The 208,540-nt window shown below is 40.8% G+C and overlaps 2 protein-coding genes across 19 annotated transcripts in view; both read right to left on the minus strand.

The window, feature by feature from the left end:
- Positions 1-16,511, minus strand: part of LOC144505118 (eukaryotic translation initiation factor 4E-binding protein 3-like) — a 22,657-nt gene extending 6,146 nt beyond the window's left edge. The window contains exons 1-2 of the mRNA XM_078231004.1: positions 16,116-16,511; positions 10,023-10,199 (exon numbers count right to left, since the gene is read on the minus strand). Coding sequence (XP_078087130.1) covers positions 10,023-10,199; positions 16,116-16,245 — 307 coding nt within the window. The 5' untranslated portion in view covers positions 16,246-16,511. The remainder of the gene's footprint in view (positions 1-10,022; positions 10,200-16,115) is intronic.
- Positions 16,512-22,350: 5,839 nt separating this feature from the next.
- ankhd1 (ankyrin repeat and KH domain containing 1) lies at positions 22,351-202,444 on the minus strand. Of its 18 annotated transcripts, none has more exons than XM_078230986.1 (35): positions 201,928-202,416; positions 158,439-158,592; positions 135,483-135,506; positions 115,406-115,562; positions 112,473-112,620; positions 110,304-110,451; positions 109,978-110,211; positions 108,871-108,965; positions 108,086-108,323; positions 106,912-107,103; positions 105,756-105,865; positions 105,400-105,487; positions 101,014-101,141; positions 100,743-100,886; positions 90,847-90,949; positions 82,854-83,594; positions 74,480-74,628; positions 72,788-72,899; positions 70,385-70,530; positions 67,353-67,495; positions 66,376-66,589; positions 62,451-62,626; positions 62,187-62,349; positions 50,671-50,766; positions 49,809-49,925; positions 49,342-49,507; positions 48,806-49,256; positions 48,548-48,703; positions 44,389-44,538; positions 40,049-41,691; positions 37,981-38,172; positions 35,879-36,133; positions 35,590-35,765; positions 30,827-30,994; positions 22,351-22,876 (listed from the first exon to the last, which is right to left on the minus strand). In XM_078230986.1, exons 1-35 carry the CDS (start codon positions 202,111-202,113, stop codon positions 22,817-22,819), a joined length of 7,623 nt encoding a protein of 2,540 aa, XP_078087112.1. In that variant the 5' UTR covers positions 202,114-202,416; the 3' UTR covers positions 22,351-22,816. The 18 variants fall into 18 exon arrangements, with proteins under 18 accessions (XP_078087112.1, XP_078087111.1, XP_078087109.1 ...); XM_078230985.1 differs by having other exon boundaries at positions 30,827-30,991; positions 44,389-44,553; XM_078230983.1 differs by having other exon boundaries at positions 44,389-44,553.
- Positions 202,445-208,540: the final 6,096 nt, after the last annotated feature.

Here is a 208,540-nt window from a genome sequence, read left to right on the forward strand (position 1 = left end):
ATATAGGTACTGCTGACATCGGTAGGAAGAGGGAAGGGGTCATGAAAAGAGAATATAGGGAGTTGGGTAGACAGCTGAGAAAGAGGAATGCAAAGGTAGTAATCTCGGGATTGCTGCCTGTGCCGCGGGAGAGTGAGAACAGGAATCGGTGGAGAATTAATGCGTGGCTGAGGGACTGGAGCAAGGGACAAGGATTTGGGTACTTGGATCATTGGGACCTCTTTAGGGGCAGGTGTGACCTGTTTAAAAAAGACGGGTGGCACTTGAATCCCAGGGGGACCAATATCCTGGCGGGAAGGTTGGCTAAGGCTACTGGTGAGACTTTAAACTAGAAAGGTTGGGGGGAGGGAATCGAAATGAGGGGACTGAGAGCGAGGAGGTTAGCTCGCAAATAGATAAGGAATGTAGACAGGGTAAGAGGGAGGTTAGACGAGTGAGGGAGAAGGGAAGTGCTCAGGCTGAAGGTCTGAGATGTGTCTATTTTAATGCCAGGAGTGTAGTGAATAAAGTGGATGAGCTTGGAGCGTGGATTGCTGCTTCGAATTGTGATGTGGTGGCCATTACGGAGACTTGGATGTCTCAGGGACAGGACTGGGTGCTTCAGGTGCCGGGTTTTAGATGTTTCAGGAAGGACAGGGAGGGAGGCAAGAGAGGGGGGGGAGTGGCACTGTTGATCAGGGATAGTGTCACGGCTGTAGAGAAGGTGGACGCCGTGGAGGGACTGACTACGGAATCTCTGTGGGTGGAGGTTAGGAACAGGAAGGGGTCGGTAACTTTGCTGGGTGTTTTCTATAGGCCGCCCAATAGTAACAGAGATGTTGAGGAGCAGATGGGGAAACAGATCCTGGAGAGATGTAGGAATAACAGAGTTGTCGTGATGGGAGATTTTAATTTCCCAAACATAGATTGGAATATCCCTAGGGCTAGGGGTTTGGATGGAGAGGAGTTTGTTAGGTGTGTCCAGGAGAGTTTCCTGACACAGTATGTGGATAAGCCTACTAGAGGAGAGGCTGTTCTTGATCTGGTGCTGGCTAATGAACCTGGACAGGTGGAGGATCTCTCGGTGGGTGAGCATCTTGGGGATAGCGATCATAATTCTATCTCCTTCACGATAGCATTGGAAAGAGATAGGGTCAGGCAGGCTAGGAAAGTGTTTCTCTGGAGTAAAGGGAAATACAGTGTCATCAGGGAGGAAATTAGACGGGTAAATTGGAAGGAGGCATTCTTGGGGAAAAGTGCCGAAGGAAAGTGGAGGATTTTCAAGGAATGTTTGTCTGGAGCTCTGCATGACAACGTTCCGATGAGACAGGGGGGTGTTGGTAGGGTACGGGAACCGTGGTGCACGAAGGTTGTGATGAACCTGGTGAATAAGAAAAGAGAGGCGTACAGAAGGTTCAGAGAGCTAGGAGGTGTTAAGGATTTAGAGGAGTATACGCGATGTAGGAAGGAGCTTAAGAAGGAAATTAGGAGAGCGAGAAGAGGTCATGAGAAGACCTTGGCGGGTAAGATTAAGGAGAATCCCAAGGCTTTCTACAAATATGTCAAGAGTAAAAGGATGAGATGTGAAGGCATAGGACCCTTAAAAGGTGAAGGGGGAAAAGTTTGTGCGGAACCGTTAGAAATGGCGGAGCTGCTTAATGAATACTTTACCTCGGTATTCACGGTGGAAAGGGATCTGGGTGGTTGTACTGCTGGATTGCGGAGGACAGAAAGGATCGAGCATGTGGACATAAAGAAAGAGGATGTGTTGGAACTATTGAATGGCATCAAGGTTGGTAAGTCGCCGGGACCGGATGGGATGTACCCCAGGTTACTGTGGGAGGCGAGGGAGGAGATTGCGGAGCCTTTGGCGATGATCTTTGCATCGTCGATGGAGACGGGAGAGGTTCCGGAGGATTGGAGGATTGCGGATGTGGTCCCTATATTCAAGAAAGGGAACAGGGACAGCCCGGGAAATTACCGACCGGTGAGTCTAACCTCAGTGGTTGGTAAGTTGATGGAGAGGATCCTGAGAGACAGGATTTATGATCATCTAGAGAAGTTTAGTATGATCAAAAGTAGTCAGCACGGCTTTGTCAGGGGCAGGTCGTGCCTTACGAGCCTGGTTGAGTTCTTTGAAAATGTGACCAAGCACATTGACGAAGGAAGAGCGGTGGATGTGGTCTATATGGACTTCAGCAAAGCGTTCGATAAGGTCCCCCATGCAAGACTTCTTGAGAAAGTGAGAGGGCATGGGATCCAAGGGGCTGTTGCCTTGTGGATCCAGAACTGGCTTGCCTGCAGAAGGCAGAGAGTGGCTGTGGAGGGGTCTTTCTCTGCATGGAGGTCAGTGACCAGTGGAGTGCCCCAGGGATCTGTTCTGGGACCCTTGCTGTTTGTCATTTTCATAAATGACCTGGATGAGGAAGTGGAGGGATGGGTTGGTAAGTTTGCTGACGACACCAAGGTAGGTGGTGTTGTGGATAGTTTGGAGGGATGTCAGAAGTTGCAGCGAGACATAGATAGAATGCAAGACTGGGCGGAGAAGTGGCAGATGGACTTCAACCCGGATAAGTGTGTAGTGATCCATTTTGGCAGATCCAATGGGATGGAGCAGCAGTATAAAATGAAGGGTACCATTCTTAGCAGTGTAGAGGATCAGAAGGACCTTGGGGTCCGGGTCCATAGGACTCTTAAATCGGCCTCGCAGGTGGAGGATGCGGTCAAGAAGGCGTATGGCGTACTGGCCTTCATTAATCGAGGGATTGAGTTTAGGAGTCGGGAGATAATGCTGCAGCTTTATAGGACCCTGGTTAGACCCCACTTGGAGTACTGCGCGCAGTTCTGGTCACCTCATTACAGGAAAGATGTTGAAGCCATTGAAAGGGTGCAGAGGAGATTTACAAGGATGTTGCCTGGATTGGGGGGCATGCCTTATGAGGATAGGTTGAGGGAGCTTGGTCTCTTCTCCCTGGAGAGACGAAGGATGAGAGGTGACCTGATAGAGGTTTACAAGATGTTGAGGGGTCTGGATAGGGTGGACTCTCAGAGGCTATTTCCAAGGGCTGAAATGGTTGCTACGAGAGGACACAGGTTTAAGGTGCTGGGGGGTAGGTACAGGGGGGATGTCAGGGGTAAGTTTTTCACTCAGAGGGTGGTGGGTGAGTGGAATCGGCTGACGTCGGTGGTGGTGGAGGCAAACTCGTTGGGGTCTTTTAAGAGACTTCTGGATGAGTACATGGGATTTAATGGGATTGAGGGCTATAGATAGGCCTAGAGGTGGGGATGTGATCGGCGCAACTTGTGGGCCGAAGGGCCTGTTTGTGCTGTGGCTTTCTATGTTCTATGTTCTAAAGGACATTAGTGAACTAGATAGGGTTTTCTGACAATCGGCAATGGCTTCATGGTCACCACTAGATTCTTAATTCCAGATATATATTGAATTCAAATTCCACAATCTGCCATGGCGGGATTCGAACCTGGGTCCCCAGAACATTAGCTGAGCTCCTGGATTAATCATCCAGTGATAACACCACTTGGCCATCGCCTCCTCGTGACTAGTAGCAGAGAGAAAAAAGACAATATTTTCAGCATCCGGCTGCTTCTGCCACTCCCTCCCTTCCCCTAGCCACCGGGCCAAACTTCCTCCAAGGGTCCCCTTGTCCTAGCCCTTAACGCTCACTCTTCTCTGGTTTCTTTCCTACGTTTCCACGATGTCCTCACTCGGCTAGCTAGGACTGCTCAAACCTGGCTGCATTCTTATCTATCCAATCGTAGCCAGAGCATCGCGTTTTCATATTTTCACGTTCCCACACCTTTGCCTCAGGTGTCTTCCAAGAATCTATTCCTCCTCCTCCTCCTAATTTTCATCTACATGCTGCCTCTCGATGGCATCATTGAAAAACACAGCATCAGTTAGCACATGTGGACTGCCAACACGCAGCTCTCACTCACCACCACTTCACTCAATTCCTCCACTGTCTCTAGATTGTCAGATTAGGTAACCAATGCATGCATTCATTTGGTTCTTTTTTGCCAGGGTTTTCACATGAATGGTGCAAATCTTTACAATGACAATGTTGTGACATCCTTGCCGACACCCATTACTGAATAAGCAGAAATTTCCTCCAAATATTGAAAAGCTGAAAGAAATTGTCTTCAGTCCTGACAAACTCCGTTCCCTAACCATCCACTATACCCTTTTCCCGGACAACTGTCCCTGACAGGCTGAATCCGATTGTTCATACCTTTGATGTTGTATCCGATTCCGAATTAAGCTTCCGATCACATATCTGCACCATCACTAAGACCGCCTATTTCTACTTCTAACATCACTCAACTCCGCCTGCCTTGGGTCATCTGCTGCTGAATACCTCATTCGTGCCTTGTTAGCTCTAGATTTGACTATTCCAAAACAGTCCTGGCCTGCCTCCCAAATTCTACACTCCACAAACTTGACATAATCTGAAACTGTTTATGTTAATACTCATTCCAAGACCTCTTCACCCATCAGCCCTGTGCTCACCAGCCAACGTCTTAATTTAAAATTCTCATCTTTATTTTCAAATCCCTCCAAGGCCTCACCCCTTCCTCTGCTGTAACCTCCTTCAGTTTCACAACCCCTGACGTATCTGCCCCCCCCCCCCCCACTAATTCTGGCTTCTTGAAGATCCAGTAGCTGGACCAAGAACCTAAACTCTGGAGCTCTCTCCCTAATCCTCTTTGCTTTCTTACTTCCCTTTCTTTCTTTAAGACCTATCGCAATGACCAAGCTTTTGGTCGTTTGCCGCAATATCTCAATGTCGATTACCGCTAAATTTAGTTTTATATTGTTCTTGTGAAGTGTCTTGGGATGTTTTTTGTTAAAGGCGCTATATAAATACAAATTGTTTCATTGTTCAGTGGCTTGAAATCGGTGCGTGACCATAAGCTAAGTTTGTATTTGTGTTCCTCACATCCTTAAGACTGTAGATCAGCATCACAGTGCAGCCAAATTCTCAACATGTGGCAGCTTTGAATCCAACAGTAGTACTTTGTTAGTTCTGACAGGAATCCATCCTCCTATTATTTTTCTCAGTACTCTTTCAGGCTTTAAGAGTGGAGACGGCTGAGTGTTGTCAATGCTGACTGGAGCTATGCTTGGAGCATGGTCTGGTATGGAATGTCTATTTATGAAACATATTTCTCCCACCTGTCTGCCTCCCCAAGGAGCAATCAACTAAGGGACCAGGATCACCAGAGCAATTGGAGAGTCAATGAACACGTCACTTCAAACTTTTTGGAGAGGCATGATAACAATTGCTAAAAATGTGTGTCTTTGTGCCGACAGTTACAACTACATCTGCATATATTTTTGATAAAAGTGGTATCAATAACTTGCATAGCAATTTAAATGTCCAGTTATGCTAATTATTCACTGGATTTGGTTATTTGCACATAAACCCCTCAGGTATTATCTGCAATTTTCAATTGTACCAGTTTGCTTTTTGCACAAGAAAATAGATGGTGAGCAAATTATGAAGAAACCTCATTTAACTGTTGCAATTCATACAAGATCATAAATAAGCATTTTCCTCCCTCTGGAGTAAGCAGAAGATGCAATGCTGAGCATGCTCCAGCCTTTTCTTTCTTTCAATGGTTGAAATGATACAAATTCTAAAACTGCAGTAATAATCTGACCTGCTCTAGCATTTTCACCTTTCATCCCAAAAACATCTCATCGCTATAGGGTGGCACAGTGGTTAGCACTGCTGCCTCACAGCGCCAGGGACCCAGGTTCGATTCCCGGCCTGGATCACTATCTGTGTGGTGTTTGCACATTCTCCCCGTCTGCGTGGGTTTCCTCCGGGTGCTGCGGTGTCCTCCCACAGTCCGAAAGACGTGCTGGTTAGGTGCATTGGCTATGCTAAATCCTCAGTGTACCCAAACAGGCGCCGGAGTGTGGCGACTGAGGAATTTTCACAGTAACTTCATTGCAGTGTTAATGGAAGCCTACTTGTGACACTAATAAATAAACTTTTTAAAAAAACTCTTAAAGACCCATTTCTTCAGGTTGTGACAGGTAAAAGAGACATTAACATAGGATTAAGGACAGGTATTTAGCTTGTCAGCCGTGAGTAAACTGGCATTGTGATCGGCTGCCAATTATAGATATTTCAATAGCTGTGGTAGCCTGGTGAAAATCCACACCTGTATTTCATCATGCTGTTCTTACGTATGTAATTTTACATAATTAAGAACTGGCTTTGGGTACATCTGTAATTTAAGTACCAGAGCAAACTTATAACTGCCAAAACAGGTTAATAATAAAGACTGGCTGTTATTGATTAACGCTTAGTAAATGTACACTATTTAGAAGGTAAAGAAGCAACTTGCATAGAACTGGTGCTAAGTGCTGCTTTGTGCTTGGCACATTCTAATGTATGAAGTTAAATGTATTATTGTATTTTTTTATCCTAATTCATTTCGCAATTGGCTTGTGTTGTAAACACTAGAGTTCCATTACTGTGTACTAGCATTATCACTGAATATACTGTGATTGTATACCATTATTTGAAGGCACTGATTCAATAATGCCCAATGGTTTTACATTTTTTTTCCGGCACACAGCTGTGCTATTTGACCATGATAAAAACTATCAAAGGGTAAGGCAGAAGGCACCTACACATTTCATGGAATTATCTTCCCAAAGGGACAGCCTTCGGGACTAAATATCCATCATTATCTGTTAGATATTGAGATAAGAGTACCGATTATCCAATACTGCATACTGGGGTCCGTTCATACTGGAAATAAAGTTACAAGTTCCTCCCCATAGTTGGGTCCTTCTCACGACAATCCAAAGGCTTCCCTATGCAACTTTATCATGCTCAGAGTGTTTTGGATCATGCTAAAATTAGAACTGATTTCATAGTCATTTAGCTTACAATGTGACCTTTACGGTAGTTCTTACTAATCACTCACTTGGTGCTTAATGCCAGCTATACCTTGAACATAATGCTTGGGAACCTGACACTGATTATATAAACTTCATTCCTTGACCTAACTTTGAAACTAAAATCAAACAATGAAGTATTGTGATCTGCCACGTGGTTCAAAACCCCAAATGTCAAGCTGAAGCTGTGTAATGACCTTGTCAGGCCAAAACGGAGGACAAAGCAGCACTCCGTCCACTATCTTAAACATTCACTCCTTCCACCACGACAGCACAGTGGCAGCAGTGTGTACCATCTATAAGATGCACGGCAGGAACATCAAAGCTCGTTCCACAGTACCTTCCAAGAAGAATGAGGGCAGCAGATACATGAGAATATCACCACCTGGAAGTTCCCGCCAAGCCATGTGCTATTCTGATTTGGAAATACATCATCTTTCCTTTACTGTTAAAATCCTGGATCTCCCTCCCTAACAGCACTGTGGATGTACCTTTACACATGGACCAGAGCTATACAAGGCAACAACTCACCATCACTTTCTCAAGGGCAAGTACGGATGAGCAATAAGTATTGGCCTTGCCAGCAATGTTCACACATGAACAAGCAAAACAAAGTGAGGAGGGTGCTCAGTAGAGTGCATATCTCCACCGTGCTATGTTGACTCAATGCTATTATAATTATGCAGTTCTTCTATGAGGCTTTTCACTGCCTCGATGATGCTCTGTAACTACAAAGTTGAAAAAAAATCCAAGAGCTTCTATCTCACGGAGGCTGCTTGTTTTAATCTTTGGTGAGATGCGCGTGTCCTTGGAAAGGCCAGCACCTATTGCCCATCCCTACTTGTCCTTGAACTGAGTGGCTTGCTAGGCCACTTCAGAGGGTAGTTAAGGGCCAATCACATTGCTATAGGTCTGGAAGCACATGTATGTCATATCAAGTAGGGGATGGCAGATTTCCCTCCCTGAAGGACAGTAGTGAACCAGATGGGTTTTTACAACAATCTATGATAGTTTCATGATCATTATTGGTCAGGTCTACCCACGTCCAACAACTTGCTCTGAAAACTCTGCTCAGTTTGACAGTTGTGACAAATTCTACCACAATAACTGAGACAATCCACAACGTTCTAAAACAATCAACAACATTCTAACTAAAACAACCCACAACATTCTAATAGTCAAGAATAGTCAATTTGCTCCATCTCCCAATGCTACCAGATCCTTTAACAAAAAATGATCAGGGTCTGTATTTTTGCTAAAAACTAATCAGTTCCTCCATTGATCATATCCTACTCTATATGCCAAATTTTGCTGAAATACCTTCATTTGTTTTGGAAATATATTGTTTGCAGAAAAAGAGATGCTAAAATATTATCTCCACCCGTCTTCAGGTAGGTACTAACTAGTGTTTTGATCATCTCAATTCAAAGAGACCCTCCAGACAGTGTAGTGGAATCCAGAGTTTGCAAAGGTTAAGTGGGAGTGCGGCTGGTCCCACTGACAAGCTGCAGGATCACTTCCCAGGCCTGGCAACCGAGGGTGAAGTCTGCCGAGACACCTGAAAACGTAGAGCAGGTGATCAGGAAGGGACTGGCACAGCTCCTGCACTATCATGCACAGTTGTGTTTGGGTAGTGCTCCTGTTTTCCATGATGCTTGACAGCACAAAGGAGTGAGTCCCACTGGAAACTCTAGCCCTCACTCTGACCTGCCTTCAGTGTCCTGCACCGCCCAATGTTTTCATTCGAGGAGGAAGGGGGGAACCAGGGATGGTTAGGCTTCACAGCTGACAAGACATTGGTCCAGCCTTTGTAAAAGCGCATTCACCTTTCCCATGTGATCCCAGCCAGTGCAAACGACAGCTCGTGGGATTGAGACATAGTGGAAAAATGTGGACACAAGCTGGATTTGGGTGGAGGTAAAGGAAAATAAGGTCACTGCCACTGCTTCAGTTATTTTTAAAAGGGTCATACAGTCACAAGGCTGTTACTGAGGGTTCAGATATGGCGACTCTGGTGAATCCACACCATCAGGACTATCATGAACAAAGCTGAGGAGGCTCTGCAGACGTGCGCCATTTTGATAAAGGGTGTGCCCATGGTATTTGGGTTGGTTGAGAGCTGCTGTCGAAGGAGAATTGGTGGCTAAATCTTTGAAGAAAAGAAGTTGGATTCGACTCAAGTCCAGAGCTTCAAATGTCACTGAAATTAGTACCACATATGCAGAGTGGGTTGCCCAGTAAATCTGTATGATCCATCTTTGTTATATTTATTTATAATATAATAATCCATAATATATATCAGCCATCACGGGTCTGTTAACTCATGTCTCGTTCATGTTGATTTTGGTTTAATTGTGAAAGATATAAAAAGTGAAATCTTGTCTCTTGGATATTCGTTAGGGGTCATTCAGTAAATTTAGTTCGTTGGCCTCCTTGGGGATCATAAGAACAGAGAGGAGAGAGAAAGCAGGTTGATCACAGACAACAGGTTTAGAGGAACGTAAGTTCGGGTTCTTCAGCCTCATGAAGAGATGATACCGAGGAAACCAAAAAGATACTCAACAGGATCAGGAAACTCAAAGCAATCCTTTCAAATTTGGTAGGACTGCAAAATAAAAGGGTGTGGGTTCTCGGTTAAAAAAGGACAGATTTAGGACAAATGCCAGGGATCATTTGTTACACATGAATAATAGCTGAAATGGATTGCCAGAAGACTGTCTTGAGACAAGCGCATTGAAGTTATTTAATTCAATGTCATGGGAAGACAATAGGACTGATGTTCTAGAGTAATAAAATCAAATCAACTGAAGGACAATCTTCATCTGAATTTATCTTGTGAACAGAGTCTGAAAAATGCACTTTAATTTGCCTGGATGTATGGATGAGGTTAATTTTTCTCAGGCCTTCAGTTGTTTTGTTCCTTCCAAAATCATGTTTCTCTTTTAATAAAGATCAATAAGATTTTTTAAAATTGCAATTAAAGAACTGATCAGGAGAAATGTTCTCTAAATCAGACTTTTTAAAAAATGGGCTCCGACTTCTTCCCTCTAAAACTCAAAAGTTGAATTATTTGGGTTTTCTTAAACCTTTTTACAATATTCATTCTTACCTGGAGTTTCTTTCTCTGTCTCTGCCTCAAGTTCTTTCAGTTCTTCAACTTTAGCTAGGGTTGAGTGTTGAGGCATTGTTACACCTGGTATCTGAGGAAGATAGGATGGAGGTGTCCTGGCAAGTGGAGAATTTCTGCAATCCAGCAAGAATTTGCGGCCATAGACAATCCGTGTACCTGGGAAACAAATGGTGATATTTAGATTTTTTCTCTTCCAATTTTGATCACTAATTGAGACATTACTGGTGATGCAGACTATATTTTCTTAGTAACACTTGCCTCCACAACCTTCCCTGACCACCTCACCCCATGACCAAAGACTAATTCCTTATCTATAAACCTGGATTATGAGATGAAATTCCTATAGATTATTTCATTCCTGGCTCAAAGACATTGATGCTAATAATAGTCATCTTTGGTTCTTTTGCAAATCACCTGAATTAATCCTTTTTGCCTACTGATCCTTCTACTAATGGAGATGATTTCTCTTCCTACACTGTCCAGACCCATTGCGATTTTGAACACTTGTCAAATCTCCTCTCCTTCCTTTCTTATTGGAACAAAACAACCCCAGCTTAACCAATTTACTCATGCAATTTATTAAAAATTGCTATTAAGCAACCAAAAAGTGTTAAAAAAAAGTTTGTTGTAAACCTAAAGCTCTGTATCCTGTTTGCAAAGTGCATGTAAAGAGATGATGAGAGCAGTGGACTGGAATACTAACGTGGCACTGTAAAATGAGGTAAGTTCAGCCTTCTGGCTCATGTGGGCCAACAACTTCAAGACGTAGCATGGAACATCAAAAAATTAACACTGCACTGACACCTACACAACCCTGTCAGGGATTTTATGCTATACTTTCAGTTGGCACTGTGTATCTGTGAAAAATAATTTAGCAAAGTTTTTATTTAATTTGAGGGGGCAGAAACACTGGAGGAACTGTGCAGAGCTTTTGTCAGCCACGTGACGAAATTTATGCTTTGACACAGGTCTTAACATTGGACCCTATGCTTACCTGAAGTGTACATGAAATTAATGTCTTTTAATTTTCAGAGAAATTTTTTTTTAAAATCTGGCAAGGATCACATTAATGTGTGTTGTAAAATGCAGTTGAGAGCCAACATTTGAATGATTAAACTGCCAATTGGCACGAAAACATCCATTCTTCAGCTATTATTCCTTATCACATGACTTTATTTTTTAAGAAACTCATTTAGGTTGCTAACTATTAAGTGAGTGCACATATATAACCCCTTAACTAAATCCTTTTAAATATCTAATTTGTGATCGATTTAAAATTTAAAACAAATTATATTATGATACAAAAACAGTTTTCACATGCTTAGCTCGTCCATGACCTTACAGAAACCACCTTGTTGTTACTTCAGTCAGCGCAGGTTACACAATCTAATTTCATTACATTCAATAGGAGGGGGAAAAACAAGAACAAAAAGTGCTTGTGTCATCAGTGCAGCTCATGAGATATACCTTATCAGCACGTATCCATGATTTCCAAGCATGAGTTTTGAATAGGGTGTTCCTGCAGCCACATGTTATAATCCAAGTCACATAATTCACATTTAATCCATATCTTGAACAAATGAAGGAACTAAACAAACAGGCGCTTTAGGGTGGGTCTGCATAAACTGAAAAGATGGGAACTTAACATTGCTCAGAACTGTCTAGCACTGCAACTTTAAAAACCTTTAGTCAAGATACGTGGAGTCCCAAAACATTAAATAACTATCTGCACTTCCATATACACTTTTTTTGCAAAGTGCAATTATGTAATGCAACATAAGAAGTCCCACAACACCAGGTTAAAGTCCAACAGGTTTATTTGGTAGCACGAGCTTTGGGAGCGCTGCTCCTTCATCAGGTGAGCGCATGTGCAGAGTCCACTCACCTGAAGGAGGAGCGACACTCCGAAAGCTTGTGCTACCAAAATGTTGGACTTTAATCTGGTGATGTGAGACTTCTTACTGTGCCTATTCCAGCCCAACACTGGCAACGCCACATCATATGTAATGCAAGTGAGATAACAATTTAAAGCAAAAGGTTCTGTTTTCACAGACCCATGACAGTACAGCAACAGGCTCTAACTACCAGCTTATAATTTGTGATAGCTGGTGAACAGTTAATCCTAAAGGTAATAAGTGAATGTTGGGACCACGAAATGCCAAAAGCTCCAGAACAGAATAACTTATCCCGACTTACTGCTATCAGTCACGACTGGACAAGAAAAATAGAAAATCGGTCAATGGTAAATGATGTCACAATTATCCTAAAATTTACACTTGCAACTGTTATTGGTTCAATAATTTTAAATGGGTACACAATTAATCTTTGCAGAAGTGGTTTACTGCAATCTTTGAATTTCCAGTTTTATAGAATTACTGAACATTTTCCTGGAAGCTACATAGTCCAAAAGTAAGTGCATACAAAATAAATCAACCATGATTTCATTACTATAATTTCACTCAGTGATATCAGAATATCTGCATTTTTAAGAGCTTAGAAACTGCAATGGAAAACCAGAAGTGAACATCCTGTAAATTAGTCATCTCCCCACAGTTACACATTTAAGCTAGACATTTTTTAAATGAAATTACAACACAAGAAATATAACATTGAATATAGTCCACTGAACGTTATAACAAAATAGTTCCAGGATCCTATTTGTACAGATATTTCAGAATTAAATAATAAATTTAATGCAGGTCTGTGCTTATGTTAACCCAACTACCGTAATGGTTCCTGTATAGACGAGGTTTCAAAAACAAAAAAAAACAAACCTTTTCTGTTTCAAGTTGGATCAGTGGTTGGAGCAGTGCTCAAGTTGAGGTTTGATCTATATGCATGTCAGAGTAACCACAAGTTGCAATTTTTCTTAGATTAACTTGTGTCAAATTATGTGGCTTCACTTTTTTTGTGCCAGTTTTTTTGTTTTAAATTGAGGAGAGTTAATCTTGCATATCAATTACACTTAATAAAAATTGCCGTAAATTAGTTTCCTCTTGGTTTGTACATCTGAGCCAAATCTACTTGAACCAAATTAACTTATTATTTCTCTACATTACAACAGTGTACATAGTATGCTATTGCCTGCAAACAGCTGTGGGACATCCTGAGGATATGGAAGATGCTTTATAAATTAAAATCTTCCCTTCTCAATTTTTATCCCTCTCCCACATGAAATGACTGAAGAAAAAAAAAAATTGCAAAAGGCCAAAATTATGGTAACATATAGAAACAGTTGGGAGTTATAGAAGAAGAATGTGACCAAACTAGATTTATCCTCCAAGCAAGTATATTGCATTTATCTGCCCTTTCTCCCACTTTGTCTCACCCACATTCCAGTTTAATTTGTAATGCTGGCATCATTGCTGCCTCGACCACTAAACCTAGTTGTGAATTCCACAGCCCAAAACTCCTGAATAAATTAGGTTTTTAAATCTGTTTTCTAAATGTCATGTTTGTGTCTATGCCTCTTCATTCTAGATCCTTGATGACCATAAGACACAGGAGCAGAAGTAGGCCATTAGGCCCATTGAGTCTGCTTCATCATTCAGTGAGATCATAACTGATCTGATTTTATTCCCTTACTGATTAAAAATATATCCACCTCAGCCTGGAACATACATAATGACCCAGCAATGTTCTGTTGAATTGATATAGGGCTCACTATCCTAAGAAATTATTTCTCCTCATCTCGGTCTCGAATGGGCGACCCTTACTCTGAGATTATGCCCTCTGGTCCTAGACTCTGCCACAAGGGAAACAATCTCTCAGCATCTACCCTGTAAAGCCCCCGCGAATCCTATGTGGCTCAATAAGGTTGCCTCTGATTCTTATAACTCTAATGAGTACAGGCCTAATCTGCTCCTTAAAATCCCTCCATAGCCATGATCAACTTAGTAAATCTTCTCTGGACTGCCTCCAATGTCAGTATATCATTCCTTGGATAAGGGGGCCAAAACCGTTAACAGTATTCTAGGTGTGGTCTAACTAGTGCCTTGTATAGTTTTAGCAAGACTTCACTATTTTTATACTCCATAACTTCACTTTTTCCTACATTATATTCCATCTGCCAAGGTTTTGTCCACTCACAAAACCTGTCTATATCCCTCTGTAGACTTTTGTGTCAGCCTCACCATTTGCCTTCCTACCTATTTGTGTCAAACCGCAAACTTCGCAATAATCGATTCACCTCCTTGTCTAAGTCATCGTCCAATGATTAGAAACTCTTATCTGTTCGGTCATAAACATATGTATTACTTTAGTCTATGTCTTGACCTAATGAAAAAGCTCCAATATTTCAAGTCTTTGTACTTTATCACGAATCTGCATTGTACCCTCTTAAAGCCTCTATACCCTTCCATTAGTATGAACTTCAAACTAAATACAGCATATAGTTTGCCCATACTTTCATACATACTGCAACATTAAATTCAATTAATTGGATCACATCAGTACTGTAGTTATTCTCAGTCTCCTGCGGCACCTTTTTTGTACAAGTGGATAATGCACAGATAAATCTTGAAGACCTCATATAATCTAAATCTAATAAAAACCTGAAAGTTTTAAAAAAGTTTATTAGTGCTGCAAGTAGGCTTACATTAACACTGCACTGAAGTTACTGTGAAAATCCCCTAGTCATCACACTCCAGCACCAGTTCGGGTACACTGGTTAGTGTACACTGGTTAGTGAACCTAACCAACATGTCTTTCGGACTGTGGGAGGAAACCAGAGCACCCAGAGGAAATCCACACAGGGAGAACATGCAGATTCCACAGTGACCCAAGCTGGAAATTGAACCCGGGTCCCTGGCTCTGTGAGGCAGCAGTGCTAACCACTGTGCCACCATGCGAAAGGCATGTTTGAAACTGTTCAATAAGGCACATATCTCCGATTAACTACTGCAGTGAAACTCAGCACTGTAATTTACTGTCTTCATGGGGTAAATGGAACGAAGTGTTGCCCCAGGCTGGTTTTGCATGGATCTAACTTGCACCATCAAGCCATCATACCAATGCAAGTCTCAAGCCTCTAACCAGTTGCAAAGTTTGCACAATGCAAATATTATTACAAGGTATTTGAAAATTGCTGAATCCACCCTTGACAATGCAATCGAACTTGGAATAGCATTACAGTGACACCAAAGTACAATACTTCAACTGATTGTACCTATTGTACTGATTATATCCAGCAATTTACCTATTTCAGATTTATCCCACCAGTTGACATGGGTAATAAACTGTGTTTAATTAAAGTGTAGTGTGTTTCTAGCCCATTCAGAATGAAGCCTGTTGATCAAAATTCAATCGATCTACCTAAACTTTAACTGACACTGAACAGAATGATTACTGTTCCATTTACATGTTTATACACTGATGCCTTGGCTTCTCTACCAGTGTAGCTCCAAAACTAGATATCGGAAGCGTTCAAAAAGTGAAACTGACTTTCCTCCTAATGTTGTCAGTCAGTCATTGCTTCCAGGATTTTTCCTACGGTCGAAGAAGAACTTGAGTCCAGCGGGTGGGAGAAGAGGCATTAAATTTTTTTTTAAAAACGGTTGCAAAAGAGACGTTTAACTAAGTTAAAGGTTCTTGGTATGCTTCCATGCGGCGAGGAAGGACGTGCTTCTCTCCAGCTTTACAGCTGCAGCCCTCATCTCCCAAATCAACAAAGTTCGCCTCCTGCTTCAAAATATTTACGTCCGCGGAACTGACTTTGCATTCTGTGATTCAAAGCGACGCGCAGCATTGGGGGCGATGCGAGTTCCAGCCAGAGCAAGCAAACCAGCCCGGGATCAAATCAACAGGACGTTGCTTGAAGTTACACCAATCCTCAACTTACAAACGCTGAATTCTAGCTTCACTGCACAGACTGAGCTGCACCCAAAACAGTGCTGGTGGAGTGTTAGCCCTCACACCCTCCCTGTACAGTGATATATTAAGTAAGGTAGCATTTTTAAAAGAAACTCTTGACGTAAACACGGGTCTCAAAACCCTCCGTGAACATTTACAGAAGTGGCAGCAACATCGAGCGGAACACAAGGGCAGCCCCTGCATGGACATTTGTTACATTACCTCCAGGAGTGGTAGAGAATAAGGTGCCGCCCGGCGTACTGCTGTACAAGTCGGGCAGCTGGGACAGATCCTTCAGCAGAACTTTGGTTGGGATCGGGCAGCTTTTGTTTTGATGGCAGTTTGCAGACATGGCAACCTTTCGGGATATTTTTTTTCGTTCTTTCCCTCTTCCCCCCCCACTCTGGAAAAAAAAATGCAAATTCCACCCCCCCCCCTCTCTGGAAAAAAAATGTAACGAGGGGGAAAAAAAACACACCCAAAAAAAAAGCAACAAAGGAACGACTTTGGCAGAAGTTAGTTTAAGAGGGACAGCTTGCAGAGAGGGTTCCCGCAGTGAAGAGCAGGGCGCAGTGGGGGCTGCCCAGCTCCGGGATCTGAGTTGCTGCCAGCCAGGGACAAACCACGTGCGGCTCGATTTACAGATAAAGAGCGGACATGACGCCGATTGACAGGCAGCAGCTTTGGGATTACAGTGTGTGTGTGTGTAAAAAACAGTTCCGAGAACAGCCTTCAGCTGTTCACGTGGTGTGCACATTCTGTCCCAAATTAAATGCACAAACATTTAGCAAAACACTTCCATGCAAGCTTGCACTTCACCGAAACAGGAACGACGCCTTCTGACCCACCACAGTTACTCAACTCGTCCAATACTTAATATACACACGCACGCATTTGGGGACGAAACCGCAGTCCCTTTTTGCGACCCCCCCCCCCGCACCAGGTGAAGATGATCCTGTGCTCAGGCTTCGGCGCCGCGGCCAACAGCTGAACCACTGCAATAACTAGCGGCCGAGGAATTAGAGCCTGGAAGGAGAACGACTGCTTACTGGAAGAGGATCCTTCAAGATGAGGGCCTAAGTTTTCCTTTAAGCACACAAGGCAGGCAATCTCATGCAATCTTTTCATTATATTACTCATTCCCCGTTGCAATAGGATTTTTTTTACCCCTTTCTTAAAGTTACAAAGCCAATGCTCAGAATGGACCAGACAGACCCAAATCCATTCCTTGCATGCTCCAAAAACCAAATTCAAATTGAATCCAATTCATGGTCCCCACAAGAAAAACAAACAAGATAAAAGTTTATTTATTAGCCACAAGGCTGACATTAACACTGCAATGAAGTTACCGTGAAATTCATTGCCACACTCTGGCACCTGTACAGGTCAATGCACCTAACCAGCACGTCTTTCAAATTTTGGGAGGAAACCAGAGCACCTGGAGGAAACCCACACAGACATGGGGAGAACGTGCAGACTCAGTGACCCAAGCCAGGAATCGAACTGAGAGGCAGCAGTGCTAACCACTGTGCCACCCATAAGATAAGGCACTGCCCACCACCACCACACCCCCACCCCCCTCTTGGACTTGATCTGAGCCAACAGGCCAACAAACAATGCAAGCAACTGAACAGGAAAGCACAAGGCCATGAGATATGGATAAATGGAAAGACCCCACTGCAGGATACACTCACATTTTAGGGCATTTTAACCCAGTCTACAACCTCACAACACAAACCTTTTCTTCAATTTCACTACTAGTCACAATTTATATTCCCAATTGGTTGCCTACACACCAATTGTAGCATTTGTACCAAGCAGTTTCAGCTTACTATCAATGATAAATGTGTCTAATGTAAATCAGATGTCTAGATGTGAGCAAGCTCCAAAACAAAGTGGAGTAAGATTATCTCCCCCAAGGTCAGGCATGGACTCCAGATTCAGGCTACTAACACACTGTAGAGACCAGCAACAAAATAATTCAAATTTCTATTTATTATTTTCAAATGATGTGGATGACACTGGCAAGTCCAGGATTTGTTACCCATCCCTAATTGCCCTTGATAGGCTGGTTGTGTCCACTGTAGTCTATGGTACACCCACAGTGCTGTTAGGAAGAGTGTTGCAGGAGTTTGGCACAACAATGAAGGAATGGGGTATAGTTCCAAGTGGTATGTGCCTCGGAGAGAAACTTGCAAGTGGTAGTGTTCCCTTGCATCTGCTGCCCTTGTTGTCCTCCTAGGTGGTAGAGGTTCCAGGTGCTGTTGAAGGAAGTTTGATGAGGTGCTGCAGTACATCAGGAATATGGTATTGCGGCCACCATGTGTCAAAGGTGGAGGAAGTGATCGTTTAATGGTGGAGGATGAGATGCCAATCAAGCAGGCTGTTTTGTCCTCGATCGTGTCAAGCCTTTTGAGAGTTGTTGAAGCTGTATTCACCCTAGCAACTGGAGAATGTTCCTACACACTCCTGATTTATGCCTGTGTATGTCCTGTAAAGGCTAGTCATATCATGAACTTTCAGTCAACACCTTTTAAAATTGGATACAAACAAGCTAAGATGGTTGCTGCAAATCATGCGACTTCTGGCATTCAAACTACAGAAAGTGTCAAATCTCCAGTAAATATTTAATTAAAAATGGACATGGGTGAGTGTATCTCTTTGCCATTTGTGGAATTTATATCTCATTTTTTAAAGAAAGGTCAACACTTAAAGACTAGGGAGTTGCCAGACTCCAGTCTCTATGTTTAGTACTGGACAGAAGAGAAGATTGAAAGTTCCCAATATATCACAGTGGTTCTTCCATCCAAACTAGACTGGACGGGCTACAAAATGTTAGGTTAGCAGTCTTGTGACCAAAACTGGTTTCAGGGACTGCATCCCCAATTATCCCCAGACCCAGATCATCTGAACATTTGGTCTGAGAACCACACTCTAAAATTACCTGAGTAATCAAGTAGTTGAAGTATTTAACTAAGTATTTAAAAGTGTCTAGTTTCAAAGTTCACCATCTCCTATATATATATTAGACTACAAGAAACCTCACAACCTGCTGTGAATTCTTCACTTCTCAAGACCCTCCCTTCAACTTTGAATCATCAAATCCATTTAGGAAACCACAGGGCTGCCATTTGAGTGACTGGGAATCATAAATCAGAGATCGAAGTAACTGCAACTTGTAGAAGTGCACAATTATCTATATCCAATCTTTCTATGCATGTTTGGATGCGAGTGATGTGTCATTAATTCAGGGCAAGAGAATCTTTAATTTAAACTCATGAAAGCTTGCTGAATTATGTAATTAGAATACACACTCCAAGGGCAATTAAAACAAACGCTTCCCATACAAAACATTGATTATGCCCAGAAAGAGACCATGTTTATTCTGCCCATGACACTAATAGATGGTGGACTGGCATTGTGAAGTTGGGTGGTGAGTTACTCTCTGCAGAATTCTTAGTGTCTGATCTGCTCTTATAGCCACAGTATTTATTTAGTCCAAAACAATTTTTGGTCAAAAGGTACCCCAGGATAAATGAGGGATTCAGTGATAATGTCCATGTTGTGGAGGGAAACTGATTAGAATCTCTCGTTGGACATGGACATTGCCCGACACTTGTGGCATGGATGTTACTTCTGCTCATAAGCCCAAACCTGAATATTATCCAGGTCTTACTGCATATGGACAGCACCTGAGAAGTCAGAAATGGAACTGAACATGGTGCAATCAGTGAACATCCCCACTTGACCTTGTGATTAACTGATGAAGCAGCTAAAGATTGTTGGGCCCCGAGATACTATCTTGAGGAACTCCTGCAGTGATGTTGTGGGATTGAGATGATTGTCCTCCAACAACCATGACCATCTTCATTTGTGCTAGGTATCACTCTTCACATCGCAGTCAAGTCATAACCTCAAGTGACAATAAAAGGCACTTCAGTTTTCGAAACCAATTACCAGCAGTAAGGTCCATTCGATGATTTCTCCACCCAGCTTCACCAGGGCAAATCTTTCAGTCTTTAGATTACCACAGGATGTGCTTCTTCAACCAAAGACCATTCTCCTAGCATTCTGCCTGGTAACTTGCTGAGATTCCTCTGTTCTGACCACCACCACCTTTGTCTCCATGAGTCACCTCTTTCGCTATCCAAATACTTGGGAGACTGAAAGTCTGTCCAGTTAGCGCAGTTGATCTCGCCTTTGTTTCCAGATGTGAATATTTTGCACCTTGCTCCAAGTTAGTCTCAACCAGGACCACCCCGATCCCTTTTCCTATGATAACCAAACCACCCAAGCTTGCAGTCAGGCAGAAATCAAAGCAGAATGAATCCCCTCTTCATTCCTCCATTATTTGAATTAGAGACAGTCCCCAAAACAATCAGATAAAACATTACATTCATTACATTTTCACTATGCTACAGCAGTGGGTCTTATTTCCATGGACAGAGGTTCAAGCCGATTCAGAAACTTCAGCACATCATTTAGTACTTAGGGAGTGCTGCATTGTCAATGGTGTTGTGGGATGATAAACAACTAAACACTTGGGTAGAAGCAAAAGATCCCAAGGCACTATTTGAAGAGCAGAAGGATGCTTTGGTGCCCTGGCCAACAATTATCCTCCAGATGACATCAAAAACAGTTGGTTACTTATTTCATTACTGTTTACCTTTGTGCGCGCAAATTGACTGCCTCATTTCCTATAAGTAACCAAGCTTTAGAAGCATATGTCATTGATTGTAAAGTGGCACATCATGAGGTCCTGAAAAGTGCTCTATAAACGCAAGTTACTCCCTTTTACAGTGTGAATGTACTCAAAAAAGTGTAAACGTGGCCTGATTCTTGAGTCCGAGTTTAACTAATATCAATTAGACCCAATACTCAATTCACACCATACCAATAGTGTTGGTGCAAAGCCCAAACCATTTACACCGATACTAAATTTCTAAAGCTTCATTCTGCAAATTTGAGTTTCAAATGACAAAATAATTTGAACACTTACCTCCCAAAATTGGACCGGAAGGCCTCCTTAGTCTTATGGAATGGACATCGTTCTGCTGCCTCTGCTGCAGAGAATCTGGGAAACTACAGTGAGAAATAAGTCATGCTCTGCTTCAGTTGCTATCAACATCATTTATGTTGATCTCAATGTCTGCCAACTCCGATGTGATTTTCAGCGATTCCGCTTTACCCTCCCATGATGTTCACTCCAGTCATCCGGAATGAGAATATTAGGTGTGTTAAAATTGTAAATATGAATATTTTCCTCACAACACTGTGGTCCAGTGCTTTGAAAATATCCTTAAAAATGGCCCAGTGTAATACTGCTCATTCCCAAAGACTGAAAGAAATAGACCAAAAAAAAATACTCCCTCTTTGTACTTGAATCTAGCCAAAATCTATTCTGGTGTCAAGTTAGATTCTGAACTGATGTCCTTATATATATTTTTTGAGGCAAATGACATATGGTAACAATTCCTCTTGTAAGTTCACAGAAGACTTTATATACCACTCCAGCCTTGCAACGGAGTACAGAATACCTTATGCTTTCTTATAACATTTGATGAAGCTTGAAGGCCATAAATAGTATATATGGCTCTGACCATTTGCTACAGAAAATGAATTTGTAAAGAAGATTCAAAATGTTCAATCAAGATTTTGCACTAAGCCATATATAAACCTAAAAAATGTACTTGCTGAAATATGTGAATAAAATTCAAACTCTGGATGAAAAACTGGCTTGGCAAACAGAATGAGTGATAATTGCCAGAAACTGGCTGCTTATAGATGTGCAAGTAGCTGGAACACTGCAGCATAGTTCCAGAATATAGTTTTATCAAAAATACACAAAAATGGGCAAGTCTTAGATTTCCCAGTGATTATTTTAACTAATTCATGATACTGTATCATGAAGTATAATCCAGCCTGACAATCTTGCTTCCATGAGAAGTTAGCTGATCTGTCTGCTCTAATGGTCAATACTGCTAAAATAAAAACAAAGTACTGCAGATGCTGGAATCTGATCCCAAAAGAGAAAATGCTGGAAAATCTCAGCAGGTCTGGCAGCATCTGTAAGGAGAGAAAAGAGCTGACGTTTCGAGTCCAGATGACCCTTTGTCAGAGCTTTGACAAAGGGTCACCTGGACTCGAAACGTCAGCTCCTTTCTCTCCTTACAGATGCTGCCAGACCTGCTGAGATTTTCCAGCATTCTCTCTTTTGGGATCAATACTATTTCCTTTACCGAAACCAATCGTGGGTGTGATAAGTGTGCTTTAATAAGAGGAGCCTGGGCGCGCACGCACAACTGCACAAAATAATCAACCAGAATATTTCGAACGTCACTGTCTTGTGATTTAAAACAAAATCAAGTTGTATTTATAACTTGCAATCTGAAACACAAGTTATAACTTGATGAACCCAAATAATTAATCACCAGGAATAAAGACGCTAAAGATGAGGTACTGTTCATTTTTATTGAATATTAAGGTAAATATTTCACATTAATACAGGCTACATAAAGTAGAGCCACTATACGACATGAAATTTACTCTTGTTTTAACCCTTTTTAGTATGTAAACAATTATACATGTATTTACCACTCTAAAACATCTGGATTAATTCACATAATTACCTAGTCCTCGGCTGCATACAAGCAGTTTACAGTACTGTTTAGCCAGCAGCACAAGAATAGTTTGTCCCAAGTCTTAAGTCAAAATGGCTAAACTAACCAGAGAACCGAACCTGCTATGCAGGTGATCACTTTGTTCATAGACAGTGGTAAATCAATTAAGTTCATGCGTAACAGCCCACACAGAATTTCAGTTAGGCACATCAGAAAAGTTTTGTCCTGTTAATTTCTTCCCAGATCAATCTAGTTTCAATCTCAGAAAGACATGTCAGGAATTTGTGGGCATGCTTGCGTCCTCTAGTTGACATGGTTCAGATGCACGTTACCAATGTGTGGCGCCCAGGTTCCAGGCCACACCTGCAAAATTTAATTAAAACTGAATGTTTATTTATGACATATGCAATCCTGTTGGAGAAACTTGCAAGTAAACACCATAGAACACTCATACAAAAGCAAATTATTGTAGATGCTGAAAATCTAAAATCAAAGCAGAAAATGCTGGAAATACTCAGCAGGTCTGGCAGCATCTGTAGAGAGAGGAATAGAGTTATGTTTCAGGTTGATGACCTTTCATCAGAACTAGAAAAAGTTAAGAGATATAACAGCTTTAAAGCAGAGACCCGGGGGTTGGGGAGGGGGGAACACAAGAGAAGGTCTGTAATTTGGTGGAAGATTGGAGATTAAGGAATGAGACACAAGGTAAAGAGCGGGTAGGAATGGGACAAGTAAACAAATAAAAGATATGACTAGAGGAGGTGTAAATGAGAAAATGCAGAACCATTACCACCAGTTGTCATCCAAAATTTAAAAAAATCCTAAAATGAAGGCAGAGGGTTTGATCTGAAATGTTGAGTTCAGAAAGCTGTGATGTGTCAAATGGAAAGACGAAGTTTGTTCCTTATGTTTCAGTGGAATAGCGTGAAGGACAGAGGGATCAGAGTGGAAGTGGGCGGAGAATTTAAATGGCAGGCGACTAGAAGCAGAGTCATGATTGCAAACTGAATGGAATTGTTCCAAAAGCAGTAACCCAACCAACATGTAGTCTCTATGATGTAGAGGTCATCTACTTGAAACTTTAACTATTATTTCTCTCTCCACAGATGCTGCCAGATATGCTGAGTATTTCAGGCATTTTCTATTTTTATATCTCAGAATTTTATGGGGCAGGAGGCGACCATTTGACCCATCGTTGTCTGCCCCGGCTCTCCAGACAAACGTGTGACTTAGTGCCATTCCTCTGTCTTCTTCCCATACCCTGACACATTGTTTATATTCAAATACTCATCTAATGCCCTCTTGAATGCCTTGATTGAACCTGCCTCCACCAGTTCCAGGCACTGCATCCCAAATCACTAGTTGTGTGGAAGTTTGTTCCTTGCATCACATTTGCTTCTTTTGCAAATCACTTCACATCTGTGATTTTAAATCTTTAAATGTCATGAAACATTAATTCACCTAAACACAAAAAAAGGTAGGCTGCAGTATACAGCGGGCAGCGTCGGGAGCAGGGAGCAGAGTCTGAGCTATAAGGGCTTTGGCTCACAGGGCTTCGGGAGACAGGGCAAGCAGGGGTGAGTTTTTAATTCTTATTTACTTTTCTCTGTGTACCTTGGTATAAAGGGGCAAATATGAGTGTGAAGCCAGTGTGTTGTTCCCAGTGTAGGATGTGGGAGGTCCTGGAGGCACCTGGCCTCCCGGACATCCACATCTGTGTGGGGTGTGCCGAGCTGCAGTTCCTGAGGGGCCGTGTTGAGGAGCTGGAACTGCAGCTCAAGGATCTTAGGCTGTTAAGGGAGAATAAGGAGGTGATAGGCAAGAGCTATCATCAGGTGGTCACACCAGGGCCACGGGTGGAGGCCAAATGGGTGACGGCCAGGAAGGGTAAAGTTCGGGTGATTGAGAGCACCCCAGTGGATGTGTCCCTACACAACAAGTACTCCTGCCAGAGTACTGCTGGGGGGGGGGGGGGGGGGGGAGACAGCCCGCCTGGGGGAAGCAGCAGTGGCCGTGTCTCCGGAGTGGAGTCCGGCCCTGTAACTCAGAGGGCTAAGGAAAAGAGGAGGAAGGCAGTGTTAAATCGGGGACTTCAACAGTAAGGGGGTTGGACAGGCGTTTTTGCGGAGGCAGGCGGGAGTCTCGGATGGTGGTCTGCCTCCCTGGGGCCGGGATCCAGGATGTCGCTGGTCGACTCCCAGAAATCCTGAGGGGGGAGGGAGAGGAGCCAGAGGTAGCGGTACATATTGGTACCGCTGATGTGGGAAGGAAGGGGTCATGAAAAGAGAGCATAGGGAATTAGGGAGACAGCTGAGAAGGAGGAAAGCAAAGGTAGTAATCTCAGGATTACTGCCTGTGCCACGGGAGGGTGAGGGTAGAAATGGAGTGAGGTGGAGGATGAATGTGTGGCTGAGGGACTGGTGCAGGGGGCAGGGATTCAGGTTCCTGGACCATTGAGACCTCTTTAGGGGCAGGTGTGACCTGTACACAAAAAACGGGTGGCACTTGAATCCCAGGGTGACCAATATCCTGGTGGGAAGGTTGGCTAAGGCTACTGGGGAGAGTTTAAACTAGATAGGTTGGGGGGAGGGGATCGAGACGAGGTGACTGGGAGCAAGGAAGTTAGCTCGCAAACAGAGAAGGGTTATAGACGGTGCAAGAGGGAGGATGGTCGGGGGATAGAGAAGGGGAGGGCTCAGACCAAAGGATTGAGATGTGTTTACTTTAATGCCAGGAGTATAGTGAATAAAGGGGATGAGCTCAGAGCGTGGATCGATGCCTGGAAGTGTGATGTGGTGGCCATTAGAGAGACTTGGATGTCTCAGGGACAGGACTGGATACTACAGGTGCCGGGATTCAGATGTTTCAGGAAGGACAGGGAGGGAGGCAAGAGAGGGGGTGGAGTGGCACTGCTGATCAGGAATAGTATCACAGCTGTAGAGAAAGTGTATGCTGTGGAGGGATTGTCTACAGAGTCTCTGTGGGTGGAAGTTCGGAGTGGGAAGGGGTCGATCACTTTGCTGTGAGTTTTCTATGGGCCGCCCAATAGTAACAGGGAGGTGGAGGAGCAGATAGGGAAACAGATCCTGGAGAGTTGCAATAATAGCAGAGTTGTTGTGATGGGAGACTTTAATTTCCCAAACATAGATTGGAATATCCTGAGGGTAAGGGGATTGGATGGGGAGGAGTTCGTTAGGTGTGTTCAGGAGGGTTTCCTGACACAGCATGTGGACAAGCCTACGAGAGGAGAGGCTGTACTTGATCTGATACTGACCAATGAACCTGGACAGGTGTCAGATCTCTCAGTGGGAGAGCATCTTGGGGATAACGATCATAACTCTATCTCCTTTATGCTTGCATTGGAAAAAGAGGGGATCAGGCAAGCTAGGAAAGCGTTTATATGGAGTAAGGGGAAATATGAAGACATAAGGCAGCAAATTAGAGGAGTAAATTGGAAGGAGGTATTCTCGGGGAAATTCAAGGAATGTCTGTCTAGGGTTCTACAGGACAATGTTCCGAGCAGACAGGGAGGAGTTGGTAGGTTAAAGGAACCGTGGTGCATGAAAGCTGTGCGGGACCTAGTCGAGAAGAAAGGGAAAGCGTACAAAAGGTTCAGAGAGCTTGACGAAGATAGGGATCTAGATGAGTATACAGCTTGTAGGAAGGGACTAAAGAAGGAAATTAGGAGAGCCAGAAGGGGTCACGAGAAGACCTTGGCAAGTAGAATTAAGGAAAACCCTAAGGCGTTCTATAAATATGTGAAGAGTAAAAGGATGAGACATGAAGGAATAGGGCCTATAAGAGGTGAAGGCGGGAAAATCTGTACGGAACCAGTAAAAATGGCAGAGGTGCTTAATGAGTATTTTGCCTCGGTTTTCACAGAGAAGGACATGGGTGGATGTACTGTGGGCTTGCGGTGGACTGAAAAGATCGAATATGTGGACTTTAACAAAGAGGTTGTGCTGGAATCTTTGAATGGCATCAGGATAGATAAGTCGCCGGGTCCGGATGGGATGTACCCCAGGTTACTGTGGGAGGCGAGGGAAGAGATTGCAGAGCCTCTGACGATGATCTTTGCATCGTCGATGGAGACGGGAGAGGTGCCGGAGGATTGTGGATGTGGTTCCTATTTTCAAGAAGGGGAATCGGGATAGTCCTGGAAATTACCGACCGGTGAGTCTAACCTCAGTGGTTGGTAAGCAGATGGAGAAGATCCTGAGGGACAAGATTTATGAGCATTTAGAGAGGTTTAGTATGCTCAAGAATACTCAGCATGGCTTTGTCAAAGGCAGATCGTGCCTGGTGGAGTTCTTCGAAAATGTGACTAAACACATTGACGAAGGGAAAGTGGTAGATATGGTTTATATGGATTTTAGCAAGGCGTTCGATAAGGTCCCCCATGCAAGGCTTCTAGAAAAAGTGAGAGGGCATGGAATCCAAGGGGCTGCTGCCCTGTGGATCCAGAACTGGCTTGCCCAAAGGAGGCAGAGAGTGTGTTTAGATGGGTCTTTTTCTAAATGGAGGTCGGTCACCAGTGGTGTGCCCCAGGGATCTGTTCTGGGACCCTTGCTGTTTGTCATTTTCATAAATGACCTGGATGAGGAAGTGGAGGGGTGGGTTGGTAAGTTTACCGACGACACAAAGGTTGGTGGGGTTGTGGATAGTCTGGAGGGATGTCAGAAGTTACAGAGGGACATAGATAGGATGCAAGACTGGGCGGAGAAGTGGCAGATGGACTTCAACCCAGATAAATGCGTAGTGGTCCATTTTGGCAGGTCAAATGGGATGCAGGAGTACAATATAAAGGGAAAGACTCTTCGTACTGTAGAGGATCAGAAGGGCCTCGGGGTCCGGGTCCATAGGACTCTAAAATCGGCCCCGCAGGTGGAGGAGATGGTTAAGAAGGCGTATGGTGTGCTGGCCTTTATCAATCGAGGAATTGAGTTTAAGAGTCCGGGGATAATGATGTAGCTATACAAGACCCTCGTCAGACCCCACTTGGAGTATTGTGCTCAGTTCTGGTCACCTCATTACAGGAAGGATGTGGAAAAGATTGAAAGGGTGCAGAGGCGATTTACAAGGATGTTGCCTGGATTGAGTGGTATGCCTTATGAGGATAGGCTGAGGGAGCTCGGTCTTTTCTCCTTGGAGAGACGTAGGATGAGAGGAGACCTAATAGAGGTATATAAGATGTTGAGAGGCATAGATCGGGTGGACTCTGAGGCTTTTTCCCAGGGTGGAAATGACTGCTACGAGAGGACACAGGTTGAAGGTGCTGGGGTGTAAGTACAGGGGAAATGTTAGGGGGAAGTTTTTCACACAGAGGGTGGTGGGTGAGTGGAATCGGCTGCCGTCAGTGGTGGTGGAGGCAAACTCAATAGGGACTTTTAAGAGACTCCTGGATGAGTACATGGGACTTAATAGGATGGAGGGTTATAGGTAGGCCTAAAAGGTAGGGATATGTTCGGCACAACTTGTGGGGCCGAAGGGCCTGTTTTGTGCTGTAGTTTTCTATGTTTCTATTTCAACATTAAGATTCAAAGGCTCCCAGAAGAGAAAATTAAGTAATTCCAGCAATAGAAAGGATGGTTACGTGCCTAATTAATGATCTGGAGCTTTTATTGAGTCGGTTAAATTTTGCTGCCTTTCTTGCCACCTAACAGAATGACTTTTGTTTTTCTTTAAACTTTCATTTGCTTTGCTCTTACCTGCACCATCTAAACAACCCAATATTACCATTCAATGAATGTTCACTGTTGCATGTATTATCCAGAGCAACAGCTGCATTATAACTTAAGCAAATGTTGTCCTGATACACTTATTCTAGTCCATGATTATCAACCAATGGTGCATATATTGAGCTATCCAACTGATGATCCCAATGGATTCACCATCACTGCCAGTGATGCAAATAAGATTTTTGACTAAACAATTTCAATCATTTAAATTTTACAAATTACAAGGCAAATTTCAGCTCACCCAAGCAAGTCAACAACTTTTGAATATCGCAAAGTGACATAGAATGGTTGTCATCAGTGTATATGTGGAAGTTGACACTGCTTGCAGAAGTTGAGGAATAGTGGCAGGAAAACAGATGCAAGTTTTCAGTGATCTATATTTGTATTGTTAAAATCATATCTTATTTCTAATATTTAAGTGGGTTTGGTTTAGTGTTGCTGTGTAAGGAAGAGTAAACCTACAGTTAGGTTCAAACTAGACGAGGATGTTTGCATCTGTGGGGGCTTGGTCCACTCACTTTGTGTTTCTATTGTGCATAGAAGGGGTTACAGTGTGAAAACTAAACAAGTTGGGAGAAATACAAAGACTTTGCTTAATAACCTAGGAAGGTTTCTTAAGTGTAGTTTTGGCTAAATTCATAGTGGTTGCTTATAGAAGGATAAAGAGGGAACATCTCTCAGCTCTGTTAGAATAAAAGCCATACCATGGAGTAAAGAATAATGGTAAGAAAACAGTGCAGGGGACTTGAACAGCTAGTTAATGAAACTAATGAAATGAAGAGAAATTTCCACGGAGGAGGAGGCTAAAGGAGGAAACAGGTACTAAAACAGAGAACTGTTCAATAAAGACAGATGGAGCTGACAAGAAGTTGGCTAGTGAGATGCCAGAAAGATAGCAGAAGTGATTTCAAGATTTGAGAGATTTTAATCCAGCCTGTGCGATGCAAGTTGAAACAATTGTGGAAATCAGTGGCTAGTCTCAGGGTTTGTGTAAAAGTACTTAAGACAAAGAAAACCTGAAAGGAGGTGGAAAACCTGGTGCTGGACTCTTGGTTAAAAGCACAGACGCTTTGTTTGTCAGGATAATTGGAAAACCTGGAGTGGATTCTTAATGAAAACAACTGATGGAAAGCATTGTCTGAAAGAAGATTTTAAAGCATCTCTTTTAGATGTTGGAATTTGTAAATACTTGTGACAACCATCTGGGGAAATTTGAGGAGAAATCCACAGATCGCTTCAGTGGCATCAGCCATTTGGTTTCAGAGTGGGGTGTTATCTTCGAAAACTCTACATATTTGTGAAGGTAAGAGGGGAGTAAAGGAGTATAATCCAACTTTTAATGTTTTTTCTTGTTATTAAAACTAACTAGCAGTCCTGTGACTTTGTTCCTCCATGTTTTCTAAGAAAAAGTAAAAGTTCCGATATTTTGATCTAGGATTCCACTCTGGAATCTTCCCATCAAGTAGTAACGCCAACTGGGATCTTAACTAAAGTATGTAATTATATAGGTGAGATTTAAGGATAGAACTCATACACAGAAGTGACTATGTGACACAAGATGAAAAAAACATTTGCGAAATGCGAACTGACTGGAACCACAAAATGAACCTATTGATAAAGGAAATTGAATGGGGCAGCAAACTCCAGATTTCATCATATTGGATCTAGGAGTACAGGTCCACAGATCTTTAAAAGTGGCAGCACAGGTGGAAAAGGTGGTGAAGAAAGCATATGGCATGCTTGCCTTCATCGGACAGGGCATTGAGTATAAAAGTTGGCACATTATGTTGCAGTTGCATAAAACGTTGGTTAGGCCACATTTGGAATAGTGTCCAATTCTGGTCACCACACTACCAGAAAGACGCAGAGGCTTTGGAGAGAGTGCAGAAAAGGTTTACCAGGATGTTGCCTGGTATGGAGGGCATTAGCTATGAGGAGAGATTGAATAAACTGGGATTGTTCTCCCTGGAAAAACGGAGGCTGAGGGGCGACCTAATGGAACTTTGTAAAATTATAGATAGGGTGAACAGTTGGAAGCTTTTTCCCAGGGCAGAAATGACAATTACAAGGAGGCACAAGTTCAAGATAAGTAGGGGGAAGGTTCAGTGAAGACGTGCAGAGTTTTTTTTTTAAAGAGGGTGGTGGGAGCCTGCAATGCACTGCCAAGGGAGGTGGTTGAGGCAGTTATGTTAGCCACATTTAAGACTTATCTTGATAGGCACATGAACAAACAGGGAATAGAGGGATATAAGCGGTTGGTTTAGATTGGTAAACATGATTGACGCAGGCTTGGAGGGCTGAAGGTCCCGTTCTTGTGCTGTACTGTTCTTTGTTCATTCCTAATTGTGTCTTGGGTGCGGTTAATTGATGAAAAGTCAGATTGGAGGATGTGAACTATGGGTGGCAAGTATACAAGCTGTATGGCAGTGACAACTAAAGTACTTTAGAGCAGAAAGCTGATGCACAATGTTGGTTACACACTTTTAAAGCAACTTTACTCGTGTAATCCTGTTATAGACTTTAAAGAGATCTAAACCCCATGTTAAGACAGCTCAAAGTTCATTTTTATTCTCACCTGTTGGGGATCAGCATTCTCAGAGGAGTTTGTGACAACCTTTATCATAGGATTCCAGGCAGGGTCTGTAGCATGAAGTCCATTAAAAAGAGGAGCCCCTGGACCATCGGCCAACTGTGGATGCGGAGGAATCATTGCATTCCCATACATGGAAAGTGGCAAGCCCTGCTAAAAGGGAAATAAAATAATTTGAGGTTTCATGAAACAGCCACAGGTTTCTTGTGATTTTATAACAGATATTAAGATGAATCATTTCAAGGGCAGCATCCAATGATTGTTTTCATATTTAGGTAGAAGTTTACTTATTAGTACATAGAAGTTCAATAACTGGAGGAGATGGAGCCTTTATTTAATTGATGTTCGTGACCAAACCATTGTACAGTTAACCAACTGATACTCAACAATTACCAACAGCCCAAGTTAAATACTGCATTTTTTTCTACACGATGTCAGTATTCAAGAAAATGATCTCTTGTGCTGTATGCTTTGTCAATGAAGTACATGGATTGTAATCAAAGCAAAATACTCAACTGTGGCGCCATATTAAACCATTGGATTAGTAGAGGGAGTTCATGGATTCAAACCACAAAAGAATATGTGAGTTTTCAAATTAAGGGAGAAAAAAATTCTTACTGATTACTTACTAATTTCTAATTCAAAAAACAGGGTTAACAATGCTGCTAAAAGTTGAAGTTTATTGATGCATTAAAAAGCAGACTGCATCAACAGAATTAGAATCAGCCATTCCATCTAATGTGGGAAACAGACATGACCTGCACTCAGTGCATGTTTCGTGCTGCTTCACAATGAAGTGATCAAATAATATATCCAAATATGTAAGAAAAGTAGATTCTGCACTAACAAACAATTACTCTAAATGACTGAAGAATGCCACATTTTTTGGGATGCTTAGATTGGACCACTGTCATTCTTGCAGAGTTACAAGGCAGTAGTCTATTGTTTTAAGCATCAACTTGAATGTTACAGTTCAAATAAGGCTGTCAAGACTGACAATCTTTTTTTCTGGAAAAGAACAAAGACAGACCAAAATTAAAAATATTAAACCGAGGAATGGTCAGTTTCACCAAGCCAAACGCGATTTGGCAAAATTAGATTGTAATAAAGGGAGCCCGAGACTGATGCAAGATAATCTAATCAACTGACTAAGTGGGCAGAAGAATGTAAAATGGAATTTAATCTGGAGAAGTGTGAAGTGCATAAGGAAGGCAAACAAGGTAAAGGAATACAGAATAACTGGTACGATTCTGCGAAGTGTAGGCCTGAAGATGATTTAGACCAGCGTTTCCCATCCAGGGATTTTGTGGTATGTTTGGCTGTTTTAAATTTGAAAAAACTGTCCTTCCAGATTGTCCAGTCAAAGGAATATTTTACAGTGCGTTGGCCACTGATAGGTGCACCAGTCAATTTATCAGCAGCCAATGCACTGAGAAAACAACCCCTGATTGAACGAACTGGAAATAGAGGCAAAATCAGCAAAGTCAGGGCAAGAGCGAAGGCAACTGGACGGCAGAGCAGGCAGTGCAGTTAGGCAGGCTGCAGCCAAGGGGCAGAGGGGAGGGCGAGAGGCTGGGGGCGAGGGCGGAGGGCGACAGGGCGAGGGGCCAGGGAGGGAGAGCACGATGGGGGTGGGATGGTGAGGAGAGCGAGACAGAGCGAGAGGCCGGGGGTGGGGATGGGGGGGCGTGCTGTGTGAGCGAGAAGGAGAGAATGTGACAGAGCAAGAAGCCGGGGGGGGGGGGGGGGGGGGGGGGGGGGCAGGCGAGAGGGAGAGAGCGAGGGAGAGGCGGGTGAGAGGCAGATGAGGATATGAGAGTGGGTGTGGACACGCGAGAGAGGAGGGGGGGGTTGTGCGCTTTCTTTTGGGTGCGTGTGCCTGCGAATCTAACTCTAGCAACATTACTAATATTAACTAAATTTATGAACAAAACAATAGCATGATTCCTCCCATTAAGAATTATTATTTTATCACTAAATATGTTAAGTGAAAAGTTGTAATAAAAAATGCAAATGAGAAATAAAAAACGTCAATATTGTTTTGTATGATTGTACCTATTGTGCAAAAACAATTTTTTGTGGTTCAGCTCTTCAACATAATAAGAATATTCATTAAGGGTTCCATCAGTGCTCGAGGGGTCAAAAGGGTTCCATGGCTGGAAAAGTTTGGGAAACTATGTTAGAGCAAAGGGGCCGTGGACTGCATGCCTACATGTACCCTTGAGAAGGTCAGAAAGGTAGAAAAGGTGATCAAGGCATATGGGATGGCCTTTATTAGCCAAGGCCTAGAATATAAAAGCAGGGAAGTTATGCTGGAATTGTATTAAAAAAAACACTAGTTAGACCGCAGCGAAGAGTATTGCGTACTGTTCTGGTCACCGCATTATAGGAAGGATGTGACTGTACTAAAAGAGGACACAAAAGAAATCTACAAGGATGTTGTAAGGAATGGAGAACTGTAGCTATGAGGATAGCTTAAAGAGGCTGGGTTTGTTTTTATTTGGTACACAGGGGGCTAAGATGACATCTAAGTGAATAGTACAAAATTATGAGGTGTCTACAGAGAGTGAATAGCATGGACCGAATTCCATTAGCTGAGACATTAATAACCAGAGGGCACAGATTTAAATTAATTGGTAGAAGGACAGGAGGCTGAATGGAAGAGTATTTTTAATCTACTTGGGGGTGGTGGGGATCTGGAACTCCCTGCCTGTAAAAGGTGATGGAAGCTGAAATCATCATCACATTTGGCGAAACATATGGATATGCGAGTGAGGTGCCATAATCTAAAGGGTTACGCAGTAAGAGTTGGAAGGTGAAATTAGGGTGCAAAACTCTTCTCCGGCCAGCACTGACATAATAAACCACTGGCCTCTGTGCTGTAAATCTTTCTAATTTTTATTAGAAAACTTAATGTGTTGAACTAGTGAGATTAACTTCAGAAATTTTAAAGGTGTTTTGCAGTTTCTTTCTGTTGAGTTGACATTTAGCCATTAACTTTTTTCTATTTGTGGTAGTTTCCTTTCTTAGTTCAAACAAAAGTTTTAACAAAATTGAAATTCAAATATAGAAGTCTCATGTGGAAAAGATTGGATAACTTGCATCATTTTGAGATGAAGCTGGGAGCCAATGTTGCCAAACTCCTTCCCTCCTACTCATTCCTCCCACCACTGGCCCCTTGGACTCTCTCTGCCAGTAGTTCCAACAGTCAATGCTCTTCTTTGCATCTCCCTCCAGAATGTTAGTTTAGCTGCAAACATGGCCCTTGCTCTACGATATTATTAACGACTGCTTTGATATGATCTTGATGAAAACTTGGCTCATGGATGGTAATACCTTACCATTTACTGAAGTCTCCATGCCTGACTATGTCTTCCACCAATTGTCCCATTCAAACTGCCATGTTGACATTGTGGCCCTTACCACTAAATACCATCTTCAATCGTCGCTCTATTTCTGATAACTTCTGCTTTGAGCAACTTACCTTGTTCCACTCTGCTTTAAAATCGGCTCTCTCTTTTCACCAAGATATTTTCTTGCTTTCCTCATTCACTCTATCAAGAGATTTTTCATACTTGGAGATTTTAAGCGTCATCTAAACTCATCTTGCCCATTCTCAACAGTTCACTGTTCTTCCTTAACTTTACCCTCTATATAAACTTTCCTATACATATTCAGTCACATCCTCCACCTTGTTAGCTCACAAAGCCTATTCATATCACACACTGATCACTTCTTAGTATTCTGCATCACTCCCCAATTGCACTTTGAGTCCCTTTGGGGGGAAATATCCCCAAGTTACTTCCAACAGCATTTTGCAAACTCCTTGAAAGTAGGATCAAAAAATCATAGAAACCCTACAGTGCAGAAAGAGGCCATTGGGCCCATCGAGTCGCCACCAACCACAATCCCACCCAGGCCCTACCCCCACCATCCCCACATATTTACCCGCTAGTCCCTCTAACTTACGCATCTCAGGACACTAAGGGGCAATTTTAGCATGGCCAATCGACCTAACCCCGCACATCTTTGGACTGTGGGAGGAAACCGGAGCACCCGGAGGAAACCCACGCAGACATGAGGAGAATGTGCAAACTCCACACAGACAGTGACCCAAGCTGGGAATCAAACCCAGATCAATTGTTATCTGATTATGCTCCTGTGAAGCACCTTGGGCTATTTCATTCACTTTAATTTTTTTACATTTTAAAAAGATAGTGTCATGTTTTGATGGCCATTGCCATATTTACATATCAAGAGTAAAAAACTGAAGGTAAGCTATTCTATAATGGCTTGCAATTTGCAGCAAGCAACCGGAGTTTAGAATCAAAGCCTACTTATAAACTATTTTGAAACAATGCTCGTATGAATCAGTTATGAATAAGGCAAGCCTCCAACAATAGCATTTGCACAGGTTTTTATCCAAACCGTTGCAAGAGCACGGGCTATGCTGAAGGTGTGAAAAAATAAACACCAACTCGGTGCTAAAAAGCAAAAGTACTCAATAGGCCTGGCAACATCTGTGGAGAGAGAAACAGTCAATGATTCAAGTCGATGAACTTTCAAGTCATCAATCTGAAAAGACTGTCTCTTCACAAAAGCTACCAGATCTTAGTATTTCCAGTATTTCATTTTAGTTTCACTTATTCGGTGAGTTTATTCACTGCACATTTTGATTATGTACAAATTACTGCCGCCTGATGGTCATGCTCTGTTTTTTAAAAAAAAATCAAACAATTTTCACTAACCTTGTTATAATCCATGAAGTTGCTTGGCACTGGCTGATGAAAGGTGTTTGAAGGTGCCACTATTCCAGTATCATCTCTTTCCAATGTCTGATGTTGTGAAAATGAAGCTGGGTCTGATATAGATTGGTGCATTAAGTGACCACCCATCACACCTTGGGACCAGCCAGATATGCCATCTGAAAGAGAAACCCATTCTAAGAAAATGACAAGATTTTGTAGCTTTAAAACTTAGCCCTGCCAGATACACTCCTTACATATCTCTCCAACACCATAATTAATAACTCCTCACCTGAATTATTGCTGACACCAAAAGACCAGATCCCTCCTTGTCCAACAGGAGTTGTCAGGTTACTACCCACCATAGTGGAAAGTGGAGTCATCGACCCAGTCTGCCTAATGCGAGCTGATCTTTCTGTTCCAATAGGTGGTGGTACCTTCCGATCCTGATTTGCGTTATTCGATTTTGGTTGGCCCAAGGAAGGAGGTGCAGAAGCAGCAGATAAGGGTGAAGAAGCTCCAGAAGACACTGATGGAGGGGACTCACCTGCATGAAAATGATGCACAAAAATTATGATCCACAAAGTAGTAAATTACATCCAACAATTGTTAAAACAGCATGGTATATAACAGTACAATTCTTAATTGCAGTGCTCAATAATTAATATTTGTAGCTATAAATTTTGAACCACAGTGAAAAAAATCTGACGTGAAACTTTTGTTGCTTGCTGTTCATCAATTAAGAGTGAAGGACAGCATCATATTTAAACTTCTGTTTTTGATTCCTATTTTTTTTTGAGAAAGCAAAAACTCACAAAGTAACCGGTCTAGAGATGAAGAGACTTCAACAAGACTTCACTTAAATGTTGGTCAGAAATGTTTCTGCACTTCATTTAAATAGCAGTCAAAATGTTGTGAAGAAAGCTTACTTAGACATGCAAACGTCATTGTTAATGAAAGAAATTCCAAAAATGTGTTCATGCAAATCATGTCTAATTCTATTTTCTGAGCGTCAGTGCTGTGTTAATGCTATTTGTATTGGACACTACCTTTAAATATGTAATGTAATTCAACTTCCTCCAACATGTTAGGGGAAATTAAAACTAATTAGCATAAAGTGGACTACAAATCTTTAAAATAAGTTTGTGTGGACAGGAGAAGATATCTTTCATTAATATCTAAGGGAACTAAGAAGCTGAGAAGCAATCACATCAATCACTGCGCAATTGGGGAAATATTTTATGGATTGAGTTCATTTACATTAATGTGCTTTTATACAAGATTTGTTTTAAGGAAGGAACCCAGAAAATGTAAAGGAAATCCCAAAAATCAAAATTTCTGATTTGAGTAAAACTCTGACTTGAGTTTTGCCAAACAAGTCTCTTCATATAAATGCAAGTTTGAGGCATTGAGCAGCCAGTGTCTGACAAGAGAGCTAAACTGATAGTAAAGCTACCCAAGTATAACTTTTCAAGTGTGTTTCAACTCTGTCTTCTTTCAAAAATGGAAAGCCACCCATCAATTTCTCATACCTTTGCTGATGGTGCTCTTGTGAAGCAACTTAGGACATTTTTACTATATTAAAGGAACCATATGCAAATACAAGTTGTTAAGAGGTCAGCACTCTTAATTTTCCTACTGGCTAGACTGAATCTTAAGGGTGCCATGTTATTGGCCAACCCCCCATCCTAACTACTGGTGGAAGTTAAAAATGCATTTTACAGAATGTCATTGCAGGACAATAGTTTCCTCCAAGTTGGGCACAAACAATTGCCCATGTGCACTCCAAATACATATTGCTAAATTGGTATAGAACTCACCAATACAGATAACCCATGGCTTTATACACTTGCATGGAAGTGCAACATAATTTATTCTGCAGGATAAGCATTTGGCACTCAGGAAACGAAGAAAGGTAAGTAATTGGCTGAAGTTTGCAAGAGACTTAGTTTTCACTGTAAATGAACTGGATGCAAATATCATCAATACCACTAAGATTAATTTGCCGACGGGCATTTATTCACACCATACAGGTGGTATCTAGAACATTAAAGATGTATTCATATAACTTTTCAGATGTAATTGGGTAATTAATCAAATTTAACTGGCCTCATGTACAAGAAAAACATTTTTGAAAGCAACATTTCCACAAGGACCACTGACCGTTTCCAAATTCTCAGGGCTAATAATATTTTATGATGCCTCTTTTCCAATATTTGGTTTTGCAAAGTGTGAACCATAATTTTCTTGCTACATTTGGAAGATTGGACCTACTAAAATGTTCTAAAATGGTATTTTAATGCATTTAACAAATAGTGGATCCTAATCTAAGGAGCATAACCTCCCACCCCCAAAAACGCAACTAAAATATAGAAAGGATTGGCTTGTACATACATGTAGCTGGAGCAGTTGTTGAACTCCAAGGGTGTGGGGAAAAATGTTGTCTGCTGAAGCTAGGAGCAGGCATTCCTACAGGGGCTGGTCCTTGTACATACACCTGAGTTCCAGCCATACTTGGAGCAAAACTCGTCAATGGGGTGGAAGAGGAAGAAATGGCATTGCCTGATGGGTCCATAGCAGACATTCCTTCAAAAACATTTTTAAAAAATCACATGTAATGGAATATTTGAGAAATGCACATTATAAAAAGTGACTTATCTATAACTTGTACATTTCTCTCTTTAAAGGGGTAATAATCCAAACTGTAAGTGAGAGTAGCGCTCACCGAAGTCTCATTGCAAAAAAAGGGTAAAGTATTGTTGCAGTGTTTCAAAAAAAAACTAAAATGCAAGCATAGACATGCACGTCATTGTAAACTAAAAGGAACTAATTTAAAAATGTATTTCTAAAATATTTTACCCTAAAACTTGAGCTATTTTTGGCGTGCCACAGACCATGTCAGTAAGCTCCTGTTATTCTAATCTAAGAAAAATGTCCCGTGATCATTACCTAATAAGGACAGAATGGGCTCTTCAGCCCCTCCAGTCTGTTCCAACATTTTACGAGATCATGGCTGATCTGTATCTGAACTCTATTTACCTGCCTTTTCTTCATATTCTTTGACCTTAACAAAAAAAAAAATTCAATTGCCCCAGCATTCACAGTATTGAGGAGGAACAAGTTCCAGATTTCCAATACACCATGTGAAAATGTGCTTCCTGATTGTTCTCCTAACTAATATAGCTTTAGGATTGTGCCCCTTGTTTTCAGATTATCCTAGCAGAAGAAATAGAATCATAGATGGTTCTTTGATATCTAATGTATTTTAAATATATTAGATTATCGATCAACATTCTAAAATCAAGGACCATAATTCAAGGTTCTGCAACAGGTTTTTATAATTTAGTATGGGATCATTTTGAGAAGGCTGCATCCCTTCAAAGGTCGTTTGCATGTCTAAAGTCTAACTTAGAGGTCACAAGCCATTTTTCAAAACTGCATAACTTTAGTTGGGTTATTTTCAGCTTTCCTAATACTGGAAGGATCTGGTCTCCTTTTATTTTTTTACTCCATCCTTAATGTTACAAAGTCAATGCTCAGAATGGACCAGGTTAAACTCAAATCCATTCTTCTTTGCTCCAAAAACTAAATTCAAAATCCAATTGAATCCAATTCATGGTTCCCATAAAAAGGAACAAACAAGATCCAAGCTGACAAGAAGAGGCACTGCACCCAATCTTGGGCGTGGTCTGACTCTTGATCTTAGCCAAAAACCTGAGAATGAGATCATCTACTGACACTTACAGACACACGAGTTGCAATTATGGAGAATGATAAGAGCACCCATTTTCAAAGGGAACTTGTGCTTAATGAGCAGCAAACAATCTGTAGCTAGTTTAAGATCTGGTATGGTGTAAATTGCTGAGGTGATGTTAATGCTCAGTGTTAGCCTGCAGTCCCCCCCCCCCCTCACCATTTCCCCATTGTCTAGTAGAGTGGAGTGAGGGAAGGACATTAAATAGTATTTCTACAATCTTGAAATATTCAATCCAATTTTGATACAGCTCAACAACTGGAGGATTGCAAATAACAGATCCTTTGCCAATCTCTGAGAATTACAAGTCACTAGCATTGTTACTGATTAAAACTTTTCAATTATAGCAATTAATTGGTTCTTCAGGACATTAAGGACAAGGAAACTAGACAGACCATCTCATGAGGAGGTTGATGTTGGGGGAAGAGGCAAGGGTGGAAAAAGAGATGCAGGGAGAAACAAAATTGTTCCTCCAGTCTCAGCCTCAAAACTGTCTTGATGGTTGAATCAGTAAATGTGAGAAGCCCCTGGAAAAGGGGTAGGGTAAGAGAAGGAAAGCGGAAAGGAGAATGCAGATAAAGCAAGCAATTTGGCTAACGTTTGGAATTTTTAGAGTTGCCACACAATGTTGTTCAAATGAATGGTTTAAATCAGAATCTTCAAAACTAATACACAAAATATATTAAAATAATCGACTCTCCATCTCACCTGTGGGGCTCGATGTCACCCTTTGCGAAGGTGGTCTGAAACCTGGAGCCTTGGAGTTATCATGTGGAAGTACTGCATCCAATTGTCCAAGTACAGAACTGCCCATGTAGTTGGAATGTCCACTAAACGTTGGATCTTGTGTTGGCCGTGAAGGCAGTGGACAACTTCCCCATACGTGATTTGCAGACACCTGGGTATTGTCGAAGAAACTGTTGAAAGGGCTGAAGAGGGCTGCTGAGCCAAAATTTGGAGGCAAGGATTTGCTTCCTGGATTTGCGTGGATCTGCGAAACGTTCAGCATACCAAGTGCAGATGAAAGCTGCATCGGAGAAGGAACACCATGCTGCTTCATAGGATCTTGGGTAGAAACCATTGGAACTGGGTTTGGGACAAAAACAGACTGTGGCTCTTGCTGTACTAGGGGATAGAAAGGAGCACCAGGCTGTATTCTGTGAGATACTTGAGGAGAGGCTGCAGCTAACTGAGGTAAAGTGTTGTTGGTCTGAACATTAGGACAAGCCGACATAGTAACAGGGCGAGCAGACGCTAGACTGCTTGGGGCCACTAATCCATGATCTGTATTTGAAATGTAAGGCTTCGGTAATGAAGGTCGAATATCAGAGGAACTACGGCATGGAATTTGCGGCAGAATGCTGGGCAGTGAAGAAGTCGGTTGTATTCCTATAGCCCCAGAATTACTGTTGACTGAAGTGCTGTTGCAGACATTTGAATGCGCACACTGGCTTCCTGCAGGCTGTTCTGCAGTGGTCACTTCTTCCTTCGCAGCGGAGGTGGCGAATGGTTCATTCTTCGTCAGTGACATGGATTGCTGAGATGGCTGTACAAGTGGTGGAGGGGGTGGAGGAGTAGGAGGTTGCCCATTGCTCACTGGTACAGTTGAATTTATGGGCAGTGAGCAGGAATTGCTGGTCACAGCTGAAGTCACTGATATCATGACGTTGGTTTTATTGACCGAGGTGAAGAGCTGCTTTCTAACCGACGATGGAGTTGGGCTGCTCGTCACACACACAGACTGTGTGGTGAAAGTTGGAGAACTCACAGCCACAGAAGGTGAATTGATAGAAGCGGAATTACCAGTGTTGGGATGAATAGTATTACTACCCTGGTTGAGACGAGTTGTATTATGTTTTGGTGAACTGTTGGCGCTTCCAGGACTTACAGGTCTTACTGGGAAAGGACCCCAAGTGTTCGCTGATGGAGAGAAGGTTCCTCCAAAGTGTGCCATGGGTAACCGAGGGTGTCGAATCTGCTGGATCGTTTGAGCAGCTAGCAAAGCATGTGCTAACTGCGGATGTGAATAAGCCAAAGGAAGTGAAACTGAAAATGTGGGACGCATATTGTTTGATACAATGTTTTTACCAGGTTTGTTAATGGATTGTAATGATGTGGATGATGAGGTCGACAGCGAAGCTGTTGCAGAGGAAGACATCATTGAAACGGTTATTCGGTGTCCGGCAGTTGTGGTGCTAGCTGTGGTTGTGGCAGCTGTGGACCCCATTCTTGTGTTGGCTGTGACGCTTTTAATATGATTCCGAGGGATCAAATCCTCCAGTTCCTTTGCAGGATCCTGAATTAGTGCGTTGATGAGCTGCACTGCATGTCTTGTTGATTCTGTGCCTCCTCTGAAATTAGTACAATGTAAAGTTTCACCATGAGATAAATTTTTCTTTGAATTTGTTTATTTATGTCTGCAGTGAAAATCTGCAGATTCAGAATATTTATTCAATCCAAAGTACAACTGACCATTCATCAAACCACAGTAGATATTCCAGATGCTATTCCACAAAAAAAGAGAGCATAATCAGTAACCTATTAAAACTCTCTATTAAGCCTGGACTAACAATACCTCCAGCCAAGATAAAAGCAAAATACTGCAAATGCTGGAATCTGAAAATCAAAATCTGGAAAGTCTCAGCAGTTCTGACAGCATCGGTGGAGAGAATCTCTATGCTATAAACAGCATTACTGAGAAAGGCACAATGCATAGCAAAGTTGCAATATTTTTGTGATCAACAAGTTTTGATTTTACTATCAGTGTCATATTTTAGATCTGGATTGAATAAATATTCAAGTCAGGGATTGAAACTAATTCAAGGAAACCTTAATACAGTAATTCTAAAAATAATTAACCAAAGCTGTGTAAATTTCACTCAGTCAACCATTTTAATTCTTGTAAACTATCACCATACCATATGTCTAGCCTGAAACCAGCAAGCTACAGCCCTTTGAGAAGCAAGAATATGAGTTGTGTTGATTTCAGGACCACTTTCTTTCAGCCCAAATCAAATCTTTCCAAAATGCAAACACTGTTCCCGATATAATCCCACTCCCCCTATCTCTTTTCAGCTAGAATGCTGAAACCAAAATGTTTCCATACAAACTGGATTCCTCTTAGAATTGAGGGACCTTCATAATCATTCAAGAATGCCAAATGTAGCAATTTTAAGATTCTGACCTAAAGGTTAAAAATTTGGCCTTTTGATAAATCCCAAAGAATATTTGTCAGACATACCTTTTAAATTCAGATTAAGCTTTTGTGTGATTAACTGAATAAAGTATCTTACAGCTAGTTCAACTGCATGGAGAACAATTGTTCAACAATATAAAATTAGTAGATTCCAAAAAGCACTTTCTAATGCATATAAGGGAGATATTAAATAATTGTAAAATCTGCATTTAATCAGATCTGAGCATCACTGGCAATACATGTATGCATGAGATTAATTATACCTTTGTGTCAAATATTTGTTTTAATCCTATGAGTATTGGAAAGAACGGTTATGATTGGACACAACTGGTATTCGGACAATTATTTTTCCAGTATGGGAGACCAAGGGAAATCAAATCAGTGCTTGCACATCATCACAATGCACATGATAATGGCAAGTAAATGCTTGGATAAGGTTCGGAATGTTATTCAAGTTCAAGAATGACTAAGTCTGAAAACTTTATTATATAAACAGAATGGAAACAATTGTGATCAGTCCCAACATTTAGACAAATGTATAGTTGGTTAATTGAAGCTACGTATGCAGAAACTTTGTCAGCCATACTTTCTTGATGATGAAATAGTTAGATAAGGTAGGCCACTGTGTTCATATTTGACGCCACACAAGAAAATATTAATTCCCAAACAAAATAGAAAAACCATTGTAAATAATGGCTTAGTAGCAAGAACATAGAAAATACCAATTTGGAGATCAAACTTAAAATAGCAGTGGGCTCAGAAGAAAAAACCTACAACGAATAAAGAATTGACTCTAATGTCTCAGCATGGGCAAGTCTGAACATTATGCTTCTCATTTTTAATGCAAAACAAACAGTGCTCAAAATTCTGAGGGGGAATAAACATTTAATTCAATCTATTGAGGTCAGGTCGAGCAACTTTTATGCGAAGATCTTTCCATTTGCTCTCAGGGTGAGAAAACACTAATAAAGGCTGTATCTATCGCACATCAATAGCTGTCGTGAGATAGTGGCAGTGGGACAGTGATTGATTTTACAACTGGCTTGCTGGGCCACTTCAGAGAGCATTAGGGGCAGCTCGATGGCACAATGGTTAGCACTGCTGCCTCACAGCGCCAGGGACCCAGGTTCAATTCCAGTCTTGTGTCACTCTGTGCAGAGTCTGCACGTTCTGTGGGTTTCCTCCGGGTGCTCCAATTTCCTCCCACAGTCCGAAAGACGTGCTGGTTAGGTGCATTGGCTATGCTAAATTCTCCCTCAGTGTACCCGAAGAGGCGCTAGAGTGTGGCGGCTAGGGGATTTTCATAGTAACTTCATTGCAGTGTTAATGTGACAGTAATAAACTTTAAAGAGTCAACCACGTAGCATGGGATTACAGTCACATGTGGACCAGAGCATTAAGAGACACAAGTTTCATTCCCTGAAAGAAACTATTTAGGTTTTTACAACAATCTCCATCCTTCAGTCATTTTTTCTAGTGCTGGTGCACAAAATAACTAAGTTTATCATATTTAGTTTCACAACCTCCTACGGTAGGGTTTTAACTCACCACATTTGGGTTGCTAATTCACCAGCTAATCAAAAGCATGCTACAGAAGATCTGCTTGTCTTTACTGAAAACGTTAAGGAGTCTTTGTTTACAATCAGCTGGAGTCACTTGAATGAAGAACCAGAACTATAGCTAATCCACGCAAAAGAAATAAAAATGGGTTAAGGATGGATCAGTTGCATCATGTTGGTCTTTTCGATTAGGAAAGCTATTTGACTTTTCTCAATTATACCGTTTAACAGCTGGAACAACCCGAATGATCTTCTCCTTTAAATTTGTCATTTTTATTTAAAGGTTTCTTTACCTTATTGTGATCATTCTTTCTCCATTCTTGTCTTTTTGCTTGTCAACATCAATGTGTGCACCAGTAACATCTTGGATGGCAGTTATATTGCATCCCCCTCTTCCCATTATCCTTGAAACAACCGACGCTGGTACAGACAATTTCTTTGACCTGGTTAAAGCAACTCTATATAAAAATCATAAAATTCTCAATATATATTATTTCAATTTTGCATTTTCCACATACAAATCCCACCCCCTCTTATCTCAAAGACATTAACATTTGCTGGGATATGGTGCGAAAGGCACCTGCAGTGATTTGGTAACATATTCTTCACATGTAAACCTAATCACAAACACCAGCATATTCAAACATAATAATCATAATAAGCTATGCATTACACAATGACCACACAAATATTTTTTTTTTAAAATCAGGCCACTAGATAGCAAACCAGGAATGGAAATCCTGGCCAATTTTAATCCCAAGTCAGGGAGCAGAGGCCAATTTCTGGCACCTTTACTGATGCCACATTCAGCTAACTCAAAGATTAAGGAGTGGAGCTGGACCAAATTGGCATCTCTGGTTCAAGACATGCCAATTGCTTTAGTGAGCCATTTGTAGATAGTGCTAATATGGTGAAACAAACATCCACAGCACAAGTTGGCTTCTAATTATCCAATCTTTCAATTTACCTCAAGACCTCTGATTTTTCAATCCATCTTAATGGAAGTCTATTTGATACATGGTACAGATCTATTATATAGTGGAGAAAGCTATTTATCCAATTCGTGGGCAACCCAATATATACCCAAAGCTTAATTTTTATTTGCATGTTTGTGCAGCATTTTCAAAAGAAATTCCAAGTGGAAACCAAGTCAAATATTGTTAACTCGTAAATTTTAGCTCCATTTGTATGCAAGACTGGCTTAGGAACTACTGACTGTTCAAACTCATTAAGACAAGCTTGTTGCAGTATTGTAAGGTTCAGCCATCTCACATTGGGAGAGGGGATCTCTAAAGATTGCAATGCCACAGCATTTTACCTTGTGTCATGAATATCAGAATTTCAGCAACTTTTTTCTGCAAAAGGCAAGCGAGACCGACGGTCATAAATTTTAGAAATAGTCTCTGCCCCCAGCCACTCTCCAGGGCTTCAGAAAAACTTCCATCCCATGCTGGACCCTGAAAAGTGAACCTCCATTGAAGAATAAAGAGAAAACAAAGACCCCCCAATGTGCTAACTGCACTGTTTAGAGTTCTTTGAGGAAGATGGTGGGAAACAGCAGAGAAGACTAACCTCACACACTCAAGCCAGAAAGCGTGGAAACTCCTACATCATATGGAAACTGAGCCAGAACCATAAAATAGCAGGCTAAAATCAATGACGTCACTTACAGCTCCTAATAAATTCAAAGATACTGGGTAGCAGGAAATATAGTCAGATGATAAAAATAGCCCTGTCTCTTAACACTGATGTGGCGATGCCGGCGTTGGACTGGAGTAAGCACAGTAAGAAGTCTCACAACACCAGGTTGAAGTCCAACACTGCTCCTTCATCAGGTGAGTGAGGACTTTAACCAGGTGTTGTGAGACTTCTTACTGTCTCAACACTGCCCCAGAACAGACAGACATCTCAATCCTTTGCAAACAGGAGGAAGTGAACAGCAGCATGATGGCAACCAAGTCTGGCAAAGCTTCTGAAACCAATGGAATTTACCCAGAATTCCTGAAGATCACCAGCAAAGAAAAGGCAAGCAAAGATATTTATAAACATCCACACTGCAGGCACAATTTCAAACATCTGGCATCAATATAAGATAGCAGCCATGTGCAAGCCAGGAAAAACATTCGAAGACCTACATAATTATTACCCCATCACTCTGCTTCAATAACATAAAAGGTGCAGGAACAACACCCATTAAACAGACCAATTCCCATTGGAAAGCGGCAATGCCCCCCAACAGGCAAGAACACAGAAACAAAGGACTTGGGAGGAATAGGTCATTTAGCCCTTTGTCATTCAGTAAGACCACAGCTGGTTTTGTTGTGGTGTCAGCTTCACATTCTTGTCTGCCCCCCATAACCCTCAGCTCCCTTGTCTACCAAATTAACCTTGAATAAATTCAATGCCCCAGCCTCCACTGTTTCTGTGACAGAGGATCCCACAGACTAACAACCTATTCGAAAGAAATTCTCACAATTGGTCTTAAAAGTGAGACATCTTATTCTTAAATAGGGTTCCCCAATTCTAGTATCTCCACAAATGGAAACATCCTCCTGGTATTCAACTGGTCAATTCCCCTCAGGATCTTGCATGTTTCAATTGAATCACCACTAATTATTCTCGAAACGCCAATTGACATAGACCCAACCTGTTCAAAGTTTTCCTCCCCTCATCCAAGGAATGAGTCACCTGAATCTTCTCTAAATTGCATCTTATTCAATTCTATCCTTTTTAAAATGAGACTAAAACTGTTCATCCTACTCCAGATGTGGAATCACCAAGGCCCAGTACAACTGCAGCAAAACCGCCTCTATTTTTATATTCCATCCCCCTTGCAATAAATGCAACATTTCATTTACCTTTGCAATCACTTGCTGTACTTGCATACTAACCTTGAGAGATTCATACCAGGACACACCTATCCCACTGAGTTCTGCAATCTCTTTCCATTTAAATTGCATACTGCTTTTCTATTCTTCTTGCCAGAGTGGACAAGTTCACACTTTCTGACATTATACTCCATTTATCAAATTTTTGACCACTATCTATATCTCTTTACAGAATCTCTACCTCCTTTGACAACTTACTTTCTATCTATCTTGGTGTCATCGGCACATTTCGCTCCATGCATTCGGTCCCTTTATCCAATGTTTTGATACAGATTGTAAATAGTTGAGACCTCAACACTAATCTCTTAAGCACTCCACCAGTTACAGCTTACCAACCTGAAAAAGACCCATTTAACCCTCCTTCCCGTTCTTTTATCCAAGTTAATATGTTAGCCCTCATGCCATGCACACTTATCTTGACTTGTAGCCTTTGATGTGGCACTTTGTCAAATGCCTTTTGGAAATCCAAGCTACACCACATTTACAGGTTTCCCTTTATCCGCCTTGTCTGTTTCTTCCTCAAAGAACTCTTTAAAAAAATTCCTTTCACAAAATCATATTGATTCTGCCTGATCACATTATGGATTTTCAGTATCCTGCTTTAACCTCCTTAATAATGGATTCTAGCAATTTTTCAATGACAGCTGTTCATCTGACAGGCCTTTAGCTTCCTGCCCGTCTCCTTTCATGAATGGATGTATTATGTTTACGATTTTCCAATTTGCTGGAACCTTTCCAAAATCTGGCACCCATCATTAAGATGGATCTTTGCAGAGCATACTACCAAAGGCTTTACGGACTGAGTTTTGCAAACCTGCATAAAATTTACAGCGCAAAGGAATACAAAAATTCTTACTGTTGACCATTCAGATAGCTTGACAGCATTCTAACAATATTCCCTTTGTAAATGCAAGTACTTTGGCCCACGGCAACACAGCGGTTAGCCCTGCTGCCTTACAGTGCCAGAGACCAGAATTTACTTCTGGAGTTTGCAGAGCTTTCTGGGGTGTGGAGGTTGCCCTTTCTTCCCATGTCTGTGTGGGTTTCCTCTGGGTGCTCTGGTTTCCTCCCACACTCGAGACGTGCAAATTAGGTTGATTGGCCATATTAAATTGCCTCCTAGTGTCAGGAGATTAGCAGGGTTATGGGTATAAGGCTTGGGTAGAATTGTTGTCAGTGCAGACTCAACGGGCCAAATGGCTTCTGCACTGCAGGGATTCTATGATTCGAGGCGATAGTGTATTAAAATAAAATATTTCTGCAGAGTTTAAAATCCTGATAATACTATAGTTTTCCTTTGGAAAATTAGGTCAGAGACCTTGCTCCAAAATATTTGAAGAGCACAGGGATACGTGTTGCATCTTTCAAACAGAGAAAATTTGATATTTCATAGTTGAAAATATCCCTTAAATTTTGTCACCAAAAACTTGCGTTATTAAGTAGATTTTGATTCCTTGGTGTTTTCTTTAAAAAAGGAGTGTGGAGCATGACTTTTTAATCGTTGGCAATGTAATAATACAAGTAACATATATAGAGCAGTAATTCATAAAAATTCTTTAGTTACCTTCGCACAACTTCTTTCCAGCCATCTTCCCTCTTCTGGCCACGCTTAGGACTGGTTAGATTCATCTTTCCATTTGGGGAGGACAAGGGCAGTGAAGTAGACTTGTGAGTTGTAGACAGTGAGCTGGAATTTGTTTCATTCGTGACATCGTGCAATCTATATGATAAGCACATATCATAAAAATAGGAGAAAATGCCAATAGAAACATAACATTAGTACTGAACAACAATCAGTGCCAGCACACACTATTAATCTTACCTTGGGTGATTTTGAGTCTCTGAGATGGAAGTATTAGATTTTTCGTTTCTTGGAGGGTACAATTTCTGGTCACTGAAGTTGTGGAAGTCAGCAATTACATTGAGATCTTGGCTTTTACCACCACTGCTGCACTCACTATTGCAGTCTGTACTGTCAACATTATCAGAATCACTGTTCCCTCCTACACCACCGCCTCTCGGTTCCCCATTTATTTTATTTTTATCTGCCTTCTGTTGCGCTATAGACATATGCTGATCTTCTAGAATTATTTGAACACTCTGAGAAGAATCCTTAGTTTTGTTTTTCTTGTTTTTTCTGTTAGTACTTGGTGTGGTTACAACATTGGCTCTCTTTTTCCCATAAGCATTAGTAAAGGTGGCTGAAGTTGCAGAAATCCCAATGGTGGTAGTTGTAGTTGCACTGGGAGGCTCTATCGGCACAACCTCGTCATCTGTGGAGAACAGAAACTGATAGCTTGATTGCTTGAAAAAGAAAATCCATAAATATGTTTACAGTTGACAATTAAAATTACTTACCTTCAAACCTATCCTTTTCTGGAGTTTGCTGCTTTTCTGAATTTTCCTTAACTCTGGCTTCTTCCTCCTCCTGTTTCCGCTTCTGTTCTTCTTTCTTCTTCTTTCTTTTTTCCTTTCTTTTCTCTCTTTTTGCTGCAAGAGCCAGTTTTCGACTTTCTTCCCTTGACTATAACAAAGGTAGAAACAATTATGTAAAGATCAAAACAGGTAGATTTAACAAAATTAGCAACAAGTGCAACAAAAACAAAGTTCTAATATTTTGGGATATCCATATCAAAACCAAGTGTTCAAGTTTCAATTACAAAACTAATATTCACCCTTTTCTTCATTACATTAAAAAGTAATGATGCAAGCAAATCCATTCTTGTGGAAGATGAGACTATATTGAAAGAACAAAGACCACCCTAAAAGATGGGCTCCAAACATCACATGGTGGTAATTTTTAGATATTCAGAACAAACTCTCACCTTCTCCAAGTCCAGCTCTTTAAGAAGAATGCTTGCATTTTTGTTTGCTTCAGCAGCTTGCTGGTCCTTTGCTTTAACTATTGTTTCCATGCACTGGTGACATTTCTTAAGTAATTCCTAGAACAAATAGTAATCAGCTTTAAAAACATTTTGTGTTAAATATTGGAATGTAGAAAAACAGAGATTGCAAGTGGAGAGTAATTGGAGAAAAAAACTCCATTCACTACTTCACAAGGTATTATATTTACATTAGGAAAAACAACTGTTCTGATGTACAAGTATTATTCTTTATAGAAACAGTACTGGAAACAGTTAATTAAGCTTAGTCAAATCAGAACATCCCAGGTTCAGCCTCCACATGAATGGAGTTCAAATCATATTTACCCACTGAGGATTTCAACAGCAGATGGACTGAGGCAGGAAATAAAGTCAGGCTATGTAATTGAGGGAGAAACAGGCTTTTTGTGTGGAGAAAACATGGATTCAGAATCTCAGTTAGAGGTCAAATATCATGGTGAGGTTGAAAACTGTAGTTCATCCTGGCTGAGAAGAGGGATCCTCTGAATGTTCCTATGAAGCACCTGGAGACTTTTCTTACAGAAATTCAAAATAATCTCAACCACCTTCACAACCCAAAATCCATCTATTCATCCAGCAACTCACTGGTATTGATTAAACCCCTTTGTGCCTTTGAATGGGTTCAGCTCCAGATCACCACAGATTCCATTATTGAAAATTCCAGTTCAAAACAGGTGGGAAGGTAGGAGTAAACCCAAGTGTCTGCACACTGAAAATAAACCTAAGATGAAAAACATTGTAATGGAGAACAAGTGAAACCTACACAACGCAAGAATATACTCACTTTGTCAGTAATGGTTGCTATGTATCTCATACACTCAATATCAGATGGAAATTGGTTCACCTCCTTCACCAAGTACTGCACAACTTTCACATGACCCTGAAAAAAGTACAATTCAACATTATTAGACTTGAAAATGCATACTTAAAATGACAATGATTTTTAAAAATTTACTGTAAGCTAAGCCTTTAGGGCTTTCTAAAGTCATGAACTGGTTCATCGTGCCATTTTTATCTCCCAAGTATCATTGAGATATTTACAAAGTTAAATGACCTTAAATATGGTCAACTTTTTGGACATCATTTAATCTACAGATACATTAAAATTTGGTATGAATATTTCAAGGATACAAGGAGGCTAAGAAATGGAAAAGCAAATCAAAAGAACCACAAAATCTTGTAAACATTATTCTTTAGAGCACTTGCTTCATTTCACCTCAGGACCCAAGTGATTGCCCCACATTCTTAATGCACAAGAGCCATATTACACTGGTGATTTGTTTTTGTGGTGGTCTGCACGGTAAGCTATCACCATATGGCAAAAATATTGCTGAAACAACAGACATGCTGTTGCATGTTGGACGCTCAGGATGGACAAGACTACCAATCTCAAAGGGAACAACAATTTATACTGCAAAAGAGGATGCTGATTAGTTGGCAAGTAGACTTTTATTGATAGATGCATTGCCATGGGGAGAATGCAGTTAAACTGCCAATCTCTTGCTTAATACAAATCAGACAAATCGACTTGGGTCAAGGCATTGCCATGGAGAATGAACCAAGGAATTGCTGTCCCCCAAGTTAAAAAAGGCGCAATGCTTGGATATTTTCTTTTTATTTGCAAAGGACGAGGCCCTTTTTTTGGGAGATATTTAACTTCCAGCACACATATGCAAGCCACACTGCGAGCCCAACTGAATTTTAAATTGGTTGTTCATGCAGTTCAAATTTTGGCCAATCAAGGAATCACATCTGTTGTTGAAACAGTGTTCTCAGTTTTGCAAGCATAGGCTGGTCAGCATTTTGCTTGTTGTGAACAGCCGATAGGATGTACTGTTTTTTTTAAGTTTCCCCAGATGTTGGGACATATGGCCTACACGTGCCTGTAACCTCACTGGCACTGAAATTCATATACCACATTACTCATTTGTGTGGTAGCCAGAAGGTCTTTTTGGCTTGATGGCACCATCTTATTAGTGGGGAATACCACTCATATTGCTACTGCAAAGTAGCAGCATGAAATAGCTAGCTTGTGAACAGCCAAAGGGACATAGAACATAGAACAGTACAGCACAGAACAGGCCCTTCGGCCCACGATGTTGTGCCGAGCTTTATCTGAAACCAAGATCAAGCTATCCCACTCCCTATCATCCTGGTGTGCTCCATGTGCCTATCCAATAACCGCTTAAATGTTTCTAAAGTGTCTGACTCCACTATCACTGCAGGCAGTCCATTCCACACCCCAACCACTCTCTGCGTAAAGAACCTACCTCTGATATCCGTCCTGTATCTCCCACCACGAACCCTATAGTTATGCCCCCTTGTAATAGCTCCATCCACCCGAGGAAATAGTCTTTGAACGTTCACTCTATCTATCCCCTTCATCATTTTATACACCTCTATTAAGTCTCCCCTCAGCCTCCTCCGCTCCAGAGAGAACAGCCCTAGCTCCCTCAACCTTTCCTCATATGACCTACCCTCCAAACCAGGCAGCATCCTGGTAAATCTCCTCTGCACTCCTTCCAGCGCTTCCACATCCTTCTTATAGTGAGGTGACCAGAACTGCACACAATATTCCAAATGTGGTCTCACCAAGGTCCTGTACAGTTGCAGCATAACCCCACGGCTCTTAAACTCCAACCCCCTGTTAATAAAAGCTAACACACTATAGGCCTTCTTCACAGCTCTATCCACTTGACTGGCAACCTTTAGAGATCTGTGGATATGGACCCCAAGATCTCTCTGTTCCTCCACAGTCTTCAGAACCCTACCTTTGACCCTGTAATCCACATTTAAATTTGTCCTACCAAAATGAATCACCTCACATTTATCAGGGTTAAACTCCATTTGCCATTTTTCAGCCCAGCTTTGCATCCTATCTATGTCTCTTTGCAGCCTACAACACCCCTCCACCTCATCCACTACTCCACCAATCTTGGTGTCATCAGCAAATTTACTGATCCACCCTTCAGCCCCCTCCTCTAAGTCATTAATAAAAATCACAAATAGCAGAGGACCAAGCACTGATCCCTGCGGCACACCGCTAGCAACCTGCCTCCAATCCGAAAATTTTCCATCGACCACCACCCTCTGTCTTCGGTCAGACAGCCAGTTACCTATCCAATCGGCCAACTTTCCCTCTATCCCACACCTCCTCACTTTCATCATAAGCCGACCATGGGGGACCTTATCAAACGCCTTACTAAAATCCATGTATATGACATCAACTGCCCTACCTTCATCAACACACTTAGTTACCTCCTCAAAAAATTCTATCAAATTTGTGAGGCACGACTTGCCCTTCACAAATCCGTGCTGACTATCTCGGATTAATCCGCATCTTTCTAAATGGTCGTAAATCCCATCCCTAAGGACCCTTTCCATCAATTTACCAACCACCGAAGTAAGACTAACCGGTCTATAATTACCAGGGTCATTTCTATTCCCTTTCTTAAACAGAGGAACAACATTCGCCATTCTCCAGTCCTCTGGCACCATCCCCGTGGACAGCGAGGACCCAAAGATCAACGCCAAAGGCTCTGCAATCTCATCCCTTGCCTCCCACAGAATCCTAGGATACATTTCATCAGGCCCAGGGGACTTATCGACCTTCAGTTTATTCAAAACTGCCAAGACATCCTCCCTCCGAACATCTATTTCCTCCAGCCTATTAGCCTGTAACACCTTCTCTTCCTCAAAAACATGGCCCCTCTCCTTGGTGAACACTGAAGAAAAGTATTCATTCATCACCTCGCCTATCTCTACTGACTCCATACACAAGTTCCCACTACTGTCCTTGACCGGCCCTAACCTCACCCTGGTCATTCTTTTATTCCTCACATAAGAGTAAAAAGCCTTGGGGTTTTCCTTGATCCGACCCGCCAAGGACTTCTCATGTCCCCTCCTAGCTCTCCTAAGCCCCTTTTTCAGCTCATTCCTTGCTAACTTGTAACCCTCAATCGAGCCATCTGAACCTTGTTTCCTCATCCCTACATAAGCTTCCCTCTTCCTTTTCACAAGACATTCCACCTCTTTTGTGAACCATGGTTCCCTCACTCGGCCATTTCCTCCCTGCCTGACAGGAACATACCTATCAAGGACATCCAGTATTTGTTCCTTGAAAAAGTTCCACTTTTCATTAGTTCCTTTCTCTGACAGTTTCTGTTCCCAACTTATGCCCCCTAATTCTTGCCTAATCGCATCATAATTACCCCTCCCCCAATTGTAAACCTTGCCCTGCCGTACGGCCCTATCCCTCTCCATTGCAATAACAAAAGACACCGAATTGTGGTCACTATCTCCAAATTGCTCTCCCACAACCAAATCTAACACTTGGCCCGGTTCATTTCCCAGTACCAAATCCAATGTGGCCTCACCTCTAGTCGGCCCATCCACATATTGTGTCAGGAAACCCTCCCGCACACACTGCACAAAAACTGCCCCATCCAAACTATTTGACCTACAAAGGTTCCAATCAATATTTGGAAAGTTAAAGTCCCCCATGACAACTACCCTGTGACCCCCACACATATCCATAATCTGCTTAGCAATTTCTTCCTCCACATCTCTATTACTATTTGGGGGCCTATAGTAAACTCCTAGCAACGTGACCGCTCCTTTCCTATTTCTAACTTCAGCCCATATTACCTCAGTGTGCAGATCCCCCACGAAGTGCCTTTCCGCAGCCGTTAAACTATCCTTGATTAACAATGCCACTCCTCCACCTCTTTTACCAGCTTCCCTACACTTAGTGAAACATCTATACCCCGGAACGTCCAACAACCATTCCTGTCCTTGTTCTACCCACGTCTCCGTAATGGCCACAACATCGTAGTCCCAAGTACCAATCCACGCCCCAAGTTCATCTACCTTGTTCCGGATGCTCCTTGCATTGAAGTAGACACACTTCAACCCACCTTCCTGTCTACCAGTACCCACCCTTGACCCTGATACCTTCCCCAATACCTCACCACCCTCACTGACTTCTGGACTACAACTCCCTTTCCCACTCCCCTGACAAATTAGTTTAAACCCCCCTGAAGAGCCGTAACAAATTTCCCTCCGAGGATATTGGTGCCCCTCTGGTTCAGGTGCACCCCGTCCTGTTTGTACAGGTCCCACCTTCCCCAGAACGTGTTCCAATTATCCACGTATCTGAAACCCTCCCTCCTACACCATCCCTGCAACCACATATTTAACTGCACTCTCTCCCTGTTCCTCAACTCGCTATCACGTGGTACCGGCAATGTACCAGAGATGACCACATGTTTCGTCTTGGCTCTCAGCTTCCAGCCCAGCTCCAGAAATTCCTGCTTTAAATCCCCGTCCCTTCTCTTACCTATGTCATTGGTACCAATGTGCACCACGACTTGTGACTGTTTCCCCTCCCCCTTCAGAATCTGGAAAACACGGTCTGAGACATCACGGACCTTGGCATCCGGTAGGCAACATACCATCCGTGAGTCTCTTTTGCTGCCACAGAACCTCCTATCTATCCCTCTAACTAACGAGTCCCCAATAACTATCGCCCTCCCGCTCTCCCCCTTTCCCTCCCGAGCCACAGAGACGGACACAGTGCTGGAGATCCTCTCACTGCGGCTCCCCACTGGTATGTCATCCCCCTCAACCATATCCAAAGCGGAATACTTGTTGCTAAGGGGAACGACCACCGGGGATCCCTGCACGGACTGCTTCCTCCCAGCCCCTCTCACCGTCACCCATCTGTTTTCAATCCTCGGAGTAACTGTATTCCTAAAGCTTGTGTCTATGGCCATCTCTGCGTCCCTGATGATCCTAAGTTCATCCAACTCCAGCTCCAGTTCCCTAAGACGGTTTTGGAGGAGCTGCAGATGGGTGCACTTCCCACAGGTGTAATCAGTAGGGACACTGTCGTCGTCCCTCACCTCAAACATAGTGCAAGAGGAACATTGCACTGCCTGCACACCCATTCCCTCTGATCTCCCAGTCGTTGGGGTGTATGGCCTACATACGTGGCATCAGAGGCACTAAGATTCATATACCACAACACCCATGTGTGGTAGGCAGAACATCTTACTGACAGCCTCCTGTGCAGAATACCACTTGCATTGCGACTCCATAGTAGCAGTGTGAAATGGTTAGCTTCACCTGCTGCTCAAACATTTGAAGCACCTTACCCTCAGAGTAATCTGAGGCAAACTGGATACTGTTAAGGGCTGAAGTGGCGGCCTTAGGCCCATTCATAGATATGGATATTGTACAATTTCTCTCTCATAGAAACTCATGAATGGGCCTAAAGCAATCATTTCTGGTCTGAAAAGTGCCCAGTCTACCTGAGGTTACCTTCAAAGGATAAGGTGGCAACAGATGAAGCTAGACATTTCACACTGCTACAATAGAGTCGCAACATAAGTTGTAGTCTCCACCAAATGAATGCTGCAGTTAAGCCAAAAAGATTTTCTGCCACCCATGCAAGTGAGTATCGTGGTACAGATGTATGAATTTCGGTGCCAATGACGCCAGGAATGAAGGCTGTATGTCCAAGACACTGGGGGATCATATTAAAAAGCATGTCCCTTTGGCTGTTCACAAGCTAGACATTTCACACTGCTACTATGCAGTCGCAATACGAATGGCATACTCCACTATTAGGATGGTGCCGTCAAGCCAAAGTGACCTCCTGCCTACCACAATTAATGTGGTATATGAATGTCAGTGCCGGTGTGATACTAGGTACATTGGCCATAGGTCCTAAAGGCTGGGGGGATTGTGAAAAACAGTTCGTCCCTTCAGCTGTTCACAACAGGCATGGTACTGATCAGTCTTTCCTTGCAAAACTCAGAAGAGTGTCCAAAATTAGATGCAATTCCTTGATTGGACAGCATTTAGTAAACAATCCTGATTGCGCCAAGAATTACACTACCCAATTTAAAATTACCAGTTGGGCTCAGTGTGGCTCATTTACGCACGTTAGAAGCTACAGATATTTACACACAGGAAAAGCCCTGTCCTCAGCAAACAAAGTATTCACAAGGATTGCATCTTGTTTAACTTAACAAAAACTTGGACAATAGTCATTCCCTGGTTCATTCTCCATGGCAATGCCTCGACCAGAGTTGATTTGCCTGGTCTGAATTTAAACAAAAGCTTGGCTGTTGAACTGTTCACTGGTGCATACTCTGTGGCCATGTATCTACTAGAGTCCATTTGTCAATCAACATCCTCTTTTCATTCAGTTTAAATTGTTTTTTCCTTTTGAGATTTGGCATTCGTGTCCCTGATGAGTACAACATGAAAAGCTTAGACTTCTGAACAACCAAACAGCAGCAAAAATACTGTAAAAGTGAACTCATCTAGCATGGTGTTTCTCTTAAAATATAATTTATGGCTTTGCAGAAACGATTAAGCCACCAACCAAATGAGAAAAACCACTGTTTGTATCTCTTCTGAGCAACCATGCAGCCAATGTGCAGCTCCATCCTTCACTAGGCACAAGTACAAGAGTAGTAGCAGCGAATGCACAACAAAGAAGCAGTGCTAAAAGAATGATCCAAGTACAAGACCAAAAAAGCTCTCCGGCACCAGGTCAGAGTCAGTTGTTCATGCAAGTTAAATTATTTATTAAAATATCCAGGCAGATAACCTAAGATTGTCCGTGTGTGAACTATTACACGCCAATAATCTACAAAGGTAATGTAGAAAGTGGTTTACCTTGAACTGTCATTTGTCAATACCGTGTGAAAAATTCCCTCAGGTCCAACAATTTTACAATCAAGATACTGCACCCTTCCTGAAAATCATGTCTTGACTATCTCTAGCATTGCTATATACCTTTCATTATCAGCGAATACTGGAAAACTCTGCCTCGACAATCATGTGTTGATTTGTCTCACTCTAGAGCAACAGAAGCCACTTAAAATTTTACACGCCAATAAGATGGGGCATGGAATAAAGATATAAGTGCACAAACAAAGAGTTCAGGACTAAAGAATGCATTACTACCAATCAATTTCCTGAAACTGATGTGAGATACACAAAAACATGTCACTCATACTTCTGGTGGAATTCCATAACTCAGGTTACATGGTTTTGCCTAATACTGTCAGCTCATATAACTCCATGCACCCTGAGGGGGTCTTGACAGACAAGACTACCAATTTCAAAGGGAACAACAATTTATACTGCAAAAAAAAAGGGGGGAGGGGAAAGAGATAGGTGGAATGCAGATTTGAGGCTACAATCAGATCAGCCATGATCTTATTAAATGACAGAGCAGCCTTGAAGGACTAAATGGCCCTCTCCTGAATCTTGTTTGTGCATAGCAATCATAGACACAGAATAAAAGAACCTTCTTCCATGTACAATTAAACCACATTAGGGTGCTTTTGCCAGGTAGGTTAACTTAAGATCAATTGAGGCTAGTCAGAGGTCCTGTCTTTCACTTTAATTAGATAGGGGCGGCACGGTAGCACAGTGGTTAGCACTGCTGCTTCACAGCTCCAGGGACCTGGGTTCGATTCCCAGCTTGGGTCACTGTCTGTGTGGAGTTTGTACATTCTCCTCGTGTCTGCGTGGGTTTCCTCCGGGATTCCTCCCACAGTCCAAAGATGTGCGGGTTAGGTTGATTGGCCATGCTAAAATTGCCCCCTAGTGTCCTGGGATGCGTAGATTAGAGGGATTAGTGGGTAAATATGTAGGGATATGGGGGGTAGGGCCTGGGTGGGATTGTGGTCAGTGCAGACTCGATGGGCCAAATGGCCTCTTTCTGTGGTGTAGAGTTTCTAAGTTTCTAAGTATAACGGTGGGAATCATGGTGAGAATCCATGATGCCCTTGCAAATAAAATATCTGGAATTAAAAGTCTAACAATGACCATGAAATGATTGTCATAAAAACCCATCTGGTTCACTGATGTCTTTTCGGGAAGGAAACCTGCTGTCCTTACCTAGTCTGGCCTACACATGATTCCAGACCCACAGCAATGTGGTTAACTCTTAAATGCTCTCCAAAATGACCTAGCAAACCACTCAGTTGTATTAAACTGCTACAAAATGGAACAAAAAGGAATGAAACCAGATGGACCACCTGGCATCGACCTAGGCACCAGAAATGACAATGGCAAAATGCAGCCCTGTTGACCCTGCAAAGTCCTTCTTACTAACATTTGGTGGCTTATGCCAAAATTGCGAGAGCTGTCTTTTTGATTTGATTTATTGTTACATGTATTAGTATAGAGTGAAAAGTATCGTGTCTTGCGCGCTATCCAAAGCAGGCTGTACACAGGAGAGGGTTCAGAATGTAGTGTTACAGTCATAGCTAAGGTGTAGAGAAAGATCAATTCAATATGAGACAGGTCCATTCAAGCCTGATGGCAGCAGGGAAGAAGTTGTTCTCAAGTCAGTTGGTATATGACCTCAGACTTTTGTACCTTTTTCCCAATGGAAGGTGATGGAAGAGAGTATGCCCAGGGTGCGTGGGTTCCTTGATTATGCTGGCTGCTTTTCCGAGGTAGTGCAAAAGTGTCGGTGGAGTTAATGGATGGGAAGCTGGTTTGCATGATGACTGAGCTTCATTCACCACCCTTCAGTCTCTCAAATTAACAGGCTGATGTAGTCAAACTCACGGAATCAAATGTTACAGATAATGTCCCAGACAACACCATCACCATTCCTGGGTACATCCTATCCCACCGGCAGGACAGACCAGCTGATAGGGAGTTGCTCTGGAAGTTCTCAAAATCGAACTTGGACCCAAAGAAGTCTCATGGCACCAAGTCAAACAAGGACAAGGAAGCCTCCTAACTGTACTCTGTACTGTCCGCCTTGAGCTGATGAATCAGTACTCCACTTGGAGGAAGCAGAATGTACTCTGGGTGGGGGATTTCAATGTCCATCACCAAGGGTGGTTCGGAGTACCACAACAGACTGATATGGCCAGGTCCTAAAGAACATAGCTGCTAGGCTGGGACTGCAGCAAGTGACAAAGGAACCATCAAAAGGGAAAAACATACTTGACCTCATCCTCACCAACCTGCCTCCAACAGATGCATCAATCAATGATAGTATCATTAGGAATAACCATTGCATAGTCCTTGTGGAGACAAAGTTCAATCTTCACAGTCCTCCAACGTGTTGTGTGGCACTATCACCATGCTAGATGGGATAGACTTTGAACAGATCTAGTACCTCAAAACTGGGCATCCATGAGGCGCAGTGGACATTCAGCAGCAGCAGAATTGCACTCAACCACAACCTGCAACCATATTGCACAGCAATTGCATTGCACATTGCCCTTTCTACCATTACCAACAAGCCAGAGGATCAACCTTGGTTCAATAAAGAGTGCAGAAGGGCATGCCAGGAGCAACACCAAGCATACCTAAAAATGTGATGGCAACCTGGTGAAGCTACAACACAGGACTACTTGGGTGCCAAACAGCATGAGCAGCAAGTAATAGATGGAATTAAGTGATCACACAACCAACGGGTCAGATCTAAGCTCTGCAGGCCTGCTACATCCAGCCATAAATAGTGAATGACAATTCAGCAACTCATCGGAGGAGGAAGCTCCACAAATATCCCCAGCACCACGATAGTTTTCAGCCAATTCAATTTGCCCCAGGTGATATCACAAAAAGGCGGAAGGCACTGGATATTGCAAAGACAGTGGGCCCTGACAATATTCCATCAATAGTACTGAATCCAGAACTTGCCATAGCCCTAGCCAAGCTGTTCCAGTACAGCTACAACACAGGCATCTACCCGGCAATGTGGAAACTTGTCCAGGTGTGCCCTGTACGCCAGAAACAGGTCAAATCCAACCTGGTTAATTACTGCCCCATCAGTCTGCTCTCGATCATCAGTAAAGTGATGGAAGGGGGCATCCAATAGCATTATCAAGCAGCACTTACTCAGCAATAACCTGCTCATGGACGCTCCGTTTGGATTTCGTCAGGGTCAGTCTTAGCTCACCACTGGCATTCCGCTCTTTTGTCCATGTTTGAACCAAGGCTGTAAGCTGAGTGACTGCCCTTGACATCAGGGCAGCATCTAGCAGAGTATGGCATCAAGGAACTCTAGCAAAACTGGAGTCAATGGAAATCAGGAGGAAAACACTCTGCTGCTTGGAGTCATACCTGGCATAAAGGAAGGTGGTTGTGGTGATTGGAGATCAAGCTCCAGGGCATCACTGCAGGAGCGCCTCAGGGTAGTGTCCTGGGCCCAATCATCTTCAACTGTTTCATAAATATACTTCTCTCCATCATAAGTGGAGATGTTTGCTGATGACTGCACAATGATCAGCATCATTCACATTCCTCAGATACTGAAGTACATGTTCAAATGCAGCAAGACTTGGACAATATCCAGGCTTCGGCTGAGAAGTGGCATGTAACATTCATACCAGGCAATGACCATCCCCAACAAGAGAGGATCTAGCCATCACCCCGTGACATTCAATGGCATTACTATCCCTGAATCCCCACGAACAACATCCTGGGGGGTGTTACCATTGACCAGAAACTGAACTGGACTGGTCATACAAATACTGTGGCTACTAGAGCAGGTGAAAGGCTAGGAATCCAGTGGTAATTCTACAAGGTACAAGTCAAGAGTGTATTGGAATATTCGCAACTTGCCTGGATGAGTGCAGCTCCAACAACATGCAAGGAGCTTGACACCATCCAGGACAAAGCAGCCCATATGATTGCTACATCTTCCATAAACATTCAATCCCTCTACCACTGAAGAACATGGGATCCATGTGTACCATCTGCTGCACTGCAGGAACTCACCAACATTCTTTTAGCAGCACCTTCCAAACCCATGACCACTACTATCTAGAAGGACAAGAGTAGCAGATACCTGGGAACACTATCACCTGGAGGCTCTCCGCCAAGTTACTTACCACCCTGACTTGGAAATATTTTGCCATTCCTTCACTGTCGCTGGGTCAAATTCCTGGAAATTCCTCCCTAAAGTCATCGCGGGTGTACCTACACCTCAGGGACTGCAGCGGTTTAAGGAGGGGGCTCACCACCATCCTAAGGGCAACTGGGGATGGGCAATAAATGCTGGGTGGCCAGCAGCGTCCACATTCTCTAAATTAATTTTTAAAAAGACAGCAGTAGCAAGGAGACTCAACATGGAGAAGAAATCTGACCACCCTCACAACTCTCCCTCCCCAAACTGTAGAAATAACTCTAATTAACATATTTTTACAGAGACATCAAGAGAACATTTTGAAGTGCTCATGTTGGTCTTAATGTATGCATTTTTGTGTTACAAAACAGTCAAAACATTGGGGGGGGGGGGCAAGAACTTACCTTGCGGAAAGCTGCCATCAGAGGTGTGATTTTCCTGTTGTCTGCTGCATCCACATCAGCGCCAGCCTGCACCAATAATTGGACCACATCAAAATGCCCACCATTTGCTGCTAGCCATAAAGGTGTGTTACCTTTCTTGTTGCGAACATCGATGTGTGCCCCTCTGCATAATTCAAACAAAAATCAATGATTTTTGACTCTACATTACAGGATTTTAAAATCATTAGGGATTCATTTACGTAAAATATATTCAAAATGAAATACCTGTTTATTAGCAGTTCGCAAAATTTATAGTGACCTTTATCTGCTGCAATGGTTAAAGCTGTATCACGTGATGAAGGCACAGGTGGTGCATTGACATCAGCACCTTTGTCAAGCAGAACCCTCCCCACCTCAGCATATCCTCCAGAGGCAGCTTCCATTAAGGGTGTAAGACCAGTCTAAATAGAAACAGATAAAATTGCTCATTTATCCAAAGATGTGCAGGTTAGGTTGATGGACCATGCTAAATTGACCCTAGTTTCGGAGAGATTAGTAAATATGTTGGGTTACACGGATAGGGCCCGTGAGAGATTGTTATTGGCGCAGGCTCGATGGGCCGAATGACGACCTTCTGCACTGTAGGGATTCTACGACTCTATCCACAGTGTGAAGGATTTTAGAATAACCCCTAAATATTTAACATGTTTCACAAAATAGAATGCATGTGATCCTATCCTAGAAGCCTTAAAAACATCCATTTGTATAGTCATTAAATCTACCACCTTAAATAATTCACACTTGGTGCTTCAAGTTTTGTGACTTGTAGACAAGCACAGCAGACATTCTACAATAGCAACATTCCACAAGCTGTAAGATAAATGATCAATTTACTTATTTACATAGTGTTGAATCAGAAAGGAATTTTGGCCAAGCACCAGAACCCCCGATTATCTTCTGAGTAGTGCCATACGATTGATTGTTAACATCCACCGGAAGTAGCGGACAGGACTCTAGTATTACAGATGAAAAACGGCACTTCAAATGATGCAGCATTTCTTCAGTGTTTCATTGGAGTTTGTTAACCGAAGATATTTATTAATATGCAATGTTCAAGCAGGATACGTACAAATAGGCAAACCTTTTCAGCTTTTCCTTTTATAGATTACTTTGTACACAAGTTTATTGAAAACTGCCGATGTAAACTTGTCACACCCAGTGAAAGTTCTTCAGCACTAAATTCTTACGTCCACATTTCTAATGAAAATATGAAGGGCGGAGTGTATGACTTTGAATTAAAGGTAGAGTTAAATCCGTCCAGATTGGGTCACTTAACCACTACCTACTAACATTCCATGAGAAGTTTAGACAATTTCAGCTTGTGCAGACTTTACAAAATTCAAAACAATCCCACCCAAGTGAAAACTGGACTAAGAAGAACAAAATTTGACAGGGACATTTGGAAAACCGCCCAACAACCCATGGGTACTTTGTCTCGCATCTTCTCCAGCACCCTCCCACTGTTGGTACTACATTTCTATCACCTTCTCTCTCTTCTCGACCTTCTTGGGCACGAGGTCCACACTGATGATTATCTTCTGATCCAGCGTACTCAGGAGTAAAACATTAAACAAAACTAGAGCTGTACTTAAAATATAAAAGCTAGGAGTGGGATTAGCAACAACCTATTGCATCTTTAGCACAATTAAACCTCCGTAGCACTTCACAGGAGCATTATAAAATAAAGTAAGTCACTGAGCCATGAGATTTAGGTTAGATGATCAAAAACTTGGTAAATAGATATATTTTAAGGAGTGTCTTAAAGTGAGATGGAGAGGTGCAGGGAAGGAGTTCCAGAGCTTGGGGCCTTGGCAACTGGAGGCACTGGCAGCAGAGGTACGTGTACATTCACATTACACTAACGGCATCCAGCTTTAATTCGCTCAGCACCTTCATTGTTGCTAAATGATCAGATATCTAGCACTGGATAAGCAGAAATTTCCCCTAACTTGAGCATTGTGAAGACAGAAGCCATTGTTTTCATTCCCCATTCTAAACTCCATTCTCAACAACTGACTCTATCCCTCGCCTTGGCAACATTTTAAGATTATGCAATTCTGTTCACAACCTTATTACTTTTGATCCAGTGATGAGTTTCTGACCACGTATTGACTAAAACCATCTATTCCCACCGATGAACGTCACCTGTCACAGCTCATCAGCTGCTGAAACCTCCTTGCCTGTTTTAACTCTAGGCTCAATTATTCCAACATATTCCTGGCTGGTCTACCTTCTGTAAACTTGGGTTAGCCTAAACCCTGCTGCCCATGTCTCAACTCGAAGCAACTCCCATTCCTCTATCGCCCATGTGCTCATTAACCTACACTGATCCTGGTCAAGCAATACCATGATTTCAAAATTTCAACTTTGTTTTTAAGTCTCTCCATGACTTTGCTCCTCCAATCCCACAACCTCATAATATCTGAGCTCCTTTAATTTTGACCTCTTGTACATTCCCAATCATAATTACTTTACCAAGTTGCCAAGACCCCAAGCTACGGCACTCCCTCCTTACATCTCTCCCTCCCGCTTTCCTCTAAGACATTTCTTAAACCTCTCTTTGACCAGGTTTTTGATCACCTGACCTAATATCGCATGCGACTCAGTGACATACTTGAATTTATAATGCTCCTGTGAAGTGGCGTGGAGGTTTTGTTACATTAAAGGTGCTATATAAATGAAAGTTATTACTATCTCCACTTTTGGCATTTATATTGAAGTACCACTTTATTTTATGTTTCACTCCAAGTTTGTGTTCCTTCTAGTTCTGGTTTCTTCTTTGTCCCACCTCTGTTGAGAGTTTCATTTAGTCCTGTTCCATTTCTGCTTGCTTTCCTTAATTTTCAAATTTCTTCCCTCTAGCACTGTTGAGAAACAAGATTTGTGTTCTCCCTGCTACGCCAGCTAGAGACCCCAGCTTTAAATGAGAAGAGGATTAGGACTAGTGGAGTGTGGGAAAATAAAATTTCACAGAATGCTTAACAAAAACAGGCAGATATGGAATTATAACTTGAGAAGACGGTGATCCACTTCAACCAGAGGTAACTACATATCCTACAACTATGTAATGGTCTAGTAGCACAAGTGAGGAAGCCTAAACTACCAATGCGATAAAATTAATGGGTTATACAAGCAAATTCAAATGCAACATAAACAATGTGACATAATAATTGTAATAAAACAAAGCGTAACACTGGGAGGGAATTGCATACACAAAATTACTGCAGTTACTCCCAAAATAATAAGAAACTACTTTAATCAAATGAGTAAGCAATTAATGGGAGGGCATTGGGGAGAGTTGCAGAACAAAGAGGTCTAGGGGTACAGGTTCATAGCTCCTTGAAAGTGGAGTCACAGGTGGACAGAGTGGTGAAGGCGGCATTCAGCATGCTTGGTTTCATCGAATATTGAAGACAGGAGTTGTACAAGACATTAGTAAGGCCACACTTGGAATACTGTGTGCAGTTCTGGTCATCCTATTATAGAAAGGATATTATTAAACTAGAAAGAGTGCAGAAAAGATTTACTAGGATGCTACCGGGACTTGATAATTTGAGTTATAAGGAGAGGCTGGATAGACTGGAACTTTTTTCTCTGGAGCATAGGAGGCTGAGGGGTGATCTTAGAGAGGTCTATAAAATAATGAGGGGCACAGATCAGATAGATAGTCAATATCTTTTCCCAAAGGTAGGGGAGTCTAAAACTAAAGGACAGAGGTTTAAGGGGAGAGATACAAAAGTGTCCAGAGGGGCAATTTTTTCACACAGAGGGTGGTGAGTGTCTGGAACAAGCTGCCAGAGGTAGGAGTAGAGGCGGGTACAATTTTGTTTTTTAAAAAGCATTTAGATAGTTACATGGGTAAGATGGGTATAGAGGGGTATGGGTCAAATGCGGGCAATTGGGATTAGCTTCGGGATTTTAAAAAAAGAGCGGCATAGACAAGTTGGGCCGAAGGGCCTGTTTCCAAGCTGTAAACCCCTATGACTCTAATATGTTTAACCTGTGCTGCACGTAGTTCAAATAAATGAATGAGGGGAGTACTGAAGTCAAATGTTTTTCTAAAACATTGTTCTTTTAGCACTATCTACATTTAAACCTGAGCGATCTTTTACACAGTTATGTTTTAATAGTTAAAAGAAATTTAACGAACCTTTGCTCTGTGCTCAACATTTGCCTTTCTATCCAACAGCAAACTGACAACTTCTGCTCGGCCTTGGAAACAGGCCAGAGTAAGGGCAGTGTTTCTATTGGTCTCAATCTGGGCATTGATGTCAGAGCCCATATCAAGCAACAGTTTCACTGATGCCACATGACCATTCATAGCAGCTAACATCAGAGGAGAAATTCCCAATTTGCTTCCCGTCCTGCAACAGAATAAACATTTTATGAATTTTACAAAGTTTTTGTTTAAATTACATTGTGATACAGACAATATAGCAAAATTTGCACAAAGGAATGACTGAACGTGGTTTCTAACTAGCGAGAAAGAGAGTCGTTTTATTCCTACTGGCTGTGAATGGTTATTGATTTTAAAAATATGTTTATAAAAAATTTTTTTTTAAAACTACCTCTTTCTCCTGTACACTCAATCCAATATTTCTCTCACCTTTATTTTCTTTTGTATATGATCTGACATTGAATTCATTCACTCTCACTCTAGTTAGCCCTCCTCCAATCTTTACTATTTATTTCTCAATCTTTGAATCTCATCGGTTAAGGAGATACATTTTTGGTCCTGTCGGTCACCAAGGCCCCAGGTGCCCTAGTGTCCTCACTGGGGTAATTTCCAATTTGCACTTCCAGCAACTTAAGATCAAAAATATTTTGCTCTAAGAAATAAGACAACTTGCTAACTAGGCATGCTTTAGTAAATTCAGACCTATTGAATCTAGATACTGCGATGTTCATTTTATTAATTATTGGGGAAAACATTTGCATGGTTAAGAAAGAATAGATGGATTGAGGTCAATGCTGTTGAGATGTAAGCTTGAAATAAGAGATCAACATCAAAATGAGGGCTAATGAACAAGAGCCAGGAATGAATCTAGTTGACAGTCAGAAGACAACATGGATCATTTCTGGGTATTCTCCCTATATCTTCATGAAATCATTTAACATGTGTAATACCTGGAATTAATTTCTGCTCCAGCATTCAAAAGAATCTTTATGATGTTAACATAGCCACCAGAGGCAGCAAGACTGAGAGGTGTATAGTCTGAAACATTGCGATGCTCTTTGTTCGCACCACGAGCCAACAGCAGCTCCACCACCTAAATCAAGAAATATGCAAAATAAGTTTCAGGTATGGATTTGAAGTGAAAATAATGAAAACTTTATCAACCACTGCTTATATGATCATTCTGCAATGATAATTCCATACTTAGTAGGATTTTGCGCAGACAAGGCTCTTATGAAATGCTAAATTTAAATTCTATAGTTTTATTTGCTTTGAAATTTAGTATTGTTCTGTTATTAATGCCCTGACAAAGGTTGACCAATGAGTAGTGCTGCAACAGACCACTAACTATGCTTTGATGAAACTACGTAAAATATACGCAAGGGAATTAACTTACTGAATTTAGGAACAAAGGGACATTTAACTCATCAAGCCTGTTTGCTCATTCAATGAGATCATGGCTGATCTGTGAATTAATTCTATACATCCCTTTATACCTCTGAATAACAAAAATCTATCAATTGCAGTTTAAAATTATCACAAATTATACCTGAACATCAATTGTTATTTGTGAAAGAGTATTTCACACTTGCACCTGTGTGTGTAGAAATGTTTCCTAATTACGACCATTTAGAAAGATGCAGCTTAATCCGGGATAGTCAGCACGGATTTGTGAAGGGCAAGTCTTGCCTCACAAATTTGATAGAATTTTTGTTTGAGGAGGTAACTAAGTGTGTAGATGAAGGTTGTGCAGTTGATGTCATATACATGGATTTTAGCAAGGCATTTGATAAAGTCCCCCACGGTCGGCTTATGAAGAAAGTAAGGATGTGTGGGATAGAGGGAAGTTTGGCCGATTGGATAGGTAACTGGCTATCTAACAGAAGACAGAGGGTGGTGGTGGATGGAAAATTTTCGGACTGGAAACCGGTTACCAGTGGAGTGCCACAGGGATCAGTGCTTGGTCCTCTGCTATTTGTCATTTTTATAAATGACTTGGAGGAGGGGGCTGAAGGGTGGGTCAGTAAATTTGCTGATGACACCAAGGTTGGTGGAGTAGTGGATGAGGTAGAGGGCTGTTGTAGGTTGCAAAGAGATATAGATAGGGTGCAGAGCTGGGCTGAAAAATGGCAAATGGAGTTTAACCCTGACAAATGCGAGGTGATTCATTTTGGTAGGACAAATTTAAATGTAGATTACAGGGTCAAAGGTAGAGTTCTGAAGAATGTGGAGGAACAGAGAGATCTTGGGGTTCATATCCATAGATCTCTGAAGGTTGCCACTCAAGTGGATAGAGCCGTGAAGAAGGCCTATAGTGTGTTGGCATTCATTAACAGGGGGTTTGAGTTTAAGAGCCGTGGGGTTATGCTGCAACTGTACAGGACCTTGGTGAGACCACATTTGGAATATTGTGTGTAGTTCTGGTCACCTCACGACAAGGAGGATGTGGAGACACTGGAAAGAGTGCAAAGGAGATTTACCAGGATGCTGCCTGGTTTGGTCTTATGAGGAAAGGTTGAGGGAACTTGGGCTTTTCTCTTTGGAGCGGAGGAGGTTGAGAGGAGACTTGATAGAGGTTTATAAGATGATGAGGGGGATAGATAGAATGAACGTTCAAAGACTATTTCCTCGGGTGAATGGAGCGGTAACTAGGGGGCATAACTATAGGGTTCATGGTGGGAGATATAGGAAGGATGTCCGAGGTGTTTTTTTTTTACTCAGAGTGGTTGGGGTGTGGAATGGACTGGCTGCAGGGATAGTGGAGTCAGAAACTTCAGTAACATTTAAGAAGCTATTGGATAGGCACATGGAGTACTTTGGGATGATAGGGAGGAAATAGCTTGATCTGGGTTTCAGACAAAGCTCGGCACAACATCGTGGGCCGAAGGGCCTGTTCTGTGCTGTATTGTTCTATGTTCTAATTTCACTACTGAAAGTTCTGGCTCTAATTTTTAAGATCATGGCACCAAGTCCTAAACTCCCAACCAGCAAAAATTTGTTTTCATCTACCCCATTTCCCTTAATCTCATGGAAAATTCAATCAAATGATCCCTTCAATTTCTAATTTCCAAAGACCATCAACCCTAGTGTGCATAATCTTGGAGTTCAAGTACCATTCTCATAAATGTAGGCTCAAATCTTTCAAAGACAAATATAGCCCAGAACTGCTCTAATTACTCCAGGTGTAGTCTAACCAGGGCTTTGTATAACTGAAGCACAACTTCTGCCTCCTTATATTCTCATCCTTTAGAGATCTATGTAATGGCCAGCATTCTATTAGCCTTTTTGGTTTTCTTCTTGGCCTGTTCACAACATTTTAATGATCAACGTAGATGGACATTTCACATTTATCAAGTGCCCTGTTCTTTTCTTTTTACAAGCTTCATATGTGCCTTGAAACCCATGTCAGTTTTGCCCACTTAATCTATCAATATCTCTGTAATGTTAGGCTTCCACCTACACTCCTCATCTTTGTGTCATCAGCAAATTTGGACGTGTAGTTCTCTATGCCATCTTCCAAGTCATTTAAAAATATGGTGAATGGTTGAGCCTCAACAAAGATCCACGCAGCACACTCCTAACATCATCCGGCAAATTACAATACCTGCCCATTATCCTGACTCTCTGCTTCCTGCTGCTCAACCAATTTCCTAACCAGATCAATAATTTGCCATCATTCCATAGGCTTCAAACTTAGTCAAGTCGATCAGGAACACTGTCAAATGTCTTCTCGAAGGCTACGTAACTAATTCTAAATCCACTGCTTTAGTCAGCTTAACAAAAAATCTCAAATGAAATGTCCTACTTCTGACAAATGAATGCTTTTCGAAATTTAATAGCCAATTTAAAATCTTGGTGGTCCCTTCATTAAAAAACTACAGACTATATATTAATAAAATGGATTAAGGAATAGCCACACCACTGCCATGTTATACTTCTATTTAACCACCATTACAGAACAGTTAACAAAAAGGTATTTCACCTCTTGTCTTCCTCCAGAACAAGCCAATGACAATGGCGTATCCTTGGTGCGTTCAGATTGTGCTTCAATATCTGCACCTTTGTCCAATAGAATTTCTACAACCCCAACGTGACCAGCTGTAGCAGCCAAAATAAGTGGAGTAAAACCTAACAAGATAGACAGACAAGCATGTTAACAGATTAAATTTAAATGAATATAATGATCAACATGCGACATTAGAGCAATCAATAAAATCGCATCTATACTCTGAATTCTTGATTTTAGCATCCCCATGGTGGAAAACACCAAGTGAATATAGACAAGAGATCTTTGCTGGGTTGCTGTAGGACCTGTTTTATCATTTTGATCCTCTTTTGACTTTCTCTTGACTAAAAAGAACTTCTGGATGTCATTAGATTATTTCTGAGAGTAAATGTTCCACAAGATTCAACACCCAGGCGCGCAAATAACATAGTCCAATGTCTTGCATTGGTCATCTCAATCTGGGAAGCAGCATTTTGCTGACTTTTGCCTTAATTAAGGGCAGGTTAATGAACAATAATGACTCCTAACAAAAAAATGTTGGAAAACCTCAGCAGGTCTGACAGCATCTGTGCAGAAAGAATAGAGCCAATATTTCAACTCACGAAGACTCTTCGTCAGAGCTGGCCCCTAAATTATGTATGTATTATGTCCAATTTGTTTGAATGAAAATGCTGAAATCTTAGTGATTTCAAATACACATTTGAACTTTGCCTATAATTGTTCATTAATATATAGAATATTCCATAATCCACATCAGCCAATCAGTAATGAAGTTTACACTCATCCACTTGGTTAGTCTCCATACAAAGAGAAGCTTGAATGCAAATTTTATCAACTAGCTAATTAGTTATAAGAAACTCTGGACTTCCCAAAGCACAATGCCAAGATTTGCTTAGCAGTGCAATGATGAAAATGGCGCTCTGTTTCAAAGGTTGGATGAGGTGCAATATAGATAGAATTGATACAGTATTTTAAACTAGAAACATAGGGAACAAACCAATCCCCAAACTATATATAGATGAGTCACCAGTGCTGTTTCCAAAGAAAGTGGTGGTTACTTCCAGAGACAATGGCCTTTAGTAATACATGCAGAATATCTGAAGTCATCATGTTTGCTGACCACTGACTGGCGAATTAAAAAATTCATTCTGTGTAGTCCTGAAAAGCAATTCCATGCTCATAGGGAAGGGAGAAAGGGATAGAATATGATTAAATGGTGAGATTAAGTAAGGTGGAAAGAAAATAAATCTTTTCCTATTTTCAATCCCCCTCAACAGTATAAATCTCATCCTATTTCCAACTGCCTTCAGCTCTGACAAAGAGTAACCCAGATTCAAAATGTTAGCTATGTTCTCTTTCCACAGACCTGCTGAGATTTGCCAGCATTTTCTGTTTTTGTTGGAAAGAAAATAACGTTGAATATAGACACCAGTATGAATCAGTTTATAGCATGGATGCAAACCATTTGACCAAAGATATCCAACTGTGCGCAAATTTGGCCTATATGCATTTCCTGGTATGGAAAGTACGGTGGTCAGATTCATAGCTTCAAAACATGACCATGGATTTCATCCTCCAAATGAACATCCCAATTACACAAAATTAAGTTACACAAGGGGACAGTAGCTTAATAGTAATGTTACTGGACAAGTAATCCAGGCTCCTGGACTACTGCTCTGGACTGTCAGGTACAAATCCCACCATGACAGCTGAGGAATTTAAATTCAATTAATTAATAAATCTGGAATAAAATAGTCTTATTGATAATGATCATGAAATTACTGGGATTCTTGTTAAAAACACACCTGGTTCATTAATGTCAGTGGAGGACATCGGCCATCCTTACCTGGTCTAGTAAACATGCAACCCCACAGTAATATGGTTGATTCCTGAATGCACTCAAATGACATAGCAAGCCATTCAGGTATTAAACTTCTACAGGACAAGAAGAATTGTGGGTGTACCTACACTACATGGACTGCAGTGGTTCAAGATGGTGGTTCACCACCGCCACCTTCTTGATGACAATCGGGTTCATATCCCAAGGAGTAATCATAAAAATAATTAAGAATTTTTCAAGCAGAGGAAAAAACAGAAAGATGGTTAAATCAGAAGGAAAAGAATCTTCCTGATAAATGGAGCTGCATTCAGCTGATATAATGATACCTGTGCAAATCAACCAGGTTTATCCTCGTAAATTGTGCAATAAGCAATCAATACATTATTTCTCAACACTATCCAAGAATAAGATTCCCCATTATGCTGGACTGCATGTATACTTACAAAAGTATACTCACTACTGAACTCGGCAGCTTTAAGATCTTGTCTTAAGTCACTCCATTAAATGAAAGCTGATCTAAGTGGCAAATCAATGCATACCTTTTTTATCCCGATGTTCAATGTTAGCACCACGAGCTATTAAAACTGAAACAAGTTCTTCGTGTCCCCCAGCACAAGCCAATGTTAATGCAGTATCGTGGTTACTCTCAGTCTACGTAGAAAGAAAGGACATTGTTCAATGAAGGTTCAATCAACTATATAATGTAGAAGCAGCCCCACAATCATACACTCAAAAGAAAGCAGTAATATTTATAAGAGTCATTAATATGCATAAAATGCAAGAAATTGGAGTAGTGAGCTATTGGGTCCCACCAAGATTGCTCTGTCATTCAGTATCATAACTGATCTTCTGTCTCAAGTCACATCTTCCAGCACAATCCTCATATCCCTCGATTCCTCAAGTATCTAAGAATCTGATGATCTCTGACTTAAATATATTCTATGACTAAGAATTCACAGATCTCTTATAAAGAATTATAAAAGGTTCACAGCACTCGGTGAAGAAAATTTCTCATCTCAGTCATAAAGGGTTGACTGGTCATTCGAAGTTTGTGACCCCTAGTTCTAGTCACTCCAACAAGGGGAAACATCCTCCCAACATCTATTTTATCATGTCCCTTGAGAATTTTGTGTTTATTTGGATCACCTCTTATCCTCCTACACTCGAGGGAATATAGGCCTAGTCTACTCAATCTTCCTTCCAAGCAGAATCCCCTCATTACAGGGATCAGTCCAGTGAATCTTTGTTGTACTCACTTCAAGGTAAGTATATCTTTCCTTGGATAGGAGACTAAAAGCTGCACAAAAAAAGGTCCAGGTATCTCATCAAGGCCCTATACACAAGTGCAGTAAAGACTTCTTCAGCATTAAAGTTCAATTCTTTCAAGTCTAACATGCCATTTTCTTTCCTAATCACTTGCTGTACACGCACATTAACTTTGTGGTTCATGTACAAGGACATCCAGATCCCTCTGAAAAGTATTTCAATTTTTTTTAAAATTGGTTTTATTATTCCAACCAAATTGGATAATTTTACATTTCTCCACATTGTACTCCATCAACCATATTGTTGCACATTTAATCTCTCTAAATCCTTTAGCAGTCTCTTATTCTCATCACAGCCCATTTTCCCATCAGCAGCAAAATTGGATGCAGTACACTTATGTCACTGATATAAATTGTAAATAGCTGAGGCCCAAGCACTGATTCTTCTTATGCTCTACTAGTTACTTACTGCCTGCCAATCCAAAAATAACCCAAGTACTCCTACTCTACACTCTGTTGGTTAACCATTCCTCAATCTGTGCTAATAAATTACCCCCAAGCCCCAGTTTTGTGTAATAACTCTTGCGTGGCATCTTATTGGAAAGAAAAATCAAATACGCTACATCTATCACTTCCCCCTCACCCACCCTACTAGCTACATCCTCAAAAATAGAAATTTGTCAAACACAATTTCCCTTTCATAACTCGGTGAAGGCTCTGAGCATTCATGTTGAGATTTTCTAAATGCCCCAATATCATGCACCTAATACGATTTGAGCATTTTCCCTATTACTGATATTTGGCCATAATCGTAAGACATGCTCATTTTGTAAAATAGCCATCCAAATCTTAGCATCTCAAGCATCAACAACTGCATTTAAAATACTGTATATATTGTTCATAAAATGCTCAAAACATTTGATTTTACTATTGCCCGGTGTATTAACATGTTTACGGATTGTTTACCTGCGCGTCAATTTCAACTGAAGGATAGAGAGGCAGCATTGATGAAGGAGAAACAACTGGACTGGGAGTTTGAGTACGAGGCTGAGGAGTAGGGGGTGTTGTAGTGTGGGAAGGAGGATTCGGTCCAGAAGGCATTCTACTACTCACTGCTGCAAAACAAAATCAGTTGTCATTTCCTCAAAATGAGAAAGAGCTATAGAGCTTTGCTAGATGCATGCAACCAAAGACCAAGCACATTCTGGAAAGTGAGAACATAATTTGTAGCAGTGCCACTTTCAGCATTTTACAAATATAAACTAGAATTGAATAATTAAGAAATAAGACTCAATGTCATCCTGTTTAAAATGTAATATTGAAAGTGTTCAACAAAAATTGAACATAGGCCAACAGTGCCTCAGAAGGCTATTCCATTATTGTGCCAGTATTTTACAAAACAGTATCGCATAACATGCCTAAATGAAGAGGCAACATATTTAGAAACTGCAGAAAATTGAAGAACCTCCATTCAAGATGTTTAACGATTTCGAACTATGACCCAGGTTCTGTCAGGGATGGCACTTTTTTAACCTTGCTCCTGAAATAACCAGCAAGTTTCTAACATGAAAATCTGGGAACTTTCAAATTATGAAGCAAAAAAGTTGAATGCATGTCAACAGAATTTGCACGATGAAAATAAAGAATATTAATAATCTAATAAAAACTTCCATAAGTTCTACAATAATTGTTCAGTTCTAGGTCTCTTCTTTGGTTAAGTTGAAAAGTCAAACACTATTTTTTTAAAAATCACAATCACAAAGGAAAGTGTCAGTCAAATGGTCTTTACAACTGCTGCAATTGAAACAATTAGAGTATTCACTGCCCTGTAAACAAGTGCTCTAAACTGGAAACAAATTTAGAGGATCTAGGTGGTTTCATGCAAGGAAACCCCAAATTAGTTCATTTTGTGCAACCATCTAATTATCCTGGAGTCCATTCAAATGCCAAAATTCACTTTATAACTTTTGTTGAGAATTGTTAACACAAAAAGCTCCCACTGAAAATTTTTAGTGAACAGGTCCCTTTCCATTTGGAAACAATGTACAAGATGGTGGCCTGACTCCTTCAAGTTGATTTCATCCCTTCTTGACGACTGAGTAAGAACACTTAATGCTGGATTCCCAAGAGTCTGAGTGGTATATATCAATGGGAACTAGGTAAAATCTGCTACAAATTGTCTCTGCTCCACAGGAATATAGGCATGGGGTCGAATTTTTACAGTTGTGACAGATTTCAGGGATGCCAGATCTTTTCCATTGCGCCATCAGGGATGACATGAGTCAGAGTGAGGGGCTCCTCCACTTTGCCCCAACTTCTCACAAACTGTTTTATAACTTAATAAATCTGATCTTAGAAAAAAAATGTTTGACATTAGGATGGGTAGAACGATGGAAAGGTGTGTCATTTTTTTGTTGATTAGGCCTGTTAATCAAATTTTGTTCATAGGCCACAATCTCCAGCTCATTTTTATGACTTAGTTGCCTCGAGATCAAATGTACCCATTTACAATCTTATAAAAGGTGGTACATTAGGGATGGCAAGGTTCAGATGTTGTAGTTTTCTCCAGTTGTTGAATTAATTCATACCATTGAGGAACAAAAATTGCAGTTACTTTTCAGACCACTGGGATGAAAAAATTACAAGAATTTTTTGATGGCAGTTTTACTCAGATGGAAATATTGTTTGGACGGGAAAATTCTCTCTTATTTCCTCCAACTCACCTGAAAATAAAAGTCCAACTAAAGCAGCCTGATTTATACAATTCTTAGGTGCAATATGCAATTGTTGAAATTTCCAGTTGCTGTCCCAATGCCATATATAATTCCTGAAGGTGGTCTGGCGACCCAATCCAAAACTCTGACAACCATCTCTACAACTACACAAAACTTAAGTGCAAAATAAGTGCGACTCAACTTGTAATTTTCCATGTGATAGGAAAGACACAGATCCCTGAAGGCAGCAAGACAGGTTAATAGGGTAGTTAAGGCCGCATACAAGACACTTGCCGTTATCAGTCGTAGCATAAGATTATAAGAGTGGGGAGGTTATGTTTGAGCAGTACAAAACTTTGGTTAGGCCACAGCTGTAGTGCGTGCAGTTCTGGTCACCTCAGTACAGGAAGGATGTGGTAGCACTGGAGAGTGCAGAGGAGATTCACCAGAATGTTGCATAGGATGCAGCTATGAGGAGAAGCTGGATAGGCTCAGGTTGTTTTCTTTAGGGCAGGGAAGACTGGAGGGGCAAGAGGTTTAGAGGTGATTTGAGAAAAAGGTTTTTCATCCGGAGGGTGGTGGGATTCTGGAATGCACTGCCTGGGAGGATAGTAGAGGCAGGAAGCTTCAACCTTTAAAAAGTATGTGGATGAACACTTGAAATGTCATAACATTCAAGGCCACAGGCCATGCGCTGGAAAGTGAGATTAGTGTAAATTTAGTGTAATTTTGTCAGTGACGGCTCAATGGGCCAAAGGGCCTCTTCTGTACTGAATGACTGACAATTCCAATAAATGAATACTTAATAATGCAATTTAAATATTGAAAATATGAGTTCCCAATGACCGTAGGTAGATGTAACATTTACTGAACTAAACAAACCAAAAGGTACAAATTTTCATCTCATTCTTAAAAGTCCAAGCAGATCCCTGCTGGTGACACTACAATTATACCTCAGCATCCATGTGTATATCATAGGTTTGGGCGGGGTGGGGGTAGAGAATACATAATTTATTTAGTTGAGGGGAAAAAAGCAAGTAGTTTACCATTTCTGATCACTATCTGCTGGAAAAGTGCCTGGCATAGACAGTAGGCTTGATTGTGATATTCTTGGTGGTCAAACAATGTGCCAATAATCACCATTTTTGTCAGGCTTGAAGATTCAATTGAAGGTCCAAATCAGGGCAATGACCCAGCAGAAATAACTTATCCCAAAAGCAGCAAGAACTTGCACACTGTGTATGTTGTGTGCGTGTGCGCGCGCACGCGCGTTGGAGGTGCTGCCTTTTAAATGAAATGAAATGCACACTTCTTATGCAGATTAATGTAAACAATATTACTGGCTAATAATGCTGCACTTAATCACCAAAAGCAAGATAATTGGTCATTTATCTCATTAGCTATTTGTGGGGTCTTTATGTCTGAATATTGGCTACTGTATTTGCCTACACTTCAAAAGTAATTCAATTGCTATGAAGCCCTTTTCTCCCAAAATAAAATGCTCCACATGCTGAAGTTCTTTCTTTTATCAGGATGTTAAGTCTCCAGTATGTCATCTAAAATGTTATGCTTCACCAAATATGGACAATGACAAACAGCAGGATACCCGACCATGTGGAGCTTCACCGCTCAGCTCCATCAGAGATTCATTCCACATGTACAGATGAGCACTTCCACAAGGTACTCAAACTTTAGAGTTAGTATCCTGGCTGATGTATATTCTGCCTTATACAGATTATTGCTTCCTTGCTGAAATTAGTGAACTCAGTACAAAACAAGAGCTAAACTTGAGGCCTTCCTTTCTCAACTAATTTTGTTCTGCATCAAACTAAATTTGCCAACTCTGAGGAGGGGAATATAAGAAAAGGCATATGGCAGAGTTCTCTACTTCAAAAGGCCTCCAGTAAAGTACTACATGAAAAACACCTTTGCAAATTAAGCCACTGGATACAAGAAATAATTAGCTAAAGGGAGTCAGATCACAATAGAGTGGGAAAAGTATGGTATGCTAGAGCTGAAAGCAGGATCCCTCCTTTTCCTCATAAACATGCAATCGCAATGTTTGCAGGTGACACCAAGCAACGAGGCAGTTGAGAGGTTACAAAAAATTCAATAAAATTTGGACCCATGATGATCAGTGAAAAATGAAACTCAATAAAGACAAATGCAAAGTAATTCACACCTGAAATGAAGAGACATGGTACTCCCTAGGTTGTATAGAACATACCATTGGGGGAGTAAAAGAATGAGTTGAAAGAGATCGAAAGGGGATTGTTAATTTAACATTCACTATGTCCAAATAATACAAACACCGAAAGCAATGGGATACTGGATCAATTAAATTCAAATTTCCAGAATTCAAGCCAAGTATAAAATTCCTTCATTTACTACACTTGACATTGTCACATAAAAGTGAGTCATCATAACCTGGAGATAGTGTTAAGGCTGATCCCCAATGGTAAAGGGAAAAAAGCTCAAAGGAATGTCTCAATAAACTAGGATTCTTCATCCTCAAAAAATCAATCCTCAGGACAAACTTAATAAATGTGCATAAAATATTTAACTCAATAGTGAAAGTAAAGCAAATGAAAATTTGGATATACCAGTCCAGGAGGACAAAAGGGCATAAAATTTCCTTACACTCAGGGAGATTAACAACTGGTCAATTTGGTGAGAAAAATGGCCAAAAGACAGGGTTTATTTACAAAACACCTAGATAGTGCAAGTGAAAATAATACCATTGCTGTTTGCAAACCCTGAATAAAATATGGTTACAAAGGAGGTTCGAAAAATATATTTCCCATAGTTTTTCCAAATTAAAATGTTTCAATTTTGTGAATGTTTTTCAGTAGAGTCTTCAGTATAAGTAAAAGTGCAGAAAGAAACTGTTTTTTTAAAAACAACTGCTGCTGCTATTAGCACTATTGAGAAATTGCATATCAAACTGGAAAAACTTTTCTTAATCATCCTTTCCAAAAAGGCAAACAAATTTAATTAAAAACCGATAAATTTTTAACTGAATAGTAAAAAAAGATTAACCTCGGGGGATTGAGTTGCAAGATAAACAAGAGCTGCATCGCAATCTTTCTTAGAAAATGGGTGTAAAAGTTGTTAGCTAAATTGATCTAAATATTGAAAATAGTTATTTCTACACTTAGCAGCCAATCCATACAACTTCCCCCACACAATAATAAGACAAATGGCCAGATAATCTGTTTTGGTGTTCAAAATTTTTAATTTTCTAGCCAGGTGATGGGGAGTAGATCATCTTCGACTTGGGATCCACAGGCCTCAAGACTTTCTTGAATTCCAGGATCGGAAATGGATCAATAGATTCTGCCTGCCTGAGCACCGATTTGCTTCTTGCGCAAGAATTAGAAAAACTATTTTACTAGCACACTTTGTCAGTGCATTAAAACTCTTAATTATATTTGGGTAACTGATATTGTCTTTTGCAAATTATGATAGTACTGCCAGGGAATTACCCTCCTGCAGAATTGAAAGTCTGATCAAAAGGAGTCTCTCGCAAATTGCCCAAGTTAAACAACCTTCAGTATCCTTCCCATTCTGGATGTTATCCACTGCTCCAAACCAGGCAAATAGTCCTGAATTTTCAATTAAGTGGCCATTCTTTGTACTGAAGCCTGGACAGAATGTGCAAGTCTTTTTCTGCAAGTGCGTGTGTATGGTGGGAATAATCACAGCTGAACCTTCTGACCTGAAATTATATCAAAGCATGCACTTTCCAGGAAAAAAACAACAATTACGTGCCAGAATACTGGCTAATTTAATTTTGCCCCTTGAATAGTAATGAGGGATAAGAGGGATAATAGTGAATAAAATCTCAGCTTTTGAAATTTAGAAACTGACTTCAAATCCAGCTCCGGACTGATGGGATGAAAAATTTTCCTTTGCAATTAGCAGTAATGATCCGGTGTGAAATTAGTTTAAGCAGCATCTACCCAAATTCAAGTGGACAGGCACCATAGTACAAAATTGTACCCAAGTTTAGCAATCTCACCAAGAAACTTGGATCAGTGGCATAGAAAGTGTCACACTGTTAAAAGCAATGAGTGTTCTTCTGCGGTTAAGGCTGAGAAACAGGACGATAGGAGGCTTACTCTAATCGGATTGTGCTATACCTGATCTGGGAGTGTTTTAATGCAGACTATAGATTTTGAAGAAGGGATTAATTCATTTTGAATTTAATTCAATTTCAAGTCCAGTTAATCAGAACAATTAAAAAGGAACTGCATTCTGTCTTCTCCTTTACCTACCCAAAATATTTAGTGCAACTTGCAGTTACTGATTTCAGCTTTCCTATCAGCAGGTAATGAATGGTACAGGACAATGCAAGGAAGAGAACAAATACTTTAAAGTGATAATCTCACCTCCACATGAGGGCTGCAGGAGTCTCACCCCTCTTGCAGGGGCAAAAAGTAAACTTTTGACGTGTAACTGGTATCCATGCCAAGTTGCTGCAAATAGCATAATTCAGCTATATTTTTATATTAAAAGGATATTGTCTTTTATTTGGCAGAATTAGAATTTAAACTCATTTTCTCAACTTTGGCCCAAATTAACAGATTCACAATACATTTAGCATGCAGAGAGCTACATGAAATTACAAGAGATTAGGCTTAACTCTGCTCAGTGACTGGCTGCGTTTTTATTCTGATGTGAAAGACATTTTGCTTGCAATAAATTTAGAACAAAATCCTCGGGTGTCATCATACCACCACTAGGTGCCACTATTATAATTTACCATTGCAGCAATAGCACAAAAACACACTACAAACATCTACCATCGGCCAACTAAGATCTCACCAAAAATTCAGTAAGATTGAGTCTTGTGCGCTGTTTAGAACTAAAATCCAATTAAGTCTGAGAAGCAAACTGCATTCCTCAAGACTAAACTATTCAGCAGCTTTCCAAAAATATCCATTTATAATATCTAATATTTGGAATTTTGAATCGAAATTTGACACTATCTTTTCAAATACCAAATATAATCAGATATTAGAGAACCACATTTATGAAACTAGAAAAGTATATCACTGTGATAACTTATTTCCATTATTTTCTGCTTGGACACTTCAAATTAGCATGATATTTAGAAGATATGGCCTAAATATTTCAATTAGCATCAAGTTGATTTCAATCTACTTTCTGCAAAATTTCATAAACATTAAATTTTTCATACTTATGCACACCACCACTACTGAAAAAATAGGCTAACTTCTGACATTTTCACCAAGTAATTCAACGTCTTAATACTAAAAGTATTCACCACAGTTGACAAAAAACAACTGTATTGTTATTTCCAAACAAGATCTTCCATCAAATGACAAACTACCTTAAACTCTTAAGGCTAAGATCAGATTGATAAAACACAATGCTTTAAAGTTTTGTCCATTTTATAAAATTACACAGTTGCTTAGTCCTTTATAAAATGGATAACTCAGAAAAGTGAGAGTTAGAATCGATTCATTTAAGATCATATTTTTCAGAGAAAAGCATTTGGATTGGAAGATGGTAATACCTTACAAGAGTTCTTGAAGAATGTCAACTTTATATGAAACAGGAGGCTCAGTTTTGGTTTATAATACATGTATAGTTTTTTATTAACTTTTAATGGAAGTGCTGCATTTATATTGTTTAATGGCAGTACCTGCAATTATAGAGTAAATGAGCTTCACTGTTCACTCTACAAATAAGACAAACAGCCAGTGAATAATACTAAAATATAAAATACTATATTTTTAAGCTAGTGGTTGGCTGGAATAGTTTTTGGCAGCCAGATTTAAGCTGGTGCAAAGCCATAGGTGTGAAATAACCTCCTTGGAGTGGTTTCTTATTCAAAGTTGAATCCCAGACTCATTCCAATTTAACTGCAGCTATATGGCACAGATTACATTACTCGGAGGCACTTGGCTTTGCGGTGACAAAATAAAACTGTCCAAGTTGTAGGATACTCTTAATTTCAACTTCATGAGGATTAAACTATTGTAGGACAATGGTTAATAAAAATTACCACATAAAAGGTCAAAGGGGCAGAAGGGTAGTCAAAATTGAGATCCTGCCCCATGCATTTATACATGAATGACAAAACATGTCAATTTTTAGCAAAAATAAACTGATTGCATTTTCAAGTTAATGTCTGCGATTTCAAGCCCACTTTATTTTTCATCTTACGAGATAAAAATGTCAATGAGAAATTATAAAGAACATGAAATCTGGAAATTTGAAATAAAAAGTGCTGACAATGCACAGCAAGTTAACAAGCATCTGATAGAAAAAAGTTAACAGTTGAGATATAGTTCTCAAAGGGCTCTTTAGTTGTGATGAATAGTTAAAACATTAGTCTTACTTTCTCTTTCAGATAATGATTACCTTCTCTGCACTTCCAGCATATGCATTTTAAAAATCAAGAACTATTTGAAAGGTATGGCATTAGTCAGTTGGCTTAAACAGCCTTGCTATTGCAATAGTTTGATTAAAGCATTAGTGTGCTGTTACATGTATAGTTCAGTGTCTCAATGGATCTAACAAAAAGTCCATTTGTACCTAAAAGCTAGTAGATGTGAGCAAAAGTAAAAGGTAAAGTTGACCAATTCTTAACCCACCTGCCATGATGTCATCAAGAGTGTCAGTTAGCGTCTGTGCTGGAGTTGCAACCATTAATCCATCAGGTGCTTGAGCTAAGAGTCCCTGTCCAAGTCCAGCAAGTTGTGCCTGTCCTAACAAAGGCTGGTTCACAATTACTCGCTGTAGATCAGGTACGTTAGTGATAGGATAAACAGAACTAGTAAAGTTTGGAGACACTTGTGTTGCTAAAGGTTGGATAGGAACAAACCCCATTTGGGTTGCAGGTGGCTGCTGCTGGCCATCTCTGTGCAAGATGGTGTCCACCTGAGGCAACTTTGAAAAGTCTTCCTCTGGCAGACAGTCACCAGTCCCCACCTGGGGGAACAGTCCTCCTTGTGGGCATTGCTGCTGTTGTTGCTGGAGCTGAAGTGTCTGCTGTTGACCCTTGGCTTCCAAGTACTCTTTGGTAAACTGCTGCTGAGTTTTCAGCTGCAATTCCCTTTCAACTTTTTGCAGCTCTTTCAAAATCTTTTTCTTCTTCTGGACTTGCTCTTCTCTGCTCTTTTTTAGTTCTTCTATCTTGTCTTTGGTTAAAGTGTCTCCCTGAATCAACTCTAGTGACTTCAATTGTGCCTTCTCAATTGCGTTAATTCTTTGTCCCAGCTCTGTCAGCTTGCCTTCCGTCTCTTCCACAATGCATTCTAAAGGCTGGTACTCGTGGAAGGGCTGGACATCCTGTTCCGCTACCTGCAGGGGACTGGACTTCTGCTTGGATGTACCTAAGCACACGAAAAATGTTTGAAAAAATGCCATGCAAAAATTACTTACCCATGTGAAACCAGTGTAAACTTTTCACCACTTTGTGGCTTTTATTCAGTCTAGCACTGAACATAAACTATTCTACATTTGCTTTGTTCAATCTAATGAAGTATTTGTATTCCAGATATCACTTTTGTAGGGTTATCTGAAATTATGTCATGTTTATTTTTGTCAGAGAGGAAGAGGGAAAGGAAAAAAATTACATTAAATAGTATCTCCTTCATGGTATTTCTAAAAAATGTTAAGCTTGGATATAGGGCAGAAATACAAAAATAGCAAGATGGCTGACCAACATTAAGACATCTTTAAAAATAAGTATTATAATAATATTCTAACCTAAGCGATTATGCATTCCCATGTTTGAATGCTACATCTATTGAAGTTTATAATATTTGGGAGCAAGAGTTATCGGAATTGAACTTAAAAGTGGCTCACAGGGCAACTGGAAAAAGCTGCCAAATAATGCAACTGTAAAAATTCAAATTTTCTGAATCATATTTAGATCATTTACACTTGGACCATTTCTGTTAAAGATCTAGACTAAATGTTATAGGATGCAATTAAAAATGGCTATCTGAAGGAACTTTGACCAAAATTTTCCAATGGTTATACTTAAAATTCCCCAATCTATTTTTCACTTTGAATTATACTTGGTAAATCACATTAACAATTGGATAATTACAATAATTGATTCAGGTTTATGTAACATTTCAAAAAATTGTTCCATGTTTCTCCAGATTTCTTTTTAAAGAATTGTACAACAGAAATCATGCATGTATTTTGAATACTATAACCTCTCAGTATTCTCCATATGCTGACACCACAAAGAACGAGATGCTAATGAACTTTGAATATGCAAATATTTAAGGATTTCAAATTAATTTTTCACAAAAGGCCATTTCAAGTCAACAGGTAAATTTCCCTCGATGATTCCATAGTTTCATCCAATAAAACTCCAGGTGATACTGAACAAAGAAAGCTTAATTTATAGCCTTTTAGTTGATCTCAGCTGGAACAGCAGGAAGGCTATGATCTCAGGGCCAGGGCAAGGAAATATAGACAGAGTTGCCATTCCTGATCATTATTTCCCAACAAGGGTCACTGGATAACGTTGGAACATTGGGTATGGGCAGGATTAAACTCATCTTTAATAGCTCTCACAAATTAAAAGTGTATTGACATATCTACATCTATCCATATCACATCTCGACATCTATCCCTTTCACCCATCACATGCTCAATGTCCTACATTGCTTCTTGGTCCATCAACACCTCTATTTTAAAATTCTTATATGTTATAGAATGCTTCAATGACCTCACCAGTTCCCATCTCAGCACCACCTTTAACCCTACAATCCTCCAATTCCAATCTATGTTTCTGATCTTTCCACCATTCCTCGAGCTGCAGGCTGAAATTGCTTCCCTAAACTTCTTTGCCTCTCTCCCTTCTCCTTTAACAAGCTCCTTAAAACCTATTGCTTTGAAAAAAAAATCATCTGTCCCTATATATTTCCTTACCTGACTGTCAAATTCTTTTTCACAATGCTCCTGTGAAGCACCTTGGGTGCTTTAGCTAAGCTAAAGGCACAACATAAATGTATGCTGAGAGAGAGCCACTACATGGACAAAACTGCAGATGGAACCTGAACTCATTAAATTATAACCTAGAATGAACGATCCTCTTCAGAAAAGGCATAAAATTGAACATACTAAAAATTATCCCAAGATGAAAGATCTTTAGTCAATAATAAAAATTAAAGATACTTCATAATCCTAATTTCTGAAAAGTACACATGCACAGTGTCAATTTTTTTTTGGTGGGGTAAGGAGGAGGAAGAATGCACCAACAGTGAGCAGGCACATATTGACAGCAGGCTGAAAACAGCCAAAATATATTACAAACGACAAAGCAAAGAAAACAAGGAGGATACTGAAGCCTTCGGTCTTAGTTCTCAAATTCAAAACCCATAGAAATATCGGTCTGTTGGAAATTTAAAACAATCCATTAACTGACTATTCTTGTATGCTCCAGGAGAAAGAAATCCTCAAAAACTTTTAAATCTCATTTTTTTGCTAAGTTTTAATCATTGCTAAAGCAAAAAGCAGGACAGCACACAAGATTCAGCTGCCTGAAAAAAGGGATTTTTAAAAATTTTTAAATAGCTACTTGTAAACAAGGACACTCAATGCCTATTTACACGAGGTTTGTAAGACCTAATACCAGTGTGTATGGCCAGTTAACAACTAGCTAGCCTCAATGACCCAAGGTAAGCAACTTTCTTGTGGGATTTTGCTTCTTTAGAAAATGAAAATGTTCTGGTTTACAAGACACCATCTTCATGCAAAAGCATCTGGCAAAAAGAGCACTACATCATTTGCCACAACAACACATACAAATGTGATGGCTTTTATGCTGTGTTTACACAAATGACAAAAAGGATTGGCGTATCATTTTTCATGAAAACAACACCCCTTAAACTGTGATCCAAAACAAATTTGAATTGCAATTCTCTTCCAGACATCTTTTGATTATATAGCAAAGTGGTCTATCACAGAAAAATTGAATTTTAATTTTGGAGCAATGCTATATTTTGTGATGAAAACTGGATGTTTTAAACAAAAACAAACTTTTTGCAACTAAAAGGTTAGATATTAAATAGTCCAGTAGCTCAGTTATCATTTAATTTTTTCAGTAATATTAATTTTATCAATATATTTTTTCAAAATTAGCTGCATTTGTGTAAAACGAATTCAACAACAGGGCAATAGTAATAATAGTTGACAAGTGTTAGCTATTAATTTGTTCTATTTTTACTCTATCATATAACATTTAATGTCAATCATGTAATAATCCAAAAAAGTGACTGAAATGGACTAATGAAGAGTGGCACAGTAGATGGTGGCCAGTTGGTTCATTGTACATGTACTGATATTAAAGTCATTTTAAAATTGAGCAAGTTGATTTAACAAGTTGATGAAAATACAACAGCTCATTTCCACAATGTCTCAATCTTTTGCAGTAAATATTTTAAAATTGAATACTTCACATTATGCAGTCACCTGCTTATTATGCATCAAAAGCTAGATGCAAGGAAAATTTACACAGCTAAATTAGCAGCATGTTATTCATAATGTTGACCAAAATCAGGATTTTCTAAACATAATTCTGAATTTTTAAATTTATATATTTAGCTAAATTTATTTCAAGCAATTGAGATAAAAGCCGTGACTAACAGGATGCTGGTGATAATACTTTTATTCCATTGTTTAAAAACTGGATGTCCTAAATTAACATTTTCATTGAAAGGGCAATATGTTGATCATTGCTTATGACTTGAACATCTGCTTTCTTGTTGTTGTGTTACTCTGATAGTTTTACCAATTCCAAAGCACAGATCTCATGAAGCAGATGACAATCCTTAACTAAACCTGCTGGGATCAGCAAGACCTGTCCACATGTTTTTTTGAAACTGGGTCCTGATTGGGGTTGCTGCACCTAGGGAAATGGCAACACTAACAATATTAGTACAACAAAATGGAAGTAGCGAAGTGCATTTGCGACCCAAGTCTTAAAATGTAATTTATATAGATGGATATGCTTTAAGCAGAAACCATTAAGAAGTCCTTTATTGAAGTCTGGACCATTAGTGGTCCAGATTAAGCAACTTGTATATCCCCCTGGAAGACGTTAACAAAATATTTCAATTACTTGAGAATTCTTGTAATGTAAAAAGGTTACTTTTTGCGACACAACAGTTAAATGCATTCCTACACTACTAATTAATCTAGTTTAAAATTAGGTACTTCGCAATAAAGGCAGCTGCAGTCAACTTGAAAAAGCCAACTCTTTTGGTTGATTTCAATCCCAGCAACATATCAAAAGGTATTAAAAAAAAGTTAGGCTAGATTGAGTAGTGCATTACAATGGACCCTCAATTATCATTGTTCAAATCATTTGAAAATTTTCATGGCAGCATTGGTTTCTCCTCCCAGAAAAAAATTCTGACTATAGAATTTTGCAATAGCAGACCTCCCGCCATTAGTTAGCAGGCACTGCAGTAGTTGATCTCACATGTCACACGTTTGCTTACAATTCCAGTTGTGCACCTGCAAAAATACTTCATACACTAATCACCATCCTCAGCTACAAAAGCAAGCGCTTAAGTTAGCATGGAGCCACTTTGAACAATCCTTTCAGATGATCGGAGGTCATTCAGATCACCAATGGAATTGCTGCAGTGTCTTCAGCCCTCCTTTAACTAAGGAGCCCCTAGTTAGTGGCTATCTTGATACATAGAGAAGGATAGCTTATTACTGCAAAGTTTATTAAGAGTTCAGGTATTAAAACATTCCAAAATAAGTAGCTAGCATTAGAAATAATAACTCTAGTAAATAGTAATATCCACTCACTATCTTTTGTATGTTTCTCTCACTCAACTCAAACTTTTAAAATAATCTTTTATCTGGTTTTATATCCTTAAAAATACTGAGATACATGCCTTAGACCACATTTGAGTTGTGTCATAAAGTACAATATTTCTAAGACTAAATCAAACTTTGAAAATTTCCAATTTATGATTTCCAATGATATACACTGAAACCCATCACCAAGGTTACAGCTCTAAATCATGCTATTAAGGAATCCACACTAGCATAGTTTCTTTTCACATGATATAGCTGAACATTGTAGGGAAACGCCATAATGGCCTAAATACAGAGACCTTTGGAGGAGACCCTCCCAATCTTTCCTCTTAGCCCAAGCATGGTGCCGGAGCTTAATCACATATCTTGCCAGTGCTGCACATCTTAACAGGACAGAGCATGGTAAGTTTCCTCCAGCTGTCAAGTTAGGAATATTACCCAAAGGCAGCAACTTTTGACATTGTGCTATGTGAAACTGAATCGCTGCCCACCTCCAAAACGGGCCTCTCAGCAGCTGAGCTTGTTGGCCAAGCATCAGCTATGCCAACTGGAAATCTATTAGACTCAGGTATTGGGTTACCAAATCAGGAATGGAAGCTCGACTCCTTTTCCATTTTTCCACCACAAGGATCATCACATCAGAGATAAAGACATCCTAGTTATCTTTCCTTAAAACCTTCCCAAGAAGGATCGTCTTTGGTTGAGCACTAACTGACAAGTGCAGACTTAATAACTCCCTACAATTCAGCTGACACCAGGAAGCAGCATGGTGAACAGTAAAACTGACCATGTAATGCCACTGTTTGCCTGATTATAGCATGAGCACCATACCTCAATTTGAGGTGCAGAGCTTCAGTGTTAACTGCTTGCCTCGCTACAAAATAAACCATGGTGGGTATAAGTTTTGGACGTACAAAAATGCATTTCCTATAAAAACTATTAACAACAGAACCTTATATTTGTGTAGAATCTTCAATGTGATGAAATGTTCCAAAGCTCACAGGTGGTCAAAGAAAAATGATTTCGAGCCAAGAGATAGAGGTGATTACAGTTTGGTTGAACAAATGGATTTTGAGTTATTGAAGATGGAGGTCTCAGTTTCCTTCTTAGCCACAGTCACTTGTTTTCAGCATGTGGAAGGAAATATGTAGGACAGCTGGCAACATACATACCATTTTGATATTGTAGATATCTAAATCCAATATTATGTACCAGACTTCCTCATCAACTGCTAAATTTAGACCTTCATTTAACAGTTTTGGCAGAAATCCTTTCTGCAACAAGAATTATTCCACCTCCAAAGTACTTAATGTAAGCCAGAAATTCCTTCAAGTAACTATGTCCCCTTTATGCCACAAATCCACCTATGGGATCTGGGTTTCTCAAGTGAACCAAAGGAAATCCTTCTTTTGCACATGTAGGGGGTGAAAACATGAGGACAAACTTTCAGGACACACCTCAAGCATCCATTAGCTTTACTAGGCATGGGATTTTGAGGTCATTAGATCAAATGTTCAATACTTTTCCTCCCCATAGACCTGATCAAGTTGACATCCATGAGCCCAGTATTTATATCAAAGAGCAAATAGGGCCAAACCTCAGTCATAATACTGGTCTTAGAGACATCTGCTAATATAATGTGCTGGTTGACCCATGGTTCAACATTGTTTAAGTAAAGCAGATTGTATCCCCAGATAAATTCACAAATTCACCAATGTCACAAGAAATCATCTTTATAAAAGCAAACTAATTCTTTCAGCAATGCCTGGAAGGCACAGCAATGCTTGGAAGGCACTCAAGTCATTTTACAAAACATTGATGGTGACACTGCATGAAATGGGCAATAGTGATTATACTTGACTCCTTATTAGGCAAAGAAGTTCAGTGAATTTCTTAACTCCCTCATTATGAATCTTGGATTTGGAGTACACATCTTAGATAAAATTAAAGATGCAGTCATGTACTCTCTCAGCTTCCAGCTTCCTCATGGGGACTGTGAGGGGGCACTAGGTTGAAATGATCTAGGAATGCAATTTCTCTCAGCTTTAGAACATTGATTGTATGTGAAGCTACAAACTACACTACACATTTCTCAAGACCAATATTTTGCTTACTCCATGGGCCACCCAAGCAGCCAATATACGTGCTGCAATGGCCTTAAGAATCATTTCTGCAATGGCCCTAAGAACCATTTCAGAGAGACATGAGTAACATCAAGATCTTTTACAGCTTTCTGGTCTCAGTTGAAACCCTTATAAATAGAAATCATGACTACATGCCAAAATATGGTATGTCTTTCTCAAACAAAATATTTCCTATTCTCTCACCTCAAAAAGCAAAATAAATTGGCATTTTCTAACATTGATCGCCACGGCCATGAAAATTTTCACCCCAGAACTCTACCTTTAAAACCTACCTAAACCAGTTACCCTGCCGTTAGCTAGGTGACAATCTATGAAAAGTCATCAAAACCATAAGGGGCAGAAAATCTTGACTTTCAAGGGGCACAAGTAGTATTTGAACTGAGCTACACTCAACGAATCCTAAATAAACTATGCAACAAAAAGAAAATTAGACACTAAACTTGCCTCCAATGAAATCATGTGCTTAATTTATGAAATCAAATGAGTTGTTAGGTACAATTCCTACATGTTCCTTCATGCTTCCTTCAGTGTCGTTTGAGACTCAGACCCCGAAGGGATGGTAATTGGGAAGGAAACTATACACTTAAAATCCACAGAAAAACACCAACTTCCTCCCTCAACTAATAAAAAAACAAGAGACCCTCACCTTTATTAATGACAGAAAGCGTAGCTCCAACATTTGCTGGAGACTGATCAGGTTCCTGGGGTGGAACTACCATTGCGAGTGCTTGCACTGGTACTCTGGGAACCTGAAAAAAAAAATCAACAATTCAATTGCAAATTAAGAGCGCAATAGTCACAAACCTATACTCCTGTCTGTGAGTGATGCCTAACTTCAGAAAATTTTCATTCAAAGTAAAATTCTAATGTTTACCAAGGCCTCAATTTCAATAAAAAGACCAATCTAATGTCCCTAGCCCTGCAAATTTTTCCCCTTCAAGTATTTATCTAATTTCATTTCAAGTTGCTATTGAGTCTGCTTCTGGAACCCTATACGTAATACATTCTAGATCATAACAATAGAGTAGAAAAACTCATCTCCCCTCTGTTTTTTTTGCTAATCAACTTAAATTTGAGATCTTGTTATTGATCCTTCTGTCACTTCATGTTTTTGAACACCTTGATTAAATCTTCTGTCTCTGCTGTAAAAGAGCAAGCCCGTTTCTTCAGCCTCTCTGTGTAACCGAACTCCTGAATCCCTGCTACTATTTTGCAAATCTCCTCTGTATCGTTCTCATGTATGGTGTTCAGAATTGGACATAGTACTCCAGTTAGCACTTAACCAGATTCATAAAAAGTTTAGCATGACCCTTTTGCTTTTGTACTCTGCTATTATTCATAAAGCAAAAGATCCCATATGTTTGAGCTGTCTAGCATCTTTTTGTGGCACTTTATTGAATACCTTTTGGAAATCCATATATTCCACATCTAGTGGTTCTCCATTATTTTCCCTACTAGTTACATCCTTAATAAAACTAATAAATGTCAAATCAGACTTTCCTTTAAATAAAGCCATGTTGACGAGTTCTAATCATACTATGCTTTTCTAAGTGCACTAAGATTTCCTTAAAAGTAGATTCCAACATTGCCCCAACGACTGACGCCAGGATAAAAAGCTTGCAGTTCCCCATTATCTCTCTCCCTCCTTTATTGAAAAGCCACATTACAGTTGCCAACTTGCAATCCTTTGGGAGTGTTCCAGAATCTAAGGAATTTTTCAAAATCGCAGCTAGTGCAATCACTATCTTTGCAGTCAAATCTTTTAGAACTGTCACCAGGTTTTGGGGGCTTTTCAGATTTTTGTCCTAAATTTCTTCAGTACTTCTGCTAATACGGATTACCTGAATTTCTTCATATTTTAGCCATTTGGCAGAGACATTGAGCAAATTGAGTTTTGACAAAGGGTCATCTGGACTCAAAACGTCAACTCTTTTCTCTCCTTACAGATGCTACCAGACGACCTGAGATTTTCCAGCATTTTCTCTTTTGGTCTCTGCCATTTCCTTATTCCCCCATGATAATTTCTCCCGTTTCTGCTTCCAAATGACCAATATTTACGTTAGCTAATCTCTTCCCTTTTACACACTTATAGAAGTTCTTACGATCTGTTTTCGTATTTCTGACCAATGTATTCTCATTCAATTCTTCCCTTTATCAACTTTTTGGTGATCCTTTATTAGTTTCTAAAACACTCCCAATGCTCAGACTTGTTATTGTTCTCTCAAACATTTTAAGCCTCTAAGCTACTTTTTAAAATCTAATGCTATCTTCAATTTCCTAAGTGAGCCATGGATGGGTCTTTTTTGATGAGGTTTTGTTTTTCAATGGAATGTATTTTTGTTGAACGTTTTGAAGTGTTTTAAATGTTTTCCTCTGTTTATTTACTGCCATATATTTTAGTCTATTTACCTAATAAACCATATACCATTTGGCTTTAAAAAAATCATTTAGGTTTATTTTCCATATTAATTTAGTCTTGGTTTATCAACCCTAAAGATTTCCCACCGACATTAGGTAGAATAGTATGTAGTTGCTGGGTTTATGCCTCTACCCTTTTTGAAAAGGGGCATAATCTTCGCATTCTTACAGTCCTTTGCACTGCTCTCATACCCGAGAATTTGAAAATTCTGGCCAAAGCCTCCATGATTTCAACTTACACTTCCCTCACCACACTCAAGTGCATTCCAACTGAACCAGATGACTTTTACTTGGAGCAATGTCAACTTTTTAACTATCTCTATTTAGATCCTACCAAATGTTTCTATTACCTCCTCCACTGTGATTACCCATCTGGTTCATTAGGAAAGGAAATCTGCCATCCTTACCTGTTCCAGCCTACATGCATCTCCAGACTCACAACAATGTGGCTGACTCTTAACTGCCCTCTGAAACAGTGGGGCAAGCCAATCAATTCAAGTTCAATTAGGGGTGGGCAACAAATGCTGGTCTTGTCAACGATGCCCACATCCCATGAATAAACAAAAAATTATGACAGCATTCATGCCTCCATTGAAGGCAGATGCAAAATGTACAATAGTATTTCAGCCATACCTTTAACCTTCTTTCAAATCCCCAATTGATCCCAAGCTTCCTTTGAGTACCTTTTTATTATGTTTATGACATTGGCATTCCCATTTATGAAAGTCCCCAATCTATTCTCATACACTTTATGTTTATGACACTGGAGTTTTAAAATGGGTCAGGAAAAGAACAGATTTCAAAATAATGGTTTAAACTTCCTGCCAGTCTGTAGCCTGGAGGGAGATGGCACTGGATAATCTTTTTCAACCAGTTCACAAAGTACAGGAAGCAATTTAATGACCTACCTAGAGCTGGAAAGGTAGGTTCCCTTGTCCACCAGCCCGGATATTGCCACACTCCACTCTGAAAACAGGACTCAGAACAGACACTTCTGACCATACTTGCTATGAGAGCTGCTCTATCACCCAATCCTGCAGCGTGCCTATCTTTACAACAACTCAATCGCACAGTAAATTCCACACTTCCACCTCATGCACATTGCCACAACATTAACAGTTGATCAATCATAATCAACCGCAAGCCTCACCTGTAATCTGCCTGTTCTTTCCAAATAAAGATACACAATGCAATACATCGTGCAAGACAACACAGGGCCAGGCTGGGGATGGAAAGAGTGGTGGTCTCGATTCCTCCACCTCTGATGAGAAGACCATCCAACAACTGAACAGGCATTACATACTACTTACAGCACACACCAGCCCATTTGGCCCTACAAGTTCATGCTCCACAAGTCATAGAATCATAGAATTCCTACAGTGCAGAAGGAGGCCATTCGGCCCATCGAATCTGCACCGACCACAAACCCACCCAGGCCCTATCCCCACATATTTATCCGCTAATCCCTCTAACCTACGCATCTCAGGACTCGAAGGGACAATTTTTAACCTGGCCAATCAACCTAACCCGCACATCTTTGGACAAGTCTCCTTCCATCCTTCTCCATCTAACCACATCAATATACCCTTTCACTACATTCAATTGTGCGAATATCTGGACTCCCCTCAAATACACGTATACAACTTACCTCCTGATGAGGAGTTCCACATTCTAACTATTTTCTGGATAAAGAATTTCCTCTTGGGTTTATTAGTGACCCTCATACCTATGACCCTTATTTCTGGAAGTGGAAATATCCTCTTTATGTCCACACAACTGAACCTTCTGTATTAACCCCTAATTTGGTATCATCTGCAAATTTTGAAATTGTTTTCTCAGTTCCAAAACATAAGGAAATAGTGAACAATAATGGTCTGAGGACTAATCCTTGTTGAACACCACTTTTTGCCAATCTGAGTAACTGCTATTGACCTCCACTGTTATTCTGTAGCCAGTTTGTTATCCATTCAGTTATTCTCTCTGATTCCACATGCTTTGACCTAGAGTCAACTGTTCCGTACTTTATCAAAGGGCTTTTGGAAATCCAGACACATTTGTTTGAACAATAACCTTATCTACCCTTTCTGTTACTTCTTCATAATAGTTCAGATTGGTCAAGCATGACCTTCAATGTTTGAACATGCTAACTACTCTGGATTATATTTCTAGTTTTTGGTTGTTTTTCAATTACATCTTTGAGTAAGAATTCCATTATTTTCCTACCACTGATGTTCAGTGATTGGTCTAGTTCCTTTGACTTATCATCCTGCTTATATATAGAAATCACATCAGCTCATTGCTAGTATGCAGGTACTATTCGCCTTATAATGAATTTTTAAGTGTAATATTGTCTCTGGTATCACTTTCCTAGCATCTAATATGTGCAGATGGAATTCATTTAGTGGCTTTATCCTTGAGGTTTGATTAGTTTATGAATTTTCAGCTTTCTACCTTCATATCTTCTTTAATCACTTCTGTTACAAAAATGAAGTTAAAGTTTATGTTTAGCATTGTCACTTAAGAAATGAAGGAGTTTATGTGGCCTGCTTTGAGTTTTGCCTGACAAGTCTCTGTGGCTTGGTTGCGATGGGCCCAAATCAAGAGCTTTGCTGAAAAAGATGCTAATGTTCCCATGGGAAGAACTTCTGTGCTGACTTTATTTATCTATTTAATTCAAAGACAGAATGGAGTTGAAGAGGGAGGCAGTCGAGAGAATAGATAATTAGTATTTCTATCTGGACATAAGGCCCACATGATACATGTTGCCTTGCAGATGGACTTTGAGAAGGGAAAAAGTTCAGAGCAAGCCACTGTAGTATCGAGTTGTAGGATTCCTTAAAATATCACTGAATCTCAGAGACTTGCAGACTTAAAAGTGGATAAATCCCCAGGCCCAAACGAGGGAGACATGGTGGTACAGTGGTTAGCACTGCTGCCTCAGTGCCAGGGACCTGGATTCAATTCTGGGCTTGGGTGACTGCCTGTGTGGAATTTGCATGATCTCCCAATCTTTGCGTGCATTTCCTCTGGATGCATGAACTTCAGTAAAGCTTCTAACAAGGTCCCGCATGATCAAGCAGATAAGAGCCCATGTGATCCAGGGCACGTTGCCAAACTGGACCCAAAATTGACTTAGTGGCAAGAGGCAGAGGGTAACAGTCGAAGGTTGCTTTTGTGCCTGTGTCCAGTGGTGTACCGCAGGGATCAGTGCCGAATCACTTACTATTTGCAGTGTACATTAATGATCAAGGCGTGAATGTTGGGGTGTGTGGGGAGGGGGCAAGGAGGAAAGCCTTGTACAGGATGATATAGACGGGCTGATCAAATAGCAGAACAGTGGTCAATGGAATTTAACCCTGAAAAGAATGAGCTGATGCATAACAAAACAAGGGAATTCACAATGAATGGTAGGATGCTGGGAAGTACAGAAGACCAGAGAGACCTTGGGGTGCACGTCCAAAAATCCCTGAAGGCAGCAGGACACTTAGATAAAGTGTCTTGAGAAAGTGAGAGGGCATGGGATCCAAGGGGCTGTTGCCTTGTGGATCCAGAACTGGCTTGCCTGCAGAAGGCCGAGAGTGGCTGTGGAGGGGTCTTTCTCTGCATGGAGGTCAGTGACCAGTGGAGTGCCCCAGGGATCTGTTCTGGGACCCTTGCTGTTTGTCATTTTCATAAATGACCTGGATGAGGAAGTGGAGGGATGGGTTGGTAAGTTTGCTGACGACACCAAGGTAGGTGGTGTTGTGGATAGTTTGGAGGGATGTCAGAAGTTGCAGCGAGACATAGATAGAATGCAAGACTGGGCGGAGAAGTGGCAGATGGTCTTCAACCCGGATAAGTGTGTGGTGATCCATTTTGGCAGATCCAATGGGATGAAGCAGCAGTATAATTTGAAGGGTACCATTCTTAGCAGTGTAGAGGGTCAGAAGGACCTTGGGGTCCGGGTCCATAGGACTCTTAAATCGGCCTCGCAGGTGGAGGATGCGGTCAAGAAGGCGTACGGCGTACTAGCCTTCATTAATCGAGGGATTGAGTTTAGGAGTCGGGAGATAATGCTGCAGCTTTATAGGACCCTGGTTAGACCCCACTTGGAGTACTGCGCGCAGTTCTGGTCACCTCATTACAGGAAAGATGTTGAAGCCATTGAAAGGGTGCAGAGGAGATTTACAAGGATGTTGCCTGGATTGGGGGGCATGCCTTATGAGGATAGGTTGAGGGAGCTTGGTCTCTTCTCCCTGGAGAGACGAAGGATGAGAGGTGACCTGATAGAGGTTTACAAGATGTTGAGAGGTCTGGATAGGGTAGACTCTCAGAGGCTATTTCCAAGGGCTGAAATGGTTGCTACGAGAGGACACAGGTTTAAGGTGCTGGGGGGTAGGTACAGAGGAGATGTCAGGGGTAAGTTTTTCACTCAGAGGGTGGTGGGTGAGTGGAATCGGCTGACGTCGGTGGTGGTGGAGGCAAACTCGTTGGGGTCTTTTAAGAGACTTCTGGATGAGTACATGGGATTTAATGGGATTGAGGGCTATAGATAGGCCTAGAGGTAGGGATATGATCAGCGCAACTTGTGGGCCGAAGGGCCTGTTTGTGCTGTGGCTTTCTATGTTCTATGTTCTATGATTAAAAAGGCATATGGAATACTTGCCTTTATTAGCCAAGGCTAGAATAGAAAGAGCAGAGAAGTTATGATGGAGCTGTATAAAATGCTCATTAGGCCACAGCTAAAGGACTGTCTGCAGTTCTGGTGGCAACACTATAGGAAGGATGTGATTGCACGAGAAAGGGTGCAGAGGAGACTCAACGGGATGTTGCCTGGGCTGGAGCATTTCAGCTATGAAGAGGAGCTGGCGAGGCTGGGGTTGTTTTCCTTATGAACAGAGAAGGCTGATGGGACTTCATAAAGGTGTACAAAATTAAGTGGGATATAGATAGGGGAGATAGGAAGAAACTTTTCTCCTTAGCAAAGGAGTCAATAGCGAGGAGGATTGACTTAAGTTGAGGAGATTTATTGGAGATTTGAAGAAAAACTTTTTCACCCAGAGGGTGGTGAGAGACTTTGCCTGAAAGGGTGGTAGAGGTAGGAGCCCTCAACATCTAAGAAGCATGAAGCTTGAAATGCCATACATTCAAGCTTAGGGCAAGGTGCTACAAAATGGGATCGAATAAATAGGTGTTTGATGACCAGCGCAGACACGATGGGCCTCTTTTTGTGCTACAAAACTCTGACTCTAAGTCAGTCTGCATGAATGGAGAGAGAGCAGGAAAATAGAGGCAGCCAAACCTGCACCTGAAGCAAAGAAAATACTGACCCCTATGGTTCATGGCACAGAACATAGATGGGAGAGATTGTGTTGAGGATTTAAGGCAGGCGAGAAGCTTTACTGATTTGGGCAGTAAAGCAATCTCCAGTGTAGCCCTCAGTGGAAGTCAGTTCTGGGATTAGAAGTCACCCAGCTGGGAAAGCAAAATGGAAATGGGCATCAGGATTCAAGAGTAGCTTTGGATTAGTTCTGGGAGAATAGTCCCCATTTAAGGGACTGTGTAAAGTATAAACGTGGCAGAGGATTTCTGGCCATTTTAAAAGTTAAATGGGGAAGCCTCTCAGTTAAGATTACAAGTTGTTTAAAAAATAGCACTCAGTTACTGCTGTTTTTAGCTTGATTTTTTACAGTAAATCTTCAAACTTGAAATTGCGTCATGAGATCTTAAGATGGTCACCCGAATTCAAATATCTTTTTGAAAATGTGACATTAGTGTGCCATTAAGAAAATTTTTTTAAAAACATGATCTCTGGAGCTCTCAGCTTCAATGTTTGTCATTTCTGTCTAGCCGTCTACCAGATGTCCTTTTATTGCTCCTTAAGCTGCTGAAACGGTGGTTTGTTTATTTTTGTGGGAACTTTTGTGGCTCTTCAGATCAGATGATTGGCAGATCAGGTGACAGGGGCTCTTTCATTTGCAGTTGAGCTGCAGGATTGAGGTTTTAGAAGGGGCATTAAGCTGGAAATAAGTGTTTCTCTCTTTCTCTCCCTGATTTTGGAAATTCTGGTCATCTGAAAGTAAGGTCTAGCCTTTCTGAAGGGGAGAATCTGCTATTGGTGGCTTGCCAAGAGTCCCTGGTGATTTGGGAAGCTGTTCTGACTTCAAACTGTTGTGAGTCTATCCAGAGAACTGCAGACTTCATCCAAAGGACTCAATTCCAGGATCACGTGAGCATTAGTCTATGCTGTATCAAACCGGTTTGAAGGGTCTTGTCTAAGTGATTGGTTTGATTGGGACAGCGCCTATATTCATTAAGGGTTATACAATATTGTGGTTGTTTTGGTATTGTTTGTAATCGATTGAAGTTATTGCTAATATTCTTAAATAAATTTTGTTTGATAAAAGCTCCCTAATGAGTCATCTGAATCATACCTGAAGTGAAACCTATCATCATCATCATCACCCTAACCAATTCAAGATGCAAAACTTATGATCCAGGCAGGCTCCATAGAACACTCGAGTTTCTGACCTGAACAACAAAAGTTATTGGAAGGTCATTGATGAACTAATTGAAGATGCTTGGGCCTAGGATACCACCCTGAGGAACTCTTGCAGTGATATTCTAGAACTGAGATGATTGACCGCTAACAATCACAACCATCTTCCTTTGTGCCAGGTGGAGTGCCCCGTGTCATTTTCACCCCCCCCCCCCCCCCCCCTCTCCCCAGTTTCCCTTTGACTTCAGTTTTGATGCCACCTTCGGTCAAATGCTGCCTTGATATCAAGGGGATCACTCTCACCTCACCTATGAAGTTCAGCTCTTTTGTCCACGTTTGAACCAAGGCTGGAATGAGGTCAGTAGCTGAATGCCCTGGAGGAACTCAAACTCAGCACCCATAAGCAAGTTATTGCTGTGTAAATGCTACTTGATAGTACCGCTTCCAACTCTTTGCACCACTCTCTCAGGAAGTGTCTTTCAGATTATAACTCAATACACAAAAATGTTTTCCCTCAGCACGCCACATTTTTTGCCAGTTTAGGTGTGTCCTCTAGTTACTGAATGTCCTGCAGATGTAAACAGTTTCTTCTTATTTATCACAACTGTTTAAACCTCCTCTTAACCTGCTTTACTCCAAGGAGAACAATCCTATTTCCCCAGTTTCTGCACATAACTCAGGTCCCTCATTCTTTGTAGTATTCTGTCAGTTATTCTTTGGGAACACAGTCCCTTTTATGAACAATGCTTAATTTATATATACTTGTGTTTTAAGGAAAATATTTTTTTTTTAGTTTTAAGTTCTGTTCATGCACTGTAATGTGACTGAAAAGTCAGGTCATTTGGGTTTTAAAAAACACACCTTTGAGATTTTACAACCTCTGAAGTTATAGGGTTGATAATTCAGTGAGGGAGAAAAAGGGAAAACTTTACTGTTGCTTAGTGACAGTGATTCAGGGGCACAGACACAAAAATACACAGGACTTGAGAGAAGGAGCTCAGTATGTGTGTCAGAAAGAGAAGACAGGGATCTGAAACTCAGAAGGAAGCCTGAACAATCACTTATGGGACTCAGTAATGTAATCAGTTTAGCAGAGGTGCTACCGGAAGACTGAGTTTAGGAAACTAAAAGAGCTGAAAAATAAATTCTAATTCTAATGTGCATGACTAGCCCTGATTGTAACTTAATTAGAAACCACATTAGGGAGACTTTATGCCAATATACCTGATAGAATTTCAATTTTCAAATTCTAACATTTCAAAAATAAAAGGAATGCAGGCTGTAGCCAATATTAAAAATTCTAAGACAGCATACAAGATGTAAAAGTTTTAGTCTTGTCCAAAGTGTGACAATTGCAATTTGTGATTTCTCAGATCATGTGCAACTTTGTTTCATGTGGACTTTAGTTTTGTAAATGGAACTTACATAGCATGTTAAAATGAAATATATAAAATCGGAAAAAACAAAATTTACTAAGAATTATGCCCCACAAGATAACATGAACTAAATTTTCTTGCTTCAAGTTTGCATTTTTATTAGCACCTGCTTAAAAAGCAGATAAGCCAGCTGTCATATCAATCTGAATAAAAGTTAGTGGTTTAAATTTTAATGAGGTGCAGCGGGTTGCAAGTAATTGGTAAACTCACCTGAGACTGGTCGTGTGAAGGTGGTGTGAGCTGAGCCACATCTGATCCCGGTACAGGCAGGATGTTGTTTGGGTAGTCTAATAAGTACGAAACCACATTTGTATGCCCCCCTTTAGCAGCTTCAATGAGCATAGTGGAACCATCCTAAGAAACACAAAGATAAGCCAGCTCTTTTTCATAAAATAAATTTTCTCAAAGGATATTTGCTATATCAAATTGCTGTACAGTTTAGTCTTTTAAAAACAGATCTTGAGAAGGAGAATTTAAATACCTTTAATCGATGTGTAGGATCTGCCCCATGTGCCAAAAGGAGTTCAACAACAGCAAGGTGCCCTCCAGCACATGCTAAAGAGACCACTGTATGATCATTGTTAGCTGTAGCCCTGTTTACATTTGCTCCTGCAAAGACAAAGTTAGAACCTGGTTCATGTGGAACATTTGTGGCTGAATACACAATCTGCACACATTTTGCATCAATTCCAGTAATACCTTAAACATAATTTAGTATGAGCGCAATAACTTCTAATGCCACAGATATTCTCCAAAGCAACTTTCAATTAAAAATACATATCTTTTTCTGGGATAGGCAGGATGGGGAAAGGTAAAACTACATCTATATACCCCTCCTCAGCAGTTTTTGAGGTGAATAACACTTGATAAACGTATTATCATTACTTCAAAAGGTAGGCTGCAATCCATTATTAAGGTAGTAGTAGCAGGACACAGTGGCACAGTGCTATGCTGCCTCACAGCTCCAGGGACCCAAGTTCAATTCCTGGCTTGGGTCACTGTCTGTGGGGAACCCGCAACTTCTCCCCATGTCTGCGTGGGTTTCCTTCCGGCGCTCCGGTTTCCTCTCAGTCCCAAAGGCATGCTGATTAGCTGCATCAGCCATGCTAAATTTTGTGTGTACCTGAACAGGCTCTGAGTGTGGCAACTAGGAGATTTTACATAACTTCATTGCAGTGTTAATGTAAGCCTACTTGTGACACTAAAAATAAATAAACTTTAAAACTTAAAATTATAATACAATTAGGAAAATTCAATATGGCTTTGTGAAAGGGAAATAGTATTTGAAAAATTTGTTTACAGGATTTTTGAGGATGCAACAAGTAGGATGGATAAAAGGGAACTCAGTAGATATAGTATATTTGGATTTCCAAAATGCATTTGATCAGTGTTACTTAAAAGGATACCACACTAGATAGGATACATGCTGTTGGGGGTGATACATAAGTGTAGATAGCAGATCATTTCAGAAACAGAGTCATGATAAATGCTTCACTTTCAACTTGGCATACTGTAACTCGAAGAGTGCCACTGGGATCAGTGCTGGGGCCCCAACTATTTATGATCCATGTCAATGAATTTGGTGAAGGAACTGACTATTGTAGCTGAATTTTCTGACAATCCAAAGATAGGTAGGAGAGCAAGTTGTGAGGAAGAGGAGATTGCAAAGAGCTATGGATAGGTTAAGTAAATGGGCAAAGATTTGACAGATGGAGTAAAATGTAGAAAGAGATTAACCACTTTGGAAGGAAGAATAGATAAGCAGCAAATTATTTAAATGGAGCCAAACTATACAATGCTGCATTATAAAGGGATCTGGATGGCCTTCTACACGAATCACAGAAGGTTACCATACAGGTGTAGCACAATTAGGAAGGTAAATGGAATGTTGGCCTTTATAGCTAGGGAATGGAGAATAAAAGTAGGGAAAGTCCTCCTACAACTGTACAAGATATTAGTGAGACCAGAGTAGTTTTGGTTGTCTTACTTAAGGGATATACTTGCATGAAAAACAGTTCAAAGAATGTTCATTAAGACGATTCCTGATATGAAATGGTTGTCTTAGAGGGAAAGTTGAGCAGGGTGGACCTACACTCAATTTAGAAGAACGAGAGATTATCTTATTGAAACATTCAAGGTATCTTCCATTTAAGATAGCGATATGGTGAAAGTTCTTCTTTCATAATTGTTAGTCTTTGGAATTTTCTGCCCATATTGCAGTGGAGGATGGGGAATTGAACATATTCAAGGCTGTTTTAGACTGATTTTTGATTAGCAACAGAGTCAAGGGTTATGGGACAAGCAGGAAAGTGTGGTTAAGGCCACATATCAGATCAGCCATGATCTTATTGAATAGCAGGTCAGTTCCGGTAGGCTGAATGGCCTATTCCTATTGAGCATCTTGTGATCTTTACAACAACTGCTTCAAGGATGTCAACGAAATGGATTCTACTTGTCAAACCTAGCGATCAGGAACCATATAGTATTCCATGATCACTCCGTTTCAGCTGCAATTCTCACATTTCCTGAATTTTTCATTGATAAAAATCAGTTTTTTTTTTAAAAATGCATTACAAAAATCTACTCAATATTTTTGAAATTCAAGGGACAGGAAAACGGGCAAGAAATCAAAAGGATCCGAGAGCATTGAATAAGGTTACAAGAAAGTTGGACTACAGGTTTTCCTACATATAGGATAATTTGCTCGTGATTTCGCCAGCTGTATTGCACTTCAAGATCCCATACCTCTTGGAAAGCAGAGTTAAATCAACTGAGAATTGTAGAATAGCTTCTGGGACAATAATACTCCGTCTTATCCTTCACAGATACATACAAAACCTCTAGGCACAGTCATTTCTGGTTACCTTTCACTGGGAATGGAAGGCATTTGCTTTGCAATCTTCATCAGGCAGCTGCATATTTTAGATAACCTGCATTATTCTGCTCATTTCCAAAACATGTCCATTGATAATATGTCTTCAAGAATTCAAAATTGTTCAGATAGAAGTCACCCTCGTTTCATAATCAAATTGACTCCAAAAAGAAAAGATGTATTCCACTGAGTGTCTCTCCTGCAGCACTTTGCTGCCTCCAGCTCCAAAGCACCCTTTACAAGTGTATTCTGGATTTAAAATTCATCCAAAAACTTTAATTCCCCTGACCCAGATTACCAGTACTTTATTAGAATGCTGAGCTCCAACAACAATACATGCCCAAATAGATCAGCTTGTTGCTCAGAACATGGGTTTTAAATTGTGCCAGTAGGGTTATTGCACAAATAGCCTATTTCTAACATCCGAGTAATTTTATTGCAAAAGCATGTTTGTCCTGGTGCCTCAGTTATGATGGAAAACAAAAAAGGTAATCCAGAAAAAAGTGGCATGTCCTATCTTGTACTTTTCCTCACCAGTAGGGGAGAAATCTCACTCAGCACATTAATTTCTTTTATAGTACAAGGAGAGGCCCATAAATTATCTGCAATGTCAATAGCATCTTTATTGGAACAATAAATCTCCAAATCACTTTCACATGCCATATCCATCTCATTTGTTTCACCCCTCTCATATCCTCCTCATCCATCCTCCTCGGGCATACCACCCTGCTTTCCATTACTTTCCATGTCTTACTTTTCTGTTCACCCGTGTTCCATGCTGCCCACTCTGGTCCCCATTCCTCCAGTCAAAGCAACTTTGTTATGCTCCCATTGTTTTTCTCCCTCCACTTTATACCCTCCCGCCACCAACTACTCTCCGACACCAACCCCTATGCCGCAGGGTCCTTTGTTGTTCAGCTCCCCTTACCGTCTGCAGTTTTCTTCCTTCAGCAACCACTGTCTTGCCACCAACAACTGTCTCCCTTCAATGTCGTTCCAGCTCTTTACCCATCACCCCCAACTTCCAACCAGAGTAACTCCGTCATTGGACTCTCATCTTCAGTGGGCAGCATTGTTAGGACTGCTGCCTTGCAGCATCAGCAACCAAGGTTCAATTCCAGCCTTGGGTGACTATGTGGAGTTTTCATATTCTCCGTGTCTGCATGGGTTTTCTCCGGGTGTTTCAGTTTTCTCCCACAGTCCAAAGATGTGCAGGTTAGGCAGATTGGTCATGTTAAATTGCCCCTTAGTGTCCAAAGATGTGTAGATTAGATGGTCCGGCCATGAACAACGCATGGATTATGGGGATAGGGTGGGGGAGTGGGCCTAAGTAGAGTGCTCTTTCAGAGAGTCGGCGCAGATCGCTGAGCTGAATAGCCTCCAACTGCACTGTAGGGATTCTACGGACTCTTCTGCTGTTCATTATCGCCAATGGTTTTATGGGACAGGAGACAGAGCATTTGGATAGACATAATTACAAGACCTGCTCCTCATTATGATCTCAGCCTACATGCATCGTTACAAGTTGAAATGTCTCACATCCATCGGACTTAGTAGGGTCATGGAGTGGGGTAGGAAGAGGGACATCAAGGGGGGAAAAAATCAGATGGGACAGTCACATCAGTCATTGGCTACAAGGGACTTGGGTAGTGACTTAGGATCCATGTTTCAGGCTTTGCAGACTTGTCAGCTGCTGAGGGTTAGGCCAGCCAAAAAGACAAGACAATGAAATTATTCAAAACAATTAATAGCAACGGAGTATTTCACAATGCTTGAATGCAGTTGCCCTGTGACCCCCTCCTCCAAATTAATAAAATACGTGCCCAAGCGCACTCGTCCTCCACACACTCTGCACTTCGTCCACCAAATCAACCGGCGATTGATCAAAGTATGGTTAAGCGAAAAACTGCGCATCATAGATCACAATTTTAAACTCAAAATTTTATATTGGGGAAAAAGTTCAGAACATCCTGTGGGATGAACACAGAGGCTCACCTTTACTGATGAGGAACTGTACTGTGCACAAATGGCCAGCTCTTGCAGCTTTCATTAAAGGTGTCCTCCCACCTTCAGATTCATGCTCCTAAAAAAAAAGACGACAGCTTTGGAACCTCAAAAGTGTTCAAAAACTAGAATGCTAATTCCAATAGGCAAACTTCAAAATTCCATTAAACATAACGTACAGATCCTACTACACTTGCAATTTAATCTTGCAATAAAAATATTTTACTTGAAAGTTATTTATAATCTTTGCAGAGATTTAAATTCATAAATCAATTGTAGTCAACCAAATGATCATATTCACATATCCCCATTTGGCCAACATTGTCATAGAATATAGCAAATCTTACCAAATCAGCTCCTGCTTGTAAGAGAACATCAGCAACATCAGTGTGCCCATTTTCACAGGCATATGTTAAGGCTGTATCTCCTGTAGCTGTAGTGGCATGCACATTTGCTCCTAATAAAGACAAGAATTCTTTAACATTTCAAATATAACACAAGTGATACTAAACACATTTTGAATGTTTAAAATACTTTATCACTTCATTTGGAAATGCAACATGTTTGTAATGAATAATTGCTATAACGCATAAAATAATTTAAGCAGTAATTAAAGTGAAACGTTTGTAAATGCAGGTGCAATTTCTATTTCAGATGCAAGGCTTGAAGTGTTTGTAATTAGATTTGACATCTGACAGGCCTTCAAATACTACACAAGGTTTTAGACTTGAAATTGATGGTCCTCCATCCATTATCCCTCTAATAGAATTTTCAGAGTTGGTTAGCACCAATAATAATTAAAATACATTCTTTCCCATGTTAAATACATCGTGATTGTGACTGAACTCCTTGCAAAGTGACAAAAAGGTAATTAATTTACTGCAAGGAATTCTTGTTCATCTGTGAATCCAGAACTTACAATGATCAAAATGAGTGCCCATATTAAGTGTGTGCGCATGTTTGGATTAAACATTAGATTTATCTCATCAAAATTGTAGAAGTATGGAAAATAAATCCAAAAAGATTGCCAAAATATGAAACAAAGCAGTAAAAATTTTTAAAAACATGTTTATATTTTGTCTGCAATTATTGGTAATCCAGTTAAGTGTTTACCCAAGCACTATTATTTTGTGGACTGCTTGCAGCATCGGTGAAGGGGCCAGAAGTACTAATTAATAAATATTTACTATTAAAGGATCTCATTATAAGTTTACTCATTAATGCAGAATTGAATTTTCTATCTTGTAACTGAAATTTGATTTAATAAATTACATTACTCCATAACAGCTGGTTGTATTGTGCAACTTACTATGTGCAACTAGATCATGTGGAGAGACAAGGGTGCTCATGATATTACAAAGTTGTATACTGCACTAACTTGTGATAGTATTTTTACACTTCTAAGCTGCTACACAATTCTTCTGGATTCTAAAGTAAAATAGTAAAGCCTTATTTGGGATATTAGACACTGGATAAATAATCACTATAAAATCAGGAACACACCTGCTGCAAGTAAATATTTGACCAATTCAAGATGACCTTCTTGTGCAGCCTCCATCAATGGTGTTGAACAACCCAATTCAATGTCAGCTCCTGCCTTTATTAAAAAGTCTGCAACTTCCAAGAAGCCTCCACAGCAAGCTAGAGTCAGGGCCGTCTCTTGAGTTTCTTCTGTCTGTGCATTTATATTGGCTCCTACAAGTAGTCCAGGCAGCAATTTATAATTAATGAACAGTTTCCTCAACTGGACCCCTACAATTTTAGTTATTACTGTATGATAATAGCTTTTGTTTGGCAACTTTATTGTGGAGCTTGGTATGTTACACATTAAGGTACACAAATACTAAATAAAAGCTAGCTGAACTACAACCAAAATTGCTGACATTGTCCAAGGAATCCCAATGCAATGCGTAATCACTGGCATGAAGTGTGACTGGTGACATATCAGAGGAAACTCATTGGGGGGAATAAAAGATCAGACAAATAAAAAGTATTTTTTACTATTTCAATTCGGCAGTATTTTTTTTGTCATGCCACACATGGGGCTAAGTCATTGTTTCTTACTTTCCACCCTCATTGACAGAAAATGATTCAGCTTATTTATTAAGGGGACCAGAATAAACACTATCAGATATGGAGGAAAGATAAAGCTATTCAGTTCAAATACAATTGTTTTTTTGAATTGTCTGAGGATGTTTGTTTGTTTTTTAGCAACTCTTGATTTTGAGACAAATGGTGAAAATTTCCCTCATTTAAAAGAGTTTCAATTTTATTTCAACTGAGTCATCTGTCTGAAACCATCCAGGATGAAACAGACAGTAGACAGCTCATGGTCAGCCATAAGATGCACTGTAGAACCTGGTGGTCAGTCTATCTGTACATCAGCACCACAACTATTGCTGATTGTAATTTTCTATCTTCTGAGAAGAGTAGGGTGATGGAATGTTGGAGAATAGGTAAACCAATGGCCCTTTGAATAGAAGCCTAATTTCTTTAACTCTTATTTACTCTGCTCAAACACTAAACGATAATGCTAAATCTAAGAGCAAAATAATATAAGTATCTCTGGATAGCTATATTCACACAATATAGTCAATAAATAGACAATTCTTCCAATGCAATGCTATATCAATGAATCCTTGTTCTATGTAAAGTTAAATATCGGGACATTACATACCCTGAGCAAGCAGCAAAGCTACCATTTCCTCATGACCTTCTCGTGAAGCTTCCATTAATGGTGTATATCCTTCATCATTTACTTCTTCTAAGTTTGCTCCTCGTTCTATGAGCAAAGCTGCTAACTCCACGTGACCACCACAAGCAGCAAGAGTCAATGGAGACTCAAAAGAATCAGCTGGCATGTTTACTTGTGCACCACTGTCTAAAAGGAGCCGGGCTACTTCAACATGGCCGTCCTATTCAATAAAGACAATTATCAGCACCTTAATACATGTTAGAATACCTGGTACATTCTTTTCTAATAGAAAACATAAATCAAATGCAAATCCAGCTTTGCTTTATTTTATTGCTGACATTCAATCAATTTTGTATTCAAAGTTAATACAACAGTGAACACTGATCATCAGGTTGGTTTTTTCATACAATCCAAACTCATTGTATACAGGGAAGGAAGTTAATGTTTAACTTAAAAATCTTCAGATTTCTGCAGAAATATTCATGAACATGCAATCAAAAAATGGATCAAGTTACTGTGTAAACACGGTTCTGAAAATTGTATAGTTTTCTCATCCCTGTGTTTTGAACTCTTGTGCTTGAATGGCATGTTTGTCTCAGACATCAAGTAGTTGACAATTTACATTTTGTGATTAAATGTACTAAACATTGTGTTCAAAGCAGTTAATATCGCATTTATTGCATGAGGCAAAATGTAACAAGCGGAGATCCAAAAGGTGCAGCAATTTTAGGAGGAACAGGAAAGATGAGATTCACAAAAGCACTTACCATACATGCTTCCATTAAAGCTGTATGCATTTCATCTGTTTTGTGCTCCTGATCAGCACCAGCTTCAAGAAGAAACCGCACCATTTCCAAATGCCCTATAATACACAGGTCATTCAGGATTAAGAATAGAAAAATCTGATATGTGTCAACTTGCAAATGTATTTAAAACATGAGTTTTTTTTTTGTTTGAAGTTATCTGTTCAGCTTTTCAGACAAAACGAGGTACGCAATTGCTCTCTGCATAAGTTTGATTATAAAATGGTGTGTTGCTCAATTCTTTTAATTCTTTAGAATTTTCCATCCCAGAGATTTGTACTTTGCTCAGTTGTTGAGTATATTCAAGGCTGAGATCATTAAATTTTTGAACTGAGGAAATCGAGATATGGAGTGGATAGAATTGAGGTAAAAGATCAACCATGATCTAAGTGAATTTTTACTCAGAAGGCTCGAGAACAACAAGGGTCCTTTATTTGGTTTTATGGAACATGAAAAAGGAAACAAAGGAAGCATTGGTCATATAGCAGAATATAGAGAGGCAAATCTTGGAGGAGGTCCAAGTATTTTTTTTGCTGTGGAAGCACCTTATACAAACAAGACTTACATTTCAAAGCTCTCTCAGTTTTCAAATGCTTACTTTTATTTTTTTTGAGAAGGGGAGAAAAGATAATGATTGCACAATATACCAATGTGGCTGAAAGAAAATGGTACTATGCTTTGAAGGCTGGTGTTGAAAGCCTTTATATTATAGTGTTAAAAACACAACTAATATAGGTAAACAGCACCACAAGTTTTCAAAGTCCTGTGGTGGAACTATATTACAACTCTTAATACTCCTGGTTTCAAATTTTGCTATAAAAATTATGCACTATTCCAATTGCCCTGAACAGACTAGTTTTTCAAGTTACTGATTTCTCTTTACCTTGCTATGACGAAGGATATCTCAACTAAATCTTCTCAGAAAAGCCAACTTAACTCATTTAAACATCACATGACCAATTGCCTTTAGTTTTAACCACTTAGAAAATATCTAAACTAAATTCAATGTTTTCAACTTTCAAAGTGCATGTTTTATCACATTTCATAGCTTATGAAATGTCAAATCCATACCTTTGTAACATGCCAGTGTAAGTGCACTTTCCTTGAACTCATTTGAATGGGTATTGATTCCAGCTCCATATTCTAAAAGCACCCGTGCAACCTCCACATGGCCAGCACTTGCTGCTTCCATCAGAGGCGTATGACCATTTTCATTGTGATCCTCAATATTGGCTCCTGCTTTCAGAAGTACTTTTACAACGTCAACAAACCCGCCAGCACAGGCATAAGTGAGTGCCGTGTTTCCTAAAAAGAAATTGAAAAGTATAAAGTGTCATCTCACTTCACAAAAACGAAGATTAGATAACTAAATATCGTACCAGTTGTAGACAACTTACCAGTTGAAGACTGAGCATTTACATCGGCATCATGGGCCAGTAACAGTTTTACTATGTCTACGTAGCCTCCACTGGCAGCTGCCATCAATGGAGTAATGTCTCCCTTGATGCCACGATCTTCAACATTAGCATGCACCGCAAGCAAAACCTGAATAAAGTGAAATTAACAGGAGCTCAAAAGGGTAGATTTTCTATTCAGTATAACAAACTAAAGCTTCAATTTGTCACTTGGAACTTAAGCAAGGGGCATATCATCAATGGCTCCTGATCATTGACCTGTTACTGGGGAAAGACCAGGCAATTCCCACATTTGACTTTGTTCCCTCAGGAGACTTGTTACCAGCTGCTAAATCTCATACATGGCTATCTGGATTTATACTATAATGTTGCAAGTCCAATTTCCAGACTTTTGGAGGAGTCATGGAATTCTCTCTATGTACAAGAACAGAATATCACACCTGATCTGGTTGATCAGCTTAGGGAAAGGGTTTCCATCTCTTGCACAGCCTTTCTAAAGCCCCTCTGATTGCAATAAATCCAACCTCTTGCTGTCTATACCCCTATATCACCTAAAAATATATTCTCAGCATCCCCAATCATATATTCATTCTTATGTGCACAGACATCCAAACCCTAATGAAACTCAGCTCACAAAAGGTTAACCCTCCTGCTCACTGTTGCCACTCCTTCACCACCTGCACATTACACTACACCTCCCACCTAAACCACAGTGGTCCTACAGCAGTCATTGTCAGTTTTTATCTTGGCTCATCCTCATACTGTTCAGGTAATCTTTCCATGTTTGTACATCTCATTTTCGACCACCTCTCCTTGCAGATTCTCATTTACATCTCCACCTCACTATCTTTATGTTAACGTTTCCTTCCTTCTGTCATTACTTAGCTACAAACTGAGGAACTCAACCTCAGGTGATTTTAGCCTGCACTTTAATGAGCTGATTTCTCTATCTTCCTCTTCATCATAGCCCTTCACTTAAACTCTGGTATCTGTATCCTTGGTCACCAAGTGCCTACTTGATTAAAATGGTTTTCTTCTGCAATCATTCCCAAATCATGGAATTATTTTCAACATAATATTGCAATAGCAATCTTTCAACTGATTATATCTTATGTCTGTTAAAAGTGATCACAACACCCACTAAAAACAAAAGGTCCAATTTTGCAGCAATAGACACTGTTTTGGTTTTGAGGATTTGCCAAAATTAATCTGTTATCCCCACAACTAATTTTAGTGAAACTAATATATGGTATCCACAATAGCTTAACATGGGCTCATTATACAAGTGTGCACTGGGTCAGCTGTTTATTTATTCCACCGATTCTCAACAGAACCTTACAACTACAAGGTTTATTTTTACATTTCTGCATGTGTTTTAATCCAGGGGGTTTATAATTGAAATGGTTATAAAAATTGGCAAACAGGGAAGATCAGGTACAAATTCACCACCTGTCTCCATAAACTTAAATCAACACCATTCTAGGTAAAACTGTTCTATGCACAATGAAAAAAGTAGATTTTAAAATATAATGAAGTACATTTTGATAATTCTTGCTCAGGTACACTGATAAAGTTTACTCAATCCACTGTACTGAGCATGGTTCAGTCTCCTTTGTCAACCCCACAACTACCCGTCCTCCCATCTAACAAGGTGAGAAGGAGAACAATACATTATGTTTGCACATTTAAGTTGTCTGTATTTCAGAGACTGACTAATCACTGGAATTTCTTCCAGGTTTCAACCAGAATTCACAAAAGCAGCTGGCACATGTTAATACCACACATGTAAAGTTTGAGAGCAAATCTTAATACTTACCGAGGACTGTTCAAAGACTTGAGCAACTATATACTGTACACAATGATATGTACAGACAAAATTATAGAGTGCCGTCTTAATGTCAACTGAGATTAGCTATCACAATAGAGAAACACAGACTGTATGCAAATCTAGGTGAAATACTGTCAATAGACTCATGTGGCCACTACATAGTTACATGGTCAAACAATTCATTTTCATATTACTCAATCCAAAATGCTACAAAAATATGGATAAATGAAAATCTTAGTAGCTTGAATGCAGTACTGTGCAGCAGGAAGAAGAAATTTTGTATGTTTGTTTATTGTAAAACAAATGGGTTACTCAATACTTACTTGTGCCAGCTCATAGTAGCCAGCAGAGCATGCTAAGCAAAGGAGACTTTCACCCTCTTCTGTATGCTCGTTTACACTTCGTCCTTCATCTAGCAGTTTTCGGACCGCATTTACATCTCCATCTGAGCACGCTTCTGCTAAGCTTCGGCTAAATCCGGAAACAAATTTAAATAACTTATTCTTGCAGGTCATCAGATTTTATAGAAATACGTACACCACAAGTTTTATTTTTGAACTCTAGCTGTTGCTGAAGAAGTGTAAAAAAAAAACACATTTGTATCTGACAAGTGTGGCTCAAAAACCTAAACACGATATTTGATCTTAAAATATTCACTACTGGTCATAACTACTGATGCCATGGGTTTTCTGCATAAATTGCTTGTGTTTAATTATTCTACTGGTTAATAAAAAGTATGGTTTACCAGTTTAAAACCTCAGCTTTTTAAATTATATTGAATGTAAACATTTGCCAAAAACGAAAACATTAAAATCAGGCAGAGGATTGCACATGTACAAGGAGTAAAGAAAAGAAAATTGCCAAATTAAAATTAGTCATGATACAGTGAACTGTCATCCACAATATGTTAGTCTCAACTATATTAAAACCACCACATCTTTTGTAAAGGCCAATGGTGCAACAATAAAAATCCCACAAATGGCACAGTAATAACAATCCTATGAAGACCAGCTGCTGCTTGGGTCCAATCCTGGATTAGGGAATTGGCACACTAATTCTCAATGAGTATCAACAGGTAGTAATTTACAAGAGAATGGATGGATTGCCATAAATTGGAGTTCATTTTCTCTGGCAGTGGAAGGTGAAAAAAACATTTCCTAGATTCCAAATGTCTCAGCTTTCCTCGTTTGTGGATTCCTGGGTTAATTCATCATGACAGTTTAGCTTGCCAATCTCTTTATGCACAATATCCCACGAACAAAACAATGAAACATTAACTAGATTCACTGGAATATAAAAATAGTGCAGTCATAGAATTTCACTGTCAGAATCTAAGCAACACTGCCTGGCATAAGAGAGTATGTAGTGCATATAGAAGTGCAGAAAATCAAGGCTATTGCCAGGGCAATTGTTATGCAGTGATCAAGTAAACAAAATTGTTATTAAGTGGCATTCCAGAACTTTACCTGTGTTGTAGGAGCTCTATTCTTGAGTTCTGTCAGTTTAAAATTACAGCTTTTGGTTTACAGTGATTAATTTAAATTCTGCTTTATTATAGAATACTATGCTGTGACTATCCACTGAAATCATAAATCATTGCCATTGAGAAACATAGAAAATAGGAGGTATAAGTCCACTGAGATCCTCTATCTCAATGCTATATTCCCACTCTCTCCCCAGACAATGGTTGGCACTGCTGCCTCAAAGCACCAGGGGGCCAGGTTCAATTCTGGCCTTGGGTGACTGAGGAGTTTGCACATTTTCCTAGTGTCTGCATGGGTTTACCCTGGGTGCTCCAAAATGTCATGATGACTGGGGTAAACACAGTAAGAAGTTCAACACCACCAGGTTAAAGTCAAACAGGTTTATTTGGTAGCAAAAGCCACACAAGTGTGTGGCTTTTGCTACCAAATAAACCTGCTGGGACTTTAACCTGGTGTTGTTAAACTTCTTACTGTGCTCCAAAACGAGGTTAGGCCTGGATTGGCCTTGCTAAATTGCTTCTTCGTGTCCAAAGATATATAGGTTAGATGGGGGTGAGGAGGGTGAGGGAGCCTGGTTAACATACTCTAAGTTGGTGCAGATTCAATGGGCCAAATGGCCCCCTTCTGCACTTCTATGATTCTATATCTCAAACATTAGTGTCTAGAAAGCTGTAGCGAATTCTTCTTCAAGGTTTACCACCTTGAAGAAATTTCTCCTCACTGAAATCCTAAATGGCATTCCCCATATCCTGAGTCCATGAACCTTTGTTCCAGACACCCCAAGCCAGGGGAAATATCACCTCTGCATCCACTTTGTTCAACCCTGTCAGAATTCTATATTTTTCAATGAAATCCCTCTCATTTTTCTGAACTCAAGTGAGAAACAGGGAAAGAAGTTAAGTGGCTTTCTGACTCAACCTACAAAATCTAACAGCGTCACACAGTAGGGTGTGCATCTAATTTTCTGTGCCTCACTATTAAGGATATACCCAAGCACCTATACTTGTGTTTTTTAATATAAAATGAGCATTTACTCTCCAACAAATAGGTACAAGATTAGATCCACCTTCCACCCCCACATCCCTTCCCAACATTTTTACTTTACAAGTCCTTCTAAATCACACATGTCTATTCTCAAGATGTTGTCTATTCTCAAGTCTATTCTCTGGGGTCACACTGTTGGCATTCTATACTTGTTCTGCGTATTCAGCCATAAACATCCAAGTCAGAAAACAATCCTGGTTTTGAAATCAGATTAGTATTTTGACTATAACTGACTAAAATTAGCAACCACTGTTCCCTAACCAAAACCGTAGCCAGTTAAGATTTTTTTAAATGTGACCAGTCTAAGAGTTAATATGAACAAACAAATACTTTTTATGTATACGTCTCCTGAAATGCACAAACTTAAATAATCAGACATTGTCATATTAGTTGTTCTGGTGCTTTGAAGCCATGCAATGACGATACCAAGTAGAATATAATTGGACATTAGATATGAAGACCACTAATTGGGATTTTCACTAAAGTACACAAGAGTAAAATCATTGTGTCAAAGCAACTTGTCTAGTGTGAACATAATTTAATTGATTCAGTTATCATAAATTCATGGAACGAATCAGAAAATACAATCCCTTGAAAGGAAAGAATCCCAGAATAAAGTTTTAAAGTTGTAGCACTGTATACTACTTAATGTTTTGCTAAAAAAAACCATCCTTTCCAGTTTCAACCCCTCCCCCCACACAAATGCATAAATAAAAAGAAACACATACTTGTCTGCTTGTCCTGCATTTAAAGTATTCTCTGCTCTCATTCGGGTCAAGGCAGCAGCAGCTTCATCCAACGCACAGCTAACAGAAGAAGTCAGTCTTCGGAGTACCTCAGGATCTGCGAAGGCTTTACCATCAGCAGTGGATAATTTACCAATTCCTTTTGTTTTGATTCATCACATCAGTTAGTAGGAGTGTTGCAGGCGAAAATGCAAAGACACAAACACAACAGCCACACATTAAATGCAGTTCATGCACAAATAAGGTTAGTCAGCTCCATTTCATATTAAACATGCAATTTAAAATAAGATACAACTAAAATAACTTGACATTTCTGATTAAGGGATTGGAATATATATTAAGCTAGATGCTGCCGAAGACAGCAGCTTCCTTTCCTGCCTTGTCTCATTATTATAAGCTTTTTTAAAAAAATTCAATTTCCTCCCTGCCCAATACAAAATGTACATCACAGGTTGATACAATTATTAAAAAGCAAAAATTAGATTTGAATCCTGAACATATTTTCGTACTCCTTCCTGTCCTTTGTGTACTTTTCATATTGGTTCAAAATGTTTAAACTTGTCAGAAATATAGCCAGCTAAAAAAAAAGTTTCCTTTGGTGCCGGGTCATGAATTATTATGCAACTTGGAATTAAAATTTCAAGGCATGCAAATCACAGATCATTTATTCAATAGGAGCCCTGGGACTAAATTTGAATTAACCATCAGCAGTTACAAACAAGCGTCTTTGAAAATGTTTGGACACCTGGTGACCTAATGTGCTTTCTTCCATACTACAGAGCAAGTCGAAGGTAAATGATCATAGTGACTAGCTCTGTTAAGTGTTTAAAAATATATTTTTAGGGAACTATAAAAAAAGTTAGTTTCACTCGAGAAACTTTCCCCAACTGCTACACCTGTGCAGATCCTTGTTTTTCCTCAAGTTATTTCCAGCTTTGCAACTAATACAGCCCACTGATTTGATGGTAGGCAACTGTTTTAACTTTGCATTCTTGCATCCTTTGCAAAGGATGTTATAGATCACCCCATTTCAAGCATTCACTTGTGAACAGAAAGCACTTTCAGGACTGAAATAGTATGATGTAATAGAGCGAGGTGCTTCATTACTTCAACATTTACATTGTTGTAAAGTGATTTTCGCTTCACAGCAACATCAAACTGCACTGGAAACCTGAAGTGAGTTTTTGACTTGTATCCAGAAAGAAAATGCCAGGACACTATGAAAGAGACATTACAAAGATACCGCAAAATATTGCTCCTGAGAGGCATTAAACCATGTTTGTAAAATGGTGGTGGTAAGTCCCAGCAACCTCCAGTGTACTTTTTAAACCCACCTGCCTGTCAGCCAGGATTATAAATAGAACACTGTCTGGCTGAAACAGATAATGTAGTTACTCAGCAGAGGCCGTTTAACTTCAACATAAATGTATGGGACTGGATTATGCAATAGGAGTAAAACACACTTTCATTACAGAGCAAATCGGACAGCAACAGTCAGCATCCACATGTGTAGTTAAATGAAGAAATTCGAAAGTTGCTGCACAATTTATCCTGTTTCTTCATAATTTGCACTACACTGTTACTTGGGTGAGAGACCCATCATTCAAACATAAAGGGTGTGAACTTGCCACGCTTTTCCATTAGTTAGCAATTGGCCAAGTCAGGATAAGGCAAGAGGAGATTTATTAAAGATTTTTAAATTATGAAAAATGTTGATAGAGCTAATGGAGAAACTTTCCAGCAGGAGTGTTGGTAACAAGGAAACTGGGTGAAAGTAGTTTGAATATTTTTCCTTTCGAAAGTTAGTAAACATACTTATACATACAAGATACATATAACATGAAATTACCACAAAAATACCCTTTTGAAGTTGGCTGTGATCAGAAATAGACAATTTTGATACAATGCTGATGTAATATCAAAGTTGCCAATGATAATTTTTGTAAAGCAGCATCACTATAGTTATCGAAATAAAAACAAGCCCAAAATTCCTGTAAGTCACTCAACAGCACCTGCCATTAGTTACCAACTTGGCCTTCCCCATTGCTGGAAGTCCAAGATGGAAATGACATGGCGCTTTCTCAAGTTTATCGCGTATCTTGACTGAACAGTGCAAGCAAGTGCATCTTCTTAACGAAGGAGGTTGAAGGATTGTGAAATGAACTGTGCAAGGTCTGAACTAGGAAGCAGAAGTTAGAATGGTGAATTTAACATTAAATCAGTTTGTTAAAAGTTTGAGGCAAAGAGAAAGAACAAGTTTTAATTCTTGTGTCTTCAACAGTCAAAAACTGAAGGATTGAGACTTTTATTAGCACATTTTTAGTGCCAGAGAAATTGACTTCCAGTAATGATACTGCCAAAGGGTTATAAGGATACTTGGATTTAAAATTCTGTGGTGCATTTACTTCATATGTACTGTTAAGTACGGGAAATTTCATGCCACTGTGCAATTTTATAGGGAGCCAGACAGCAAAAACCATTTTCATGAAGCCAATGTCAGAGCATCATGTTGTGGTGTTTCTTCTTGCACCTGCCCTTGCTGGATGTTGCTGTGTACCTGCACCTAAATAATGGTGAAGACTATTCACCTCAACATTATTTTGACAGCAATTATTGGGCCAATGACTACTAATTGAAAAGGCCAAAAGCTGTGGTTGGGAAAAGCCTGACTCCCATTCATGAGGAATGCAACTTACAGGGATGCCGGGGGCAGTGTGTGAAGAATCCTAGCCCATCTGCTTTGGAAGCTTCTCCACTCCTCTCCTTCAGTCCCATTGACCAAACCAGCTGGTCAATCAATAGTATGGAGCACTGCAGGCGTACCTGGCACATGAAACCACTGGTTCACTAATGCCCTTTGGGGAAGCAAATATGTCATAGTTATCTGGTGTGGCCTGTGAGACTCCAGACCCACAACAATGTAGTTGGCTCAAATTGCCCTCTGAAATGGCCGACCAAGCCATTCAATTTTCTATAAAGAAGTTTAATAGGAATAAAACCAGGTGAATCACTCAGGATTGACCGAGGTGCTGGATAGGCAAAGGCATACCCAACACTCTCCGATAAATGCCCTCACTTATATCTGGGGAGTAATGCCAAAATTGGGAGAACTGTTCCACCAATTAGTCAAACTACAGCTCAATATACTGTTCCACTGGACGTGGTGACACAATGGTATACAGTCTGGAGGGAGTGGTCTGGGATACTTCAGCAATGACTCTGGACCTGAAGTCTAATGGCACCAGATCAAAAATGGGCTAGCAAGGCTGATCATCTACTGCTCTTCGTGAATATTCCATGTTGAACACCACTTGGAAGAATCACTGAGGGCAACAAAGACTTCAATGCCCATCACCAACAGTGGCTCAAGAATATAACTGATCAAGCCAGCCACATCTGAAGGGCATATCACTGAGAACAGGGATATTCATGAAGTTTCTTCTTCCCATTTTGTTTATTTAGCCACCACTATTCAGGGCACATGATGGGGATCATTTAGCTCTTATTTCAGATTTGCAGCATCTGCAGTATTTTACATTTATTGGCATAGCTGCCAGACTGGGGACTACGGCAGGTGGTGAGAGCCAACACAAGAAACCCAACCTCATCCTCACTAATATTCCTTGTTGCAAATGCATCTATCCACAACAGCATTAGCAGGAGCAACCATCAAACAGTTCCTCGTGGAGAGAAAGTCCCGTCTTCGCACTGCAAACTTCATATTGTATGGTACTACCAGTATGCTAAATGGGACAGATTCAGAAAAGATCTCACAGCTTAAAAACTAGGCTTCAATGAAGCACTATGGATCAGCAGCAGCAAGTTGCACTTGAACACAATTTGCTTTGCAACCTTTTTTAAAAAAAATTATTCAAGAGATGTGGGCTTTGCTGGCTAGGCCAGCATTTATTGCCCATCCCCAATTGCTCTCAAGAATGTGGTGGTGTAGGTACATCCACAGTGCTGTTGAGGGGGGAGTTCCAGGATTTTACCTAGTGACAGAGAAGGATTGAGAGCAGCTTGGAAGAGAACTTCCAGGTGGTAATGTTCCCATGTCTCTGCTGCCCCTGATTTTTAGATGGAAATTGTTGAGAGTTTAAAAGGGGATAAGGAGCCTTGGTGAGTTCCTGCAGTAAATCTTATGGATGGTACACACTGCTGCCACTGTCAGTGGTGGAGGGAGTGAATGTTTGTGGATGGGGCGCCAATCAAGTGGGTTGCTTTGTCCTGGATGGTGTCAAGCTTTTCAAGTTTTGTTGGAGCTGTCCTCATTCATCACACTTCTAACCTGTACCATGTAGATTGTGAAGTCAGGAGGTGAGTTACTTGCTGTAGGATTCCTAGACTCTGACCTGTTCTTGTAGCCACTGTACTGATATGGCTAGTCCAATTCAGTTCTTGGTCATTGGTAATGCTTCACTCCCTCTCTAACAGTATAAAATCCATCTCATTTCTCCCTCTCTAACTCTGAAGAGTTGTACGGACTCGGAACATTAACTACATCCCTCTCACAGATGCTGCCAGACCTGAATTTATCCAGCATTTTCAGCGCTTATTTCCAATTTCTTGCATTCATAGCATTTTGCTTTTAATTTATTGAATATTGCCAGGTCTTGCTGCATTTGTACATGGACTGTTTCAGTAGCTAAGGAGTCACGAATGGTGAACATTGTGCATGATGTGGAGATGCCGGCGTTGGACTGGGGTAAGCACAGTAAGAAGTCTCAACACCAGGTTAAAGTCCAACAGGTTTATTTGGTAGCAAATTTGCTACCAAATAAACCTGTTGGACTTTAACCTGGTGTTGTGAGACTTCTTACTGAACATTGTGCAACCAGAGACAAACGTTTCCACTCCTGACCTTATGCTGGAAGGAGGGTCATTGATAAAGCAACTGAAGATGTTGAGGAACTCCTGCAGTGCTTGGTATGACTCCAACCAGTGGAGAGTTCTCTATACCCATCCCAAGTTCCATTGACCCCAGTTTTACTAGGGCTTCTTGATGTCCCCTCTCACCTCTGGGGTGCAGCTCTTTTGCCCGTGTTTGAGCCATGGCTGTAATGAGGTTAGGAGCCAAGTGGCCCTGGCAAAATCCAAACTGAGCATCAGTGAGCAGGTTATTGTTGAGCAACCTCCGTTTGATAGCAGTGTTGATGACCCCTTCCATCATGTTACTGATTATTGAGAGTAGGCTGATAATGTGGTAATTGATCAGGTTGGATTTGTCCTTTTTTGTACAGGCCATGAGACACCAATTTTCCACGTTGCTGGGTAGATGACCTTGCATATCCTTCCGTCCACCAAGCCAGGTAACTGACCCTGGTTCAATGAGTATGGAAAACCATGTCAGGAGCAGCACCAAGCATACCCAAGAGATGCCAACCTGCTGAAACAAGGCTTCACAGCAGAAGGAATATGCTATTGGCTGAGCCAAGTAAAGCCCATCACATGTCCACCGAGTGGGAGTGATCAAATAAACAATGGGAGGAAGAAACTCCATGAACATCCTCTTCTCCAATGACAGCAAAACTCAGCATTTGAGTACAAAAGACTGAAGTGTTTGCAACCACCTTGAGCAAAGAATCTTGAGTAGATGATCCAGCTCTGCCAACTCCAGAGATCCACATTATCAGAAAAGTAGCCTTCGGTCAATTCAATTAGTCTACATGATATCAAAAATGGCTGAGTACAACGAATATAGCAAAGGCTACGTGCCATGACAACATCCTGGCTAGAACACTGGAGACTTGTTCTGCAGAATTAGCCGCATGTCGAGTCAAGCTTTCCAGTCTATTGACATTGATATCTACCCAAGAAAATGGAAAGTTGCTTAGCTGTGTCCTTTCCACAAAAAGGATAAACTCAATCTGGCCAATTATCACCCAGTCTACTCTCAATCAGCAAGAGTTGGAAGCAACAGTGCAATCAAGTGGCATTTACATCAGCAATGACTTCCGCATCAAAATGCAACGTGGTTTTCACCAGGATCACTTTGTCCCAGCCTGACCCAAACATTGACAAACGGGCTGAATTCCAGAGTCTAGATAAGAGTGACTGCCCCCAACATTAAGGCACCGTTTGATAAAGCGCGGTATCATGGAGTCCTTGTAAAATTGAAGTCGCTAGGAATCAGGGAATAACTCTCCAGACTGGTGTCATAGCCATCGAAGCTTATTTTTCACATTCCAGGTCAATCAGCGCAGCCCCAGTACATTGTTGCAGGAGTTCCTCAGAAGAATGTTCTAGGCCCAACCATCTTTATCTGCTTATCATCGACTTTTCCTCCAGCATAAGGTCAGAAGTGGGGATGTTACCTGATGATTTCTATGTTCAGTTTCAACTGCAATTTCTCAGATAATGAAGCAGTCGGTCCCCACATGCATCACAGCCTGGATGGCATTCAGACAAGTGCCTAGCAATGAACACCTACCAGATGATAGAATTTAACCGCATCAAATGTTTAGAGTTCGTGGCAACAACTAAACCCCAGTTGCAAGAGCATGTGGTTTCCTACCAAAGCCTTTGGTTAATGTCTTGTAACATTTGTTTCTCTAAACCTTAGTAGTTTCACTTCAGCAACTAGTAAAAGTCAAGATAACAGCTGAACTAAGGGTAGGTGCGAAATGTATCGCTTCTGAATGCAAGTCAACACTACCAGTCACCCTGTAAAATTTGCACCGAACAAGAAAGAGTAAATTACTTCCACATTTCAAAATTTGCTTTTCACAAACGTAATTTTGACTGATTACTGCTAAAACCCTCAAACACCGACAGAGCCACACAACTAAAACTTATCTTTTATAACCTTCTGGCAACTAATCTGACTAAAAATATAAATGCAGCTGACTTTCAGACAATTTATGTCGGATTTGAGAACTGAAAATAATAATACAGCAATTACTACATTTTACACATAACCAGGATGCTCATGGCATATATTCATATTCTCTCCATTGTTTCCCTTAATCACCACCACTCCATACTACAGGAATGTATAAAATTGTATGAGGGAAATCAGTTCACTAAATACATCAATACTCAATTCATTCAAATGTTTTTAATTCTTGGTGGGAAAATGCTTCAATTTTGTTAACCATTAACTTCACTTGGTGCTCTCGCTTTTAATCTACTTACATCTACACTGCTCATTTTAAAAACATCTAATATTTCTCTATGATATTCATGTATGGAAATCCAAAATTATGAAGCCAAATGGGCTTACGTAATACTGTTTTACATGGCTACATGCCAGACTTCCACGTTGAAGGCATCATAAATCACCTGAAGCTCTTCCATAAACAGCAAGTGTATTTAACACAATAGACATGGTGGGCAAGCAGCCTCGTGTAGTACCTTTGGTATCAAGAAATTTCGCAACTGCAAGACCACACAATTCATTGAGAAATTGGACAGCAAGATGTGGTTTGGGGGTAAAGAGGAGAAGGGTGGAGAAGCAGAAATTTGGCAAGAAATTCCAAGTGCATGGAAACAAAGCTCTGCTGCTGACACATGAAGGGACAATGTGATGCCTAAGGAGTCAGAGAAGGTGTCTTGGAGGATACAGGAATCCAGAAGGTTATAAAGACAGTATTCTGTTGAACTCCAAAGTAAAAGCCTCATCTAACACCAAATGTTGGACTAATTGACAGCAGAGGGGGATCAAGAAGCCGAGGACTATTAGAGCTGGGTGCCAATTGCATACGTGTATAAGCTGCACCACATCTACAAATGGTAGTGCCCAGGGGCAGGATATAGGCAAGAAGAGTCAGGGGTTGTAAAGGAAAGGACTTTGGAAACTACAGAAGTGATGTGAGATTTAGGGGGAGGAGAGAATTCATTGCCAAGCCAGCCAGTGACATCCATGTTCCAGGAATTACAAAAAGTTCTAGGTACATTTAAATAGGATTAAAAGCAGGTGAGGTCATTCCATGGAACTGGAATAGAGAAAAGCATAAGAGAATGAGGTAGTCAACCATATGAAACATCATCTCAAAGTCTAAGACAAAGAAAGATCATCTACCTCAATTACAGCCACAGTGGATATTGTTGATGATTAGGATTACTTTGGTAGTGTAAAGGCTGAAACTCCGTTGAAAAGAATCAGATAGTGTTATGGGGAGATGGACACAAAGTTGAAAAGTAACAACATATTCAAAGATTTTAGAGAAGAAAGGAAGATTAGAGATTGCCAACAGGTGGCAAGCAAGTTTTTTTTAAACTTTGAAAAGGAGGTATAATGAATGGTTTTAAAGGCAAAGAGGGAGGCACTGACAATATAAGTTAGCAAACAAGCCAGAAGATAAAGTTGCATAGGATTCGAATGGGAAGGGGATCAAGGAGGCTAGAGATGTGTCTTGTGGACATGTACTTGGAGAGATTAGGAACATTTAAAGGATGCGTTGCAGTGGGACTAGCTTTCACAGCAATCACAGAAAATGGGACTTCAGGGCTGGCACGGAAATGCTTTGCAGAGTTCACAAGTTTGACCTGAATAGTATAGATATATTATTCTATCCTTAATAACTAACTTATCCCAAAATATCAGGTGACTGTGCCAAGTTAGATCAATTCCAATCAAATACTTCCCCATTCCTTCCAAGAAAATGTTTACTCTACAAGGCTTAGAGCAGGGAGACGGTATGGAAACTTGACAGGCATGATTGTAGGCTAATCATGTCTATCATCCATTATCTCCTCTAATTTAAATATTTGTCTGCAAGCTGCATATTAAAATTTTGTAAATTATGTGACGATCAGCTAACACACAAGCTGGTTGAGCATGGCAATTGCCAGACATTGGTAAGGAGTGTAAAAGCTTAAAAATGTAGAGTAACAGTTTTGTTATCTTTAAAAAAATCTTTGAAGACAGGTACTGCCAAGAGAACAAAACCTCTGGACCAAAAGTGGCTCAATGGTATCAAAAGCATTCTTGAAACACATACTCAAGTAAACAGACTAGGCAAATTAATATCCCCAACAAAACTCAAACAAATGAACAAGAGGACCTTTTTTTGAGCCACGTAGATGGCAAAGAGGCAAGACACCACAGCTATTGCCTGGAGTCACTGACAAATTAACTAAGCACCTGAGTAACTATACAAGTCTAATTATGCAGAACAGCAACCTTTCTACCACAAGTAATAAATATGAAATGGCTGGACATCCATGTAAAACAAAACATGTCTGTCTTTTTATAATGCCAGAACATCATACAAGTTGTCATTTGGGAAATATTGCAAGGAAAGTGGCACGGTGGCACGGTGGCACAGTGGTTACCACACTGCCTCACAGTGCCAGGGATTCAGGTTCAATTCCAGGCTTGGGTCACTGTGCAGAGCCTGCACGTTTCCTCATGTCTGCGTCAGTTTCCACCAGTTTCCTCCCACAGTCCGAAAGGCGTGTTTGGTTAGTCCAGTGGCCATGCTAAATTCTCCCTCAGTGTATCCAAACAGGCGCCAGAGAGTGGGGACTGGGGGATTTTCACAGTAACTTCATTGCAATATTAATGTAAGCCTACTTGTGACACTAATAAAAAAAGAAACTCAACCCCAAGGCTCCTTTGGCTGCACCTTTCAAACCCATGACCACTAGCATCCAGAAGAACTAGAGCAGTAGCTGTGTGGGAACAGCTTCACCTGCAAATTCTCCACCAAGTCACACATCATCCCGACTTGGAACTATATTGTCGTTCTTTCACTGTTGCTGGATCAAAATCCTGGAACTTCCTTCCCAACAGCGTGGTGGGTATATCTACACCACTTGGTCTGCAACAGTTTAAAAAGATAGCTCACCAGTCTTAAGGCTTATTAGGTATGGGAAATAAATGCTGGCCTAGCCAGCAACTCCCACACCCGTGAAAGAATATTAAATGAGTAAGTGTACAAAGAACAAAATTCTTTCACAGCACCAGGACACCTCAAAGCACTTTACAGCCACCAAAAAACGTTCACGCACACTGTTGTAAAACAGGAAAAGCAGCAGCCAAATTGTACAGTAAATCATGAGAATCTGACCAGAAAATCTGTTTTACTTACCTTATTTCAAGGATAAATACTGGTCAAAAGAGTTTCCTGTCCTTCATCTGACAAATGAAAGAGTTTTAAATGCTCATCTGAAATATGTCATCTCCAACAGTGCTGCACTCCCTCAGTACTCCACTGAGGTGTCAGCCTAGATTATGCTCCATCCCTGGAGTGTTCTGAAGTAGCCTGCTGGCTACTCACGGGCAAAAGTGCTACCAAGCCATGCCTAACATGCTACCAAGACAGAGTTTTGGGTAACAGATAACCCAGTCAACGATGTACAACATTCTATTAAGAACTTCTAGATGCTCAGGTGTAATCCATTCTCCAAGCCAGATTTTTTTGGGGGTGTGGAGGCAGGAGCAAGAAAATGGAATTGAGAGAATAGCTATGACTGTAACACTACATTCTGCACTCCTTTCTTTCTTTATGGACAGTATGCTTTGTCTGTATAGTGCAGGAAACAATACTTTTCATTGTATACCAATACGTGTGACAATAATAATTCAAATCAAAGAGTTATTAATATATCCGAGACTTTCAGACAAGTTAGTCTGCCAGGATCTGAAACAGCAAGCAACTAGAGGCTGCAAGTATCTGGTTCACAGTACAGGAATGCAGGTGGGAACTTGTGCTTGCACTGAGAATATCAAGTCATAAATTAAAAAGTGAGGCTAGTAGATTTGCCTTGTTTGAGCTAGAGAGAATCACCAGGCAAACCCCATACGATGAAAAGATAGTTCTGGGGTTAAAAGTTACCAGACCGGAAAAGGAACAGAAGTAAAGCTTAAAGAAGTTATGAATCACATTGGACTCTGTCCAGGAAAATCGAATGATTACTGAAGGGACAGTGCACACAGTCTACCTGCAAAGTGGTTTTCGATTGCGTTGAAAGTAAATGGAAAAGTTCTGTTCTTTAGTTTAAAGTACAAGCTGCCTAAAACAATAGTGTTTAGTGCTTTTAGTCTGTTTGCTACAGTAAAAGTCTTAAAATGTAAAATAGTGCATTATCCTTTCCGTTATCAACCGGAAGTTCGAATTTCTTCCTTTTAAAACTCATCAGTCCTTACAAAAATCGTAACTGTTTGTAAATCTCATTAACCTGTAACATCTTTGGTCAGAGGGGGAAAGCATCAATTCCCCTTTTTTCTTCCAGGCATGAGCAGCTCAGAGGAGATACTGACTTCAGACTTTACTACTTTCCACTCAAGTCTCTGTAAATGAACAAGTCTGCATGTGTTGCATGAACCTTCTGTTGTAGATTTCTTCCAGAACATCCAAAAAATATTTTACCCATAGGCAGCAGTGGTTAACACTGCTACCTCTTAGAACCAGGGACCCGGTTCAATTCCGGCCTTGGGTCACTGTCTGTGGAGTTTGCACATTTTCCCAATGTCTGCGTGTTTCCCCTCCGGGTGCTGCAGTTTCCTCCCACAGTCCAAAGATGTGTTGGTTAGCTTGATTGGTCATGCTAAATTGCCCCTTAGTGTCAGGGGATTAACAGGGAAATATGTGGGCGCGTGGGAATAGGCCTTGGGTGGGATTGTAGTTGATGCAGACTCGATGGGCCGAATGGCCTCCTGTACTGAAGGGATTCTATTCTATGGATTCAGTTGTGCAGATGAGGAGCATGCATTTGGGAGCTTGAAGATAATTTATAACAAGTTATAAGTGGCATATACAGGACTTAGAATTTTCACTCATATCATAAAAGAACATTTTGAGCACAAGAAGCTTCTACAATTGAAAGCATGCATTCTTATCCGAATCGATTTATTCAGCAACACATCAACAAGCCAGGTAATTACAAAATATCAAAAATGATCACGAAAGGTCAAGGTTCATTCAAGTCATGATCATCACAGTCAGAATTAGATTGCACATAAGAACATAAGAAATAGGAGCAGGAGCAGGCCATCTAGCCCCTCGAGCCTGCCCCGCCATTCAATAAGATCATGGCTGATCTGAAGTGGATCCGTTCCACTTACCTGCCTGATCCCTATAACCCCTAATTCCCTTACCGATCAGGAATCCATCTATCTGTGATTTAAACATATTCAACGAGGTAGCCTCCACCACTTCAGTGGGCAGAGAATTCCAGAGATTCACCACCCTCTGAGAGAAGAAGTTCCTCCTCAACTCTGTCCTAAACTGACCCCCCTTTATTTTGAGGCTGTGCCCTCTAGTTCTAGTTTCCTTTCTAAGTGGAAAGAATCTCTCCATCTCTACCCTATCCAGCCCCTTCATTATCTTATAGGTCTCTATAAGATCCCCCCTCAGCCTTCTAAATTCCAACGAATACAAACCCAATCTGCTCAGTCTCTCCTCATAATCAACACCCCTCATCTCTGGTATCAACCTGGTGAACCTTCTCTGCACTCCCTCCAAGGCCAATATATCCTTCCGCAAATAAGGGGACCAATACTGCACACAGTATTCCAGCTGCGGCCTCACCAATGCCCTGTACAGATGCAGCAAGACATCTCTGCTTTTATATTCTATCCCCCTTGCGATATAGGCCAACATCCCATTTGCCTTCTTGATCACCTGTTGCACCTGCAGACTGGGTTTTTGCGTCTCATGCACAAGGACCCCCAGGTCCCTCTGCACAGCAGCATGTTGTAATTTCTTTCCATTTAGATAATCCAATTTGCTATTATTTCTTCCAAAGTGAATAACCTCGCATTTGTTAACGTTATACTCCATCTGCCAGATCCTTGCCCACTCACTCAACCTGTCCAAATCTCTCTGCAGACCTTCTACGCCCTCCACACGATTCACTTTTCCACTTATCTTGGTGTCGTCTGCAAACTTTGTTACCCTACACTCAGTCCCCTCCTCCAGATCGTCTATATAAATGGTAATCCCTTTAAACTTTATAACGTACATACAAACTGCATTATGCCACACTATAATGTCAAGAGATCAATTTGCAACTGGGCAGTCCGAAGCTACAATGACGATGGTTTGCATGACACATTAGTTACACCAGTTATAGTCACAGAATTCAAATTGCAGTGCAATCTTAAAATTAACACCATCAGAACTGAAGCAAAACTTTTGATTAGTGCTATGATGTCTAATAAAACTCAGCCGCAAAACAATTTAAGACTGCTACAATGAATTATGTGCACCAACCATGAATTGAATGCACCAGTGTTGGTGAAAACCACCATTCACAACATAACGTCTTACATTTAACACTTAACACAAAAGGAATGGGGAGGGGGTATGCAGCAATCAAAGTTTACTGAACTAGGAAAGGACAAAAAATAAAATATGAAGAGGTTGAGATATCAATAAATTCATTTCCAATTACATCTTTATGGGCACATACATTACTTTTTATTCATTCTCTTTTGTTCTACCAGATGGATCATTGACAATACAACTTTCAATTATATTATCTAAACACAATTACCATAAATAAGTCAATTGATGCTGTTCTTGGGCTGGAATTAATTTGGCAAAATATGCAGCAACATTCTGCTTTTAACAAGTAGATTATCTCAGTAACAAAAATAACATTCTCAAAGCAGCTGAACATCAATTCCTATCCAATGCTTCAAATCCAGAGTTTCTTGACATAAATGACAATGGACTCCAAAACAATTCTAGAACTCAGGGTAGAGTAAGCCATTGAGTAAAATTATTAGTTAAATTTAGTTTTACTCAGTATAAAAGCAGTATTGTAATTTAGTCATTGTATGTTTAAAGCATCCGTATCGTAACTTAGTAACATTTCAAGAATTACAAAGATTCGTTTTGCAGCACTACTATGTACTAACATGTTCCCTGCAGACCCCACTTATGTTGAGAGGACAAGGGCTGCTACAGCTTCCCTCCCTTCCCCCCCACCCTCCCCCAACCTCCATGTGACCCCTCAGATTTTGTGTGACTCAGTGAACATTTGTGTGGAAGAGACAGTAGGTGGGGTGGGAGGGGGGATTTGAAACTGCTGGATTGCCCTGAAAAAGTGAAGACCCACCTTTGTTTACAGGCTGTGTTTGCGGCAGCAATCTGACCCCAAAATAGAAGATTCTGTCATGCCCATGGGGGGGGAACAAATATTGAAAGGGGTCCTTGCAATTTATCAAAACTCAGTCTTAGCTCCATGACCACCATTGCTACCTCAGATGGAAAATGAATATACTCAAGTACAACACAGAACTTATTGGATTTGTATAACACACTATTCAGGAAAATGGAGTGTTTTAAGCAGTTGCAAGACGACTGGGGTTTCCAGCTAAAGCACCATCAAAAATGACATCTTGAAAAATTTGAACTTCAACCAAGCAAATCCTGTAACCACAAGGCAAAGGATTTTCAGATCTAGAGTGAAGTTGCTGAGAAAAGTGAAGATTCAGAGTTTCATTGTCAGCTTTGGAACACAGTGGAAAAAAAGATTTAAGACTGCTTCTAATTGACAATTCGCTGCAAGGAATCCCAGCAGAGCTTCAGCCACAGGAATAACAAAAAATCCCTCCATTCTCCTCAACCTTTCTTGATTCCAAACAAACCAGGCACAACAATGTCCTTAGATATTATTACAACCAAGACAAAAAAATCTCTACTTCCTTCTCACCACAAATGGGTGGACCGTCTCTAGATCTGAAATACTTTAATTATTGACATTTTAGCTACAAGACAAAATTAACCTCAATTAATAGAAATGAGAAGGAATATGCTTGAGCTAAAACAAGTTATGTTTATTTACATTACCATTTTAAATGACACCAAACACTGGTGGTATTCATTTGGTGATGCGTCTAGTGTATGCTATGACGGTGGTTCAGTGTATTCATCCCATGAGCACCTGAAGCATAGTGGCCGTTATCCCCATTACTCCCCTGCTTTTTTCACACCTATTCAGTATCTGACTACAGATCTACTCCTCTGCCATCCTGTGGTAGAGACACCGTTCCATAGCACTGGCAGAAGTGTGCAGACAAAAGTCTCGCTGCCACAGAGAAATAATTCTATGTTTTGTAATGTAGTACCACCATATTGTTAAGTGCACAAAACTAGGTATCTGGGAGAAACTAAGCCAAAAATGAAATTTTGTTTTGTCACAGCCAGTAACCTTATGACCAGCATATCATTTGTTCCTTGCTCATTATCAAGTCAGCTTATCTTACAAAATCAATAACCCTTTCACAATGACTCAAGAATCAAACAACACTTTCAGCAAAATGTATCAATTTTAAAAATGTCTATTAACTATAATCAACTTTCTCTGCTATTGTGGAAATAATCCTGGTATGCAAGATCTCTGTTCATAACAATAGTTTACCCATTGTTAACATTATCTTGGCAGATCTACATTAGACACATTTTGACTAACACCCTTCTTATAATGGGGGAGTTCAAAACTGCATGCAGTACTCACTGGCCAAACTCTTCACTACCTTTATTCCCAACTTCTGTACAATTTGAGCTCTATGTCTCTAAATTCAAAATTCTACAGGGTTAATTTCTCACAAAATTGTGTTTGAAATGCGGATTTAATGACTGTTCTGAAGACTGTACACAGGTACAGAGGAACCTCAATGTACGTACATAGACCTTTGAAGGCAGCAGGACATATTGAGAGAGTGGTTAGTAAAGCACATGGGATCATGGGCTTCATACATAGAGGCAGAGTACAAAAGCAGGGAAGTTATGCCAAACCTTTATAAAGCTCTAGTTAAGCCACAACTAGAGTCATCCAGTGCTGGTCAACACATTTTAGAAAGGATAGGAGAATCTTTGAAAGAGCAGAGGAGAGTTACCAGAATGGTTCCAGGGACAGGGAATTTTAAGTACAAGGGTAGGCTGGAGAAGCTAGGATTATTCACTTTGGAGCAGGAGATTGAGGGACATTTGATAGAGGTGCTTGGTTATGGTGGACAACGTAAAGTTGTTCCTGTTCGCTGACAAGGGCGAGGAGACACAGATTTAAGGTTTTGGGCAAGTGAGGTAGAGGAAATGTAAGGAAGAGCTTCTTTTTAATGGCAAATGACAAAGACTTGGAATTCAATGCTCACAGGGTAATGGGAGCAGAAATGATCAATGATTTCAAAACTAAATTGGGTGGTTGCTTGAAGGAAATAAACTTGTAGACCAAGGGGATACAGCTAGGAAATGGAACTGGCTGGATTGCTTCATGAAGAGATGGCCGAAAACTTGATGGGGCCGAATAGCCTTCTCCAGTGTCATAAATGACTCCACAACCACATTTGTTACAATGCAGAAAGAAATAAAAACAGAGCACACATCTTTCCTGTCTTTGAGACACCCCAAAGAATGTCAAAACTAAAACTATTGAGTATAGGCACTGTTATAATGTCAAGAAAGAAAGCGACTTAAGGTTATGAATCAACATGAATTAAATTAACAAACGTGAGAAAACTGTAGATGATTTGACACCACGTTACTTAGGGACTGTTCCCCGAGTAATATTTGAGGGGGAAAGTTTTAGTGTGACTAAAATAGGTTTTATCATCATTAACTTATATTATTGCTTCAATTTTTCTTTTCTCTTTCCCAATCAATTTTTCGAAAATGTGAACAAGAATAAAATTGAAGGTTAAACCAAACAGCAATTTGGATCTATGGATGCCAGCTAATAAAATCTTAAAATAAATATAACTACACACAAGCTTTATTTACAGTTAACAAATGTTGAGGTTCTGTTTTCACAGGGCACTTCCATCTATTGATCCTTTGTAGGTTAATTTAGATTCACAATGTAGAAGAACTGGTGTAAAAGGTCCTTACTGCAAGCTTTCATGAAACTGCAGTCTCTTAATAGCCCAGTCTTTAACCTGAGGAAAAAATATAGGGGGAGGGGAAGGGGTGATGAAATGGATCCCCAAAGGACCAACCCTCACCAACAATGACAACAAACACTGCGCACCACAACAAACATACTTTTGTCAAGCCACATTTTAAAGAAAAATGCAATGCAGGACTCAAGTTTACATTGCACTTTTGGGACCGATAGGTACGCACTGGTCTCTTAACAGTATTTAACCAGAGCTTTATATGGATTTTAGAAAAAATGAAAAAGTTAGTTTGTCAAAGAAATAACTTCGACAATTTCTAAATAGGAATTGGCAGAGCTCTTAAGGAAATTTGACAAACTGGATCCAGAATTGGCTGAGTGGCAGGAAGCAGAGGGTGACGATTGAGGAGTGTTTTTGTGACTGGAAGCCTGTGTCCAGTGGGGTCACACAGGGATCAGTGTTGGGACCCTTGCTATTTGTGGTTTACACAAATGATTTAGTCTTGAACGTAGGAGGGTTGATCAGTAAGTTCGTGGATAACATAAAAATTGGTAGGGTGCTAAGTAGCAAGGAGGATAGTCTTTGATTACAGTAGGATATTGATGGACTGATCAGTGGCAAATGAAATTCAATCCAGATAAGTGTGAGGTGATGCACTTGGGCAGGGCAAACAAGACAAGGAAATACATGAATGGAAGGAACCTCGGAAGCACCCAGGATCAGAGGGACCTTGGTGTACATGTACATCGGTCCCTTAAGGTAGCAGGAAAGGTGGATAAAGTGGGTAAGAATGTATATGGTATATTTGCCTTTATTAGCAGAGGCAGAGAGTTTGAGAGTAGGGTGGTTATGCTGGAACTGTATAAAACATTGGTTAGGCCACAGCGAGAGTATTCTGTGCATTTCTGGAATCCACATTATAGGAGGAATGTAATAACACTCGAAAGAGTGCAGGATGTTGCCTGGCTGGAGGGCTTTAGTAATGAAGAGAGATTGGATAGACTTGGGTTGTTTTCCTTGGAGCAGAGGAGATTGAGGAGGGACATGATTGAGATGTATAAAATTATGAGGGCCATAGATAGACAGGCAGAAACATTTCCCCTTGGTGGAGGGATCATTGACCAGGGGCACAGATTTAAGGAAAGGGTTAGGAGGTTTAGAGGGGATTTGAGGAAAAACTGAGAGGATGGTGGGAGTCTGGAACTCTCTGCCTGAGAAAGTCGTGAAGCAGAGACCTTCATAACATTCAAATAGTATTTAGATGTACACTCGCGATGCCAAGTCCTAAAAGGCAATGGGCCAAGCATTGGAAAATGGGATTAGAATAATTAGGTGGTTGTTTTTGAATGGTTCAGGCGCAATGGGCTGAAGGCATTTTCTGTGCTGTAGACCTTTATGACTTGAAATAGATACCGAAAAGGAAACCATTCTACAGGCAGTGTACAACAGGTATTAAAGCAGTTCAACAGTGCCTCCCAAAAAGTCTAGTGCTCCACACCACACTTCTTGATGGCTTCTGATCAAAAAATTTTGGAATGCCATTTCTTCTATATCAACATTTAATGACTACTGCAATAATTTTCCAGCCATAGAGTTACAATTTTGCATCTGCATCTCCCATCTGAAATAACATTTGATTCAAATTATCCAGAAATCTCAAGCCTGATGACAATGCATCAGCTTTGGTGGATAAAGCTCACTGTGGTCTGCAAGGAACTACAAAAGGTCGTGAATGTAGCCCAATCCATCACGCAAACCAGCCTCCCATCCATTGACTCTGTCTACACTTCCCGCTGCCTCAGCAAAGCAGCCAGCATAATTAAGGACCCCAAGCACCCTGGACATTCTCTCCCACCTTCTTCCGTCGGGAAGAAGATACAAAAGTCTGAGGTCACGTACTAACCGACTCAAGAACAGCTTCTTCCCTGCTGCTGTCAGACTTTTGAATGGACTTACCTTGCATTAAGTTGATCTTTCTCTACACCCTAGCTGTGACTGTAACGCTACATTCTGCACTCTCCTGTTTCCTTCTCCATGAAAGGTATGCTTTGTCTGTGCAGCACACAACAAACAATACTTTTCACTGTATGTTAATACATGTGACAATAATAAGTCAAATCAAATTATTCCAACTGAATCACAACTGATAACCACCAAGGATTTGAAGCTCCTATACTTCACAAACTCAAGAAAGAACTGAATAAGCAATGTTAAATTGCATCTGATCAGTGGAAGAAAAATGAATGTTTTCACTTCAATTAAAAAAGGTACCACCTAGATTTACTCATGGTGCGCCAAAGCTAGCAATATAAACTACACTGAGAAAAACCAACAAGAATGCCAAATATTATGAAAGGGAAAAAAAATGAATAAGTAGAAGGGAGCAGACAAGGAGGAAACTAAAATAATGAAATTAAAATAAAACCATAGACATTTGCATTCGTTTTTGTGTTCAAAAGACATGCTTCAGTGATGTATAGTCCTACCATAGAGGCATGTTCAGAACAGCATAGCTTATACCCAACCCACCATGCCACAGGAACAATTCAAACACTTGCACTCCAAGAAAGTTACATTTTGAAATGCCATAAGCGTTTATAATGCCACCTAACAAGCTAGAGCTCAGATCAAAAATATCTGCAGCACAAGCCATTGAAAAATTCTATTTTCTAAAAATCGAGTCAAAACATGCGGCACATGGTAAAACCTTAAACTCCAATACTGGAGTATTTTTCTCTAAAAGCATGGCTTTAAGATAATTGCATTAAGCAAACAGATTATCTTGCTTGCTGTTCAACTAAAAGAAAGTAACATGCATTTTATATCAATTCAGATGCTTCTGAACATCATGGTACAGCAAAACAGTGTGTATTATGCAATGTCATAGAACCTCCTTGAATATTGTCTCAAATCATTCATCCAGGAAGTCAAAAGAATTCTGCCACTGACCAGATATTTATTGTGATCAAAGTTGAAAACTACGAGGGGAATATAAAATGAAGGAATTTACTTCCATATTAAAATGACAGAGATATTACCTCAAACTTGAAAATTGCTTGGCTATAAAAGCACATGCTACTAGTGACTCATTTCTCATACATCTTGAATTTAGAATTGTACTGTACTTCGCATACTGTTTTGAATGCCATAAAACATGCAACAGAAAGTGAATGCACTGGGGGCAAAAAAACTATAAAACCACCATCTTCACACAAACAGCAAACACAAAAATCAAGGCAATGGGCAAACAGACCATAAATATACACATACCATATATCTCTTCCCATTCTGAATCTTCAGGAGAGGAAAAAGAAAAAAAATAAGTAGAATGACTTCAAATATTTAACCTAAACTCCTTACTTTAGAAAATATGTAGTGCAGAAGAATTTGTACAGGCTGATAGGCCAAGGAAAGAATCTGATTCTGACCTGTTAGTGAAACAAATTACTACACTCTCACTAATGGGGCATTCAGCTGAAGATCAAAAGGATCCACTTTGGGGCTTATTTGGGAGCAGTACAAGTGTGTCAATTCTCCCAGTTTTGAAGCATCATCTCTACGGTCCTACATTAATACATTATTCTTATATTATGCTGAAGACACATACAATATGCGCTCCAATTTAGCATCACAATTAGAGTTAAATCTTCCTCCACCTGAAAATCCATTTTCAGTCAAATCACAGATGTTTTGTTTTTGAAAACGTAATTTTTCCAGCTTGTGACTGATTCAGGAGAAAATAATTTTTTAGATGATTCGTCCAATTTAAAGAGAAAAACTTGGTGCTTATAAAAATCAAGTAGCACATGTTGGAAATGCCAAATTTTAACCGATTTACATCAGCCACATGCCAGGACATTAATCATAGCATTGTCCATAGCAAATTTGATCAAATCTGGTTTAAAATTACTGAGCATATACAATGATTTTTGTGGAGCAGAACCAAGTGGCTATGGGAAGACTTAAAGTTTAAAAAGTCTAAAGTTGCTTTTTAATATTTAGAGAAAGAAATAGTTGAAGTGAAGTCCTACCTCTTTCAGCATTAGAGAAAAATTACGAGAAAAAACACAGTAATGGCCATCTACAGTACACCTTTAACACAATGGAAACTGATCATGTCATAGATCTGAAGAAAATATATTAAATCGATGGACACGTGTTCAGATTTTTAAAACTTAGAAAATACCATATAGTAATGGTTATGTTGCAACTGTCCCATAGAAAGATTCAAACAATTCTGGCAATGGATAACTGTGACCCAAGGGTTTGAGATTCATAGTTGAATCAGGACTAATGAAAAACATGCATCTCACGACATATGATATCAGAAATTTAAATTAACATTATTAATTCCCAGTGCAGTTTTCTCCCCTGCCATGCCCAAAGTTTGAGCAAAAAACTTCTGAACAAATCATTCAAAAATAAGCACTCATATCAGCAGCAATTCATTCACAAGAACAATGAAATTGAAATGATTACTCATTGCGGACAAAGATGAGAACCGATTTCCTCTTTTAAATTTTATTTTTAAATGGATTTATTCCTTTGAAGCAGAATCTTCAAACATGTCAATGAGTAGCAACTAAATCTTGTATAATTCATTAAATGAGCAAACTTGTATAAATCAAATCGAAGTATTTTCTCAACTCGAATAAGCGATATTACACAGACAAGCAATGTTTGCTATTTACTTAAAAGTTCAATAATGTATTTTTAAAAAGCCTTTTAATTTTAAATCTATAGCTCCAACAGGTTTAAGAGCAGAAATGGATCCAGACTATGCAATTACATAAATGATGGCCTTACATGGCCATAATGTGCCTAAAATAAACACGGTTAAGATTTGAAATATACGCCTGATGTTATTCATGAATTACTGAAATGTGCAAAATTCACCAATGTTGAAGCTATTTCCTTCTCCTCACTATCTCTAAAATGTTAAGATTATCTATTTCCTTTTAGTTAAGTCTTGCTGACTTGAAACAAGATTACCGTCAGTGTCAAAGGCGAAGATCATTCATGACCATCATGAAGATAAACCTTGCAGGCTAATGAGATGAAAGTCTCCTACAGTACTACACAAGGCCACACCTATATTCTTAAATGATTCAATAATGATAAGTCAAGAGCAGATTTGAAGTGTTGGCTGGTCGAAAGTTCCTTAAGCAGGTGATTTGTTTCTTTCCTCGAAGGTGGCAGTTCCCAAGGCCCAATGTCTTCCTCAGTCAACCTCAACAACAAAACAGAACAATACCAAATTTGTGAAAATGGCTCTACACTTTCACAACAGCTTGGTGGAAAGCAGCACCAAAGCAGGCTGCCTGAGCAGTTGATGAAATCATTCATATTACTTCAAGCCGCCATCTGGCAGAGAATAATTTTCTCAGATAGACTAGGAGTTGGCTACAATACAAGTAAAATGCATACAGACTTTAAAGCTACCAAATACCTGTCAAATTTGGCAGGATCATATCAAGTACTACTAGGCCAGATGCTCTGCACTTTTAACTTCTCTTTCTGCCCCCTTAATTTTTACTTTTCTTAATCTATTCAAGTGCTGTCCCATCCTTCCGCTTTCCCACTGCACCAAACCCTCCCCAAGCCTTTGCAGCTCTAGTTTCCTTCCTTCCCATCTCTCCCATTGTATACGAGTTAATTCTGTCCACAAGACCTAAATCCTGCTTCCATTTAGTTCTGTAAACTATTGAAGTGGTTAGCAGCATCACAACAACCTACAATTAAAATTCTAACTTCTTTAGGTCAGTATATTTAAATCCTATTTTAGTAGTTAGGATTCATTGCTGCTCAGGGACCAGTTCTAAACAAGATTTTCTACTCTCATCCAATAACAAAACCTCAAATATATCAATACTCCTATGCAAAGGGATGGGGGGTGGGGGGAGCAGAGAACAAGAAATTGCCATATCTAAGTCCAGCTTGAAGGAATGGAAGGTAAGCATGAAATTGTAATAGGCTGCTTGACCCATTCCTTTTAAAAAGGCTGGGTGAAATTGACAAAACCATGAATTCTCTCTAAGAAATAATTAATCTCCTGCGGGAGTTGAAGCAACCATAAATGCTCAGAAATTTATTTGTTCATACTTCAAGAGAGTCACAGCCAAAAAAAACTCATTCTTGCAATCACCTCTGTCCTAATCCACTAAACCTATTAACATCTTTTGACACCTCCTTAAATCCCACTTTGATCCATTTTGACCATCCGTGCCTTCTTCGCTAGCTCAATGTTCCTTTGCCTCATGCCTCTTGCAAAGCATTTTGGGATATTTTAATACATTAAAAAGGTACATATATAAATACAAGTTGTTGTTAAACAATCTTTCACCAAATAAAAAGCTGCACATTAGCAAGTTATATCTCTTTTTAAAATTAGTTTGTTTCTTGTTTGTGAATAATGTAAAATAGACCCAGAATAACTTACCAGTTTTTGGCCCTTTCTCATCCTGCCTTTTAACCAGCGGCAAAATCATTCTCAATGCAAGCAGCTAACTTCCAATTAATTCAATGAGTCTTAAAATTCAATGAGGCTTTTAACATGATCCAATTGTCACTTTCAGCCAAGACTCAGTTATAAATTTTGTTACATAGAAATCATAGAAACCCTACAGTGCAGAAGGAGGCCATTCGGCCCATCGAGTCTGCACCGACCACAATCCCACCCAGGCCCTACCCGCACATATTTACCCGCTAATCCCTCTAACCCACGCATCCTAGGACTCTAAGGGGCAATTTTCAACCTGGCCAATCAACCTAACCCGCACATCTTTGGACTGTGGGAGGAAACCGGAGCACCCGGAGTAAACCCACGCAGACACGAGGAGAATGTGCAAACTCCACACAGACAGTGACCCGAGCCGGGAATCGAACCCGGGACCCTGGAGCTGTGAAGCAGCAGTGCTAACCACTGTGCTACTGTGCCGCCCGTTACCTCTCCAAAGAGCGCCAATGGGCTCTTAACACATGTACTGCTTCAAAAATATTATTAGTTGACGGTGTAGCATTATCATGTATTACGTACCATACAATAGTCAACTAGGAAATTAAACAAGGGAAGATGAACTGAACAAACAGGGAATACAGTGCAGTCAGGAGCAGCACTGAACAAACTGAAAGGTGGGGCAGTATGCAAGAAAAAAGGTGAAGTAAAGATAGCCTTCTGTTACCTGGCAACAGCGAAGTCTGGAACTTGAGGCAGAGGCATTCCTGGTCTGAGGTTATCACTGCGATGGCAGCTTATGAAATCAGCAGTGTTGAGCAAAATAGGCTCACTGACAGTAGCCCAAGTATATTTATCACTTTTCATTTTGAAGGATGATACAAAAGATAATGTGCTTATTAATGTGCTTATAAGATAGAAAGTTCTTAATTTAATGGCTTTATAGAAACTACTGAAAAAAGTGTAGCCATCATTATATTTTTATATCCTTGTACAAAGATGCTGCTTGCACAGAAGGCTGCCATTTAGCCAAATAGTACCTTTGCCAGCATTTAAACTCTAACTATCCAATTCTAACCCATTTCTCTGCCTACCTCTTCCCACTTATTTCTGCCTAATTGTCCAACATTGTAACAGTGAAAACACTTCAATGAAGTGCTTCTGGGAATTTTGAGGTTTTTGAATGGCATTGTATAAACAGTTATTTAGTTCTTTCTTAAATCACCTATTTAGGCCATTTCTAACAAACCATTTCATGTTTAAAATTATGAAACAAAAATTGTTTTAACTTTCTAATTGTTTTAACTTTGTTAATCTTCAGTCTGCATTTCTTGTCACCAATTCAAATAATAAAAATAATCTTTCAGTTAAAGTGTTCAAAATCCTCCTGGTAGTTCTATGAACCAGATTGTCATTACACCTTACTTTCTTAAAATTTGTATTTTGGAAGAAAGACAATCATTTTAAGAATGACCATTTTGAAGAGCTAATTATCAAATCAGGAATAAGCAAGTTAATTTTCCACTTTGAGCAAACTGAGCTAACTGAGTCAAATCATCATAAAACGAACTGAACAACAATTAAGAGGACCCATTTCACTTATTATAGAGCATGAATATATAGGATTTGAGATGAATATTCAACTCACTAGTCATTTGTAACTCAGTATAAATACCATAATAATGCCCATCTTGCATTTGGGTGCCAATTAAATAAAATCAACTCCTCACTGTTCAGAAAATATTGGTATTATATCTGATCCACTATAGATTTTTGCTTAAATCCCTACAAAAAACAAACAGTGGTTGAAAAAAATCAGTGAACTTGATGCACACGACTTGAAAATACCAAAATTTTGCCACTTCACTACTTAAGTTGATAAATTCAGTTATTTCTTTCAACAGACTTAATTTTAAATTTTTTCCTACTACTTTTTGTGCACTTCATTCTAAAATTCTAATAACAGTATTTCTAGGTAGTCAAATCTAGATGCCAGCATTAAAAATCTTAACAGGATGGGCAATAACAAAATGAGAGCAAGGAAACTGCTAGTTCCAACTTGTAATACAGCAATGTTATGAGTGAAAACTGTGTGAAATTGCCATTAATTTGACAGGTTTTCATCTTTTCCCTGTCATGGCAGCAGTGCCAGAGAGTAACAGCACATTTATTGGCCCAAATGGTGATGGACAGATTTGTGCAGAAAGGAAAAGTACACCCAAGTGAACAATTAGAGAACATTTTCAGGTGAAGTTGAACCTTTTGAGGAGGGATAATTTGAATTAGTTGATCATTAGTTAATCCATGTCCAAATGCAGCAACAGTAAGAAGTTTAACAACACCAGGTTAAAGTCCAACAGGTTTATTTGGTAGCAAAAGCCACACAAGCTTTCGAGGCTCTGAGCCCCTTCTTCAGGTGAGTGGGAATTCTGTTCACAAACAGAACTTATAAGACACAGACTCAATTTACATGAATAATGGTTGGAATGCGAATACTTACAACTAATCCAGTCTTTAAGAAACAAAACAATGGGAGTGGAGAGAGCATCAAGACAGGCTAAAAAGATGTGTATTGTCTCCAGACAAGACAGCCAGTGAAACTCTGCAGGTCCACGCAACTGTGGGAGTTACAAATAGTGTGACATAAATTCTGATTCTAGGATCGCATGATAAAGACTCAGGAGGAAAAAAGCAGAAATATTTATGTGAAATAGTGTGACATAAACCCAATATCCCGGTTGAGGCCGTCCTTGTGTGTGCGGAACCTGGCTATCAGTTTCTGCTCCGCGACTCTGCGCTGTCTATGCAGCAAGACTAGGCAATATCCAGGCTTGGGCTGACAAGTGGTAAGTAACATTTGTTGACATTCAGTAGCATTACCATTGCTGAATCGATGAGAAACTGAACTAGCCATATAAATACTGTGGCCACCAAGCTGGTCAAAGATTAGGAATCCTGCGGCGAATCACACTTCCTGACTACCATCTGCAAGACACAAGCCTGGAGTGTATGGAATCTTCTCCACTTGCCTGGATGAGTGCAGCTCCAACCACATTCAAAGCACAACACCATCCAGGACAAAGCAGCATGCTTGATTGCTACCCCTTCCATAAGCATTCAATCTGTCCATCACTGACTAACAGTGACAGCCATGTGTACCATGGCACAGTGGCTAGCACTGCTGCCTCACAACCCCAAGGACCTGGGTCCAATTCCCGGCTTGGTTAACTGTCTATGCAGAGTCTGCATGTTCTCCCCATGTCTGCATCGGTTTCCTCCAGATGCTCCAGTTTCCTCCCGCAGTCTGAAAGACATGCTGGTTAGGAGCATTGGCCTGCAAATTCTCCTTCAATATACCCAAACAGGAGGTTTCACAGTAACTTCATTGCAGTGTTAATGTAAGCCTACTTGAGACACTAATAAACAAACTTTAAAACAGACATACTGCAGGAAGTCACCAAGGTTCCTTAGTCAGCACCGTCGCAATCCAAGACCATCGACAAGGATGAGCCACCTGGAATTCCCCTTCAAGTCACTCACCATCTTGACATGGAAACATATTGCCGTTCCTTCACTATCATTGGGTCAAAATCCTGGAATATACTCTCTAACAGCACTGTGGGTGCACCTACACCTCAGGGACCACAGCAGTTCAAGAAGGCAGTTCATCACCACCTTCTCAAAGGCAACAAATGCTTGTCAAACCAACAATGCCCAAATGAGTGATTAAAAAACTGACCCAGAAGGCTGAGATGGGTAAGGACTTCTTTAAGCATCTATATCCTCCATAGGGACATTCTGAACAGATGGGGGTGAGGGGCAAGTATTTTTGCTGGTTGGGGAATCATGGGGACATGATCTGAAAATTAGAACCAGACCTTTCAGGAGTGCTCCCACAGACAAAGGATGCTAACAAATTTGGAGCTCTCTTCTGCAAACAGCAATTTATGCTATATCAACTGTTAACTTTAAATTAGGGATTAATAAATTTGTTTTTTAAAAAATTGAATACGGGGCAAATGCAGGAATGCGGATGGAGTTACGTTGCAGGTCAGCTATGATCAAGTTGAATGGCAGAATTGACTCTAGATTAAATGGCTTACTTCTATCCCGATTTAAGGGCACCAAAATCTGCAAAATAGTCAATATAGCATATCAGAGGCTTTTAATAGGCAATCATTGCATATCTCATTTTATACTTTACTGCCAAACATTTTAAAACCCCGTTCACTTTCTCCATGGATTTGGAGCATATTTGTCTTTTACAAATGAACTCCAGGTCAGTCTCTTGCACTGCAGCCTGAAGTAACCAACCCCTAAATGGTGTATGCATACTTGGAATCATTAGAATCCATATACATCACTCTATATCTGTCCACACATCAGTCACACTGCAAACCAAACACCTGCATTTCAATAGTTTCACCCACATTATTAGTAACAGGACCCCACACAGAGCTACCATTAATAATCAATTTCTGCCTTCATAAATGCAATCAATTTGACTTCCTATTCACGGTGTGCAACACTTCAAAAGCCTTTTGCAAAAATCAAAATACAGGCTAACTTTTGAATTACCCATGGGAAATCACTAAAGTTAAGATCCCAGAGTTCTGAAGCCTGGCTTGCTCTAGAAAATGTTGATATAAATTGTACAGTATTAGTGCCAGAATAGTTTCAACCTGAGTTTGAACCAGGATTTGAAATTCTTGCTCCATGGAGTGTTCTCAATTTAATAATTGAGCAACACACAAGATTCCAAGGACTTGTATTTGGGTTCCTGAAAACTCCTGAAATTCTCCATGTTAAAGGCAAGCTGGAAAGCGAAGAATTGTAGTTACTTCTGGCAGTTTCTATGATTATTTTCCTCCGACAAACTCGTTCTAAAAACGCTTCATTTTTTGGGGGGGAAAAATCCACTCCATCAAGGATGCAACTTGGTCCAAAGAGCTTTGTATTTCAAAATAATGAGCATGCTGTCATTTTTTTTAAAGCACAAGATTAATTAGCACCTGTCTCTGAAATCATACATCTGAAAAAGAGTTTTAAAAAGGCTGGGGAAAAAACTGCTACTCGCCCTAACATAAGCAGAGGTTATAAACTTATAACCAAAATGCAGTGCAATATTCTTTTAACTTGCACCACAAAAATCTCTGCTCATCTTAATCTCTGCTCAGCTTGTTCCAAGTTTTTCAAAAACTTAGACCAGCCTTCCACTGTCAAGAATTATTTTCAAAATGGGAAGAGAAAAATGCTGAGGAAATTACTTTGTGTAGAACAGTACAATACCCAGCTCAACCACCTATAGCAGAGGTGACTTATCAAGCACAAATATCAGAAACTTGCAGAAAAACCAATGTACTTCAATGTTATACAATAGGGTTCCAGTGTGAAATTTAATTTTGCACCACAAATTGTCCCTGCCACCAATATTTTAGACCATGTTGCACAAAAAAACAAAAAAATCACTGACACAACCCAAGTTTGAAAGTAAGTGCTCTAATTGTACTGCTAGATTTCTACACTTCAAGTACATATGACAGATGCCCATCATCATACTTTAGTTTTCATTATTGGAAAATCCACAAACCATTATTCTCCATAAAAATCCAAATGAGAAAACTGCATGCCATGATGATTTCAAATTTGGTTCTCTTCAATCTTCCTTACAAAGTCACAAAAAGTCATACTACAATGTCTCAACTCACTTTACAAGATTGACTGAAACTCAGATTTTAAACTGCTGCAATTGAAACTCTACTTATAAACCACGGATGTCCATAAACTAAGTTTTAGCATAGAGCCACTATATATAATTTTCTTGGTGGATATAGTTTCTCCTTTGTCTTAGAAGTGGTAGCAGTGAGGAAGAGATAATGCAGAACAAAGGAATGAGCAGATATAATTACACTCCTGAAACAGAATTTATATTCCATAGTGGGTTTGACTTGTGCAAAATAGTTGAGATGCATGTGGTGTTATTTGCGCCATATGTACAAAGCTGATGAAAGCAGCTGGTAAGTTTCCAAAAAATTCAGTTATAGCTACAGAGCTATTTTTCAACATGCTTGCAGTTGACAATCAAATTAACGCTAACTTACAATTTACAGCTTTCCAAGTAGAAAATAAAGTTTCAGTTAAAAAAAAGTTAACAATTAGAATGTGTTACAAAATGGGGGAAGAATTCAAGGAAAGCCATATATGAGAAAACAGAAACTGGAATTTAGCAAAAGCATTACATTAGTGAACAGTTGTTGAACATGCATGAATGCACATTAACGTTGCAAGATTGTATGTTTAAAAAATTAAAATTTACATATTTACCAATACCAGTCATGATGTTTAGTCCATGCCAGTCTACAGCCGGAATGAGATGATATCCAGACTTGGGTTGACTTGTACAAGTAAAATTTACATGAGGTAATTCCCAGCATTCCCTCTAAGCCGTGATGGAGAGGGGCCATGCAGGGATCAAAGTGGCCCAGCACAAGCAACGCTCCCTTCATATGCACACGTTAATCTTAAAGGGACCACGTAGTGCAACAATCTAGCTACACACAACAAACAGAAGTCAGTGGGAACAATGACCATAACGATCTCAAACAAGACAAAGTCAAGAAATTCCCCCTCGATTTTAAAAAAATGAACTCTCAGGGAATGGTGTTACAAATATGATCAGCGTTTCTCATCTATTGCTAAGTTGCCGAGAAGGTGTTTGTGTGTCGCCTTCTTGAAACACTGCAATTACGTATTGAGGGTACTCTCCTAGAGCAGTGGGGTAGGGAGTTCCAAGATTTTGACTCAGCAACAACAAAGGAATGGCGATACACAAAGTCAGATTGGTGTGTGAAACGTGGAAGGGAATTTCGTGACATTTGTGCTCCAATGTACCTTATTTTTCCTTGAAGGTTGCAGAGGTACTACTGAAGTAGTATTGGTGAATTGCCGCAATATGTCATCTAGATCGTGCACATTGCAGCAAGAGGTTAAGATGGTGTACAAGTTGTCAAACTGGTTGACTGCTTTGTCTTCACAAAGGTGTTATCCAACAAAATCTGACAGAGGCAATAATGTGATATCAGGACAAAGAGGTAGATTTTAAAAAGCAGGAGAGGGATGGCGGGGCAGAGAGGCTTAGCAAAGGAATTCTAGAGTTTAGAGTCAAGGTAACTGAAGGAACAACCATCAGAGTGATTAAAATCAAAGACATGGAAAACATCAGAACATAGAACATAGAACAGTACAGCACACAACAGGCCCTTGGGCCCACGATGTTGTGCCGAGCTTTATCTGAAACCAAGATCAAGCTATCCCACTCCCCATCATCCTGGTGTGCTCCATGTGCCTATCCAATAACCGCTTAAATGTTCCTAAAGTGTCTGACTCCACTATCACTGCAGGCAGTCCATTCCACACCCCAACCACTCTCTGCGTAAAGAACCTACCTCTGATATCCTTCCTATATCTCCCACCACGAACCCTATAGTTATGCCCCCTTGTAATAGCTCCATCCACCCGAGGAAATAGTCTTTGAACGTTCACTCTATCTATCCCCTTCATCATTTTATAAACTTCTATTAAGTCTCCCCTCAGCCTCCTCCGCTCCAGAGAGAACAGCCCTAGCTCCCTCAACCTTTCCTCATAAGATCTACCCTCCAAACCAGGCAGCATCCTGGTAAATCTCCTCTGCACTCTTTCCAGCGCTTCCACATCCTTCCTATAGTGAGGTGACCAGAACTGCACACAATATTCCAAATGTGGTCTCACCAAGGTCCTGTACAGTTGCAGCATAACCCCACGGCTCTTAAACTCCAACCCCCTGTTAATAAAAGCTAACACACTATAGGCCTTCTTCACAGCTCTATCCACTTGAGTGGCAACCTTTAGAGATCTGTGGATATGGACCCCAAGATCTCGCTGTTCCTCCACAGTCTTCAGAACCCTACCTTTGACCCTGTAATCCACATTTAAATTAGTCCTACCAAAATGAATCACCTCACATTTATCAGGGTTAAACTCCATTTGCCATTTTTCAGCCCAGCTTTGCATCCTATCTATGTCTCTTTGCAGCCGACAACAGCCCTCTACCTCATCCACTACTCTACCAATCTTGGTGTCATCAGCAAATTTACTGATCCACCCTTCAGTCCCCTCCTCTAAGTCATTAATAAAAATCACAAAGAGCAGAGGACCAAGCACTGATCCCTGTGGCACTCCGCTAGCAACCTGCCTCCAATCCGAAAATTTTCCATCCACCACCACCCTCTGTCTTCGATCAGACAGCCAGTTACCTATCCAATCGGCCAACTTTCCCTCTATCCCACACCTCCTCACTTTCATCATAAGCCGACCATGGGGGACCTTATCAAACGCCTTACTAAAATCCATGTATATGACATCAACTGCCCTACCTTCATCAACACACTTAGTTACTTCCTCAAAAAATTCAATCAAATTTGTGATGCACGACTTGCCCTTCACGAATCCGTGCTGACTATCCCGGATCAGAACTGGAGGAAGAGAGATCGCAAAGGCCGTGGAGGGATTTGAAACCAAGGGAGAGAATTTTTAAAATTCAGAAGAGGCAGAATCAGGAGTTTATGTCATTAAGCACAAGGGTGATAAATAAGTGGAACTTGGTGCGAGTTAGAATATGAGATAATCTAAAGCTCAACTGCCCATTAGGTACTGTCTTTTTAGGTAGCTTCAATAATGGCTCGCTAACATGCGGTTCAGAATAACCACAACAGGTTTGATTCACGTTCCAGCTGAAATACACTTGCCTCTTCATGCTGCCCAAGAATGGAAGACAATGACAATCACTGGCAAAAACTGTCAAGAGAAACAGCCAAGAGTCAAGAATCTGCCTTTGTGCTGAGCACATCTGAAAAAGACAATCATAATACTACTCAAGAAGCTTGGCACCACAAAAGAGACTACAATTCACTTGATTGATGTTCAAACCATTGGACTCAATATCCATCTTTCACCAACGCACTGTGGCTACATTAGGTATGATTTATGGAATGCGCTGCCATACTCACCAAGCTTACTGAGCATCTTCCTCCTCTAACATCAATTGTCAAGAGGAGCAGCATTGTTTTGGGAACAATACCAGCTCTGACATCAGTGCCCCCTGCTTATACAAAGCCGACATAATCCAGAATTGGATATTTATTGCCATTCGTTCATCGACCCTGGACCAATTGCATACTGTGGGAGCACCATCATTCCACAGATTGCAACAGTTCAAGGTGGTAGCCTCCCACCACTTTTTCCAGAGAAACTGTGGTTTTCAAAGTGCCATAACTAAAAATACTATCCCTACCGCTTACATGTTACTAAGCAACTGAAAAATATGGTAATTTTAAGAATGGTGCAGAGGGCAAGAACAAAGTCAGAGAAATTCAAAAAAGTTAGATATTACATTAACATTTGGCAGTGTAGAATTGACTCGTCACAAGAGTATTTATGAGGGCTTTCACAGCATAATCCAAGAGATTACATTCTTTCATTAACTGGGAATATCGATTCCACAGATGGGCACAGTACACAAGCTACAATTATACATCTTCCCTTCACATTCCCTAGAGCTGGGTTACCTAAATGACCAAACTGTATCTATAAACCAAAAATGTTTTAAAATCTTTTAATATAAAAAAATGCTTTCAATTGCTTCCGTCACTTTTTGTGAAAGCATTTAGTAATTTAAGAATTATTTGCATCTCATGAAAATAATGTCTTAAAAGGGTGTGACTGAGAATCCCAAAGCCTGAGGGCTAAGACAGCAACTTATCTTTTACTACCACCTCTAATGTTTACTACAAGCACAACTCATCAGCCACTTTGTTCTCACTTGCCCAATACCAGTGTATGTGAAATATATTTTTAAATAAAGAAACAAACCAGTCACATTAGTGTCACACCTCATCAACACAGGCCAAATCCATTCCACTGAACTATACATGGAAATTCCATTCCCAAAGATCATGGCCAAGCAACCATATCATGCAACTAAATGACGCGAAACCAAACACACCCATTCCCATTCTGAAAATATTCCTCTGGGTATTACATTACCGCTAACAACAGAGAGATAGCCATAGGAAGAGTTGAACAATGTTTTCACTATGGTACATAGAGATCCACCTGTGATATCAAAGCATACCTCATCATTTAACACAAATTCATTTTTGGTTAATTTGAAAAGGGAGATTTTTTTTCAACTGTTAACTGAACAGAACCAATAACTTCCTCTTGTGTTACTTGACTGATTGTTAGTCCTCATCTATTAGTGCATCTTTCAAGTGATAACCAGAGATTGAATTGAATTGCGACCCAAAGTTTCACTTTAGACATTGGTCATTTAGAACCACAATATGCACCTAAATGTCATTTGTCAAATTAATAAAAATTACTAGATACTCTTAATGTGTCAGTGCCACACAAAAGTAAATGAACAATTTTCCATCTGGCGTCACCATTCAATTATTTTGAAAGGCAGCAGCAACACCAAAAAAACCAAAATAAGGAGCTGTAATTATTCTATTTCATTAACAGAAACCAAGTAGATGGAAGGTAGTTTGTGTGGGGCAATTGATATATATTGAAAAGAGAAACAGAGCCAATTGTGAAAAGCAAGAGAAAATGTTTTCACCCCTTGCACACAAAAAGGAATGGATTATCCTGAGGTATGTAGAAAACATAGCTCTTAATCGCAAACCTTACTCTAAAACCAATTTCCAGCTCCAATCTAGAAAATACTTACAAAACTATGTTATGCCTTAAACATGGTGAGGAGAAATGTTCCTTATTTCTCCACAAGGTGAAAAGAAGAAATAGAATGGAAAACACCATTGATTAATAATCAGTATCTGGAATCCAATCATGGAGCACTTAAATTTTCATAAAAACCAGGCAAGTCAAATTTTGCAATTATTAGTATGGTGAGAGTTCATGGAATCCATATAAAATAATTTCCTTAAAATGTTATTTTATAAATAAAATAAACCTTTAGTATGTTGAGAAAATAACTATTTGCAACATGCTATTTAGATCTAATAATGTGCAATGAGAAAGGGTGAATTAATTTACTAGTGAGGGCCTCTAAGAAATAGTGATCATAATAAGATAAACATCAAGTTTGGGTACAATCTAGTTAAATCCAAAACTCGAGTCTTAATTCTGAACAAACCAAACTATCTGAGAACAGGAGTAAGTTGGCAGAATTACATCAAATTCATAATCTGCAACAAACATACATCCCTTAAAAATTAAAACCCCACAGGAAAGTGGTCTTATATTCACTGGGGTATAGAAGAATGAGAGATGATCTTATTGAAATACAAGATTCCAAGGGGTCTTGACAGGGTAATTTAGGATGTTTCCCCTCATGAGGGAATCTAGAACTACAGAACAGTTTATAAATAAGGTGCCTTTCATTTAAGACGAAAATGGCGAAGAATTTCTTCTCTGAGCGCTGTTAATCTTTGCAACTCACTTCCCCAGAGAGTGATAAAGGTCAGTCATTGAATATATTAAAGGCTGAATTAGACAGATTTTTGACAAGAGAGTCAAAAGTTATGGGGGGCGGGGCAGGAAATCAGTCATATAAAACATATGAATTAGGAGCAGTGAGCCACTTGATCCCTCAAGACTGCTCAGACAATCTTACTGAATGGCAGGGCAGTCACAAGAGACAGAATGGTCCATTCCTACTCCTACTTCTGATGTTATGCCCAGATGTGACTCAAAAGAAATTACCAAGATATTAGACTAAACAAAACAGATTATGTTTCAAGAAGGGTAGCAAATCAGAGGTTTGAGAGGATTTAAGAATCCAGAGATGATTAAGTCATTGATAATTAATGAGAAAAGAGGGAATGAAAGTAAACTACGGGACATAAAAACAGATTGCAAAATCTGTGGTCTGCTGTTCACTGGGGAGACCATGTGCTTTCAGGGCACTTCCATTCAGTCAACAAGCTTGTGGTCGCCTGTCATTTTAAATCTCCATCGTGTTCCTGGGCTGAATTCTGTTCTTGGTCTCGTGTTCAGCTTTTTGGAATATTACAAGGTCAAGAAATAGTTCCACACCTTTTGATTGGGCACTTTAGCACCTTCTGGACTCAATACAGACCTCTATCTGTATTTTGTTTCCCCTTTCTTAATAGGTTTTGCTTTTGGGTGGTAGTTGCTCATTATTCCGCTATTCTCTGGGGAGGCAGTGGCATAGTGATAATGTCATTGGACTAATAATCCATAGGCCCAGGCTAATGCTCTGGGGATGGGGGTCCCCTGTGGTAAATCCTATAAGAATAGTTTGTGGAATTTAAATTAATTGATTAAATCTGGAATTAAAAGCGAGTGTAAGGTTCACTGAAACCACTGATGGTTGTCATAAAAATCCATCCAGTTCACTAATGTCCTTTAGAGAAGGAAATCTACCATCCTTATCTGGTCAATGTGGTTCATTCTTAAATGGATTAGCAAGCCCACTCAGTTGTATCAAACTGCTACAAAGTGCAAAAGAAATTAAACCAGACGGACTACCTGGCATCGACTTGGGGGACAGTTACAACAACAGCATGCCAAGCAGAGTGGATGAAGTGCCGGGTGGATGAGCCATCTCTGCCTGCTTCTGATAACCCCAACATCACAGATGCCAGTCTTCAGCCATTTTGATTCACTCCACACGATAAAGAAACAACTGACTGCACTGGATAATGCAAAATCGATAACCCTGACAACATTCCAATAATAGAACTGAAGACTTGTGCTCCAGAATTAGCCGCAACCTAATTCAGACTACAATACTGGCATCTACCTGACAAGTTATCCAAACTTGGCCTACAGGACAAATCCAACCAGCCAATAGCTGCCCTATTAGTATACTCTTGATCAAAGTGATGGAAAGTGTCAGTGCTATCACGTGGTACTTAGTAATAACCTGCTCACTGTCACTCAGCTTGGGTTTAGCCAGGGTCACTCGGCTCCTGACCTCATTGCAGCCTTGGTCAAAACATAGGCAAAAAGAGCTAAACTCCAGAAGTGAGGCGAGAACAACTGACCTTGACATCAACGTGGAATTTGACCAAGTGTGGCATCAAGGAGCTCTAGCAAAACTGAAGTGAACTGGTATCGCAGAAAATTCTTCAATGATTGAAGTCATATCTAGCATAAAGCAAGATGGTTGTCGGAGGTCAAACATCTCAGGACATCACTCCACAAGTTCCTCGGGGCCGTGCCCTAGATCCAACCATCTTCAGTTGTTTCATCAATGACCTTCTCTTCATAATATGGTCAGAAGTGGGGATGTTTGCACTATGTTCACCACCATCTACAATGACTCAGATACTGAAGCAGCTCATATCCATCTACAGCAAGCCTTGGACAATATGCAGGCTTGAGGTGATAAGTGGCAAGACAATCACTCCACAAGTAGCAGATAATGACCATCCTCAACAAGAAACGATCTTACCATCTCCTCCTGGCATTATCATCACTGAATCCTCATTATTAACATCCTGAGGTTTTACCAGGACCAAAAGCTGAACTGGACAAGCCATATAAATACAGCAGCAAGAGCAGCCAGTCAGAGACTGGGAATTCTGTGGAGAGGGACTCACCTCCTGACTCTCCAAAGCCTATCTACCATCTACAAAGGCACAAGTCAGGAAGGGGTGTGAGGGAATACTCGCCACTTGCCTGAATGACTGCAGCTCCAGCAACAGGCCATTGACGCAGTGGCAGCAGTATGTACCATGTACAAGCTGCGCTGCAGCAACTCACTCAAGATCCTTCAACAGCATCTTTTAAACCCGTAACCTCCAAGGCCTAGAAGGAAAAGTGCAACCGATGCATAGGAATACTACCACCTGCCAAGTTCCCCTCCAAGCCACACACCATCCTGACTTGAACTATTTTGGTGTCGTTTCTCATCACTGGGTCAAAATCCTGTAATTCCCTTCCTAACATAGCACAATGGGTGCTTCTCCAACACATTGACTGCAGCATTTAAAGGCAGCGTGGCACACCACCACCTTCCCAAGGGCAATTAATTGGGAAATAAATGTTGGCCTCGCCTGCTAAACCCACATCCTACGAACGAATATATTTTTAAAATCCTACTTTTCTGGACACATCTATCCTTTATTTAAAATAACTTGGCCCATTAACATTCTTTGGCTCTGCACCACCAACACTTTTGTCATTTAATTTCTCCTGCTTTTACATCCCTTTTGCTCTTTTCACATCCTCACCCCCATTTCACTTGTTTAAAACCCATCTCATTTTGAACTTTTCTCAACAATGGTGAAAGGTTATAGACCTGAAGCATCATTTTTTTTCTCTCTCTCCATAGCGTCTGACCTGTTAGGTTTTTCAGCATTTTCTGTTTTTATATCAGATTAACAAGGTCCACCGTATTTTTTTTGTAAATGCTTCTACAGGTATCTAAAAAAGGAATGCGATTAGCAAATTTAACAGGTCCTTCACGGGCACAGACAGGTAAAATCAATGGGATCAAGGCAATGGCAGAGGTATTCAACAATTATTTTGTATTGGTCACCATGTAGAAGACAAAAAACATTCCAGAAATAGTGGCAATCCAAGAGTCTAACCAAAATGTGGAACTTAAGAGGTAACATGTTCATCATGTAGTCCATTGTATCGTTTGTCCTGCTCAAGTGCATCACCTCACATTTAACCAGATTGAATTCCATTTGCCACTGACCAGCCCATTTATATCCTCCTGTAATCTAAGGCCATCCTCCTCACTACTTGCCACCCTACCAATTTTCATATCTGCAAACTTACAGAACAACCCTGCTACATTTTTCTAAATCATTTATATAAACCAAACAGCAAGGGCTCCACATCTGATCCCTGAGGGACCCCACTGGACACAGTCTTTCAGTCCAAAAAACGCCCCTCAAACATCTCCCATTGCTTCCTGTCACTCAGCCAATTCTGGATCCAATTCGCCAAACTTCCTTGGATCCCAAGAGCGTTTACCTTGTCTATCAGTCTCCCATGTGGATCCTGACCAATAGTCTGTATTCTAGTGTTTAAAAGAGCAACTGCAGGGAAAGTGGATGGATAGATTTTGATCTTTTGGAATGCCTTAAATGCGAGAAAAGTTTCTGCGGTTTCGAAAATAGCAACATAATCCCACAAACACAAGTTGGGAAAGAGAAAACATGAAACTACAGGACAGTTAGCCTGACATTAGCATTAGGCAAATTACTGGAATCTATCACTGGAGACAGGGTAACAGGGCACTTAGAAAATTATATGATTGATACAGCGGTGTCAACATGGATTTATGAAACAGAAACCAGGTTCAGTAAATCGGTCAGGTTTTCTTTGAGGATATAACTACAGTTCTGGTCACCGCATTATAGGAAGAATGTGGAAGCATTGGAAAGGGTGCAGAGGAGATTTACCAGGATGTTGCCTGGTATGGTGGGAAGGTCTTATGAGGAAAGGCTGAGGGACTTGAGGCTGTTTTCGTTAAGAGAAGAAGGTGGTTAAGAGGTGACTTAATAGAGGCATACAAGATGATCAGAGGATTTGATAGGGTGGACAGTGAGAGCCCTTTTCCTCGGATGGTGATAGCTAGCACAAGGGGACATAGCTTTAAATTAAGGGTTGTTAGATATAGGACAGATGTCAGAGGTAGGTTCTTTACTCAGAGTAGTAAGGGCGTGGAATGCCCTGCCTGCAACAGTAGTGGACTCGCCAACATTAAGGGCATTTAAATGGTCATTGGATAAACATATGGATGATATTGGAATAGTGTAGGTTAGATGGGCTTTAGATTGGTTTCACGGGTCGGCACAACATCGAGGGCCGAAGGGCCTGTACTGCGCTGTAATGTTCTATATATGTTCTATAACTAGTAGAGTAAATAACAAAACCAATGGATGCAGTATACTTGGATTTTCAAAAAGCATTCAACAAGGATTAACAAAATTAGGACCCATGGGATTAGGAGTAACATATTAGCATGTATTGCGGATTGGAAAGATGGAGTGCTGCTCCTCGAGCTTGCACTAATCTTCAATGGAACAGTGTAGCAGGCCATGGACAGAAAAGGCCTCAACTAAAAGTTCAGGGTAATACTTGTGGACTTAATGGAGGTGTTCCTCAAAGCAGTTACCCAGTCTGCGCTTGGTCTCCCCAATGGAGAGGAAATCACATCATGAACAGCAAGTGGACAGCAAAGTGGCACAGTGGTCAGCACTGCTGCCTCAGCCCCAGGGTCTGGTTCATTTTGGGTCTTGGATGACAGAGAAGTTTGCACATTCTCCCAGTTTCTGCGTGGATTTCTTCTGGGTATTCTGGTTTCCTCCCATAGTTCAAAGTTGAGCAGGTTAGGGAGACTGGCCATGCTAAATTGCCCCTCAGTGTCCTAGGATGGATAGGGTAGGGGGAATCAGCTGTAGTGAATGCGTGGAGTCATGGAGATAGGGTTGTGGAAAGGGCCTGGGTAAAGTTTTCTGTCAGAGAGAGTCAGTACAGACTTGATGGGCCTAATGGCCTCCTTCTGCACTGTAGGGATTCTATGATTCTTAGTACAGTATAGTAAGCTCAAAGAAGTACAAGTACATTGCAGTTTCACTTGGATGGAGGTCTTGGGGCCTTGGACAATGAGGTGAAAGGGCAGATGCTGCAGTACCTGGTCTTTCAATTCAGCACCCTACAGCCTTCTGGACTCAATATTGAGTGCAACAACTTTAGAGCAGAACTCAGAGGGGCAATTTAGCATGGCCAATGCACCTAACTTGCATATCTTTGGAGTGTGGGAGGAAACCGGAGCGCCCAGAGAAAACCCACGCAGACACAGGGAGAATATGCAAACTCCCCACTGTCACCCGAAGCTGAATGGAACCCGGGCCCCTGGCGCTGAGAGGCAGCAGTGCTAACCACTGTGCTGCCATGCTGCCCCAGTTTTAAACAGCCAACAGCAAGACCCGCTGGTATTTTACGTGGTGCTGCCAAATATGGCATTGGATGACTGAACCATTTGTTCGCTAGGTCTGTTGGACTCGAGGGAGTGGAGATGAGAGTCATAGAGGGCACAGTCTAGGAGAGAGATTATGTTTTTTAATGGGGACTAGGATATTGATGGTGAGAATTCAATTGAGTAAATCTGCAAAGCTGCAGAAATGTTGCAGCAAATGGAGGGCCAAAGCCAGGTATCTGTGAATTTGGGGATTGATAGAGAGGGGCAACATAAAAGGAAAGAAGTTTTAATCAATTGTACAGAGCCTTGGTAGTGTATACCATTTTGACTCCTTACCTAAGCAAGATAAGAATGCAAGAAATAGACAATTTGGCCCCTCAAGCCTGCTCCACAATTCAATACAAGCATGGTGGATTTTCCCCTGAACCCCACTTTTCCACCCACTTCATATTCCTTGATTCAGACAGATTTTTTTTTTTTAAATCAGTCTCAGTCTTGAATGTACTCCATGACAAAGTATCCAGAGCTCGCTGATGTAGAGAATTCCAAATAATCAGTGAAGAAACTCTTCATCTCAATTATAAATAATTGACACCTTATCCTTAGACTATGCTTCTTGTTCTAGATTCCCCCAGCCAGGGAATACAACCTCTCAATGCCTAACCTGGCACACCTCTTCAGGAGGATATACTTGTCTCAGATAAAGTGCAAAGATTAACTAGACTGATTCCTGGGATGAAAGGAATGCCTCATGTGAAAGATTGAATAGATCAGGCTGATAGAAGAATTTGAGAGAGTGAAAGGTAATCACACAAAAATAAAATTCTCAGGAGCCTGGAGATAGATGCTGGGAATTTGATTCCCCTGGCTGTGGAGTCTAGAACTTGAAGTCACAGTCTCAAAATATAGGCCATTTTAGGCCGAGATTAAGAGACATTTCTTCACTCAAAAGGTTGTAGATCTTGGAATTCTCCACCCTAGCAGGTTTGAGACACCAAGTGGACTGTTCCCATTTTTTATCTGATGGATCTGGGAATGGGTCATTCCATTTAGAATTTACATTAATCAGTTGTAAATTACAACTGATGAATATGAGCCTAATCAGTAAATTCCTATTTTTTCAGAACAATATTCATTCTGGATTCTTCAATTCAATCCAATTTTTCAGTCTCTTGCAGACAGCAGGTATAGACACAGCCAAAAGGTCTCCTGTCTTAAAATCATTTTATGATCCTTTATTTTGGGAAAATTACAATATAGTAACCTTGCTGATGGGTTCACTATTGCCTGTTCAACTGTCATAATTTGGTTAAAAACAAATAACTAATCCCAAAAACCAGCTATAAACAAAGAGGGTGTTTATAGCATGACACAAACAAAATTCATGATCTCCTTGGCAACAACAACATGAATAAGAGTAATCAGCTCGGATAACACATTCTATACACAGTCAAGTAGAAATATACTACCAAATTCAGAGTTTGTCACTGAATTGAGTGGGGAGAAATATAAAAGTGAAGGTCACTACGATAAGTCCTCATTTAAAGTTGTAGTTGCACTCCTGAAAATCCCAACTTTAAGTGAAACATCTCTATTTGAATCATGGGCCCACATAGGAATCAATGTTAAAGCCAGAGTTGGATTCCTTCAGATCTTTCTTGCCCAAAAAAACTAATGTACAAGTTAAAATATTTTATTGTACATATGCAACACTGTACATTTCTAGCTGGAAACTTATAAAATAAAACAAATTGCTAAATATATTTAATCAATTAGATAACATTAAATCACCCAAACAAGCCACAAAAAGCACAGCTTGTGTCTCACCCACAGCCTCCTGAAACTCAGCTCAACCTTCTGCTCGCCCCTCCTTCCCTGTTCCACTCAATCTGCCCAATCCTCCCCCAGTCTCTGGCGATGGCAGCAGCGGCTCTGGTACCAAAACATGGCAGCAGCTGGCCCAGAATGAAAAGGGTGGGGGCTTTTACTAATAACTGAAAAGTGAAAATGGCAACAGAAATTGGAAAAATAGGCCCGAAAGAATAAGCAATGTTAAAACAAAACAACATTAAGCGAGGTGACTTAAAGTGAGGACTTACTGTCGTCTAATCTTTGCACAAAGTGATGAAACATTTACACAAGATTGGCAGTTCGTTAGAGATCAAAATGTATTATTTTAACAGGCCGTAATGGTGGTTGAACCAAATAAATTTACATTTTTTCTGATTCTCAGCAGAATTTCCTGCTGCCTGCGAGAAAGCAATATCCACAATATGATACCAGAATGTGGCTTTGTACGCAGCATTATGTATCCATCACGGAAACATGCTAAACTATTAAAGGGGTAGAGTTTCACCCTCCCATCTCAAGTAACAGGCTATTTATTTATCTTACTGAAAATACTACTTATATTATTTTTAAGGATATAACCCTTGCAAATGTAAACTTCATGCCATTCAAATTGTCAGTCAGCTTGACCTCCCCATCACTGTTTACAAATCCCAGCAATTTTTATTAGGTGTCTGATTAGACTCAAATTAAAATTCATCAATCTTTAAATAACAAAATATTTTATTGATCAGTTTACTTAGATTGTTAATTCTTCAAAAGACCTATATCCAAGTTACTCAACCCAATCTATTGACTGAGGTTAATTTATAATCCATATATTGAGTATTTGTGGGGGAGGCATTGGAACATATGCATAATTTATATTCTGAAAATCCACAACTGGACCAATGAGAAATTTAATTCTGTAGGAAAAAAATGAAGTTACATGTTACAATCAGACTGAACAGAATACCTGCTGCTTCAAGCAAGGCTTCTAATCTAGCTTGTGTTTCTGGGTCCACTGTTCGTAGATCTGTTCCATCTGCAGCACTTGATAACAGTAATTCAGATGCCGTTTTTAGCATTGGATTATCCAGATCTTCCTGGTCCAAAATAAACGATTCAACCTGAAAAAGATTACAATTCTAGGTTAAAGATGCAAGACAACACTCCCTTCTTCCAACAATGAATTTGCTTCTCAAAATAACAGGACAAACTCCCAGGAAAATAGGAATGGAAATGAAAATTAAAAAGCAACAAAGGTTATACAAATTATACACAGAGTTTTAGAGGATGTTATGTCCTTGTAAGATTGAACAAACCTGAGATTGCACAATATATCATACCAGTAGTATGCAATTCATATTCTGCATGCTTAATTACAGCATTAACAAAATATTTTGGCCAATTAAAATTTTATGATGGAGGCTCAATTAAAGACTGCAGAATCTTACTTAAAAAAATGCTGCAACCTTGCTGCTTTGTACACTTGGTCAGTGACGTGTTGAAGTTATTTGAAAGTTTGAAATGCAAATTATATTTATATAATGACAACAGTTTACGACAATTGCTCCTTCCAGTGCCATCTCCTCTTTGAACTGTAAAATTGTACTGGTGTAGATACAGAATGCTTTATTATAGCCGTCCATGTTTGAACATCCACTTACCGTCTATAAATCATTGCTATTTTAGATGAAATCCAGTAAAGGAACCATTTCAGTTCTACAAAGAACAAAGAACAGTACAGCACAGCACAGGAAACAGGCCCTTCGGCCCTCCAAGCCTGTGCCGCTCCTTGGTCCAACTAGACCAATCGTTTGTATCCCTCCATTCCCAGGCTGCTCATGTGACTATCCAGGTAAGTCTTAAACGATGTCAGCGTGCCTGCCTCCACCACCCTACTTGGCAGCGCATTCCAGGCCCCCACCACCCTCTGTGTAAAAAAACGTCCCTCTGATGTCTGAGTTATACTTCGCCCCTCTCAGCTTGAGCCCGTGACCCCTCGTGATCGTCACCTCCGACCTGGGAAAAAGCTTCCCACTGTTCACCCTATCTATACCCTTCATAATCTTGTATACCTCTATTAGATCTCCCCTCATTCTCCGTCTTTCCAAGGAGAACAACCCCAGTCTACCCAATCTCTCCTCATAGCTAAGACTCTCCATACCAGGCAACATCCTGGTAAACCTTCTCTGCACTCTCTCCAATGCCTCCACGTCCTTCTGGTAGTGCGGCGACCAGAACTGGACGCAGTACTCCAAATGTGGCCTAACCAGCGTTCTATACAGCTGCATCATCAGACTCCAGCTTTTATACTCTATACCCCGTCCTATAAAGGCAAGCATACCATATGCCTTCTTCACCACCTTCTCCACCTGTGTTGCCACCTTCAAGGATTTGTGGACTTGCACACCTAGGTCCCTCTGTGTTTCTATACTCCTGATGACTCTGCCATTTATTGTATAACTCCTCCCTACATTATTTCTTCCAAAATGCATCACTTCGCATTTATCCGGATTAAATTCCATCTGCCACCTCTCCGCCCAATTTTCCAGCCTATCTATATCCTGCTGTATTGCCCGACAATGCTCTTCGCTATCCGCAATTCCAGCCATCTTCGTGTCATCCGCAAACTTGCTGATTACACCAGTTACACCTTCTTCCAAATCATTTATATGTATCACAAATAGCAGAGGTCCCAGTACAGAGCCCTGCGGAACACCACTGGTCACAGACCTCCAGCCGGAAAAAGACCCTTCGACCACTACCCTCTGTCTCCTATGGCCAAGCCAGTTCTCCACCCATTGAGCCACTTCTCCTTGTATCCCATGAGCCTTAACCTTCTTAACCAACCTGCCATGTGGGACTTTGTCAAATGCCTAGGGGAATATGTAATAGCTGTGGATAGGGATATTGTTTACTGAAAAGCAAGATCAAAGACTAGCAAATAAAATTGTCAACCGGATAATGCTGTCATACACAGGATGTTGAAGGCAAGGGCAATGAGAGGGAGAACTTCAAAGATGTTCACAAAGCTTATGGTACATTAGTTTGCACTATGACCAGTACATTACTTTGCAGTATAACCAGAATACAGAAGAATTTGGATCCACCCCTTCAAACATAGATGAGAGTAGAGAGCTCATCAACTTGGTTTAAAACATACATTTCCCTGTTATTACATTTAACCTTCAATTCATCTTTGTCCTTTTATCATATTTTACATTCTTGAGCTATAATTTGAAGGACACTTGAAGCTGTTCTTTTTCATCCTGATAACTGAAATAAATATAAACTCTATACACTCTCAGCAAGGTAAATCAATGATAGTGTGATGGTTATGCACTGCTCTACACCAACAATACCAAAATGGATATGATCACTACCCCCACCACAACAGCCTACTGAGTAAAAGCATTGCTTTTACAAACCTGAAGGTCCATTCTCTGGATGTACCGAGTTCGCTGATCTCAACTGAAGCAGCAGTAAGTATACTACATTTGGCCTCAATAGGGGAGGAAAGAGAAAAATCATCCAGGATTCCCATTCCTGATTGCTATCCAGTACCTCCAGCTGGAAAACGTGAATGTCAACATCTGTTGAGAACAGGACAAGGCTCAGCTATAAGAGCATCTATAATCAAAAAGCTTGCTGACACGTTTTAGGCTCATATACTGCTGAGGTACCAAAATACTGCTGGTGTTTGTGGAGGTTTACCATAGCAAAAGTCAGTGCCTTCAGAGGAGGGGGGGAAAAAACATTAATACTAGCAGATCTCCCATGGTGTCGTAGTTAAGTCTAAGAATATGCTTTCTTGCTTACCTGTCTCTGCTGTCTGTGTGTTGCAGTTGCTCTCTTGGTTGTTCCTCTCATTTTCTGTTCTTTTCTAACCTCAATGCTGTCTCTTTTTTTCCCTCTGGTGTCAGATGCTGAGTGTTGGTTGGTCCTTTCACTGTCATACTACAACAGCTGCATTCTGGTGATTGTAGATCCTTTCCTATTCCTTTAACTTGATCACTCATTGTTCTCCCCACCCGCTCACTTTGTTGCATCTCTTACTTCAACTTACAAATATACTTTCCCACTTCCTATTTCCCATACTTACCCCACTATACATAACTCCTTAACACATCTCTTCACCACACAGAGTCACGAGTACCCTACATGATATTCACTATTACCTTCCATGTTTTGTGTATAGGGGAAAGAGGACATACCACCAAGCAAGACGATATATCTTTAACATTAGAAATTCCACAATTTTATTGCAGAATACTATGCACAATATGGATTTTTGTTTTGGGAAATAGCAGATTCATGCAAGGAGTTTTAGGTGTAAGCCCAGGCTAATTGTTTTTCACAAGATTCTGAATAAGGAATGATTATCTATCAGCTGCTTTTCCTGGGCAGTCAAAACAAAAGATTTTCCATTTTATGTTCTTGGCATAACGAAACTACAGACAGCGACCTGAAATACACATGCCCCACAGAGGATACGGGAATCAAGTTCATTGTCATTGCTCTTCTGCAATCTGAACTCTAGATCACTAAAGTTGAGAGCACCTTATGACCTTTCCAAATTACACTTCAATAGGGAAGTGAAGCTATACAGGCTGTGGCGGTGCTTTTGTTTAAGGGAAGACTTTGCACTACCATTAATTACAGCAAAATATTCTTTACCAGAAGGGGAAAAAAAACTGAATGGAAGATACTTCACTCTGGGAGTGCTCCATATCATTGGTAAAGGAATTAGATTTGTGGGTTCCACAAAGTCTAACGCCTCAGACAATTAAGTGAGTAAATGTACTAAATGTTGTGTTACTGAGCCATAAAGATCAGGAATTGTTAAAGATTCACAAGAACAAAAAATATGTATTAAAACTCACAGCAAACTAACTTTGCTCCATTCTTTTGGGTTACTTTAAGCATTCTAGTGCAAGTTATTTATTCTTTCGTTTTCACCAGTACGACTAGAAAATTGACCATAGCAATTAATTGTTTTGATAACATGTTGGGACAGGGTTTTCATTAATCAGAGGCACTAACCACCTGCAGGTGAAACGTACTATAGCCAACAATTCCTAGAACAGGTTTTTGGGACAGAAATTCAACTCTAGTATATTTCTTCATGAGCCATTGTCTAATAGCACTATCCTGCTGGCTGTCTCCATCTTTGAAATTCCTTTTCCAAACAACCATACAATTCTGCTTCAAAATTATTTATAAACTCTGCTTCAACAAAGCTTGTGGCAGAAATCTTTTAAAATTCCAATTTTCCCTTTCATTCTGTGTGATCATGTTACTGTTGCCATTTCCCCAATCAAGTGAAACAAAATTACTATCACCTTACCGTAATCTTTCAAAATCTTAAAGACCTCCATCAGGTCACCCTTCAATTTTCTCCACTCCAATAAAAGTTGAAGCCCAAATTTCACACATTGTTTTGCACAACTGCAATGTCTCATCCCTTGTAACATCCTAGTATACATTCTCTACGATTTCCCACTGCTCAACATCTTCCTATAATGATTCACAAGGGTTAGCACTGCTGCCTCACAGCACCAGGAACCTGGGTTCATTCCCGACTTGGATCACTGTGTGGAGTTTGCATATTCTCCCCGTGTCTGCTTGGGTTTCTTCCCACAGTCCAAAGATGTGTGGGTTAGGTGGATTGGCCCTGCTAAAGTATCCCTTAGTGTCAGGGGGACTAGCTAGGGTAAATGCATGGGGTTATGGGGATAGGGCCTGGGTGGGATTATGGTTGGTGCAGACTTGATGGGCTCAATGGCCTCCTTCTGTGATTCTAAGACACTCAATTTCTGTCTCAGGTCTTGTACGAGCTCAATATTACCTCTGCTTTGGTGTTTCAAGTACCTCAGATACAAAAGCAAGGATTCAGGGAATTTTTAAAAAAGGACATTTAGCAGCCAAGTTAATTTTGCTCTGATTGCCTTTCAAACAGTCAAGACTTGCGGTCATACTTTGGAGTATAAAACCGTGTACGCAGAGATTTTTGTCCAATTTTAAGCTCATTACATCAGCCAGATCCCATTGAAACCAAAACTATAGATTAGTACTGCAAACCCATCCTTAGTCTCAAGTGTGCATACAAATTTTTCTTTTCGCAAACATTTCATTCTCAGTTACTATATTGCTGTAGCATACGCATTTAAGAGGTATAGTGTATGTGAAGTCCAGTGGAGACAATGATACTGGAACTTCGACAAGAAAAATATCTGTACTTCAGGTGACAGATGATGGGCTGTGACCCATTACAAATCCTCAGAAGACATGTACAATTAAACAAGAATTACTGCACTGAAGATCTTAAGCACGTGAGACTCTGGAATTATGGTAAGCATTAAGCAGAGTTTACCCAGCTAATAAGCTATCTATAAGGTTTTACTTGTAACTGTCCTTGACCTCAAACCTCTCACTAGAATCTTCATTTAGACTCACAAATTAAGGGTGGGGAGGGAAAGAAAACGGAGGGGGCGGGGGAAAGAGAGATGTTAGAGAGGCCTAGAGAAGCAGAGGGTGCATTGTGAGATGATTAAAAAGGAGGCAATTTAAAGAGAGACAACCACAAAAAATATTGGTATTGATTCAGAGGCTATTGAAAACAAATGCAGTGAGGAAATTGTGAACTTCTAAAAATTATTTTTTAGGCTACAAAAACAATGTAATTCTGGGCACCCTATTATGGGAAGAATTCAAAAGCAATTGAGCACTCACTTATAGAAACTGGGCCCCATATCTGTACATGAAGTTTCCACAGGGCATAAGCAAGAAAAGGAGAATAGCAGCAAGGGCAACATTTGCAATAGGGAAGAAAGGAAAAGCCACTGCTGGAGATACACTGGCAAAGAAGCAGAAAGCGAAACCATGGTAACCACGCATTAAAGATTGTCGATGAAGAGTGATTGATCACTGTGGAGATGAAAGAGGAGTATGTGATAGTGTATTGGACAGAGGAAGCAGCAAATGGAGCACAACAAATTATTGGAAGAGGGATTTCAAATTAAAACACACATTCAAGGGAGACAGGTCAATCTGTTAGTGCTGTACAAAAACCTTAACTCTGGTTGAGATGGAGGCAGAGATCAAATATATAATGTGAGAAAAACCTGATCTACACAGTGATATTAAAATAATTTTGACAACAATGTAAGCTCCCTCAGTAAGCTCACATCATCGTCACCTTTCCAAAGTACTATGCTTCAAGAACCCAACTTTGTTCTCAAATCTACAATCAAACCCAAACTACAGGGGAAAACCAGTACTGCAGCAAACAAACATCAAGTTTTGACTTGGTGCACTCCTGAAGAGAGCCAACAATACTGCTTTAACCTTTATTACTGAAAAGCAATTGGATGTGGAGTAACGAATTTATCCATGACAGAACAAACCAGAAATCTGTTAATAATGCTTGACCCTGCTACAGTTGAACAAGTGACCAAAGAGAGCTCTAAAGATGCATTCAAGGTTGAGGCCTAAACATGACACCACCATGCTCCATCCAAATCAATGCCACGTACAATCAACCCCAATCAATTAGCAACATCTCTGGCATCCATTCCCAGAAGCCACTCATTAAGCTGTCTCAAATTTTATGATGGATTTACTGAAAGAAAGATCACAGAATAAGAAACAGAAAAAGGAAAACATGCACAAAAGTAGTGGAGGAGTTATGCATGCACATAAGGAGAGACAGATCGCTAGTGGAAGCAAGAGTGTGATAGGGTCAGGTAAAAGAGGAGGAGACAGACGACCAACAGAAAACAAGGTGAGCATGACGGTTAGAGATAGAGGGCAGACGCATAAAAGTAAGAGCTGGCAAACAAAGGGAATTCAATCAAGAGAAACCAGGAGTGCACATGAATATGATTGCATGCACAATCAAGAAAGAGTAAAGAAACTGCAAGCTAACACAATAGAGTTTGCATATGCGAGAAAGAGGCCCAGGAAAATCACCAGATCGAGATAATCAATCTCAGGCAGGAGCCAAAGCACATGAGCAGAAATGCATTCATGAACAGGACCAGTGAAGATAAAGAAAGTGAGCACCAGGAAAATGAGAGTGAGCAAGCAGCAAGGTGAAGGAAGTGGGGAGTAGAAAAAGAGGTTGCATTTACATAGCACCTTTCTTGGTCTTAATACATCTGAAAAGCATTTTGGATTGCCATTTTTGTAAAGTAGATTGAGGGAGTGAGGCAGGGCATGGTGTGCGCTTTCAGGGGGAAAAAAAAGAGCTAAGCAAGAGAGAAAGCGCAAAGGTACAAGTTTACAAGATGAGGGACTGAATATTGCATATTCCAGCATGCATGAAAAGTGGATAAAACGTTATGGTCCAGGGACAAAAAATTGGGGCCTAATTTAATATTTATTCATCATGCTACCATCATTTGCAGACCACTCAAAAAAGAAAAATGGAAAGTAAACTTAATAGAGAAAAGAGATAAATGAGTACTTTTCTTACAAATACTGTACCTGGACCTATGGCTCTGAAGTCCATTGCAAACAATTTTCAAAACCTACTTGTACTGGCCTAGAAACCCACTGAAATACTAGAAGCAAAAACTCAATGCTGGAAATGCACAATGTCAGTCAGGATCTGAAAGAGAAAGATAAGTTAACGTTTTCCTTTTGCATGTAACTTTTCATCAGTTCCAATGAAAAATTTCATTAAGAACTTTGACCTACACTACATACACTATGCAAGGTCATTACGTTAGCAATTCTGGTCCTTCACAGGATAAACAGCAAAAGTAGAGTCAATTTCTTCATTTTGCAGACATGACATACCTAAAAACTCAACTTGTTAAAAGTTTCTGCACATCCATCAGAAAATGGGTCCAAGTGACATGTGCCTTTGAAGATGGTTTAGAGAATTTATTTAACATACAAAGCCATAGCTATGACTCAGTTGGTAGCTTCTTGTTGCTGGGACAGAAGATTGTGGGTTCAAGTTCCATTCCAAGACTTAAGCACAGAAATCAAGTAATGCAGTGCTGCAGTCATGTAGGATGAGATGTTAAACCAAATCCCCATTTGCCCTTGCAGGTGGATGTAAAAGAACCCACGGCACTATCCTGAAGAGAAGCAGGGAAGTTATCCCATGTCCTTGCCAATATTTATATATTTATCCCTCAATGAACACCATAAACACATCTAATCATTATCATATTACTGTTTGTGGAAATTTGCTGCACACAAACTCATTGCGGTGTTTAATCCGTTACAACAGTGACTACACTTCAAAAGTACTTCACTGGCTACAAATCACTTTGGGACATCCTGCTGTTGTAAAATGCATTACAAATGCAAACCGCTCCTCCCCCCCCCCCCAAACCCGGGCTGAATTAACTGGAGCAGCAGTAGGGGTGTTGCAGCTAACTCTTTGGCCAGGTTAGGAAAGAAAAACATCACATCTAGTTTCCATTGACAGACAAGCCAAGACCACTGGCAGACAAGCACATGTGGACTCAAATCAGATGAGATACATTCAGTCAAACAAATTTATATTCAACTTAGTATCTTTTATTTCTTAATAGGGATGGGCAATAAATGATGGTCTAGCCAGCACTCGAGAGTGCTGGCTAGACCATCATTTATTGCCCATCCCTAATTAATCATGAAACAATGGTGGTGAGCTGCTTTCTTGAACCACTGGAGTCCATGTGGTGTGGATACACTGCTGGTGCTGTTAGGGAAGGAGTTCCAATACTTTGATCCAATGACAATGAAGGAGCTGAAATACAGCTCCAAGTCATGATGATTTATGACTTGGAGGGAAACTTGCAGGTAGCGGTGTTCCCAAGTGTCTGTTGTCCTTGTTCTTCTAGATGGTAGAGGTCATGAGTTTGGAAGGTGTTGTCGAAGAAGCCTTGACAAGTTACGGCAGTGCATATTGTAGATGGTACTCACTATGCCCAAACCTTCAGAAAGTGAGAGATGGAAGAAAATTGAAAGGCAAAAGAACTGTGAGCAGCAAACAGCAGTGCAATGGAGCGAAGCTGTATTTACTGAATGTGGAAGGCCTTATTCGAAATAAAATCTAATAGCCATTATTCAAACTTGAACAAACAGGACCAAAAAGTAGTGCAGAATCCGGAGACAATGCAAAGATTTAAAATGTGTATATCAACTTAAATCTCTGCAAAGTCACTTACTAAGAGGCAGATCATTGCTTTTGTTCAAGCATGCAAATTGCCCTCCTTTACCTGCCCCACAGCTAGCATGAATCAAAACCTTGCGAAATGGCCATCAGGTTATAATAAAAACAGACGGATTCCAATGCCCCTGGCCAGACAAGGAGATATGTGCTTCTCAATTACTAAGCCATGTTTAATAATGGGTTAAAGGATGTTATTCTTAGAAGAAAAATTAACTAGATTAACAAATAATTTTAAATTGCATCTACAAGAAATATCTGTGCAACAATTAAAGCATTGGTGCCATGATTCCGGAAATAAATGAACTAAAAAAATCATTTCTAGCCATAGCAGATAGGATTATATGTCAAACAAGATATATAAGGTCCATCACTGAAGAATTAAGTTGTTAATTCTAAATGCTGAGCTAAGTGCAAACAATTCAACTTCAGCACAAAAATGCTTGCCAAAAAACATGAGCTCAGTCACAGTTTGTTCAAATTCCAGACAGGAATCAGGTTCACTTTTCAGCAGCTTTCATGAATGTAGAGATCCTAAATGGATAGATGTTGTGACTCAATAATCCAATCCAAAGGAAGGAAATGACATCCTTGATATGAGTATCTGTATGATTGGAATGTCATACCAAAAGGATTTAGCTATAGGTTTTGTCAAATAAAGATTTAAGAACTGAAATTTTACTAGGTTGGAACTAGTTTACTTCATTGGAGGAGTTGGGCATCATGTGATCAATGGAACTGCACTGTCAGCAGGTTTGTTCACAGCCTCAGGCGATTCCCAGATCAGCCCTGATTCTGTCTCTCTCCTGCCTCACTCCAAATGATGGGGAGATGCCAGCGTTGGACTGGGGTAAACACAATAAGAAGTCTCACAACACCAGGTTAAAGCCCAACAGGTTTATTTGGTAGCAAAAGCCACTAGCTTTCGGTGCGCTGCTCCTTCATCAGGTAAGTAGGAGTTCTGTTCACAAGCAGGGCACACAAACTCAATTTACAAAATAATGGTTGAAATGCGAGTCTTTACAGGTAATCAAGTCTCAAAAGTACAGCCAATGTGAGTGGAGAGAGTGTTAAGCACAGGTTAAAGAGATGTATATTGTCTCCAACCAGGACAGTTAGTGAGATTTTGCAAGCCCAGGCAAGTCGTGGGGGTTACAGATAGTGTGACATGAATCCAAGATCCCGATTGAGGCCGTCCTCATGTGTGCAGAACTTGACTATCAGTCTCTGCTCAGTGACTCTGCATTGTCGTGTGTCGTGAAGGCCACCTTGGAGAACACTTACCCGAAGATCAGAGGCCAAATGCCCGTGACCGCTGAAGTGTTCCCCAACAGGAAGAGAACATTCTTGCCTGGTGATTGTCGAGCGGTGTTCATTCATCCGTTGTCGTAGCATCTGCATGGTCTCCCCAATGTACATCCTTTCCTGCAGCGTATCAGGTAGACAACATTGGCCGAGTTGCAAGAGTATGTACCGTGTACCTGGTGGATGGTGTTCTCACGTGAGATGATGGCATCCGTGTCGATGATCCGACATATCTTGCAGAGGTTGCTGTGGCAGGGTTGTGTGGTGTCGTGGTCACTGTTCTCCTGAAGGCTGGGTAGTTTGCTGCAGACAATGGTCTGTTTGAGGTTGTGCAGTTGTTTGAAGGCAAGACGTGGGGGTGTGGGGATGGCCTGGGCTTGCAAAATCTCACTAACTGTCCTGTCTGGAGACAATATACATCTCTTTAACCTGTGCTTAATGCTCTCTCCACTCACATTGTCTGTACCTTTAAGACTTGATTACCTGTAAAGACTCGCATTCCAACCATTATTTTGTAAATGGAGTTTGTGTCTTTATATGCCCTGTTTGTGAACAGAACGGGGCAGCGCTCCGAAAGCCAGTGGTTTTTGCTACCAAATAAACCTGTTGGACTTTTAACCTGGTGTTGTGAGACTTCTTGTGAGTGTTCACTCCAATGGCCAATAGTATCACGGTATAATTTCACTGTTTCTATATCCATGTAATAGAGATAAGGGAGAGAAAGAGACTCACTGGCTACTGGGATAGGCACAATGTGGAACCCAACTCCAATTTCTGTTAATTCTTATGGGAAAATCTGACTCAATTAACCTTGTTTCGCTTATCGTCACACTGATAAAGAACAAATTTGGACGTTGTGAGAAATTACTGTATTTCATATTATGCCACATACATTACCCATACGCCCAGAAGCGTTTGTTTAATTATGACTTCCTCTGCCTTCGCCAACAAGGAAAATAAAATTTACAGTCAACAAGAGAGTACACACATCTACTGCAATGGATAATCCATGCTATGAAGCCAAAATCCAACCCCATTTTCATTGCAGATTGTGCATGATGGAATCTTCATGGCCAGATGTGCTCAATATGCATCACATCCTATAAAGGGGGCAAGAGTTCTTCTAATGGTCGCAGCAACCTTATATTGTGAGCAACTCCCTTGTACTCACATCAAGTCCAACTCACCCATGACCTTGTCCTCAGACCTACAACGACTGATCGCTCCAGCAACACATGGAAACATAGTAATTAGGCCTCTCGAGCCTGCTCTGCCATTCAATGAGACCATGTCTGATCAGACTGTGGCCTCAACTCCACATTCTGCCTACCCCAAATAAACTTGACTCCTCGTTAGTCAAGAATCATCTACTTCAGCAATATTCAATGATCTTGTCTCCATCACTCTGGCCCACTCTTAAATAGGAGACCGCCTATTTTTAAAATGTCCCCCAGTTCTAGTCTCCCACAAGGAGAAACATCTTTTCAGCATTCACCTTGTCAATTCCCCTCAGGATCTTATGTTTCACCCTCATTCTTCTAAACTCCAATGGATACAGTGCCAGCCTGTACAACGTTTTCCTCATGAAATAACCACCCCATCCCAAGTCCTAGTCAAGTGAACCTTTTCTGAACTATTTCTAATATATTTAAACCCGTTCTTAAATGAGACCAAAACTGTACACTGTACTCCAGATGTGGTCTCATCGGTGCCCTGTACAACTGTAGCAAAACATCCCCACTTTTATATTCTGTTCCCCTTGCAATAAATGACAACATTTAATCTGCCTTCCTAATCACTTGCTATAAACTTTTTATAATTCATGCATGAGGAAGCTCAGATACATTTTTCCAGCAGAGTTCTGCAATCTCTCTCCATTTAAATATGCTGCTTCTCTATTCTTCTTGCCAAAGTGGACAAGTTCACAATTTTCCACATTGTATTCCATTTGCCAAACCTTTACCTACCCACTCACTTAACCTATCTATATCCCATTGCAAATTCCTTATGTCCTCTTCACAACTTGGTTTCCAACCTATCTTTATGCCATCAGCAAATTTAGCATTCGGTTCCATCATCCAAATCATTGCTATAACTTGTAGATAGTTGAGGCTCCAGCACTGACCCCTGTGGCACTCCACTCATCACATCCTGCCAATCCAAAATGGCCCATTTATGTGAACACTCGTTCCCAGATAGCTAATCAATCCTCCATCTTTGCCAATATGTTACATCCCTACACTACAAGTTCCTATTTTGGGTAGTAACCTTTGATATTGCACCTTGTCAAACGCCCTCTGGGAATCTAAGTACAGCACATCCACAGGCCGCCCTGGTTTCACAATGCTTGTTACTTCCCAAAGGGACGCCAATGAATTAGTCAATCATTATTTATCTTTCACAAAAACATGTCAACTTTGCCTGATGGCACAGATTTTCTAAATGTCCCTCTATAACCTCAATAATTGATTCCAGTAATTCGTCTGTGACAGATGTTAATTGGCTTGCAGTTTCTTGGTTTCTGCCTCTACCACCTTTCTTGAATAGAGGAGTCACATTTGCTATTTCCTAAGCTGATGGGATCTTGTAAAACTAAATCCAATGAATGTACGATCTCAGCAGCCACTTCTTTTAAGACTCGAGAATCAAGTCCATCAGAACGTGGGGACTTGTCAGCTTTCAATTCTAAAATTTTTTTTTACCTTTCCCCGGTGATTCTGATTGTTTTAGGTTTCTGTCTCCCTTTCACTTCCTGATTCACAATTATTGAATGGTCTTATTTATATATTTTACAATGACGCCGAATGCAAAATATCTGTTCAATTCATCCGCCATTTCCTATTTTCCATTATTAATTCCCCGTTCTCACTATTGAGTGGAATAGCACCTGCTTTACTTACTGTTTTCCTTTAATACCTGGAGAAACCTTTCTGTATGTCTAGCTAATTTCCTCTCATACTCTAATTTCTTCCTCATTAATCTTTGTCATTCTTTGCTGCTCTTTATATCCTGCTCAATGTACTCACTTACCACTCACCTTTGTAAAATTATATGCTTTCTTTCAACTGAATTTTACCTTTAACTTCCTCAGTTCGCCATGGATGATGCTCCCTTCTCTTCGAGTTGCATTCACTGGAAAGTATATTTTAAGTATTCTGAAATGTCTCTTTAAAAGTCTGCCAATACATCTCCAATGACCTATCCCTTAATTTAATTTCCTATTTCACTTTAGCCAGCTGCCTTCTTGCTGTCATAATTGGCCTTATTTAAGTTTAAAACATTAGTCTCAGACTCACCCTTCTCTCCCGCAAACTGAATGTGAAACTCAATCATAATATGATCACTGCTACCTAGGGGGCACCCTCACTACAAGGTAATTAATTAATCTGTCTCATTGCACATTAACAGATCTAACAGAGTCTGCTCTCTGGTTGATATTGGAACATACTGCTCCAAGAAACTATTCCAGAAATAGACTATGAACTCATCATCCAAGCTACATTTGCCAATTTGTTTGTCTAATCTATGTAGATTAAAATCATCCATGATTATCGCTGTACCTCTCTCACAGCCCTCCTATTTCCTCCTGTGTACCCATCCTAGTATGCTGTGTTAACAGTTAGAGGGTCTATAAACTGCTCCCACAAGTGAATTCTTACTGTTACTATTTCTCATCTCTACCCAAACTGATTCAACATCTTGATCTCCAGAACCAAGGTGCCAATGCCACAGTTAATTAACAAAGCTACTCCTCCACCTTTCCTAGTTTCCTGTCTTCCAGCAACATCTTGATTTAAAAAATTATCACCCTTGTTTTCAATTCCCTTGTCCCTTTCCATCACTGTAACCTCCTCCAGAGAGAGTGCGGAGCACACTAAGACAGGAAGTAGTTGAGGCAAACAGCGTAGATACATTTAAAGGATAGATAGATAGGCAAATGGGGAGAAGGGAATGGGTTATGCTGGTAGAATTAGATGAATAAGGACTGAAAGGTGATGGACAAGGGGAGGGCGGCACGGTAGCACAGTGGTTAGTACTGCTGCTTCACAGCTCCAGGGTCCTGGGTTCGATTCCCAGCTCGGGTCACTGTCTGTGTGGAGTTTGCACATTCTCCTCGTGTCTGCGTGGGTTTCCTCCGGGTGCTCCGGTTTCCTCCCACAGTCCAAAGATGTGCGGGTTAGGTTGATTGGCCAGGTTAAAAATTGCCCCTTAGAGTCCTGGGATGTGTAGGTTAGAGGGATTAGCGGGTAAATATGTGGGGGTAGGGCCTGGGTGGGATTGTGGTCGGTGCAGACTCGATGGGCCGAATGGCCTCCTTCTGCACTGTAGGGTTTCTATGATTTCTATGATGATTTCAAGCTGAGACCAAAGGTTTGAGATGTGTCTATTTTAACGCCAGGAGTGTAGTGAATAAAGTGGATGAGCTTAGAGTGTGGATCGATGCTTGGAAGTGTGATGTTGTGGCCATTACGGAAACTTGGGGACAGGGACAGGACTGGATACTTCAGGTGCCGAGTTTCAGATGTTTCAGAAAGGACAGAGAGGGAGGCAAAGGAGGTGGGGGGCATTGCTGATCAGGGATAGTGTCACAGCTGTAGAGAAGGTGGAAGCCGTGGAGGGATTGTCTACGGAGTCTCTGTGGGTGGACGTTCGGAGCGGAAAGGAGTCGATAACTTTGCTGGGTGTTTTCTACAGGCCGCCCAATAGTAACAGGGATGTTGAGGAGCAGATAGGGAAACAGATCTTGGAGAGATGTAGGAATAACAGGGTTGTCGTGATGGGAGACTTTAATTTCCCAAACATCGATTGGAATATCCCTAGGGTAAGGGGTTTGGATGGAGAGGAGTTTGTTAGGTGTGTTCAGGAGGGTTTCCTGACACAGCATGTGGATAAGCCTACAAGAGGAAAGGCTGTACTCGATCTGGTACTGGCTAATGAGCCTGGACAGGTGTCGGATCTCTCAGTGGGGGAGAATCTTGGGGATAGTGATCATAACTATCTCCTTTACGCTAGCATTGGAAAGAGATAGGATCAGGCAAGCTAGGAAAGTGTAAGGAGTATGGGGAAATATGAAGCCATCAGGCAGGAGATTAGAGGCGTAAATTGGAAGGAGGCATTCGCGAGGAAAAGTACTGAAGTAAGGTGGCAGATTTTCAAGGAACGTTTGTCTGGAGTTCTGCATGACAATGTTCCGATGAGTCAGGGAGGTGTTGGTAGGTTACGGGAACCGTGGTGCACGAAAGCTGTACTAAACCTAGTGAGAAAGAAAAGGAAAGCGTACAAAAGGTTCAGAGAGCTAGGCGATGATAGGGATCTAGATGAGTATACGGCTTGGAGGAAGGGACTTAAGAAATTAGAAGAGCCAGAAGGGGTCACGAGAAGGCCTTGGCAGGTAAGATTGAGTACCCCAAGGCGTTCTATAAATATGTGAAGAATAAAAGGATGAGATGTGAAGGAATAGGCCCTATAAAAGGTGAAGGTGAGAAAGTCTGTACAGAACCGGAAGAAATAGCAGAGGTGCTTAATGAATATTTTACCTCGGTATTCAAGATTGAGGCGGACTGAAAAGATAGAGTATGTGGACATTAAGAGGATGTGTTGGAAATTTTGAATAGCATCAAGATAGATAAGTCGCCGGGACCGGATGGGATGTACCCCAGGTTACTGTGGAAGGCGAGGGAAGAGATTGCAGAGCCTCTGGCGATAATCTTTGTGTCGTCGATGGAGACGGGAGGGGTTCTGGAGGATTGGAGGATTGCGGATGTGGTTCCTATATTCAAGAAAGGGAATAGGGATAGCCCAGGAAATTACCGACCGGTGATTCTAACCTCAGTGGTTGGTAAGTTGATGGAGAAGATCCTGAGGGACAGGATTTATGAACATTTAGAGAAGTTTAGTATGCTCAAAAGTAGTCAGCACGGCTTTGTCAAAGGCAAATCGTGCCTTACGAGCCTGGTGGAGTTCTTTGAAAATGTGACTAAACACATTGACGAAGGAAAAGCGGTAGATGTGATTTACATGGACTTCAGCAAAGTGTTCGATAAGGTCCCCCATGCAAGACTTCTCGAGAAAGAGAGAGGGCATGGGATCCAAGGGGCTGTTGCCTTGTGGATTCAGAACTGGCTTGCCTGCAGAAGGCAGAGTGTGGTTGTAGACGGGTCTTTTTCTGAATGGAGGTCGGTCACCAGTGGAGTGCCCCAGGGATCTGTTCTGCGACCCTTGCTGTTTGTCATTTTCATAAATGACCTGGATGAGGAAGTGGAGGGATGGGTTGGTAAGTTTGCCAACGACACGAAGGTTGGTGGGGTTGTGGATAGTCTGGAGGGATGTCAGAAGTTACAGAGGGACATAGATAGGATGCAAGACTGGACGGACAAGTGGCAGATGGACTTCAACCCAGGTAAATGCGTAGTGGTCCATTTTGGCAGGTCGAATGGGATGAAGGAGTATAATATCAAGGGTAAGACTCTTAGCAGTATAGAGGATCAGAAGGACCTTGGGATCCGGGTCCATAGGACTCTTAAATCGGCCTCGCAGGTAGAGGAGGTGGTTAAGAAGGCGTATGGTGTGCTGGCCTTCATCAATAGAGGGATTGAGTTTAGGAGTCGGGAGATAATGATGCAGCTTTATAAGACCCTCGTCCGACCCCACTTGGAGTACTGTGCTCAGTTCTGGTCACCTCATTACAGGAGGGATGTGGAAATGATTGAAAGGGTGCAGAGAAGATTTACAAGCATTTTGCCTGGATTGGTTGGCATGCCTTATGAGGATAGGCTGAGGGAGCTTGGTCTTTTCTCCTTGGAGAGACGAAGGATGAGAGGTGACCTGATAGAGGTGTACAAGATGTTGAGAGGTATAGATCGGGTGGATTCTCGGAGGCTTTTTCCCAGGGCTGAAATGGCTGCTACGAGAGGACACAGGTTTAAGGTGCTGGGGAGTAGGTACAGAGGAGATGTCAGGGGTAAGTTTTTCACTCAAAGGGTCGTGGGTGAGTGGAATCGGCTGCCATCAGTGGTGGTGGAGGCAAACTCGATAGGGTCTTTTAAGAGACTTCTGGATGAGTACATGGGACTTAATAGGATTGAGGGTTATAGGTAAGCCTATATATAAGCCTAGGTAGGTAGGGACATGACCAGCGCAATTTGTGGGCCGAAGGGCCTGTTTGTGCTGTATTTTTTCTATGTTCTATGAAAGAGACTCAAACGGAGTTTAAACACTGGTAATCAATCACCTGTCTAAGCTGAATGAACAGTTTCCGCCATTATAATCTCTAACTATGTAGCCCTATTACCTTCCAAATCGGTGTTCCTCCAATTTAAAGCCTTGAGCCCATTACCAATTTCATCAGTCCACCATTAACAGCCCTGCCTTTGATTGCCTAAGATCTGGAATTTCCTCCCCAAATCTCTTTACGTCCCCATTTCACTAAAACAAGCTTTTGGTCACCTTTCCTAACATCTCCTTGGTTTGTTAACACTCCTGCAAATCCTTTGGAACATTTTATTACTTTCGGGGTACTATACAAATGCAAGTTGTATTTGTACTAAACAAAAGCTCACAAATTTGATCCACATTCTGTGTTAAACTTGCTGACTTCAATCATAATGGGCCTTAACACAATGGGGAGAGTAAAAAAAAACAAAAATTCCTCCTAAATGCTGCAGTGAATACACTTGACAGTCGGGGTGGGGAGGGGGGGGATGATGATGCTAGGATTTAAACACACTAGAATGCCACCCAGTCCCACTATATACCATTGACAAATCCCATTCTCTCTCTCTCTCGCCCAACAATAGCTGATAAGAGTCTCATACTACTGCTGGTACGGGTTATTCATACTTATTGGCACAAATATAAGCACCCTAGGTTGTTTACAAAGCAACTTCATTCTCAATGTACTGCTAATTTCACTTCTATTACCATGAAATCTATTGTCTCAATCTCTAAAGGTAGTGGGAGAAGTAAAAAGTTGGAACGTGTAAGAGTTTACAATTTTCATAAACAGGAGGAGCAGGTAGATTAGCTATATCCAATATCTGGATTCAATATTTACTAAGAAGTCTCACAACACCAGGTTAAAGTCCACTTTTTGGCAGCAAATGCCACTAGCTTTCGGAGCGCTGCTCCTTCATCAGGTGAGTGCCGCGCTTCGTGAAGGAGCAGCTCCTTTGGTGAAGGAGCAGCGCTTCGAAAGCTAGTGGCTTTTGCTACCAATAAACCTGTTGGACTTTAACCTGGTGTTGAGAGACTTCTTACTGTGTTTACCCCAGTCCAACGCCTGCATCTCCACATCAATATTTAGACCAGACTAATGGGATAATTCACCTTTTGGATGGCTGCAAGAATCCTGCATTAATTGAATGTGAAAAGTCAAAATCCACTTTTTACTGAGGATAGATGACATCATAAATTGCCTGTAATTCTTCACTTAACGGTCAAACTCATTCAGAGCACAGAATGATTGGCGAGAGAAAAATAAACTGTCACACTCATGCAACAGTTAGCCTTGCAGCTGAGACACTTTCTTGGGCACAAAGAAAACTTGACTGATAATCCTCAAACAGAAATTTGTAGCAAAAACGACCCCCATGTTGATAAATTGAGAAAAAACAAAAATAAGCATACAAGGAAACAGTGAACAGTAAAGGGAAACTAAACATAAAGGAATTCATCATTGATACTCAAACAATGCCCACAATATTAACTATGCAGCCATTCAACATGTAAATACTACAGTCTGAGAACAGCCACAGTAGGCTAGCTTCATGCACTGGCCCAGTGACGTATTTAAATAGTTTTAACCTTCAACAGTAATGGTATCTGCTCCCTGGTTCAGTGTAGTTTTGATCTCAACATTTAAGAATTTCTGAAATAGACTCCTGACTATTCTGGAATTGACATTCTTCTGTATATTTGGGAACCATTATGGCCAGTTTGTTAGCCATAATTTCAACATTTGTTGACATGAGATCTGACATGTCTGGAAGTAGTTAGCCATGGTCCCTCACTTCAGCTTACTGAGATTTGAGTTGCCACTGATTGCAAGATATCAATAAACAAAAAAAAAACATCAGAGCCATTATTACCTGACCTCAGTGTATCGAGGCATTTCCACTTATGAAATCAAGAAACCAAATTGGATGAACTCAACTTTTCCAAATGCCAGAGCAGTCTCAAGTTTTATTTACTTCAAAGCAGTCATCTACTATCAAAGTAACAACACACAGACCACAACAATAGCAGGACTCAGTTACACAAACTGTTAGATGCTGGTCCAGTCTAAGGGGCTGGGAATGAACTCCCACTCCCTTCCCCAATTTTATGCCTTCCTTTCTCAAAGCTATGACTCATGTTGGGGTATTATTCAGAAATGAACCCATGCAGTAAATAGTCACAAGCTATTCAATTGCTGGGCCTATACAGTCCAATCCCTATGCTTATCCAGTGCCGACCTAAGCACTTTTTCCACTGGAGATAAACCAACAAAATCAACCCTAATTCCATTCCTTCCCAAGGCCAATTGGAGGGCAGTAATTAACTTCAAGGTCCCTCCCTGTCTGTGTAGCTCAATATCAGTTTACTCAACCAGATTCAAAGGCTCCTTCTTCCTCCTCCTCCTTTCCTCACCAACTCAAAATTGTCCCAGCACTCCAGGTTTGTTCTGTTGTCCAAAATCTCATTCACGAGTTTAAAGACAGGCCTTCATAACTATTGTAACAATTTTACTTTTATCAGTTGCACTTTATCTACTTTTATTCAGGATTAAGAAAACAGCTTGCAAATTTGAGTTAGTGAGTCAGATTATTACTAATGATAGATGGTTCAATCTCATAATAAAATACAATGTTTGCGGCTATTGGAAATCCAGTCCAGAACTAGTGTCTGCTGGATGTTTAACATTGATTTAAATTGTAAGTGACACAACCATTTATGTGGACTTGCTTTCAGTGAATGCACATCAGAACAGCCTAGCAGAACACTTACTGCTCAGTACCTTTATTTTTGACAGTGATGCAATACTCTACAATTTGAACAAATGCATACATCTCATACTCATTCTGAAGCAATTAATGTTGCCATCAATTAAAAAACTGAAGATCTGCAAAATTTTAATGACAAAAGAATGCCTCTAGGGGCAAAATTCTTAATACATTAATAGAAAGCATTAAATACATTTAGTTCAAATTGTAATAAATGAAGTTAAAGTATTTTACTGCAACGTCCGGTGTTAGCTTGGAGCAGCTGGTAGTACTTTTGCCTTTAGCTAGGACTGTGGAAGCTCCTCTTCAGGAATTGTAAGCTGTAATGCTGATAGCTCGTTTTCAGAGATATCATCTTTTAAATTACACGATAAACCCTATGCCTTGTTCAAGTGTGTTCAAATATTCAGAGGGATTTCTTCCAATGTCCTGGTCCATTCATCTCAGCCAACACCAATGAAAAAAACTGATCATTCAATTGATGGCACAAAATAGCTAACGGTACATTTTTTAAAAATTCAATCATGGGACATGGGCGTCACTGGCTGGCCAGTATTTACTGTCCAGCCAGTATTTACTGTCCATCCCTAGTTGCCCATGACGGACAGTTGAGAGTAAACCACATTGCTGTGGCTCTAGACTCTCATGTAGACCAGACCACGTAAGTTACAGATAGCAGATTTCCTTCCATGAAGGACATTAGTGAACCAGATGGATTTTTCTGACAATCAACAATGGTTTCATGGTCAGTAGATTCTTAATTCCAGATGTTTTTTATTGAATTCAAATTCCACCATCCGCCCTGGTGGGATTCAAACCCAGGTCCCCAGAACATTAGCTGAATTTCTGGTTTAATAGTCTAGTGATAATTTAAGTCTATTTTATTTAAGTTTGTCACAAGTAGGCTTACATTCACATGCAATGAAGTTACTGTGAAAATCCCCTAGTCACGATACTCCGGGTGCCTGTTCGGGTACACGGAGGGCGAATTTAGCATGCCAATGCACCTAACTCGCACATCTTTGGACTGTGGGAGGAAACAGGAGCACTCGGAGGAAACCCATGCAGGCCACGGGGAGAACGGGCAAACTCCACACAGGCAGTGACCCAAGCCGGGAATCAAACCTGGGTCTCTGGCGCTGTGAGGCAGCAGTGCTAACCACTGTGCCACCGTGCTGCCCTAATACCACTCGTCCACCACCTCCCCTGCTATTCATGAAGCTTAAGACATCATGAGAATTTTTAAAAACACCCTATTAATGCAAGTTCTTATTTTACACTCCTTTTGCAATACTTCATACTGAGGAACACCCAAGGGAAATGCATGCAATTGTCAAATGATGTTTCACACTATTTTAGATACCCAGTATCTCCACTGTAAAAAGTAGGGCTCACATTTACTGACCTGATCTGTGCTTTGGTAATAGCATTGAAAAGTATCCTATTGGCTGAGTATTCTCCAGCCAGTAGCATAATTCTCCAAAGTTTTCAGATTAAGGCTTGGGTCTCATCAGTTCTCACTGTTCACAATGAAGCACCCAGAGCAACATCACAAAATGGTCCTATAGGGAACAAATCTTCAAATCACATTGCTCCCAGCAGCAAACATTTTATAAAAACGGTAGTATTTGTTTACTCTATATAAGACCATAAGACCATAAGACATAGGAGCGGAAGTAAGGCCATTCGGCCCATCGAGTCCACTCCACCATTCAATCATGGTTGATTTCAACTCCATTTACCCGCTCTCTCCCCATAGCCCTTAATTCCTCGAGAAATCAAGAATTTATCAATTTCTGTCTTGAAGACGCTCAACGTCTCGGCCTCCACAGCCCTCTGTGGCAATGAATTCCACAGACCCACCACTCTCTGGCTGAAGAAATTTCTCCTCATCTCTGTTCTAAAGTGACTCCCTTTTATTCTAAGGCTGTGCCCCCGCGTCCTAGTCTCCCCTGTTAATGGAAACAACTTCCCTACGTCCATCCTATCTAAGCCGTTCATTATCTTGTAAGTTTCTATCAGATCTCCCCTCAACCTCCTAAACTCCAATGAATATAATCCCACGATCCTCAGACGTTCATCGTATGTCAGGCCTACCATTCCTGGGATCATCCGTGTGAATCTCCGCTGGACCCGCTCCAGTGCCAGTATGTCCTTCCTGAGGTGTGGGGCCCAAAATTGCTCACAGTACTCCAAATGGGGCCTAACCAGTGCTTTATAAAGCCTCAGAAGTACATCCCTGCTTTTGTATTCCAAGCCTCTTGAGATAAATGACAACATTACATTTGCTTTCTTAATTACGGACTCAACCTGCAAGTTTACCTTTAGAGAATCCTGGACTAGGACTCCCAAGTCCCTTTGCACTTTAGCATTATGAATTTTGTCACCGTTTAGAAAATAGTCCATGCCTCTGTTCTTTTTTCCAAAGTGTACGACCTCGCACTTGCCCACGTTGAATTTCATCAGCCACTTCTTGGACCACTCTCCTAAACTGTCTAAATCTTTCTGCAGCCTCCCCACCTCCTCAATACTACCTGCCCCTCCACCTATCTTTGTATCATCGGCAAACTTGGCCAGAATGCTCCCAGTCCCGTCATCTAGATCGTTAATATATAAAGAGAACAGCTGTGGCCCCAACACTGAACCCTGCGGGACACCACTTGTCACCGGTTGCCATTCTGAGAAAGAACCTTTTATCCCAACTCTCTGCCTTCTGTCTGACAGCCAATCGTCAATCCATGTTAGTACCTTGCCTCGAATACCATGGGCCCTTATTTTACTCAGCAGTCTCCCGTGAGGCACCTTGTCAAAGGCCTTTTGGAAGTCAAGATAGATAACATCCATTGGCTCTCCTTGGTCTAACCTATTTGTTATCTCTTCAAAGAACTCTAACAGGTTTGTCAGGCACGACCTCCCCTTACTAAATCCATGCTGACTTGTCTTAATCCGACCCTGCACTTCCAAGAATTTAGAAATCTCATCCTTAACGATGGATTCTAGAATTTTGATGTGGAGATGCCGGCGTTGGACTGGGGTAAACACAGTAAGAAGTTTAACAACACCAGGTTAAAGTCCAACAGGTTTATTTGGTAGCAAAAGCCACACAAGCTTTCGAGGCTCTGAGCCCCTTCTTCAGGTGAGTGGGAATTCTGTTCACAAACAGAACTTATAAGACACAGACTCAATTTACATGAATAATGGTTGGAATGCGAATACTTACAATACTTACAGATTAGTTGTAAGTATTCGCATTCCAACCATTATTCATGTAAATTGAGTCTGTGTCTTATAAGTTCTGTTTGTGAACAGAATTCCCACTCACCTGAAGAAGGGGCTCAGAGCCTCGAAAGCTTGTGTGGCTTTTGCTACCAAATAAACCTGTTGGACTTTAACCTGGTGTTGTTAAACTTCTTACTGTTCTAGAATTTTGCCAACAACTGAGGTTAGGCTAATTGGCCTATAATTTTCCATCTTTTTTCTTGTTCCCTTCTTGAACAGTGGGGTTACAACAGCGATTTTCCAATCCTCTGGGACTTTCCCTGACTCCAGTGACTTTTGAAAGATCATAACTAACGCCTCCACTATTTCTTCAGCTATCTCCTTTAGAACTCTAGGATGTAGCCCATCTGGGCCCGGAGATTTATCAATTTTCAGACCTTTTAGTTTCTCTAGCACTTTCTCCTTTGTGATGGCAACCATATTCAACTCTGCCCCCTGACTTTCCTGAATTGTTGGGATATTACTCATGTCTTCTACTGTGAAGACTGACGCAAAGTACTTATTAAGTTCCTCAGCTATTTCCTTGTCTCCCATCACTAGATTACCAGCGTCATTTTGGAGCGGCCCAATGTCTACTTTTGCCTCCCGTTTGTTTTTAATGTATTTAAAGAAACTTTTACTATCATTCCTAATGTTACTGGCTAGCCTACCTTCATATTTGATCCTCTCCTTCCTTATTTCTCTCTTTGTTATCCTCTGTTTGTTTTTATAGCCTTCCCAATCTTCTGACTTCCCACTACTCTTTGCCACATTATAGGCTCTCTCTTTTGCCTTGATGCATTCCCTGACTTCCTTTGTCAGCCATGGCTGCCTAATCCCCCCTCTGATAACCTTTCTTTTGTTTGGGATGAACCTCTGCACTGTGTCCTCAATTACTCCCAGAAACTCCTGCCATTGCTGTTCTACTGTCTTTCCCATTAGGCTCTGCTTCCAGTCGATTTTTGTCAGTTCCTCCCTCATGCGCCTGTAATTACCTTTGTCCAAATAAGAAACACTATTGAAATATAAAATCTGACAAATCCTTCAGGAGTTATTGTTTGCAATCAGCAAAATCTCAAAAGTACACAAGTTTTATGCCCTCAATCTGTAGTGCATAAAGTTGCAAAGACTAAGAAAATTCATAACTTGAGAATCTATCTCCAATCTATGCATAGTCAATGCCTACCCAAGATGGAAACATTCATTACAGTAGCCACTTTGGAGAGATGCTGGTTTATGAGGGAAAATGAATCTAATTCGCACTCCTGTCAAGGCCCTAATTTGTGGAATTCCCTCCCTGAACTTCTCCATCTTTCTTTCCCCCCCCACCGAACCTCTCCATCTTTCTTTCCCCCTTAAAGGCGCACCTTAAAACTGGCCAATCATCAGCTCGAATATCTATGAACATGGCTCGATGTCAAATTTTACAACAATCCTATGAAGTGTGTTAGGATATTTTATTCAGTTAAAGGCACACTAGAATTACAATGTTATTGTTGGTTATGCAATAACAGACAAAACATGCACATGGACTTGGCAAGAATATCACTCCCACTGTCTTCATGATCCAGAGGGCTCATTGCCCAGGTTTATACTCCAAAAAAAACCCATTTGGACAATGTACCAGAGGACATCCTGCACCTATCAAACTATCTATAAGTCACTGTTTCGCGAAGGAAAACTTAGTAAAATAAGTTTTTCTAAATAAATATCCTGTATTCCATCATATTTATACTCATTATACCATAATGGACTCAATTTAGTCTTGAGTCATTCATGTGTTTAAACATGCTACTGAGCTTTGTACTATACCCAACCACGAGAGAGAAATGGAAGTGGTTGAAAGGCCATCTTATATGCACTATGGTAGTAACAGAGTGGAAATAAAATTTAGCAGTTACCATGTTGTAGTTTTAATAGTCAATATTATCCACAAGCTTCCAAAGAATTTCCTCTGTCACCATTGCATTGATGTTTCAAATCTTCACAGCTGTTCACTGGTTAATGTGTGCATGCATTTAATTTCTCTGTCCTTTCTTTTGAAAACACCCTGGACCACATGCATTTTACACATATATAATGTCGCATGTACTAGTTGAATATGGAAAGCAAGGCCCCCCCCCCGCAAGAATCAAGTACAATTATATCAGTATTACAGTGGAGGCACTTGGGAATTCACAGTACCAAGTATTTAAATGTTAATTTTGCATCAATTTAGTTTAAGAGTTACAATCTTGATCTGTTTTCATGACTCAGTTATGCTATGAGTCAGAGTGTCAGAGTTTTACAGGATGGAAAAAAAACCTTCAGCCCATTGTGTCCATGCTAGCCATCAAGCGCATATCTATTTGAATCGCATTTTTCAGCATTTGACCTGTAGCTTTGATGCATTTCATATGCTCATCTGAATACTTCTTAAATGTTGTGAGGGTTCCAGCTTCTACCACCCTTTCAGGCACTGAGTTCCAGATTCCCATCACCTTCTGGGTGAAAAAGTTTTTCCCATCTCTGACAAACCCCCTGTCCCGTAACTTAAATCTGTGCCTACTGGCTATTGACTCCTCTCCCGAGAGGAAAAGTTCCTTCCTATCCACCCTATGCCCCTCAGTTATATTCACCTCAATCAGGTCCCCTCTCAGCTTTCTCTCAAAAGGAAAACAACTCCAGCCTATCCAGTCTCTAGACAGCCAAAACGCTCCAGCTCAGGCAACAGCCTGGCAAATCTCCTCAGCACCTTCTCTAGTGCAATCACTTCCTTCCTATAGTCTGGTGACCAGAATTGCACACAGTACTCCAACTGTGGCCTAACCAGCATTTTTATACAGCTCCAACATAACCTCCCTTAACTGATCCACATCAGATCAGCCATGATCTTATTGAATGGCGGGGCAGGCTCGAGGGGCTAGATGGCCTACTCCTGCTCCTATTTCTTATGTTCCCTGCTCTTGTTTTTCAATGCCTCGGTTAATAAAGGTAAGTATCCCATATGCTTTCTTAATCACCTTATCTACCTGTCCTGTCTTCAGATCTCTATGGTCCGCAAACCCAGGTCCCGCTGATCCTCTGAACTTCCTAAAGTCCAACCATTCATTGTATATTCCCTTGCTATATTAGTCCTCCCAAAATGCATTACCTCTCACTTTTCAGCGTTAAATTCTATTTGCGACTATTCTGTCCATCTATCCAGCCCATCTATATTGTCCTGTAATCTAAGGCTTTATTCTTCACTATTTACCAAACCACCAATGTTTGTGTCATCTGCAAATTTACTTATCATACCTCTTACATTCACATCCAGATCACTAATGTAATCTACAAACAAGGGACTCAGCACTGATCCTTGCAGAACACCACTGCTCACATGTTTCCAGTCATAAAAACAACTTTCGACCATCACCTTCTGCCTCCTGCCACTAAAGAAATTTTGGATTCAGTTTGCCAAATTGCATTGGATTCGTGGGCTCCTACCTTCCTCATCAACCTCCCATTTGGGATCTTGATGAAAGCCTTACTGAAGTCCATGTAGGCTACATAACTGCACACGTACTCAGCTTGAAAAATTCAATCAAATTTGAGGGACATGATCTCCCTTTAACAAAACCATGCTGACTATCTTTGATTAATCTATACCTCCAAATGGAGATTAATTCTGTCCCTCAATTTTTTTCTAATAGTTTTCTTACCACTCAAGTTTAGAATCACTGACCTGTGATTTCCCTACTTCAATAATGGTACCAGATTGGTGAAGTGGTGAAATATGGATTTGAAGTCTCAATCCCACCTTAGTTCTTAACAAAGTCAAATTGCTTTTTTGGGAAGTATAAAACAGATCTGGCATTACATCAAGAAGCAAATCTCAGAATGGTTACAGCCAATCAAGATTCTGCCCCCCCCCCCCCCCCCCCCCCCCCAACAACCCTTGTAACCCTGTGCATTTACCATAGCCAATTTACCTAACCTGCACATCTTTGGTCTGTGGGAGGAAGCCAGGGAGTAACCCACGTAGACATGGGAAGAATGCGCAAACTCTAGGCAGACAGTCACCCAAGCCCGGAATCAAACCAATGTCCAAATCAGCACTGCAGCAGTGCTAACCACTGTGCCACTCCAAAAGTCTCTGGTCATTCTCTCAAATCTTTTTCTGCGCCCTCTCTAATGCCTTTACATCCTTGCTAAAGTGTGTCCAGAATTGGTACAACAATTAAGACCAGTGTTTACAGAGGTGCACCACGTCTTATTTGCTTTTGTACTCTATGCCTCTATTTATAAAGCCCAGGCAGGATCCCATATACCTCTGCTTTCTCAACTGCCCCTGCCACCTTCAACAATTTGAGCATACACCGAGGTCTCAGTTCTTCCACCCACTTTTTCATCAAATCACTTCATATTTCACTGCATTAAATTTAATCAGTCTTAGGCCTTCCCATTCCAGCAGTCTATGCCCTCAAAGTCTATCACTATCCTCCTCACAATTCACAACACTTCCAAGTCTCGAGCTCTGCAAATTTTGAAAATGTCCCCTGTACACCCAAATCTAAATCATAAAAGCATGCCTCCTAGCAGCAAGAGCAGTAATAGGAAATGGGAACCATAGCATTTTATTCATAGCAATGTGCTCACCCCCCCCCCACCTCTCAAGGTGAAATTTCACACTTCTGACAGTTACTGAAACTGTGCAGAACCTCATTTGATTTGTTTCAGCACACCAGCGTGTTCCAACCAATTCCATAGGACCAGAACTAGGAGACCCCCCTCAAACCAATGCAGTACACCACATATATATTTAATTGCGTTGCCTTCTCTTTTATTCTTCATCTTGGCCCTGGATGTCTTAAGACGAAGTCTAAAAGAAAAATTAAATCTGTAATTATTGTGTTAATAATACAATCATAATCTATCCACACCACATTCATGTCCCATGTTTATTTCAGTAGAGATTTCTGAGGCACAGGTTGCTAAATTAAGAAAGAGAGGGTCTAGAATTTCTTAATATTGTGCCACGGATTAATTAGGTGCCGTATTTTAAAACTATGTCAGGTGTAAAGTAAATCAAAGCAGAGTAAGTTCCTACATATGTTGGGTTTATTTCTTAGAGAGTGGCTGGTGTTTGGAATTTTACACTCCAGAGAGTTCTTTGAGAAGGTGACCAAAGAGGTGGATGAGGGTAAAGCAGTTGATGTGGTGTATATGGATTTCAGTAAAGCTTGTCATAAGGTTCCCCATGGTAAGCTATTGCAGAAAATACAGACGCATGGGATTGAGGGTGATTTAGCGGTTTGGATCAGGAATTGGCTAGCTGCAAGAAGACAGAGGGTGGTAGCTGATGGGAAATGTTCATCCTGGAGTTCAGTTACTAGTGGTGTACCGCAAGGATGTGTTTTGGGGCCACTGCTGTTTGTCATTTTTATAAATGACCTGGATGAGGGCGTAGAAGGATGAGTTAGTAAATTTGCAGATGACATTAAAGTCGGTGGAGTTGTGGACAGTGCGGAAGGTTGTTGCAGGTTACAGAGGGAGATAGATAAGCTGCCGAGCTGGGCTGAGAGGTGGCAAATGGAGTTTAATGCAGAAAAGTGTGAGGCGATTCACTTTGGAAGGAGTAACAGGATTACAGAGTACTGGACTAATGGTAAGATACTTGGTAGTGTGGATGAACAGACAGATCTCGGTGTCCATGTGCATAGATCCCTGAAAGTTGGCACCCAGGTTGATAGGGTTGTTAAGAAGGTGTACGGAGTGTTAGCTTTTATTTGTAGAGAGATTGAGTTTCGGAGCCAGGAGGTCATGTTGCAGCTGTACAAAACTCTGGTGCAGCCGCACTTGGAGTATTCCGTACAGTTCTGGTCACCGCATTATAGGAAGGATGTGGAAGCATTGGAAAGGGTGCAGAGGAGATTTACCAGGATGTTGCCTGGTATGGTGGGAAGGACTTATGATGAAAGGCTGAGAGATTTGGGGTTGTTTTTGTTAGAGAGAAGAAGGTTAAGATGTGACTTAATAGAGGCATACATGATGATCAGAGGATTAGATAGGGTGGATAGTGAGAGCCTTTTTCCTCAGATGGTGATAGCTAGCACGAGGGGACATAACTTTAAATTGAGGAGTGATAGATATAGGACAGGTGTCAGAGGTAGGTTCTTCACTGAGTAGTAAGGGCGTGGAATGCCCTGCCTGCAGCAGTCGTGGACTCGCCAACATTAAGGGCATTTAAACGGTCATTGGATAAACATATGGATGATATTGGAATAGTGTAGGTTAGATGGGCTTTAGATTGGTTTCACTGGTCGGCGCAACATCGAGGGCCGAAGGGTCTATACTGCGCTGTAATGTTCTATGAGAGATAAGGAGCAAGAGGGGAGCGATACAAAAGTGTCCAGAGGGACAATTTTTTCACAGAGGGTGGTGGTCTGGAACAAGCTGCCAGAGGTAGTAGTAGAGGCGGGTACAATTTTATCTTTTAAAAAGCATTTAGACAGTTACATGGGTACGATGGGTACAGAGAGATATGGGCCAAATGCGGGCAATTGGGATTAGCTTAGGGGTTTTTTTAAAAAAAGGGCAGCATGGACAAGTTGGGCCGAAGGGCCTGTTTCCAGGCTGTAAACCTCTGACTCTAATCTAAATCATCATTCTCCATAAATGGATGTAGGTAGGTATGAACTAACTACTTGATCGTGAGATTAAAAGAGTTTATCCTAACTCTTAACTCATAGCACCCGCACTTGCCAGAAAAATATTTCTGCACATAACTGAAGGTTGGGAACAATTAGTGTCTACTCCTGGCAGCTGTAAGCTGTTGCTGTCAGCAACACCAGGCCAATGACGATAAAATAGTAGTAGGGCTTTGAGTCAGAAGTCCATAAGGGGAGGGGACCTGGTCGGATACTGTGTCAGAGGTGCAGCACAGACCCAATGGGCTAAATAGCCTCCTTCTGCACTATAGTGATTCAATGGAAATTATTTTACTCAATTTCTCCTCATACCCTCTCATCCCAGGCATTAATCTAGTCAACCTTCATTGTACTTCCTCCAGGCGAGTATATTCTTCTTAGATCAAAATAGTTCACATTATTTCCTGTGTGGCCTCACCAAAGTTCTGAACAAGTGCAGCAAGGTTTCCTTACTCTTGTGATCAGACCCATTGCAGTAAAGGCCACATGGCCATTATGGGTGGAAAAGATTTCCCTTAAATTCCCCTCTCAACCTCCTGCCCCTCAGCTGAAATCTATGCCCCCTAGTCACTGATTGCTCCAACCCTGGGAAAGGTTTCTTCCTGTCTACTCTCTGCCTCTCATAATCTTATACATCTCAATCATGTCCCACCTCAGTCTCTCTGCACCAAGGAAAACAACCACAGTCTATCAAATATCTCTTCATAACTAAATCTCTCCAGCCCAGGCAGTTATGATCTCACTAGAGAGCAGTAACGAGTTTAGTATTTTCAGAATCTGAAAACCTCGGTATTTAGAAGGTACTAGAAGAATGAAGCCACAAAGTTCACAATTTAAATCAAAAGAATTTTACTACACAAAAGCCAACTATACTATATTAGAAGTACAATGAACATTGTTACTTATACTCTAAATTGAACTTCTGAAATCACATTTTGTGCTGCACCCAAGGCTTACCAAGGCTGTCCCTGCAAATATTTTCCCACCAATCTACCGTTACCAATTCCCCATTCAACACATGCATCTCTACCATCTTAAGCACAGACATCTTGGATCTTAACTCTCATTTAATATTCTTTAATTCTGGATTTTTGCATTTTTCTCAGCTTGGCTCTCCCAGAAATTCAGCTCACTGTTAAGTGTTCTTCACTTAAACAGTTTTAACCAACACAAATTTTCAACTAACGTTTATTTGAAAGAGATGTGTTCTCTTCTGCAACCAGCTTGTCCTAAAACCTAAAACTCAACTGTTTGAAAACAGAATCACATCACAATCTACTTACTTATAGTTGACATTTTGTTATTCTGTTGCTTATATTCCAGACGATTTGATCACACGATCAAGTTACTAGGAGCAAGGTGCTTTGCAAGAAATCGCATCCTAGAAAAACCTAGTTCTTAAACAGACTATTATCCCAACATAAATACGTTTTCCCCACAAAAGCAGATGGGCCAACACACCAACTTAGAGCTCATTTACTTACACAATTAAAATCTTGCCCTTTTCATCCTCCTCAAGCTTATTGCCCTACTTAACTTTGTACAGTCACCAAACTTTATGCTTATCTACATCATAAAGACAATCTAAGTCTCTTCCTTACTACCAGCATCTAGAAACCCACGGTCATGGAACAGGGTTCCACATCTCCATATTGGCTCACTCTAAATAACACCTTATTGGAAATGGATCGCAAATTCTGCTACTTTGTGATCAAGTTAGCAATTGGTCTTTCGATGCAGAACTTAATACATCATTGAGAAAACAGCCACCATCTTCGACCAACTCACGAAAAGTGCATGGTGAAAATCAACCTGGCACATAACCAAAGATGTTAGTTTATGAGGCCTGTGTTCTCAACAACTTGTTTTATGGCTGTGAAACATCGACGACTTGCAGCTATCAAGAAAGGAAGCTCAGAGCTTTCATCTTCTCTGTTTGCACATTTTGGACAACTCAATGATCATGAATGTGGTAGTCTTTTCAAAGGCAAATCTCCCATTCATCAAGCAGAGGCAGCTCTGCTGGCTCAGGAAGGTTTGTAGGATGGTAGATGGACGACGCATGCCAGAAAATCCTTGGATAAGGTACCCAGAGTCAGAACACCAGTTCCCTTCAAGGATACTTGCAAATGTGACATCAAGGCCCTAAACATTGATTATCGCACCTGCAAAGCACTAGCTGACATTGGGGAATTATGTCATCAACTGTGGGTCAGTGAGTGTCACCATGACAATCAGTGGCTAGGCAACAAGGGCCAACAAAAACAACCCACAAAGACACCCAATAATCACTTCATGTGACACCTGTGAAAGAAACTGTCTCGCAGTTTGATCGCTTCAGCCATAAATAAAAGTGCACCATACTAAGCTAACTTGTTCTCAATGGATTTGATTTGCTGCTTGTCCAATTTATGTAAATAGAAGGATGTCAATGACAGATTGTTAATATAGTTTGAAAATTTGAGGCCCCAGCACTGATCCTTGTGGCACCCAATAATAACAGCCTACCTGAAATTGGCTTGCTTATTCCTGTTTCCTGCCCTTTAGCCTGTGTTAATATAGTACCCCTAAACTCATGAGCTCTTACCATGCCTTTCATATGGCACCTTATTAAATGTCTTTTAAAAATCCAGACTCCCATTCATCTGCCTTGCCAGTTTCATTCTCAAAAACTAACATTTGTCAAACTCAATTTCCGTTTCATAAAATCACGTTGACACTGACTAATCATCTGATTTTCTAAATACCCACCTACCACAATTTAGGATTCCAAAACCTTCCCAATAACTGACGTAAGGCCTCTAATTCCTTGTTTACTCTCTCCCTTCCTCATCAAATAGCAGTGTTACATTTGCGAGCTTCCAATCCACTGATACTGTTCCAAAACCTAGGGAATTTTAGAAGTTCACAACCAGTGGATCCACTTTATAGCCACCTCTTCGAATGTAGATCATCAGGTTCGAGGCTTTTGTTAACCTTTGGTCCCATATCTCCAGTATTTTTCTTTAATATTGTTTTAAGTTCCTCACTCCCATTACACCTTTGGTTCCCAATATTTCTTCTGTGGTTTTTGTCTTCTATTTTGAAGATAAATACAAAATATTCACTTCATGTTTATTTACTTATTCCCCTTTATATTCTTTCCTGCGTCAGCCCTGAGGGGATCGACACTTACTTTTGCTTCCTTTTGTCTTGCTTTTTACAATCTGTTTTTATATTTCTCGCTAGTTTACTCTCATTCTATTTTCTCCCTCTAACAAATCTTACCTCTGCTCGTATCTATAACACTCCCAATCATCAGGCTCACTTTTCCTTGGCAACATTACAAACCTCTAATCTAGTAATATCAATAACCTCTTTAATGACTCAGGAATAGATAATTTTTCAGGCAGAATTCTTAATAAAGAGAATGCATATTTATTGCAAAATATGAAATATTGCACTGCTGTTGTTACAAGCTCCTCTCATTTCTTCGTTGATAATCTGTCCGACAGTATGGTTACTTTCAGAAGGCCCGCATACTACTACCTCCAATGTTTTCTGAACCATATAATTTTCTACCTGCATCCATATTGATTCTACTTCCTGGTCGTCCAAGCTACAATCTTCATCCCTACTTATCCTTTATCAGGGCTTCCCACACCACTCCTTTGCTAATTTGCTTGTCGTTCCAAAGTGTCAAATACTCTGGAATATTTGGGTCCCAACCTTGGTCATTTTGCAACCCAGTCTCTGTAATGGCCATTGGGTCACACCTATCCATCTCTATTTGTGCCTTTAATTCATCAATATTAGAAATAATTCATGCATCTAGATAAAGCACCTTGGGTTCCATCTTTTTTGCTGATTTGACCTTAGTCCCTGATGTACTATTAATTAAACTCTGTCCCTTCCTGTTACATCTGCTCATCTTTACTCACGCTGCTATCCTGCTCTAAGGTCTTGCTTTTTCACAGTAGATTTATAAATCTCCCCTTACCTGAATACCACCCCCACCTCTCCCCTAGCACTAGCAGATATTTTTTGTTGAAAGGCCTATCTACAACCTTAGTTAATCGATTTGCCAGGACGCTAGTCCCTATACACTTTAAGTAGAGCCTGGAGAACTCATTCCATCTTTCCTTAGTACTAATGCCAGTACCAAAACCCTGATCCCTCATACCACTCGGATGCACACATTCAGCACTGTGATCGTTTCGACCCTGTGCAAATTACTACCTGATCCATATTGTAATCAGTAAGACATTCCTTTGCAACCCCCAACAACTTGACAGCCTCCTCTACCACAGTCAGTTTGCTTAGTTACCTCTCAAAATTTGATCTCTCCCACAGGGACAGCCAAACCAGGGCAACGGCTAGATAAGCTGAGGCTCCTCCAGCACTGCATCAGGGCCCTCTTACTTACCTGACTCATTGTCACATCATCCTGTCCATGACTGCAAACCAAATCCATACCACTTGCCAGCCTAAGGGGAGTAAATCCATCCTTAAGCAAAATGTACAGATAACTCTCACTTCCCGATGCCTGCAATGTCTGAACCTTGAATTCCTGCTCAAAATGGGGACTGACATTTTGAAACACAGAAACATACTTCAGATGTGGTTGCTCAAAATCACAATACCCTCCATAAACTCCCACATGCTGCAGATGGTTTATAAGCAGAATCATGTCTTCTACCAACAGTTTTATGCCATGAATCACAGAGTTTAAAAATCACCAACTGTGACTTCAAATGTTCTGGCCACTAAACGGAGAACTCATTCCATCTGCAGCCAGCAAAATGGTAGCCTATTTCAGTTTATTCACACTGGTATTGTACTGCCTCCATCAATGCAGTAAGAAAAACCAGATGATACTCTGTGGACATCTCACTTATAATGAAGCACCCTGAACTTAGGTCTGTAATATAAATACAATATCAAACATGGCAGAGTCTTGTCCAACATTTGTATTTGGACTTCCCTCAATGCTGTCTTGCTTGGGCTGAGTAAACAAAGGAGATATATTCAGACATAGGCTCGCAATGACTATTTAGTGTTGCCTGCAACCCAAGTTAAACTATCTCAATTTAATCCCACCCACATGGAGCTTAATTTCAATGGACAGGAAAAGAAAGTTTGCTCCAAGGTGAACAAAGTACATAATGTTCAAATAGGCCAGTCAAAGAAATCATAGGTCATCCTCTGTTCAGTCCCAGAATTTGTGTAGTAGAGCAGGTACAGAGAAGGAAGCAGTAGATTTCAGCATTATCTGAAGGAAACTAAATGACCTTTAACATGATTGATTGTGAAATTAAATGTGTACATAAGATGTTGATCAAGTACCCATCCCATCAGAAAATTCTCCTGCTCATACTTCAGATAACTTTGTATTTGTCTCCCCTTCATCAAGCTGGTCAACTCTTGCTTGGGTATTTCCCCACAAGTCTCTCAACCAATAACACTTAAGTTTCGAATACAAAAAGAGTATTGGTAGGCTATTTCAAAACCAAGGTCAATCCTCTTTTCAGTTGGATATTCACTTTCCAACAGGAGCTACTTTTATTTAATTTTACTAAAATTCTTGACTAATTTTACACCTCAAGCTTAGAGGCTATGATGATAATAGTACTAATCAAAATGTTTCTCCCTGCATAATAACTAGAGTAGCACCAGTCAAAAATCAAAGCAGGGACTTAGTCTCAATGGATTAGTGCTACATCTTTATCCACTACATAAAAGGAATATGTTTGCCATTCAATGAAATCATGGTTGATCTATATCTTAACTCCATTCACCTGCCTGGGCTCCATGTTTCTTCATTCCCACACAAGCAAAAATCTATCGATTTCAGATTTAAAATTAACTGGGCTAACATTTGCTTCTCTCTGTAAAAATGAAGCCCCATGCCACACTTCATGTGAAAGACCATTTATCTCCTGCTTGACTTGGCTCAGATTTTATGGTCAAAACCCCTTATTCTAGATTCCCCCATCAGCAAGAAACATTTATTTTCACATAAGCTATCAATTCCTTTCAAAATCTTAAACACCTCAATCAAATCACCCCTTCATAATCATGGAGTCACACAATACAGAAGAGGTCCTTCAGCCCATCAAGTCCACATTGACAAAACTACACAAATTCCACTTGCCAGCACCTGAATGTTATGGCATTTCAAGTGCTCATCATTGTACTTTTTAAAGATTGAGGTTTCTCATCTCTACTCCCCTCCTAGACAGTGCATTCCAGACTCCCACCACCTCCTTGGTGATATGGAATTTCCTCAAATCGCCTCTAAACCCCTCTCCACTCACCTTAAAATTATGCCCACTCATTATTGACCCTTCAATTAAGCAGATCAACTGTTTTCTATCAATATCTCTCAATCAGGTCCCCCCTCAGCCTTCTCTGCTTCAAAGAAAATAACCTAAGTCTATCCAACCTTCAAATCATAGAATCCTACAATGCAGAAGGCGGCCAACCACAATCCACCCAGGCCCTATCCCCGCAACCCCATGCATTTACCCTGGTGAGTCCCCCTGACACTAAGGGGCAATTTAGCATGGCCAGTCCACCTAACCTGCACATCTTTGGACTGTGGGAGGAAACTGGAGCACCCAGAGGAAACCCACGCAAACACGGGGAGAATATGCAAACTCCACACAGACAGTGACCCGAGCTGGGAATCGAATCCGGGTTCCTGGTGTTTTGAGGCAGCAGTGCTAACCACTGTGCCGCCAATCACCCCATAACCGCCTCTAGCCAAAGGGATTCAATTTCACTTTATGTATCATTTATCCCTTGGAGCCCAAGTAACATTCTGGTGAATCTACACTGCACTCTGTCCAAGCCCAATATATTCTTCTTATGGTGCAGTGCCCAGAATTGCACACAATACTCCAAACATGATCTAATCAGAGCCTTGTACAGCTGGAGCTAACATTCCGTTAGCTTGTAGATTACTTTTTGGACCTGGCTACTAGGTTTTAGTTATGTGTACACATGGATTCTTAACCCTCTTTAGACCACTTGTCAATTCTTTTTTGGCATAAATGGTATCCTTCTGCCACTGTTTCACCCACTCATTTTATCTATCATGACTCTTTGTAATTTAATGCTAACAAAAAAATGCAATGACTGATTGACAAACTTGGATAGATGGCATTCTATTCTATTCATCATCAAGAGAAAGAACCATACAGTTTCCCCTGAATAAATGACATTGAATTACATCATCGGGAGACAGAACCATATAGAAATTTCCCAACATAACTACACACCTCGCTCTACTTCACCTGGCAAAGAAGCATCACTTCAAAAGCTTGAGATTTCAAATAAACCTTTTGGACTATAACTTGGTGTCGTGACCTCTGATCTTGTCCACCCCAGTCCAACACCAACAATTCCAAAACATTTTTTAAAGAAGCCATGTCATCTTTAAAAGGAAGAGATGACTTTACAAGCAAATAATGCAGATGTGTACTCACACCCAATGAAGCTGTCTTCAGATTAAGGCTTTAATGGGTCCCAGTCACGAGCATAAGCTCCTTTAACATAGATATGCCCCTAAGTGCTTTGCCAGAAACAACTGCACTAGTATAGCACCCAATGTAAATATATTTCACACTGGAGAAAAACAAAAATGGACACCCAAAGGATGGATGATTCAAAGCTGAGAATCATAAAATCCCTACAGTGCAATAGGGAGCCATTCAGCCCATCGAGCATGCTCTGACGACAATCCCACACAAGCCCTATCCCTGTAACCCCACGTATTTACCCTGTGGGAGAATGTGCAAATTACACATAAACCGTGACCCAAGGCTGGAATTGAACCCGTGTCCCTGGCGCTGTGATGCAGCAGTGCTAACCACTGTGCCACCGTTATATTTTTAACAAGGAGCCTTTAAAAGAAGCAGAGAGAGAGAGTGCTTTAGGGAGAGAATTCAAGAGTGCATGGCTTAGTTAGTTGCAGGCATGGACAATGATAGGGCGCAAAAGGTCAGACCTGAATTAAGGTTCTTGGAACTACAAGAATGGAAGGTAGGAATGGACAGCAATCAAGATTAAGAACATAGTAAGACATGGATCCAGGAAATTGACTCAAGAGTTCAGAACATGATAGCTGTAAGGCCTGTCACCAATGATTGAGTGAAGGATGATACATGGTGATCCAGATTTGCAAAAGCAGAGTTCAGACTGGAATATGGAATGAAACTGATTACGCAGATGAAGTTGCCAATTTGTAGGCAACAATTTTGAATTCAATGACAAACAAGGAGCCAGTACAGGAAAAAAAAGCCTGGAATTATACAGTAGGGGCAAGTAAAGGACAGGGGTGATCAAGTTTAGAGTCGACAATCAGTTGTCTTGGTGAAAGCAGTGGTATTGAAACTGTGTGTCAATACTGTATATTGCGATTTCGCCCCAAAATATCTCAAATATCTACAGGGTAGCAAAAACTCTCAAAATACCCCAACTGGTGTAATTTTAATGAAGTGCTGTACTATCCTAGCCAAGCTTCAAGTACTAGGCTAGCTGAAAGGTCGATGATTCCACAGAATATAAAATTCCCTTGCCAGTCACTTAAAAACCTGCTCTATCATTAACACCACAAATATTTTGAAGACCAGGAGCAGTCACCATAGGACTGATTATGGAACACATCTGCAGAGCAACCATGCTAGAATTCTGACTGCTATCACGCCACCAAAAACTAGTTGGAATGGAGATTTACAAAGAGCAGGGGGGAAAGAAAATGTAGATTTCTCCAAATAAGCCTCTTCATTGACTTAAAGGGTCATTGATACCAAGACAAAAGTCCAGATGGTTCCAGATTTATTCAGTCTGATCTTATCAGGACATCAATTGGTCAACGTATCTGCTGCTGACAGCTATCGTGTTCCTCTGCTGGAAAGTGCACCTATACAAATAACAACTCAAATCATATTGCAAATTTAAAACAAGCAAAGAGTCCCAAGGCACTTCACAACAGGATTAAACAGAAAGAAAATGGACACTGGGGAAAAGGAGATATTAAGTGAGGGAGTCAAAGGTTTTTTCAAAAAGGTAGGTCTTACAGGAGAAAGATGTGGAGGCACTTATGAAAATAATTTCAGTGTACTGGAAAGCACATTTTGTCAGCACTGCTAATTAAGTGAGGGTAAGTGTGCACACATGCGCATATGTGTAACACCATGCAGAGATTTAAAATATAAAATTCCTATTCTCTAAGAGATTGGAGTCTAGAAGCCAACATAGATCAGCAAGGAGAGGTCAAGAAGGGCAAATGGTCGTTGGTGCAGCATCAAGGAGCTGAAGATTACACATCATGGACAATGGGAGGAAGGTCGACACAGAACTCGACTGTCAAGTCTGGAAGTGACAACAGTATAGACGAGGTCTTCAGCAGTAGAAGAGAGTTCTGACAGGGGCACACGTGGACTATATCATGCAGGTAGAGAGACAGAGTCTATGATGGAGAGGATAATGGAGTTTAAAACTCAGCTCAGGGTCAAATAGGACACTAAGGACGCAAATATCCTAGTCAGGAAGTTTGGGAAGGGGTGGGATATTGCAGAATCATTACCAAATTGTGGCAGGGTACAAAGGTAATGGTTTTGGTCTTCCCAACATTTAATTGAAGTAAATTGCAGAAAATTAAAAATTGGTGGATAATTCTCACAACGTAGAAACAGTGGAAGGGTCAAGAGAAGTGATGCAGTAAATGTAAAGTCTGCATATAGAACCACAGAATCCTGTACAGTGCAAAAGGAGGACATTCGATCCACCGAATCTGCACCAACTCCGCAAAAGAGCTTCAAACACAGGCTCAGCCTCCTTCACCCTAACCCTGCAAGCCCACACGTTTACCATGGCTAATCCACCCAACTTGCACATCCTTGGACACCAAGGGGCAATTTAGCATGGCCAATCCACCTAACCTGCACATTCTGGACTGTGGAAGGTAACCAGAGCACCCACACAGACATGGAGAAAACATGCAAACTCCACAGTCACCCAAGGCCAGAATCGAAGCCGGGACCCTGACATGGTGAGGCAGCAGTGCCACCTTGACCTGACTCTCTCTCCAAATGGTAACGAAGGAGCAGAATATTACTGAGGAATGAAGGGGCCATGGATAGATCATTGGGAATTCCAGAGAGAACAGGATTATCATCATTTCTAGAGTCTTTCTAGCTACGATTCTAGCTAAGGGCATTTAAATGGTCATTGGATAAACATATGGATGATATTGGAATAGTGTAGGTTAGATGGGCTTTAGATTGGTTTCACTGGTCGGCGCAACATCGAGGGCCGAAGGGCCTGTACTGCGCTGTAATGTTCTATGATTGGATAGCTTTGTGGAGCCAATTAACGTAGTTCCACTGAGCTGAATAAGGAAAGATATGTGCTGAAGCAGAATGGCATGATCAACCATATCAAAGACTGTAAAACAAAATTGAAGCAGGATAACATTCAATGGAACTGCAATGTATCATTTTGACTTTGGTTAGAGCTGTTTAATGCTGCCCAGGGACAGAAACCTAAGTGATGAGATTCTAACCTAGCGATGTAGGTAACATGGTTATGTAATTTGGATGACAACGCATTCAGGAGCTTTAGAAAGGAAAGGAAGTCAGAGGGGAAGTAGTTTACAAGGGCAAATGTTTTCTTTTAAAAACTGATGATGTAAGGCCACTTTGAAAAGGGACAGAGACAGTATGTGACAATAAAACATGGGATCAGTAATTCAGTGGGATTGGATCAATGCGCAAATTCAGGGCAAGGAGGAAAAGTTTGTCTTGGTGAGGAGGGTGGGGAGAGAGAGGGGTAGCAAACGAGACAGCCGAACAAATTCTCTCAATTTTCACACCAAGGAGTCCATTAGCTCCTTGCAGTTATTGTTAAAAGGTGTGGGGGCAGGAGAAAAGAGTTGACAGACGTTGGCAGAAAAAAATGAAATTGATTACGTGATGTGTCCAATCTAATGATAGCTAAAGTAGCTGTGCAGCAGGTACACGCAACCTGGTCTTGAGGGAGTGAATATAAGGCAATTTCATATCGAAGCAGGGTGGGAATATGTGAAAGTTTTACTTAGGACAGAAAAACAATGAGATGAAAGTGAGGAAGTGAATGAACTTATCAACAGTTACAGAAGCATTGTGACATTGGGAATGAGGAATCACTAAGTGCAAAGTGAAAGGACAAATTATGCCTTGGTGTGACATGGCTCAATTATGTGCCAACATTACGGTATTCAGCTCAATAAAAAAAAAATCACATCAACAGGAAACAAGAAAGCTATTGGTCATTAAGGAAATTCAACTAGTTGGTACCTTCATAATACAAACAGGATTTGTTAAAAAAATTGAAAATAAATTATCTGATTACGATAATCACATTAATAGAGTAAACCAAAATGCGCTGGCAGCAAAACTGATAAAATTTTCAAGTAATCCCTAGTAACAAATCATTTTCTACATATCATATAGTCATCTAACTGCTTTATACAATTTTATGTGAATGTACAATAACCAATTTTATGACCCCCCTCTTTCCTGCAACCCGATTTCAGCATAATTCAGTCAAGAACATAAGAACTGGCCAATTAGTTTAATTTTGGCCCCGTGTACTTTTTAAGGCATAATTTATCCTTTAGCCTCTGCACCTAGTGACTCCTCATTTTCAATGTCACAATACTTCTGTAACTGTTGATAAGTTGTCACCAACCAAAAGTTAGTTTTAACTTTTGTGCTTCTTTAGGTTATAGCACCTGAAGCTGTCAATCATAAAAATATAATTTCCAGAGTTTAAGTTAAAGACAAACTGTGACATTTCTTTCTGCTGTAATTTTCACACATCCATTCTGAAAATTGCAATAATTTGATCATCTCTGCAACTGAGTGTGCGCGCTTGCAGACTAAAAACAGCACTGCGCGGCCTTACAATGTCATACTTGCACCAAAATCTTAAATACTGTTAAAAATGTCCTGGTCCAAACAAAAAAAAGGCTGAGAAACCCGAAAAATAGAACTGGCTTTATCTGTGCCATCAGATAGAAGAGACATTCCACTTGCCACACACAAACACACCAAATTCGCCTCCCCAGTGAAACCTGGCTTGTCAGGCTGATCTGGTAATAACATCAAAATCAATCTGGAACTATGAGATACAAACTAGAACCATATTTCGTCTCGGAGGTTACATCATGTGACAAGGCCCGAAAGACTAGATTTGTGCGGCCGGGGTGGGGGGGGAAGAGAGACAGCCTTTAGGAACTCGAGGCCTAACTATGCCCATTTCCCTTTATGTTAGACGGTTCTGAGGGCAAATGGGAATGGCACGTTCCAACTTCGGTCTGTAGCCAGATGTACGCAAGAAAAACATTTACAGAAAATGGGGCTGAAAAAAATTACTGAGTTAACATATCATGCGGCTGATCGCAAGCTTATTCGATGCGTTTAATACTGTGGGAAACGTTTGGCACGGCGAACCCTGGACGGGTCAACCTGTATTAACCCACATATATATATATATATATATATTTACACACACATATACATAGTGACTGAAAAGGGGTTAATGACTTCAGGACAATTCAGGCCAGAACTAGTTTCTGGATTCCAAAAAAAACCCCAAGCAGCGAGAAGGGAGCCGCGCGGCTGACTGGGAGTTGTAGTCCGGGCCCCCCTTCTCCTCCCATTCTTTTCAAACTGCTCAACCAACCGTCAAAACTACACTTCCCAGCATGCCGGGCGGCCGCCGCGCAAGCGCACTCTACCCTCCGGCTCCTCTTTCTCTTCTCTGTTCCCACCCCCCCCCCCCTCCCTCCCTCCCCTCCCCAACCAGAAATCTCCGGCCTACCGTTTCAGCCGCCCGAGCCTCGGCCTCGTAGTACACATTCAGACCCGGATCTGTGCGCCACATCCGCCACCACAGCTCACGGGCCCGCCTATTCGATGGAGGGGAGGTGATTGTGGGGTGGTTGGAAGGGAGGGGGGCCCCCCGCGTATTAACACCTTATAAAAATGATTGACTAAAAAAAAGGGGGCTCTGTGAGTGACGATGGTGTAGTGAGGGTCACTTTACCTCAGAAACCTCATCCTCTTCGCTGCCGGAGAGCACAGCCAGCTTGAAATCCAGGCGATCCCCGGGTGTCGGCTCCAGAATGCGAACTTTAGTGCTGACGGCGGCGGTCACGGAGTCTATCTCGTCCTCGAAGCCGTCTGTCATCGTGTCCAGCGCTCGGTTCTCCGCTATCACTTCATTCTGCATATTCTTGGCCCTCTATCCTTACCGTGTCGGGGCGCCTCCGAGTCTGACTTATAGAAAGCCGTGCGGGGAGGAGGAGGGGGGGGGGGGGTGGTGGTTTCGGCGTCGTTTCGATTTTTTTTTTCCCCTTCCCTCTCTCTCTCTCTTTTCTTCCCCCAACCCCAACCCAACCCGCGCGATGCGAAGTTTGACTCGGGCGACGAACAGCGAAAGCCACCGCGCCTCACCAGACAGACTAGGCCCCGCCAATATTAGTCCACCCGAACCATTAACTTCTGTGCGCTTGCTCCGACTAACTTGATAGGTGCACATCCGGCCCCCGCCGCCCCGCCCCACCCCAACCGCTCGATGCCGATTGGTTGGCGGGCGAGGCCGACGCGCCGGCGTGCGGCGTCACGGCGCCGGGGCCGGGCGGTGATTGGCCGCCGCCGCTGTCAATCACAAGGGCTCGCGGGGGCTCGGATCAGGTTAGGTTGGGATGGCGATGTCTCCTCGGAAAAGGACCCGGATATGAGGGGGGGGGGGGCAGGCCTTGTGTGTGTGGGACAAAGATTCATTTACACAGCTGACACTCTACCTGTCCACTTCATCACCACCTCACTCACGATCTTTCTCTGGGGCATCTTAATCAGTCTTTTTTTTAAAAAAAACTTTCACCAGTCATGTTGTTTGTCATTGCCCTTCTTCAGAGCCCATCGCTTCCCACACGAGCAGCACTTGCGCTGTCCACACATCCAAATCTGAAGGGAACCAGGCTCATTTTTCCATACCTTATCATCAAAGACTATTCCATGATTGCGCAATAGCGCATCTCCCCCCCTCCGCCCCCAAAATGACATTCTTCAAAGCCGCTCTGAAATGCGCCACAGGAGGAAGTCCTGGCTGAAAGGCATCTTTTACATTAATTTATTTATCCATCCAGACATCTCCTCCATGCCTGTCATACGCATCAATTCTGCTAACGTTGACTTTTTACAGGTGACCACCATCAGAAAAAAGTCAGTCTGGAAGTCTTTTTTAAAAAAAAAATCTGCAAAGATCCAGCACTTTAGTGCTCTTTATCAAATGCAAAGTTATGCTGCTGTCAGGTTGCTAGGGCCCTAGGCTTATCCAAATAGAAGCAGCCTTGGTGCTGTGGTAGAGCAGACAAATTTGAGTGTCTGGGTTCAGAGAACATCTAAGATAGCAGCAGCATCTAGATAGTGCCTTGAACATGGTTAACATTCAGAGGGTGCATTGGAGTCTTACCAGACCAAAAATAACCAAAAACAAATATTAGGACAAATAACCAAAACTTTGATCAATGAGGTAGGTTTTAAGGAGTGTCTTAAAGGAAGAGAGAGGGGCGGGTGATTAGCAGTTTGGGAAAATAATTCTACACCTCAGGGCCTAAACAGCTGAAGGCAACACGTCCAAAGGGAATGGCAAACAAATAGGGAATACACAAGAGGCTAGAATTGGAGGAGCAAAGATTCTCGGAGGGTTGTAGGGCTAGAGCAGGTTACAACAATAAGGAGGTGCATGCCTTGGTGGGATTTAATTTAACCTTAGTTTGATAACACAGTAAAAACAGCCGATAGAATTCTAGGTTTTTTCACAGGGGATCAAATATAAAAGCAAAGAGGCAATAATGAACCTATATGGAAGCATAATAAGACTTCAGTTGGAGTATTTTATGCAGCATTGGGCTCCACATTATAGGCTAAATTTTGTGGCTTTGGAGTGGATACAGTATAGGTTCATTAGCATGCTTGGCAGGAAGAAAAATAAATAGGAAGGAAGACTTGAAAAACGAATTACTTGATAGAATATTGCAAGTTACATGGCAATTTGGTAGATGTGTTTGAATGATAAAACATATCACAGGGTGGAAAGAAATAAACTTTCCAATATTAGGGTTCAAGAATTGGGGAAGTGGAGAAAATCATAGATGCAAGATTAAATATAAGAGATTAAGAACAGAGGGGAAGAGAAGCTTAACACAGAACCTTGTGAGCGTCCAAAATGTGCAGGTAAGGTGGATTACCCATGCTAAATTGCCCCTTAGTGTTCAAAGATGTGTAGGTTAGGTGGATTAGCCATGGTAAAAATACAGGGTTATGGGGATAGGGCAGGGAGATGGGTCTGGGTAAGATGCTCTTTCAGAGAGTTAGTGCAGTCTCAATGGGATTCTATGATATGGAATTCATAGAATACTTACAGCACTGAAGGAGGCCATTCAACCCATTTTTCCATGTCAGTTCACGACAGGAGTCCAACTCCCCCAGCATTTCCCTGTAGCCCTGCATTTTCTTCTATTCAGATAATTATTCTATTCCTTTTAAGAGTCATATTTAAATCTGCTTCCACCACATTCTCAACAGTGTATTCCTTACCCTAGCAACTCACTATGTTAAAAAGTTTTTTCCTCATAATGCTTTTGGTTCTTTTGCTATTAATCTTAAATCAATGTTTTCTCGTTCTCAAACTTTCCACCAATGGGAACAATTTCTCCCTATCTACCCTATCCAGACTCCTCATGATCTTGAATACTTCTATCAAATCTCCTCTCAAACTTCTCTAAGGAGAACAGTTTTCCAATCTGTCCAAGTTACTGAAGTCCCTCATCTCTGGAACTAATCTTGTATATCCTTTCCAACAGTGCTCCAATTGAGGCTAAAACAGTGTTTCATAAAGGTTCACCATAACATACTTGCTTTTGTACTCTAAGTCACTATTTATAAAGCCCAGGGCCCCATATGCCTTCTTCACTGCTTTCTCAACCTGCCCTGCCACTTTGAATGATTTGTGCATGCACTAAATTTCTCTGTTCCTTCTGCCACTGGCCACCCCTTCCCACCGACTAATGCTTAAGAATTGTAACTTTTATTTCATATTGCCTCTGCTCATTCTTCATTCCAAAATGTTTCACTTCACATTTCTCTCTATTAAATTTCATCTGCCATTTATCCACCCATTCCATCATCGTCCTCTTGAAGCCAATCACTATCTTCTTAAAAGTTCAACAATACTTCTAAATTTTGTAAGATCTATGTTGTACCTTGCATACCCAAGTCAAGATCATTAATAGAGATCAAGAAAAGAGATGGTGCTAATACTGACCCCTGGGGCAATCCCACTATTACCTGTAGATACAATGATTTACCGCCACTGTTGTTTCCTATCCATGTTGCCACTGTCCCTTTTATTCCATTGACTTTAACTTTACTGACTAGCCTATTATGTGGTGCTTTATTAAATGCCTCTTTGGAAGTCCATGTACACTACAGCAGCCACATTATCCTTTTCTACCCTCTATCTTACCTCATCCACAAATTCAACAAGTTAGTTAAACATAATTTGTATTTAACAAATCTGTGCCAGCTTTCCTTCACTAAGTCACATTTGTCCAAGTGATTGTTAATCTTGACCAGGATTATCATTTTTATAAATTTTCTCACCACCGAGGTTAAACTGACTGGCCTGTAGTCATTAGACTTATCCTTACACTATTTTTTGCAATAATTGAAATTTTCTGGTCCTTTGTTATCACCACAGCATCTAAGGAGGATTGGCAGATTATGGCCAATCCCCCTGCTATCTCCACCATTCTTTCAGTATCCTGGGATACATCTAATCTGGTTCTGGTGGCTTTTCATTTTGAAGTACAACCAGTCTTTTTCCTCCTCTTTATCAATGATTTGTAGCTCATCCAGGTTCTCAACTGCCTCCTCTCTCACGATGACTTAGGTAGCAACTTCTTCCTTGACAAAAAGGCAGGTGGAAAGTAGTCATTTGGTACCACAAACATGGCCTCTCCCTCCATGCTTAAATCCCCTTTTAGTCTTTAATCGAAAAATATTCCTTTTATTGCCTTTTTACTGTTCATACCCCAAAGGAGATTTTTTTATTCCCTTTTATGTTAACTGCCTGTCTCTTCTCATACTCTGTCTTTGCTTCTCTTATTTCTTTTCTCATTTTCCCTCCAATCTTTCTGTATTCAGCTGGTTCTCTTTTGTATTTTTAATCCTGACATCTATCATGCACACCCTTATCCTGGACTATCTCTTTAAAGGCAGCCGATTGTCTGTTGCAGTTTTGCCTACCAGTTTTTGATTTTGATTTATCTGTGCCAGGTCTATTTTCAAAGAACAACGAAAAGTACAGCACAGGAACAGGCCCTTCGGCCCACCAAGTCTGGGCCAACACAGATGCTTCTCTAATCTAATATTTTCTTGCCTTTCCTTGGTCCATATCTCTCTTCTCTGCTTATTCATGTATCTATCCAGATGCCTCTTGAACGTTGTTACAGAATCTGCTTCCACCACCTCCTCCAGCAGCGTGTTCCAGGCATTCACCACCCTCTATATGAAAAATGTGCCCTTTACATCTCTTTTAAACTTTCCCCCTCTCACCCTCAACCTATGCCCCCAGGTAATTGACCCTTCGACCTTGGGAAAAAGACTCTGACTATCCACTCTATCTGAATCTGTTATAATCTTGTAAACCTCATATTAGGTCCCCCCTCATCCTCCGACGCTCCAATGTAAACAATCCAAGTTTGTTCAACCTTTCTTCATAGTCCGTATCCTCCGAACCAGGCAACACCCTGGTAAATCTCTTCTGCATCCTTTCCAATGCATCAACATCCTTCCGATAGTATGGCGACCAGGTCTATTTTCACCCCACTGAAATTGGCCCTCCAACAATTAATTATTTTTATTCGGGACTGTTCCTTGTTTTTTCCATAGCTAACCCAAAGTTTATGATAACATAGGTGGAATTTAATATCCTTCCCTGTGGGGAGTTTGGAGGTGGGGAGGGCATTTAATCAAACAGGAGGGTGTCAGATGGGAACCCTGCCGATTAAGTTCATTGTGGATTGGCCTGTGGAAAGCCTTCCCTTGCTACTGCCAAATGAAGCTCATAATTGGGCAATTAATGCCTCATAAGAGCCCCATCATGCCACTGCTGATATTAACCCAATGGGGGGTTCGCCATGCAGGTAACACAAGTAATCCTGTGCAGGATTGCTTGCTGTCTCTCAGGCCATAGGAGAGGGGGGGGGAAACAGCTGGTTGCCGGATGCGGGGTGGTGGTGGAGGGGCCTTGTGAAAAGGCACTCAGTGTCTGATTAGCATCGGGAACAGAGAGGCCCGTTGAGAGCCAGCCACCTGACCTTTCTACCAACTCCCTAAGCCCCACGACCCCACCCTGCGACCCCCATCCAATGAATCCCCTCCCATAATCACTCAGCTGTAGCCTACATCCATTTCTTATCCTAGGGTATCAGACCTGCAGCAGCCACTGTCTCCATGGGAGGTTTTGAGTGCATAACATAGTGTGAGCCAGAAGCCCCAAGTTCGAGCCTCAATCAAGGACTTGATGGCCATGGAAGGTGCATTCATAATCTGGCCAAACAGGATGATTATCAACCTGTAAATCCTTCCAATACGCCTATGGCCAGTGCCAAGAGCGAGAGAGTCTCCTTGTCAGCCAGATACATGTGGTAGTTGCAGCGTACACACCTCCTCATGTGAAAAGACTCTGGACCCTATTTTACCATTTTGATTCTAAGTGCTGGGCGGACTTGAAACTGGGAGTGTTTCAGATCCGACTTTTAGACCCGCTCTGAGGCGTCCCCGTATGCACTCTGCCTGCAAAAAATATCAGCGATTCCGCATCGTGCTGCACAAGCCTGTGGGCAGGGCTTAACATGCTCTAATGGGCGCCTCCAACTGCACATGCGCAGAAAAAAAATGATAGAATGCTGCTCCCCTGCCACGTACGTCCCGGGCTGGATAATGCCTCCCCCTGGCCCCACAGATATTGCCCAACCCCACAACATTACTGACTGCCTTATCCCCCCACCCCACCCCCCCCCCCTCCCGCCACCCAGACTGATCGCGGACCCCCCTTCACCCCCTCTGATCACATGCAGAATGGCAGCAGAGCCCCCTTCCCCCCACTGATCACAGGCAGAGTGGCAGCGGACCCTCTTTCACCCCCACAGATCACAGGCAGAGTGGCAGCGGACCCTCTTTCACCCCCACAGATCACAGACAGAGTGACAGCGGACCCTCCTTCCCCCCACCGATCTCAAGCACAGAGCCGTCTGACCCGTCTCCCCCCGCACCCTACCAATCTCAAGCAGAGAGACGTCGGACCTAGCTTCTCCCGCCCCCCCTTCCCCCACCGATCTCAAGCACAGAGCCGTCGGACCCACCTTCTCCAACCCCCCCCCCCACCCCCCCAACCGATCTCAAGCAGAGAGCCGTCGGACGCTCTGCACTTACCTCGTCACTAACCCTCACTGACCGAGCAGCCGAATCGGACTTATATGGAGCATGTCTATTTTGCACTGATTCCAGATGGACGAACACTACTGTAAAGAGAGAAGTACCGGTATAGTTGGGTGTGCAGCCCATTAAGTCAATTTAAATGCATGCAG

Source organism: Mustelus asterias, chromosome 16, assembly GCF_964213995.1.
Source record: "Mustelus asterias chromosome 16, sMusAst1.hap1.1, whole genome shotgun sequence".
Lineage (NCBI taxonomy): Eukaryota > Metazoa > Chordata > Chondrichthyes > Carcharhiniformes > Triakidae > Mustelus > Mustelus asterias.

Excerpts from the sequence above, each read along its gene's own strand:
- ankhd1 (XM_078230983.1), bottom strand. The coding sequence starts at position 202,113 with ATGCAGAATGAAGTGATAGCGGAGAACCGAGCGCTGGACACGATGACA. Across the intron at positions 158,593-201,927 it reads AAGAGGATGAGGTTTCTGAG|GTTGAATCGTTTATTTTGGA; the intron begins GTAAAGTGACCC and ends AATCTTTTTCAG. Across the intron at positions 110,452-112,472 it reads GCTACTATGAGCTGGCACAA|GTTTTGCTTGCGGTGCATGC; the intron begins GTAAGTATTGAG and ends CACTTTATTCAG.